Consider the following 288,358-nt stretch of genomic DNA (forward strand, 5'->3'; position numbering starts at 1 on the left):
ATGGAATTGCACATAGCCAACACTCAAACATTCTCAAAGCAATCAATCAAACATCCAATTTAGGAGTTGCTAGTAGGAACACAAAAGGGGATAGAAAGCCCAATGATAGAACTCTATTATCTTAGAATTTATGAATTCACTAGCTTAATTGATGAGAATTTTAGCACTCTTAAAAATAATGACTCATGCTAGCTAGAAATTCATAATGAGTATGATTCACATGATACAAACTATGATATTGATCATATGCCAAAACATTGTGAGTCCAAACTCTATTCCATCTACTCCTACTTAAACACCAGGTGATGTTATGTCTATTATTGGTGCATTACAATACAATGGCAACTCTAGTGAATCAAGAAGAATGAACTAGTGCTATTGTTGTTCACCAATCATCCACTAGTGCTATCATTGTGGCAAGAAGAGGCATCTCTATAAGGAATGCAAGGATCTAGCAACTTTGCAAAAGGAGCAGAAGGAGGAGGAGAAGGAGAAGAGGAAGAAGAAGGGTAAGGGCTCATCCAACGAGTCTTTATTCTCTTTTGATTCAAAATTTGATTCAAGCCCTTTGGCCCAAGAAGGCCTAAGCTATGTTTATCCTCATTCTCTTCATCTTCATCATCTCCATCAGCATGTTCTTTATTGGCCTAACATTAGCGGAACTTTGAGGTCACTTTTCGACCTTTCAGCATGTAGAGAGAGAGTGCACTCCACCAATGAGATGAAGGCTTCCGTGATTGAATTTTTTTTCCAAAAATCATTTTTTTCTCAAAAAATAAATTTTATATTTTTAATATTTTTAGTTTGATTCAAATGAGTAGAGTAATTGTCACTTTCCAGTAGTAAAGCAGAGTACATCGTTTTCCAATAGTAATGTTTTGCTGTCATATTTCAAACATTTCTCTTATATCGAGGGGAAAAAGGTGGCAAAAGCCTCTTTTTGTTTGAAATATTTGAGTGCTCAATGCTCATTTCCTCTCTCTTACCTCTAGTCTACACCCTTTGGAGTTTATGGTTTTTTTTTGCTCCACTCACTCGTGCAAGTTTTTGCCCTCCATCTTTGAAGTGGGAGCTCACACTCGACCACCAAGACCCATAAACCACTTATTATTTCAATCGTTTCAAGTGAGTGACTAATGGCTATCTTTGATGACACCTAAACAAGCACAAAAATGTCCATGCATACATCACACTTTCATCTTTTGTAAAGGTAATAATATTCATTTTGTTGCAAAAGCACAAAAATGTCCATGCATACATCACACTTTCATCTTTTGTAAAGGTAATAATATTCATTTTGTTGCAAAAGCACTAAAGTACACCCTTACACATAAGGGGGCAACTCATAATCGACATTGCAATGTGCTTGCTTCTTAAATGTGTGTCCTAACAATGATTCCTTACCAGCATCCTTTGTGTTTGGCAACACATCAAAGACCATGGGTATGCTTTTAGACTCAATAGAGACTGCAACTTTGCAATTTTCCAAAAGTGCATTGATATGATTGACCCCCAAATGGGTTGAGTTTAGCATTTGATTGTTATAGTTGTGGTCGACCAATGAGAGTCCAATGATCGTGAGTTAAGATATTAAAATCGGCTCCCTTATTGATCAATGTATCGAAAGTATGCATTTGTTGGGCGATGACCATTATGCATAGGTAAGTGGGTGCTAGTGCTTCCTCATCTTCATTCTCAGTCTCTATAATTGTGGCAACTTGTATGTTCACACGGGACTCTAGCATCATCGAAGGCTCATGCAATGGATGTCTGGGAGGACAATACTTCTTTATGCGGCTCTATTGTTGAAGAAGCATATGCCCTCTCCATCTAGAGCTCTACATTTTCAGTTTGACTGATGATGCAGACTGTGAAAGGCCTTAATCCCCTAAACTTCATCTTTTTTTTATGGCCTTTCATTGAGTATAACAATACTAGGTCACCCAATCGGAGTCTTGCTTCTTGACATGCTTGTCAAACCAACTCTTATGTCATGCCTTTTTGCAAATTAGTGTATGGATAGGTGTTCTAGCTCAACTAGGCATTCCTTCCATGCTTTCTTTCCATCCCATCTCTCTTGGATGGCTGCTCTCATGCTAGGGACAAAGAATTACACTAGTAGAATGGCTTCAGTGTCGTAGGTCAATTTAAAGGGAGTCTGCTCCCCTAGAGCCATTTTATAGGCTATTCAATAGGCCCATAAGGTTGCCATCAATATGTTGTCCCAGTCATCGCTGTGTGAAGTAGAGACTACCTTAGTCTCAAGACGTTTATTGAGATCTTATTTGTGGATTCAACCTGGCTGTTTGCTTGAGGGTAGTAGGGTGGAGATTTCCTATGGATGATCAGAAAGGCAGACAATGGGTGGGAAATCACTTTGTTGATAAAGTGCATGCCTTGGTCAATAACTAGTTCAATGGGGTAGTTGAATCGTGAGATCACCTGCTCCCAATGGAACTTTTCCATGGTCCTAGCATCATTTTTCCTAGTGGCTCGTGCTTATACCCACTTTGTGAGGTAGTCATGGCGGAAACTACGATATACTTAGCCTGCGAGTATTGTGCTACAGGACTAATTGGCCCAATGAAGTCAATCCCCTAGTTTTAAATGGTTGCCTTGCAATAATTGGGGTTAGATCCATCTTGTTCTTGCAAACATGAACCTTGTTATGTTGGCACTCATCGCAATGCTTTACAAACTGTGCTGCATCGTGAAAAAGTGTGGGCTACCACAGTTGAGACCGCATCACCTTGCGTGCATGCCGTGTCTTTGGTGAAGTGTCCTCTAGCGATTCTATCATGTGCCTCCACAAGTATATTATGCATCTCATGTTCACACACATATCGTCATAGTAAGCTATCTTTCCCTAACCTATAGAGTTGACAAGCAGGCCTTTCAAGTAGTCTATGCTTTAGCACTTTGACTATTTCATCTACCCAGTATGGTATCAAGTCGGCTCTAAATAAATCCTTCTTACTAGACAAGTTAAAAAGATGCATGTTTGGTAATTCGTCTACGATACTCTATCCAACGAATTCTCCCGTAGGTATGCAAGGCATGTGATCATCCATGTAGTGTTGCTTCCCCTTGCACACAACCACAGAGAAGTCAAATTCTAGCCGAAGTAGTAGCCGCTTGGCTACTATGTGTCCCATTAGCGCAAGGTTTGTTCACAAGATAAAGCAGAGCCTGATGGTCTATGAAGAAAGTGAAAGGCAAAGCTAAAAGATAATGCTAGAATTTCTTCATAGCAAAAACCATGTCCAAACCTTCTCTCTCTTGTAAGCTTCTGATTAATAAGAAGCATTCTCCAATCATATGAAACCAATATACCTCTTGCTTCATGTAGCTGCGAAATCTCCTTACATCCGCAAAGTGTGACATAGTAGAGTCCTTTGCCTTTGTGACAATCATGAGAAGTAAAATCTCCATTTTCCTAATATATTGGTTATTGAACAAAACATAACTTCAATATTATTGAACCAAATTAAGTTCAATTCCAAAAAATAAAAGAACATTAGTCCATGAGGAAAAAATACCTCTCCGTAGCAATATTAGCACTACAAATGGCATGCAATTTGTCCTTGGTAATAGCCATCATGTTCTTTTCATCCCAATTCAATGCAAACAAAACATAAAAGGAATCCTCTACACATGCAGGATTAGCTATTTCAAGGTACTTGTATACTTTGTTCCTCAATTTATCTTGCTCTTTGTTTATGAATTGTTTCATTTTTGCCTCATAATTTACCTCTGGCAATGCAAGATCCTTGAGGCAGGCCTCCTCTTTGAGTATGGTAGAGTTATAGTCATCCTAAATAAAAATCCAATACACTATTCTTAGTTATTGTTAAATTCAAGATACCACAATTTGTTATGCTGAAAACCAAAATACTATAGCCAATTTTTTATCTTCCACACCAAAAGCAATATTATCAAACATGGGTTCTTGTACCATGGATCATTGCCATGGTTACTTTTGCCTTCAGTTTCATACTCTATTTCAATCCACCATCTTTGAGAAGGGCTCATCCTTTCCAAAATGCTTTGTTTATCGGTGATGCCAAACTTTTGAAACATGAAAATTTCATGGCCTAGGTTGGGTTTGACATGTGCTCTTTTTACACTACAACATTGAAAATTGTCTTTAAATTTTAAGATTCATGCATAAATAAAACATGTTCATATTCATATAACTAATAAATGAAACCTATTGGCATTCACATGTAAATGAAATCTATTGGTATAAATAAAATCTCTTGAAATTCACACATAAATTATCTTTATATTTTGAGATTCACACATAAATAAAAACTATTGGCATTCACACATAATTGATAATCTATTAACCCATTTGAAAAAGTTAATAGTAATAAGTATACTTATGCATTTGATGTATCCAATGCTAACAATAATTCTCATTCTTTCTTCTTCTCCACTTGAATGAATTGACATAGAACTCTAACATGTTGTGAAATATATTCATTATAAACTACATACATCAAATATTAAAATAAATAATTAGTCAAAGAATGATGTATCATCACAATAAACAAGAGAAAGCAAGACAATGCATGGTTACCTTCCTTTATCCTCTTCATCCATGTCTTCTTGTCCCAAACCAAAAACTTGCGCCCTCTTAAATCAGTCCACTCATCAATCAATTCATATTTAAACATTTGGTTAAATTCTCTCCAAAGAGGGTCCCACTCTTCCAAATTTTGGGGAGATACATCCATTAGCTCACCAGTGAGAGCATTAGCTTGTTTGGACTCCCCGAATCGCACCAATAACAGCCTACAAATAGACAGGTAGGGGGTGTTGAGGGTTCCCCCTCTCGGCCTTCTCCCTCACCTCCTCCTCCCTCCAAGGGGGCTACGCCCAACCCTCAATAGTTGTCTGCATTGATGTAAATAGCAGCGTGTCTTGAAGGTCTCCTCCCCTCCCATTTTTTCAGTTTACTGTCTCCTTCTCTACCTCCCCTTTCCTTCTCTCCCCTCCCATTTTTTTCCTCTTATTGTCTACCTCCTCTTCCATTTTTTAAAGCCATGGAGAAAAAATGAAATTTAAATTATAGATTTTCAACCATGGGGATGGAGTGTGGAGTTTACCCGGTGAGTTTGATGGAGAATATTGGTCTTGTTTAAGCTTGTTGCAGGGGCTGCTCTCCTTCTTGCTTCTTCTTTTTGCCTCCAACTTGCAATGGGAGAGAAGAAGAGGGAAACAAAAGAGAAAAGAAATAAGAAGAAAACGAAAAAGAAGAAGAAGAAGTAGCAAGAGGAGGAGGAAGTAAAAAAGCATAAGACGAAAAAGAATATATGCTTAAACTATTTGCGCGCAACTTCTAGTGGCAAGAAAGTAGGTGCATATTGAACATCCATCATGAGAGAATGTTTCTCTCAAACATTGAAAAATTATTTACTAAAATATGTAAATGATGACAGTGCCTGACAACTGACAAAATAAAATGTGCTAATAAAAATCTGTGCTACATTATAACCTTGACAACAATTTATAAATACTTAAAATTTTTATTTAACTAACTCTTGTGATTTTTAATATGTAAATTTTTTTGAATGATTTGAATCATTAATGGATTGATTCGCAACTTCAATCGTCAATAAGAACTTTCCCATGGAGTAAGAGCTCATTTAATCCATATTTAGTGGGGATAATAGACTATTATTTCTACGCTCAAAGAAATTAATAAACAATAGGCATGCTATTAGATATAATATTTTGCCTTTGTAGCTCCATTGTTTGTTGAGTTTCAAACCGGCTTTTGTGAGAGACGATGGAAAAAGTTACTCTTCAATGATCAATCAGCTCTCAATCACGGGAACATATTGTGTCCTTGAGGGATGGAAAGATTCTTGTGAACTCTTATTTTCTTCAATCACTTCTACCCCCTGACCAGAATTGGTAGGTTTGCATGCTATTTTCCAACTTGACGCTTATAGTGAAGAGATCGTGGTTCATGGCCAACTAGATATCAATGGTTTTGCTCGATTCTTCTCTTTCATGTCAGTATAAAATAGTACATTATGATATCACTTTCACAATGGATCAAGGTGAAAGACTATACACTGTAGAAAATAGCAAACAAGCTCATTCACTTTCAGGACCTATGGTAGACATTTCATTCGATTCCTTCACAGAGACATCATCTCAAACTTCTTCACCACTTATAATAAATGCTTTTTGTGCACCCGTATCAACTCTGGCTATTGACTTAGAGTTGGATGATGGACTTGATAGTTCTCATTCATTTCCACCAATAAAGAAAGAGATTTTACCTTGGATTGTTAGCAGTCCTAGAGGAAAGAAGTTGAAGGCTTTATTTATAGATGAGTGAAGGCCCTTTTTTTGTTAGTGAGATTCCAAGAGAGTATAATGGTTTTGTTGCTTTCGTTCTTATGCCTACATCACATCTTCAAATATGGATGAGACGCAGCAACAATATGATGGTCATGTCTGGACAAGACCCCATCCAACTAATATCTTTCTTGATGCTACTTCAAGAATTAGCCATTACATTGGAGATTTGCAATGTCATTGAGTCATTTGTCCTTATTATGAGAGCAATAATCAATATAATAAAATGTATTTTCATGGTTACCTCAACAACACAGTGAGCAAGGGGCTACTTGCAAGTGAAGAAAAACATTCAATCACTTGTCACTATTGTAGTAAAGTTGTCATTTGTTATGCAACTTGTAATTGCAAAGTTTATTACATTTTTCTAAAGGACACAAGCATGGAGAGATTGAATCTTCATGTAGACACTCACACACACAATGTGCAACAAGGGACTTCAATGGCTGCAATTAAAAAATTTAGATATTTAGTTCACTCGGTTTTGCAAGTGAATCTACACTTTGGTGCTAAGAAGATTCAAATGATTGTAACAAAACCAATTATAATTGAATCTTTGACAAGTAATGGTTCAAAGGGTGGAGGGAGAACAAGAGCTTACAAAAATTTTGGAGGATTTGATGCCATTGGTTCAAAATCGGATGCTAGTTTTGGTTATTCAAATCTGCAAACTATCGTTTGTAGCATTGTTATTGGTTTAACAAACTCCCTTTTGTTGAGGTTGCAGGTTCAATAGTATCATGACATGCCCAAAAAAAAAAGTGTGTTGTTGGAGATGGCTTTGATAACATTTTGGAGTTGAAAAAAAGATGCATTTTTCCTTTTTTTCATGGCAGTAGATTTCAAGGGCAAGGAGGGGTGGGTGAAAAAAGTTACATTTTCAAGATGTCTACTAAAGGACCTGGCTCTAGATTGATATTGGTAAATCGAATGCAATGGTCAAGAAATGGAGACCTTTGCAATCTTGGGTTCACTTTGACTTTACACACAGAATAGATGACTAGGCAACAATGTCTTGTTCTGTGTACAATCCATGGTTCATTCGGGAACCTTACTTCTTGTCAATTTTCCTTGACATATTTTAGTTGCTAATCCCTATATTTGTTAATGTAGCTTGAAGGGGATCATAGTGATTGCTATTTGTGATACAAAGAAAGAGGATACATAAACACAAATTCTCTTTTGGAGATGCCTTAATAATGTGATCGTCGAGTGTGGACACCCTTTTGCAGACTTTGCATATTTTATGGCAAATGAAGCAGGTGCAAATTGGATGGCGATCTGCAATGTTTTCAATGGGGGACTTGAGAATGTATTGTGTTTGTTTCATTTGGAACAAAGCTTACAAAAGCACACAACAAAATACATGCATTCAAACCTTTGCAAGCATCACTTGAATTTATGTGAGAGTTGGCACCTTTCAAAATCCATTGGAGAGGGAGGATAAGAGGAATGCCACAACTATAAAAAAATTGGTGGTAGTAAGTAGGACTACCTTGAGATAGTGCCATAGCATTAAAGAGATGGATCAAATAGTGGGAGAATAGGATAGGCCACTAGGGTAGTGCTACACATATAAATGTTTTTATTTGTTACATGCACATGTACTAATATCATTGGGGTAAGAATACCCAAGTACAAGAACAAAATAGACATGTAAGAGGAATTTTTGACTTTTTAATTGGGTTGCAAGCTTCCTTGAGTCCTTGGGAGAGGGTTTGTATTCCCAACACAAATCTTTCTGAGAGCATGCATGCAAGTTGGTTGGTAGGGGAGGATGGAAAGAAGAAAATTGGTTTGTATGATGCATGTGTCACTTACTTGATTGACTCATATATTCAATATTCAAGGCAATTGGCCTTCACAACTTGAAGATACTCTGAAAGTGGTCCTGACATGGATGCTCTTATTAATAGGTGCAAACAAAAATGTTTTGGTATTATAAATAGAAAGAAGTGCTGCAATGTGATAGAATGTGGATCACTTGGATTACTATGCCCTTCATTTTGGTCAGAGAGGGAATTTCAAGGTAAGTCTATTGCACAATGGTTCTGGTTTTGTAGTCATGATGTGGAGCATATATGAGATGTTGATAAACAAGTTAATAAGCATGCACCCTTGCGCAACCAAGGATTTGGTCTATTGACAAGGGCACCAATGCTTATGCAGAGGAGATTTCAATTCTTATAAAAGGAGGTTTTGCATTCAAGCATGATAGCATTCCACTTACCCCCAAAAAATACTACGATCCATGGGACAAGACCACTTACCTCTTCAAGTGGCAAGAGACGAAAAAAATGGAAACATGGTATTTCTAAGGATGCAGAAAGAAAAATTGCATTGGCTAAGGCATTGGATGTAGTTTTCATGGAAAAAAAAGTAGTGGTGATAAATGAGAAAGTCATATTTTATGTTATGTTAGAGCATTGTATGAGGTGCATATCAATCCGGAGCCCTTTTGCACATGTCCTGACTTTCAAAGGAGAGAGTTGGAAAGTAAACCCTTCCTGGCATGCAAGCATATGTATTGTCTACATTCGTGTGCTTGGGATGAACAAAAATCAATATATGATGATGCATCAACCTTCCCTCAAGCAAACTGATTTAAATTTTATGCTTGACCTTCCTCGACGCATAAAATGTAAATCAAAGACTTGAGAGTTTTATTTTGGATATTGATGTGAAGGGACCACATATTTGATATTTTTCTTTTTGAGCATAATGAGAACTCTAGTAAAAGTAGATATTATTAATCATGGACCAATTGTCCATTTGTAGACATGATTGGATGAGAATCTAAAAGTGAAATTATTGATCATGCTTTTTTGATTCTTTGACGAGGCTGTCTATTTATAGCTTAGGGATCTCTTTATAAACTATGCTTATTTAGTATGCAAAGTAATTTTATTTTTTCTAATTTTGATGCTCCAACTTCGTTTTTGTTGCTCAAGCCAATTTTTTTTTGAAGGTAATCTAGATCTTGCTCCTCTACTCCTATTATGAAAAATATGCAAGTTTATTGTTTGCATTTTGCAATGAAGAATACATTCATAAAGCTTGGTATTCACTGAGGGGGCTATCTATCTATACTAGGTGATGGATCTTGTTATAAATCATGCTTGTTTTTTGCGCAAAGAAATTTCATTTTTCTTAGTTTTGATGCTTCAAGTTCATTTTTGTTACTTGTGATAATTTTTTTCTCAAGGTAATCTCGATTTTGTTCCATAAGCTTGTTGATCACTTCATTTTAATTTCGCTCAAAGGGTTGTCTATATCCCTTCTAGATATGTTAGATTTAAAGCTCCCTACAGCCATTGCATATATGAGAAGATTTGGAGTGATTAGTGAAGAAGATGAGGAAGATAGTGAGCTTTGTTGCTACCAAGTCTACTATATAATAGCTATATATAAGTGGCTTTCATAATTTGCCTAGATAGCTACAAGAGAAATAATTGTATTTTCTTATATTGAGTTCTTTTTGTATTTTGTTTAGATTAACTCATTATTTTAGAGACTAGTTTGATTGATAAGGGTCCTTTTTGAGATGTGTGGTAGAAACCCAATTTTGTTTATTTTTCTCTCTTCAATATATTTTGAGAGTTTGAAAAAAATGGTCCCTTGAATAGCTTGTTTAATACAAATTTTCAATATGGGTAACCAGATTATCCCTCATAAAGTTACAAATTTTGTGAAAAAACTCCAAATTGAGGACTTGCTTTTTTAAATCCCCCATTCATACTCATCTTTCCATATCAATATGGAGATGGTATAGACATTTACGACTAGCCATATTTGCAATTAACTTATAGGCAATGATTCATGCTTGCAATGTTGATATGGTTTAGACTCCCCAAAAACAAAGTCTTAAAAATGGAGAGGAAATATTTTGAGAGGGTCATCGAAGGGAAATTTCTATGCAAAGGTGAGGCATTGAAGATGGTGCATGTGACGTCTTGGAAGTTCTTCGTCGTCAATGAATAATAGACAATGAAAGTACCAAGTTGAAAGAATGGTGTGGTGGTACAAAACCACATGCCTTTGGTGAATTGTGTGTAGAATAAAAGTACCAAGCTGAAAGAATGGTTTGGTTGTACAAAATCACATGCCTTTGGTGAATTGTGTGTAGAATAAGCCAATTTTTAGTCATTCGATGATTGTGCATTTTGTAAAACTCAATACACACACCAACCACTATGCCACAACCCCATTTGCTAAAAGAGTTTTTTCTTTTCTTTGAAGAAATGTAAGAATTAAAATATTCAAACTTAAGGACTGAAGTACCACAATCCCCTATTAATGGCAATTGCAATTGATTGTGGACGTGGCGGGGTTGAGAGGAAGGGGTGAGGTCAGGACTCAACATCTCTTCTCTCTCTCTCTCTCTCTCTCTCTCTCTCTCTCTCTCTCTCCACAGATAAGTTGCATGAATGGCCTGGTCTTTCATAGTATTCTCTCTCTCTCTCTCTCTCTCTCTCTCTCTCTCTCTCTCTCTCTCTCTCTCTCTCTCTCTCTCTCTCTCTCTCTCTCTCTCTCTCCGCCCACCTCCCAAAAAAACTAGAATCACTATGTAGACATATTTCAATAGGCAGCTCCATAGCGTGCTTTCTCTCTCACTCACTGATGATGGAGAATCCCTATTACGGTGCTTCTCAAGCTACGATGACTCCAAGCTAGTGCATCCGTGGATGTTGGTCCAAGCACCAACATGATGTTGCAAAGAGCTGTGGGTGAAGAAGCAGAGAAAGGGATCATGGCACCATTGTGAGGTCACCAAAACTAAAGTCAGGGGAGGACATTTTCTTAGTTGTGTCATGGTGATGGTGTAAGTGTGGAGCAAAAGGATCTACTTCAGCTATATTGTCATGCAAACAACCTCCCACCTCTACAAAGGACATGCATTAGGGGAGCATACCTCTAGCATATTTGGTTGGATAGAAATGCTTCGGTATTTTCGGGACATTGCAAACCTTTATAGCATCTAATATTTGATTTTACTTCATAGGGATTGTAACCATTTTTAGTTTTTCCTTTTGGTTCTTTTTTGTTTGCAAACTTGGAGGGAGTTGTGTATCTCGTTTTGTGCCTTTGAAGAAATCCATGCAACACAAAGTTGAAATTAAAATGGAATATAAAAAATGAGAGAAGCGAAGCTCACATGGAGACATAGCTACCCACACAATTAGATTGTCAAACATCCATGCAATGATAAGGCTTCGAGGCTCGCATGGATCAGATACAACTACCCACATGATTAGACTATCGAATGTCCGTGCGATGACTAGGTTTCATGTAGTTATTATTCTTTCATGTATGTTCTTCCTAGTCGGTGGTTTATTCTTCCTACTCAATGTGGACTATTGTGTTGAGGGTTTTGTTTCCTCGCATCTTTTATGTCAGTTGAAGGTGCGAAGCTTCACACTTTCAAGGTTCCATTTTTCCACTTGCTATGAGACTACTAGCATGCAATCGTGCAACAAGGGTGAGCCCCATAGCTATTGTCCCAATGCCAAAGAGAGGATAGACAATATTTTTTGTCAAAGACAAAAAAAAACACCTCATCTCAATAGTGAAATATGTTGGCAAAAAGAGGACGAGGGGTGAGCAATCACATCGTCACTTGCACGATCACATAGAGTTAGTTACATGATGAATTTTGGGTGCCATTGAACAACTAATTGGATAGTTGTGCATTACAAGGAAAAACAAAAGGGATGAGTACCTAGTACTCAACAAATTCTACTTTAGAGCATAGGAACTACATGAGGAGTGTGGCATGAGTCTTGAGGGGAAGGTCACTTGGGACTTGATCGATGTTGATCTCCTTGATGAACAATTGCTCTCAATGGTCAAGTTGCAACATCAAAAGAATGCCAAGATATACATGAACCATCTACAACCTGAATTTTTCAAGGACTGTAGACTACTCTTTCACAAGTATATCAAGTCCCCCCCATCGTGTGGAGAGGTCATGGCAAAGTTTGCCAAGTGCTATGCATTTGAGAGGTGTAGTGCTACAACAAAAGACCCTTCTGTGCATAAGATTGCATGGGTAAAGTTTGGGGCCGTGCTAGAAATGTGCAAAAGCAAGCCTGGAGGGCTAGAAAAGATGTTGGAAGATTGGAGGAGGGCAAACAACATATTTCAGAGTAGCTTACATGGGTCAAACAGAAAGACTAACTATACAAAAGATGCAAGCAACATGTGCATTGAAGAGGATAATGTTCTCAAGTCAAGACCTTTTGAACTAGATTACATTTTCGATTTGTGAAGCATTGTTGAGAGGGTTCTAACAAGCTGCACGTAGAAGTTGAGCTAGTTACATGAGCTAGCTTGATATTGACCCTCATGTGTACTAAATGCCTTATGGATCATCACCAAGCGAGGGGGACACCTAGGTCGCTTAGTGGTGACCCTCATGTGTACCAAACTTCCTACATGTCACAACTAAGCAAGGGAGGCCCTCACTAGGGTGGAGGGCAACTGCATCACTTGGCAGGGAGCCTCATGCGCACCAATTATCATATGGGTCACCACCAAGTGAGAGGGGGGGGGGGGGTGCTCACTGCAGCAAAGGGCCCTCCCATCACTTGGTGATGACCCTCATGTAAACTTTTTCAAAGGATATCCCATGGATTGGTACTTTTGAGGTATTTTTGGTACTGTTTGGTACTTTTTATTTTTGAATATAAAATATTTTTTGGTATTCCTCATCACTTGACAGACCTCCCATCCCTTAGCAGAGGGCCTCCATCTCTTGGTGGTGACCCTCACAAGAACTTTTTTAGACGATCCCCCATCACTTGGAGGAGGACCCCCCATCGCTTGGTACCTTTACAATATTTTTGATGTTGTTTGATACTTTTTATTTTTGAATATAATTGGTACTCTCCATCATCACTTATTGGACCCCTCATCCCTTATCGAAGGGCCCTTTATCGCTTGGTGGTGATCCTCATGTGAACTTTATTGGAGGGCCCCCATTGCTTGGTAGTTTTTTATATTCCGCCAAACTACTTGTGCATTTTGAAACATTTTGGTATATATTTTTGTGTACTTTGGTACATTGTAATTTACTTTTTAGTTATTTTTTATAATATTGATATTGTTCGGTACTCTATTGATGATATTTTCATGTTTGTTCTACAAATGGAATGTTATTCGCTCACGGCCAAGAGTCAAGACACTTAGACCTAGAGAGATTTTCTTAAAATGCTAATTGTAGAATTAGAGGAAGGTACAAGGTTTGCATTGCTTCCCAAACCTCATTGTGGATAAAGGCAACATAATCCATGTTTTAGAAACTTGTGCTATTTGTGGGGAGTCTTTAGACTTTGCCTATGTGGTGGGTTCTTTCATGATGGCTTTCAAACACCAGTACCACCCCTATGTTTCACTGCCACTATCATGACAAAGGACATGTGTGAAAGTTGGATACAATTATCGAATCCTAGAAGTGGCCAAGAATTGGGATTACAAGGGATATATTTAACAGAGTACCTATTTGCTTCTTTCTCATATTGTCTACCTTATTCTTATTTTCCTTTTTTTCTATGGGTCATCTTGTTGAACTTTGTAGATTGTGGGGCTAATGTGGCATACAAAAACAACCATGTTGCAAACAAAGACTGAAGGATCTTGGACACGACTTTGGTGATGTCAAGAAAGAGGTGCTTGGGGACCCTAAAGCAAGCAATGAGCAGGTTGATGCGGAAATATATGTGGAAATACCCACTAAGCATGTAGTTTGTGAAGAGCAGAAGGGGGGTTTGGAAGGAGAGGAGGAACCCACTACCGTTCCTATCTCTAGAGAGCATGTGGAAATACCCACTGAGCCTACTATCTGTGAAGAGAAGAAGGGGGAGTTTGAAGGAGAGGAGGAGCCTGTTACGGTTCCTATCTCTAGAGAGAAGAAGGGGGAGCTAGAGAGAGAAGAGGAGTTCACTATGGTTTCAAAAAAATGAGTGGAGACAAGGTGAAGATAATATGTAACTCAGCCACTCAACTATTTGTTTAGTCTCCTACACATACCTAATTTGTCAACTTATTTTGTAGCCCTAAGTGCCTGGTCGCTTGAAGGAGAGTCTGTCATGGAAAGTAAGCTTCTAGTGATTTTCTTGCAAATAATGGCAAATTGATAATAATTGATTTTAATGCATGCTCTTGAAGGAATCAAAAGAAACTTTTAAACAAGGCTGGTTGTTGGAGGGGTCTAAACTGGTTTAGGTTAGTGAGGATTGTTACTATATGATGAGGTCTAGAGCCAAACAGTTCTTCCTACTAGCATTGAGAGCCAAAGTAAGTATCATGGTTTGGAGCTATTGCAAGAAGCCAAAGCCAATGCAGCTTTTTCCTCTATGCTTTTCCTACATACTAGCAAACGATAAAATTCTTATAAGTAAAGCTACTTAGAGGCCATCAATATTTATGTGTCATTCTATAGTCTTCCTATTGATTAAGTCTTATGTTCATGTTTCCGTATGAGCAAATGTATTCTCTCAAGGAGGATTGTTAAGTGTGGGAAAAGATTTTTTGCCAAATCCCTCATGTTGATAATCAACATTGGAAGAAGCTCGTGTTATTAAAGAGCTTGCGAAAATGTGGGGAAAACACCCTTGCTTCGATGCCAATAACACCATACACTTGGAGAAATGTGGCTATAAGTCTCTAAAGAATGAATATGAAAACTATTTAGATGTTTGTCCCTACATGCCAAAGGTTGAGCCCTAGAGAAATCCATCGTATCTGATGGGTACTATTGAGCTTTGGCTTGAAGGGTGGATTGAATATCTCTATCTATTGGCCTAAAGTAGAAAATGTCCCATATATGACATCGAAGATGACTTGTCTCTAGCAATGATAAATTACTTCATTTAGAAGGAGGGCTCTTTGTATTGGCCTAAAAGGCCAAACATATGAGTTATTCTAGCTAGTTCTTGTTAGTAGATATGTTAGCTCATGTGTGAGTTTGTGCATGCTTTAGGGCTGGGCATTATTTTGATTATTTTAATAATTTTTATGGTCTTCATTTTGGTCATATTTGGCATTTATTATTGGTTGACTAACATTAAATGCTAGTCGACATGATCATATTGAGAACATATTTTTGTCCTATTTATTCAGGCTCCTCCTGAGTCATTTAGTCACCATCACATGTATGGATCTTTTGCTAAGAGAGGAGCTGGTCTCAGTGCCCACACAACCAATGACTCACTATTGTATGTGACTGTCTCGTGTTGGATATATGGATTCCATTTCCCCAGTATACACATAAGTTCTCATATGTATTTTGTTCTTCAGTGTTCCTTCTTTCCTTCCTCTTTTGTCTTGTATTTAATAGTTTATTTGAACACATGTTTATGCTTCCTTGCTACACCACTTTTGACATGGCTTTTGATTTCAAGTTTTATGCTCTTGCTATGTTTTCTTTGCTGATTTCAAGACTACTTTGACCATTGCTGATCACTCAACTATTGTTCTGACCAAGGCAACCTATTTTCATGTATTTAATAATGTGTCCCAAAACCATGAGATAAGGGTTGTCCATTTGAAACACACTCTTGGTTTGGGATGTCATGGGCTGATCTTCACTCATCGTGCCTTCCACCTTCATGAACTTGATTGTTGATTGCATTTCCTTTTTGTGCATTTGAGGGTCGATGATAAAAATTCTTGTAGAAGGGATCACATCCATGATAATCACTGTCCCATCAAGTGTTGTCATGTTTCCCTTCATGTCTATGATTATCCTTTGGACTGCTAAACCAAGGTCTTGGGATATGAATACCATGGATTTGTGAAGGATGATGGTTGCCCCTGACTCCTTCCTGATGTCAATATCTGTACAATCTACGTTTGCCCCTCTACTGCCTACATTTCTGATCTAGCCTACATATGTGATAGTTTTCTCCTATTAGTGGGGCATCTCCTCTTGGCTAGGCAATTGCATCATCAAGCCATTTTCGCTATTTCCTGCTATTTTTTAAAATTTTTGCAATAGATTTCTTCTTGTTTTGGTCAGTTTTTTGTGAATATTGTATGTGAACCCTCAATTTTTGCAATATGTACTTGTGGTTTGGTTGTGTTCCATCTCCAAATACCTTCTTTTCTCTCCTTATCTTCTCATCCTCTACATATGACTTCTATGTGCACATACACTGATGATAAGTTACATGGACTTGCTCTCTCCAAACTCCATCTAGTGTTTAACGGAGTGGCAAATTCTTTGAGGGTGTAGACATCATCCGATCCTATTAGCTTTACATATATGACCTCTTAATACTTGAGCATTAGCAGATCTTGGCTTATGCTAAGTTGCATGGATTGGTTGTAATGGAGTGGGGTAAGGCTCATCCTCGGAAGGATAGACCGGAACGGGGGAAAGGTGTATAGGAAGGGACAATACCCCATCTACACCATCAGAGATGTTGGTTAGGGCTTCCTATGGCGGTAATGAGGGTTGCATGCCCTCCATTGGAGGCGGAATGGCCACACGACTTCTAAATGTGTGGTGAGAGGAGGACCTGAGGAGCTTAGCCTGTCAAACTTAACTCTTCTCCTTGCGCTTGACTATCATTGCTTGTGTGTGTTGATATTGTCTATACAGGGTCACAAAATTCATTGTTTATTTATATACATATTTACGAATCCATGTCACTTCACGAGGATAAAAGCCAATTGTGGAACTCTAGATTGTACTAGAGTGTGACACACACATCTAGTACTCGTGGCAGCTTACTCAATAACGATAGATATTTTGCAATATCGAGTAGCATGGAACCTTGTCCGAGTCTACTGGCAACATGTAACTCCTCCTCAGCGAGAACCTTATCAGATAGAGAGTTCTCTTGGCTAGTTTCAGCTAAGTGCATACCCTAAATGATAGTTAGAACTCGAAAGGAAGTTGGTGCCACATAGATTGGGTCTCTTTGAGACCGCCATTTGGCCAATCGCTCCTCTGAGACTATCATAATCTGGGCTCCTAGTTCGGCCATTGCAAAACGGGGTTTTCAAACCAATGTTTTTCAAATTGACTTCGACCCTCTCATTGTTGCTTTAGTTGCTCTATCTCTAAGAGATTTGGTTGGCAGAGCACATCATTGAATGTTACAGTTAAGCGTAGTTCGTCGCCTTCCTCGTCAAAGGTGAGTCACATGCATTCATGCAGGAGCCTGTCATAATGCTCGTCAAGATGTTCTTGCTCTTCCCAGGATAGGGAAAATGGCAAGTATTCTTCAAGCTGCTCCTTAGGGAATGCGCCCATGTCTGCCAGGACATAGACACGTGCAAACACTTTGAGCTTAGCATCCAACTCAGTTAAGCATTCTGCGACACTTCTATGTTCAATGAGGGCTTGCTTGGTTGCTATCTCATGCAAGGTTCTAGAAGTTTGCCTAGGATTTAGCATAGTTGGGGGCTCAGGCCTAGACCAGTAAGGTTGGTCAACGCTAGGATTGCTTATGCTCTTTGAGTTTCCATGTTTCTCCTGAGGCTTTGTTATTGCGTCATGATTCTCCTTGGATGTGACTGGTATAAATTTGTCACCTTGTTATGACAATGTTGTATCCACTCTTGATAAGTTAATGTGAATTTTTTTGTCGGTGGATTGAGTGGTGCAAGCAACTATTGATGGTAACGGCTGCTTTGATTTTTCAGAGCACACGGATGTGTTTGAGATTTCACCGCTATTAGGAGAGACATCAATGGGTTCATTGGTGGATGGTCTCAATGCTTTATTCCTTAGCTCTTCGGCACTCTTGGTTTCAATCTTCTTGGGGTCTACAACCACTTGCAACTGCCGTTGTTGTTTTCGTTGTTTTCTCTTCTTTTTCTTAGGCAATCGAGGTGTACCCCTTGAAGACTCGTGACCTTGAACTAGGTCAGTCATCAATGTGCTTGGCTAGGCCTCAACATTCTCTTTCTCTAGTGTGTCCTCATGGGACATAGCCGCAGCTTGCTAAATAGCCTCGTTAGGTTGTGAGGGTACAACCGCCTCTCTTTTTGGAGAGTTTAGATCTTCGACCAATTCCCTTCTATTTAACTTCTCCAGCCTAGGCGCCAAGGAAGTTGGTTGTGACACCTCCTCCACAGGTGAACTACTAAGGACACATTCCGCAAGGGGCATTGTCACGACTAAGAGCTGTGACTGCTGTGATCCCTGATTGAAAGTAGTAGCAGTTATTTCAGTGGACTAGCTACTGTTAGTAGATTGCAGTGTCAAGTCCTTACGGCGATCGGAAGTGGTCGTGTCTTTTGTTGCCCCTTGAGCATTCACTTGTGTAGATCGATCTAGTCACATTAGGTTGCACATGCATATCCTTGGGCCGAGAGCTATGGATGGTGTCATGTCCCATCTCTTGGACATTTGAAAGCTTAGATGGAGATAGAGATTGGGATTGAGCAGCTGCACTTGATGATTGATGTTGTGCTTCCTATGTCCGTTTAAGGAAAGATGGTGTAGGAGCCTTGGAACTCCTAAGTGGCTCTGACACTGGCTGGAAGATTTACTTGTGGTTGTTAGATGATTTTACCATTTGCTTTGTTGAGCATTTAACCTTGCCATGAGCAATGTTGTGCCTATGATGCCTGCTATCCTCTTGGGGAATCAAAGGCTCCTTGGGCACTAGTGGCTTTTGTGTATCCTCAATGATTACATCTGATATCTGCTTGTTAAGCACACTAGGCTGAGGATCTACCCTTTGATTAGTCTCGTTTGGTTTCTTGATCTCGATCGTGAGGGGCTCTATTACTCCAATGTTCTTGACTCGCGACTTGGTTTTTCGTTTAGACTTCCTTCTACGCTTCTTTGCTCTTGAAACGTCCTGGACTTCGGCCGACAAAGGAGGTTTCGCAGGGGGTTTTGGTACCCAAATCCATCGGTTACCTGCATAATACCCTTGAGCACATAGCAACGCTTTGGATATCCATCTCAGCGTTGTATTGGCTCTCCATCGATGCCTTCGTCTATAAGGCTTGGGCTTCTTTTGGGGTCTTCTACGATATTTGTAAGTCCAAAGTCCATCCTTGGTATTGTCTCTTGACCTTGTTTCAGGCATGGCCTCACTCACTGGTTCTCGTTGTTCAACTTGTGCTTCTATCAACTCTTCCAACAAGTCCTTGCTCTCGTTAGCAGGCTTGGCTGTTATGTCAGCACCTTCCTTACCTTTCCCTCAAGGTTCGATGAGATCACCCTTGCTAAGATTGTGACTATCTTCACACCCGGTAGTGTCATCCTCGCTATTGTAGCTTGATATTATTGCTTTCCGCTTTGACTAGATGCAGTCCGAATGCAACACGTACGTGTTTTTGCAGTGTGGCCTTTTTTCCCTTGTTGGCTAGATTGGCCCATTGAGGTTCTAGGGTCTCTGTTTGTCTCTGTTCGGGTATGGGCTTTTGGTTGCTCTTTTGCAAGTGAGAATCTATGCTCGTGTAGAGCCATTACTACACTAGGGTCTAATTTGAAGGACCTGTCACAGCGCGTGTTTTCTCTCCAACCTACTTGGGAGGAGGGGTGTGGAGGGGGATAGAGCCCCCTCTGCGGGGGTCCGGGGGGGGGGGGGGGGGGGGGGGGGGGGCAGTCCCCCCTGGCCCGTAGGGCCGTTACGATAAATGCCATGTGTAATTTGAAGGACCACTTATAGCTAGGTTTTGAACTACTTGCTCTAGATTTCAGCCTAGTGATAAATCTATGATGTGGTTTCGGCTCTATATGGTCTCTTGGTTAGTTTTAGGATCTACAGGTTAAAATTTGAAAATTTTCAAATTCGGCCCAACAGGTTCAAATTGTAGGGGCCGAATGCCCGATTTGGCCCATCCGAGGGTCGAGTAGAAAGGGCCGAATGTAATTGGTCCGAATGTTAAATTCGGCCAGTCCGAGTCAGGTTGTCCGAGGGCCGAGTCAAGTGGGCCGAGTCGGCACAGGGCTGAGGACCGAATTTCAAAGTTGGTTCGAATGCTTCACTTGGATGGGCCGAGTGAAAGGCGTCCGAGTGTAGTGGGCCGAATGGCCGAGCGGTCCGAGGGCCGATTTTGGGACTCAACCCAAAATCGCCGTCACTCGAACGGGCCGAACGAGAAGGGTTTTTTCTCCGGACTTCAAAAAATTCGTCGCGTCAAGCGATGGAGGCCTTCCTACTAGTCAACCAACTCTAGATCCAATCTACTCATGTAGTGGAAGGTGTGAAATTACCTGAGCTGGGCAAATAACTCCTGGATGTTCAAATCGAAGTGGATCCACATGACGAAGCTTTCTCCCTCTCTCCTGAAACCCTGTAATGCACAATGTGACCTTTCTTGCCACTCTTGGCCCCTTATCACCTTACCCAAGCCTATACTCACCTTAGTCTTACTTCCCTTACTAACATTTAACCCAAAATTTTATTTTTTTGCCCTTCTTTTCCCTGTTTCAGCTTGCTAAGGAGATCGAATACCTCTTCAAACTCCCTCATTTCCTACCTATCTACCTCAAGCATCGGTTTGGAAAAACCCTACTTCAATGCTCGATTTGAAGCGCGCAAGCGCTCAAAGCTTGAATCCATTGGTCCCGGCAACGTAACCAAAATGTGGGAGCCTTCACTCAACCGCCAAGACCCACGGACCGCTTATGGTTTCAAGCGTTCCAAGCTGAGCACTAATAGCTATCTCCCACATAGCCGACGCGCCATTCATATCTATGGATGTAGTGAGCTTACCTCCATGTCGATCGAGTTACCTCCTCTCCTGCGCACTCCAGTAGCTCAACGATCCAAGTGTAAGCTTCAAGCAAGCTCCATTCTCAAGCTCCACGCTCCAAGCTTCATCGCTGCGAGCAAGAGAAGAGAAGAGAAGAGAAGAGAAGAAGAGAGGAGAAGATGGAGAGCTTCTCCTCCTTGGTCCCTCACCCTCACATACTCACTCCCTCACACTCTCACACTCCCTCTCTCAAGCACAAGCTCAAGCAAGCAAGAACAAGAAGAAGAATAATAAAAAGAGGAAGCCACTTTTGGCCACACACAAGAATGAGCTTCTCATTCACTTTTCAACTTTATATACAAAACCCTAAATTCCTTTTGGGCAATCATCCCCTTATCCCCTTTTTTACATGGCCGACCGTGGCCTAGGCCCTTTTTTCCATGGTCATTCTATCTTCCTAGCTTCCTTTCCACCACCCGTCTACATTTACAAATTGCATGGGTGAGAGCCCGACGCTCCTTAAATTAAATCATGATGCGCTTGCGCTCTTTTATAAAATTATTGACTTGCGTTTTTTTCCTTATTTAAGACTTTTCTGTGCTTCTTCTGTTTCACTTTACCTTGGCCTTTGTCATCTGCTTTAGCTTTTCCAGATTATCCACCTTGTTCCTCTGACGGTTAAAATTTGATAATCTCAACCACATGTTCCTCATTTGCATAGTAAGCATAGACAATCCCAAATGCATGAGCACACCGAATCAATATTGTAATCCACATGTAAAATAATTGTGATGGATAACTATTGCAACTTACTCTTTACACTATATTGCCTAGTGGCCATGCCACTATAGGTACTTCAATGTTGCACCCTTCTTTCACACAAAGACCCACCACTATGTAGAATTGTGATGAAGCAAAGGGGATGGTATTGATGTTAGCACTCAAGCATGAAGTTGCCCATGACATGTGCCGCTTGTAGTGACTCGTCACATGTAGCACAAATGCCAAACACATGGATGGTCTTATATTTGTCTACAATATGTGACCTTGGAAAGAGGGTAAGTCTCTTCCTCTTCTTCACATCAGTGATGATCATCTGGTTGAATGCTAGAGCTCTTAGAGGCACACTTCTTCATACACTTTAATGTCATCCTTTATATGCTTGGCCACTACATTCGACCCCTTGTACCTAAGCAGTGCCTCCTTTTGTTGGATGGAAGCCATCAACCCCAATAACCTATTCAGTGTACTCTTGGTATTGCTAGAAGGCATCCTCTCCAACAATGCATCCAAAGTTAGTAATGTTATTACAAATCAGCCCTATATACCCAAGCCCTAGCTCTGTATTAATCTAGCTCATAGACTTAGCGAAGCAAGTCGTGCACATTTGAATCACACTTTCCCCAAACCTGGCCCATGCCACTTTGTGGCCTACAAGGTCTTCCATTCCATCATGACATTTCCCAAACGCATAGCACTATGTAAACCTCACTGTGATCTCACAACAAGAGGGAAGTGCTTGATACACCTTGTGGAAAAGCAACATGTAACCTTCCGCCAAGTGATGGTGCACATAGTTTAGGTAGATCTTTGCACCTTTTTGGTGCTTGTGCTTGAAAAACCACTAGTCTTCATGGAGGGCATCTTCGACTAAGTCCTTTGAAAGCACTCCTTCTAGACTCATGCCATACTCCTTGTGCAGCTCCTCTACCATATAGCAAAATTTACTCAGCTATGGATACTCTTTTTGCTACGAATAAGACCTAAAGTCAATGAAGGAATGTGTTGAATGTAAAAGGATGTGAATAGGAAGACAAAAGAACTCTATATGTAAGAACATTAAGTAGTCAAGTCAATGTAATAGTAGTGATAGTAGACAATCTACTAAATAGTAAGTACACTAACAAGAAAATAAAATAACTTGAAAAGAGCAAAAAAAAAGACGACAAAAATATTTAAAAATGTTAATAACTAACTCAAAAGTGACCAAATATTGTCATGTAGCCATCAAATAGCCGATCTCTATTAGGCTTAATTATTTTGGCTAAATAAGGGTTCCTATGTGTATGGCATGACTTAAGAGTTACATTTCATCCTTTGATAGCAAGTGACTTGTTAGTGACTTTGTGAAGGCATAAAATGACTATTAAACAATTGATCAAGGATAATGAGGCTATGACATGAATCAATAGTCCAAGAAATATCATACATTCCAAAAGTGGCAACCTGTTATCACAACCAAATTAAGTCGCACGAATACTACCTTCTCTAAGCATACTTAGATTCTTTTAAGCAAAGATGGTTGTTAATACAAGCTTGAAAAATAAAACTGCATAAAAGACACCTAGCTTTGGACCAATTTGAACCTCACGTTAACGAGTAAAAAGAAATAATAGTGATTAACCAAAAGCATAGTGTGCCTTCATTGTATGAAATCAAGGCATTGTAGACATGAAGTGGTCAATTTCCCCCTTGAAGGATTTATTGAAATCAAGGCGTTGTAGACATCAAGTGGTAAATTTACACATTGAAGGATTAATCTTGTCAAGTTTTGCTACATGTAATAAGTCAACATTAAAACCTAATGATTTTCGTAACCAACTTCCTCCTAAAAGAAATCTAATTTTCATCACCAACTAATCATTTAGGTTTACATGGCTATCTATACCTGGAAAGGATCAAGGCAAGTAAGGAGTGCTCCCACACATCCCAACCATTTCAAAAAGTCATATTTAGTTAAGCCTAAGTGTGTGGCATAAACACTCCATATCCATTGCACCTTAACATAAAACTTTAAATATAGTTACTCTGTGAGAGCTCCCAAAGTTGATAATTGTGTGATTCCTTTAAGAAGGAAAGAATACAATGCCCATTTTTTTGCTAATCCTAGATATTTATCCGCCTAAGCATGACGTTGCCTCTCAAATCAAAAGTACTTTCAACCCCTTGTCCAATACCTATTTTCTTCTCTTGTAAACAATGAATCATCTCACTCAAAAATTCATTAAGCAAGTGACAATCTATAGCCTTACATATGAGTTCTAGATTCATACTACTTCAAAGACAACAGATGGTGACATCCTATGCATAATAAGTGTTTCATAAGGAATGATGGTCATGAGAGATTCTACACAATAATGAAGACTACAAGTGAGCTTTAAAATCTTACAAGATGCCCTCTATATTTAACTAGGGAGACTTTTCACTTAACAAAAAAAAAGACAATAGAAATGGCTCTAAAGATTATACAATTCTAAGAAAATATTAAAAGCAATGTAAGTTAGAACTTAAAAAGCCCCCATTAAGAGAACTTCAAGGGAAAATGGTCTAGTCATGAAGCTTCCCACCAAACATTACGAGCCTTTCCACATAGAGCAATGAAGTTAGATATGACTTGATATAGATAACCATTGGAATATCCACAAAGTGATTCATGAAAATGTAGGTGATTCACCTTGTGAGCCACTTTGTGGAAAACACAACATTGCAATCAAATCCTCTAACCATAAGGATGTGTGCAAGATCAATACTTTAACACTATAAACTAACATGCATTAAGGAACTTTTTTTATCACAATGAATCATAAATAAAGCATCTTAAAGAACTAATAATCATGGCATACATATAGCACAAAAAAGCACAAGAATGCTTTGTATTACATGAAAAATTAACAAGACAATCCTATAGTATATATGATATTTGAAAGAAGAATGGCTACAACCATTTTACTATTTTTTGTAAAAGATAGATATCTTGTGTGCTTATTTTTGGAATATTGATTCATAAGCTTCTTTTTGCATTGTAAGATTGAATACCTTGTGATTACTTCAAAACATTACATAAACTCAAAAGTACATATAGGAGTAAGATATTGGCACCGAGTTTTGGAATAATAATCCCTTGTATGCCTTATGTTTGTTAAGTAAATGTGGGGTTCTATTGTCCCAAGCATAACACCCTAGTGGTTTGAAACTTGGGCCATAATCATTATGTTATGGGTTCACGTCTTGTGAGATAAATCACTTGATTGGACACCTATACTTAGATGGCGTGTTCATGAAAGTATCAACTGTTGCTCACTCGAACATCCAAATGGTTCTTGGTGGGATTTTTGTTGAGACAAAGTCCCAATGTAAACAAGTTGTCTTGTTCATTCGACTTGTGAGCTATCCTATGTGTATTCCAATGTGGCTCTTTCCCATACTTTAGGCTAATATTGGAGGGGAGGCACCCCTTATGTTCATTCAATTTTGGGTCCTTGGTGGAATCTTTGTTGGGACAAAGTTCCAATGTAATCAAGTTGTCTTATTCATTCAGCTTGTGAGCTATTCTATGTGTATGCCAACGTGGCTCTTTCCCGTACTTTAGACTAATAATTGGAGGGGAGGCACCCCTTATGGCCATTCAAATGTGTGCCTTTTGCAAAACTAAAAATGACTTGGTTTTCTTGAATACTCCAAAAATTTCATGAATCAAAAGTTTCACTCTTCAAGATTCTAAACATCTACTTGCCTTTCCAATTTGACATCATCTAACTTGAATTTTTTGTAACAATTATGTATAATTCTTACCTTTAGGTTGAGGTGAAGTTAGCCCTATAAGTTAGGTGTGTGCAATAAAAGTGTCGTATAATTTTATTTTTTTCCAAGAAAGGAAAATTCTATTAATAACACCTTGGAGAAAGCCCCCTAAGGTAAATACAAAGTACAAGAAACTCTATGAAGAGTAGCTAAGTACATCAAAGATACAATGGTTGTGTAAACAACCAATCTGGTGGGCTAGAGTGCCAGACCATCTGAGGGGTAGTAGGAAAGGTGTCTGAATCCCAAATCCATAGGAAAGCCTCTCTTTTCTTTCTCATCCTCTCATAGCTGCCCTGCAACCTCTCCCATCTCCCATGGAGAGTGGACAATCTTTGTCCAAATCCTTAATAAAGACTGCCTAGTGGGTATATCTTGAAGATCAATTACCTGACTACATCTCGCATTCCATATGTACCAAGCTATAATGTTGGAAATTAGCTTCCATCTGTGACAATGTCCCTGAGTCCATTGTGTCTGTGAGTAGTCTGGGGTAGGGATCCTACTCAAATGCTATTCAATGATGAGAAATGAAATGCTCCCTTGAGTGTCCTCATAGCTGCATACTGGACCTTTGTCTATGACCCAAGCTACAACCCCCCATGTCGCCAACATAGACTCCATTGTACCATGGAATACTACCCTAAGCTCTCCAAATTTCTTGGGCTCTTAGAGAGTCCCACAGGTAATATGTCTATGTGTCTCCTATGGCTCCGTGCCATATCCAAGCCAAGTGCCAACTGCTAAGCTCCTATACGCTAGAAGCCATAGAAAAAGAGATATCTTCTTAAGGCTAAACTTGTCATGTAGCAACCTCCAAAAGTTATATAGGAACTCATTTGAGACTTCCTCTTTATGCCAATGAGGGTGAACCAATGTGAAATCCTCATGTGGTCGCCACTTTGGCTGCGCTGTCTAGTGTCGCATACCCAGAATCCATAGGATTTGTGCAAGTTAATTCGTGCTTCTGATGCTTTGCAAAATGTCTCCATGGCTATTCCAAAGGTTCTAAAGTTGCCCTCATTTTCAAGTGGTGTGCTACCACTTACTAAAGGTCCAACACCACTATCAAGCACTATACCACTTGTAAGAATTTCCTCGAAAACCATCTAAAAGTAGCCCCTTACCACTTACAACTGCTCCCCTACCATTTACAAGTGGTAGTTACCATTGGAAAGTGGTCTATTACCTTTAATTGTGCCCTACCACTTACAACCAATAGCAAGGGATTTCAAAGGAAAATCATAAGATAGTGCACTACCATTCCCAAGTGGTCCCCTATAACTTGTAATTGGACTACCGCCACTTCCAGAGATCTTGTACTCAAACATTGTTATGGCTCTCTTCTCTTTGTAACCTCTCCATATATAATATAGAGTTGGCCAAACTAGAATACTTACCGTGCATAATAACTTAGAATATGAGTATGGTTTGCCTTGATATCACAACCGCATACACTAGTAATGCAACTTGTCCATCAAGAAATAAATGCGCTTTACTTCTAGGGTTGTGTTCCCTTCTTTACGAGCACATTTTTTTTGAAACCCCTAACTAATGAATTGTAATACAAATAGCCAAAGCTTTAAAGCATTAACTATGTTATACAAACCCTAATGCTCTATATGTTATCTATAGCTGTTGTAAATGTTTAATGTTGATGCTTACACAAATGTTGAGTGTAACATGATCACATAAACAAAGAGAGCAAATGCTCGTGACCACATTGTCACTCAATTAACATACATCTATTCAAGGACTTACTCTCAATGAGGTTATAGTCCATGGACAGACCGTCACATCGTAAGCTTCCCCCACCCCCTGCTCCATCTGATCGCCCCCCTCCCCCCCCCCCCCCCCCTCCCAGTTTGACCATGCCCCTTGCTCTGCTTGATTGCACCCCCCAATCACCTTCTCACGTCTTTCGCGGATGCAGTGACAACAACATGAGTCCCAAAGGAACGGTTGGTAGTGAAAGAGGTCAAGAATATCCCACAGTTCCTAGAGATTAAGAAAGGCGGGCACTTCTTTAGGCAACAGGTCATTGTGACTGGGCAACTAGGGCAGTGCTTGCGCTGCCACGACTTTGGGCATCAGGCAACAATTTGTACGTGTTTCAGAGCAAAGGCGGCTCCGCTAACAGGCATGTGGGTGGACGCTGACGGCTTCACATGGGTCCAAAGACGACACAAAGGGAGACCTTGGGGGGGGGGGGGGGGGGGGGGGACAGCAAGCTCCTCAGACCTAGACTCGACAGTAGGATGCAGGCGCGTGAGCGACGGCCCCTTGATAGAGCACTCCACAACCCCCTCTGTCCATCCCACCCAGCAGGCCCGCAGCCACCCACATCCTCCACCCGCACCACAGACTACCTCCTCGCACCAGCAGTCTTCACCCTCCCACACAGCCACTAGCTCATTCGCCCTTGCCACTCGTCACACCTTCCCGAGACAGGCACAATTGTTGCCATAGGAGTTCTTCCACACTGGCCCATGGTCCTACCTAAGAGTTGTGGAGCACAGAGAGTTTCCACTACCTCTGGATCTTCGTGGTTCGTAAGTCAAGGAGGGGCAAGGTCCATCTACTAGCACCACTGAATGGACCAAACTACGTCTTTTTTCTTCAATCCTCTTACTCGGGGGAGTGGACGACTACCCAAATAGAAGAGTTGGAAGAGTCAGGTGGTGGATCACATCTCCCAGTGGATGGGAGATGAAGGATGAGCACTGTTTGCACAATAGTGGCCCGGTTGCATGATGGACATTAACTAGTGGGCTAGTATCGAGGTCCCACACTTGAGCATTATCTTTCGAGCTCCTCCACAGTGGAGAGCTACGAGAGACGTGATCGAGTAGCCCTTGGCATAGGCGGCCCGATTCTACCAGTGTGCAGAGTCGCGACTCTCAGCATGGCTGATAGATGAATTGATAGTATCACCTGGAGCATCTACCACCCCTATGGTCCAATCGAGGGCCACCCTGGGGGATTGGAGTTCACCATCCAGACCAGCAGCAAAGCGTACTTGCATGCCTCAAAATTTCTCCTTCTCATTAGCAGCATCCACACCGAATAGATGCCCGTTCGGTCAGTCACAGGTTTCCCCATGAGCTTACACCTTGCATCCCCCATGTTGAGCAAGGTCATGCTTGGAGAGCTCCCCAATACGAAGTAATCGTTACTGAAGCGTAAGTGGAAGTTACCTCCGAATCCATTCAACTTGAAGAACCAGTTATTCTATAACAAATTGAGGTTGCGATCATAAACTGTAATCCCGATGGATGGCCAAACGGGGATAATCACATTTAGTACATAAGAAAAATGACTACTTTTAAGCTATCTACAACTTTTCAAATTTTCTATTGCTTTTTTGCATCTTACAATAAAATGAGGTATAAGTTAGTAATGTTAAAAAAGCACATAGGATAAGTCTGCTACATAGATTATGATTAGTTAGAATGTACTTAAATTTACAAAAACATATTAGTATTATCAATTGCTTTTTAGGAAAGAACACGAGAATTGATGAGGGGGATAGTTTCTATGCGTCACATACATTTGACAAGTGTGTTAAAAATGTTTTATGGTTATGACTGCTTTGGAAGCTTAGTACAGTGGGCAGAGACTGACCGTACTACTCTTGGATTTTGAGAAACCTTATGACAAGGTAGACTGGGAGTTCCTAGAAGGCACTATGGTGAGGTTGAGATTCCCCCAGGTTTGGATTCGCGGAGTTTTCGCCCTTTACAGATCGGCCACCAGCAAGTTTCTTATAGGTGCAAGGCAAGGGGAGGAGTTTCAATTGGAGAGATCGGTTCGACATGGCTGCCCCCTGGTTCCATATCTATTTCTACTCTTTGCAAAGGCGATGCCTCACTTCCTTAGGTCACGTGTGAGCGGATTACGCGGCCTCCGACTTCCAGTGAGATAGCAGATTGAGTTGTTAGACTCAAAGTACGCAGACAATACATCCCTCTACATAGAGGACGATGAGTTGATGCTAGAGAGAGTGAGGCTGGCTCTTGATGTGTTTTGTTCTGCAACGGGAGCGAACATCAACTAGCGAAAGTCGGTTGGTATCCTCACAGAGCCGGACTCTAGCACGAAGTGGGACGTGCACCTGGGATTTAGTTGGGTGAGCTGAGGGCAGACCGTTGGGTACCTAAGGTTCCAGGTGGGACTCCACATCACTCCTACCCAGCAGTTTCTTCATGTCCTTGATTCTATTCGGAGCAAACTCACCTATTGGAGTACGGCTCTTACTAGCCAGCTGCGAGCCCTGGTGGTTAACCAGGTCCTCCTAGCGACGGCCCGATACATTGCCTCGTGTTGCTGCTTCTCCTCATCTTGCATAGTGCAGCTTTGCCGCCTAGTGTGAAATTTCCTTTGGTTAGGGTCAGATGGTTCCAGGGATTCCATGGCCAAGGTGGCGTGGCCGACCATCATACGCTATCCGTCAAAGGGAGGGCTTGGAATCATAAACCCAGAGTATCAGAGTATGGCCCTTTTGGGCAAGCTAGTTGTCTATGGTCTCACACGAAGCGGGTTTACCTAGAAGATCTTATTGCAAGAGGGACTTCGAGACTATAGACCAAGGCTTGGCGGTGAATGGAGGCCGTCGTTGAGATGGATCTTCATGTCAGCCCAGATTACCTTTCCTATGCAGCTTACTCCACCTGTGGCACAGCCTCCATAAGGTCCTAATCCAGAGCTCCCCAAGCTGCCAAGAGGAGATAAGACTGTTAGCCGGTGATCTGAAACCCCCAGGTCAAAGATCGAGAAGGGGCACAGATAGGTGAGTGCCCCCACATCTAGTGGGCTGGCTGGGAGGCCAACCTAGCTCGTACCATCAAGACATGGTGGAAGGTATACAGGATAGCGAACGAGAAGGTGTTGCAGTGAGTATCAGGCTATCAGAGAGGAGTGTAGGTGAGAAGGGAGATAGACGTAGCAATACCTTCGGAGTGGCTTGCTCCCCCGATACGAGAGCCGATAGAGCCCGTGCAGGTATGGGCAGCTAGGTTTTTACCAACAGGCATCCCCCTACAAGTGGAAGGTAGAGTGGGCGACGCCCCGCAGGGGACTTTTTTCGCCGTTCAGGAGGGGGGACATCTGACCCTTGACAAAGGGCAACAGGATGAGGGGATTGACGCCCTTTCATGGAGGAGGATTCGGGTGGTGGGCCTTTAGGGGAACACATGGCAACTGGACCCCTATGTTTTTTGGAAGAAGCTCATGGAATGGCGTATTTGGATCTGGGAGGGCAAACCACTTGATGAGCTAGAGTGGGATCTAGGAGAGTGGCTATGATCGGTTTCTGCGGTCGCCAAGAAGCCACCCAAGTTCCTAGAGTACACAACCAGGATTGGCCGACACATACTGATACATGAGGATATGGATTGGGCGCCGTCATGTAGCAGGCACTGGGTGGAGCACAACATCATGGAGCCTTTCGGACGGGCCTTCTAGTGCCGCCTATGGGATAGCTGGAGACCGAGGAGGGTGTCGTATTTCTTATGGTTGGTGGCACATGGAGGCTTGGCGGTGGAAAGTTGGTTTGCCCAGATGCAGGAGGGAGGTTTTAAGCGCTGTATACAGCAGCCTTTGGAAAACCCAAAGCACTGCCTGTGATCATGTGAGGAGGCGCAGCTCATGTGGAGAGGAGCACGATGCATCCTTCGCCGTATAGCACCCAGCCTTGGATGTATCTCATGGGCAGCCTTTTGCTGGTAGGCGGGCAGTCAACCAGGGCTGTCATCTTTTGTATGAGACCGGGATGCAAGAGACCATATTCATTATCGAGATAGGGTTGTGCGCAGTGGTCGGTTTGGAGGCTATATCCATCCGCCACGTACTGGAGCCCACTGCAAACCACTCGGAGTTATAGGAGATTATAGGGAGTCTTATTAGTTGGCATATTTGGAAGGCGCGGTGTCAGCATGTACACTATTAATCACATTACATGAAATCCACCATGGTAGTATATTTCGTGCTAGAACTGCTTTTATAACTATCATTACAAATGGGCAATGTTGGCAATGTTTTGGGATGATCATCTCAGTCACTAGTCTGCCATCTATCAAAAACACGGATCTACAGCATGGCAGCTATGGAGGTTGGAAGATGAATACAAGACTCATGATAACATACACTTAGAGACTGACTATTACACAAGTAAATTAGGTTCCAAGATTGAAGCTTGGACTCATAAACACAATCTTGTGTATGTAGACAATGACAATGACACTAAAGTGAAAGGACAAAAGTACTATGACATTACATTCAAATGATAGGCAAGTACAATGCTTATAGCTTCAAGATAGGTAGCACTTTCCACCACTGTGCTTATGGGATTGAGCAAGCCTGCATATCCTTAGCCCAGCTGCTCCATACAAAGGGGCTACACTAGGTGTGATTGCCTAATTCTCAACACCATCTTCATATAGCTTGCACCAATGATAAAATGTGGTCCTCCTGGAAAGCCTTTTGAAATCCTGCTCCATTATATTACATGCCAAAGTACTTGTTGCTAAGAAGATACCTGGCATTCATCTACACAAATTGTACACTTGGCACAACCATCCTGCTTATGAATCATTCACTTGCACCAAGCTGTGGCGATGCAAGTTGCAGCCCATCCCAGCTTTCATCTTCATTGGGCACCTTACCAATCTAGCACAGTATCTTACAGCTTGCTTTCCATGAAATAAGCTCTGTTTTCCAGTCCATCATGAACACTGATTCCTATTTTGTACAGCTACTAATCCTGTATGAATGTTAGTTACAGCTGTGCAGGAAAATAACTGTCAATATTTATAACTTGCAGGATTTCCTGGAGGTTTGAGAGGTAAGACGAGTGGCCATTTATCAAATTAGTCACATCAACCTGTTTCACAAAGAGAACTGTCAAAACGTCCAGGGGCAGACACAAACTAAAGCAAACATCAAGCCCACAATATCATTGGTTTGAACTTACATTCTCAATTCCTGGGATATTCACTACTTGTATGCCTGCCAATCCTTGAGTCATCAAACTGCCAAAACAAGTCCCCCCCACACAAAAAGCAAAACAAAACCAAGCCAAAAGGAATCAAAACAAGGAAAAGAGGTCACAATCTTTAGAAACACACCTGTGTGTGCCTGCACTGAAAAACTAGTAACCAGATTTCAGAACTTTTACCATCAACAGTTCGATCAAGTAGGGTATATACCTGGCACGATATACTACAGCCAAAAGCCAGTCGTTCGTAGAGTACACATTGACAAACCGCCCTGCAACAACCTGACAGAGGCATCTTTCACAATGAGTAGCACCCTCTCACTTTCTTCCTCTCTCCCTAAACATGAACACGCAGACATACTCGGGGGATTTGACTGGCTAGCTAGAGAGACAACAGGACACCTCCAGATCATAAGTGCCTGGAACTCTTTCTTCTAGAAGATGCTACCAACATAATCAGAGTATTGCACCCTGCGAACAAACCAACAAGACTGCTGTAGCAAGTTGACTGAGCCATTCACGGTGAAAACATGCAGGTGCCCTTGAGAGCAGACTGTCCAGACCTGGCATGCACTACCAGTGGCGATGTCATTAAGGTGTCACTATCTGAAGGGCACATAAGTCTGGTGACCCAGACCACCACAGCATCTAACGCCCACAGATTAGCTCCAGCTTATATTCACTTCGGAGAATGAGCTGCCTCTCAAGCTCTCTAGGAATCTCGGATATTACTTTTTAGGTAAATCTGGATAAAGTTTGGTGGTATTCAATACACCAACTCTAGTCTTTGACTCTTTCAGGCTGCCTGCTGATATGACATCTCTCTACATATGCTAAACTACCAAGGTCTTCTAACCTTGCCCCTTCACGTTTCTCCTGTCGATTTTCAATTTAGACCTACCTCGTTCACACAATCTTCACATAGCACCAGACTTAATATCGTATTAAAAAGGTATCTGCCACGATTTGAAGTACAATTATAGGTGTCAGACACTTAATATTTGCAGGGAAAAGAAAAGCATAGGTTCAATCTTTGGTTGTAAAGTGAATATGCGTATAGGTTGTGTAACAAAGGTGACAATGGGCTAAAATTTTAGACAAATCAGCAGCAACATCAAGTCCCCTACTGTTTTAGGTTCAACAAAATAAAATCACACATACCTTAGGTTGAACAAAGCTGTCTATATTTATCCCGTTATCGTTTCTCTTGCAAATGCCTCTAGTAATCAATCGATGATAGGGTCCATGTGAAGTGGAGCTAAAGACTGGAGCTAGAACATGTGATGGGCTGGGATGTCCAAGTAGACAGGCAGGCAGGCTAGGTGGACGTGGTAGTGGTCACACAAGCCAGACTGGTCATGGGTATAGCACTTGTAGAAATTGTGGCAATCAGACAGGTCACGGGCTGGCCAAGGTTTCGGTTGGACTCTCCAATGCCTATTTAAGGCAACCCCTTATGGAGACAGCAAAGCAGAGGGGTGGACAAGAGAGAGAAAATAACTTGATAGAGTGAGGAAGAAATAGAAGAATATGAAATGAGAAGTGAAGCACATCATACAGTTGTTTTTGTTGCTCCTCTTGCTGCTCCTATTTCTACTGTTACTGCTGTTAATGCTGCTGCTCTTGCAACAGCCTCTTTGCTGCTGATATTGGCAACTTCCCCAACCATGACCTCTCTACAACACAAGGGCTTCTTCATTCTTCAAAGGGGAATGATGACCAGAAATCTCCTTCTGAAGCATGATGGTGAACTTGGGAAACTCTGTTAGCTGTCTTGAACACTGACAGCAGACTTCAAGAAGGCATATGACTCTGTGGATTGGGAGGAGGGCACGATGTGCAGGATAGGATTCCCAGTGCAGTGGGTTAGGGTCACAGTTTTTTATTCCTCAGCACATATGCAGTTTCTAACCAGAGGGACGCAAGGATAGAGATTAAGCATCCAGAGATCTGAGACAGTGCTGTCCACTAGCCCCCTTCCTATTTTTCTGAGTAGCAGAGGCCATGAGTGATTTCTGGAAAGATAGATCCACTCGCATCAAAGATATTTGTTTACCCATCCCTCAGCTCAAGGAGCTCCTTCATGTAGAGTTTGCAGATGATACAATAGTTTAACTAGACGGGGATGAGAGTAACTTTAGGGGCTTCGTAGCAGCCATGGAGATATTTTGCAGAGCACCAGGTGCCCTGATTATTTGGCACAAATCCTATGGATTTGGGTATGTGACACTAGGCAGCCGCAATGGAGACCACATGCGGATTTCACCCAGGTCCCTTGCACCTCGCATTGGCACAGATTGGGCACCTTAGATCATTTCCTATATCACACTTTTAGAGGAGCGTAGACGATCACCTTAGGCCTAAGAAAACATCCCTCTTCCTATGGCTATTAGCTCATAGGATCTAAGCAATTAGCGGTTGCCTAGGATATGGTAGGGACCTAGTGGCATGTGTGAGATGAGGTTAGCCAGAGGAGACACACAAACATTGCTTCCAAGATCGCCTAGAGCCTACGAACTATGAAGACCCCTCAGTATGCTTTCACAACATAATGCAGACCATTGTCTCAACTTGGGGGGCTATAGTTTAGGTCATAGACAGAGGCCCAACGTGTGGATTAAAGGATGTTTAGGGGAGCATCCCTTTTCTCGCCATTCGATAGCACCTTAGCATAATTCTCACTCTAGATTACTTGCAGACACACTGGGCCTTGGACACTCACAAATGGGAGCTGATTTCTAGCATTATTTCTTGGTACAACAGAAGTGTGAGGTGCAACCATGCTATAGATCTTTAGGATGTACCCACAACAAAGGCTCTTTCAAGATTCTAGACATAGACCGTTCACACTCTTTACGGGAGGATGGGAGAGGATATAGGGCAGCTTTGAGAGGATGAGGAAAGATACCTTCTTGTGGACATGGGACTCTCATACCTTTTTTCACACCACCCCTCAGACGGTCTAGCATTATAGCTCACCAAATTGGTTGTTCACACAACCATTGTATTTGTGATGTACTTGGCTACTCTATACAAGGTTTTTTGTACTTTGTATTTTAACTCAAGGGGATTTTCTCCGACATGTTACTAATCTAACATTCTCTTCCTTTTCCCTTTTAAAACATTGGTGACAATCTTGAACAAGCTAAAGGAGTCTAGACTAGCAATCTTAAACTGATCCAAGACTCTTCAGGTTTCTACAGCTGGTCGAGCATGTTAGGCCCTTCAACCTTTAAATGCATTAGTTACTCTTTCTAACTGAAGTTCTTAGACATTATCTGTAAACATGCACCTTTACTTGCAATAATGTTATTTCTGAGAGTGTTGCAATCCTTAGTTTTCATGGAAAAAGTCTTCATAGCTCACCGTGTTTGCTGGTCAATCAACATTCAGCATGTCAATACCATGGAATTTACACCTATGCAACTCTGCATGATACGCATGATGGACATTGCAGCAGTCACAATGCAAGACATGGCTATGACCTTGGCATGCTTAATTCCAAATGGTTAGAAGTGGAAAGTGTGGATGGCATGAGTGAGAAATGGAGTCCACAAACTTGGGATGTCCAAAGACCCAATACTTTAGAAGCATCGGTAGCACTCGTAACCAAATGGCCGATAGTAGTGACCAAGCCTTCCTTGCGAGCGGGCAATTAAGGAATCAATGGTGGGGGGTCTCAACCAATGTTTGACAAATAAAGCGGCAACCATTGGAAATCCTTCACTTGGAGAGTGCTGAGGCAAGGGGAAGTGCACCAATCAACATTCCCCAAATGAAAACCTTGTATTGGAAAGGCGTTTTGTTAAGCCAGCCTGTCATTACCATACATTTCCACCAAGCTTGGCCTTTCTGGAGACCCCATGTGGTATTGCCTTTTTGGACAAGCTAGTCCTTATCATGAATAAGCAAATGATATATTTGATTTGTAGAAGCCCACGACCCAAAAGGAGCTGGCCATTAATCACAACCAATCCTACCAAGGGGCCTCCTAGTCCAAAGAGGGGAGAGGCTACAAGGTCCATAAGGAGGTGCAAATGGCATTGCATTCCACATATTGCGGTAGCCTTGGGGGACATAAAAGCAACGTCGAGCCAATTTGAAGGACGTAACAACCCCATTGACAGATAGAAGAGCATCAACAACAATGATGAGGCCCCGGCACGCCATCCAATTCAACATGGGCCTTTGTTCCTCTTTGCCTTGCCAGGAGAGCAACTTCAAAATTACCAGCACTTCCACTCTCAGGGAGTTAGCTGCCTCACGATCTAGAGGTGAGTGCCAAGAAGATTTAGCAAAGACCCATCTCTGGGAGTGGACCAAATGATTCAACAGCATAGAAGACTTAAGATGGATAGGCTGTATGGGATTAAGCACATGCTACCATGAGGCAGAATTCCTGGTGTTCCCTTGCTTCATACCTTGAGTCTCAAGATGAAATCTAGCAATAAGGACCAAGGTTGCCTACCCTTGCACAAGGCTTGGAACAATGACCAATGAAGAGCAATCATACGTGTCTCCAAATCTAGAATAGCCCCACCACCCATTCTTTTGGGAGTGCAAACATGGTGCTAGGACATCTAAGAGATACCCATCCAGGTAGAATATGCTTTCTAAAGCAAAAACCAAATGGGTTGGGTAGTTTATTGTAAATGAGACTTCGGCCAAGGGAGCAAGGGAAGGTAATATCCATGATGCCCAAGGAGATCCAATCTATTAGCGCTTTAGGCAAAACTTGCACTCCAAAAGGATAGTCCCCCATGCCTGAAAATAGAGCCTTTAAGCACCACCTCACCTTGCCAACCCAAGGCCTGGAGATTACTCTCTGTGCAACTTATAAGGGCCGACTTAGATGCATTAATGTGTAGCCATTGCTCTTTGTATATTATGCAAATCAGCCTTGGGAAACATGAAGGTGTCCAGTCTACTAGGCTTGGCTCACCAACTAGTCCTTTGACGGGAGAGAGAGTCCTACCACCTCACCGTTGGCCACTAGACAAGACAGCATCGTCAAAATGGGATGAGTGGCTAAGGCAAAGAACAAGGGACTCAGTTGGAAAACCTACCTAACCAATTGACGAAGGGGAAAGGGTACTTTGACACCACTATTCAATAGAACTCTTGACAAAGATTTTTTGCTAATGATATTGATATGTGTAGACATTCTTCGATCGAAATTCATGCTTTACATCAATCGTCCTAGGAAGGACCATTCCAAATTATTGAAGGCTTTTTCCAGGTCCGCCGACTAAACCATTACCATTTCCTGTTTCAAGCATAATCTATTCCCATCTGGGCATTCAAGATGTGCAAAATATTGCACCCTTTGATAAATCCAATTACGCATGGTAAATAATGTCAGGAAGATATTCATCTAGTCCGTTAGATATGACTTTGGTGAAGATCTTATACACAAAGCCCATCAACAATATTGGTCGCCAATGCTTCAAGGCTGAGGGGGATGGCACTTCAGGATCAATTTAATCAAACACTCCTTCCAAGAGGGCAACATGTGTCCAGTTGTCCAAATTTGCTGGTATAAGGCTATCAAAGGTGCAACCAAGTGAGTGGCATAGGTCTTAAAAAACTCATTGGTGATACCATCCCACCCTAGGCTCTTGTCTTTAGGAAAATGCAAGAGGGCATCCATGACCTCATCTTGTGTAATATCTATATCCAAAGTGTTGGCAACATTTGATGAAAGTTGATGTTTAACCAAATCACAAAATAATGAATGGGCAGCATCGATTGCATGAGAAACAAAGGACTACGATCCAAGCAAGTTCATGAAATAGGTTATGCACATTTGCACAATTGCTCACAGATCTGTGATCATTTCACCGTCGGAGATGCTTAGGCGGACCACATTTTCCCTAGCAAAGAAGGCATGGAGGCCCCAATAAAACTTATGTGATTGACAATTAGTCCTGCAAACCCTTTGATAGGGCAACAAGTTTGGCCTGTTGGTATGATCTCTTTTGAAAAGTATCAACAAGCTGTGCGAATCTTGTGAAGATGGAAAGTAAAAGGGAACCTTGTGGCAAATCCATCAAGACAATGTGTCAAAGACAAGAGTTGCTTGGCAGTTTGCAACCATTGCATGCAAAGGGTCGCATGATGTATTCCATAGTGTCAACTCATCAAGGGAAACTGCCCTTTGGGATGGAAGGTCCAATGAAAATTTATGTAGCAACTATTGCATATAGCCATCAAATATCTCATGGCAAAGAAACAAGGAGTTGAAACATGATGGGAGCTTGCTCAAAAGGACTTGAAAAGGCCCCACATGATGTATATGCATCTCAAATACAACGGGGAAGTGATCAGAGAGAACAATACCATAATTTCCAAAATCTCCAGTAAAAAGGAATCATCATGCATAACGTAGAGCCAATCCAAGTGGCTCCAGGTTCCAAGTGTTACGCTGAATGAGAAGTGTAGCTGTGTTCTAGGGGAGATAATCAAGACCAGAGATCCTATTTCAAAACTGTTGAAGCAAAGACGTTCAAGTCTTGGCATTCTAAGCCATCCATAAGTCCATGTCTAGAAATCAAGTACAATGGGCCCAGACACACATTGAAATCTCCCATGATCGAGGGAAGCTACCCCTTGGGATGGAAGATCCAATGAAAATTGATGTACCAACTATTGCATATAGCCATCAAATCTCTCATGGCGAAGGAAGGAGGAGTTAAAACACAATGGGAGCTTGCTCAAAAGGGCTCGAAAAGGCCCCACAGGATGCATATTCATCTTCAATATCATATGGAAGTGATCAAAGAGAACATAGCCTTGCAATACCCTAATTTCCAAAATCTCTGGTAAAAAGAAATCATCATACATAATGTAGAGCCCATCCAAGCACCTCCAAGTTCTAGGTGTTGCACCGAATGGAAAGTGAAGCCATGGTATAGGGGAGATAATCAAGACTAGAGATCCTGTTTCAAAACTACTAAAGCAAAGACGCTCTAGTCTTAGCATTCTAGGCCATCCATGAGTCCACGTCTGGACGTAGAATGCAATGGATCCACACACATTGAAATCTCTCGTGATAAATCCAAGCATTTCAAGGGAGAGGGATACTCTCAATTGGCACCATAACTTGCAATGACCAAGAACAAAGCAACGAGAATTTGAATAGGGTGACTTAGTATTGTTGTACTCAATAAAAGGCCATGAACAAAAGATGAAGTACAAGGGATCATGGCCTTTTTGAGTCTACACTATCAGCCTAACCAACAATGTAGAGCTCCAGACCCTAGATGGAGAGGGCATAGGCTTCTTCAATGGTAGCCGCATAAAGAAGTACTAGCCTCCCACACATCCACTGCACGAACCTCCCATGCTAGAGTTCCCTATGAAAGTCTGAGTTGCCACAATAACAGAAATTGAGGAGAAAGATGAAGAGGCAGTAGCACCTACTTACCTATGCATAAGGGTCACTGCCCAACAACACATACCTTGGCTTTGTAGACACGTGAGCTTGTTACAAAGAAACAAATTGTAGAGCTAGAGATGCAACATTTGAAAACTATCTGGCAAAAATGTAGCTATACTATCTTATGTGATGGATGGATAGATGTGAGGAGGAGAAATGTGTTTAACATCTTGATGTTCTCCTACAAAGGGACCATGTTCTTGGGTGCCATAGATGCATCGACAGTAAGGACAATGATTACAGGTGATTACATCTAGAGGCATATCAAAGTTGCCATTTTGGAAATCCGTATAGAAAATGTACTATAAGTTCTCACTTACAATGCCAATAACTGTGTGGCTATGGGTGCTCTGTTAGAGAGAGAATTCTCTAAGATCTTGTGGACTCCATGTGCGTCACATTATGGATCTACACCAAGGGTTGAGACCCACCTCGGTATATGCATCGGAATTTCGAGAACTCACATGTGACTTAACATGGCATGAAGATTTTTTTATTAGTCAATTCCATTGTGAATTGAAATGATATTAAAGATCTTTTGCTCACTATGCCAAAGGTGCATACACTTAGTGAAATTCTCTCTCAAGCAATTAAATGTAACAACCAAATGTTTGAGGGAAGACAAGAAAGACATCGAGGAGCCACCTTGAATTCAAGCAAGGCGAACACATTTGAAGACCCAACCGAACAAGAAGACCAAGTATTTAAGGCAAAGCCTATGCAAATTAATCTAACGTAGTTCAAGCCATTGACAACTCAAGAAAAACAAAGGTGGAGTGTTAATGGATTATGCATGTATTGTGGCCAGTTTAGACATATAGCAAAATATTGTCCTAACAAAGGAAGGATGAGAATTCATGGTGCCACTACTCCATCACTGTCGGGAATCATTAACGTCGAGACTCAATAGAGACCATATGGTTGAACAAAGCTTTAAGAAACCCAAAAGAAGGTCTCTTTCTGCATGCAAATCTAATGTTTGGTAATAGTTCCGTTGTTATTGGCCTATCCTGGCTAGAAGAACATAACCCCAAATCAATTGGCGGTCTAGAAAGATTGAACTAAGACCAGTGTAAAATAATAAAAGGAAGAATTCTCAACCAATGTACATTGGAAAAAAGGTGTTGATGCATCAAGTAAAGAATAATCCATCCTTTTTTATTTATGCAAATCCAATGGATAAGCTAATGGACAAAAGCCTCGACACACTTCCCCGATACAATATGCACAGTTCAAGGATTTATTTGAAAAGAAGAATGCGGATATACTACTGGAACACCGACCTTATGATTGTGCAATAGATTTACAAGAAGGATCTCAACCTCCTTCTAGCTGCATCTATAAGCTATCTCAAGATGAATTAGCAAAGCTCACAAAATATATTGATGAGAATCTTGCCAAGGGATTCATACGTCATTCAAAATCTCCAGCAAGTGCCCCAATTCTATTCGTCAACAAAAAAGATGGATCCCTCCGTATGTGTGTGCATTATAGAGGGCTTAACAAGATTACTATTAAGAATCGCTACCCTCTTCCCCTAATTCCAAAACTCCTTGAATGACTCCAAAAAGCCAAAGTCTTCACCAAGATAGATGTTTGTGGCACTTACAATCTTGTCACTCACGATAAAGGTAATGAATGGAAGATAGCTTTTCACACGAGGTATGGGCATTTTGAATATGTTGTGATGCCATTTGGCCTCACAAATGCTCCAGCAGCAACATATGATGAATGGTATCTTTTGAGAATACTTGGACGATTTTATTGTGATATTTGGATGGAATCTTGATCTTTTCCGAGAACCAAGAGGAGTATGAGCATCATGTCAAATTGTCTTAAATAAATTGCAGGAAGTAGGCTTGTATACAAAGCTAGAAAAGTGTTATTTCCATCAAACTGAGTTGAGTTTTTAGGGTACGTCATTTCTGAGAAGGGAATTTCTATGGATCCTAAGAAGGTACAAATTATTCTAGAATGGGAGACTCCTTCATTTATGCAAGATGTTCAATGCTTTTTTAGATTTGCAAATTTTCATCGAATCTTTATTAAGGATTACTCTAATACTACTGTCTCTCAAGCTAACCTAACTGGAAAGGACAAGTTTATATGGGATCAACAGGCTGAACAAACTTTTCAAAGATTAAATTAAGCCTTCACCTTAGCACCCATTCTCATCTATGCAAATGCATTGAAGCCCTTTATCATCGAGACATATGCCTCAGATTTTACAGTTGGATCTGTTCTATCCCTGATTGGTAATGACAATTGAGTTCATCCAATAGCTTTTCACTTGAGAAAATTCTCTGCTATAGAAAGCAACTATGAAATTCATGATAAAGAAATTCTTGCTATTGTGGACTCCTTGGAGACCTGGCGATACCTACTTGAAGGCACTTCTCATAAGATCACTATCTATATAGATCACAAGAATTTGAAATAACTTATAACTTCTCGTGTCTTAAATCATCGCCAAGTGAGATGGAGTGGTTTCCTATCCAAATTTGACTTTGTCATTATCTATAGGTATGGCCACCAACAAGGGAAGCTAGATGCTTTACCTCGAAGATCCTACCTCGTACCAAAAGAAGGTGATGAAACCCATGACCAAAAAAATTCAATAATCTTGAAACCTAAGCAATTGAAGTTAAGGGCAATTATAAGCAAATCCCTAAAAGACTTTGGATTCTTATCAAAGGTCAAGAAGGAAATTACAAAAGACTCATTTGCCAAAGATATAAGGAGGCAATTACATCAAGGCCAAGAACAAACTCAAAGGGATTTCCACAACATTGATGGGCTGGTTTTAAGGGATTTTTGGTAACTACCAATGTGGAAAATAGTCAAGGACTTTGTGCATTCTTGTGACGCGTGCATCTCAAGTCCCTCATCATCAACCTCATGGCCTTCTTCAAACATTACCTATTCCAAGTAAGTCACTGTCATCTTTATCCATGGACTTCATTGTCGAACTACCTTCTTCCAGAGGATATAATTCCATCTTGGTGGTGGTTAATCAATTCACAAAAATGACACACTTTATCCGAACGACCAAGAGCATCAATGGGAAAGAGACACCAAGGCTCTTCCTAGAATAGGTATATCGACACCACAAGTTACTTGACAATATTATTTATGATCGTAGTCCCCCAATTTATATTTGGGTTTTGGGAGAAGCCTCTTTAAACTTCTGGGAGTACAAGTGGATCTTTTTTCAACCAATCACACACAAAGTGATGGACAAACAGAAAGAGTGCATCAAGTCTTAGAGCAACACCTTAGATGCACAATCAACTATCATCAAGAATATTGGGTGGATCTTTTATCCCTTGCTAAGTTTCCATATAATAATTCCTCCCATGCCTCCACTCAATTCACACCATTCTTTGCTAATTATGGTCAATATCCAAGGATAAACAATCATGTAAGATCACAGGAGAAGAATCTAGCTACTACAGACTTAGCTTAACACCTCTTTGATATTCATAAAGAGTTGCAAGTACAAATCAAACAAGCTCCAAAGAAATATAAGAGAAATGCAGATAAGATTCGTATGCAACACCCGCGTACAAAAATTAATTTTGGCTTCTTCAACATGATCTACGTTCTTCTCGCCCCTCTCAGAAACTGGATAATCAACGACTTGGGCCCTTCAAGATTCTTTGCCAAGAAAATTCAGTCACCTATCGTCTCCATCTTTCCCCATCCATGAAAATCTGTCCTCTATTCCATGTTTCAGCCTTGGAGCCATGTCATACATCTAGTATCCCTAGAAAAATACCAAAGCCATCATCTCCAATCATAATTGAACAAACGTTCAAGCAAGGATAGCCCTTGGTTCGTATGCAAGTTGGTATAGCCCCTTTCAATGAAGTTTCTAGAATATTCTAGAACATTCTAGAAGATTCAAGAAAGTAAGAAGATTCTAGATAATTCTTTGGAAAATACAAGAAAAGGCTTGCATCAATGCTTACATCAACATTGCTTATGTCATCACTTATGTCAATGATGTTTATGTCATCATCTAGAAGCTTTCTCAATTCTAGTATAAATAGGAGTATTGGGCTACAAGCCCTTCAGTCTTGCCAATACCAATTGTGAGGCTTCGACGAGGTAAGTTCTCTTCCGGTTGTTGTCTTGTTCTAGTCTTGTTTTGTATCAAGTTTTGTCTTGTAATCAAGACATGATCTTGTGAGCATTCTCTTGTAATTTTGTTCTCTTGTAATCAAGTTATCTCACAATCAAGTTCTAGTTTAATTTCTCTTTTAAGTTCTTCTCTTGTAAGTTGTGAGAGCAATCTGCTCACTCTTGAAGAGTACTTGTCGTGCTTATAACACACATATATACATGGCAAGTAGCGGCCATTACTATCACTTTATTCTTTAGTCTTACTATGACAATATAATAAGGGAAGATATATCACACATTGTGATGGTTGGAGTTTCCACATATAGTTTCTCTTCTTGCTTCAACCTCCATAGCTCTTGCCTCTTGCTTTTGCTTATGCTCACACTCTTGCTCATTCTTTCCACCTTTCAGCTAGTATCGAAGCGGGTAATAAGAAGCTTCATCGACCTTGACTGCAATCTGAAAAGAGAGCTTCATTCACAGCTTTCATGGCAACCACTCATTGAGATATACATCAGTCCTATCCCTCCTTGGATTAGTTCAACACCTTCCAGGCTTGCTCTTAACCTTCCCTAGGATTGTTTGAGCTTCCCCAAGTGATCATAGTAGCAGACATTAGCCCCTCTAAATCAGCCCACATTGATTACGCCTATTTGGGGAGCATCTGTATCTGACTGCTTACCTCATCTTCAGCCATTGATTGGTTCCTTGGTACTTCTGCAAACCTTTGGTACTTGTTCCTAGCTATCTTAGCTCGATCTTAAGCACTCTTCGAAGAGGTATAAGTTGGCCATTGATTCATATTTCAGAGCAGACTGCTCTTCACTGTTTGGGGGAGTATGCATTTGATTGTTTAATGCTTCATGCTTGAGAAAGCTTCTTGGATAAACTAGAGCTTGTTTAGCTCAACATTTGGAAGGCTTATTACTGATATACCCTGTGAGCAGCAAGCATACACAACTTCCGGGATGTACATTTGATGATTCTTGGGTTCGCAGATATTATAACACTTATGTCTTGAGCTTGCATTGCTCTTTGCTATTCCAAACTTTATTCTAGTGGGAGTACATTGGCATTTTCATTGCAAAGCTCGGCTTATTAGAGACAATGGGAATCTCTTGTTTATGTATATATGCTCAGTTGGTTTATGCATACACTATCCTTGCAGACTTTGATCACTGTGGGCTGATCTATGTTTGATTTGTACACCCGGTACTTCCTCCTCTCAAACAGGTTTGTCAGTGGGGATACATGCTATGTTTATGTACATGAGCTTCACTATTTATATGCAGTGAGTTTGGTTGTATATTGTCGGATCTCCCTCTTGCTTGAGAGATCTCTTTTGCAAAGTCAACTTATGTATATGGTTACCCTGTGGGTTGGGATGCATTTATGTACGTAAAATCTTTAGGTTTGTGACTGTGTTTGGTACCTTGGTGGCTTATGCTCTTTCTTGACACTACTAGTTGCATTGTATATTTCGGTTGCTACCAGGATTTCCGTAGCAATGGAAGCTTTGTATCTTGGTCTTTTGCCTACAGTTATCTACTCTTTTACTATAATTTTACGGATAGCAATGTTGAAATTCGGTTTTGAGTTAGTTTGTTGAGAGCACACACTTGGTTTGAGCATTTTAGTGCATTTATTTTGTAAACAGCCATACATTATATTGCACCCCACCTCTTGTATTCAGTTTTGAGCTGATTTTGGAACTGATTTATTGTTTAGCAACCCATTCACTCTTTTGCTTTGTAGTCATAATGGCATCTGCTTCAAGTGCTCCTAGGGGTAGTGCCATTTTCAACATAGACAAGTTGGATGGCAACAACTCCAATTATTGAAAGACCCAGATATGGCGAGTTTTGATTCAAACGAAGCAAATTAGACCATTGAAGAGTAAAAGGATAAAGCCCAAAGAGTTTGTTGTAAAGGCTTGGGCTGATCTTGATGAGTTATCCAAGTCCACTATTATCCTATCTTTATTAAAGCAGGTTTACTTTAATGTCATTGAGACTAAGAGGGTTGCTTGGGAGTTATGAAAGAAAATATGTAATTTTTATAATAAGCAAAGCCTTGCTTTGTAATTGTATTGCTCAAGAAACTCATGGATCTTCGTATGAAGCAAGGCACTGCTATGTCTTCTCACTTATATGAGCTTCATTCCATTTCCAGTCAGATTACTTTGCAGGGGATTACCTTTGAAGAGAATGTGAAGGCTATATTCTTGCTTGTTGCTCTCCCTAAGTCTTGGGATACTTTTGGCACTACCATAAGTATTAATGCTCTTGCAGATGGTTTTAAGGTCAAGGATATAGACGGTGCCTTGCTTATTGAAGAAGTAAATGGAAAGAATATTGATGCAGCCCACACCTCTCATGCACTCACTATTAAAGGCTGTAATTATGGCATATATAGTAATGACCGCCATGGCAGAGATGCACAACAAGGCAAGTCAAACTCTAGATCTTGTGGGCAAGATCACAGTAAATCCCTTGGCCCCAAGTCATCTCCTACATATCATTATTGCAGGCAACAAGGTCATATTCAGTCACGGTGTCATAAAATGCATCAAGATAGGCGAGGTAAAGGCAAGGAAAAAACACAGGAGAATGCTAAGACTTGGAATGATTGTAGCATCAAAAAGTCTATTGTCAAGATTGAGGAAATAAATGCATTGGAGTATTGTTCTAATGAGTACATTTTGGCTACTTCTTCACCTACTGCTCAGTTGATTGATATTCAATCCTCTTTCTCCCCATGTTAGTTGCTAGATTCAAGGGCTTCCTTTCATGTGACCATGCATTGTACTTGGTTCTATACCTATTGTCCTATGAGAGGTTCTCTGAGACTACAAGATAATCATGTTTGTGATATTGTTAGTATCACGGATGTTCGTTTGCAATTTACTACTAGTACTTCATTTGTGGTGCATGTTGTACGCTATGTGCTAACTTTAACTCTTATCTTTGCACGATAGTTAGATGATGTTGTGTATCAAGTTTCTTTTGGTGATTTTGCATGGAAAATCACTTGTGGCAACCTCATTTTGACAAGAGATGCCAAGATCGGCAATCTCACATGTATCTCTTTGGCATTGTCATCTTGGGCATATGTCCCTAAAAGGAACGAAAGTCTTGACTCATTTGCAGTATCTCCCGTCCCTAAACTTTTCATGTTTTGATTTATATGATCATTGTTTATATGGCAAGCAAACCTATAACACGTAAAAAGTCTGGCACTATGCGCACGGATGAGTCTTTGGCTCTTGTTCATTTGGATGTTTATGGTCTCATGCCCTATTGGTCCTTGGGTGGTACAAAGTATCTCATTACATTTATTGATGATTATTTGCATAAATTCTAGGCCTATTCCATGACGCAAAAGTCAAAAGTTTTGCCTACTTTTCAAGGCTTTCTTGCTATGGTTGAGAACTAGTCTAGGTATAGGCTGAAATGCCTAAGATCTAACAATGGGGGCGAATATATCTCACATTTTTTTGAGCAGTTTTGTGATGAGGTATTAAGCGTCAGTTGACCTCGTCCCTTACATGCCACCCTAGAAAGATATTTTAGAGCGCATGAATAGGACTATTCAAGAAAGAATCCACAATATGCTTAGTCAGGCAAGCTTACCACATACATTTTGGGCTGAGGCAATTACTATTGTTGTTCACTTGATTAATAGATCCTCATGCATTGCTCTTGGTAGTAGTGTTGCAAAGGAGGTATAGTCTAGAAAACCTCTACATACGCCCATTGGCGACTCTTTGGATGTGAGACCTTTTGTCATATTCCCAAAGACAAATGCAACAAGTTGGATCCAAAGTTAGTCATATAGTAATGCAAATGAGATGGGCTATTGCCTTTAGGATCCATAGGCTTGAAAGATTATTAGCAACCATGAGATTGTCTTTCATGAGCAAGATGCATAAACAATCAGAGCCAATGATTAAGGTGCACATAGCGATCTTTCAAGAGGAGCCTCCTGTTACTCTAGCCCTAGTCCCAATCATATAGCCTTCATCTTCAACCATGCTAAATAGAAGCCTCTTCAATAAATCCTATTATTTACTTGTGAGCATATATCTCGCATCCTAGAATGTGAATAGCCTTTACATCAATGGAGTGCAAGGTTCTCAAGTAGTTGATTGTTTGGCAAGAATGCAACCATCCCTTTTGGATACATCAATGGAGTGCAGGGTTCCCAAGTAGTTGATTGTTTGGCAAGAATGCAACCATCCTTTTCGGACACATCGGCATTCTTGTCCTTCAAGAGCACAAGCTCTCTTCCTCTCGGATCAATAGAGTTGGGAAAGTGTTTATAGAAGGCTCTTACACCTTTTGAGAGTACTCCATCGGCACCATGGACTAAGTGGAGGAGTGTGCATCTCAATTGGTTTGCGTCTATTGTCCTGTATGTAGGATCATTAGACTATCAATTGCAAGATGAGCCTTATAGGTCAAGCTATATATTACGGGTTCTTGCATTGGAATCCTCATGATGTTTATACATCAACTAAGGTTTAAGCATGTGTTAGCTTTTGGACAAAGGTGGTGGCTAGACTGCCTGAGGTGGATTCCTGCAGCTCACTTCAACAACCTAGAGTCCCTTTACCATCAATATTCCAGATTGACTAGCTTATTGCCATCAAGAGCATGTGCAGCAAGGCCATAGATGGGCAGCACATTTTTTACCTATGGTCATACCACTACAAGCCACACATAGAGTTAGACGTGTCACCCCAAATATTTTCTTCAGCTCTCATATAATAGAGGGCCATGCTCCTTCCAAGATAACTTTAACCCACTTTATATCAAATAGGATCATGAAAGATACCAAAGTCTACTGAAATCACACTTTGCAAGGGGCAAAAGTACTTCATCTTCTCCACTACAGTGTAGTTGTGGAAAGCCTAAATGCAAACGAGGCATAAACCTTGAAACGCAAACGAGGGAACACCAAGCTCTGATACCATGTTAAAATATTGAGGATGCATTCTAGGGTGGATCACTGAGAGTTCTCTTCTCTTTGTTCTCTACTAATAGTTGCAAGAAGCCAAGTGAAGAAAAGCGGATACGCTCCCTACCAACGCACCGTTGCCCTCGCCCTCGTGCCCTGTCAAACTGCGCTGCCTCCTCACTATCGCGCTACCCCCCCCACCTGCTCGTCATCAACGTTGCACCTCCCCTCCTTGCCACCACATTACGCTTCCCCCTCCTCGCCATCGCCATCACGCTGCCCCTGCCCTATGACCCCCGCCATCACATTGTGCCTGCCCCCCCCCCCCCCCCCCCCCCCCGCTCGTCATCAACATTGCACCTCCCTTCCTTGCCACCACATTATGCTTCCCCCTCCTCACCATCGCCATCACGCTACCCCCGCCCTGTGACCCTTGCCATCACGTTGTGCTTGCGCCCCCCCACCTTGGGCCCCCCTGCCCTGTGGCTCCCTCCATAAAGCTGCCCCTTCCCCCGCCTAATATTACCCACCCCGCTTTGGCACCTCCCCCTCACCCTGATCACTCCACGCCCTAGTACCGGCCACGCGCATGGTCCCCCCCTCCTCACCCTGATACCTCTCCCGCGTTCTCCCGTCTCATCCACCGTGTGGCCACCTAACTACGTGCCTCCCACGCCGTCATCCGTGGTGCCCAGTGCCTCTATCGGCATCAAAAAACAAAATCCCACCCCCCCCCCCCCCCTCCCTCGCCCCCTACCCCCCTTGGCCGGCTGCTCCCATTTGCACCAACTCCCCCCCCCTCCGGTACTACAATAGTGTGTTCGGTAGGTTCTCACTAGGGAAGTGCAATGGAAACCTTTGGTCAGACGCGGATGCATTCTGTGAGTGCCCCCAGTCAAATACCTTGCGCGTTGTCCTCTCAGAGGAACAGCTCTTGGCCGTCCGAGCCACTGAGCTAGAGCTTAAAGAAACAGCGATTTTCGGTCAAGTAGTAGGATACTCCAGCTAGAGCCCAGCTTCAGGATTGGCTCCACTCCACGCTGCGTATTGGCAAAGCACAGATCGTGGAGGCAATCCTCATGGGCCGTGGGATCTTCATGGTTCGTCTCACCTCCACGGACGCAGCTCGTGAGTTAGTGGAGAGCTCGCCTATGCCTCCACGAAGGGGGTCATTCACATGGCCCCTAGTACAACGGCTTCATAGTGGAGTCATTTGAGCTCCACAACAATTTTCTCAAACACCCAATCAGTTTACTTTTTCCCAAATTGGCAGTAGAGTACCGCCAGTTAGTGGAGGACTTTGATCAGCTCTTCAGCACAGTTTTCCCTGCCTCCTTCGCGGATGCTGTGACACATGCAGGAATCTCCAAGATACGAGTGGCCGTCAAACACACAAAGAGTATACCCAAGTTCCTGGAGATAGAGGTTGGAGGTCACTCTTTTAGGCAGCAAGTCACTATGATCAAGCAACCAAGGCAGTGTGCGCTGCCATGACTTTGGGCATCAGGCAATAGACTGTACGCGCTTCGAAGCCAAGGTGGCTCCGTTGACAGGCCCACAGGTGGATGCTGACAGCTTCACACGGGTCCAGAGACAACAAAGAGGGAGACAACAGGGGGGGTCGCAGCCTGCTCCGCAGACACAGCCTCGACATCAAGGAGGAGGAGGGCGAGTGACGCCCCCTCGGCAGAGCACTCCACAGCCCCCCTGCCCGCCCCACCCAGCAAGGCCGCAACCCCCTACATCCACTACCCGCGCCACACACTACCTCACCTGAGAGCCGACACCCCCCACACCCACCTCCCATGCCCCCCCCACTCACCCGATCCCACGCCCCCCCCCTACCGGCCATGTACGTCCGACCATCCCACCATCCCTTGATCATCTTCCCTCCCACCACCTCCGCTGTCGAGCACCACCCCACCCCCCCGATCCAGCTCCGGTTCTGGTGATGAGCCACACAAGCCTATGTCCTCCTCGCACGAGCAGTTCTCCCCTTCCCACACAGACACTAGCTCATCTGTCCCTGCTACCCATCACACTTTCCCGAGACAGGCACAGTTGTTGCCACAGGAGTTCTTCCGCAGTGGCCCATGGTCCTACGTGAGAGTTGCGGAGCGCAGAGAGTTCCCACTACCTCTAGGGGTGGGGATCTTCGTGGTTCGCAAGTCAAGGAGGGGCAAGGTCCATCTACTAGCACCACTGGATGGACCAAAGTACGCCTTCTTCTTTCAATCCTCCCACTTAGGGGTTTGGACGACGACACACATAGAGGAGTGAAAGAGTCAGGTGCAGGACCACATCTCCCAATGGATGGGAGATGAAGGACTAGCACTGTTCACGCAGCAATTGCTTGGCTGCATGATGGGCATTAACTAGTGGGCTGACACTGAGGGCCCGCACTTGAGCATCATCTTTCGAGCCCCTCCACAATGGAAAGCTCCGCGGGATGTGATCGAGTGCCCCCTAGCACAGGTGGCCCACTTCTACCAATGTACAGATTCACGACTCTCAGCATGGCTGATTGATGCATTGATAGTACCACCTGGAGCATCTATCACCCCTATGGTCCGGCCGAGGGCCACCATGGGGGATTGAAGTTCACCATTCAGACCTGCGGCAAAGCGCACTTGCATGCCGCATAGTTTCTCCTCCTCATCAGTAGCTTCCACACCGAATCGATGCCTATTCGGTCAGTCACACGTTTCCCCATGAGCTTACACCTTCCATCATCATGGAATGTGAATAGTCTCCACTATAGTGGGGCACGTGGTTCTAGAAAGTTGATTGTTCGGCAAGAGCTATAGCCTGCCCTTGTTGGACGGATCGACATCCTACTCCTACAGGAGTACAAGCTCACGCCCACCCAAGCCTAGCAGGTAGGAAAGGTACTCCTGGGAAGCTCTTGAACTTACTAGGAGCACGCCATAGATGCCCACGACACGAGTGGAGACGTATGCACCTCTATCGGCCCGAGTCTCACCACCTGTGTACAAGACCACGGGACGATAGTGGCGGGAGGGTTTTATGGATCAGAATGGACATTGGGGACTCGTGCCTGGGAGTCCTCAATGTCTATGCCCCTACAGAGGTAAGGGCATGTAGCAGGTTCTGGGTGGAGATCGCGGAGGGAATCCTAGAGCTAGACTCCTGGATCGTTAGAGGAGACTTCAACAACCTGGAGGCGTTGGAGGATCTACATGGTAGAGGCAAAAACTACCAGGACATGGCCGGGGAGGAGCACGAGGCATGGGAGGTATTTCTACTAGCAGTAGGTGCACACGATACCTGGAGAGGCCCTGCCTTCCACAGGAGGGAGAGGTCGCTGGACTTCTCTTGGGAATACAGGCGGCTAGGTGGAGTTCTGCTGGAGCAGTTAGACATATTTTATGTGGGAGACATATTTTATGTGGGAGAGTGAGAGACATATTTTCACTTCAGGAGAGATGTCAGGGAGCCTTTCCACAAGCCTTATCACTCTTCTCCCCAAAGGGAGAGATCAATTGGAGCTTTCCCAGTGGAGACCGATCACCTTATTGTCAGTGGCCTATAAGGAATTGGCAAAGATGATTGGTAGGCGACTACGCTCTGTGCTGCCACACATCATCCATGACACACAGACAGGCTTTGTCCAGGATAGAAGTATCCTGGACAATGTATTTACCTTCTTTGAGGCGACAGGGTGGGCTCAGCATAGTGGGTAGAGACTAGCCGTACTTCTCTTGGATTTCAAGAAAGCTTATGACAGGGTGGACTGGGATTTCCTAAAGGGCAACATGGCGAGGTTGGGTTTCCTACAAATCGGCCACCAGCAGGGTTCTCATAGATGGTAGGCGTAGGGAGGAGTTTCGGCTGGAGAGATCGGTCGAGCACGGCTACCCCCTAGCCCCGTACATGTTCCTACTCTTTGCAAAAGTGATGTCTCACTTCCTGAAGTCCCGTGTGAGTTGTTTACGCGGCCTCCCACTTCCAATGAGAGGAGACTAAGTTTCTAGACTCAGAGTATGCAGACGATACAACACTCTACATAGAGGACGATGAGTTGATGTTGGAGAGAGTGAGACTAGCTCTTGAGGTGTTTTGTTCAGCAACAAGAGCAAAAATCAACCGGCGAAAGTCGGTTCGTTTCCTCACAGACCCGTACTCTAGCACAGAGTGGGGCGTCCACCTTGGATTTAGATGGATAAGCAAAGGGCAGACCGTCCGCTACCTAGGATGCTAGGTGGGACTCAATATCATTCCCCCCAGCAGTTTCTTCCAATCCTCGATTCTATTCGGAGAAAACTGACCTACTGGAGCACGGCTCGTCTCTCACTCGCCGCCCGAGCCCTGGTGGTTAACCAAGTCCTCCTAGCGACAGCCTGGAACATCGCCTCGTATTGGCACTTCTCCTCATCTTGCATAGTACAGCTTCGCCACCTTGTGCAGAACTTCCTTTGGTCCGCGTCTGACGGCTCTAGGGATTCCTCGGCCAAGGTGGCGTGGGCGACCATCATACGGCATCGATCCGAGGGAGGGCTCTGGATCATAGACCCAGACTTTCAAAGTATGGCCCTCTTGGGCAAGCTAGTTGTACGCAACCTCACACCAGGAGGGCAGACTTGGAAGGTCCTACTGCAAAAGAGTCTTCAGGATTGTAGACCAAGGCTGGGTGGTGAGTGGAGGCCGTCCTTGAGATGGATCTTCACGTCAGCCCAGATCACCCCCCCCCCCAAATCACCTTTTCTACGCAGCTTACTCCACGTGTGGCAGGGCCTCCGTAAGGCCCTAATCTAGAGCCCCTCGGGCTGCTAAGAGGAGATAGACCGTCAGCCGGTGATCGGGAACCCCAAGGTCAAAGATCAGAAAGGGGCACAGATTGGCGAGTGCCCGCACATCTAGTGGGTTGGTTGGGAGGCCGGCTCGGCTCGTACCATCAGGACATGGCTGGAGATGTACACGATGGCGGACGAGGAGATGCTGCAGTGAGTATCAGGCTGCAAGAGAGAAGTGGAGTTGAGGCGAAGGGAGATAGACGCAGCAATTCCTCTAGAGTGGCTTGCTCCCCCGATACGAGTGTCGAAAGAGCCCGGGGAGGTATGGGCCGCTAGGTTCTCACCAACAAGCATCCCCTATAGGTGGCAAGTAGAGTGGGCGGCGCCCCGCAAGGGACTTTCTTTACTGTTAAGGAGGGGGGGCGTCTAGCCCTTGACAGAGGGCAACAAGAGGAGGGGCTAGTTGCCCTTTCCTGGAGGAAGATTCAAGTGGTGGGCCTTCAGGGGAAGACATGGCGACTGGACCCCTATGTTTTCTGGAAGGATCTCAAGAAGTGGCGCCTTTGGATTTGGGAGTGCAGGGCACTTGAGCTGGAGTGGGATCCAGGAGAGTGGCTATGGCCGGCTACGGCAGTCACCAAAAAGCCACCAAGGTTCCTCGAATACATTGCCAGGATTGGGAGACATATAATGATACAAGAGGACATGATTGGGTGCCATCACGTGACAGGCACTGGGCAAAGCACAGCATCATTGAACCCTTCCAATGGACCTTCTAGCGCCGCCTATGGAATAGCTGGAGGCCGAGGAGGGTATCGTACTTCTTGTGGCTAGTGGCACATTGAAGCTTGGCGGTGGGAAGTTGGCTTGCCCAAATGCAGAAGGAGGAAGGTTGTAAGCGCTGCATACAACAGCCTCCGGAAACCCAAAGCACTGCCTTTGGTCATGTGAGGAGGCGCAACTTGTGTGGAGAGGAGCATGCCGCATCCTTCGCCGTATAGCACCCAGCCTTGGATATATCTCATGGAGAGCTTTCTATTGGCAGGCAGGCAGCCAAGGCCGTCACCTTTTGAATGAGGCCGGGATGCAGGACACGATATTCATCATCGAGGCACCATCATGTGTAGTGGTCGGCTTGGAGGCTCTGCCCATCCAATAGGTACTGGAGCCCACAACAGACCGCTTTGAGGTATGGGAAATCATAGGGAGTCTTACTGGATGGCATATCTGGAAGGCGCCGTGTCAAGAGACTTTCGACAGAGAGAGACTTTCAGCACAAGTGACCTTAGCAGAGCTCTGGACCTCCATCATCCACTCTCTCTGTGGCCATTGCGATCAGGTGTAACGGGAGTCCAGGGCTCGTCGAGAACTCCGTAGTCATTTCATGCATACCTGTTGGGTATTTCACTCACGTCTCACTTACGCCTACACTCACATCAGAGTGTCGGTGATCAATAGGACACTGGGGCACTTTTTACTCTCGGTAGGAGAGGTTTTTTCCCCCATACTTATGATATTATTTCGTATGTGCTTACGACACACACTTACGGGCACTTACCGTGTTCGGGTGTGAACACCCCCCTACAACCCTAAGATTTAAGGGTTGTACCTTGTACTTTCAATTTACACTCTTTCAGTCTATTGCATTGGGTGTCGTGCTTCACTCTCTATTGTCTACTGTTTTCTGTGCTGAGCTTTGATCTTGACCTCTACTCTCACATTTGGTATCAGAGCAGCATTGGCTCTATTCAGCTAAGATTTTGTTCAGCTTAGATGCGCTCAGCACGTGGGAGCTCCAACTCTGCCCGTCGGATTCGACACGACTGCAGCAGCTCGACCAGCGCCTTGTCTTGCAGCAGTTCGTCCTGCACTCGCCAGACAGCTCTCACCCCGCCAGTGCCTGCCTCGTCAGCTACTCATCCAGCTCCTGCCGCCTAGACGTCAAGCGCTTGCCTCTCCCTTCGCCGTTTTGAACATGCCTCCACAACTCGTCGGTTTGCCCATCGCGGCCCCCTGTGTCCATCACCAACGTCGCCTGCCAATTGTTGCACGCACCCAGGTCACCCGCTAGCTCAGCTCGAGCGCTGCCAGTTCCAACTTGTTGCCCAACGTCCAGCGCTACTCCTACCCTGCGACGTCAGTCGCCAAGCCTACCAGCTCGCCTGCGACGTCAGTCGCCACGTCCACCAGCTTGCCTGCGATGCCCGACGCTAGTCAACCCATACTCGTCGAAGGCGTGCCGGCGCTGCGTTTTTTTTTCTGGTATTCTTTTAAATTTTTAATCTCTTGCAATTTCTAGAAGCAGGGGTTCCTACACAATAGGCACAACATTCAGAAACGTGTCTAGGACACATTCGATGCAAATTTTTTGGGCACATTCTTAAAAAATTTTGGGGCTTTTATGTTTTCTAGGAACATTGGCATATGTACTACAATTACACTCATTGATAGATTGTTTTGAACAAATTTGGGGCAAGAAATTTTGGGGATTTTGCTAGTACAATGTTGCTGAACACTGATTGCACGTTGGACTGTGTGCATAACAGACAGTTTTGACAGAGTGCACCTCTGTACACTAATTGCAGAAAGTTATTTCCTACAATTTCTGAAAATTTTCAGATTTCCAGTGAAGTTATCATGGCAAATCAGGAAGAAGATGTTTTCACCTATGTATCCAAGGAGGACAGATTGGATGGAAATAACTATTCACTTTGATCCTTCATGATGAAGAATGTACTTGTGGCAAAAAATCTTTGAGATTATGTCAGTGGAGAAGAAGCTCGACCTGGAGTTGTGGCTCCAGCTACTCCTCCTCCTGGAGGATGTGCACCACGGGCACCTCAGCAAATCATGGCAATCAGGAAGGAGATGTTTTCACCTATGTATCCAAGGAGGGCAGAGTTGATGAAAATAACTATTCACTTTGGTCTTTCATGATAAAGAATGTACTTGTGGCAAAAGATCTTTGAGATTATGTCAGTGGAGAAGAAGCTCGACCTGGAGTTGTGGCTCCAACTACTCCTCAGGGAGGATGTGCACCACGGGCACCTCAGCCTGCTCCACTTCAGCCCCTTCACCAAAGAACAGCAGCTCAAAAAGCATGGGATACACGGGATGCACAGGCTTTGTCGCTGATTGCATTAGCAATTCAGCGGTCAATCATCCCCCACATTCGTTCAGCAGCTTCTTCATGAGAAGCTTGGCTAACTTTGGAGCAAATGTTTGCAGGCAAGAATCTCGCATCCCTTTCCTAAAGAAAGAGCTAGAGACATTGAAAATGGATGAATGTGATTCTATTCAGGATCACTTGAACAAAATTCAAGACCTGGGGAGCAACTCATGAATGTTGATGAGTACTATTTGGATGCACAAATGATATCCACCACTTTGAACTCATTACCTCCTTCGTACTTGGCTTTTCATACGGCCTTAAACCTCACAATGAGGATTGCCGCGCAGCCAATCACTTTTCTTCAGTTAGTCAGCTTGCTTCTAGAGGAGGAGCAAACACGGAGGAATAGTGGTGTGGATGCTATAGCCTCTGAGCAGACTTTTATGGCTAGACAGAAGGGCAAAGGCAGTCAAGTGAAGAATGCTCCGCAGAGTTCTGGGACTTCTAGTACATCCCAGGCAAACAAAAAACAAGAGGGCACGCAAGTCAAAAAGGGAAAATGCCATTATTGCAAGAAACTAGGACACTACGTCACTGAGTGTAGAAAGCCCATTGCCAAAGAGAAGAAAAAGAAGTCAAGAATGTTTGTTTCTGATGCTCCTTCCACTGCTACGAAGTCCGTGTCCTTTGTTGCAGACAGGGACTATTGTTTTTACACATGCAATTATGACACCGCTTGGGCAGATCGAGCATTTAGCTCTACTGAGGATACAGGCACTTGGTTTTTTGACAGTGGTACTTCTAGGCATATTACATCTCGCAGAGATTTATTTGCATCTATTCATGCAGCTCCAGTTGGCAAGTCTGTACAGTGTGCCAACAATGCATCATACCCTGTTACAAGTATTGGGGAGATTGTGCTCACAGCCATTGATAGCTCTATTCTCCGCCTACAGGATGCTTTATTTGTGCCAATCATAAAGAAGAACTTGCTCTCTATCTCTTCTTTGGCACATTGTGGATTGCAGGTCACATTTGATGATGACCGATGTATGGTGAGAGACAAAGAACACATGACTTTGGTGTTGACGGGCACTTTATGTCATGGGTTATACGAGTCGGATGCTCTTTCAGTTGATCAGTCAGCATATTTGACATCCACTCTTACTCCTGCTATGATATAGGCAGAGTTATGGCATGATAGAATGGGGCATATGAACTTTCGCAGCTTGATGCTCTTACAGCATACGCAGATGCTAGATGGATTACCTCTACTAGAGAGACCTCCTGAGCACTTGTACGAAGGATGTATTTTGCGGAAAATGCATTGTTTTTAGTTTCCCTGTGATGTTGCTTTTCAAGCAACAGCCAGGTTGCAATTAGTGCATTCAGATGTATATGGACCTATGCAGACAAAGTCATTGGGAGGATGTTACTATTTTGTGACTTTTATTGATGACTTTACTCGATTTTGTTGGGTCTACTCTTTGGTCAAAAAGTCAGAAGTGTATGATCCATTCTTGGCTTTTCTTGCGCTTGTTGAAAACCAGTCTGGTTGTAAAATTAAGACTCTCCATTCGGACCGAGGGAGGGAATACATGTCCTCTATCCTGAATTCTTTTTTGAAGCAGAAGGGCATTGTCCATCAGTACACTACTGCTTATACTCCAAAGCAAAATGGGGTTGCAGAAAGAAAGAATTGGTTACTCATGGAGATGGCCAGATGTATGTTGAAGGCAAAGAGCTTGCCTCATAGTTTCTAGATGGAAGCCATCATGTATGCTTGCCATGTTTTGAACAAATGCCCCACCAAAGCATTGAAGAAAATTACACCTTTTGAGGCTTGGAACTGCCAGAAACCTTCTGTTGGACACTTTCGTACCTTTGGGTGCCTTGCATATGCATATATTCCAAAGGTACTCAGGAAAAAGTTGGATAACAAGGCTGTTAAATGCTTTTTTATGGGATATAGCAATGAGAGCAAAGGCTACAGACTCTATGATCTTGTTTCTAAAAAGGTGTTTGTCAGTAGGGATGTACTATTTGATGAAAAATCAGAATTGTCCCTGGCTAGTTTAGATACATATCAGGTTGCCCATGATGTATTTGAAGGGCTACTACCCATTACATTTGATGATTCAGCTGGAGTTTCAGCAAGGGAACTCAATGTTCAGCCAGCTACTCCTTTGGAAAATGCAGAAAATCAGCCATTGGCTGACCTGCATACTCAGCAAAGTGCTGAAACTGAAATTCAGCAAGAGCTTATGCACAGTCAGGAGGCAAGACAAATGCCTAGATGGTATTTACAGACTATGAAAGGTAGTCATTTTGCTGCACCCATGGCTGGTCGTACTAGAAGGCAAGCTCGTATGCATGATACTGCACATACCATAGAGTTCGTTATGGCAGCAAGTACCTTCGATGATGAGGAGCCTGAATGTTTTGAAGATGCACAACAGAGTGTGCATTGGATGGCAACAATGAAAGCTGAATTGGATTCTATCACTAAGAATCAAACATGGGATTTGGTGTCTTTGCCATTTGGGAAGAAAGCCATTGGAACAAAATGGGTCTACAAGCTGAAACAGAATGCAGATGGATCCATTGACAAATACAAGGCAAGGCTTGTAGCTAAAGGTTATGCACAGAAAAAAGGCATTGACTATGAGGAGACATTTGCTCCTACCTCCCATATGATGACCATCAGGTCTATGGTTGCTTTGGCTGCTCATTATGGATGGACTGTGCATCAGTTGGATATTAAAACTGCATTTTTACATGGGGAACTTCATGAGGAAGTATATGTACAACAGCCCAGTGGTTTTGCAATTAAGGGCTTGGAACACTTGGTATGCAAGCTGAAAAAAGCTTTGTATGGTTCGAAACAAGCTCCTAGAGCTTGGTATGCAAAGATAGATGCTTTCTTGCTTAGCCAAGGGTTCATAAACAGCTCATCTGAGTCTACCCTTTGCATATGTAAAGAGGGGGGGGTCCATACTGATCATTTGTCTTTATGTTGATGACCTTTTGCTTACAGGGACACATGCTGATCAGATTTTAGCATTTAAACAAAATTTGCAGCAAACTTTTGACATGTCAAACTTGGGATCTTTGCATTATTACTTGGGCATTCAGTTCATACATGATACTAGAGGTATTGGGTTATCACAGTCAAGATACATTGGTAAACTTCTTGAAAAGTTTGGCTTACAGGATTGCAAGCCAGTTTGTACATCAATGGAACCTGGACTTAAACTGTCATTACATGATGATAGTGATTTGTTTGATATACACACATATGCTCTAGCAGTTGGATGTCTTATTTACTTATGCAACACTAGGCCAGACATACAGTTTACAGTTTCAACCCTAAGCAGATATATGCATCAGCCACACATGTCACATTGGCAAGTTGTTAAGCGTGTCTTCCATTACTTGCAAGGTACTAGATCTCTTGGATTGCTTTATGCCAAGGGGGGACCACTGCAGTTATATGCTTACAGTGATTCTGGTTGGTGATTATGATTCACGTCACTCCACTAGTGGCAATTGTTTCTTTCTTGGCTCGTCTTGCATATCTTGGCTTAGCAAGAAACAGTCCACTATTGCCACATCGTCATGTGAAGCTGAATACAAGGCAGCTTTCACTACCACACTTGAATGCGTATGGATTAGACGTTTGCTAGCTGATCTGGATGTATTTGTTACAAAGCCTACTCCTTTGTTCACTGACAGTCAGAGTTCCATTGCAATGGCACGGAACCCAGTGTTTCATGCACACACGAAACACATTGAGATACATTATCACTTTGTCAGAGAGAGGCTACATGCAAGTGATATCAGCCTTGTCTATTGTCCTACCACCAGTAATGCGGCAGACATCTTCACCAAAGCTCTTTCTCGTGAGAAATTTGAAGCATTTCGCCATGCTTTAAATTTGATCTCCTTTGGTGGCGGATGATCCTTGTACACTTGATCACTCTTCACTCCAGGGGGGTTTGTTGGGTATTTCACTCAAGCCTCACTTACGCCTACGCTCACATCAGAGTGTCAATGATCAATAGGACACTGGGGCACTTTTTACTCTCGATAGGAGAAATTTTTCCCTCGGACTTATGGTATTATTTCATATGTGCTTATGACACACACTTATGGGCACTTACCGTGTTCGGGTGTGAACACCCCCCTATAACCCTAAGGTTTAAGGGTTGTACCTTGTGCTTTCAATTTACACTCTTTAAGTCTATTGCATTGGGTGTCGTGCTTCACTCTACTATCTACTGTTTTTTATACTAAGCTTCGATCCTGACCTCCACTCTCACAATACCTAGGGTGGCCAAGACCTATTTTTTGTGATACAGGCAGGCAACCCCAGATGGCGATACACCCCCCCTCAATGGCTTCTTGCCCCCATCCCTCCCAGACCATTGAGAGGCTTGTATTCATGATGTATTTGTGACTTTGCATCAGCTCCAGCTAGTTTGTTGAGCATGAGCACTCCGTTGTAATTAATTTTTTTTAGTAATATAATCAGCCACATTTTATCAAGGAAAAAAAAAAGGGTGGATCACTGAGGAGCAAGTAGACAATCATAATGAGACATAAGTAATGACAAAGAAGAATAACTGATATTATCCAAGCATAATGCAAATACAATTGAATGAGAATGATGGATCAAATGAGTGTGGGGATGAGTGCCTTTGATAGACCTACAATAGGTGGTATTGGTAGGTGGAAAAAGGTGAAAAGGGACCATGGTATTCACCAACTCTGGTTTTAATAAACCATGCATACAAATACCATGTATTGCTATTTTCAGCCACAACTGACAAGCCATGTGTATATGAAGAAGGATCATTTAAACAACGCACAACAAAAGCATAAGATTGACTTATGTCCAAACTTGCTAAATGTGCTATTGCATCCTTCGCACTTGCTGAACTTTCAGCAACAGTCATACCCAATTGTTTCTTTTTTTCACTTGCAATCCTCTTTCGGTATTTTTTAATAACATGCCCCTTTTTCCAACAATAATTGCTTCTTTTTTGCTCAGCACGCTCATCCTTGGTGCTTGAAGAGTCCGTGGAAGAAGTTGATTTGCCTTTGCCCTTTCAATTTGATGGCTACCATGACTTTCCTTTATTCCTATGGCTAGCTACAAATACTTGATTTTCTATACTTATGTTAGAGGTATTCAACCATGATTGCTCTCATTGCAATCACAATGACACCAATGGATGCATTAGCATCTCCTTTTGCAAGTAAACGAACCATTAGTACCAAAACTATGGTAACTATCAAGTAGGCCAACCAATACCATAGAAACAAGAGAAACATTAAGAATTATCTCATCAACATTCGCAAGCTACTTCATTATATATGTCCTTGACACATGTAATGTAGGCTCCATTGAATCACCCTCTGTCATGTGCTCCATCTCAAGCTATTTGTGCAAATAGGCTACACGAGCATCATTACACACTTGATACAACGAAGAAAGTTCATTCCAAGCATCCTTGGCCATTGTGCACAACCCAATATGCAAGGTAACCTGTCACTTGCACGAGAGTGTAATCAAAGCATGTGCATGGGCATCTCACCCATCCAATTTCAATTAATCACCGGTGGGAGGTGCAGCAAGGGCTTGAGCAGAAGATCCACTAGTAACAGTGGATGAACTAGATAAACCTATAGCATTTTGTGTAGCATGGCTTGCAAGCCTAACATTGGAACCAAATAGATATCGCCAAAGTTGTTTGGCAACCACAACATGTTTCATCATGTATGCTCACATAGGATAATTTCTGCCATTAAATTTATCAGAATAGCCAAACATGTTTGGCAAATCTGCCATTGCTTGCTACATACAACTAATTTCTCACAAAAGTTGATACCAAATGCGTACTTGTAGATGCAACAATATGAAAAAGCAAAGAGAAAGGCCAAAAAACTTACAATTTTGCACACAATTGATGATGTCAGTGTAGAAGGTGTAATTTGCCTCAATGTCGATGGATTTGAACAAATTTCACATTAGCCCAAAATTTATTTGTTGAAATTCGGTGAAATTTGGGCTCAAAGGTAAAAAGCCCCTAACATTTAGTAAGAAATTAGGCAATTTTTGTGCACGGAACACAAAAACCCCAAAATTTTGGTGAAATGTGGGGTTTTTGGAAAAAAGCCTCAATGTTTTTAAGAAATTGGGCAGAAATTGATGTCTGCTGTAAAAATCCCCAAAATTTGTTCTTGTGGAGAGGGTGCATGCAAACAGGGGCTTGTGTAACTGAAAGGATGATTAAAGATTAATAATTAACATTAATTTTTAGCTTTTGGAAAGTGTCAGGCTCTAAAAAAACATGGCACAGGCTGTCAGCTGATGAGATGCGGGCTGAATTGATGTGGTAGGAAACATGACTGACCCAAGTGGCATCAAACAGGCCATCAGCGCCAAACACGCAGGCAAGGCTATCATGATGCAAGCAACGACACCCAATAGGGGCTGCAATGATATAGGCTGCAATACGATGTGACAGGTCAGACCACATGGCAAGCAAATTGTGTGAACAGGGCAGATCAAGCCGCGAGGATAGGACAGGAAATCTTGAGCAGGATGAAGTGATCTTTTTTCACAAAAGACAGCAGGTGCATAAGGAGTAGCAAACGCCAAGTTCAAGACTCAATGGCGACTGAGGCAGCAGCTAATAAGAGGTATGGCTCTAATACCACTGTTAGGTTAGGATTCAGTAACATGCAAACACACACAGTGAACAAGTGAAAAGCAAGAGAGAACAAAGTGTTGGAAGGTCACATCCACTATGTGAGAATGAATCATGAAAGTACAATTCCTAAGATTGAAGTACCACACCCATTGACCCTAAGAGGCATCATCTATATAACTTGATTTGATTTGTAGACAACTCTGGCTAGATTATCAAGCAATTTTTATCTCTTGTATTTTCTTTAGAGTAAGCATTATTACCCACATCTTTTGCCAAAAAACAAAAAAGTATGCACAAGTGTAGTCACCAATAAATACGCAATGAATTGTTTCGTCCTTCTTTTTTCCATAGTAAGGCATCCCTATATTAACGTTGCTATATAGCAATACTATAAGAGACGCTAATAGCCATGCCAAAAATACCTCATAGTTTGTGTCATATTATGCCAATTCCTTTTTAGTGTCATATGGATATCTCTTGGAATAAAATATTGCCTCAACTACCATGGTTGTATCATGTATGCAAGAGATAAACAAATGCTTTGACTAGCCCCATACATATGATGTGTTATGTGTCCATGTGTTTGATCCAATATGTGGGTGACTTTCTTTTGTATAAGAAAGAGAGAGAAGGTGTACATTTTCTTCTGTGTGAATATCACTTACTATGAGGAACTAGTCTCTCTACATCTAAAAGAAAAGATGTCAGACCTCTTAGGGGACTAGATACAAGTCCAACCAAAATGATAGCACATATAAAACTTGGTCACCCAACTCTTGCACATGCATAGAAAGATGCCCATGATTTGGAGCTAGACACTAACTCTTGACATTCTCCTAATTGCTCATTCTACTTCTATCTTTTCACCTCTTGTGCAATGTGGTTCTCACCACAATCATTATTGTTAACTATACATATAAAGCAAAGTTTAACAAAGTTGAGCTCCCTCCACATGTGCTAGTTTCTCAAGAAATAGATGTCCTAAGGAAAACTTGTTTGCCTCACTAGCATTAGATAGTTGTGACTTGACATGCCTGCATGAAACACATCAAAGCCTCAAATTGCTCTTCTAGGACATAATGATGAGATGTTAATAATGACCTAGGAAGTCTTAGTGTGGGTTACAAATAGAGTACTCGCATGTGATATGGACACTTCCACACAGCACAACCTATGACACACCAAATCAATATTGGGAGTCATCCCATTCTCGACTTTTCTCAAAAAGAGTGGAACACTACATTGTCACACATGAGAGCTCCTTGGCAGCATCATTGATTGGTGGATGTGAATAGCAATAAGGCTATAGGTCAGCAGCACTTCAAATCCCTCAAGCTGATATTAACGAAGCTCATTCACAATCTAAGAGATAGGTGCAAGAGACTGCAAGGTGATGGACCACATGAGCAAGGTGTGAAGCCTTCTTCCACACAAGTGAATTTGGCACCTTCTTTCGCTGAGGGGATCTCCCATAAGGTTTGGGATTATAGACTTCTAAATTGCTTATTCTATTGGTTTATACTACACATCATCCTCGAGCACATAACAAGGGACTTCTTGACTCTTTCCTTGGGACAAAAACCCCCAAAAAACTATGTCACTAGTTTGGAAACCAAGCTCAATTGTCCACATGGAACCGCACATGACAAGCCTAAAAAAGAATTCACTATCCTAAACGCAACACTCCAACTCACACAAACATTACATACTAGTAGATCCATTGGACAATTTGAACAACCCTTCTTGTTTTGGCCCAAACAAATACCTCATGTAGGAGTATTCTCTGCCATTGGGCATACATCTAGCCTTTTCTACAATGGTTTTTATCTTTTTGTCATTCCCTAAGGTTATCATTCCTATCACCATGTTACCTTTTCATAAATTTCTTTTTGCAAATAAGGTTTTTTTCAATCCAATTCTCCTTCAATTACTGCTCAAGCTAAACATTCATGCCTTTAAACCTAGATAAGTTGAACTTTCAACACTATTTACACTGAAAAATGGGTCATGTTTCAGTTAAAAAGTCTTACCTTGCGAACTTTCTCCCACCTTTGAGACTCTATAGACAATGGGGCACCAAGAAGCACAACACGTTCTACTATTCTACCTGCCCAAGTGAGTAAAACAGCATTATATTTCCTTTTCTCTTAGTAGCCAATAGATATCCATATGACAAGATCAAAACAAAATTGAACAAACTCAAAACAATAAGTTCAAAGAAAATTGCACTGATTCCGAAAATTGTGTGTGCATAGCTTTTTGTATGGATTGACAATATATCTGAGGGCTCGATTCTATTCCCATAGTTTTAGCCAAAAAATTTGGATGCTTGGAATCCTGCATCCTATTTTGTGAATCTCTTCTCACTTTTTCACATCACTCAAGTTGTAAGACTCTTTAAACCAATTGGAAATGTTAAAACCATATGGTCTTTGGTGACTCTTCTATTTATACCTGTACCTTTTTTCGAAAATCTCTTCAACAATTGTTGTATGACTGCCTTAGACACCATGATAGTGATCATGATCGTTTTTTTTAAAACAATTTTAATATAGGCAAAGCATAGTTGCCTGGAATTTTGGAAACGGTGAAACAGAAACACGTTTCAAAGTTGTGAAATGAAGTTTCAGCCCAAGTCCAAAACAGCAAAACAGGGAAACAAACTCTACGTCTATTTTTAGGAATATTTTAATATTAGACATATATAAACAAGTAATACCATTTATATGTTGAACCTCTATACCAAAACACTTAAATTCCTTAACAATATAGAGTAAGACTAAAAAATCATAATCCATCAGTTTCAAAAACTTTCAAGATCAAAATTTAGAACTCCATATAAAAGACTATAGCATCCCATGGCCCATGAATGTGATGACAAATTTCAAAATTGAAGACTCAATAGCGAATAGCCAAAGACTCATATTATGTCATATAGACTCCGAAAAGAGAGTACTTAGTAAACAATGAGTGAAAAATAAAAACAATTGTGATGTATCATGTATTAGTGTCAAGATTCAAGTGATCACAGTATCTCATCCAAATGGCAATGAACCATGAACATGATCAACTAACAACAAGTCTACAAAGTACAAGTCTATAAATCATGATCTATCATCTAATGAGAGTCACTCAACATCATCCAAAGGCACATCCTCTATCTCATCCTCCTCAAGGCTACTAGCAAGAGCACTAGAACTACTGCTAATTGAAAAGGAGGTATGATCATCTGCTAGTGGAGCTATAGAGGTAGAAGCAGTTGCAAATTGAAGTCGAGCTCCTCTCACTCTAGATAACGCACCGCTAGACCATGTCCAATGCGCAAGTGCAAACATCTCCTTAAAAAGCATGTTGTAGATGTCTATCTCCTCTTTTGGAATGGTGTGAATGTCCTTCATCTTCTCTATATCAATGTTATTTACATTTACCTACTTTGGCTCAAGTGTGTAACTCAAATTCTCAATCAAGCGCACGTTACAATGGTAAGAAACCAATCTCTCATGCTAGGTAGTCTTTAACCTATTTTTCTTTTGGTGTGAAACAAGGCCCATGTTCTCTAGTTTCTCTTAGCAAGACCGCTACCACAATCCTATGAGAGAATATAGATAGCCATCCTTTTTTGCCAAATTCCAATAAGATTAGAAATTGAAACTAGAATTCACGATTCAAAAATTATTAGCAAAATTCAAGCCCTAAAACAAAGAAAAAGAAGAAATTTAACATACTTATTTATCTTCATTGTTTGCTTGCCAAAGTCCAAGCACAATTTCTTTACTTCTCCCACCAAGATATAGACTGGAGCTATGTCTCATGTCACTCTACAGTGGAGCATGCAAATGAAAGAGAATGATTAGGATGCTTAAGGAGATCATCCTCAAGTCACGTAATGATGGAAACATCTCCATCAGCCCACTTATTAAAGTAGTCTTGCAGCCCCTCACCAAGCTCCTCACTTATATACTGATCCTCGCTATGCCAAAGGGGATGCAAGCAATGTGCAACAATATAGATTAGTTTGTGAAACCAATTCTATCTCTTGTTCCACACTGCAAGAATTACTTGCACCCTATGGCATCTAAGAAAGTTAACCCACATATTAATTTAAGTTATAAATCATGATAGATCATGAATATGATTAAAAAAGAGATATTAGAATGAATGGTCATTGATACACTTACTTATCTTGAGAGAAGAAAATATTTATGTTCAATGCCTCACCAATCTTATTCATATACTCATACAAGAGGCCTAGAGTGCTGCCCTCCATGTCAGTGATCCTCAACATTGTATAAATGGAAGTCAAAGATTTCACCAATGCAATTGCATCCTCCCAATAAGCCTCATCCATGATACTTTCAATAAATGTCAAAGCCTTTGGTTGATGCATGTCAGCCCATGCAGCCCACTCCCTAGAGACAACCGTCCTCATGAGGCCTTGACAAACTCAATCAAGCCTCTCCACAATAACAAACATATAAGAAAAATGAGTGGCTAATGGCTTCAAAAGATCCAAATCACTATTTTCTCTAAATATAGTGTACACTCTAGGCCTCTTTGTGACAAATTTTATCATGCTTCTAACTCTCTTGAAGAGGTCATTTATCCATCCAATCTTTTTCTAATCCTCCATATGTAGATCCAAACAATGTGATTCACATGCACTCCACAAGATCTTACAAAACTCTCTCTCTAACAAAGCACGCACATAGCCACATAGTTAATGGCACATTGTCAATGATAACCTACACTACATTTTCTACATCAATCTCCAAAATGGCAACCGTGATGTGCCTATAGACGTAATCACCTGTAAGCATTGTCCTTGCTACCGATGCATCTACGGCATGCAAGAACATGGTCCCTTTGTAGGAGGACACCAAGTTATTATGAACATTTCCCGTTACATCTATCCATCCATCATATAAGATAGTGCAACCATGTTTTTGCAAGATAGTTCAAAGGTTACATCTTTGGCTCTACAGCTTGTTCCTTTCTAGCAAGCTCATGTGTGCGCAAAGCCTCCTAGGTGGGACCCTCCCACTCACATCCAATCCAATTGATGGCAATGGTCCTTTTCCACCTCATTGCGCGTGCAACTTGAAAAGGAATGGCGCGCTATATAAACAATCTCGTGATCTCATAAGTAGCCTCTACCTCTACTTGCTTTTGAAGGGCTGTTGTAATATTTGCCCTTTCCAACATCCCCTTGCTTCCCCAGTGGTAGGTGCATCTACTAACGAGCTATACCATCAACAAATGTACTTGCACTTGCATGAGTTGACTCTACAACATTTGCATCCATAGAGATGTTGGCGCTAGCATAAACACCAACATCTATACATACTCTACCTCTCTTTGGGGCACTACCACCTACGGAAGGAGGTGGAACCATAGGACATGCACTTTGCTCCAGAGTATCATCCTCATTTGCCACAATAACCACAAGGTGTTGTTACCTGCAATGCTCTAAACTAGCAAACGCATTATCAAGCACATCTAGACAAATATCAATATCCTTACCACCAATACAAGCAAGATGATCCTTCACTATTGTAATGCTCCCCATGCATATGGCATGGCAATAGTTGCATTCCCACTACTTCGAGCCACCACTAGCTCCATAGTTGCTAATGATGTGCATGTTGCTCCAAATGTATCCTTCACCCTGGATGTACCTTGCTGGAAATAGAGGAAACCAACAGCAAAAGTGGGGAAAACTAGCTCCAACCAATGTGGAAAACAAAGGATGAAGAGAAAAGAGGGATTGCTCGATGGAAACATTGAAAAACAGCTGCAAATCTGAGGGAAAAGAATTGCAAATAGTGTAGACAAGAAGGAAAAAAGATTGGCCAGCTGAAGGATGAGGGATATAGGGTTTCACGGCTGTAGACAGTAGTAGATGTGAAAGGCAGGATGTAAACAGCAACCAAGGCTAGTGATCAGCTAAGAAAGAGGGTGGAGAGCAGACCAAAACTGGCGGAATCTACATGCAATGAGGCGAAATGAGGCACTCTTCACGAAACTGGGTAAAAACCCTGGCTACCTGAAACGGCCGTTCTGAAACATATTTTAGAAGCGAAACATTTCCACTTTGGGCAGGCCGAAACAGCATTTTGGGCGACACACTGAACATGGGCCTCTTTGTGCCTTGATATATTGTAGTTTTAGCTGATTCATCAAAGTAAAAAGTGTACATCAATATAATTCTTCATAATGACTGGACCCCAGAAAAAGTATGTAGCAAAATACTTAATAGGATGTGTTGATCATGCAAGAGGAAGTAGCAAAAGCATTTGATAGAGTTGAATGGCATTCATCTCTAAAACTATGAAGAAATTTGGCCTTGGTGAAAGTGATGCATTTCATTTACTAGCTATATTCAAATGCAACTGCTTAATGCATTGTTGGTCAGGACTTGTCAATGCCATGGACATTGGGCAGATCTGTAAGACAGGGATACCCCTTGAGTGCTTTGTTATATCCCATTGCCACTCGCACCCATTGTTAATACACACAGACAGTCTTAGAATTCATTTACATCTCAAGCAATGGAGATTTTTGGAAGACTCATACGCATAGCAAAGCTTTGAGAATACCGAAGGCAGATTCGAAGTGCATTCCAAAACTGCAAGGTGCTCTCTGGGTACTATACATGACTTTTATGTGTTAGAAAGGAAGGCTTCATTTCTGTTTTCTTTTCTTTGAGAAAAAACAGCCCTAGACACTCATGTTAGTCATAATGTGTCAAAATGAGTATAAAAGCATGTAGAGATTTGATTATAGATCATGGAAAGTGGTTTTGGGTAACTTCAAACAAAAAAGTTCAAGCTGCCCATACTCAACTTGCTTATACAAGATTGGAGGAGGGCTCTACCAAATGTTTAATGGCCTCGCACATCTCTATCACGAAGCAATCTTTGTGTGCAAGCAAAGCATACATTGGAGTGTGGTGTTTGAAAAACTTCTGGCAATTCAGGAACCAATTAAAGATTATGATCTTACCAAATTATAAAATAAGATGCATTGATGATGTAGTTGATGAAGATCACATGCCACTATAGAAAAATCATGGACTTCACACGCATCATTTTTTTTGCAAGTAGAATGTGGCTGATTATATTACTCAAAAAAACTGATTACAACGGATTGCTCATCCTCAACAAACTAGCTGGAGCTGATGCAAAGTCACAAATACATCATGTATACAAGCCTCTCAAGGTAGTCTGGGGGGGATGGGGGCAAGAAGCAATTGGGGGGTGTATCGCCAACTGGGACTGCCGGCCTGCATCACCAAAAACAAGTCTTGGCCGCCCCACGTGCGCATGAATTGACAACGGAGCTCCTAACGAGCCCTGGACTCACCTTGCACCTGATCCCAATGGCTGCGGAGGGAGTGGATGATGGAGGTCCAAAGCTTTGCTAAGGTCACCTGTATTGAAAGTCTCTCTCTGCCCAAAGCCTCCTGACACCGCGCCTTCCAAATATGCCATCCAGTAAGACTCCCTGTGATCTCCCATACCTCCGAGGAGTTTTCTGTGGGCTCTAGTAACTGGCGGATGGGAAGAGCCTCCAAACCGACCACTATGCACAACCCTGCCTTGATAATGAATATCGTGTCCTGCATCCAAGCCTCATACAGAAGGTGACGGCCCTGGCTGACTGCCTGCCTGCCAGCCAAAAAAAGGCTCCCCATGAGATACATCCAAGGCTGGGTGCTATACGGCGAAGGATGCAGCATACTCCTCTCCACATGAGCTACACCTCCTCACATGGCCACAAGCAATGCTTTGGGTTTTCCAAAAGCTGCTGTATGCAGCGCTTACAACCTCCCTCCTACATCTGGGCAAACCAACTTCCCACCGCCAAGCCTCCATGTGCCACCAACCATAAGAAATATGACACCCTCCTCAGGGACGGCCTCCACTCAACGCCAAGCCTCGATCTACAGTCCTGAAGACCCTCCTCCAATAGCACCTTCCATGTCTACCCTCCTCGTGTGAGGCCACGGGCAACTAGCTTGACCAAGAGGGCCATACTCTGATACTCTAGATCTATGATTCCCACACCTCCCTCTGACCGATGCCGTATGATGGTCGCCCACGCCACCTTGGCCCTAGAATCCCTGCAACCGTCTGACCCCGACCAAAGGAAATTCCGCACTACGCGGCAAAGCTGCACTATGCAGGATGAGGAGAAGCACCAACACGAGGCGATGTATTAGGCCGTTGCTAGGAGGACCTAGTTAACCACCAAGGCTCACCCTACTAGTGAGAGGCGAGCCATACTCCAATAGGTCAGCTTCCGAATAGAATCGAGGATTGGGAAAAACTGTCGGGGGGGTGATGTCGAGTTCCACCTAGAAACCTAGGTAATGGACGGTCTCCCCTCTACTCACCCATCTAAATCTCAGATGGATACCACCTATGAGAACCCTACTGGTGGCCGATCTGTAAAGTGCGGAGACCCCGCGAATCCAAGCATGGGGGAAACCCAACCTCACCATGGTGCCCTCCAAGAAATCCAAGTCCACCCTGTCATAAGCTTTCTCGAAATCCAAGAGTAGTATGGCCAATCTCTGCCCACTGTGTTGCGCCCACTCTGTCGCCTCGAAAAAGGTGAATACATTGTCCAGGATGCTCCTATCCTAAACAAAGCCTGTCTGTGTATCATGGATGATATTTGGAACCACGGGGCATAATCGCCTACCAATCATCTTTGCCAGTGCCTTATAGGCCACTGACAATAAGGTGATCGGTCTCCATTGCGAAAGCTCCAACCGGTCTCTAATAAGACCTGCTGAAAGACTCCCTGGCATCTGTCCTGAGGTAAAAGTCTCCTGGAAGGCCATCAGTAGGGGGTCCTTCACCACCTCCCAGTAGGTGGTGAAGAATGCCTTAGAGAGGCCATCCTCTCCCAAGCATTTCTGCCCGTCCTGTGTATGGAAAGCCTCCTCTAGTTCCTTCTCTGTGAAGAGGACTAGAAGGAAGCATCCCATCTCCTCTGTGACAAGGCACGGGATGTGATCCCAGACCTGTTGTGTACATCACAATTCTCTAGCTGAAGCAATCTTCTGCTGGAAAAGGCGCCTGTAGTAGTCGGTGGCAATCTCCATCACCTTGTCTAGGCTAAAATGAGTCCTCCCATACTGATCTCGAAGGCTGCGTATCTGCTCTCCTGAGATGCGAGGTTGGTGCACCTAGAAAAACTCCCTGCACATCGTACCTCCCTTCCACGCCCAGAAAAACTTCGGACGTGCGGAAGGAGAACTCCAAGCACCTGTCCTCTAAACTAGCAATGGCTGCTCGCACTGATACCTCCTATGCTTGGAGGGTGGGGTCCCCTAGTGTCTCCTGTAATAATCTCTACGTGGCTACAAGGTCCTGCTGCAGTGCTCTCTTCTCCTCCGATCTCTACTGCCTGGCCTGTATGGCTGCCTCTTGGCAGATACTGCTCGACTCGACTAGCACCTCTACGACCCTCTGCGATCCAGTCCCTCGTGCCCCACTCCCTATTCCAAATCTGCTCTATTTGTCTCGTCACCTCCACCCTCCTATGAATCGAGTCACGGATCCGGCAGGATCATGTGTCTAGGGTAGATGCTGGGGGATCAAGTTTCAAGAGAACCGGCGGGCAATGGTTGGACAACGTGGTACCCGCCAACTGCCCAATCGGGCCTCCACGAGAGCCACCCCAGTCTCCCACATAAAACCTCTCCAACTGCTCCAGCAGGACTCCACTTAGCCGCCTATATCCCCAAGAGAAGTCCAGCGACCTCTCCCTCCTGTGGAAAGCAGGGTCCCTCCAGGCATCGCATGCTCCTACTACCAATAGAAAGACCTCCCATGCCTCTTGCTCCTCCCTAGCCATGCCTTGGTAGTTTCTCCCTCTGCCCTGCTAGTCCTCCAAAGCCTCCAGGTTGTTGAAGTCTCCTCCAACGATCCAGGAGTCCACCTCTGGGAGTCCATCCGCAATCTCCACCTAAACCCCACTACGTGCCCTAACCTCCGTAGGGGCCTAGACATTGAGGACTCCAAGGCACGAGTCCCCACTATCGAGTCTAACCCATAGAACCCTCCCTGCCACTATCGTCTTGTGGTGTCCTATGCAGGCGGTGAGACTTGGGCCGATAGAGGTGCATACGCCTCCACTCCTGCCGTGGGCACCTACTGCGTGCTCCCAGTAAGTGCGTGAGCTGCCCGAGAGTACCTTCCCTACGCGCTCGGCCTGGCTGGGCATGAGGTTGTGCTCCTGTAGAAGTAGGATGTCGATCCATCCGACAAGGGCAAGCTACAACTCCTGCCGAACAATCAACTCCCTAGAACCACGTGCCCCACTGTAGTGGAGACTGTTCACATTCCAAGATGCAAGGTGTAAGCTCATGGGAAAACCTGTGACTGACCGAACAAGCATCTTTTTGGTGCAAGACTACTGATGAGGAGAAGAAACTATGGGGCATGCAAGTGCGCTTTACCTCAGGTCTGGATAGTGAACTCCAATCCCCCACGGCGGCCCTTGGCCGGACCATAGGGGTGATAGATGCTCCAGGTGGTACTATTAATGCATCTATCAGCCACGTTGAGAATCGTGACTCTGTACACTAGTAGAAACGGGCTGCCTATGCCAAGGGCCACGCCATCACATCCCGCAGAGCTCTCCACTTTGGAGGAGCTCGAAAGATGAGGCTCAAGTGTGGGACCTTGACACCAACCCACCAAATAATGTCCATCATGCAACCAGGCTACTACTGTGCAAACAGTGCTAGTCCTTCATCTCCCATCCACTGGGAGATGTGGTCCTCCACCTAACTCTTCAACTCCTTCTCTATCTGTGTCATTGTCCAATCCCCTAAGCAAGAGGACTGAAGGAAAAAAGCGTAGTTTGGTCCATCCAATGGTGCTAGTACATGGACCTTGCCCCTCCTTGACTTATGAACCACGAAGATCCCCACAACTATAGGTAGTGGAAACTCTCAGCACTCTGCAACTCTCAGGTAGCACCATGGGCAACTGCGGAAGAACTCCTGTGGCAATAGCTGTGCCTCGAGAGAGAGAAAGGTGTGACGGGTAGCAGGGGCAGATGAGCTGGTGGCTGTGTGGGAGGAGAAGAACTATTGATGCGAGGAGGATGTAGGCGTCTATGGCTCATCACTTCTTATGTGAGGAGGGGGGTTGGGTCTGGGGGTGTCACCTAAACCGGGGGCGGATCGAGAGGGTGCTCAACAGGGTGGTGGGGGGAAAGAAGATCGAGGGATGGTGGGATGGTCGGAGGTACACGGGGGGGGGGGGGGGGGGGGGGGGGGGGGGTGGGTGGGGGGGTGGGGGGGCTGCGGAGTGCTCTGCTGTGGGGGCATCACTAGCCATCCTGCTCCCTGCTGTCGAGGCTGCATGTCTAAGGAGCTGGTTGCGGCCCCCCCTATCGTCTCCCTCTCTGTCGTCTCTCAATCTGTGTGAAGCCGTCAGTGTCCACCTATGGGCTTGTCGACAAAGCCGCCTTGGCTCCGGAGCGCGTACAGTCTACTGCCTAATGCCCAAAGTCATGGCAGCGCAAGCAGTGCCCTGGTTGCCCGGTCACAGTGACCTGCTGCCTAAAAGAGTGACCTCCAGCCTCTATCTCCAAGAATTTGGGTATACTCTTTGTGTCTTTCACGACCACTCGTACCCTAGGGACTCCTGCAGTTGTCACAGCATCCGCAAAGAAGGCAGGGAGAACTGTGCCAAAGAGCTAACCAAATTCCTCCACTAATTGGCAGTTCTCTACCGCCCAATCTGAGAAAAAGTAAAGTGGTTGGGTGTCTGAGAAATCTGTTGTGGAGCTCAAATGACTCCACTGTGAAGCCATTGTACCAGGAGACCATATGAATGACCCCCTTTGTGGAGGCATAGGGCGAGCTCTCCACTAACTCACGAGCTGCATCCACGGAGGTGAGACGAGCCATGAAGATCCCACGGCCCATGAGGACTGCCTCCACGATCTGCCCTGTGCCAATACGTAGCGTGGAGTGGAGCCAATCCTGAAGCTCGGCCCTGGATAGAGAGTGTCCTATTACGTGAACAAAAATCGTTGTTTCTTTGAGCTCCAGCTCTGTGGCACGGATGGCCAAGAGCTATTACTCAAAGAGGACAACGTGCAAGGTGTTTGACTAGGGAGCACTCGCAAAATGCACTAGCGTCTAACCAGAGGTTTCCATTGCGCCTCCCTACTGAGAACCTACCAATCACATTGCTGTACTACCGGAGAAGGGAGTGTTGCTGCAAATGTAGGGAGCAACCGCGGGGGGGCAGCAGTGGTTATCAGGCAGGGGGGAAGCAGCAGGGCGGGAAGGGGAGGGGGCCGCCCGAATGGGGTACAAGCGGGTGGAGCCACAAGGCAAAAGGGGGTGCAGGCGCGGGCGGGGGGGTGTGGGGTGTGGGGGGTGTGCAGTGTGATGCCAAGGAGGGGGAGGCGCAGCTTGATGATGAGAAGGGGGGGCAGCGCGATGGCGAGGAGGCAGGCGAGAGGGACGGGGAGGCGGGATGGCCAGTCAGCGGGGGTGCAGTTCGACGGGGGTACGCTGGCAGAGGCGAGGGCAGCAGCGCATCGGTAGGAGCTTTGTTGGAAGTTAGAATGTGCTGAGCCTACATGTAGTGAGGATACATGCACTCCTACCTTTTTGACTACAGCCTTGACTATCCTGGACTTGACCTCAGCCACCCAAACCTGAACTGAGTGATCAAGGTAGACATTATCAGATTGGACATTGAGAGGACTCAGGTGAGCTCCCTGAAAACAGCCAGGCACAAAGATGGCATTGTACCAGACACAGTTCTTGCACCTCTCTCATGACACATCATACATGGACACCACCTATCATACAACCTTTGCTTCACCATTGGTTAGATTGGTACTTCATCACATCAGCTATGGACAAAAAGAAGGCAATATGAGGGTATCATGCCAGAAGATCAGATTTACCAGTTATGTGGCATAGAGGGAAAGTCAGAGGAGCATAACATATGCCGTTGATCAGAGGGAGGTACCACTGCCTCTTTTGAGGGGCTTTCGGACCATTATGCAAAGTCACAGAGTACAACCTAGGATTGTTCCTACTCAACTAAGACATCATAAGGAGACCCTTTCAAGAGACAGGTGAGCAGTACATCCAACCCACCTAGACAGAAGGTGCTCATAAAGTTCCTCACACTGATCACTAGGGCTCCTTCCCCACCACCAACCACATCCCCAATTTCCAGGAGGAATCAGCCCAGAGTGAGTTGTATCCCTATGTCAAGCAAGGCGTCCCCAACCCCGAGGTCAACAACCCAACCGTCCTCACCATTGAGAGATACAAGCCCTCATCACCACCACAAGAGACGCCCACTCAGATACCTCAGCCGACCTAGCTGGAAGAGTTGATGTTGCATCCTATGAGGGAGATACTGATATGAACAAAGACAACCTCATCTTGATGTTCTTTCAGTACTTAGATTTCACTATATCCACATGTCTTTACATTATTTACTTTTTAGACATTCTTTGATGTACTTTTATTGTATTCTTTGATGGGACATCATTGTAGTTGTACTATATGCTTGAGTATCATAGTCCATTTTGGCCTTCCACTGCCTCATTATGATGTTTATGAATGGGAGATAGTTCTAGATGGAATGCTTCAAAATAATCAAAATATATAGTCTATTCTTCAACTGAATAAATGGTCAATTTCAAATGTTTCTATGAGTCATTCAGAAGTAAATACCTCTATGCAAGTTTTCAATGCAAATGTGTATTACTATTCTTTTTTTCATAAAAGCATTATCACTAATCTATGAGTCATTCAAAGGTAAATGCCCCTATACAAGTTTCCAATACAAACATGTTACACGATCAACTAATAAAGTAACGATACATATCTTACCACTTTCTCCTTTCTCGGCTAGCTTCTCCAAACATTTGAATATCACACGTGCTCCAAGTGAAAATCCAATCAATGTTACGGGCCTGCATGAACCATGCCTTTATTGACTACTCAAGTTGCTTTACAATCTGCACTTACTGCAAACAAAGTGCAACACCAAAAGTTACCGGTTTCCTTGCAGCCCTTTGAGTAAAACATCTGCGAGAAGTATTCCAGCTTTGTCTGATCTGAAAGGTCCAAATAGTTAAACAATCAATCAACCAACAAACAAACTCCCCCCTGCCCCACAGAGGGGGCCATTAAATAGATTTTTTAGCTGTGGTTATGAAGTTACTGCACGATGAAAGTCCATTATGACAAAAGGTATTCCTATCTGGATACTCTAGAAGTTATGTAACATTTGGATGTATGTAAATGAGATACTCTGAGGGTTGAAATGGCCTTTCTTCAGCTCTTTTCCTTGGCTTGTTCCCTCTCATCTTCAATCATTTCCTCAGGAAGATACCCTAGGGATTGCAAAGATAGCATTGATGACAGTGTACAAACAAAACTAGCACATAGTGATATCACACAAGAATCTAAATGAAGAAGAAACTGAACAATGAATGAATGATGAGGGGAAGGGATACAACTAAGGGCAACTAATGGTGCTCAACAAGCAGAGGCTGTGCAACTACCACTGTCACTCATGGGAGCTCGAAAGAGTGTCCGAGAGGGTTGTCCTCCAACAACAAATCCTAAGTGCAAAAAACAACCAATGCCAATGAAGCAATCTGATGCAGAGGCCTCAAGACAGCAGGGCAGCAGGCTAGATGTCGAAATACAATAGTGTTTGGGGCTGGAGCAGCAAGACGGAGCAATGCAACACTTGGCGATAGGTGAAGGAAGAAGGCAACTGGTCTGAAAACACAGCAACCTCGGGGTGATGTTCGGCACTCGCAGCACCAAAAGCTCCAAAATGCAGCAGGGAGGGGCCATCTAGTGGGCAGCAGTGCTGGTGACATCAGAAGGTAGAAAAACATAGCTTTGCAAGGAGAGTCCAGCATCTCGGTGGCACCACCAATGGATTGGCAGCCACAAGAACAAGCTTGGCAACAACTTCCAAGTCATACAATAGTTCTAGGGATAAAGGGCGGCAGCCTACCAGCTAGGAAACATCCATAGTTACATCCCTAGAAATTTGGAAGGGAGCTAGTAGATTGGTCACAGTAATCGTGAAGTGACTTGGTGTGAATGCACTAAGGGCACTTCAGGGTGAGGGCAGCCGACGAGTCCTATTTATAGGACTCAAGGCTCTATTGGATGGGAGAAGATGATGGTAATAATGATGGAGAGCTAGTACAGAGTGAGGATGAGGATCAGTGGGGATGCCCACGTGTCCTTTTTATCAGAGATTTTTGGGCACTTTTCCTACCACCAAAATAACATATCTTTTTCTTCTAATCATTCTTTTTGGAGCTTCTTTGTGGAGTTAAATTAGGCCAAAATGCATGATACTTTTGTTTTAAATAATGCCTTTAAGTTCATTTGCTCAACATCTCCTCTTTGGCCCAAAAAGGTGCCCAAGAGGAGACAAACTATAACTCCGCTCTCATGTACCCAAAAGGCCCACCTCAAAGAAGGCAATGGTTGTTACTTGCGTTTGGGAGTTTTTTCTTGTCTTTTCGATAAATTACTGTTGGTGGGATCCCCCATAAAGGACAATAGTGTGGCAAAGGCATTGATTTTTACGTATGAAATAGATGACAAGAACCATTGCAAAGAGTATAGTAGCTGCTCAAGATCATGGGTGATCAACGAATGCTCAAGATGCTCTGCTCAATAAGGTAAAAAGGAATCATCATTCATGCTACACCATGCATGGATTTTCATTTGGAAGGATGCCTACAATCATAGGTTGTCATCTGTTTGCCAATGCGCTACATATAGACACAATTCAAATGCAAAGGGGGCAATACAACTAGGTCACAATCATGCAACAAGGTGCTCGTCGGGGACTGCCCTCATAGGGGAGTTGTCAAATTTCTGAAGTGCTCTTTTACAAAAATAAAATGATGTAATACAATGCAAGGGCACAACAACAAGGAAGGGATGCCAATGTTAAAGACAAAGAGAAGCTTAACTTGAATGTACCATGTGGGGCAAGCAACCCCGTCTCATCGATGTGGATGTCGAAGGTAGACACAAGTTTGATGTCGGCTCATAGTGCCAAGAGCCTGATGAAGAAGGGCCTCAAGGAGCCTGATAAAGAAAAGGAAGAAAAATCTTACACCCCTCAGCCGAAAGAGTTGGAAGGAGAATCAACCACTAGGGTGGTTGAGACATACATGTACTCGGCCTCAAGAGAGAGCTCCTATGCTGGCCAAATGTTGTAGCCATGCTGGAAACTCAACCTTAGGAGAGGACTCCAATGCTTGTCAAGACAGCAAAGGCACAACCACCAAGGTAGCAATCCACCACGACAGGAAGAGCCTAGTGGAGAGGTAAACGAACAAAAACGAGACAGCATCTGAGTTGAAAGAGCAATGAGGAAAGATAGCTGACCTAGTTACAATATCCCATGTGTTTCCTTTTGTTGGAAAACACCACTATTGGCCATATTCAATAACCATATTATCTTTAGTTTTCACAATATCTTCGTCTGGCAACTTCCACCACCTCTAGATCATCTAACCTTACTGTCTCCTGTGGCACAATGTGTTGACCTATCTTTGATTTGAATCCTTCCATAAAGAATTAACATAATTGTTAATGTATGAGACTACAACACCTCTCAAACGAGGGAACACAATCTCCTTCTCCATGTTGATCAAGGATGTGAAGGCATGCACACCAAAGCAAGACCAAAAGTCCATGCCTTCAGCCCATTCACAACTAATAGATTCATGCAATGTTAGTCATTAACTGAAATACAAAACCCAGCATGTAAGTACTAGATGAGAAACCAGAGCCTACATATTAACAATTCATATTGAGATGCAATCACTACTTAGCTAAAACAAAATGAATCGAAGAGAGTGTATGCGACAAAAGAAGATAGAAGAAAGAAGAGTGAAATGGAAGAAGATGGAAAGAAAGAAGGGCTTAGACTAGAAAGGAACTACCCTAGTTTAACCTATTGTAGCTTAAAGAGGCCTAAGAATGTGGTTAGCCTAAGAACATGTAGCCTATTGGCCTGACTAAAATAGCCTAAAAATCTAGCTAGACTAGCCTAACTTAGCCTAAAGGAAAGTAGCTTGACTAACCCAAGGGTCTTAAGAGTAGCCTAGGAATTGTAAGAACCTAGGCTAAGAGAGGATAAGAGCCAAACTAGTCATGATTAGCCATAAGGCACTAACGAGGGGGATGTCAAAAATCTATATCACCAGTGGCAAGCCACTAATGAACTGGGATACCAAGGGGTGGAGAAAATGCACTACTGTCCGCAGATGAGCATCTTGGGCATCTACTTTGCCTTCTTCAAGGCCATGAAGTGAGCCAGCACAGGGGACAAGGGATAGAAACACTACTCTTGGACTTTGAGAAAAACCTACAAAAGGTTGACTAGGACTTCCTAGAGGGTGTCATAGCCCAGTTAGGTTTTCCCTGTAAGGATCACTAGCACATTAGCACTGTACAAGTCAACTGATAGCACGGTGAGTGTAGGAGGGCAGAAGTGCCATTGGCTCTACCTTGACAGGTCAGTTAGGCAAGGATGTTGCTCTATATCTATTTCCGATCTTTTTGGAGTTGATGTCCTACTTCCTTTACTTAAAGATCATGTGCCTAAGGGCCTAAGATGCCTGTGAGGACTAAGACAGAGTTGCTGGACTCAAATTACATAAATGACACAACCTTGATATCAAGGATCAGGGTAAGGCCATCCTTAGAGGTGTTTTACAAAGTAGCTGGAGCAAGAATAAACTGATTGCAAGGGAATTGGTTTTCTTACAGGTTTTGATTCCAAAGTACAGATTGGGGAGTTCACTGATTTTAGATGAGTGACCAGAGGGCAAACTATCCATTAGTTGGAGTTCCACATGGGACATGACATCACCGCCACCCAATAATTCATAATTGTGAATGATTCCATATGGCAGAAGCTGATATATTGGAGCACAGCCCTCCTCTCAATAGCAGACTGAGCTCCAGTGTCAACCATGTCTTGCATGTAATGGCCTGGTTTATTGCTTCCTTTTGGTGCTTCTAGTTACCTAGTACAGCTCAATTTTTCTGCTTGGTCTGAAATTTCCTATGGACTGGCTCCAAGGGATCTAGGAACATCGCACTAAAGTTGCATTGCATACCATCATCCATCACAGAACAGAACTTTCCCTGGGGATCATAATAAGCATCAATCATTCTTCGCTTCTCTTCTTCCTGCACAGTCTAGTCAGGAGTTTTTCCTGCAAAAAGGCCAACCCTCTAAGTCTAGAGTAGTACATCGGCTTGATCGTGCAAAGAGAGAGGGTGAGGTGTAAATGCATGCTTTCTTTAACTGAACCATAATCTTGTTATCAAGTCTATTGAGATCCACTACTACATTGCAAGCATCAAAAGAGTTGGGTGTAAAACACTCCTATGATCTCTCCTCCTTTTTCTGTCTACCTTGCTATAAACACCATCCAAATCTACCTACAATGTCTGACTTTACCAATCTGAAGCTGACAGACTAAAATTACGCTGTAGTTTAATCTCAAGTCAGCCTCAGGAAAAGGCAGGCTGCAATGTCTACATTGAATACCTCAATTACACATGCAAACACCAAAAATGCTAGCATGCACATATGAATAGTTACATGGGTTCATTGTCTGCCAATTGGCTGATGAGAGTGACGAAAAAGAAAACTTCCTAAATATAAATATCATCTTTCAGTAAACACTTAACATGGTCATCCAAAATGTCCACATGCAGAAAAATTACCTGTCGACTGCTATAGTCCACTTGCTGTCAATAATATCTGTAAGAGACAATAAAGCAGTTGGCCAGGCCAGAGCAGTCAGCAGTGTGCTTAGAACTGTGAGCATGGCCCCTTGTTTCATCAACTCCCTGGTAATATCTGTTCAAGGACAACAGCACAATTTAGAGACAATACAGGCATTCATGATTAGCTTGAGGATATGGAAATGTGTTGATGTACATCACATCCCAGAAGCTCTCACAGTACACAATAATTTAAACATACAAATTAATGTGATTCATCAAAAACAGTTGAGAAGGTCAACTTACTTGAAGTAAGCCAATCTTGTATAGCTGTGCTAATGGCAGTCAATGTTTTTGTTTCCCACCTAAGTGCATACCTGATTCAACATATGAAAAAATTTAATGTTTTCTATTATGAACCACCGTACTTGATCCCACTACTTTATTTCAACAATAACTTCCTAATCAGACCATGTCCCCTTGTCTATTGATCCATGAATGATCTTCTCTCTCTTCTTCATTTTCTTGGTTCTTAGTGCTTACTCGGATCCTAGCAAGCTGTACTATCTAGCGTATCTCCTAGCTCCATGATTTCCTAAAAAGCCCCTACCACATACAAAAGGAAATTGGATTTTGAGAGATGAAGACACCAAAAATGAGCACTTGTGTTACATGTACCCTAACAACACTAAACAATGTCACATTTATCCTTCTCCAAAGCACCGCATAAATGGCAGGTAGCAAGGTCTGCTGCTTTTCGCAAGTGTAGAACCAAATGAAGAGTCTCTTTTTAAGCAATATGCAAATTCAGTTTTTTAATTATTTTCTATCTTTTCAGCTGCATCTCAAAGGCCATGAGACACATGTAATCCTCAAGATTCCACCACTTAATGAAACCTGACATGCATTAAAAACGATTGCTTTAAATATACAATCAGAATGAGTATGCATCAATTATGAAGATTTTAAGGCAATTGATGGTAGACACAGACAAGACTTTGTATTAGCACATGTTTGCTGGGTTGGGCAGGGAGGGGGGATCCATAGATTTCCATATGATTTAGGAGCATCACCTTCTGGTAGGTTGAATCTCGAAATGTGAAAAGATTTTACAACTACCACCTCTTGGTTTCCGCAATTGGTTGTAGACACACAAGCAAGACTTTGTATTAGCACAGGGGACATTCGTGCCTCTTTCATACATGATTGCCATATCACTATTACATGGAGAAATTTATGGAAGGATTCTATGTTCGAATTGAAGGTGGTGGACCCCTGATAAATAGGGAGTGAGGAGAGTGTTTTGGACCTTGATTAGGCAAGGTAAACCATTGGTAAAGAAGAATTCAACATGGTGGAATGTGTGGGGGACAGGAGGGGCAAGAACACTGAGGCTACTAAAGGCAATGAGCAAGCAAATTGGAGGAGCTGATCTTTCATATTCAAGGCCAAAATCCTTGGTTCAAAGTTGAGTTTGACTGCTGTGGAATCTTGTACATAGACAATTAGGCCACAAAAAAGGGGAGTTGTATTGGCATTATTCCAAGCACCACATTGTCCAAAAAGTCTCCAGTCCAGCTAATACTATTCGATAAGAACAAAGGACTATCATCAAGTTTCAAAATCCTTGACTATCTTTCCAAAGGATGTGCTTAAGTTACCCATTACGCACATTTGCAATGTGAGATCATTTATAGAGGACCAAGCCAATCTTGAAGAGGTTGTACATGAGACCCATGCAAAGGAAGCAAAGAGGACAAGGGATACTTTACTTGAGTGAGGGCCACGAAATCCTCTCTCATAGTTCTGTAAAACAAAGCAGAGAGACGGCATAGATGCAGATGGGTGTCATAGAGACTTCACACATCCAAGGCAAAAAAATAGAGTAACAAAGAGAAGTTAAAGGAATCCAAAGTAAAGGAACATTTCCACATAAGAGTTGCCTTTTGGACCCAATCTGAAGAGACAATCACTAGAGACATGCAAGTGTTTTTTACATGAATAGACCTAGGTAATTTTCAACCAATCTTGTCACTCTAGGGTTGTTAGATCTCAATATGACCTATTCCCTAAGTGTTTCTAAATTCTTTAGGGCTACACTCATTCTCAGTTTTTAGCCATTTCTAATATCCAGGTACTATCACTAGTTTTTTCACTAATTAAAGACAAAAAATCCTTGTAGGATACACCCTAATTATGACATGCAATGTGTAAGTGTGTGTCTTGTGCAATGATTGGTTCTAGGTTAGTGTTGTGATGTGTGTGTACCTAGGTGTGCAAGGCCAGAAAGAAATGCAACGTGTCCTAAGATGCGGTGCGTTTACGATGATTGTTTGTGGATGCATATGGATACCCATAGGTACGCTCACATATACACAAATGCTAACAAGGAATATACGAGTACACATGCATTACCACACATGTACATTGAGAGAGAGAGAGAGAGAGAGAGAGAGAGAGAGAGAGAGAAGAGAATCATCATCTCTCATATAAGAACAAAACAAAATTATGTCTAGGTTTACATGTTAAATTGAAATGGAAAATGAAAAATAAGGAAAACTGAAAAACTGAAAAGAGTATAGTATCTCCCTCTCAGTGTATGAAATCCACCAAGACTTTGCAAGCCACCTCCCACTGAGTCATCGTGGTAATCTTCGTCTGTAACGAGCAATCATAATGCAAATGTGTCGCATATGAGCATGCCTACGTTGTCGAGCAGCTACCCTAGGGCGTCGTGCTCTGCATAACGTTGTAGCTCTGTCTACTGTGATGCCACCTCACAATGTCCCTCGATGGTGCCTGTCAATAGAAGATGTAGCATGCAAGGTGGTAGTGGACGGGGGTCAACTATACTAAAAAGTCTATAAATGCTCTCTGGAGGGGTGGATGTGGGCCGGGTTGCCTCAGATCCCGTAACAATGTTGCTCTGTGGTGCCGTTGAAGCTCCAATAAGAAAAGGCCCAAATATCTCTGGTCCTCATAGTCCATCACCCATCTCAATGGTCCAAAGCCCTCCTTAAAGACGCAATGGTAGCGGCCTCAAATATCTTAGTATACAATGCATCTACAAACGTAGTGTTCCTCTGTCTCTGGCTCCCATCCACAAAGCTGGCACATCCTCTCATTTGCTACAACATGGCTCCATCGACCTGTCTCAACCATCAGCTAATGTGATGAGCTGCGGATCTGTCCAATAGCTACTTGAAGCCCATGAGAAAGTTGAGCATCCATATATCTCAACCTCACTATGAAACCATCATGGGAAAGCTGCAAGAAGTGACACTGGTATTGTGCCATCTTCGTGGCTAATGGGAATGTATTTTTGGTGATATTGCTGAAGTGGGTGTCACTTGGCAGTGATGTATGCATGTAATGTATGCTGAAATTTCAGTTATATTGCTGAAAGTCATCCTTTCTACTGCTGTACATGTATTTGGACTAAGCCTTGCTCTTATTTCCTGAAAATTTAGGCTGAAATTAGCTGAATATTCAGCTTGTTGTTTGCTGTCATAAATTACAGCATTGGTTTTTTGGTGGATTGCTGAAAAATGGCCACTAATGCTTCTAGCAGCAAGGACACTAAATCCCTCTTTGAAATCAAGAGGTTTGATGGCACTGGCTTTGATCTGTGGAAGGGCAGGATGCAAGGCATTTTGTTTCTCAAGGACTGTGATGATGCTCTCTTGGAAACTAAGCCTGCAGCTATGCTAGATGTTGATTGGGCTAAACTTAACAAGAAGGCCATTGCATACATTAAGATGGCTGTGTCTAATGATGTACTTACAGACATTAAGCGTCTTGATACACGTTATACTATATGGAAAAAGTTAAAGGACACGTGAAAATACAACTCCATTGAATCAAGTGTCAGAGTGAAGCAATGTGGAAGCGCATGACCAAGACAGAGAGTGAATAGAGAGAGAAGAGAGAGAGGAAGAGACAATGAAATGCAGAAAATCTGCATCCTCTTTTGTCACTTGGATCACCTACCCTCTAGGCAGCAACAATGCATGTCTCATTCACACCCATCGTCGCACAAAGAGTTTTAGCATCCTCTAGGGGGTTCCTTTTTCAACCCACCCCACCACACGAACACATAATGCACGGAGTTTCCTTTCTACTTCCTCTTCTGGTGTTGCATTCATCATTTCTACTTTGTTCTGAGGCATCCCTTTGTTTCTTTTGACTACCTCAATCCATTGTGCATTTTCTTTCATTGTATGCTCAACATTTTCTACTTTCTTCAGAGCTTCCTCTACCACATTCACCCATGTGTGCATGTCCTTTTTTAAACTTTCCACCTCTTTCTTTAATTCCGATGCAACTCACATTGATGTTTGTGCATCCATCTTTGACTTGTGCGTCACTAATTCTTTCTTGCATGCCTCTAACTACCTTTTCAGTTCAGCAATCTCCATATCCTTGGCTACTATGCATGCATTTGTATCGGATTTCAATGCATCCATATCTACTTTCCGGGCATCACTTTGTTCAAGTTATTTGTCATATCAACCCGCAGATAATCCTTGATTTCTTAGTTTTCTGTATCATCCCAGCCATTAATGCATGATTTCATGTTTACATCTATAGCTGACTATGTGTATTGTTCTCTTTATGTTGCTTGAATTATCCTTTCATTTATGTGCATGATAATGAAAGATTTGTATCTCTATGTTTCTTAAATGTATACCTATGTTTTTTGTAAAGTATATGCTTGTATTCTTCTAGAGGCCTTATCCACAAAGATCAAAAAATAAGAAGGAAGTGTAAAGGATTATGGAGAAAAAGACAAAATGAAAGTAAGAAAGAGGAGAAACGGCCAAAGGGTTATCACCTCCTACTGAACATGGTCTATTGTCTTATTTTTTGGGAATGGAGATAGTTCAATTTGGAGGTTGTATTTTTGTGTTACAATAGAAATACCCTCTATGGACCAACATTGCACAGATCAAACACGGCCTATAGCCACGGCTCTTAATCCCCTTATCCATCTTTCTAAGGATACCTCTTTACATTGGGCATAGCACCCATCTCTTAGCCTAACTGTAAGCAAGAGACGGTGGTGACTTCCACAGTGGAGATTGAGTATCGGGCTCTTTTTAATGGTACCACAGAGGCCATCTACTTGAGAAGCCTTGTGGCAGAACTATACATTCCATGCGACTCTCCCACCATTGTCTACTGTAACAACCAAAGTGCCATTGCCCTTGCGGGCAATCCAATTATCACATCATGAACGCGGCATGTGGGGATCCACTTCACCACAAGCAAGTTGAGCTAGGCACCATACACCTAGAGTTTATGCCTTCCTTCGACAACTATGCAAACATATTGACCAAGGCAATCAATCGGCCAGTATTACGGTATATTTTACCTAGGATTGGATTGGATACACCCTCCTTCACTTCTTCAAATTGACAAGGAGAGGGTACTTCCCTCTAGCTTTCCCTTCCAATTGAGAGTGGGTGGCTTGTCATATATGTATTTTTGCTTTGTATCCATGTCATCCATGACTTTTTGTTGCATGCTGCCCCACACCTTCATACATGCTTTCAGGTTTGCATCCATTTTAGCATTTAATTCCTTTCCCCATGTTTCATGCATTGCATTCATGTCACTTGTCACCTTGTCAATCATTGGCATACATATTGCTCCAATCTCTTCTCTTATGAGGGCTTTCACATCATCCAAACTGTTTATTGCAATCAGTCTTTGCATCTTTGTCCATCGCTTGGCACTTGTGGAAGTGGCATTTTCACAAGCTCTCCTGTTTTATCTATAGTAAAACTTTTCGTCTTTAGTTGGAGTCTTGTATTGTGCAACTGGTCTATGACTCCATAAAGCCGTAGTTCCTTCAATTAACACCTGGACTTTACATACACACACATAAACAGAGACCTCTCTCTCTCGCTCAACACCAGATTGGCCCCGAAGACCGGCGCCCCTCTTGGTATTTCTTTATCAATTAAAAGATAGAAAATTACAAAAATGGTAATGTTCCAAAATACATAACCTATGAACAATTGGTTTTCATCTCTTCTAAGTAAATCCCAGCTACATAGGAATAGTACAGCATGTCCAAATCAACATCCCTTACTGTCCAGCATGTGCAGAATTCACTATTCTTACTGTCCAGCACACTGTTCTTACTGTTCAGCATGTGCAAAGCTCACTGTTCTTATTCAGCATGAGCAGAGTTCATTGTTCTTACGATTCAGCATGTGCAGAGTTCACTGTCCTCCTTCAGCATGAACAGAGTTTACTGTTCTTATTCAGCATGAGCAGAGTTTACTTCGATGGAATCAATCCATCATGCAAAGCATTTCTTCTGAGAATAGAGAGAGAGGTGATCAGAGGGAGCAAGCTCTACCTCCGTGCTTGAGTCAAAGACGTAGAAGTACTCTCCATGGCTGGTTTTCTTGCAGCAATCTGCCCTCAACTCCTCAAAACTTCATTGTCCCATCTGCCCCTTATGCCTATTACGTTTTTTTTTAATGCTCTCTCTCTCTCTCTTTTGGGAATTTGTGCCACATGGCATACATCTAACAATTTTCCCGTTTAAACCTTTCAGTCTGAAATTCTCCATGATCGGTGCAAAATTTGACCTCGGCAAAAACCAAAGAATTAATCCTCGTGTAAAAACGAAGACAATGACGAGAACAGATTCTGGGGTCCAAAAATAGTAACTCCCTAAATTTAAGGGATGGTGACCCCTGCATTCCTCAAGTTGTTCTGTGCAACTTTTACCATTGTGAAGTGTAATGTGGCTCAGCTACAGTGACTTTTATTCCATGAGCATTCTCACATGTACATCTTCTATCTTGGCTAGGCTCATTGTCCTGCACCATCTCCAGTGGCTAAGCACACAATCTCAAACCACTGGCATTCTATTCTTCAGTGCCCATTCAATATGGAACTGGTCCTAAGGCTCAGACAAACCATTAGTCCAATTTGTCCCAATGGCTGCCTCTTCTGGCCATGCAAAGATCCCGCTTATTCCAAGAGAACTCTGGGGGTAAAAAGCAACAGCAACAAAAGAAAAGAAAAATAAAATATTTATATAAGTAAATAAGAAAAGCAACTGTAAAAAGTATCACCACCTGATGACATACTGTCCCACTCATGCAGTACCTCATATGGTCAACCCAATTGGTTGTATGTCAAGTTCGATATCATGTCCACTAGTTTCTCTTTCAATAGTCTCTGCCATCTAGCAATCTAAGACATCCACTCAATGCCAAGCAAGCACGCTGACTGATGAGCAACCCCCTGCTGGGAATAGACTCACTGTTGTGCTACGAACAAACTCATTGTCGGTCAGTCAATACATTGTTCATGACAAGTATCCGTGTCAATACAAAGCGGTCACTGTGGCATCAATACATTCACGCGTCAGTACATCAGTCGCATCAGTACATGAGTCACGCGAGACAGTCACGTCAGGCATCAATTGCGTCATACAGACAGTAGAGAGAGAGAGAGAGAGAGAGAGAGAGAATGTGTGTGTGTGTGTGTGTGTGTGTGTGTGTGTGTGTGTATGTGTGTGTGTGTGTGCGTGCGCGTGCGTGCCACATACTAAGAAATCATGCATTGGTGTAGTCTAGGTTGGAGGAGAAATTCGGGCACCATATTTGTCAATCAAATGTACATGCAAATGCATATTCTGGTGACAACATTTCTCTTCTTGATTTTGAGGAGTGCCTTGGTGAGATTGGGGTCTTACACATTCTGATGTTTTCCTACAGCTTTCAACAAATGCAATATGCCATGAGAAGATAGAGGATAACAAGTCACCAAAAAGGTCATGTACAGATGGTCATACAAAATGGCAAGATAGATTGCTATAGTTATGGACGCCAAAGATCCTATATTAGGGAAAGGTCTTGTCTCGAGATTTCTTATTGGAGGCCTTCGTGCTGGTTATATGGTGAAATGATGCAGGATTGCTAGCAGCCATTTTGCCATTTGTATTACATAACGGAGACTCCATCTCATCTTTTTGTTTCTACCTGGTCGCTAGGAAGATTTCAGATTTTACTTCTATGGTTTGGACTTCAATGACATTGCAAAGGGTTACTTATCAAGCATGGGCCTTGGGAAGATTGGACCAAAATGACACATTACAGCCACAACATTCTCATTAGTTTGCTCTCTTACATTAGATTGGGCTTTGGCACAGCTGGTGTACTAGAAACACTTTTACCTTTGACTTGGCCTCTGCATTCATGGTCATTTTGATCATGTAAGAGGCTTATTGTTGTGGCAAGTGGTTCCTACAATATTTGTAGGAACAATCATCCACGATGTGGCTGCTCTATGGCACCTAGCCTCTACCAAGCTGCTTAACTCAATTTGCAAAATGTTCTTTTGGCATGGTCTAAAGAATGATGTACTAAGGTACAACACCTAGTGCCTCACTTGTCAAATGATCAAGACAAAAGGATTCACTCTCTTGAGGAAGACTATACCACTAGATGTGCCATAAATGAAGTAAAAAAGCATTAAATATAGATTTTATCAAATCCTTGTCCTTGTTTCAAGGTGGTTATGATTGAATCATGGTAGCTCATAACCGGCTGACTAAAGTGGCGAATCTACCAATCTACCAAACTCTCAATTAAAGCCATATATGGTCATGTCTCTACCACTAAGGCTGAATATGTTACTACCACTAAAGCATGCAAAGAAGCTATATGGCTTACTTGTCTAGTGGGAGATCACACATTGCTGAAGAGGTAGCCCTTTTCCATTGTGATAGTCGAAGTGTCATTCAATTCGTATAGAATCGTGTCTTTCATGCCAAGATGAAGCATATTAGGATGAAGTATTACTTCATTAGGGAGGTGCTTAAAGGCTAGTGGATTGAGCTTGTCAAAATTCATACGCATAGAAACCCTACACACCTTACCACGAAGAGTTTATCTTCCGAGCTCTTTGCATACTACATACTATTGATGGGCATTGGATAGTTATCGCACATTCAAGTTTAACTAGGAGGTGGTTGACCCTTGTACTAGTACACACTATACAATCATATATGATTAGTTGCATGACTTCATTCATTGTTTATGTATGGGTGCACCATACTCTTCATGTTCAACAGCTTTAACAAGTTTTCTTTCATGCTAGTAGACTAATGAAATATAAAATATCATTTTCTCTAAGCCATGTGTAGACCATATTAAGTACTCATCCCCCAAGGAACGCTCCCTACCAACACGCCGCTGCCCTCACCCCCATGCCCCATCGAACTACGCCGCATCCTCGCTATCGCGCTACCCACCCCCCTGCTCATCATCAACGTTGCACCTCCCCTCCTTGCCACCACATTACACTTCCCCCTCCTCGCCATCGCCATCGCCATCACGCTACCTCCTGCCCTGTGACCCCTGCCATCACGTTGTGCTTGCGCCCCTGCCCTATGGCTCCCACCATAAAGCTGCCCCTCCCCCCCGCCTGATATTACCCCCCGCCGGGTACACCCCCCCAGCTCTCGCACCTCCCCCCTCGCCCAAATCACCTCCACGCCCTGGTACCGGCCACACGCCTGGTCCCCCCCCCCCCCGGCCCTGATACCTCTCCCACGCTCTCTCCCATGTCATCTGTTGAGCTAAGAAATGCACTTACCCACTTAAAAGCCCCAAAACATGCTTATTTTAGGCTTATTTTAGCCAAAACCCTAAAAGGGAGAGCAAATCGAGAAAGTTAAGTGGGAGAGGATCTAGAACCCTAATTTTCTATAAATTGGCAACCAGCCCTCCACACTTTTACAATCTCGTTTTTGCAGGTTTCATGTGTTACCAGCTTGCTGCCCACGCCCCGGTCACGGAGGACATCTCAGCCCTTGCTGTCCATCACTGTTCCCTACAGTCTAGCGCCTGTTTCCAGCCCTCCACACGCTGATTGCTGCTGTTTCCGCCTGGCAACTGACTGTTGTTCATCTACACTGCTGCCGTACAGCCTGCCACACTAGCAAACTGCTGCGTTTGCAAGCTCCAGCTGCCGCCCTGACAATTTTCTCTCTCTTGTCTGCAATCGGTGCAATCTTTTTCTCTCCTACACGCTGTCCTACCTGCGTTTTCAATCTTTCTCTCTTTTGCAAGCTGTCCTCCCTGCGTTTTTAGTCTTTCTCTCTCCTGCAGGCTCCGTTTTTAGTCTTTCTCTCTTCTCACTGCTATCTGCATCAGATCCATTTTCTCACTGCTGCGTTTGCTGGTGTTCGACATCTGGAGGCTGCCTTGCTGCGATTCGGGATCCGTTCGGAGTACAACACACTCTCCAACTCATTACCCCTGCCCTGATCCTAGAGATACAGGAGTTCGAGGTTCAGTATTCATTCACTGCATAGTGTGTTTGCTGCATGAGCATCGTATTATTAGTAGTCATATCATTTCATTTATTCACTGTGTTCATTGTCTCTGAGTTACCCTAACCCTAACCCTAACGATGTTCTTTTTATCAGTCTGTGCTTTGTCGTACGGTTTCTGTTTATGTTTCTGTGTTAAAGTATTTTTCTTTACATGGTATCAGAGCCTGGTACCCTTTGAGAAACCTAGACCTTTGATCTAAAAGCTCTTCGCAAGAAGCAAAAACAACAGTACGTTCAAATGACTTCGAACACATCAACACCGATTCAATCTCCAAATCAGCCTATGCCGAGAACCGAGCGAGAGTGGGCCGATCAGCTTGCTCCACAAGGTTCAGACATGGTGGGAAAAACATCTGAGTACATGGAAGAAAAGATAGACAAGCTGACCTCTGACGAATATAAACTGATCATAGCCTATCAACAAAAAAATATTGAGGAGCTTGACCGAAGGATTGCCCTTCAAGAAAAGCTTCTAAATGACGGTATGCATGGATTTCATTCTTCAGATATTGCACGTAAGTCTGATGATCTTGCAGGGCCATCAAGACCTCCATCAGGGATGGGGCCCCCTCTAGGAGAGCAAGATCCGGAGTATGTTCCATTTTTTCAAACTTTTCCATCCTCTCCGGTGCAAGGTACTTTTGATTCGTCTTTTGTGCCTTCTTCTTTTACCTCTTTTGTTTTGCAATATACTGGTAGAGATCATTTGGAAAAAAGAGTCCAGTCAGTTGACTACGGAAAAGGTCCTCTAGAGGACCAATTCTTGTATGTTAACACACGTCGCAAGGATTATAAGAAAAAGCCAGGTAACTCTTCTTCTGTCCTTCCTTCTTTTCCGTCTACTTCACATAATCAGATTGAATTTGGTGTTCCTTTCACTTCATTACATGGTGTATCATCATCTTCACAGTTTCATTTTTAGTCTTTAAATGATAAAAATGAACAAAAAGAATCTGCACCTCATACACCTCACTTTCAAAACCCCCATCCCACCAGATTCTTCCCCTGCTTCACTACTTCCATTTACACCATTTACATTTCCATTTCAAACATCTCATGTCGCACCGCACATCACACCGGGGGGTTATGGAAAAATAGGCACATCCTTTAGGACCTCATCCTTCCCTCAGTCGGGTGGTGTTCCACCTACCTCATTTTTCGGGATCATTGCAGCCTAGGTATCCCACTCAGTCTGTCCCGAGTGTGGATCAGTTGCCTCCACAGTTTGCCTCCATGGAATTGCCTAGTGGACCTTCTGGTCATAATGTTGTGTCCCAGCCTTACTTTGGACAAGGCTACTGTGTCCCAGTGCCTCCACCTACACCAGTACCTTATGCAAACATTCATGTTTCAGTGCCTCCGCATCAATCGGCACTCATTGGACACTCACAGTCTACTTCTGCTTACCCACCTCTTCCCTCTCCTTCTTACTCTTATCAAACACTCTCACCTCCACCATCTTTCCCACCATCATCTTACTCCACCTACCCGACACCTCATGGTTCTAGCTCATCTTCTACCAAGAATGCATTTAATGACAAGACTTGTTTTAACGGGTCAAACTTTTCTACTTGGTCAAATTTGATGAGACATGTCCTTGATTCACTGAACCTATGGGATCTAGTGCACAGGTTGGAACCCCAACCCGATCCCGCATTTGTTCCATACAAGGTCGTCCGCTCATGGAAGGCTAGGAATGACTCCGCTATTGTCAAGCTCATGCAGGGCTTCTTGCCAGAGTTTCATTCTCAGCTTCAGCATTTTGACTTAGCGTCAGAACGATGGCACACTTCACTGACCGCTATGCGGCTTGAGATAGGACCCGTCATATTAATCTTGACCATGAGCTTCAGCTTTTCAAAATCACTGACCGGGATGACTTGAAAGTCAAGTTGGCTAAGTATCAGCATCTCCTTGTTGAATTCTCCACTATAGGGACTCCCAAGTCCTCTGACGATCAGGTCACATTGTTCCTGAATAAACTCCCCAAGAAATACTTCAATTTTGTGGAAGGAATAGTTTCAAAGCCTACCATGCCTACATTCTATGAATTTGAGTGCTACTGTTGCGTTACATACGGTTGTTCGATCAGTTTTATATGAATTCCTCTTCAAAAGGGGCTCTTCTTGCTCATTCTCAGAAAGGGCAACAAGGGAAGGGCAAGCAAAACCAAACCTCCACTCAAAAACAAAATCAAACTCAAAAGCTAAATCAATCTAGGGATTCTCAAGGAAACTCCCAGTCACAACTCAAACCTAGGTGGCAGAATGTACTTAAAAAGAATAGGTGTTGTCAACATTGTCAAAAGGCTAGCCATTTTGACGACGAGTGTCGATCAAAGGCACGAGGCATAACACCAAAACCTAAGTCTCAGACCCCCGCCCCTCAATTGGGCAACCCGCAGCAGGGAAGGCAGGGTGATGGCAAGGGGCAGTTTAAAGGTCAAACTCACACTGCCACCGCACAGTCATCTCAATCGACAACGTTCTCAACTCCAAAGGGCTTGTCTGACTGATCTGCAAAGGCCCATATCGTCTCCAAAGAGACATCAGATGCGAGTCTCGTCCACATCTGTGAGTTGCCTCCCGACGAGGTTACTGGAGAAGCCCACTCATCACAACCAAGCACTTCAGCTCTAGTTTGGATTGTGGACAATGGAGCTACACATCACATGACTCAAATAGAGGACATTTTCCGTACCCGAGCCCCTACAGCCGGGCGGGTCCGTGTAGAAAACAACTCCTCGGTCAAGATTCAAGCTCAAGGTTGCGTCAGTTTTTCTACTGACAAGGGTCCGGATCTAGCTTCGCTGGACAATGTATATCATGTCCCTCAGCTTGGGGTAAACTAGTTATCTATTCAACAGCTTTGCTGGTTGGGGCGAGCAGTTTTCTTTACAGCGACCACAATCGAGGTCCTTGACTCTCTGACTGGTTTAGTGATTGCTCGTGGTGAGGCACAGCCTAATGGCCTATACCACATGACACACTTTCTAACCAAGCCGACCGCCGAAGGCTCCGTGTTCCATAGCTTCCAGGCCTTAGCCACATCTCTCGAGCCTACGCACAATGAGCGTCTTTGGCATTTTCGCTTAGGGCATCTTGGTTATGACTCGCTTTATGAGTTGTGACGCTGTGAGCTGGTTGAGGGCCTTCCACGCCTGACGCTAGCTCGAGATGTCTGTAAAACCTGTCAGCTCGGGAAGCAACACCGTACCCCATTTCCTCAGCAGTCTACACATAGAGCTAAGGAGCCTCTTAGATTGATTCACGTTGATCTTTGTGGGCCGACATTGACTGCTGCTTTGAACGGCGCGCTGTACTTCTTTTTGATAGTGGATGATCATTCTCGATACATGTGGGTGTACTTCCTCAAGCATAAGTCTGATGCTTTCATTTTTCTGCTTGGGTACTGCTGGTTCATAACCTGACCGGTCATCATGTTGGGTGCATGAGGAGTGATAGCGGTGGTGCGTTTATCTCCCACGAGTTTTCCAAGTTTCTACAGAAGCATGGCATTTCTCGTCAACTCACCTCTACCAACTCTCCCTCTCAGAATGGAGTCGTAGAGCGTAGGAACCGCACAGTCATGGAAATGGCACGCTCTATGTTGTTCGCAGCAGAGCTTCTTGAGCGCCCTTAGGTCGAGGCTATTAACACTCCAGTGTAAATCCTCGACCAGTGCCCGACTGCGGCTCTTCCTCAGAAGACCCCATATGAGGCATTTTTTGGCTCTCGGCCTGTTATTTCCCATTTCAGAGTCTTCGGGTGTCGTGCGTACACACACACGCCTGATTACAAGATAAGAAAGCTTATTTCCCGAGCTTATCTCCTTATTTTTGTGGGATATTCCTCTGCAACGAAAGCCTATCATTTGTTCAATCCTCGGATAAACAAGGTGATCGTTAGGCGGGATGTTGTTTTGACGAGAGAGATACCTTAGGACAGCCCTTCGATGCACACACCTATCGTTCTGTTGTAGGAAAACTTCTTTGGTTAATTCACACTAGGCCAGATTTAGCTTACTCAGTTAGCATACTCAATTAGTATTTCACACCACCTAGCATGTCACATTGGATTGCATGTCTTCGTGTGTTGCGTTATTTGCGGTGTACTTTTTCTTATGGCTTGACATATGGTTCTGGTTTAAGTTTGCAGGGGTACATTGATTCTAATTGGATAGGAGATCCTGACACCTGGCGTTTCCATGGCGGCTACCTCTTTACCTTGGGCACGGCTCCCATTTCTTAGTCTAGCCGTAAGCAAGAGACGGTGGCAGCTTCCACGGTCGAGGCTGAGTACCGGGCTGTCTTTGATGGCACCACCGAGGCCATCTATCTAAGGAGTTTACTGGCGGCGCTTCATTTTCCATGTTACTCTCCCACAGTTGTCTACTACAACAACCAAAGTGCCATTGCCCTTGCGGGCAATCCGATCATCACACCACGAACACGGCATATGGGAGTCCACTTCCACTTTTCCACAGACCAAGTTAAGCTAAGCACTATTCGCCTAGAGTTTGTGCCTTCATCACATAATTTTGCAGATATCTTGACCAAAGCGGTTAACCGGCCGGTTCTTAAGTACTTGCTATCCAGGATCGGCTTGGGTACACCCTCCCCCACTTCTTCAGCTTGACGGGGAGAGGGTGCTTCCCTCTTGCTTTTCCTTCCAGTTTGAGAGGGGGCGGCTCCTACTCTTGATCGTGACAGTGATGATGCTTACAGTTTTTTAGACATTACATTCACTTATTCTTTTGTATTGTATTATGGGCATTTGTAACTTCATCTGCACTATCAGGATGACCTGATTGTAAAAGGGCACTTGGACAAGTGAACACTTTCCCTGCGAGGGCACTATCCCAGTGGCACCGTTGCATAGCATATTGCATGAGCATGACATCTTGCATCTCCCTTTGCATTACCCTATGCATTGGCATTCTGTTCATGTCAACATGCATCTGTGCGCATTTATCCCTTTTCGGTCTTTTGGAGTGGTCGACTTTAGGATCCACCATATTCGTAGCATAACACATGGCAGTTCTCCTAAAGACAATTCTCCTAAAGGCAGTTTCCCTATCCTTGCTTACCTACTTTCTTTGCTTGTCTTGCTAAGCCCACCGTTTTTTTTTGCCTCTCACATTTTCAATACATGATTGGCACATACACTCACTTTTATCATCCTTGGGTACTTATCCTCGTCAGTGGGAGAGATTGGCTTGCTAGTTTTGTAAATAACTTCGGTTTAAAACTCTCTTTATCTTTTCCTATCTATCACTTAATCGGCCACTGTCCCTATATTACTTATGTATTTTCAAAACATTTTTCCAAAAAAAAACAAAAACAAAACAAAATAAACAAGTCCATTGCTGATTCCATCCACCTTTGTAGGCGTTGGTAGGCCCTTGGGCAGCCGACAAGCACCCTTGGTCCGATGCCCTGACCTCTCTGGGGTGATCACTTGGGCTCCCTTGGTAAGATATCCATCGCCTCTGTATTCTTGGTAGGCCACTAGGCAGCCGATATGCACCTTTTGTCCGATGCCCTGGCTACTTTGGGATGGGACGCCTTGCAGTAAAGCAAAATTTAGGCTGGCCTACTTTTCTCGCCCTATTCTGGGCCTGAGAGGGGGTGTTGTGCTAAGAAATGCACTTAGCCACTTAAACAACCCCAAAACATGCTTATTTTAGGCTTATTTTAGCCAAAACCTTAAAACGAGGAGTGGATCGAGAAAGTTAAGTGGGAGAGGATCTAAAACCCTAATTTTCTATAAATTGGTAGCCAACCCTCCACTCTTTTACAATCTCGTTTTTGCAGGTTTCCGGTGTTACTAGCTTGCTGCCCACATCCCGGTCACGTAGGACATCTCAGCCCTTGCTGTCCATCACTGTTCCCTACAGTCTAGAGCCTATTTCCAGCCCTCCACACGCTGATTGCTGCTGATTCTGCCTAGCGATTGACTGTTGTTCATCTGCACTGCTGTCGTACAGCCTTCCACGCCAACGAACTGCTACGTTTGCAGGCTTCAGCTGCCGCCTTGACAATTTTCTCTCTCCTGTCTGCAGTCGTTGCAGTCTTTCTCTCTCTTGCAGGCCATCCTACCTGCGTTTTCAGTCTCTCTCGCAAGCTGTTTTGCCTGCGTTTTTAGTCTTTCTCTCTCCTGCAGGCTCCGTTTTTAGTCTTTCTCTCTCCTCACTGCTGTCTGCATCAGATCCAACTTCTCACTACTGCATTTGCTGGTGTTCGACATCCGCAGGCTGCCTTGCTACAATTCGGAATCCGTTCAAAGTACGACACACTCTCTAGCTCATTACTCCTACCCTGATCCTAGAGATACAGGAGTTCGAGGTTCAGTATTCATTCACTGCATAGTGTGTTTGCTGCATGAGCATCGTATTATTAGTAGTCATATCATTTCATTTATTCATTGTGTTCATTGTCTCTTAGTTACTCTAACCCTAACCCTAACTGTGTTCCTTTTATCAATCTGTGCTTTGTCGTACAATTTCTGTTCATGTTTCTGTGTTAGGGTATTTTTCTTTACATCATCCACCCTACGGAAACCTGCCTACATGCCTTCCATGCCGTCATCCGTAGGGCCTGCCGCCTCTACCAACATCAAAAAACAGAATCCACCCCCCCCCCCTCGCCATGGCCCTGACCCCCTCCCTCGATTGCTCCCTCCATTTGCAACAGCTCCCCATCCCCCCCCCCTGGCAGTACAACACTGTGTTTGGTAGGTTCTCAGTAGGGAAGCGCAATGGAAGCCTCTAGTCAGACGCCGCTGCATTCTGCGAGTGCCCCCCTGTCAAACACCTTGTGCGTCGTCCTCTCTCAGGAAAAACTCTTGGTTGTCTGCGCCACTGAGCTGGAGCTTAAAGAAATAGTGATTTTTTATCAGGTAATAGGGCACTCTCTAGCAAGGGCCCAACTTCGGGATTGGCTCCACTCCACACTATGCATTTGCACAGGGCAGATCATGGAGGCAGTCCTCATGGGCCGTGGGATCTTCATGGTTCGTCTCACCTCCATGGACGCAGCTTGGGAGTTAATGGAGAGCTCACCCTATGCCTCCACGAAGGGTATCATTCACATGGTCCCCTGGTACAGCGGCTTCACAACAGAGTCTTTTGAGCTCCACAATAGTTTACTTTTTCCTGGACTAGCTGTAGAGAACCACCAGTTAGTGGAGGACTTTGGTCGGCTCTTTGGCATAGTTCTCTCTGCCTTCTTTGCGGATGTTGTGACAACTACAAGAGTCCCCAAGGTACGAGTGGCTGTGAAAGACACAATGAGTATACCCAATTCACTGTGACCGAGCAACCAGAGAACTACCTGCGCTGCCATGACTTTGGGCATCAGGCAATAGACTGTACGAGCTTCGAAGCCAAGGCAGCTCCATCAACAGGTCCACAGGTGGATGCTGACAGCTTCACACGGATCTAGAGATGACAGAGAGAAAGACAGCAGGGGGCCGCAGCCAACTCCGCAAACACAGCCTCGACAGCAGAGAGCAGGAGAGCGAGCGACCACCCCTCGACAGAGCACTTTGCAGCCCCCCCTGCCCACTCCACCCGGCAAGGCCGCAACCCCCCACATCCACCACCCGCGCCACAAACTACCTCACCTAAGAGCCCACACCCCCCACACCCACCCACCCCATCTCCCATGCCCCCCCCACTAACCCGAGCCCACCCCCCCCCCCCCTTCTAGGGCCACCAGTCTCCCCCACAACCTGCCATGTACCTCCGACCATCCAACCATCCCTCGATCTTCTTCCCCCCCACACGACCTCCTCTATCGAGTACCCTCCCCCTTGATCCGCCCCCGATTCTGGTGATCCGCCCTAGAACCACCCCCTCTCTTCCCACAGGAGATGATCAGCCACACATGCCTACATCCTCCTCACACCAACAGTTCTCCGCCTCCCACACAGCCACCAACTCATCTGCCCCTGCCGCCCGTCACACTTTCCCGGGACAAGCACAGTTGTTGCCACACGAGTTCTTCCACAGTGCCCATGGTTCTACCTTACAATTACGGAGCACAGAGAGTTCCCACTACCTCTAGAGGTGGGGATCTTCATGGTTCGCAAGTCAAGGAGGGGCAAGGTCCATCTACTAGCACCACCGGATGGACCAAACTACGCCTTCTTCTTTCAATCCTCCCACTCAGGGGTTTGGATGACAACACAAATAGAGCAAGAGTTGAAGAGTCCAGTGGAGGACCACATCTCCAAGTGGATGGGAGATGAAGGACTAGCACTATTCATGCAGCAATGGCCTAGTTGCATCATGGACATTAACTGGTGGGTTGGAGCTGAGGTCCCTCCCTTGAGCATCATCTTTCGAGCCTCTCCACAGCGGAAAGCACCGCGGGATGTGATCGAGTGGCCCCTGGCACAAGCAACCCGCTTCTACCAATGTACAGAGTCACGACTCTCAGCATGGCTGATTGATGCATTGATAGTATCACCTGGAGCATGGGAAATTGGAGTTCACCATCCACACCTGCGGCAAAGCGCACTTGCATGCCTCATAGTTTCTCCTCCTGATCAGCAGCTTCCACATCGAATAGATGCCTATTCGGTCAGTCACAAGTTTTCCCATAAGCTTACACCTTGCATCATGGAATGTGAACAGTTTTCACTACAGTGGGACACGTGGTTCTAGAAAGTTGATTGTTCGGCAGAAGCTGTACCCGGCCCTTGCTGGATGGATCGACATCCTACTACTACAAGAGCACAAGCTCACGCCCACCTAGGCCCAATGGGTAGGAAAGGAACTCCCGGGCAGCTCTCGCACTTACTGGGAGCACGCCATAGATGCCCACGGCATGAGTGGAGGCCTATGCACCTCTATTAGCCCAAGTCTCACCGCCTGTGTACAAAACCACGCAACGATAGTGGCAAGGCGGGTTTTATGGACCAGATTGGACATTGAGGACTCATGCTTGGGAGTCCTCAATGTCTATGCCCCTACGGAGGTTAGGGCATGCAGCGGGTTCAGGGTGGAGATCGCAAAGGGACTCTCAGAGCTGCACTCCTGGATCATTGGAGGAGACCTCAACAACATAGCAGCGTTGGAGGACCAATAGGGCAGAGACAAAAACTACCAGGGCATGGCCGGGAAGGAGCAGGAGGCATGGTAGGTATTTCTACTAGCAGTAGCTGCACGTGATGCCTCGAGAGACCCTCCCTTCCACAGGAGGGAGAGGTCGTTGGACTTCTCTTGGGGATACATGCGGCTAGGTGGAGTCCTACTAGAGCGGTTGCACAGATTTTATGTGGGATAGTGGGGAGGCTCTCGTGAAGGCCAAATCGAGCAGTTGGCAGGCACCACGTTCTCCGATCATTGCCCGGTTCTCTCGACACTAGACCCCCCAGCATCTGCCCTAGACACACAATCCTATCAGAGCCCTAACTCGATCTGTAGGAGGGAGGAGGTGACGAGACAGATAAAGCAGCTTTGGACTAGGAAATGGAGCAAGAGGGACCAGATTGCAAAGGAGGTTGGAGAGAACACTCCGGCAGGACCTTGCAGCCATGCAAAGATTACTACAGGAGGCACCAGGAGATCCCACCCTCCACAAAAAGAAGGTGCGAGCACGAGCAGCCATGACGGGCCTAGAGGACAAGTGCTCAGAGTTCTCTTTCGGCGCCTCAACAACTTTCTGGGTGCGGAAGGGGGATACGATGCGCAGGGAGTTTTTCAAGGTGCACCAACCTCACACCTCACGAGAGCACAAATGCAGCCTCCGAGATCAGTATGGGAGAACTCACTCTAGCCCAGAAGAGGTGATGGAGATTGCCATGGACTACTACAGTCGCCTTTTCTAGCATGACACAGCCTTAGCTAGAGGACAGCGATGTAGACAGCAGGTCTGGGATCACATCCCATCACTCGTCATAGAGATGGGACGCTCCCTCCTAGCCCCCTTCACAGAGAATGAACTAGAAGAGGCTTTCCATACACAGGACGAGCAGAAATGCCCGAGAGAGGATGGCCTCTCCAAGGCCTTCTTTACCACATACTGGAAAGTGGTGAAGGGTCCCCTATTGATGGCTTTCAAGGAGATTTTCACTTCAGAACAGATGCCAGGGAGCCTTTTGGAAGGCCTTATCAGTCTTCTCCCCAAAGGGGGAGATCAATTGCAGCTTTCCCAATGGAGACCGATCACCTTATTGTCAGTGGCCTATAAGGCATTGACAAAGATGATTGGTAGGTGACTATGCCCCGTGCTGCCACACATCATCCATGACCCACAAACAGGCTTTGTCCAGGATATGAGTATCCTCGACAATGTATTTACCTTCTTTGAGGTGATAGAGTGCGGTCAGCACAATGGGCAGAGACTAGTCGTACTTCTCTTGGATTTCGAGAAAGCTTATGACAGGGTGGACTGGGATTTCCCAGAAGGCACCATGGCGAGGTTGGGTTTCCCACAGGCTTGGATTCGAGGGATCTCTACACTTTACAGATCGGCCACCAACAGGGTTCTCATAGATGGTAGGCATGGGGAGGAGTTTTGGCTTGAAAGATTGGTCCAGCAAGGCTGCCCCCTGGCCCCGTACCTGTTCCTACTCTTTGAAGAGGCGATGTCTCACTTTCTCAAGTCCCGTGTGAGTAGTTTACACGGCCTCTGACTTCCAATGAGAATGAGAGAGGAGACTGCGTTGCTAGACTAAGAGTATACAGACGATACAGCACTATACATAGACAACGATGAGTTAATGTTGGAGAGAGTGAGACTCACTCTTGAGGTGTTCTGTTGAGCAACGGGAGCGAAAATCAATTGGCGAAAGCCGGTATTCCTCACAGACCCGGACTCTAGCACAGAGTGGGGCATCCACCTTGGATTTAGATCGGTGAGCAGAGGGTAGACCGCCGGTACCTAGGATTCCAGGTGGAACTCGACATCACTCCTGCCCAGTAGTTTCTTCCAGTCCTCCATTCTATTCGAAGGAAGCTAACCTACTAGAGCAGGGCTCGTCTCTCACTAGCCGCCCGAGCCGTGGTGGTTAACCAGGTCCTCCTAGCGATGGCCCGGTACATCGCCCCGTGTTGGTGCTTCTCGTCATCTTGCATAGTGTAGCTTCGGCGCCTTGTGCAGAGCTTCCTTTGGTCCATGTCTGATGGCTCCAGGGATTCCCAGGCCAAGGTGCCGTGGGCGACCATCATACAGCATCAGTCAGAGGGAGGGGTCCAGATCATAGACCCAAAGTTTCAGAGTATGGCCCACTTGGGCAAACTAGTCATACGCGGCCTCTCACCGGAAGGGCAAACCTGGAAGGTCCTACTGCAGGAGGGTCTTCAGGATTGTAGACCGAGGCTTGGCAGTGAGTGAGGACCGTCCCTGAGATGGATCTTCACGCTAGCCCAAGTCACCCCCCCCAGATCACCTTTCCTACGCAGCTTGCTCCGCGTGTGGCAGGGCCTCCTTTCCGGCCCTAATCAAGAGCCCCCTAGGCTGCTAAGAGGAGATAGACCATCACCCGGTGATCTGGAACCCCCACGTCAAAGATCGGGAAGGTGCACTGATTGGCGAGTGCCCCAACATCCAATGGGCTGGTTAAGAGGCCGGCCCGGCTCGTACCATCAAGACATGGCAGGAGGTGTACAGGATGGCAGACAAGGAGGTGCTACAACGAGTATCAGGCTGCCAGAGAGAAGTGGAGTTGAGGCAAAGGGAGGTAGATGCAGCAATACCTCTGGAGTGGCTTGCTCCCCCAATACCAGTGCCGATAGAGCCCGGGAAGGTATGGGCCACTAGGTTCTCACCAGCAGGCATCCCCCTAAAGGTGGCAAGTAGAGTGGGCGGCGCCCCACAGGGAACTTTATTCACTGTTCAAGAGGGGGAGCCCTGGCCCTTGACAGAGGGCAATAAGATGAGGGGTTAGTTGCCCTTTCATGGAGGAGGATTTGGGTGGTGGGCCTTCAAAGGAAGACATGGCGACTGGACCCCTATGTTTTCTGGAAGGAGCTCAGGGAGTGGCGCCTTTGGATTTGGGAGGGCAGACCACTTGATGAGCTAGAGTGAGATCCAGGAGAGTGGCTATGGCTGGCCATGGCAATGGCCAAGAAGCCACCGAGGCTCCAAGAATACACTGCCAGGATTGGCAAACACGTACTGATGCAGGAGGACATGGATTGGGTGTCGTCACGTAGCAGGCACTGGGCGGAGCACAGCATCACGGAGCCGTTCCGACGGACCTTCTGGCACCACCTACGGGATAGCTAGAGGCCGAGGAGGGTATCGTACTTCTTATGGCTGGTGGCACATGAAGGCTTGGCAGTGCAAAGTTGGCTTGCCCAGATGCAGAAGGAGGGAGGTTGTAAGCGCTGCACACAATAGCCTCTGGAAACCCCAAAGCACTGCCTTTGGTCATGTGAGGAGGCCCAGCTCGTGTGGAGAGGAGCATGCCGCATCCTCTGTCGTATAGCACCCAGCCTTGGATATATCTCATGGGGAGCTTTCTGTTGGTAGGCAGTCAGCCAGGGCCATCACCTTTTGTATGACGCCACGATGTAGGACACGATATTCATCATTGAGGCAGGGTCATGTGCAGTAGTCGACTTGGAGGCTCTACCCATCTGTCAGGTACTGGAGCCCACACCAGACCACTCCGAGGTATGGGAGATCATAGGGAGTCTTACTGGATGGCATATCTAGAAGGCGAGGTGTCAAGAGACTTTCGGCGAAGAGAGACTTTCAGCACAGGCGACCTTAGCAGAGCTCTGGACCTCCATCATCCACTCCCTCTGCGGCCGTTGGGATCAAGTGCAGGGCGAGTCCAAGGCTTGTCAAGAACTTCGTAGTCATTTCATGCATACCTGGGGTGGCTAGGACCTGTTTTTCGTGATGCAGGCAGGCAAACCCAGATGGCAATACACCCCCCCTCCATGGCTTCTTGCCCCCATCCTCCCCAGACTGCCTTGAGAGGCTTGTATTCATGATGTAGTTGTGACTTTGCATCAGCTCCAGCTAGTCTGTTGAGCGTGAGCACCCTGAAACCTGTCACCACTCTCTACTTACCTGCCACACGCCACCAGCCAATGCGCTGCGCCTGTCCACAGTTTCTCCCTGCACACCTGCAATCCCTGTCCTGCAGCAGCATCCCTGCCACTAACGACTGCTCTGTACCTGCCCTGCAAGCCTGTTCACCTGCTCGCTTGCTGAACCTGTGCTGTGCTGAGCAAGGCAACAACATCTTGTGCAGAGCATGGCATATTGACAGCTTCCGCTCCTTGATGGCAAGCCAGGATACACCAAGTATGCAGAATATGGAACAGCCTGTTGCTGGTCCAACTCTAGCTATGAAAGTGGAAGAAAATACTAAAGACGCGGATATGGTACCATGTACCAATGAGCTGGCTTCATCCCCCTGCTGTCCAGCCATCGGTCAAACACAGCAAACACCTCCATAATGGATTTCCTTCTGCTCGTAAGGGCCCTGATGTGGGTGATTCTCCACTTCACTCATATGCTCAACTAGCCTCTCCTGCACAGAACTTAAAAGAACCCAACTAGGATCAGTTTACTTGAGTTTGTGAATTCTCTTCTAGAGGAATATGTTGAGCACAACCATCGAGCTATTCCAACCTGCGCAAAGGAAGAGATCTTGGACACACATGTGCATTGTGCATACTCAAGAGGTTCTTCACTCATCTTCGTCTTTCCATGAGCATGGTGTTATTCTCTTCTTCACCCGTCAAATTCCCATACTTGCTAGGATCTATCAATGGCTTGTTGGGTATTTCACTTACGCCTCACTTACGCCTACGCTCACATAGGAGTGTCAGTGATCAGTAGGACACTAGAGCACTTTTTACTCTCGGTACAAGAGGTTTTTTCCCCTAGACTTATTGTCTTATTTTGTATGTGCTTATGTCACACATTTACAGGCACTTATCGTGTTCGGGTGTGAATACCCCCTACAACCCTAAGGTTTAAGGGTTCTACCTTGTACTTTCAATCTAAACTCTTTCAGTCTATTGCATTGGGTGTCGTGCTTCACTCCTCTGCACTGTCTACTGCACTCTGAGCTGAGCTTCGATCCTCTCTCCATCTCACATTTGGTATCAGAGCATTGGCTCTGTTCAACTCAGCTCAGGTTCTACTCCGTTCAGCTCAGCTTTGCTCAGCATCAGAGAAAAGTTGTTGCTCAGTCCAGCACTGCCCCCTCTCGTCACTGCCCCTGCCAGCCACAGCAGTGGCCTGTGAACCACCGACCTGCAGCCTGTACCAGCGTCAGACAGCCCGCCAGCTCAGCAACAGCCCAGCGGTGACGCCCCTGAGCCTCTCCTAGAACGCCTGCAGCGCTGCGTCCTGTGCCCACAATGCTTCCTTCACGCCGCTTGCACCTGAGAGAGTCGCCCACCAGTCTGCTGTATGCTGCCCTTGTGGCCCCATCTTGGCAGCGCCGCTCACCAGACTGGCCATTGTCCCTGTGCCCCGCCAGTGCCCCGCCAGTGCCTGCATCTAGCCTGATGCCTGCACCTAAGCAAGCTCCCGCCAGGTCTCTGACACACAGCCCGCCACCATTCTGTGCCTGCGCCTGCACCTGAATCTACACCTGGGCCACGAGCTTGTCTGGCTGACTACTTTCAAAGGTTTAAAAAAATTTTACCTTTTTACCTTTTTGATTCCAGAATTCATCTCTGGAAAAGAGGGCTTCAGGAACAGAATTCTGTGTGCGTGTCTAGGACACAGTTGATGTAAATTTCTGGGCAAATCTATCAGAAATTTTGGAACTTTTGATTTTTTTGAGGACATTGGCCATGTATTGCAGTCTCAGTCAGTGATAAACTATTTTGGACAATTTGGGGCAACAAATTTTGATGATTTTGCTCATACAGTGTTGTTGAACACTGTATGCACCTTGGACTGCATGCATTACAGACAGTTTTGACAGAGTGCACCTAAGTGTACTAATTGCAGCAAGTTATTTGCTGTAATTTCTGGAAATTTTGAGATTTCCAGTTTGGTCCCAGCTTGGACATTGCTCTTTTGCTTCTTTTGGTAATTGATTATCATGGCAAATCAGGGAGGAGATGTCTTTACCTATGTATCCAAGGAGGACAGATTGGATGGTAACAACTACTCACTTTGGTCCTTCATGATGAAGAATGTGCTTGTGGCGAAAAATCTTTGGGATTATGTCAGTGGAGAAGAAGTTAGGCCTGGAATTGTAGCTCCAGCTACTCCTCCTCCAAGAGAACGTGAACAACGGACACCTTAGCCTACTCCACTTCAACCACTTCCTTAAAGATCAGCAGCTCAAAAAGCATGGGATACAAAGGATGCACAGGCTTTGACGTTGATTGCATTAGCAGTTCAGCGGTCCATCATCCCCCACATTCGTTCAACAGCTTCTTCACGAGAAGCTTGCCTAACTTTGGAGCAGATGTTTGCATGTAAGAATGAGACTCGCATCTCTTTCTTAAAGAAAGAGCTAGAGACATTGAAAATGGATGAGGGTGATTCTATTCAAGATCACTTCAACAAAATTCAAGACTTGCGTGAGCAACTTATCAATGTTGATGAGTACTATTCAGATGCACAGATAATATCTACTACATTGAACTCATTACCTCCTTCATACTTGGCTTTTCATACGGCCTTAAACCTCACCATGAGGATTGCGGCACAGCCGATCACTTTTCTTCAATTGGTCAGTGTGCTTCTAAAAGAGAAGCAAACAAGAAGAAATAGTAGTGTGGATGTCATAGCCTCTAAGCAGGCTTTTATGGCTAGACAAAAGGGCAAAGGCAGACCAATAAAGAATGCTCCGTAGAGCTCTGGGACTTCAAGCACCTCACAAGGAAATAAAAAACAAGAAGGCACGCAAGCCAAAAAAGGCAAATGCCATTATTGCAAGAAGCCAGGCCACTACATCACTGAGTGTAGAAAGCACATTGCCAAGGAGAAGAAAAAGGAGTCAGGAATGTCAGTTTCTGATACTCCTTCCACTGCTATTGAGTCCGTGTCCTTTGTTGCAAACAAGGACTATTGCTTTTACACATGCAGTTATGACACTTCTTGGGTTGATTGAGCATTTAGCTCTACTGAGGATGCAAGCACCTGGTTTTTTGACAGCGGTGCTTCTAGGCATATTACATCTCGCAGAGATTTATTTGCTTCTGTTGGTGCAGCTCCAATTGCCAAGTCAATACAGTGTGCCAACAATGCATCATACCCTGTTAGAGAAATTGGGGAGATTGTGCTCACAGTCATTGATGGCTCTATTCTGCGCCTACAGGATGCTTTGTTTATGCCAGGCATAAAGAAGAATCTGCTCTCTATTTCTTCTTTGGCACATTGTGGATTGCAAGTCACATTTGATGATGACGGATGCATGGTAAGAGACAAAGAATACATGACTTTGGCCTTGGCTGGCACTTTATGTCATGGGTTATATGAGTTGGATGCTCTTTCAGTTGATCCGTCAGTATACTTGGCATCCACTCTTACTCCTGCTATGATACAAGCAGAGTTATGGCATGCTCGGATGGGGCACGTCAACTTTGGTAGCTTGATGCTCTTACAGCGTACACAGATGCTAGATGGATTACCTCTTCTGGAGAGACCTCCTGAGTACTTGTGCAAAGGATGTATTTTGGGAAAAATGCATCGGTTTTTATTTCCCTGTGATGTTGCTTTTAGAGCAATAGTCACGTTGCAGTTAGTGCATTCAAATATCCGTGGGCTTATGTAGACAAAGTCATTGGAAGGATATTACTATTTTGTGACTTTTATTGATGACTTTACACGATTCTACTGGGTCTATTCTTTGGTAAAAAAGTCAGAAGTGTATGATGCATTCTTGGCTTTTTTTGCACGTGTTGAGAAACAATCTGGTTGTAAAATTAAGACTCTCCGTTCGGACCGAGGGGGGAAATACATGTCTTCTATGCTGAATTCTTTTTTGAAGCAGAAGGGCATTGTCCATTAGTACACTACTACTTATACTCGACAGCACAATGGGGTTCTTATACTCCACAGCACAATGGGATTGCAAAGAGGAAGAATCGGTCACTCATGGAGATGGCCAGATGTATGTTGAACGCAAAGAGCATAACACAGTTTTTGGATGGAAGCCGTCATGTGTGCTTGCCATGTTTTGAACAAATGCCCCACCAAAGCATTAAAGAAAATTACACCTTTTGAGGCTCGAAACTGCTGGAAACCTTCTGTTGGACACTTTTGTACCTTTGGGTATCTTGCATTTTTGTGGGATATAGTAGTGAAAGCAAAGGCTACAGACTATATGATCCTGTCTCTAAAAAGGTGTTTGTCAGGAGGGATGTACTATTTGATGAAAACTCAGAATTGTCTCTTGTTGGTTTAGACACATATCATGCTGCCCGTGATGTATTTTATCTCTAAATATGTGCTCTATCATCTGTAGTCCAAAATAACCAAGGCAATTTTTTATTTCGTACTAATAGCATACCGTACCTTATAAAATCTTAAGATACCAATTAGCACAGTATTTTATTATATCGTATCTTTCGTACCTAACAACCTTGGGCTGATGGAAATCTATTCTATCCATTGCAAGAGAAGAGGTTGTTACAGAGCAAGAGGAGGCTGCTAATGTGATTTGCAACCACAAGGGATCAGCCCTACAACATGTGACAACAGTTTGGAGCCCTCCAAGAGCAGGTGACAATAGCCCAAGGTCCTTCTCGTACAGATGACAGCATACAAGAGGGGGCAGCATTCTTTTTGGTAATCCTAAGTTGTAGGTGATAGCTTCCATGGTTTTTTGAGCAAGCCAGTAGTATCTTTTCTGTGTTTCTCGCGATGAAACTCCCAAATTTCTCTCTCATCCCCCAACCACCTCTCAAGTTATCTCAGCATTTTCTAGCAATTTGAGCCATCAAAGGAAGAGATGTTAGTCAATCTCTCTTATAAACCCTAATTTACAGTAAAAATTAGGCTTTGATAGTTGCCTTGGAATATGTGCTCAAAATTGAGAGCCTAGGACTTGAATTCCAACAGTTAAAATTGAGGAATTTCAAGGAGATTCAAGAGGCCAACCAACCAATATCAGATTTGGGACTGAATTTGTCTTTCAAGGAGCACAGTGAAAGCCATAGTTGATAACATATATTTCATACTTCCATCATGTACAAATATGTAAGTATTATTGAAGTATGATTCATATCCCCAAGCTGAATCAAACATCGCCCTAATTTTCTTCTTAAAAAACTAGAAAATATGATAATGTTAAGTTGAACCTTAACATGAATTGTAAGCATTCCAACAAAGCTTACACTTCGATAAACGTGCATAAAAGACATTGAAATATTACAAGAGGACTGTATGAATTTTAAGATTATACTTAGCCCACTAAGATCCCCAAAACGTCATGACTCATAGTACTCTGGACTCTAGACAATCCAAGAGACTAAAGGATTAAGGGTCAAGAATCCAAATTTCTGCACATGCTGCCCTCGTTCTGCACAGTGCACTGGCTGATGCCCACGTCTTGTTGCTTCCACACAAATAGGTTGAGACTTGAGCATATAGGCTGCACATACAAGTAATCTACAAGAGAGAATGCCAAAACTACAAGGAAAAACTTCCTAGGCAGAAAGTAGTAGTTTTGACCAATTAGAAACCGTTTTTTAAAACACCAAAAAATGACCAATATGAAACGGCTTTTCATATGTCTGCATACCAAACATCAACAAACATCTCGTATATTGAATTATATGTGTCTGAATCCAACAATGGTGAACGCCAATCCTCGAGTAAACCAAGCGGCAAATTGGTTTGGAGGCTTGCTAATCAAATTTGACAACAAGGGACACTTGGATAGCGGAGAAGATCAGAGGATCTCAGTTGTGCCCCTTCAATTTGCAATATTTAGATAAAGAAATACCGAAAGGGACACCAATTTTGGGGCCAACAGGATGTCCAACATCCAAGCTTAAAGTGGTAAAGTGTACATTTTCAGTTTACATGAATTTTATGCTTGCTCTAATTACTTCTTAATCAGGTTATTTACCACCCTATCCAAGGAAGAAGGTTGGTTTCATTATTTCATTGCCATGAGATCATTAAATCCCTTGAATTGGTGGGCCCGAGGCACCTGATTGAAGGTCAAAAGCTTTGCTCTAGTGTTGAAATTGTATTCAACTGAGCACTAAGCAACAATGTCTTCAAATAGTGAAATGGGATAAAGCAAGGATAATACCTCTCAATCTGAAAATTCACAAAGTGTTGGAGAAAATGCAATACCTGATCTTGGACAAGGCGCACAGCATGGACAATAAGTTGATAATGTTGGTTTAGACCAAAATGTGCATCCTTCTAGACCTTTAGAAGCTGATGACAGCAAGAGCAAGAGGAATTTGATAACCGTTTTAAAGATCAATTGATGATAGCAGCTGAAATGTTTATTTAATTGGCAAATGATCCTCAATTCATGCGCTTTTTGAACTCCTTAAAGAAGAGCAACAAAGACAAGAAGAGGAAATCGTCTTTGAGAGCTTTGGGACAACAAGATGGATCAAAGGAGGAGCCAATACAACAGCATGATGTTCCAAATGTGGGAATGAGCATAAGCAAATGGTGCCAGTGGGGCAATTCATGCATATGCAAGGCCAACTTGGAAGTGCCAATCCAATGCTTTTTGGACAACAAGGCATGCACACAATGATGGGACAGCCATCATACTTTGGTGTGGTGATACTAGTTTCCATGCTATGGTGGTTCAAGGACCGTATACGGGGATGTATGACACAACTCCTTAGCATATACAAAAATCAATGCGTGGTATGCACGCCCAATGTATTTAGGTATAGCAAGTAATATGCACAGCCCCATGTATAACAATGTTGGCATGATGTTGCGCCACAAAGTGGCAAGTTTGGCAATGCATATATGCAGCCCACTATGTTTGGAACTCCTGGTATTAATGCTTGTTATGCAAATGCTGCGTATATTGTTGGTCATGAGGAAAAATGCAACTAATAATGCATACAATGTATAGCAAAATGTATCTTGGTATGGCTGGTCGTATGCGAATTCCCATGCACAATCACATTGCAATGGTCCAAAGTATACAAACGAGAATATTTCCTCATGTATCTGGTGCTCCTAGCATGTTAGATACACATAAGGAGCTAGTCAACTTGATGCAATGTTGCATATTAGTTAAGTTGAAATTGCAGCAATGTGAAAGTATAAAGTATCATAATGCTTAAGGGAAAAAAATGCCTACAACCTAGTGGAGGTTTTAAGACAAGTTAAAGGTAAAGTTTTCGTATGCTTCTTGGTGACTCTTTGCCCATCCAATTGAAAAAACGTTTTTAGGGGCTGGTGGAAGTCCATTCCAACCATTGTAAGAGAGCAAGGAGAGACTACTAATGGGATTTATATCCACCACAATCAGTCCTACAGTATGTGACAGCAGTTTGGAGCCCTCCAAGAGCAGGTGAGTACCCCAAGGTCCTTTTGGTGTAGATGACAGCATACAAGAGGAAGCAACATTCTTTCAGGAAGCCTAAGCTATAGGTGACAGCTTCCATGGTTGTTTGAGCAAGGTAGTAGTAGCTTTTCAATGTTTCTCACAATCAAACTCTGAAATTTCTCTCTCTACAACATTCTCTCTTATCCCCTAGCTTTCTCTCAAGTTATCTCAGCATTTTCCAACAGTTTGAGCCATCAGAGGAAGAGATTTTGGTCAATCTCTGCTGTAAACCCTAATTTGCAGCAAAAATTAGGGTTTTGACAGCCACCACGGAATGCATGCTCAAAATTGAGGGCTTGGAACTTGAATTCCAACAGCTGAAATTGAGGAATTTCAAGGAGATTTAAGAGTCCAGCCAATCAATATTAGATTTAGGGCCAAATTTGTCTTTTAAGGAGCAAGGTGAAGGCCAATTCCTAAGCAAACCAACGAGCAAATTGGTTTGGAGGCTTGCTAGTCAAATTTGATAGCAAGAGACACTTGGATTAGCAGAGGAGATTAGAGAATATCAATTTTACTCCTTTCATTTGCAATATAAGATATACCAAAAGGGGCTCCAGTTTTGGGACCAACAGGGTGTTCAATGTTCAAGATTAAAGTGATAAAGTATGCATTTTCAGTTTACGTGATTTTTATGCTTGCTATGATTAGTGCCTAATCAAGTTATTTACCACCCTATCCAAGGAGGAAGGTTGGTTTCACCAACCATTAGCATCCCAACCCTTAGCAGTTTTGGGTGACTTCTTTGATGATGGTGTATAGGAGACATTGACTGCAAAGGCCCAACAGAGATCTCATCATAGTTCTTAATCCTTTGTGTCCGTCTAGTGTCCCGGGATGCCTCTTGCATACTCATCCTTCTCTACCTGTTGAATCCCTTGTATCTAGTTTATATATGATAGCCTATATCTAGTTCATATATAATGGTATTACTGATAAATTCTTTCAAACATATGCATCTCTTTTGGCAAAAGTACTGGCAACCATATTTAGCAGGTTTGGGATTCTAGTAGCATGCCCTTATCATGGAAACAAGAGATGATTAAGTTGGTTCCCAAAGTTCCCTCCCCTTCAAAACTTACACATTGGAGATTGATTTCTTTAATGGGCACTACGTATAAAATCTTTGCGAACGTATTAGCAAATCATTTTCATAAATACCTACCTGATTTGGTACATCCTCATCAATATGGTTTTATTAAGAGTAGACACATTCTGCATAAAATCTTGAATGTACAAATGGCTATAGCTTACATGGCACACACATAGCAGGAGGTTGGTTTGATGCAATTGGATTTGGAAAAGACCGTTGATTTCTTGGAATTGTCTTTTTCTTGCTGATCTCATGCAAACCATGGAAGGTTAGCTTTGTGGAGTTAGATATTTTCAAGTGATTATGGGAGTTTTATACAGTAAAGGTATTGATCAGGTCTCAGGGAAAGGTGTCCTCGAGCATGACCAACTACAATCCTACAAAAAGCTCATGTAGATTTGATTGGAGAATATTTTTATAGTGAAGTTATGAGAAGAAAGGTACTTTAAGCAAGATTGTAGTGGCCCACTATTCTAAAAGATGAAAGAGTGCATTGTTTGTATGCAAGAGGGTCAACCATAGCCGAGGAATAGAATGCAAGATAATCAATGTTACCCTTAGAGCCACTTTAGAAATGGACATTGGTTTGGTTAGTACCTATCATTCAGGAGCATCAAACATTATATGAGTCATCTTACATGCATAATTACTAGTCATCTCGATTGACTTCAATCATCATCTCAAGTGGGTAGTAGAGGTCTAAAAATTTGCTCTTGCTTAACATTGAAGTGCTTGGATAGGGTACACACTCAAAGGGGTTAAGGCCTAACTCATGGTACGCATTCACTAGTGATGGTTCCAACTATAACACCCTCCATTGCTATGATTGAAAAAACCTAGGCCACTCACAACCAACACAATTGAATCTATATGAAGGAAAGCTCTGCTCATTGCTAGGAAAATGTGGAGTAATGACAATAATGGTGATTGAAAACATTCCTTTCCTCTTCTACGTTTTTGCAAACAAAGAACATGGTGGTACAAAAATACTCTTGGGTTATGGAGGCTATTCATCATCCTTCTTCGCGAGACGAGTCCAGACTCTCTTCCAATGATAAGGTGGAATTGGCAAAGACTCAGGTACATTGGGATAAACTCAATGCTCGCATTCACTCATTTTTATTTCTCTCGTGTACTATAATTGTTCTCTCATTTTGAGCATTTGACGGTGGCCTGAGAGATATGATTGGAGCTTCATCAAATGTACAATTGTATGACTGTCATGAAGCGAGTTTCTTTGGAAGTGCAGATGTGGACCATGAGTGTCAACAAGTCATCTTCTATGTTGAAGCATATCAACAAGCTGAGACAGCTTCAAATACATATATTAAACACAAGGAAGGTGATCACTTCTGAAGACATGGTGATAACTTTTCTTTCACAATTACTGCCCTATTCCAATGGTTTTTATTTCGCCTTGCTTGCTTCAAGGCGGTTTGAGACTCTTTGGTGAAAACAATTGATTTTTATGGCCTTGGACCAAAAGGAGCAATTGAAAAGGATCCCAATCCTCAAGAAAAAAAGAGTAACAATAGTCTAGGATTGTCGACCTGCACACACCGCCTACCAAAGAGACCAACAAGATAACATTTTGGCTTCCATATCTCTCTGGTATTCTTGAGTGAGCTTCCTCTTCTGTGTATGGTGTGTGTTTGGCACAGCAGCTCAAGCAAGTCCCTCGACCACGCAAGTCATGCAATGATATATGAGCGGCGCCACTGAGAGAGGCTCGCTTTGAAGGCTAAAGTAAATAAGAAGAAGTAAGGATTCGAGCAAGCAAGCAACCAATAAGAAGCTCTCCCATTCTTCATAGTACCTTTGGAGGCACCACAAGTAAGGCACAGCGAAAATCTCAAATTGCTATGAGATTTGTTATACGAGCAAAGCACTATATCTGCAGATTGGCCCTTCAGGGCTTTCCCGCTGCTTTTTTGGCCATTTTAGGCCATTTCAAGCCCCATTTTAGACCCGCAAGGTAACGAACATTAGTTTCAATGTACACTGTGATTTTGCATGCATATGTTACAAATTTCGAATCTATAAGTTTTGAGGTGTTTGCCAAGAAGTAAACACAAGTTTTATCTATAAATAAGTTGCAAATTACATGTACTATTGACGAGTCAATGAAAAAGGCTGCTTAGTGTATTGTTGTACAGTTTTTGTTTAAGATTGCAGAAGACTTGCTTGCTCTTTTGTATCAATTTTGTAGCAATGGCAAAGAACAGTGGACACCCCATCATTGAGAAGCTAGACAAGAACAACTATCCATCATGAAAGTTTTGTGTAACAAACTTTCTTATTGGAAAATGCCTCTATAAGTTTGTTTCAAGTGAAGAAAAGGAGCCAAAGCTAAGTAATCCTACGACTGCAGAAGAATTAAAGGTGTGGAAAGAATGTATTGCAAAAGACAAAAAGGTAATGTATTGGCTATCTGCAGTCATTGATAACACTATGTTAGGGCATATCAGAAATGTAGAAACTTCACATGCTGTTTGGACAATCTTGGAGAACATGTTTTCAGGTGACTTATTGAGATCTCATGGGATGAAAAGATAGTTTACTTGCAAATATATCCCACAACAAAATGAGGTTACAAAAAGAAAAAATAGACATATTACAGAAGTTGCATAGGCATTGATGGCTGAAAAGAATATACCAAAATATTTTTATTCTGAAGTTGTTCATACTGCTGTCTATATTATGAGCAGAACTTCCACCGCAATAGCTCATGGGATGACCTCCGAAGAATGCTTTACAATAAAGAAGCCCAATGTGTCACACTTGAAAATGTTTGGTTGTATTGCATATATTCATGTGCCAAATGAGCTGCGAAAGAAACTTGATCCAAAGGTTAAAAAATATATATTTTTATTGAATATTCTTTAGAGCAGAAAGGATATCGTAGTTATAACATTGTCACAAGTGAGTTCAAAGTGAGCAAGGATGTTGTTTTTTATGAGATGAGCAGTTGGTATGTATCTATGATAATGCATTGAATGATAATGATGATCATGATAGTTATATACAAAAAGAAAAGCAAGAATCACGTAGTCTAAGTGAATCAAAAACATCATGTGATACTATATCTACATTTAGCCCTTGGTTTAGGAGACTAAGAAGCAGTCCCACATCTTCAGATATATCTACTAGTGTTGCAAGTAAAGCCAAAGAAAATAAGAAAGTGTCAATGGTAATGATGTATCTGCTAGTGATTTGGGGTTTGATGGAGATTCCAGTGGTTTAGAGAGTTTGGATGATAAGCTTAGAATTCCTTATGTCAAGACACCAAGTGTATAGAGAGCACATGGTAATGTAAAGACTTCACTAAGTAATCTAGTGGTACGCAAGTCTAGCAAGGTCACATACCCTATTAAAAGATTTAGTTTTGAAGGTTATACAACTCACCATTATGCTTATATGATAAAGGTAGTTGAGGATGTTGAGCCCACTTGTTCTGAGAATGATGTTGGTCTTGCTCATTGGCATGCACCAATGGATGAGGAGATGGTTGTATTAGAAGCCAATAAGACTTGAGATTTATTACCATTGCCTAAGGGCAAGAAAGCTATTGGTTCTAAGTGGGTCTACAAAATTAAGCATAATACACATGGTTCTATTAGCATGTATAGGCTAGGCCGGTTGCAAAAGGCTATACTCAAACATATGACATAGATTATAAAGAGACATTCAGTCCAATTACTAGGATAGCAACTATTAGTTAGGCAATTGCTTTTGCAAAAGCCAAACATTGAAGTTTGCAGCAAAAGGATATAAAGAATGCATTCTTGCATAGTGAATTACAAAAAGAGGTGTATATGGAGCACCCAGTAAGTTATGAAGATTTAGATCATCCCACATATATGTACAGGTTAAAGAAGGCACTCTATGGGCTGAAGCAAGCACCTAGAGCATGGTCTAACAAGATCGTAGAGTATCTTCTCAACATTGGCTTTTATGTTTCTAATGTTTATCACTTACTTTAAGTGAAAAAGAGAGATGCAAGTTTGGTTATCATAGTCATCTATATGAATGACTTGATCCTTACAGGTGACAGTGACAATGGAAAAACAGAAGTCAAGAACCACTTGAAGAAGTTTGAGATGAAAGACTTCAGTGAGCTAAGATACTTTCTTGATATCGAGATGATTAAATGTGATGATGATATATGAATGTCCTAAAGGCAATATGACTTGGATATGTTGTCAAAGTATGGTATGACAGCATGTAAGCCTCTTTTAGTGCCATTAGAGCAACATGTAAAGTTAAGTGCTGATGTTGGGGATGAGATAGAATATCCAACTAAGTTTAGGAGGATAGTAGAGTCAAATTTACATGACTATCACAAGGCCAGACTTGAGTTATGTTGTTGCCTTTGTCAATCAGTTTATGCAAATGCCTAGAAAGTCTCGTTTGGAAATAGTTAGACGCATATTGAGGTATGTAAAGTCCACTTTGCATTATGGAATTTTTCTATAAGGCAAGTAAGGATATACATGTAGTTGGATACACAAATGCAGATTCGGCTGATAGCATATCTAACAAAAGATCTACCAATGGATTCATGTTTTCCCTTGGTACTACAGTAGTTACGTGGAGTAGCAAAAAGCAACCTACAGTTCCTTTATCGAATGCAAAGGCGGAGTACGGAGATGCTACTATGGCAACAAGTAGTATGGCTACAAAAGTTATTGGGTGATTTAGATATGCAAGGAGATGGTCCAATTATCATTCACTGTGACAACATAAGCAGCATACAATTAGCTAGGAAGCCAGTGTTCCATGCTAGGACAAAACACACTGAGGTAAAGCTGACATTTTCAGAAAGGCATTAGGTGCAAAGAAGCTTCAAAAACTACGAAGCTTACTTGGAGTTGCAAAGATGCAGTTGCTTGACGGGAAGTGTTGAGATAGCAAGCTCAACATGTTGTCCAGCGTTTTTACAAAAACTAAAAACCCTTAGAAAAAATCTAGATAAAATGGAGTTTTGTTAGCTTAGTTGTCTGCCTGATTGTTTGTTTTATTGTTTTGAAGTTGGATTTTCTGCATTTGTCTAGCTTAGGAATTGTTTTTGTCATTTTGTTTTGATTTTTAAGTGTGAAAACTTAATAGCCTTGATCAAGATTGGAATTTTTTTTGGACAGGTTGGAGTTGAAGTTTGTTGATAGATGTTGAACATCTTGAAACAGGTATGATTTTCTGCCAAGAATCTTGCACATCATGGGGATTATGGGTTCAGGAGCACTTCATCTTGCATATATCAGATACACTACACTCGGGGGTCGTCTCCTAATCTTATCAATTTCTTCCATGCCAAGGGCTGGGTTTATACACAATTTGCACCATCATTGAGCACTAGCACGGCATGCAGCCTACTACAGTTATATGCAATAACTCTTAGATACACGTGCAATTAAGAGAGCATCTTCATTGTGCACGCACTATTTCTTGCACGCACGAGAGTTGGATTCCTCACCAAGTTAGAAATCTCTAGTTGAGAGGGAAAGGTGGTTGGGTGAGTTTGAGGGTCGTGAAAGACGCTGCCAGTTGTGAGATGGGTTGTTTTCTTGGTCAACATCTTGAGGACCTTTTTTTTTTTAGAGAGGCTGCAAGATTTTGGGTGGGTGGAGTGGAATACAACATTTTCTTTGTTGAGTGTTGAGAGGTGAGGTTAAGGAATTAAAGTGATCAAGGAACTCTATTTGCATTTTGCATGACACACGGGCACGTGTAGATAGGCTAGGAACTCTATTTTCCAGTGCGTCCATCCTTTTGTGTGTAGCATTGCTTGTTTGATTGCATAGCATGGATCCCATGTTGCATCTCTTTTCAAATTATGTGTAATTGTGCACCAAGTTTATTTTTGAAAGCATGTTCTTTAGAACACAATGCATGAACAAAATAAGGTACATATGAAGAAAACATCAGTCTTTGAAGACTCAAGGGGAGGAGTTAATATGAGCCAGAGAGTTATTGATCTTGGAGGAGACTTTTCCAATTAAAGTTGGAGTTGGTCACATTGGTTACAATATTCGAAGTTGGACTGTGTGATTTTCTGGAAAGTTCTTTTGGAGGTGGATGATGATTATCATGCCAAGAAAGAGGAAGAATCATGTGATGATGAGGATGGTATTAAAGGAGTAGAGACTGTTCATAATCTTCTTTTCCTGAAACTGAAGTGGAAGATCATGAAGTTAATGGACATACTAAAGGGAAGTTAAGAGTGATGTGGTCCTCATGCTTATGAAAGGGTGTACTGGTTTCAATAGCCGCTGGAAAAATCACAGCTCATGCTTAAATGAATCTTGAAGCTCAAGGAATTTTGTTCGTGTCTCCTCGCATGGAGGCATATAATGGCATGGTTATAGGAGAACATTCAATGGACCTGGATCTTGAGGTCAACCTTGTCAAGACAAAGGAGTTAACTAATGTCCGCTCAGTCACAAAGGATGAGAATGTTCGCTTTTCCCCACCATGGCAGATTGCACTGGAGGAAACAATTGGGTATTGAGCTGCAGAATTTTGAGCTTGTAGAATTTTATCGCTCTTAACACTGCGTACAATGATAGCTTTGGCCCATCATTACTATCCGTTTGTGCAAGAGTCCAGGAATTTCAGATCCACAACATCTATAGGCAGCAGGTCGTTATGCTGAGAAATGTTTTCAACAATAAGCGGAGTCAGCATCCATTTTTTTTTAAAACAGAGTATCGAATGCTAATAACAGATATCATGGATGAGAATTCGAATAGTGTGGCAGCTGAAATGCTTACAAGATGTGACATAGGTCATCTCCTACTCTATGACTATGACACAGTGGAATTCGCAAATATGAACAGGCTATTCTTTCATCCTAATCAGGACAACGACGGAGGCAAGATAAGATTAAGGAAATGAGCTTTGAGGTTGTTGATAGCTATCCCTACACTAGGTTTCTGGCACTCAAGCACATGGGCATAGCTGACAATTATGAAGACATTTGAAGTTTCTCAGAAGTAATCGTGGTGTGGGCAGTGTGGTGCAAAGGATGAGTTCAGGGAATTTGATTGTGATATGTCTTCAAAAAACAACAGGTGTACAACAAATTAGATGTAGGATTTACTCCGTTTTATGCCTATCAACTAAGATTTTATACTAGCGTTTCCAAACATAGTAGACCACCTTGATGAAGGGTGCATTGGTTGGATATTATTGGCCATAGACTAATACATGGAGAAACTAGTGATCACGTCCTAAAAACAATAATTAGCACAACAAGGAATGATGACATGACAAAGTGAAACCTTGACCATGGAAAAGGATTTTAATTAGCAATTTATAATGGCATTTTCAAACTTAATAGATGACCTTAATGAGGTATGCATTGATTGGTTATTATTGGCAATAGATCAACACATGGAGAAATTAGTGAATCACATCCTAACACAAAACAATATTTAGCACAACAATAAACGATGACATTACAAAGTGAAGCCTTGACCATGGAAAAGGAGATTAATTAGCATTTTATAATGGAATTTTCATAAGTCTTTCTCCCTCCTCACTTCCTGTCTGCATCAGATCTAGCCTCTCTGGCTGTATTTGTTAGTGTTTAAGACAAGAAGACTGCCTTGCTGCGTTTCAGGATCCATTTTGCGATACGACACTCTCTATCTCGTAACCTCTACCTTGATTCCAGAAATACACGAGTGTTCAAGGTTCAGTATTCACTGCATAGTTTGTTTGCTGCATGACCATTGTATATTCAGTAGTCATCCACTTCATTATTCATTGTGTTCACTGTCTCTGAGTTACCCTAACCCTGTGTTCTGTGTTATCAGTTTGTGCTTTCTCGTAAGATTGGTTTTATGTTTTCTGTGTTTAGAGCATTTTTCACAGTGGATACCTTCGAGGCCTTGCTTAGGCGTCTGCCCTTGCGATTTGATCAATCTTTCGTATTGCACGATCAGTTCCCAAGATAGATGCAACAAGTGATTGCTTTATTTGGCAGACAAGTCCTATCTGAGGGTATGGATGCATGGTCAAGCTTTCGTGATAATGCACATGCTTTGTCTAGAGCTTTTGGGCTTCAGCAAGCATCTACATTCAAAGTAAAATTACAGCATTTGCAATCTTTGTTGGAACAATCTGTCACCTTGCAACTAGTTGGGGACTCATCTGATGAATTGACCACTTATTCAAAATGGTTGAAATGCAGAGTACGAGCTCTCCATGATGACCAATGTGCAAAACATAAATTGTTGGCCCATTTGGATGCTTTATATGATAACAACTGCCTAACTCATCAGTTTTTTGCTGGTCTTCACCAAAAATATGCACGTGAGAATATTGTGCATTTGTTGGAGCAGATCTTATGAAGGCAGATATTACTGAGGAGGAGGGTGCAAAGGTATTGTCCCATCTGCCCCACAAGAAAAGCCCTAGTTGGGATGGCTTGCCTAATGAACTGTTCTCGGTTATTGACCAGGTTAAGGACCCATTGGCCCGACTTTGTCAACAAGTTTCAAGATCAGGTTGCATGCCTTTGGATTGCAAGATTGCAGTGCTTCATCTGTTATCAAAGATTTCCTCCCCCCAAACTTTAAAGGAGTGACGGCCCATTTTTGTTACGGGATCCTTGTATAAAATGTTCTCGAAGATCATCACTAATAGACTGCAAAAAGTTTTCCAGCCATCAATTCACTCATGACAATATGGTTTCATGAAGGGACGGAATATCATGCACAATATTTTGAATGTTCAATTGGGGATAGATTATACCAAAGCCTTCAGCTCTAACAGGTTGTTATGATTCAACTAGATATTGAGACGGCTTTTGATCATGTCACCTAGTCCTTTCTTCAACAATGAATGTCTACCATGGATTTTGATCCTAGAATGACATCTCTTATAGATACTATCAAAGACGCAATGATGTGTATCGCACTAAATGGCAAAATAACTTCTGAGATTTCTCTTTCTTGCTCCCTTCGTCAAGGATGCCCCCTTAGTCCCTTGATGTTTGCTTTGGTGACACAGCCGATGCTCTCTTTGTTAGATAAGTTGACTATCGTTGGTAAGATCACTGGATTAACTCTTCCCAGTGGAGAAAAATTTTTGGGACAGTCTCTCACTCATGATTGGTTTATGTTCCTAATGTTGGGTATTTGACTCACGCCTCACTTACGCCTACGCTCATATGGGAGTGTCGGTGATCAGTAGGACACTGGGGCACTTTTTACTCTCGGTAGGAGAGGTTTTTTCCCCCAGACTTAATAGTCTTATTTTCGTATGTGCTTATGTGCTTATGTTACACACTTATGGGCACTTACCGTGTGTCAGGTGTGAACACCCCTTACAACCCTAAGGTTTAAGGGTTGTACTTTGTACTTTCATGTTACACTCTTTCAGTCTATTGGATTGGGTGTCGTGCTTCACTCTATTTCTCTCACTCTCACACTGTCTACTGCACTCTCAGCTGCATTTCGATCCTATCACCATCCTTACATTTGGTATCAGAGCAGTCTGCAGTCTGCAGACTGTAGCCCCCACTGTCTGCGGCCCCCCTCAGTTCTGCAGCTCTCGCCAGTAGCTGAAGGCACCATCTGTACCTGCGTACGCCACCTGTCCCAACAGCGCCTCATCCTCGTCAGGCTCGACCTGCAGCTCGTCTGCCTACTCCTGTTCGACAGCTCCAACACGTCTGCCACCAGGCTGGGCGCCGCCTGCCTCCAGCACGCCTGGCTCCAGCGTCGCCTGCCTCCAGCACGTCCGCCAGCTGCAAGCACAGTCGCTACCAAACCTGGGCGCCACCTCACTACTGCTGCACCGCGTGTCACCTGGCAGCTCCGCGTCGTCAGCCCCGCCCCCTGACTGCCCGCCCGACTGTCAGTTTACGCCGTCCGCCTTGTCCACGTCAGGTACCCGCCCGACTGCCCTGCCTGCCAGCGACCTAACAAGCGTCCGCTCTGTCCACATCAGGTTTTTTTTTTTTTTAATCCTTTTATTCCACAATAAGTCTCTGGCAGAGGGGGTTCCTACGCAAGCACGCATAGAATTCAGGATACGTGTCTAGGACACGGCTGATGCAAATTTCTGGGCACATTCATCAGAAATTTTGGGGCTTTTATGTATTTTGAGGACATTTGCATATAAACTGCAGTTACAATCACAAAAAGACTGTTTTGAACAAATTTTTGGCAAAAATTTTGGGGATTCTTGATATTACAGTGTTGCTGAGCACTGTTTGCACCTTGGGAAGCATGCATTAAAGACAGTTTTTGACAGAGTACGCCCTTGCACATTAATTGCAAAAGTGTGCTTGCTGCAATTTCTGGAAATTTGTAGATTTCCAGTCCTTACTACTTTGACATTGCTCATTTGTCTTTGGAAATTTGTCATCATGGCAAATCAGGGAGGTGATGTATTTATGTATGTATCCAAGGAAGACAGATTGGACGGAAACAATTATTCGCTATGGTCATTCATGATGAAGAATGTATTAGTGGCCAAGAATTTATGGGATTATGTCAGTGGAGAGGAAACTCGACCGGGAGTTGTAGCTCCCGTTACTCCTCCTCAAGGAGCACGTGGACAATGGGGACCTCAGCCCGCTCCACCTCAGCCACTTCCTCCAAGAACTGCAGCTCAAAAAACTTGGGATACACGTGATGCACAGGCCTTGTCGCTGATTGCTTTGGCAGTTCAGCGGTCCATCATCCCTCACATTCGTTCAGCATCTTCTTCACGAGATGCATGGCTGGCTTTGGAGCATATGTTTGCAGGAAAGAATGAGACTCGGATCTCTTTCTTGAAGAAAGAGTTAGAGACTTTGAAGATGAATGAGGGTGATTCTATGCAGGATCACTTGAATAAGATTCAGGACTTGAGGGAGCAGCTCATGAATGTAGATGAGTACTTTTCGGATGCACAGTTGATATCCACCACCTTGAATTCCTTACCTCCTTCGTACTTGTCTTTTCATATTGCATTGAACCTCACCATGAGGATTGCCGAGCACCCACTCACTTTTATTCAGCTGGTTAGTTTGCTTCTAGAGGAGAAGCAAACAAGGAAAAATAGTGGTGTGGATGCTATAGTCTCTGAGCAGGCTTTTGTGGCAAGACAGAAAGGCAAAAACAGCAAGGTGAAAAATGCTCCTCAGAGTTCTGGCACTTCGGGCACATCACAGAATCAGACACAAGGGGGGACGCAGGCTAAAAAGGGAAAATGTCATTATTGTAAGAAGCCAGGCCACTATATCACTAAGTGCAGGAAGCGCATTGCCAAAGAGAAGAAGAAGGAGTCAGGAATGTCTATTTCTACTACTCCTTCCACTGCTAGTGAGTCCACGTCCTTTGTTGTGGACAGGGACTATTGTTTTTACACTTGTAGATATGACATCTCTTGGGCCGATAGAGCACTTAGCTCTACAGAGGATGCTGACACTTGGTTCTTTGACAATGGTGCTTCTAGACATATTACATCTCGCAGAGATCTGTTTGCTTCAGTTAGTGCACCTCCCGTTGGTAAATCTGTACAGTGTGCCAATAATGCATCATACCCTGTTCGTGGTATTAGGGAGATTCAGCTCACAGCCATTGATGGCTCTATTCTTCGCCTGCAGGATGCTTTGTTTGTGCCTGGAATCAAGAAGAATTTTCTTTCTATTTCTTCTTTGGCACGTTGTGGTTTGTAAGTCACATTTGATGATGACCGTTGCATGGTTAGAGATAAAGAACGCATGACTTTGGTCTTGACAGGATCTTTGTGTCATGGTTTATATGAGCTAGATGCTCTTTCAGTAGATCAGTCGGCATACTTGACATCCACTCTTACTCTTGCTATGATACAGGCGGAGTTATGGCATGCTCGTTTGGGGCATGTAAACTTTGGCAACTTGATGCTTTTGCAGCGTACTCAGATGCTGGATGGCTTACCTTCTGAGCACTTATGCGAGGGATGCATTTTGGGGAAAATGCATCGCTTCTCATTTCCCCGTGATGTTGCTTTCAGAGCAACAACCAGATTGCAGTTGGTACATTCAGATGTTTGTGGATCTATGCAAACAATGTCATTGGGCGGTTGTTACTATTTTGTGATATTCATTGATGACTTTACACGTTTTTGCTGGGTCTACTGTTTGAAAAAGAAGTCAGAAGTGTATGATGCATTTTTGGCTTTCAGTGCACTTGTTGAAAATCAATCTGAATGCAAAATTAAGACTCTCCGTTCGGACCGAGGGGGGGAATACATGTCCTCTATGCTGAATTCCTTTTTGAAGCAGAAAGACATAGTCCATCAATACACTACTGCCTATACTCCACAGCAGAATGGGGTAGCAGAGAGGAAGAATCGGTCACTCATGGAGATGGCCAGATGTATGCTGAAGGCAAAGAGCTTACCTCATAGTTTTTGGATGGAAGCAGTCATGTGTGCTTGCCATATTTTGAACAGATGCCCTACCAAAGCCTTGAAGACCATCACACCTTTTGAGGCTTGGAACAGTCGTAAACCTTCTGTTGGCCACTTCCGTACCTTTGGGTGTCTTGCCTATGCCCATATTCCACAGGTACTTAGAAAAAAGTTGGACAACAAGGCTGTTAAGTGCATTTTTATGGGATATAGCAATGAGAGCAAAGGCTACAAACTCTATGATCCCGTTACAAAGAAGGTTTTTGTCAACAGGGATGTTGTTTTTTATGAAAAATCAGAATTATCCTTGGCTGGTTTGGACACATATCAGGCTGCCCGTGATGTTTTTGAAGGGGTGCTGCCCATTACTTTTGGTGATTCAGCTGGAGCTTCAGAAAATGAACCTAATGTTCAGCCAGCTGCTCCTATGGAAAGTGCAAAAATTCAGCCATTGGCTGATCGGAATATTCAGCATAATGCTGAAACTGAAATTCAGCAAGAGCTTGCACACAGTCAGGAAGCTAGACAGTTACCTAGATGGTATTTGCAGACTATGCAAGATAGTCCTTTGGATGCACCCATGGCTGGTCGTACTAGAAGGCAAACTCGTTTGCATGATTCAGCACATACCATGGAGTTTGTTATGGCAACAAGTACTTTTGATAATGAAGAGCCTGAATGTTTTGAGGATGCGCAACACAATGTGCATAGGATGGCAGCAATGCAAGCTGAATTAGATTCTATTACTAAGAATCAAACTTGGGATTTGGTGTCCTTGCCATTTGGGAAGAAAGCCATTGAAACGAAATGGGTCTACAAATTGAAAAGGAAAGCAGATGGATCCATTGATAAATACAAGGCACGGCTTGTAGCCAAAGGCTACGCACAAAAAAAGGGCATTGACTATGAGGAGACATTTGCTCCTACTTCCCGTATGACGACCATCAGGTCTATGATTGCTTTGGCTGCACATTATGGTTGGACAGTGCATCAGCTGGATATCAAAACTGCATTTTTACATGGGGAACTTCAGGAGGAAGTTTATGTACAGCAGCCCATTGGTTTTGCAGTTGAAGGCTCAGAACATTTGGTATGCAAGCTCAAAAAGGCACTATATGGTTTGAAACAAGCTCCTAGAGCTTGGTATGCAAAAATAGATGCTTTCTTGCTTGGTCAGGGGTTTCTAAACAGCTCATCTGAGTCTACCCTTTACGTATGTAAAGAAGGGGGATCTATGCTGATTATATGTCTTTATGTTGATGACCTTTTGCTCATTGGAACACATGCTGATTAGATTTCAGCATTCAAACAAAATTTGCAGCAAACTTTTGACATGTCTGACTTGGGAGTTTTGCATTACTACTTGGGCATCCAGTTCATACATGATGCTCGAGGTATTGGGCTATCACAGTCAAGGTATATTGGGCAGCTTCTTGAGAAGTTTGGCTTACAGGATTGCAAGCCAGTTTGTACCCCCATGGAACCTGGACTGGAACTGTCATTACATGATGACAGTGATTTGTTTGATATACATACATATGCTCCACAAAATGGTAAAGGATAAGAGATGGAACGCTAAGAAAGCTAATTAAGTTTGAGTACACCTAAGTGGCAAAGTCGCCTTCTTCATCTATGAAAGTCTAAGTTTCCCTATTAAGGCAAAATTTGTATATAGAGGCTTCTTACTAGGCATCTACCCACTAGCAACGTGCTTCAAGCTTACCAAATATCCCATGGCAAATGTATACTCATATTCTCATTCCTTATCCAATTGCCAGAAAGGTTTGGGACTTTGTTTCTAAAGTTTGGACCTCATTGACAAATTAGAGAATGCCCATCCGCTCTTGGGTCTCCTTGCCTCTTTCAGTTCATGCAATAGACTAGTTTTTTCCCATTTGGCATACTCACAATGCTTTTATCTTTGATTCACCCTCAGGTATCCATGGTCATGTGCATGGTGTATGAGGCTTGCTACTATGGCAAATTTCTTCCATGCTTGTGATTGGCTTCATAATTAACGAGCTTTGGAGATTTAGTTACCATTGAAATAGTCGGTTCTTTGACTTTCTCCTTGCCCTTCTTCATGGAGGGTTTCCTAAAACAAGAAGAGGCGACTTGTATATGATGAGACTTTGAAGTCATTGCTTGGATAGATCCTCGAATGATAGATGAGGTGTTACCTTTCATAGACTTAGTTGCATCAATAACATTGATATCTTTCATGCGGAGGTTGTTAGGAATAAAGGGTCATCGTGCCTTTTATATGTGCACGGATGTGGTGTGAACACACCCTTAGCACATTTGTACTTTCATAAATATATCTATCTAAAAACCTCAAGAGGTACACTTGTCATTGTACTCAAGAACGTCGTGCTCACTCTCCTCTCTACTCTGCACTCTCTCTCTCTATCTCTCTGCTGTGAGAAAGCATTGTATGTCTCGATCCTCGCACTCTCTGTCTTAACAAACCGGTATCAGAGCGTCGGTTACAACGTTTCCATTTCCAAGGAGTGTCAAGTCGCAAGACAGACAGAAGTCTACAAACAACACTCGACAAGTGAGGCAGAACAGGTCACATGCAAACGACATGTGTAGCACAGGTCATACAGAACACCAGCAAGCAATCGTGTAGAGGAACAGCGGCGCCAAGAGATCAAGTCGAGTAGAAGACCAAAGGCGCCAACAAGCAGTCTAACTGGACCAACGGGTGACTAGATCAAATGGGTCAAACGGAACCAATGCGGCGGCCAGGCAGCGACTAGCCAAAATTTTCACTTTTATTTTTTGTTGAGAAGTGACTTATTTTAAGCCTTGGTTCACATGAGCAAGCATGGTCTTTAGACAAGTACATTTTTATGCCCGAAAATTTGGGGGTTTTCCCAAATTTAATGCTGGTCATACATAACAAGACAATTTGACCAAAAAATTGCAGAAATTGCACACATTGGTTCCATAATTTTTTGGGGCAAATTTGTGCACACTAGACCCTAGAAATTTGAGGATTTGTCCAGATCTGATGCGAGCAAGACGCGATAGTGATATTTGACTCAAAAATTGCAGGAATTTGTGACATTTTGCCTCCGACATTTGGGGCTTTTCATGTACATGCAAGAATTGGGCTGAAATTTACCCAATTTCTCAACATTGATGCACATTGGACCCTATGCAATTTGGGGCTTTTGCTGTTTGGACAAAATTTGTGCGTCATTTGGTCATTTTATAAACATGTGAATTTAATTCCATGCAATTTGGACATCTAGCACTTGAAAATTTTGGGGGTTTTGCTAAAATTGCTCTATTTTGGCAAAATTGGTCTATTTTATGCATGTCAGAGACAATGTAGATGTATGGTTGATGCCTTGAGCATAAAAATTTTGGGGCTTTTCACCATGCGTGTCCAATTTTGTGCCCCTGCGTGCATGTACAAGAGAAATCGCAGCTAAGAATTTGGGACTTCTCATGTAATGTGATGTATTTGCCCCTGAAACAGCTGTAATCAGTTGTGGAGTGTTGTAGCACAAGGTTTAGTGCTTCTGAAAATTTATCTGCAGATACGAAATTTCTGCTTCTACATGGTTATTTATTGCTGATTGGTACTTGTTTGTACCTTGGTCACTTATGTGCAGTTTGGGCCTGCATTTGCTGAATTTTTTTGTCACATTTGGGCCGCAAATCATGGCTGGCAGCAATGACAACAGTCATCTCATGCACATTAAGAAACTTGAAGGAGCACATAACTTTGCACTCTAGCAAAAACAGTGCTATAATATTCTATTGCAGAAGAAGTAGGCAAAGCCCAATAAGAACAAAGGGGCAAAGCCCACAGATATGGAATAGGAAGACTGGGATGAGCTAAATGAGCTTGCAGGCTCAACCATCGAGCTATCGATTTCTAATGCCTTGCTGTTTAACATTGAAGGTTTAGATTCTGCATATGCTATTTAGACTCGACTCGAAGAACTGTATGCACAGAAGAGTACCGCAAGTAAAGTGTATTGGTTGAAAAAGCTAATGGATTTGCGTATGAAAGAAGGTACAGCAATGTCTACTCACTTGAGTGAGTTCAAGTCCATTTTCAGCCAGTTGGTTGCCTTGAAGTTCTTAATTGATGAGGAATGTAAGGCTACGTTCTTGCTTTGCACTCTGCCAAGGAGTTCGGATACATTTAGGACTGCTATGAGCAATTCTAATGCGATTCTTTTGTCTGCTGATATAGAGAGTACTCTACTCATGGAAGAAATGATCGGCAGAACAATGCATCCAGTAAGTCTTCCAGTGCTTTGCATACTAGGGGCCAAATCAAGCAGAAAGGAAAATCTGATAGCAAGGGACGCAGTAAATCACATGGCAAGGATGTTGAATGCTATCATTGTGGCAAGAAGGGTCACTTTAAACGTGTGACTGCTACAAATGGAAGAAAGAAAAAGGAAAGGGCAAGAAGACAAATGATAGCAAGGAAGAGAAGAAAGAGAGTCAATCTAAGAAGAGCACTGTTAAAATTGAAGAGGTGAATGTAGTCACTCATGACAGTGACAGTGGGAATGACGTACTCTTGGTCTCTTCACACTTTAGTACACATGCTTTACTTGCAGATACGGATGATGACATGCATACTTGGATTCTAGATTCAAGTGCTTCCTTTCATGTCACCCCTCATCATGAGTGGTTTTCTGACTATACCGGGGGTCGACATGGTGTTGTCCATCTTGGGGACAACTGTGCATGTGACATTGCAAGTATTGGCAATGTGCGTTGCACTTTTAGCATGGTTCTATCTTCACAATTTAACATATACAGCATGTACCTCAGCTCAAGAAGAGCTTGATTAGCATAGAGCAGCTAGATGACGATGGATTTCATACCACCTTTCATGATGGAAAATGGAAGATTTGTAAGGGATCTAAAGTGATTGCCAAAGGTTGTAAAAGTAATACCTTGTATCCTCTCCATGTATCTAGTGTGCATGACCATGTTGTTGCAGTGACCAAGCAGCCAAGTGTTTCTTTGTGGCATGCCCAGTTGGGACAAATGAGTCAAACTGGAATGAAAGTGCTTTCTCGTTTGGGTTACTTACCTTGTCTTTGTTATGCTGATTTTGAGCATTGTGATCATTGTGTTTATGGTAAACATATACAAACGTCTCATAAGAAGTCTCTTTCGCTGAAATCTTCTCCTCTAGAGTTAGTACATTCCGATGTATGTCAGATGCCAAAGTTATCTTTAGGGGAAAAGAAATACTTTGTCACCTTTGTCAATGATGCTATACGGAGGGTATGGGTTTACCCTATTCGTAGCAAGAATAAAGTGCTTGACAAGTTTAAAAAATTCTTGGCACTGGTTGAGAATCAAACTGATAAGACACTTAAGTATAATCAAACTGATAAGACACTTAAGTATCTTCACTCTGGCAATGGTGGGAAATATGTGTCTAAGGCCTTTCAGGTATTTTGTGACAGCAAAGGAATAAAGAGAGAGCTCACTATCCCTCATAATCCACCCCAAAATGGAGTTGCGGAGCGTATGAATCGGACCATACAGGATTGATATCCTGGCATTTCGGCCTGCAAATCAGCATTAACAACTTGCTGTCCTGGTTGTTCTTGCACATCTTGTGGTTCATCATTATGGGCAATGGCTGGTTGATCATTTCCAACATTATTTTTTGCATTTGCAAGTTCATTTCCAGCAGGTATTTTCTGCTGTACAGCGAGCACATTTTGCTGTCGAAAAAGGTATTTCTTCACAGAATACAACCCTACAGACCTCTTGAGTCTTTTCGGACAGTTTATGCATGTGATCTTCCCGGAAGATAACATCATTGCTGTATACTACTTTCCTTTTCTTGGGATCCCATAATCTATAACCCATTTCACCCTCATCACCATATTCTAGGAAAATACATTTACAGGACTTTGGCTTAAGTTTGCTACGTTTTTCCTTACGTATGTGCACAAATACTTCGCAACCAAACACTTTCAAGTGTGCATACGAAGGTGGCTTCTGCGACCACGCTTCTTGGGGAACTCCCCCCCCAAAGACCTGTTTGGTGACCGATTAATCAAGTGTACGACTGTCATAACAGCCTCTGCCTAAAAACCATGGGGTAATGTAGCATGAGACAACATCGTACGGAATGGAAATTTGCAAAAACAGCCAGCAAACAATGATCATTGGGTTAGGAGATCATCTAGGGCTACTAGACAACCTAATAGATTTGTTCTGGTGCAAACAATGTGGCTGATTATGTCATGTTGACAGACTGTGGTGAACCGTCTTGCTTCAAGGAAGCAATGGACAGACAAGACAACAAGAAATGGTATAAATCCATGATGTCAGAGATGGAATCTCTTGAGAAAAATGGCACTTAGGACTTGGTGCAATTGCCTAAAGGGCAGAAAACCCTTCCATGCAAATGGGTTTACAAGATGAAGCCCACTTTTGGTTACTCGCCAAAGTACAAAGCAAGATTGGTTGTGAAGGGGTACAAGAAGCAAGAACATAGAGTTGACTTTGATGAGATCCTCTCTCCTGTAATCAAGATGACTACATTGAGAACCATTTTGGGCTTGGTTGCAGCTGAAGATATGGAGCTCATACAAATGGATGTAAAGACTGCATTCTTACATGATGATCTACATGAAGATATATATATGCAACAGTCTGAAGGGTAGGGAAAGAGAAAATGATATGTAAACTCGAAAGGAGTTTGTATGGGCTGAAACAAGCACCAAGAGAATGGTATCATAAGTTTGATACATTTATGCAATCTCAAGGTTTTCATAGAAGTCAAGTGGATCACTACTTGTACACCAAGAAGGCAGCAGATGGCAGCCTAATTATCTTGGTTCTATATGTTGATGACATGTTGATTGCTGGCAGGGATACTCATGCCTTGGACTCACTGAAGCAAAGTTTTCATGGTAGCTTTGACATGAAGGATCTTGGTGATGCAAATCACATTCTTGGCATGCGAATACTCAGAGATAGGTCAAAAGGATTACTCTATCTATCTCAGCAGCACTATATCTCCAAGATTTTGCAGCGTTTCAATATGGAGGGGGAAAAAACAATTGGGGTTCCATTGCCTCCATATGTGAAACTCAATGCGGAGGAAAGCCCTACATCTAATGATGAGAAGGCTAATATGGCCAAGATACCATATGCTTCAGCTGTTGGCAGTTTGATGTATGTTATGGTTGCTACACGTCCTCACATTGCCTTTGCAATGGGAGTGGTAGCAGATACATGGAAAACCCTGGTAAAAAGTATTGGGAAGCAATGAAAGGTATTATGAGATACCTCAAAGGCACAAAGGATTTGTGCATCTTCTTTGGAAAGCAGAAGGCATCTGTCGTTGGCTTTACGGATGCAAACTATGCTGGTCATGTAGATTGCAAAAAGTCCACTTCTGGGTATGTATTTACCTTCACAGGAGGAGCAGTCTCTTGGATCTCCAAGCTACAAAAGTGTGTTGCATTGTCTACTACAGAGGCAGAGTATGTGGCTGCCACTAAGGCATGCAAGGAGGCTTTATGGCTTTCACGTCTGGTGGGAGAGCTTGGCATTACAAAGTTACATGTTCTCCATTGTGATAGTCAGAGTTCTATCATGCTAGCATGGAATCCCATCTTTCATGCAAAGACAAAGCACATACAAGTAAAGTCTCACTTCATTAGAGATGTACTTGACAACAAGAGCATTGAGCTTGTCAAAGTGCATACAGATGATAATCTTGTAAACCTTCTCACGAAGGGTCTTCCAACATAGCGGTTTGCTCATTGCTGACAGATGATGGGAGTTGGATAGATATATGTATTTCAGCTTTGTACATACCTAGAATTAGCTAATTCTTTTCTCATGTTAAGGCACATTGTCTTTAGGTGGGAGATTGTTGGGAATAAAGAGCCATCGTGCCTTTTATATGTACACGGGTGTGAATACACCCTTAGCACATTTGTACTTTCATATATATATCTATCTAAAAACCTAAAGAGGTACGCTCGTCATTGTACCCAAGAACATCATGCTCACTCTCCTCTCTACTCTGCACTCTCTCTCTGTCTCTCTGCTGTAAGAAAGTATTGCATGTCTCGATCCTCGAGCTCTGTGTCTTAACAAAGATAGGGCCTCGCAACCGTAGTACCATCTATCTCAAGAGCCTTCTCTCCATCAAGGCTTGGATTTCTCAATCCGCTTCCAAGTCCTTGTATCTTTGTATCTTCTCATAATCAAAGAAGCGTACAGATACAAATTGTCCAGAGCCTTCCAATAGTTCACCCACATTCTCCTCTTCACATCTTGACAAGGTGAGAAAGTTTGCTCCCAAAGATCGTGTTACCCTAGAAAAGTTACTGCCAGGACGAAGGCTTGGCTCTAATACCAATGTAAGCATTAGAAAGAATGTGAGAATGACAATACTTTAAACTTAATCAACTTGATCAATTATCACCATGAAAATCAAAAGACAAAGGGGGGGGAGAGAGAGAGAGAGAGAGAGAGAGAGCGAGAGCAAGAGCGATGGCGAATTTGCTCGTGACGTGATGTTTCTGCTACAGCGGATTTCCCTGTGTCTCCTATTCGTCCAGGACAAAAGGTTCGGCTGCCCTAGTCACTAGTCTACTTGACGCTACTAACCTACATGCCAGTTGTTGCACCCTACCCTACCTCCCGTCTGCCCATCTTTTGCAAACCTGTGTGCGTGTGAGTGTCCCATTCTACGGCACCGACAGTAGTCACAAATTAGGTGCGTATGAGTCTCAGGAGGGTCGAGAGCAGTCTTCATTGCTCCTTTCACTTCTACAAAGGGTTACGCCTACCCTGCCTGCTACACACCACCTGCCCCTGAATACTGGACGACTTACACATTGTCCGCCTTCCTTCCCGTGGCATCTGACCGAACAACACAGAGAGTGAGAAGGTGAGAGATCGAGCACGCCTGTGGTTTGCCAATCTGCAACAGGTGACAGTTTGTCTGCAGAACAGACTGCTCACATAGAGTTTTCACACAAGTCACCTCACATCTGGTTGGACTACCTGGTTAGGGTTTAGTAAGACGTTTGTGATCAGCATCTGGTGCTGCTATGAAGAATCTACAAGAATCAAATGGTATCGACATGGCCTTCCTCGATCAACATATAGGTCAAGGGAATGACCAAGATCTGGAGGGTTCGGATGATGATTCGCCAGCTGAAAACCCTAGGCCATTGATGAATGGGGATGAGATGGGCAAACGTCATAGGATGTCAGTTGAAGAACCAGTCTGAAGCCCTCCCCCCCCCCAAAAATTGTCTCGGTCAGAGGTCAATGTTTCTTGTTCACAGACTGATGAGCCTCTTCAGTTCATGCTGGCCACTACCAATCATCTTATGTCGGATTATGTCCATGCTAATGAGGAAAAAGCTAACTCCTTACTGGATGGAGATCATGTAGTTGCAGTCATGGGAACAGACCTAGTTTTACAGCAAATTGTTGCTTTCCATGAGAGGGCAGCCATCTTTTACTTTACTGGAAGGACTCCCTTGATCACCAAAATTCGTGCTTGGCTGAACTCCATGCTAGTCAGTGTTGAACAGTGCCATGATGATGTTTCAGGGCATATGCAGGCTCCTCTTGTTGAAGAGATTTACGATGGAGTTGCTGAGGCAGGCATGCCCAATTTGGGTGGAGGTGGTTGATTTTCCTTCACATCTTTGGAGACTCCTCCCTTTGGTTTTGAGAATCCTTGGTGAGGTTTTGGTGGAACCTCAGCTGGCTTCCTGCAATAGGAATAGAGCATGTATGCTTTAGGATACAGGGAAACCTCACCCGAACAAAATCCACCTTGAGATTCCAGGGTTGCAAACATTGGTGTATGAGTTAAAATGGGGTACTTTTGTTGGACACTGCTTCAAATGTGGCCAATTGGACCATTTCATTTCTGAATGCGGCAAAAATCTTGAGGTACTGCAACGCTCTATGGATCCTCACATGGTTATGCAAGACCACCATCCTCAGCAAATGCTTCAACAGCCAGAAGCCGATCTTGAGTAGCTTCCCCAACATGGTCGTGATGATGGGAAAAAGGATGTTCCCCAAGTTGGTGTGGAGTGTGTGTCGCTTGCGGTCGGGTAGAATTTGTTTCCTCAGGAGGATCCTTGGGTCACTATGGTTAGACGTAAGATCAAACAAGATTCTCATTCGACTTCTACCCATCCACCGCCGCATCCAATCACTCAAACCTTTCAACACAGAGGCAGGGAGTTTTATATGAAACCTCAATCTTAGCGTACGCCGGCAATGGATAATAAAAGGTCTTCTAATCCTGCTTTGCGCTTTGATGCGCGCGGGAGGCTTGTGTCTCCTCGAGATATTCTCCATTCCCAGCAACAACAGTTTCCTTCCCGTGCTTCGATTGTTGGTTTACAAAGGGCAGATCTTATAGATGTTATTCAAAAAGAAATGGAGAGATTCCAAGCAAGTCAAGCCATTGATGTAAAAGGGAAAGGGAAAGCGGTGGTTTAGTAGTTTGTCTCATTTGTGATTTATCATGCGAATTGCCTTGTGGAATGTGAAAGGTATTTCTTTGGGCAATAAACAGTATCAGTTGTGGAAAGTTGTGTTAGCTGGAAATTGGGATGTCTTTTGTGTTGTGGAGCATAAACAACACGCTTTGGCTGGCTCTTCTTATGTCTACAAGGATTATGTGGTCCTTTTTAGTGGTCGAGCTCCACATAAATCAAGAGTTATGTTGGCTGTCAAATCTTCCTTGCAACCATCATTGGTTTCTCAGGACCCTCGCGGCCGATTTTTTATTGTGGAAATACTTTATGAGGGAGAGGTTTTGTGGCTAGTGGGCGTATATGCACCTTCTATTGCAAGGGAACGTCGTAAACTTTGGGATGACTTGCATTGCCTTGCCATGGCTCGTCAAGGCTTTGTCATGGGTGATTTTAATACATGTGTTTCTGTGGATCATGCAACTTCTCCACATTCAGTCATGGATGCCCCTAAGAGGCAGGCTTGGGATGCTCTTGCAGCTATGTCTTTGAAACAGGTCATGTGGTCCTGGATGTATCCATCACAATCAAAATATACTTACCGTTCTTTTCAGCATCCAAATACTTGGGCCAGATTGGATAGGATCTACATTTGCCACTCTGATTCTTTTCTTCCTACAATCATTGACATGTGGGTGGAAAGACAGCATGTCTTGTCAGATCATTACCCTTTAGTCTTGGAAATGAGTCATAGACCTGTTAATGCTTTTAAGGTTCTCCTTGCTCAATTGCCTCTTCCTTTTAACCAATCTTTTCTGCAACAAAATCAGTTTTCGAATGGTGTTCAGCAACTGATCGCTTCTTTTAACTTGAGGGTCCTATCTAGGGGAATGGATGCATGGAGGGTTTTTAGGGACAATGCCTGAGCGTTTTCCAGACAATATGGTATTCAGCATGCTTCCTCTTTACGAGCTGAATTGCAGCATGCTCAATCTTTTTTGGCTCATTCATTGTCACTTTGTCAGGCAGGAAATTACAATGATGACTTGCTCACATGCATTGAATGGTTGAAAGGTAGGGTTCAATCTCGTCAAGAAAAGGAATATGCAAAATACAAATTGCTGGCCAAGGCTGAAGCTTTACACGACAATAACTATCAATCCCATCAATTTTTTTCTCGCCTCCACCAAAAATATGCATGGGAAAATATAGTGTGTCTAATGGATGGACAAGGTGTTATGGTGACCGATCCTGCTTCCATCATTCGGATGAGTGTTGAATTTTATAAATCCTTATTGGGTCGGCAAGAGATGCTTTCAGATGCTATTCATTCTACTCCCAGATATATTTGCGGGTTGATTAGTAATCAGGTCAAACCCGATTGGGTGGATTTAATAGAGCCTGATATTTCAAAAGATAAAGTGGAAGAAGTATTGCCCCACTTGCCTCGGAGGAAAAGTCCTGGCAAGGATGGGATACCTAATGAGCTGTTTTCAGCCCATGTCGAGCAACTTAAAGACCCATTAACTCGCATGTGTCAGCAAGTGTGGAATTCTGATACAATGCCTTCAAACTTGAAGATTGGTGTCATTAGGTTGTTGCCCAAGGTTCCCTCTCCAAAATCTTTGAAACAATGGAGACATGTTTCTGTTATGGGTTCTTTATATAAAATCTTTTCCAAAATCATTACCAACAGATTGCAGAGGGTATTTCCGCACCTGGTTCATCCACATCAATATGGCTTCATTAAAGGCCGGAATATAATGCACAACATCTTGAATGTTCGACTAGGAATTGACTATGCCAAAGCTTCAAGCCAGCATGTGGTTATGCTTCAGCTTGATATTGAGGAGGCATTTGATCATGTTAGTTGGCCTTTTTGAGACAATTAATGTCTACGATGGGATTCCATCCTCGCATGATTTCTTTGGAAGATACCATTAGTCAAGGTGTTATGGCTCATATTGCACTTAATGGAGGGATCACGGAGGAAATTGCCTTATCCCAGTCTCTTCGACAAGGCTACCCTCTCCACCCTTTGTTGTTTATTTTAGTCACTCGCTCGATGCTCTCATCGTTGGATAAGTTGGCTAATCAAGGTGAGATAGTTAGCTTGTCTCTTCTCTATGTTACCCAACTTGTGTGTCAATCTTTGGCAGACGATTCTTTTATGTTTCTCAAGGCAGATCGCACTAATGTTAATCGGGGAATGGTTGCGTGGAATCTTTTTACTTTGGCATCGAGTCTTCATATTAATACTCAAAAATCTACTCTTCTCTCTTGTATGGAGAATGATCTACAAGCATCGGGCTCGCATGGTATCGTGATCTCAATCGTGCCTTGTTGGATTGGATGGGCTCTAAGATTCATGATAGGTTTATGTATTGGAAATATCAAGGCTGGCCTCTACATGTCCGACTTAAAGTTGCTCGGTGTATTATGATCAGTATGATTCGTTTTTTCTGCCACTGCTTTCTTTGACTAAAAAGCCCCTTTTAGAATTGGTTCAACCTATCAGATTCATGTTGTGGAAAAAAAAGGGCAATCGTTTGGGACAAGTATGGATTTTGTGGCAGCATGCTACTCCGAAAAGGATGGGGGGTGCAGCTTTGTTGGATGTTAACTTGCATATGGTTGCTTTGAGGCTAACCCTTTTGCAAGCCCTATGTGTACAGAGTCATCCTTGGTCAGATATTTCTAAATTTTTCATAGAAAAGACTAGCATATCTCATGGTAGCACTGTTATTCATGCCTCCTGGTGGCATGTGCTCAATTTCCCGAGGCCTATTAAGGTCTCTCATTCTTTTCTCCTTTCTCTTTTGATTGCACCCTGGCAGGAGATGTTACATTTTGCAGTTTGGCACCCTCCTGATAGTCGTAAGGAGGAGAATTCGCAGCAAGCAAAAGTACTGGCCTCCTCCAGGTTGTTGGTCTGGCTGGATAAAGATTTGCAGAGAGACAAGTTTAATCGGATGGCTCGTTTGGGGTTGCAGACTCTCTTTAATGATGTTATTCCTGGGCAGCCCCGTCTTTATTCTTTCATGCATATTTGTCAATACTTCTGGATGCCTCACAGATATAGTGGCATTTGGTCGTCCATACAGGACAAACTTTAGAGGTTTGCTCCCTTGCCTCCATTACAGCCATTGCAACCATGGCGTGGCTGGATGTTTGTGCTTCCTGATGATTTCGAGAAGAGGTCAACTAATCAGATATATCATTAGATTGTGGAGGACAAGAAATGGATCACTGGGAAGGTTAATAAATTATGGCATATTCAAGATAGTAAAAAGAAATGGCAGGAAAGATTTATACAACTTTGGAAATCTAAGATTCCATATCAGGGTAAAGTTGGGGGTCTTCCAACTGGGGATGTGCTACGTGCTCGAAAGAATTCTGTTGGTCGTTGTGTATTCTACACTACATGTGATGAGACATTGCTTCATCTCTTTGTCCCTTGCCCTGTTGCTCCACAAATTTGGAGTTTTATTTCCCACGTGTGGTCTTCGATGACTCAGCAAACGGATGCTTGCTCGTTTGTGGATTATGGGAAACATGCCCTCTTATGTCTTGTTTGCCTTCAAATCTCTTCTATGATATCAACTGACCTAGTTCTTCCTGATATTGTTGCCCCTTGGCTAGCTATTATTCGCTCTACTCTTGTCATCCTTTCGGTGTAATCTCTCAGTGGTACTCATGTAGAATGGTTATTCTAATAGCCTGATGGCTTCATTACAGTTGTTTCCTTCCTGTTTGGTTGGCCTGAAGGCCTGATGTAAATATTTCCATACATTAATATACTCTTATTCACAAAGAGAGAGAGAGAGAGAGAGAGAGTTCCATTTATGCACGATAACCGAGAGCAATCCTACATCTTCTAATCTTGTAATCTTGTCCTTTTTTTGCAATTAATGCAATTACTTATTACAAAAAAAAAAAAGAAATAAGAGAGTCGATACTAAGTTGAGAGGGGAACTGGCCCCTCCACTTCTATAGAAATTTATTGAAACAAACCACGGGTACTAGTGCTGCTGCCTGAACCATATACAAGGGGCTGACTCGCTACAATCCTGAAAAGTAGGGCTTTGAAATCCTAATTTCTGTATACTCTAGATAGCAAGCTAATTTCCTTCTGGAGTGCTTGGACTAGATCAAGCTAAGTAGAAATTGCTTCTTGGTTGATTGATAGATACAAGAATACAGAGCATGTGGGTGAAATTTCAACATGAGAGCTTATTGGAAATGAAGAAAGAGACCTATAATATATAGGTGTGGACTACGGTGCTCAAAAGTGGAAAGTAGAGGCTATGAATGATAAGTGTTTGCTGAAAATAACAAGTGTAGAAACACTTGTCTCTTCAAAATGACATGTGTCCTATTCTACATACCACATGTCACTTTTCTAGAGAAAAAAGATTCTAAATATTCTACTCTAAAAATATCTCAAGTGGGTAAGAATTTAAAATAGCCGTGGAAAAAAAATTGTTCCTTGCAAAATTCTAGAGTCTTTGATGCTAACAGAATTTCCATTTGAGCAACTTCCGAATATCACAACCTCTTAAATTTAAGGAGTTGCCAAATTTAGATTTTGGAGAGCTTAATTGTATAGGTTCACCGGTTCATGGTTTGTTTCTTTAATCATGGGCATCTAGTTTCACTTTCTGAAACCATTGATTATATGGGCTTCTAATCAATGTGACGACCCGACTAAAAAAGTCTTAGTCATCTAGGCTTTCTGGTCAATCTAACTGCCCAACTAAACTTGTAATTTCTCTTAGGTATCTCGTCAATGACGATCCAAGTATACTTCTACTGCGTTCTGGCCATTGGCCACTCTTAAATAGAAACATTTAACCATATGTTGAAATACTCAAATAATGTAAATCACTTTTCAAAGTACATGAGCATCAAACTAATTTGAATCATTGAGTACCAAAGGTTGGTTACATCATTAGCATATTGTGGCCTTAAAGGACCCACATCTTGCATTTTATCCTTCTTGTCCATAATGTAAACTTGTTCCAAGATTAGACATTGCATTTTCCACTTCATTATGTGCATTTTCAAAGTGAGATGCATTATCACTACTTGATCCCATCTCCTTGTAAAATGACATACTTGCTAAAAATGCTCAACTAAACACAATTTCAGCACTAGAGCAAAACCTATGACCTTGAATTAGGTGCCTCCGGCCCACCAAGTCAAGGGATTTCATGGTATCCCGACAATGGAACCGTGAAACCAACCTTTCTCCTCGAATAAGGTGGCCATAACTTAATCTAATAGTAATTAGAGCAAGTAATCAATTCATATAAATTGAAATACATACTTTACTACTTGAATCTTGGACAATGGACAGCTTGTTGGTCCCAAAACTGACGCCCCTTGCAGTATTTCTTTATCTTCTATTGCAAATGGATGGAGTACAACTAAGATTCACCAATCACCTCCGCTAAACCAAGTGCTACTTGCTATCAGTAATGGCCAACAAGCCTACAAACCAATTTGCTTCTTGGTTTGCTTAGGAAATTGGCCTTCACCATGCTCCTTGTGAGACCAATTCAGCCCCAAATTGAAATCGGTTGGTTGGCCTTTTGAATCTCCCTAAAACCCTTCAATTTCAACTGCTGGAAATCAAGTCTTAGGCCTTCAATTCTAAGCATGCATTTCAAGGTAGCTGTCAAAACACTAATTTCTGTTGTAAGTTAGGGTTTACACCAGAGATTGACTAAAATCTCTTCCTCTGATGACTCAAACTGCTAGAAATACTGAGGGAAGTTAAGAAATGGCTACAGAATGCAAAATAATGTTGTAGAGAGAGAAATTTTTTATTTTCTTTACAAAAACCACCTCCAATTTTGTGATGCCTTGATCAAGAGTCTAACCTATAGTTGCCTTCCGTTTAGGAGCCAAAAATGGCTGTCACTTGCATGTTTTGGTCCTTCTGGAGCTATCACCTGCTGCTATAGACCTTCAAATAGTTGTTTCTAGCTTCTGGGTAGATCTCCAATGCTGCAGAACAATTTAGTAGCCTCTCCTATCTCTCCAACAACAACCTTCTCTCTCACTATGGCTGGAATAGACTTCCACCAACCCCCAAAAACATTTATCCCACTTGCATGGGCAAGTTTTGCCAAGCAGTGACCTAATTCCATTTTTCAACATTATTAAACTTATTAAATTAATTTTTAAAATATTAATTTTTTGAAATTAATTTAGTGTTTATTCTAGTGCTTAGAAAATTAATTTCACCAACCAATAATTAAATTAGCTAGACCAATTTGTCTCCCAAGAATCCTTGAGCAGTTTTGCTGACCTTTAGACTGGCATTCATTAATTAAGTGATGCCTAGTCTCTAAAGTCACAATTGATATTAGTTGCCAATAAATTGGTCTAGGCCCAAATCTGAGATTGGGTACCACCTAGTACTAGTCAGGCATAACTTATTACAACTTTTGCCTTTGCACCCGCCGATATCTCGGTGTCCTAGGTCTCACATAATGAAATAATTAACTTGCACCTCACATGTGCAAGTCACCTTTACACATTTGATTAACTATTAATCAAATGCTAAGAAAATCATTAAATTTACACATCCTCATGAACAATAGATCTAGGGTTTCATTTGCCAAGTATTGACTTTGATAGCACGTTTGCATGCAATCATCTGCTCTTGGGTTTGGGGCAAGAATGCCATCCATGACTACTTTACAGCTGAAGCATCCTCCTCTTTTCCATTTTCTGCATTGACTGGTTTTTGGAACATCTAGTGAAAATGTAATGCATTTATTTTTGGTTCAACCTCAAGTATTTGTGGTCATATGGGCGTGTTGGTGGATTGTTATTATGGCAAGTTAGTTCCATGGTTTTTGCTGATTTGATCCTCAAAGATGTGGCTGCTCCATGGATGGATATCATCCACACCACCCCGGTTGTGCTCACTTCATGAATCCCTTCATTTGTTATTATAGCCTTCTGTTTCTTGTAGCCTTTTGGCTCCATGTGTTCTCTTGTGCCTATCTTTGAGTCTGCAAATATTTCAATTCATTAGTTCAAACTTCTTCACAACAAGAGAGTGCCTGCTTCGTGATCTCCTTCTTCTATTCTTGTAACATTTTAGTTCTATGTGTCATTTCCTACCTATCTTTTTTTCTCCAAGAAAATAAAATTCTATTAATAACACCTCGGAGGAAACCCCCTAGAGAGTTAAAAATACAATGATTGTGTGAACAACTAATCCAAAGGGCTAAAATGCAAGACCATCTGAGGGGTAGTATGAAAGAAGGTGTCTGAACCCCAAACCCATAGGAAAGCCTCTCTTTTCTTCCTCGCCCTGCATCCTCTCCCATCTCCCATGAAGAGTGTGGACTATCTTTGTCCAAATCCTCAATAAAGACTCCTCAGTACATACATCCTAAAGATCAATGACCTGGCTACATCTCACAGTCCATATGTACCAGGCTATAATGCTGGAAATCAACTCCCATCTACGACAATGTCCCTAACCATAATGTGTCTCTTAGTAGTCTGGGGTACGGATCCTACTCAGATGCTATCCAATGATGAGAAAAGAAGTGCTCCCCTGAACATCCTAATATCCACACATTCGACCTCTATCTATGACCCAAGTTACAGCCCACCAAGTTGCCACCATGGACTCCCCGTCATGGAGTACTATCCTAAGAGCTATTCTTCAAACCTCCTAGGCTCTAGAGCAGTCCCATAGGCAATGTCTCTGTGTCTCCTCTGGCTCATCACATCGCACACATGCCACATTTTCTACTTGTCTTTGAGTATGCTAGGTTGGCCAGAAGGCCCTTTGTAAATATTTCAATTCATTAATTCAAACAACTCCATGAAAAAGAGAGTGTGTGTGTGTTTGTGTATTGCATCCACACTTGCTTATGGATGCATCATGCAACTGTTACCTACCGTAACTATACCCAACCTTCTTTGCTGTGTCAAAAGAATGGATGTCCATCACTTATCATGGTTGGATAATTGCAACTTAAAATTAAAGCTGAAATACACAAGTGATCACCTTTCCAAGTCACCATCTTGCCCTTTCCATGGTTTTGTAAAATCCTCTGGACCATTGATAAAACCAGAAACAACAATGCCAACTGCCAAGCGCTGCACTTGGACCACAGTCACACAATTGTTCATAAATACTGTTAAAGATCATATCATTCTCAAAAAGTAGGGACATATATTAATTGCAAATGTACCAAGAACAGAATGTTGCATCTGTGCTTACCCCTTGTTGATGGTTCTCCCCAATACCTTCAAATCCAAACTCTTCAACCCCCCCTGTTCTCCTAGCCATTTTCGAGCCAGTGAGGCTAGCACCAGCCGCTGCAAAACACATATACATTTGTTGTATAGAAGTGAAAAACTCAAAATCCCACTAAGAAAACACAGTCACAAAAGAGATGACAAGAGAGAGGACACTTCAGAAAATAAAGCAGAAAGGAATTATCCCTCCGTATGATAGTATGAATGATCTCATTAACCAGGGTGATCACAATGTGCTCTAAACTTTGCATATCAAGCAGTGGCTTTTTCAGTTACATCTGATCTGTCAAGTCAGTGCTAATTCATACCTTCCAAGCTTGTAATTTTATACTATTAAGTGCATCCATTATATTATGAGACTGACAAACCCCACCAACATTGAGAAGAAAGTTGAAAATCAGTGATGCATTATACACCACCCTGGCAGCAGATAACAAAGCAATGAAGTCATCCAAGAATTCACTGACACGGGACAAAACAAGATAATTTCAGAGGATATGATAGCTCTTTTGTAAGAACTATGAACTGGCAGGATATTCCAGGCAGTCAAATGCTGCTACTCAGTAGAGTTACTGATTCACCCACATTGGTTTACTGGACATGCTAATCAGATACAGAGTCCATATGAAAATAATGGGTCGTACAAAGGACTTGGGATTAACTTTCCCTCTCAAAGAACAAGCTGCTTTTGTGAAATCTATATGAAAATAATAGGTCATACACAGGACTTAGAATTCAGCTTGCCACACAAACAATAAGCAGCTTTTGAACTTTGGCAGGGTTCCTTCTGACAAGATGCTAGAAAGCCTTCCTCAGCCAGGTGCCTTTTTGTTCTCAACCTACTGAAAGAAAACCCATGACAGCACTCTCTGCCTCCCTGGATGAACACAATGAACAAGCAAATGAACAATCACTAATGATGTAAGGATGCTGGGACAAAATAAATATATAACGAGCTTCTATAAACAGACCAAAACATGGATGCCACTTCAAGTGTGTTATATATGCATGGAAGTGGAGACTAAAATAGGGTGCTCATAACGTCAATGTCTCTAGCCCAATCTGAATCAGTAAATCCCTGAAGTACATCTCTACAATAATGAATGCCCAATTGATAGGTTTCCCAAAGATACCAGAGTACTCTCAGATCTGCCTGCCAATGTGTATGGTCAGTAATGAAGGTAACTGACTAAGCACACTCATTGCATATGCAGCATGCCGAATTAAGGTGTGTGTTTGCCAAATAGAGCAAAGAGGCAAGGTGTTGCCGAGACACGGTAGACTGTAGAATCTACCAACTCTGAGCCATCATTACTGTTGGAATGCATAGGAGTGGAGATGGTGGAACACAGCTCATATGGCTGGTGGGGGTTTCAGCTCTGCATATTTTCCTCGGGACTTTAGTAGGTGTTAAGTTAGTGCCTGCAGCCTCTTTATACCTACTCATCCAACTCCCCATGGTCTTCAGTCAGCTGCCCCCCATTTTCTGCTCCTCTTACCATCTCCTGCTTCCAGCCAGCTCTCTTTCCTACAATAGTTCCCCCTCTCTTTCCACCATCCATAGTAGCTTTCCTACAATCTATTGACTTACCATTGAGTCTCCCCCACGGACCTTTTTCCAGCCACCAGTCCCTCTCTTTCCTGGCTGCAATAGTTCCCCCTGCCTCTGAGCCTTCCTTGCCACAGCCCCTCCTTCCTCTAATTCCGCACAACAGTCCTCCCATCACAAGACCCCTGCCACAACCCTGTCACTGACTCACTCACATTACGAGCACTACTCTGTGATCAGCTCCACTCTACCCTTTATAGGCACTTCGTAAATAGCTGAGGCTGTGCTCACAGAAAGGTATCTTTATGGTTCATCACACCTCTATGAAGGCAGCACAGGATCTTGTCGATAGCTTGCGCGTGGTCTCCGCGAAAGGTGTCATTTACAAGGTTCTGTGGTATAATGGCTTCATGGTCTCCAACTTCAGTTTGTACCGTAAGTTTCCTCGTACCTTGTTACCCTCCTCATTCCAAGCCTTGCAATGGAGTATCGCTGCTACCAAGTGGAGGAGTTCGCACCCCTTTTTGGCACCATGCTACGTGCATCCTTTGCAGATGCAGTAACTAGTGTAGGGATATAGAAAGTATTTGTTGCCATGGACGATGTCAAGAAAATCCCTACACAGTTGCAGATAATGAGTAGTAACTCCTCACGTGTAGACAAAACATTCAGCGGGCAACCTGGTCAGTGTCATTGATGCCAGCATTCAGACATCAGGTTGCAGAGTGTACACGTTTCGCATGTAAACACACCCAGCAAGAGACCACTAGCCAGTAGACAGAATCCCACTCTACCGCAGACAACAACACACTCACTAGAGTCGTGTGTTAATGCGGTAATGGACATGTTCAAATACCGCACTCCCTCTTAGTTTTAGGCCCCTCGCCACCCTCCACCTCCACCCCTCCCTCTCTACATGATAAAACTTCCCAGATACTTGCTTCAGTGGTCCCTACCACTTAGCAAGACAAAGGTATCTCCTCTTTGCAGGAGGGCACACAGCCAAACATTCAAGAGCCAATGGCTATGGATTAAAATGGCTCCAATGAGTCAAAGGGTTTCCCTTTTTTGCATGTGGTTCCCTCTCTACGTGATAAAACTTCCCAGATACTTGCTTCAGTGGTCCCTACCACTTAGCAAAGACAAAGGTATCTCCTCTTTGCAGGAGGGCACACAGCCAAACATTCAAGAGCCAATGGCTATGGATTAAAATGGCTCCAATGAGTCAAAGGGTTTCCCTTTTTTGCATGTGGTTATCGAGATTGCAAAGAGTAGACAAGTTTAACAATAGGAGCCATACCGATCTGAGAGAGATGCAATATGCATTGTGCAAGGCTTTGCAGACAGTTGTTCAACAAGGCAAAGAGTACGAATGATCCATGTCTAGATCCTAGAAAGTCTCTACAGTGGAATATCCTAAGAATCTGTAGCATGGCTACATCTCATAGTCAAAATGTACCGTGCAGTGATACTAGTAATAAAATCTCATTAATGATGGTCTCCCTAACTCCACTATGCCTGTGAATCCTCTAGAGTGGGGATCCTACTCAAATACTGGTCAATGATAAGAAAAGCATGACTCCCCTAAACATCCTCATATGCGCATGCTGTACCTCTGCTTGTGACCCAAGCTCTTGCCTCCCAAGTAACAACCATAATCTCTATTGTGCCGTGAAAGACCATCCTAAAGCCTCTCCTCCACACCTCATGAGCTTTGGGACAATCCCATAGATCATGCCTTTGAATCTCCTCCAGCACTCCACATCTCACGCATGCCACTGGATCCATCAATCAAGAAGTGGCTGGGTCTAGGTATAACATCTCCTCTCAGAATGTGCCACTACTCTAATCCTCTATCTAAAGCAACCTTTGAAGTTTGCCTGAACCAGCCCTTTCTCTAAAGGTGGCCATCCTCCTCCATGAAAGTCAAGATCATATCCACTAGTCTCAATGACCCCAAGAAGAATGTCACCTCTAGAGAAGTCACCATATCTATAATCAACTCGTGGGGAACTTCCATCTCTATCATAATTCTACCCTCTCTAAGACTTTGAAGTTTCTATCTTTCACTCTCTTCTAGTAGCTCCAAGAAAGCAAACTAGTCTCCCACTAAGAAAGCAGCCTGCATGGAAAACCTCCCCCAAGAAAGATAAAGGCCTTTGAGCAAGGGTGTGGTCAAACTCCAAGCTCAGGTAGTGGAGGCTTTTGTGATGGCAATTGTAAATTTCATCTTCTTTTTTTATTTGGGTGGGTGGAAAGTTAATTTGAGGAGTGGTAGCCAATTAACAGTGATCCTCCAGAAGACGGAAGTATGGATGGTATAACCAACACATCAAAAATAGCACACGCTTACCCATCTACCGGAGGATGTCGATGATGAGAGAAAGGTGATGAGGTATCACATGAAGAAGGATGGTGGTATAATCTGCCAATGGAAACAACTTAGGATCTATCTGGTGGTGCTTTGCACAATGGGATGCATAGTATGCTACATGCTCATAAATGCTCATGCAGCAGGTGCCACTTGGACAGCGTCCCTCATGGGAAAATTGTTCGCTTGCCCAAGGGCCCTAGAACAAAGATGATGAAATTATGCAATGCATAGGGAAAGGTACAACAGGGGGAAAGGCTAATGTCAAAGATAAGTGTTGAAACCTCTAGAATACCAAGAAGGGTAGAAACCCCCTCTCAACCTGGATGTTGATGCCCCAAAAGGAAGAGGAGCTTGAGGATGTTAGTCTTCGTGCGGTGCCAAGAACCATGTGGATGAAGATGACAAAGCATCCCTATTGGAAGAGCAAGAACACAAGTCACCACCATGATAGCATCAAGAGAGATGCTGCACAATCCGCCGTAGGAGGGGAAGCCTCCATGCTGGTAGAAGAGCAAAACTCCAAGTAGATGGAACCATGAAAAGAATGGTGTGCATCCCAAGTCTCCGCCTTAGGAAGGATTGGTGCAAACCTACCTGTTAGCTCTACACTGAAGTACAAAACCCTGCAAAAGAGATCAAAATCTACAATCACAAATGTAAGTAGTGAGATGCTCCAAGAAAAACAAAACTAAAAACAAAGGAAAGCAAAGCTAATTGCTATGCAATGAGTATGTAAGTATGCAGCGGAAGACTGAAAAGGGAAAGGCTAAGTGTGTGGCCACCATTGTGTACGGCGAGGTGGGAAGTGGTCCTAGAAGGTGTTGTGGATGCCCCAGGAATGGATGCGTAAAGTGCAATAGGTGAGCCACTAGCAGACCAATCAGCTAATCCTTCAGGTGTAGTGAAGGAGATAGACCGTTGAGACTGTCTACGTGCCACACGTCCAATAGCCACTAGGGCAGATGGAGCAGATGGTGTAGCAACGGGAGGTGTAGCCCCATTAGGCTAGCTAGACAAAGTGGAGGCAGTTGCAACAGCCTGCTTTGATTTGTCTAGGTGGGAGACCTTGGGCCTTGGTACGACACTCCTCATCCACATGGCCCAACGTCTGGCAGTGTGTACAAATCCTACTTTTCTTAGGAACTTGTTGCCAAAGCGGTCGTGCTTCTTTGGTTCCATCGAAGAAAGAGGTGTCACCCTTATTTTGGCTTGCCTTTGCATCTTGCGAGTTCTTGCCATTGTTGGTTTTTCCTTCCAAAGGGAGAGGCAACTAACCCTCATCCCTCTGAATGCATGTGTGTGGAGTACTTCTTGTGGACTTGATTGTGCAACCTTGTGTGTAGCGCAAGAACTAGCACTCAAACTCGTAGAAGGCCAGCAATCTAGACAGTGAGAGAATGTGTTGGATAAAATGGAAGTGTTTGTCAGGCAACTTGTTCAAGAAGAACGTGACATGATCATCGTCTGACTTCAGTGAGCCAATCGTTACAAACTTCACAACTGCCGATATTTGGCCAACTTGACTTTCAAATCATCCCCTTCTTTAATGAAAAACTCCTAAAGCTTAAAATCAAGATTGATATGTCGGGTGCAATCTCTTGCGGCATAACGGTCAATGAGATAACTCCAATACTTAGATGCGAGAGGAAAATGTTGTAGCTGAGAGTGGAATTCATGAAGCAACCCCTGCATTTTGCGAGCTCTCCATTGACAGATATGATCAAGGTGAGCTAATCGAGGGTTTGGGTTGGTACCAACAACGAGGTTCCAAAGTCCTTGAGATTCAAGCACTTGTTGCATGAAGTTCGACCAAGTGGTTAAATTCGACCTATTAAAATGAGTCTTATCCATGAAGGCATTCCTAGCCATTCCAACAGGAGTGGTAGTGCTAAGAGATAGAGAAGGTAGGTAATGGGACTAGGAGGGATGGGGGGGAGTGGAGTACACTTTGGAAGCAATCCAAAGTGCCCAGCATGCATATGAGAAAGTGCATAGTAGATCCAAATATGAGCATGGGCGGACTAGCTATGGGCATGGTGACCACATAAAGAGCCCATGGTGGAGGGATAGGAACATGTGGAGCAGAGGATGAAAATCCCTGCCCATGAGGATGTGTGCCAATAGTCCATAAGCACAGGATGGATATTCCTGCGTTTGAAAGATCATGTGGAGGGATTGTGAGTGTCCACGGGTAGTGAGGGAGATGTGCATCACAGTTGTCCCAAAGTGGAAGGATATGGTAAAGTGAGAGTATGTGGAAGGTACAGTGTTAAAGAGTGGTATTCCCCCTAACGATGCACCAAGAGGTGTAGTAAATGGAGGATAGATAGATTGTGATATGGAGAAAGAGAAAGTGCTACAAGCAGAGATGGAAGATCCAACCCCTAGTGTGCTATGAGTGGAAGTGGAGTGTAATTCTAGGTTTTGGAATGAAGATGTGAGGAGATCAAAATGTGAAGAAAATAGTGGTGGGATGGGAGGGAGTTGAGAAGTGTAGTTTACTTGCTTAAATGAAACAAATGGTAGAGATATACCTAATGAAGAGTCTCCGCTTCAAGAGCCTCTTCTATTAAAGTTGCCATAGTGAAAACCTCTGAATCCTACGCATTAAAAGGAGAAACAAAAGAGGGTTTTGGCTCATTAGACTCAAAAGGATTATATAAACCTGACATAAGGTTTGGCTAATGTAAAGGAGATGGATCACCAAACGCATCGAATGTCATGGTCCCTCCAAGATTAGAGAGATGGCCAGTCTCACCAATTAGTCCAGACGGAGTAGTAGCACTCATTGGAGGGGTGTAAACGTGACTATATGTGATGCGCAAGTACTCCTCAAACTCCACATTTGCAAGGTGACTGAAAATAAGAGAAGAAGATGGTAAAGGTGAAGGTTTGTTTGCCTCCTCCTTGAGACCATAATGCCTTCTTAGAGCCTCCAAACATGGAGAATCCTAATAGGGCATCATAGGATCCCTAGAACAAGGTGCCTGAGACATTATGAGTTAGAATCGAGTCGCATGTGAGTCTCGCACAAAGACTAGCCTCCACAATCACTACAAGATACTCTTTAGAAGAGCACTGGCTCTAATACCATGTGAAGATACGCTAGGGTTTGCACTCAGGAAATACAACATATACGACCAAGACTGAAACACAAAGACTCAAATAGTGACAATCAAAACTCAAACCCTAAACAAAAACACAAAGACAAACACAAAGAGAAGAAACTTAGAAGTGAATGAATACTGTAGATGAATGTAAGAGCGTACAAAATGCCCAAGGGCAAAGCAATGGAGTGTCAAAGAGTGACATCCACAGGAGACAAATCCCAAGTGCTCTAACCACCAGTCAGAGATGAGAGAGTGCTGAATAATGAAGGGCAACAAGCTGGCCACCAAAACACAACAGTTGGAGGCTGAAATCTGGTAAACGCATTAGTGTACCACCAGAGAAGGTTGAAAACTGGTCACCCGAGGCAAAGAACTGTCATACGACAATAGGAGAGGCGTATGCTGATAAAGGCAGTCTGCTAGATAGCAAAAACATAGCAACTGCAGTAGTCGCTTGGTGGGAGAGATGACAGCAACCTGTCACCTAGCACACCAGATGTTGAAAATGCAGGCTGATCAGGTGCTATGATGATGCAGCAAATGGAGACCTCCAAAACAGCACGGGAATGGCTAAAAGCAGGCCACCTAGGGCTGGATAGTGACGTGCAGTCGATATGGCTGGACAGCAAATGGTAGGTGGCTGATGGCTGAAATCTACAGGATGGAGTGAGAAACCTCCACAAACGGATGAGGTTGAATGGTGGGCAGCCTGTCTATTTATAAATGTTGAAGGTGCCCCAAAAAGTAGGAGGTTTTTTCCAACAAAAAAAATTTCTATTAATAACACCTAATTTCTATTAATAACACCTTGGCGAATAATTTGAGGTAAAATACAAAGTACAAGGAACTCTATGAAGAGTAACTAAGTACATCACAAATACAATGGTTGTGTAAACAACCAATCCGGTGGGCTGTAATGCCAAACCATATGAGGAGCAATGTGTAAAAAAGTGCATGAATCCCATGTCCGCAGAAAAGCCTCTCTTAACTTCCTCATCCTCTCAAAGCTACCTTACATCCTCTCCCATCTCCCGTGGAAAGTGTGAATGATCTCTATCCAGATCCTTGATAGAGTCTCTTCCTCATCCTCTCAGAGCTACCTTGCATCCTCTCCCATCTCCCGCAGAGAGTGTGAATGATCTCTATCCAAATCCTAGATAGAGTTTCTATTGTGGATACATCCAGAAGGCCGATAGCATGGCTGCATCTCATAGCCCAAATATACCAAGTTATGATACTGGCAATCAACTCCCATCTATGGCAATGTCCTTGGGTCCACTATGCATGTAAGTAATCTAGAGTGGGAATCCTGTTTAGATGCTGTCCAATGATGAGAAAAAAGTAGCTCCCTTGAACATCCTCATAGCCACATGATGGGCCTCTATCTGTGACCAGTGCTATAGCCTCCTAGGTAACCACCATGGTCTCTGCATGGCAAGCTATCATGTAGCCTCCTCCAAATGTCACCTAGGAACTCCTCTACGATTCTCTCTCCATGCCAATGGGAGGAGGCTCTTGGTTGTGCTCTGATCCTGCTCATCTATATTCCCCTCCCTAGTTCCTTGGTCCTAATCTCTTGAAAAATCCAATGGTGGTTGGGTTGCCATGGTCCTCCATGTGCAGGTGTCATAGCCTATAGCCTCCCTATCAAAAGTTTCTTCCAAGGCTCCTCACATGGAAGCAAACCCCTAACAATGAGCTTAGCCATCAAGGCTTTGCTCTAGCTGTCTAGGTCTATGATCCCCAACCCTCCCCCAAAAAGTAGGGTTTTGGGGGACCACTAAAACTCTCTCAAATCGCACATCAAATTTGCATTTTTTATTAATGAAGTGTATTTTGGAGCTGTTTAAAAATGCTAATCAGCTGTAAAGCATGTTTTAGCTCGACGCCCGAGCCCATGACAAGACCCAAACTCTTGGTGACAAGGCTCCCTACCTATCCAAGAGACTTCTTGGTCAACATGTGGGCCATGAGAGCATTTGCCATTGCTCACCACTACTCAAGAAAAGAAGATGGAGACCCTCAAGCCTAGTGCCACACTGGAGGAATCCCAACAATTGGCAGTAAGGCTAGAGAATGCTTGTAGGCCATCCAAACCAGAGCTACAGGAAACAAGCAAAGCTGCCACAGAAGATAGTGTGATAAGGAAAGAGTTGGAATCCTTAAGGATGAACAGAAGCAAGAATGAGGAGAGTGCACCTTGCTCCAACTAAGGAAGGAAATTGAGGAATTGAACAAGGGGAAGGAAATTGCTACATTAACACCATTATGCAAACTTGGGCATTCTCACCAAGATTGTCCCTACAAAAAGTTTTAAGTCAAAAATCAGCTCACACAGAACTAGAATGCTAGTATTTGAAAGGGTTTCACAAGCTACAGCAAGGAAACACTTTAAGTAATCTTAAATGTGGCACCTTTACATCCAACTACTTCCGAAGGCCCTACCAATGCAGATCCAAGGGGAGCAACAATTTCAGTTATATTAAGATCATACATAAACAATGGAAATCCAAAATATTAGCAGCCCCTTCTGCTATTATACCCCCCATCCAACTATGCCCCTAACTCATATGTCGCAACCCCACAATACCCTGCTCCAGCCTACCATTCATGACCTTCAACTCCCCATACACCATCCAATCGACCAATAATCTGCTATCCATGTGGACAATATGGATATCATCAAAGAAAATGCAACTTACGAGAAGGGTTGCGAGCAATCAATCTTAGATTGTCTCTCTAATGCTAGATATTATTCATCCCCCTCAAACAAGAGTTCTACCCCATTGTGTCCCTTCTAGAATTTGAGAAGACAGATTGGGAGTCCCATACATCAAATGCAAACGGTATCAAAGTATCATTCCAACATCGTTCGAACTCCTGAGCTGAAACATACATGACCCTAATATTTTACCATATTTAAACAAATTTATGAGAAAACACATACACTGAAATTTTAGAAGAGGCCCCAAGGGTCGAGAGTTTGAGAGCCAAGCCTACTAGAGACTGAAAACTAAAAACAAACACGCAGAAGTAACATGGCTGTAGCCTGTAGATATTTGTGACTAAGCTACTCATCATTTTCATCATTCTCAAAAGGAGAGTCTTCCTGCCCCTCCCCCTCCTCCTCGTCATCATCATCATCCATGTCATGCTCATCAAGGGAACACAAGCCAAGACCATCACTTTGAGCTTTCCCCCATGCATGACCATCAGGTTACAATGTACTCTTTCTCCTCCGACCAGCAGGCACAAAAGTAAAGGCCAAAACAGCACTTTATTCCAGCCATTTATGACAATTTGACCTTTAAAAATGCTCAGTCTGAAAACCATATGTCATACTCCAAGTTTGCAAACATTTACATATTTCTGCCCAGGACATCATATGCATCTGAAAACAACTATGATCCTATATAAAGTGTTTTTTTGTGTTCTCACATCTTGGAGCTTTTTTCAGGTACTTATTGATAGATTTCTCCCTTATTGAAAGCAGCAAACTAGTACACATATGATGTAGGATTGCAGTCATACTTGGCAATTCTAGCAGCACCTATAAAATTGTTTGTCCGCAGTACTTAAAACGTATTTTAGTCCCAGACAGTCTAAGATATATGGCAGGATATGCTGGAAGCTTATAGAAAATGCTCGTTCTTTAACAGCTTTGCTATACTCTGTGATTTCTGCTTATGAAAATCTGACTTTCCATCTGAGGATTTCAGTATCTCTATTAATGTTTGTCTAAAGCTCAAGAAGGTACATAACTTTCACCACAAAGTGGAGAGAACAAGGTGGAAGAAAAGGCAAAACGAAGACCTTTCATCTTAGATTATGATTCAGAATATGGATCTTTGTTGATGGTATTATGGCACTGATTTGATCAAAAGGCAACAAGACATTTTATTCTAGCCATTACAAAGAGTTTTAATAGACAGCTTCCCAATCAGCCTTTTGATGAGGGAAATGGTTCTCCGTCTGAAACTCAGAAAAAGGCATATTTGCTGCATGAACACAAGAACAATGAATCCACATGCAGCCTGGAAGGAGTTCATCTTCCAAATGATGGGGCAGGATCCTTGGTACAAAATAGAGTTTAGTAGGTCCACATATTCTCCCTGTATTTTCTAGGAAAGATGGTATGGCAAGAGCTAGCATCTTCTCCAAGATTAACAAATTTTATATAGATGACTAGCTTGTGATAGAGGAGATCTACCAGGTAAATTCCCTAGCACCACTCTTTCGGATCACTCTCATGTCCAGCTCATTCTCCTCAAGAGAATCAGAGGTCCCTGTTCCAAGTTAAGGTCCCTGATCACCTTCATTTTGATGATGATTCCTGAGAGCCCATTATTGAGATATGGGCAGCTCAATCTTTTTGGGATGGGCAGGCAGCCAAATTTTTAGATGAGCCTCTCCAGGAGAAAAGCTCTTTCTTCAGGAGAGTTAATACAATTGCAATGGTGTTCAATTTAGCTCTGTGGAAGTATGATTTGTTTATTGCATGAATTTACTAGTCAAAAGTAGCGTGTGAGTGCATAAAACCAAGCAGAAAACAATACAACATTGGAATTTTCCCGCAATAAGAAGCAATATAGCTGCAAAGGTCCTTAGGCTAGCTTTGCCAAGAGAGTATTTCTTTTGAACGAGTCAAGCTCTTAATAGTTGCTTGTCAGTGTCTTGAGAAACAACTTGGGAAAGGAACTCCTTGTATATATTCTCCACAACTAATGAACAAAGAAAGAAACATACCACCAAAAGAAGCAGCAACTGCAACAGAACCAACAGTAGAACCTGCTGCAGCTGCTGCTGCTGCAAAGCCTGTCGATCCAATAACCGGTACTATTGTGCCAAGGGTTGGTGCTAATGCCGATAAACCAGCAGCAATTGCTGGTACAGCAAGGCCTGTAGAAGACAAAAATGATAACAAAACATATGTCACCTAACGATTTGAACAAACTGCTTGACTCTCCCTCATTATGTTGAACAAACTGCTTGACTTGCCCTCAATGAATTTGGGCAGCATTAACTCTTTAAAAAATTCTCAAGTGATAATCAAATGATCATATATATTTAAGAAACTGAAAAGTGCCTCTCATCACAACATAACATGTCAACAAAGAAACACAAAAGCCCAAGCTACTTGCTGATGCTTTGCACAATTCAATCTATGTGCATGCCCTACATAACTCCAGTTAGGGCGAGGAGTGCTCCCCCAGTCACAGCGGCAGCACCAATAAGGCCACCACGTTTCCATTTCCTCCAGCTACTTGATGCATTCTCCTTATTGTCTTTGCTAGCTTCTCTATCCTCCTGTACTGCCATTGCTGCATAAGCAACCAGTAACTCCATCGCTCCCTAGTCAAAAGCAAAAACAAGATTACAAACTGTATGAGGCTAATTAAAATAATGCTTTTTTTTTCTCCTAATAGTAATTAGAATCAAGTACACTACTAAACAGAAGTGAAATACAACAAGATTGCTGGTGAACCAAGAACCATATGAACCAAAAAGTGTGAAGTGTATCTTTGTCCAAGTTAGCACCTAACCAACTATACAAGCTGCTCTACCATTGCCACCTAAATGGCCAACTTTGGATCCCCATCCAAGAAAACACGGAAAGAGCTGTGAAAACGCTCAGCTCAACAGTTGTCTTTAACACCTCAGCTATGCAGGTGCTCAGTAAATGCTCTTAAAAGCAAAGACAACACACTGGATTTTTTGTCAAGGCTGAAGCATCATACAATCATCTTTGTGCATTTAACCATCACACTAAGCACTTACCCACTGATGAACAATTGTACTCACAAAACTCCAGATTTGTACAGTTTTCATTTCCATTTGCATAGCTTCATTTCCATGCCTTCATTCCCTATATAGTTATTGGGAGCTCCCTCAAACTCCTAATTTTGCTATTTTCAGACCCATTTCTTTTCCCCATTACAAATAACTTGTCGTGGCTGCCTTACAAGAGCATATGTGTAACAGCTAGTGAGATGGAGTTTCAGCATGAAGGTGATAAGAAGAAGCTGCCAACTCAATTAGTTTCAGTTCCTTGTACCACGAAGGTTCAAGATGTCAAGAAATGACTGCTATGAAAGCAAACTAGAGAGATAGTAGGGTTTGTGGGGAGAAACACAGATTGTGTACACCAAACACTAAGAGAAAAGAGAAACTCCAAAAACACAAAAGAAGAAGAGGATGAAGTATTGAGTCCCCCGGCAATAGGATGTCAAAGATGTATGCTGAAGGTGAAGGACAGTCATTGAGGGAGCAGAATGCAGTCCTCTAATGCCGTCGAAGTCGAGGAAGAAAATCACCAGCTACGAACATGTACTATGAAGATGAGGATCAACAAGACAGCCTGCCAGATGAGGAAATCTGGCTCCTGATGGAGCAAGAACTCCAAAAATGCAAGTGTCTAAGGTAGCAAGTGCTTGCCAGAGCCGTCGCTGATGCCAAGGAAGTGTCACCTGCAAAACACAACCTCCGAGGCTGACATGAGGTGGAGAGCACTATCGTTGGGTAGAGAGAGGTGATCTGGCAACAAAAAACGCACGTGTCTGCTGACACCAAATGGAGATGATGATTGTCACATGGAGGAAGAGAATATGCAGCCAAAAACACAGGTACAATCCGATGCCAAATGGTGGAGATGGTCACTAGGTGGAAGAAGAGAATCTGCGACCCAAAACGCAGCCTGGAAGATGTGGAAGGTGCCCGGTGCAGGGAGAGACGTAGACCACAAACTACAATATCTTCCAGGCAAGGTGTTAGCAGCAATGGAGAGGAAAATAGTGACAGAACGTTAGAAGGAATGAATGTGGGATAGATGGAATGGGTGAAGTCAGTGCCATATATATAGACATAGACTGTCTAGAGTATCACCCACTAAAGTCTCTCGGGTGGCACCACGACTCTCTCAAAAGGCACCCAAAAAGCCTTTTTGGGGCTATAAATGGAAACCAAAAATAGGAATGAAAGGAGAGAAAATTACTTAATGATATGGTTTCTCAACATCCCCTCTCACACCCAAAAAGGTGCACAAAAGAGGAGCGAGAGAGAGAAGAAGATCAACCCTAAAATCCCAATAATTCAGTTGTAAGGCAACCTATAGTGAAGAATAGTAGACACGATTCGCTGATAGGACCCGAAACTCAACCACCTCGGGAGAGAAGCCACAAGCTCCGTTACTCCATGCTGGAAGGTATATGTAGGCCTAGCCACCAAGGCATGGTTGAAACATCCAAGGCCTCAAACTAGGAAGAACCTGTAGATCCTGGATATCATTAGGAAGTAAGGGGAAGGGGACTCAATGGATGAGATGGCATGGAGATGTCAACCACCCCAAGAAGGTAAAGGGTGTGTGAAGAACCACAAGATGAGGAGGAACTCCCTCTAAAGCTAAAGAAATGGGATCCCCCTATGAAGAAGAAAGATGAGCCCCCTTTGAATCCCCCTCGAAGAGAGACAGGGAATCAAGAAACTCATGGATCACGGCCTCCAAAGAGTCTGATAACGAAGGAAGTGCCACCAATAGTGCTGAAGAAGATATCTAGGGTGTTGAGAAACCCTTCACCCGCAATTTGTGTTTTTGCGTTTCTACGTTTTGCGTTTAGGGTTTGCAGCCCTAAAAAGGGGCGCCATCCTAGACTGACTATGCCTATTTATAGGCCACACTCTCATTCATTCCTCACGGCTGATTCATTCAGTCCGTCACCTCTTCTCTCCAGCCTCTCCACTACCCTCACACCCCTTCACGAAGACATTGTGGTTCGTGGTTCGTGGCTGTCTTCATCATCTTCCTTGTGCTACGGCACCCTTGTTCCCTTGTATCACATTCACTCCATGATTTAGAACTTCATCATTCCATTCATTAGAGTTTTTTCTCTCTTCTCCATGTTTGCCGAGTTCACTCCATGTTTCTCCCCGCCAACCCTACTGTCTCGTTGGTACATCATCTTATGACATGGTATCAGAGCTAGATCTGCTCAAACAGTGGCAAAGATTCTCCACTCCAATGAAGGCAAAGACCGGTGGCGGGTTCGGCTTCCACTTCTCTTCTTCTTCCGCTGCATCAAAATCTCGTTTTTACAGATTTCAAGTGTTTCGACTTGCTGCCCATAACCCGTTCGCGGAGGACATCTCAGTCGAAGCTGTCCATTGCAATCTCCATCAGTTGGCACCTGATTTCCAGCCCTCTTCACATAGTTTAGAGCTGATTCCAGTCAGGCAACTGTTGTTCCTATGCAGACCTGCTGCCGTACAGCCTGTCACGTCATCACAGTCCTGTTCCCTGCGTTCTCAGTCTTTCTCTCTCTTGCAGGCTGTCTTGCTTGCATTTTAGTATTTCTCTCTCCTGCTGCCTGCGTTTCTAGTCTTTCTCTCTCTTGCAAGTTGTCCTATCTGGGTTTTAGTCTTTCTCTCACCTGCTGCCTACGTTTTTAGTCATTCCCTCTTCTCACCTGCATTTTTTTACTAGTTGCAACCTCTTATTGCTGGTCGCATCCTCCTCTCATTGGCAGCTCACTTCCAGCCCTTCCACTACCCTCCCACCCCTTGAGGCGGACATTGCGGTTCATACTTCACACTACCCTCACACCCCTTGAGGCAGACATTGCAGTTCATGGTTCGTGGCTGACCTCTTCCACCTCTTCCTTCTTCAACAAGGCACATGGTATCCATGGCTTCTTTACCAATAGATGGCCAGTCTACTGGGTGTTCCTACTATGGCACAAACGGTCATCCCACCGAACACTGTCGACATCGACCTTTGCTCCCCACCCCCTGGACTATATGTGTCTTCCACAGGCACTCCTTGTGCCAGATCGTTCTACATCAGCTATCAGAGTACTATGCTCAAGGCAATAAGATGCATCCAATGCGCACTAAGTCCTTTTGAGCACATGGAGGATCGATTGGCGCTACGACCTCCTGGAGATCGTCACAATGCCAGCAGCAGTCTTCTCCTACTACTTATTTTCAGGTACAGTGGCTTCGACGACCTACAAATCTGCAGTCCACTCCATCGAGAGACAATGATTGTTTGATACCGTCTCCTCGTCAGTCTGCTCCTTCGAGAGACAGTAGCTGCTTGACTCCTTCCTCTTCTTTGACTACCCAGTCTGCTCCACTGAGAGAGAGCGACTGTTGCCAACCTCTTGCTCATTTTGAGCCCCACCCTTCCCCACCCTTGGCTCATCCTGAGCCTCCTTCTTCCCCACCGTATTGCAGTGGTCATCAACAGATCATGGTGCCTAATGATCCTCCTTTTGCTCGTAAGGACTTAGTATGCATCGGATGCGTCTTTTTGCCTTGAGCATAATACTCTAATAGCCGATCCAAAACAAGCTCTGTTGGCCTAGAAGGGAGAGGTGGCACAAGGAGTGCGTGGTGATAGACACATATACTCAAATGGTGTGGGGAGCAGAGATCAAAGTCGACAGTCTTCAAGGGGATGATTGTTCTTGCGACAGTAGGAGCACCCAATAGATTGTCCATCAGCTGGGGGAGAAGCCATGGTACCAATGTGCCAACCTAGAAAAGGGAGGATGGGAGGGAGAACAAGAGAAAGGTATCTCCCTATGATGCAGTAGAAATAAGGGGAAAAGTCAAAAGATGTTGCTAAACCCACAACCTACCTTTGCCTTCTCCGATGTAGAGGATCTTTGCGGCTCTCCAAGCACCTCTTGCTCTAATACCATGTTAAGAAATGACTGCGTGAAAGTAAACCAGAGAGTGTAAGGCTTGCGAGGACAAATAGAGAGTGTGTATGGCAAACAAAAGAAACTCAAAAAACACAAAAGAAAAAGATGATGAAGCACTAAATCATGCTAACAGAACAAAGTTGATATAGCAAAGCTGAAGCTCTGAAGATAACTGTGTTGTCCCGTCTACTAATCAAGCGGTAGCAACTATAGGGAATCTACACAATAAAGGGAGCAAAATGCAATCCTCCAACAATAGGATGTCGAAGATGTATGTTGAAGATGAAGGACAATTGTCGAGGGAGCAAAACGCGATCCTCTGATGCTGTCAAAGTCGAGGAAGAAAATCACCAACTACAAACGCATACTCCAAAAGATGAGGATCAACAAGACAACCTACCAGATGAGGAAATCTGGCCCTTGATGGGGGAAGAACTCCAAAAATACAAGTGTCTGAGGTAGTAGGGGCCTCCGGGAGCCATCGCTAATACTAGGAAGGTGTCAGACTGCAAAACACAATCTAAGAGGCTCACGCCAAGTGGAGAGCAATGTTGCTAGGTAGAGAGAGGTGATCTTGTAGCAAAAATGTAGGTGTCTGGTAGTAGCAAGTGGAGATAATGGTTGCCACGTCGAGGAGGAGAATCTACAACAAAAAATGTAGGTACAATCCAACGCCAAATGGTAAAGCTACAACCCTTAACCTTTTTATAAGATAAAAAGATCCATAAGACCTCATGCTTTAACTTGGGGAACAATCGCTCTTTTCCCTTCATCTTCTTAAGCCTTGCCTTTTCAAAGCGCAAGAGCACCCAATCACCCTCTACATATTCTAGAGCCCTACTATGATTGTCTTTTTGTGACTTTTGAAGAGCCTACTTTACTTTCTTGTGCACTTCATTCATATTGTCAACATACTTATCTCCTTCAGCAATTTCATTCTTTGTATGCAAAATAGGTGCAACCTTCTTACCCACCTCACTATATTAAAAAAAGCCTTGCCATGGGATTATGGACAATGTTGTTATAAACAAAAGCCACCAATGGAAGAAAAAATCCCCACGTAGTCTAACACTCTTAAGACATAACTTTTTGGTAGACCTACAATAGTTAAATTTGTCTCTTTTGACTATCTATTACCAATGCTAGATTGTGATATACCGTGATACTTGAAGGTGCTACACACAAACAGCTTCACCACATAACCTGCTTTTATCTTCTTCCTCACTAAAATAAAATGGGCATGCTTATGAAGCATGTTGATGATACTCCAAACCCCATCATTCCCTATAGGTCTTGGAAAGATTAAAGATAAAAGTCTAGATATGCTCTCCAATTTGGAATAGGCAATGGATTATCAATCTAGGTGCCTTCTCTTGGTCATACTTAACCTTCTAGCATACAATGCATGTACATACAAAGGAATCAACATTATATCGCAAAGATGGCCGACAAAAGAAAGATACAAGTTCTTTCACCGTTGCATCAAAGATGGCCAACAAAAGAAAGAGACAAGTTCTTTCACCATTGCATCAATTTCTCAATGGCCCCGCATATGGTGGTGAACATGCAGCAGCTTTGTGTAGTCACCAGGTTGGGCACAGCAATTAGGGAGGGTCATATAGTGCAGGCAGGATGGGCAGGATGGGCAAATGTGCCACATACACCCAGCAGTTTGCACAACATTTACTGCAGTCATTTTATGCAATTGACCTATTCAGCAGCAGGACCTGGTCATTTTTCATTATTTTTCGCCCTGTTTAGGCAGGCCCTGCCCCTGGTCACATACACTTTTGTTTGTGCAGATTTAGAAAGCGATGTCCGGCTGGATATTCCTCACAGCCAGTTGTACATATTTCCTTCGGGATTCAGCATTCACTCTCTCTATTCTTCAGCATTTCACACACACACACACACACTCTATTCTTCAGCATTTCACTTGACCTAAGCCGATCAGAGCTAAACCATGTGATCAGAGCAAACATACTAAAGTTAGATACAGAGAAGACCTGGATCCGACCCCCCTCCCCCCATGGCACGAGGATGGCACACTACCAGACCCACTTCCTTCAGGTATCTGAGTATGGTTTCATCACCCGACCCAATTACATGGACACACAGCTGCCTCATGGACTACGCACAGTTATTGGTCGAATCCGCACCTCATCCTACCACCTGAGGATTGAGACAGGCAGATGGGAGGGTATACAGACAAAAGAACGCATATGCCCACTATGCGACAGAGAGCCAGAGACAGAGGAACACTACATCTGCCGATGCATTGTATATTATGACATACGAGGTAGATACCACTGTCTGTTTCGAGAGGGTTTTGGACCCCTTAGACGGATCATGCAGTTTGAGGATCAGAGATGCTTGGGATTTTTCCTCTTGGAGCTCCAGAGACGCAGAGCAACAATTCTACGGAGTAGGAGGCCCCCACAGCTCGGCTCACATAGACAGAGAGCAGTCACTGACTTTTTCACTGATACACGACGGAGTATGGCAGATACCACTACTAGGAAATGCAAGAGGCATAAATAATTTGAATGCAAAGAGGACATAGAGGTCATCTTTCCCATAATCCACGAACAAGCTGATATCCAATGCTAAGTCATCCAGGACCACACACGGGAAACAAAATTCCAAATCTGTTGAGCAACAGGGCAAGAGACAAAGAGATGAAGCAATGTCGTCTCGTCACGTGTAGTGCAAAATACACAACGCCCAGCAGAGATCTTGCAGGCACGCAGCACATCCCCAATTGGAAGACCCCCAATAAGAAGCCTCCACATGAACACTTTACCCTGCTATGGAACCTTAGACTTTTACAACTGGATGAATCTTTCCTCCCACTTCTTTTTGCTATCCCAAATATACGCCATAACTTATTAGCCTTTCCAGTGACCCATCTCTTGACCTCCACCATTTGATGATATATTTGATTAGCTGACATTTTCTCGAAAATCACAAACATCCAATCACGCCAAGGAGACAATGGCTGTAACATAAGCAAAGAAGAGAACCTCAAAAGCATGTCCTCTATCAACGACCATATGTCATGATATCCTCAAGGCACCCGGAAGTGCTAACAAATACGCCGGATAGAATAAAGAGGGGGCTGCCCAGGATTGACACCATCAAGGACTATCTGCAATCCCAAACGAGCCATCCGATTAAGCTTGTCTCACTGCAAATCTTTATCAAGCCAATCCAACAACCTAGAGGTAGCCAGTACTTCTCCTTGCAGCGAATTCTCCTCCTTACGAAAATCAGGAGAGTGGCAAATTGCAAAACATAACATCTCCTACCAAGACACAATCGAATGAGAAAGGAGAAAAGACTAGGAGACCTTATTAGGCCTCCTGGAGTTAAGCACATGCCACCAAGAAGCATGAATAACCATGCTACCATGAGAGATACCAATCCTTTCTACGAAAAATTTTGTGATATCTAACCAGGGGTGACTCTCTACACATAGTGCCTGCAAAAGAGCTAGACTCAAAGCAACCATATGCAAATTAAGGAACCCCCCATCCTTTTAGGAATTGTCACATACTGCCACGAGATCCACACCTAGCCCAAACGATTCTCTTTCTTTTTCCACAACATGAATCAGATAGGCTAGACCAGTTCCAAAAGAGACTTCTTAGTCCAAGGAAGCAATGGCAAAAAAAACGAAATCATACTGACCATGATGCATTGAGCAACTTTAAGTCTCACATGAAGGGGCCAGCCTTGAGATTTCCAGTACATGAACCGATCATGAATACGGGATGGCATCCAATCAAGCAAGGCACGAGGAGGCTACATCCACACCAATAGGATAACCCAAGTGTTTAATTATATCTCCCTTAGAAATCACAATTCCATACCAGCCCAAGGCCTGCAAATCATTCTCTGTACAAGAAAGCACTGTGGATTTCTCAACATTAATATGAAGTCCCGATGCCATAGCAAAAAGATTCCACGCAACCATTTGGCCGATCAACATTCCTGCGATCAGCCTTAAGTAACATAAAGGAATCATCTGCCAAAGATTGACCCACAAGTTGGGCCCCATTGGGAAAAGACAAACCAACAATCTCGCCTCGAAGGGCCAACTTATTCAACAATGAGAGCATCAGGTGAGAAACAATAAAGGGCTAAGAGGGCAGCCTTGCCAAAGACACCAAGATAAAGCAATTTCATTTGTGATCCCTCAATTAAGTGCAATACGGCCCACAACTCCCTGACTAATGGTATCAACAAGAGAAATCATGCGAGGACCAAATCCCATGGTGGACATTAGCTGCCATAAAAAAGACCAGCTAACATGATCAAATGCCTTTTCAATATCAAGCCGAAGCATAACAACCTGCTGGCCTGAAGCTTTGGCATAATCAATCCCCAGTTGAACATTCAAAATGTTGTGCATTATATTCCAACCCTTAATGAAACCGTATTGATACGGATGAACCAAATGCGGAAATACTTTTTGCAATCTGTTGGCAATGATTTAAGAGAAGATTTAATATAAAGAACCCATAACAAAAATGGGTCTCCATTGTTTCAAAGAGGTTGGAGAGGGAACCTTAGGCAATAACCTAATGACAGCGATCTTCCAGTCTAAAGGCATTATACCAAAATTCCACACTTGCTAGCACAGACGAGTTAATGGGTCCTTAAGCTGCTCAACATGGGCTGAAAGCAACTCATTAGGAAGCCCATCCCAACTAGGGCTTTTCCTTCGAGGCAAATGGAATAGCACATCTTCCACTTCATCCTCTAAAATATCAACCTACATCAAATCAACCCATTCTGGCTTAACTTGGTTACTAACCAAATCATAAATGTATCAACGAGCAAAGTGAATGCCATCGGAAAGAATCGCTTGTGGGGCCAACAATGATTTATAAAAGTCAACACACATCTGAATGATGGAAGTAGGATCAGTCACCATAACACCTTGCTCATCCATCAAACAGACAATATTTTCCCGAGCGTATTTCTGGTGTAAACAAGCAAAGAATTGATGAGATTGACAGTTATTATCGTGCAAAGCTTCCGCTTTGGCCAGCAATTTGTATTTAGCATATTCCTCTTCTTGAAGAGATTGAACTCCTCATTTCAATCATTCAATGTATGTGAGCAAGTCATCAGTGATATCCCCTGACTGACACAAAGACAATGAGTGGGCCAACAAAGATTGCGCATGCTACAATTCAGCTTGTAAAGAGAAAGCATGTTGAATACCATACTGTCGGGATAACACTCCTGCATTATCCTTGAAAACAGCCCATGCTTCCATCCCTCCAAATAGGACCCTAGAGCTAAAAGAAGCAATCAGTTGCTAAATACATTCCAAAAACTGATTTTGCAGCTGAAAAGATTGGTTGAAACAAAGAGGAAAACAGGCAAGGAGAGCCTTAAAGGCATGAACAAGTCTGTGGGTCAATTCCAAGACCAAAGAATAGTGGTCTGACAAGACATGCTGTCGCTCCACCCACATATCAATGACTGCAGGAAGAAAAGAATCGCTTTGACAAATGTAAATCCTATCCAATCTGGCCTAGGTGTTGTGCTGAAGAGAACGATAAGTATATCCAAATTGTGAAGGATGCATCCAGGACCACATGTCCTATTTCAAAGACACAGCTGCCAGAGCAACCCAAGCCTATCGCTCATGACCATCCATGACCGAGTGCGGAGAAGTCGTCTGATCCACAAATACACACGCATTAAAATCACCCATAACAAAGCCTTGACGAGCCATGGCAAGGCAATGTAAGTCATCCCAAAGCTAACGAGGTTCCCGAGCAGTAGAAGGAGCATACACGCCTACTAGCCACAAAACCTCTCCCTCATATAGGATTTCCAGAATTAGAAATTTGTCGCGAGGATCCTAAGAAACCAAAGATGGTTGAAGAGAAGATCTGACGGCCAACATAACTCCAGATTTATGTGGAGTACGACCACTAAAAAAGATTGTATAATCCTTATAAACATAAGAAGATCCTACCAAAGCATGTTGTTTATGCTCCACAATACAAAAAAAATCCCAATGTCCAGCTAACACAACTTTCCACAATTGATACTACTTACTGCCCGAAGAAATACCTTTAACATTCCATAAAGCAATTCTCATGATAAATCATAGAAAAAAAAACTACTAAACCACCACTTTCCCTTTCCCTTTACCATCAATAGCTTTAGCTACCTGAAATCTCTCCATCTCACTTCAGATCACATCTACAAGATCTACCCTCTGCAAACTAGCAATCGAAGCACGAGAAGGAAACTATTATTGCTAGGAACGAAAAACATCCCAAGGAGGCACAAGCCTCCCACATGCATCAAAGCACAAAGCAAAATCAGAAGCCCTTTTATCATCCGCACCAACTGCAGGAACACGTGAAGATTGAGGTTTCATATAAAACCCCTTCCCTCTGCGTTGAAAAGTCTGAGTGATAGGGTGCGGAGGTGGGTGGTGGGTAGGAGTCGAACGAGAATCCTGTCTAGCATTACGTCTGGCCACAGTGACCCGAGAATCATCCTGAGGAGGCAAATTTCGACCAATCGAAAGTGATGCACGCTCAATACCAACTTTATGTCCATGTTGGACAAGCAACACAGGATCAGCTTCTAGCTATTGAACCATCTATTGGGGATGATGCTCTTGCAAATCCATGTCAAGATCCATAGAACGTTGTAATACCTCACGGCTCCTATCACATTCTGAAATGAAATGGCCCAATTGGTCACATCTAAAACAATGTCCAGCAAATGTGCCCTATTTCAGCTCATAAACCAACATTTGCAACCTTGGAACCTCAAAACGAATTTTTGTTAGGCGACGTTTCCCTGTATCCCAAAGCATACAAGCCCTGTTCCTATTGCGGGAGGCCAACCGAGGTCCACCAACACCTCACCAAGGGCTCTCAAAACCAAAGGAAGAAGTCACCAAAGATGTGCAGGAAAATCAACCACCTCCACCCAAATTGGGCATGCCTGCCTATGTACCTCCTAAAACTCAACCATAGGTCTCCATGGGATCATATGTACTAGCTGACCATCCATAAACAAAGGAATACGTTGCATAATGTGAGCATCCACTTCAGGGGAATGAAAAATGACCTCAAAAAACCCCCTTGATCCATCATAAATCTCTTCAACGAGAGGGGCCTGCACTTGCCCTGAAGCATCAACTTGACACACCTCAACATTGACAAGCATGGACTGCAGCCAAGCACAAATCCTAGTGATCAAAGGGGTCCTTCCCGTAAAGTAAAAGATGGCTGCTCTCACATGGAAAGCAGCAATCTGCTGTAAGACCAAGTCAATTCCCATGACAGCAACCACATGATCCCCTTCTAGTAAAGAGCTTGCTTTACCCTCATTGGCATGAACATAATCTGACATAAGATTATTGGCAGTGGCCAGCATAAACTGAAGAGACCCATCAGTCTGTGAGCATGAAGCATGAACATCTTGCTGAGGCAAATTCGGGGCACATAAAACCGATTCATCAACCGACATCTTACGACGTTTACCCATCTCATCCCCATCCATCAACTACTTAGAATCTTCAGCCGACAAGTCACCATCCGATTCCACCAAATCTTTATTATCCCCATGCTTTATATGCTGGTAAAGAAAGGCCATATCAATACCATTTGACACCTGCAGATTCGCCATCTCTCTCTCTCTCTCTCTTTTGTGAGTTGCCTGCAAGTCTCACCTGTCGTAACCTGTCCTTGCAACCAGATTCCTCTGTTCTCACATTCCTGTATGCAAGCCTTTTGACTGCAGGACCATATCCCTGCAGGTCTATGCTTGTAAGTCTAGGTGCCTGTAACTGTCACCGTTTATACCCTGCAAAAACTTGCACAGGCGTGTGTTGAACTGAAGCAGGAGCTGTGTACTTGCAAAATGTGTGCCTGACTGCCTGCAGAAGGGTGCACAGGGACTGCACTGAAGTCTGGGCTGCTCGCACAACAGGTCTGTACCTGACTGGTAGCGTGAAGGCTGTTCACGCAGGGGCAGGGCAGAACTGCACAGGCCTGTGAGCCTGCAAGATGGGCACAAATGAAGGCGAGTTGTCAAAGGGGGCTGAATGTGATTATCAATCAGTCACAAGGGCTCTGGTGCAGACGAGCAGGATTCGTTTCTTTCTTGTCATCGCTAGTCATCTCAGGGGCCATGCTAATCTTCTCTGTATCGTTCCAATTTTATCAGATGTCTCCGAAGAGACCATCCCCAGTCATCTCTCTCTCTCTCTCTCTCTCTCTCTCTCTCTCTCTCTCTCTCTCTCTCTCTCTATGGGGAGGAGCTACAGCACATCGTACAAGTCATGAAGAGAGATGATGAAGCCCATTTCATGTGGATCAGGATACATACAAACCGCCCACGGGATATATATGTCGCAGTATGCTACTTCGCCCCAGCAAATTCCACCGGGAGGGCTGTCCCCGTACCTACCCCGATATGAGGATATCATGCACTACTCGAGCATAGGAGACATCCTACTAATGGGGGACTTCAATGCCCACACAGCACAGAGCCAAGTCCCCTTCTTTGAGAGCGAAGACCACATGTACCGAGAGCTAGCACCAAAGGAGTTGGAAATCACATGACACAGCGGAGTGCACAAAGTATGGAAACTATTTACTAGCACTAGAAGGGGCACACAGACTAGCCATCCTTAACGGCCTAGCCAGATGTATGGTGTGGGTCTAATGCACTCACATGCTTCCCACATAAGCATCCATCCAAAGGCTCGGGAGGAGGCAACTAAGTGGACTACCTATTAGGGCCGCCTGCCCTGATCCCGGACATACAAGCCTTCAGCATCTCACCACGCCCAGTGGCGATAGCCGCAGACCACGCATACCTCCAATTTAGCATCACATGTAATTACGAGGGGACCCCCCTGGTGAGCAGCCCTCAAAGATTCCCCAGATACCACTTCACCGAGACGACGGCGAGTGCCTATTCACATCATCTGTACTGAAGCCTACAGGAGATGGATCCACACACACCCCTGGAGGAGTTCATGATACAACTGGCCAGGACCCTTCACACATCAACCGCCGCGTACTTCCCCCACACACGCCCCACTCCACCCCTCCTAGTAAGAATGCCCCACGGAATAGCCGGTACGACGAGGAATGCAAGGAAACCCGCCTCCGCCTCCAACAAGGGGAAGTCGAAGGGACATACACACACCGCCAAGCTCGCACGATCTTCCGTCGCCTAGTGCGAAGGAAGAAGCGAGCATACCTATCCAGGCTAGAGTACAAGTTTTATCAGCTATTCCTAGGGCGCGACAACAAGGAGGCGTGGAAGCCGTTCCAAGCACCCCGAGTAGAGACACCCATTACCTCCCCACAGACGTGGCATAGCTACGCGACCTCACTGTACCACGTGCCAGGACAACCCCCCCTGCCTCAACCGCCAACAGGGGACAAGCCAACTGCCTCCACCTTCTTTAGGACCGAAACAATCTATGATGCCATTGACAGACTGCAAAATGGTTGGGGCCCAGGACCACGCTTGACTAGTAGCAGAACACCTCTCATTTGCCAGAGATACAATCACCCCCTCTTAGCCCACCTATTCAACAGGGCACTACGTGAAGGCTTCCCAGCCAGTTGGTCAGCTAATACAATAGTACCAATCCTAAAGGCCGGAAACCCCAGGGTCCCCACAAACTACCAGACGGTCATGGTCGGCCATGTGCTAGCTAAGCTCTACGGATCCATCCTGGAGCATGAGCTAAGCAAATCGGCAAAGACACACCAATACCGGGCACGGGGGCAAGCCGGCTTTAGAGAGGCTACTCTACACTTGACCACATCCTCACACTCCGAGCTATCATTGAAGAGAACAAGGCATAGCGAAAGCGGCTGTACTGCTGCTTTGTGGACTTCCGCAAGGCCTTTGATACAGTTCCCTGAGCCAAACTCATGTAGAGTCTGCAGGCACTCGAAGTCCCGATAGAGATGAGATGGGGAATCCTCGCTCTATACGAGTCTGTCACTGAATGAAACCGAGCACCGAAAGGGCTGTCAAAGGAGATTATTAGTACTATTGGGGTAAAGCAAGGATGCCCCCTCTCCCCCACCCTGTTCGGACTCTACATTGACGAGATATCAGATTATGTGGACAGACTTGGAGGGGAGGGGTCCTGCCTGGGGGGGACACTGATACCCATGTTACTATATGCAGATGATATAGTTCTCCTCTCTAGCATGCCGAAGGGACTGCAATGCCACCTAAACACATTACGGACCTTTTTGCCAGGACAGAGACCTCACAGTGAACCTAGGGAAAACCAAGATCATGGTATTCAACACATCCACCCGATGGATCCGCCAATCAGTGCCCCACTTCAAATACGGGGAGGATATAGTCGAGGTGGTTCAAAAATATGTTTACCTGGGGATCCCATTCTCAAGGCCAAGATTCACCCTAAGGAAGGCTACGGCAGCCAAACTAACACACAGCTACACTTCCCTGGGATCCATGAAAAGCCAATGTGCACATCTACAATTTCAGGAACCTCGGACAAAGCTATGGCCCTTTGATACCTTGGTCACACCAACACTTCTATATGGGGTCCCGATATGGGGGTCTAGCCTCTGCCATACATGGCGAACCACACAAGATCAGCCATTGCCCAAAGGGGAGGAGAGATATGAAGGATGGGAGCAGATGGAATGCCCCTTGTTGTTGATGATCTCGTGACTGATCAAGAGTACACCATCAATCCCACACGAGATCGTGAGGGCAGAATTGGGCGCACCACCTATAGTGGCAAAGGCCCTATCCCAGACGGTGACTTTCCTATCATAGGCTTTGGAGCCTACCGTGACACAAATACTTTCCTCGCACTAGAATCATCCAAACAATTCACATCGCAAGGGGACACTGAATGTTGGTACGCCGTACTCAAGCCTGGCTGCACTTGCATGGACTACACATGGACCACCTCTCGCCCCTACAATATAGTCTAGACTGCCCTCACCTGAAGATTAGCCGAGAGGAGCTGAATCGCGTCATCAGGGCGGATATTATTCAGCTACACATAGCCAAGACATGGGTGTTACCGACCAAGGCTTTGGGGAAGAAGATGGCCTTCTATCGAGAGCACCTCCTACACCTCACACTTGACGGCTTCATCATCACACCAGCTACAAATCAAGACAGCCAGATACGGAGCGGACTCTCTCCCCCCAAAGGACAGGATTTGCCAACTTTGTCAGCTGGAGCCAGAGACAAAAGAACATTACATATGTAGATGCCCAATGTACTACGAGATCAAAGGCCGCTTCCACTGTCTCTTCAAGGAGGGATTCGGACCACTCTCCCAAGCACTAGACTTCCCCGACCAAAAATGCCTCGGGCTCTTCCTCCTGAAGCTACGCCGACATAGAGACCACCTTCTATGGGTCCAGGACTAAACAGCTGGGAACACACAGCAATGCACCCTCCAAGAGTTCTACAGACCCTCGGTCACTCCCTCTACAACGAGGACTACAGCCAACCGACTAGTGGCCCCACCCCGAGGAGTCACCTTGGATAGAGCTACAGAGAGAGGCAAAGCTCGCCGCCCACACCCACCAGCAAGCCTACGCCCCCACAGGAGACATCACCTATACATACAGCGAATACTACAACGCCACCGGGGAGCCATACCCCGCCGCTTCAACCTCTCTATGCTAGACAAGCCCATGCGGGACATCTTAAGATGACCACGCTCCATGAGCAGTTCCACACTACACTTGAAGTGCATCTAGATTGTATCGAGTCTGTATACCATTTTGTACCTACTCACCTAGTTCACCATAACACTAGATAGTAGCTTTACTAGGACTTGGAAAACTTCCCAGACATTTTGTATGTAACCTTTTGGTCTCATAGGCCAACTTGGCCTTTGTAGATGTTAATATAACTTTCTTTCTTTCTCTCGAGCGGACCGATAGAATGGGCTCGAGCAAAGCATCACCGTTGCCAAGCAACCACACAAGAGGGGAAAAAAATGAAAAATACTCCACGATCTGGAGCAGCATCAACAAGGTGACAGACCACCACACAAGGAAAAGCATGGAGGCCCTCCGAGACGTATGCAAGATGCACGACCAAGACATCGGCAACATCAAGGAAATCATGGCCGCAATGTGCACGTAAACCGCACACCAAATCAAGGAGAAAATAAGCTCAAAAGTGCAAGAATGAAAAAACGAAATCTACGCACAGATCACAACATACTTCACCTCTTGGAAGGTGGACATTGAAACGTCCCTCCAAGAGAGAAATAGGGTGATTGAAGAGTTGAGGCATGAGCTTGATGACTACAGAAACCAACTTGACCTCCTCAAGAAGGAGGAAGGGGAAATTATCGAAACAACACCTACAAAGGTGCAAACCAAGATCTACGAGCTGAAGACACACATGACAAAGGAGCTCAGCACATGGGAAAACATAGTGAAACAAGCAGGAGCCGAGGAGGCCAAGAACTCCAAGTGAATTGAAGTAGCGAAGAAGGCACCAACAAAGAAGGAGGAATTTGTGAATGCAGCATTAGAGGAGAAGAAAACGAGAAAACTTAGAGCGCTCCACAGCCGGGTAGTAGGATGGACGGAGGGAGACACCCCCTCGCAGACACCAAGAAAATATGTGAAAAGTTGGGAGTTGAGGACCCCACAATACTGGAGAACGCATGGTGCGTAAGGAAAGACCTCACCAAAAGCCGACCTCTCATCCTCAAATTCGCCAACCTGGAACCATAGCCGATCTAGTTCCAAATCCGTGTTTATCACTTGAGTTACAATTCTTCATTTTGATAATGTATCGTGTGTTTGACTTGCGTCCACCATAGCCAATCTAGTTCTAGATCCGTGTTTATCAACATGGTATCAAAGCCATGGCCGAGCTAGTTGGCTAGTGTGTGTGCACTTTTCCAATCTTCCCCTATCCCATTCTCTCATTCTCTCCATCTCTCAAAGTCATCCAATGTTTGCTCTTCATTTCAAGATAAGGAGGTTCAAGTATTGAGGCTTTGCCAAGTTTTTCGAAGTGCTACAATCCAAGAAATCATGGAGAAGAGATCAAAGCTTATTACAAAGGGTCATCATCTTTGAAGCGTAGCTTTTCAGTATCACCATCAAGTCCCTAAATCTTTTCTCCTCATCTAGGCAGCCATTATGGTTTTGGAATCGTGTTTGCTCACCAAAACACTTCTTCCGTCTCTACGGTTATGGAGCAGACGCATACTGTCGATGGAGAATGCCAACTTGCACGCCCGCAGCAACTTGTTTTCTCGGAGTAGCTCAAAGTATCACAGTCCTCCTTTGGTCCTTCCTATGTCAAACCTTACCACAAGAGCAGGAAATGGATCAGGCAGCAACCTTCGCTCTTCTTCTTCGACATGCCCAGTACACGAAAGCAAGGCTCAAGGTCCTACACCTGGAGTAAAGTCACTTTCTTATGCCCCTAGAAGGGCCGAAGCACGGCTAATTTTTCCCAAAAAACACTATAAGCAACATGTCTTGACCGTGGCTGTGGACATTGATGAAGTGCTTGGCAACTTTCTTACAGCACTAAACATGTTTGTAGCCGAGCAATACCTTCTGGAGCACACCATTTCAGAATACCATGTTTATGATTTCACTAACATTTGGCACTGCTCTCGAGCGCAGGAGTGGACTTGCGAGTGCATGCCTTTTTCAAATCAGAGCATTTTGATAAGGGGATTTCTCGAATTCCTAGAGCTTACAAATCCCTGTGGCAACTAGTAAAATATTGTGAACTCTATCTAGTAAATTCTCAACAGAATATAATAAAAAATGAAACAATTGCTTGGATTGAAAGACACTATTCTAGAATTTTCAAGGAGGTACATTTTGGCAATCACTATGCCTTGGAGGGTGTATCTCGCACGAAATCTGAGATTTGCAAGGGTGTTGGGGCACAGGTGTTGGTAGATGACAACTCTCGTTATGCATTGGGTTGTGCTAGGAATGGCATCAAGATACTACTATTTGATTACAACAATAGTTACCCATGGAGTAAAATGGCAGAAGGCACTTTGCATCCATTAATCACAAGGGTTCACAACTGGCAGGACGTTTCAATGTCCACCTTCAAAGAAGCGACAAAAAGATGAAGAAAATATTTTCCGTTGCTACAAACCAACAAAATGACTTCCCATAGTGGATCTTGTTTCCCATAGTGGATCTTGTTTCCCATAGTGGATGTAAAAACCCTACCAAGATGGAAAGTTTCTTTTCAGACCTTCCTCTTACATGGTAAGCTGAGCCACTGCTTTCACCACTAGACTTTCTTCTAATTTCTTCATTAAGGATTGAACCTCTAACACCATCAAAAGTCAAAGCAGGGTTGTTGCTAAGTGACACAACCAAAGATTCTCAGCTATCAGGCAAAGTCATCAATAAGAAAATAGCTTTCAATCATCGAAAGCCGCCAAACAAGAGTCCTGCAAACTGATTCAAAACCCTTGTGAAAGCACTCAAATGCTCAGATGTTGGCTTGGACTCGTCCAACTCCATGTTCACAAGTTTACGCATAATATGCACTTGATTCACAGGAGTCGTATTTTCATAAATGTCCTTAAGCTTTTTCCATATAGCATAACCTCTATCAAGACGCTTGATGTCTGTAAGTACATCATCAGACACTGCCATCTTAATGTATGCAATGGCCTTCTTGTTAAGTCTAGCCCAATCTACATTTGTGATAGCTGCAGGCTTAGTCTCCAAGAGAGCATCTTCACAGTCCTTGAGAAACAAAATGCCTTGCATCCTATCCTTCCACAAGTCAAAGCCAGTGCCATCAAACCTCTTGATTTCAAAGAGGAATTTAGTGTCATTGCTGCTAGAAGCATTTGCAGCCATTTTTCAGCAATACACCAAAAATTCTTGCTGCAATTTATGACAGCAAAAATAGCTGATTTCAGCACAAATTTTCAGAAAATAATAGCAAGATTCAGTCCAAGTACATGTACAGCAGTAGAACGAATGACTTTCAGCAATATGACTGCAAATTTCAGCATACATTAAATACATACATCACTGTCACGAAACTCCCACTTCAGCAATATCACCAAAAATACATCTGCCACAATCCTAGGTCTGCAAATGGTCACTAAGACTGCTGCAACATGAATAATCAGCAATACATCAACTCAATGGGAGCTGTCCAGCATGTGTACTGCATACATATGTGCTCATATCAACTTCTGATACACAAAACACCAAGAAATCTCTGCAATTTCTCCAAAATCGCACAAGCAGGGGATTAAAGATGCTCAAATCACTCTGCTTATGGCAACAAGATTGCTTCAGCAATATTCCCAAAGTGCATTTTGCGCATCAACTTTACCAAAATTCACAGATTTCAGCAAAAGCTCCAAATTTTCACTATCAAATCTGCCCCAATTGCATTAATACATATTCCCGAGAGCATAAAACGGGCAAATTTAGCAAAATTTCACAAAATTTTGCAAAAGCCCCAAAATTTCCAGGTCCAAGTGTGCACGAATGTCAGCCAATCTGACTCAGCTGAACAAAATTTCACCAATAGTACAAAAGCCCCAAATTTTATGGGTCCAAGGTTGAGAAATTTCACTCAAATGAGCAAAATTTCACTAAATTTGGCCAAATCCCCAATTTAAACGTGCACAATGTCTACAATTTCTGACACAAATGCCTCAATTAAGCATGAACAGCACTAAATCTAGAAAAGCCCCAATTTTCTCAGCCTAAATCTGCACAAATCTTGCACTGTGCTTGCACGCGCGAACACCCAAAAGAGAGAAGATAAAATAACCCAAAAATTTTTATTTAAAAAAATGGTTATTGACCTACCCGTCAGACAGACATCAGTCCGCCATCCAGCCCAGCATGCCAACCGTACGACCCGTCAATCGCGTGACCTAGAACCCGCCAACTTGTCACCCATCTGTCGACTGGGCCTGTCGCCTATTAACTGTCCAGTTGCATGTCAACTGTCCGCAAAGCCGTCGCTCGTCACTCACGTTGGTCACCTTTGCACGGTCATCCTACCCCGTCATGTCACGACTATTGGTCCTCGCGAGTCCAATAGCCATCGCCCCACTGCCACACGCCTACTGGTCACCTTGATTGCTACCCCGTCACCCAATTGCTGGTCTTCAACACAACCTGTGTTGAACAGGCCTTGTGGCTCGAGCTGCCTCTGCCGCAACCTAACACTTGTAGACGTGTCACCTTAGCTATCGACTGTTGTGCAAAGGCAAGCCTCTTCTCTTGTGCAGACCTGATTCACACTTCTTGGGAAGCGTAAACATCGTTACCAATGCTTTAATACCAGTTTGAAGGGGAGAGAGTGCGCAATGGAGTGCGAGATCGAGGCATGAGCTGCAGAGCTGAGAGTTAGAGAGAGTGAACACAGAGATAGGTGTACCTAATCGTGATGGTACACAAAGAATAAAAGAATGTATTTATATGTTAGGGTACAATAAGGGTGTATTCACACCCGTATGACTATATACACAGAGACAAAGGGACTTTACACCCAACATGACCCAACCCCCCCTAGCAAGCAGCCTCCCAAGATTCCCTAGGTACCACTTCACCAAGTTAACTGCGAGCACTTATTTCAACCACCTCTATTGGAGCTTGTAGGAAATGAACCCCTACTTACCCTTAGGGGAGATAACAGCACAACTGGCGTGAACACTCCACACCTCGACGGCCAAGTACTTCCCACACACATCCCCCCATCCCTCCCCTCCGGACAAGAATGTCCCACAGAATAGCTGGTACGACGCAAAGTGCAGGGGAACCAAGCTCCGTCTTCAACAGGATGAAGCACGGGAAGTACACATGCACAAACAGGCACACTTGATCTTCCATTGCCTCATACGAAGGAACGGGCCTACCTATCCAAAGTGGAACATGAATTCTACCATCTATTCTTGGGACATGACAACAAGGAGGCATGGAAGGCATTCCAAGAGCCCCGTGTTTAGACACCCATTACCTCCCCAAACACATGGCATACATATGCAACCTCGTTGTACCAAATACCTGAGCAGGCCCCGCTGCCCCGACCACCACGGAGCAGACCTGAGTTATCTACATTCTTTAGCACGGAGCGCGTTTGGGACGCCATTGATAGACTACAAAATGGCCAAGCCCAGGACCATGAAGGCTTAGTAGAAGAGCACCTGACCCATGCCCGAGACGTACTTACACCCCCTTCTAGCCTACATGTTCAACAGAGCCTTATGTGAGGGCTTCCCTGCCAACTAGTCGGCCAACACCATAATACCTATCCTAAAGGCTAGAGATCCCATGGCCCCCACGAACTACCGAACAGTCATGGTTGGCCATGTACTAGCCAAGCTCTATGGATCCATCCTGAACCATGAGCTAAGCAAGTGGGCGGAGCAACACCAGCATCGGGCGACTCGACAAGCAGGGTTCAAGAGAGGGTACTCCGCTCTTGGCCATATCCTCAGAGCCATTATAGAGGAGGGCAGGGCACACGGGAGGTGGGTATACTGCTACTTCGTGGACTTCCGCAAGGCCTTCGACACGGTACCATGAGCCAGGCTGATGCAGAGACTACAAGAACTAGAGGTCCCACCCGAGATGCATTGGGGGATACGGGCACTATACAAATCAGTCACGGGCCGAGTCTGAAAACTAGGCGGGCTGTCAAAGGAGATAACTAGCACTATTGGAGTTAAATAGGATGCCCACTCTCACCTACTTTATTTGGTCTCTACATTGATGAGATATCAAAGTACATGGATAGATTGGGAGGGGAGGGATCTAGCCTGGGAGGGATACCGATACCCATCTTACGATATGCGGATGACATAGTTCTCATCTCCAACCGGCCCGAAGGGCTACAGCGCCAATTGAAGGCACTACGGGCCTTCTGCCTGGATAAAGACCTCACCGTGAACCTGGGTAAGACCAAGGTCATGGTATTCAACACTTCAACCCAATGGATTCGACGGTCAGTAAACCCCTTTACATACGGCAGGGAAACCATGGAAGTGGTCCAAAGATACGTCTATCTGGGGATTACATTTACAAGACCGAGATTCACTTTGAGAAAGGAAGCAGAAGATAGATTGACAAGAGGCTATGCAGCCCTCCGATCCATGGAGAACCAATGCGCCCACATACAATTCCAAGAGCCCCGTACAAAGCTCAAGCTATTTGACACTCTAGTGCCGGTGTTCCAATCTCTACCACACGAGGAGGGCCACACAAGACCAGCCACTGCCTCAGGAGGAGGCCACCTATGAGGGATGGGAGCAGATGGAGAGACCCCTAGTACTTATGATCTCATGGATGATTTGAAGCAAGCCCTTTGTGCCACACGATATCATCAGAGCAGAGATGGGGGCACCGCCCATCGTAGCTAAGGCCCTCTTCCAAACAGTAGCCTTCTTGCACCGACTATGGGACTTGCCCCGGCATCGCTACCCCAGACTCGCGCTAGAGTCATCCAAATAGCTAGCACTACAAGGAGACACTGAATGTTGGTATGCCCGAACAGAGACCTAGCTACAACCACATGGCCTACACATGGACCACCTCCCCTCACTACAATACAGCCTAGATTGCCCCCACCTGGAGCTCAGCCGGGAGAAGGTGAACAGTATCATCAGAATGGACATCATTCAACTACACAAACGGCCAAGACATGGGTGACTCCTACAAAAGACCTAGGGACAAAGAAGGCTTTCTACCGAGAGCACTTCCTGCACATATCTCCAGACGGCTTCATTACCCACCCAAGCTATATGGACACACTTGCCCCATGGAGTCAGAAGCGCCATCGGACAAATTCGTACATCTTCACACTAGCTACGGCTCGAGACAAGCAGATACAGGCCCCCCACCCTCTCCCCCTAGAAGATCGGATCTACCAAATCTGCCAGCTCGAGCCGAAGACAAAAGATTACTACATATGCATGTGCCTAGCATACTACTAGATCCGGGGACACTTCCACTACCTGTTCAGAGAAGGATTCGAGTCACTCTCTAGAGTGATGGATTTCAAGGACCAGAGACGCCTTGGGCTTTTCCTACTGGAAATATGGCACCACAGAGACTGCCTCCTCCGGACCTCGGAGTAGAGACAGGGAGCCACCCGACGTCTGCTCACAGAACTCTATCGAGAGCCAACTACCATCCCCACCCCAGAGTTCCCCACCAACCCCATTGACCTCCCAGCCGCAGGGAACCACCCTAGCCATAGCCATGGCAAGAAGCAAAGCCCATCACCCACGCCCAACCGGCCCCCGTCCCCACAAGAGGCACATGTCAAGGATACAAGGGATACTACACTGCCACCGGAGGGCCCTGCCCCGCCGATTCAGCATCTCAATGTTAGATAGACCCATGCGGGACATTTTAGGATGACCAAGCTCCATGAGCAGTTCCACACCATACTTGAAACACGTATAAATTGTACCTAGCCTATATACCATTTTGTACCTACTCAATTAGTTTATCATAGCATTAGATGGTAGCTTTACTAGGACCTAGAAAGTTTCCCAGACATTTTGTATGTAACGTTTTGGTCTCATAGGCCAACTTGGCCTTTCGGAGACATTAATATAACTTTCTTTCTTTCTTTCTTTTTCGTGAAGACACTTGAATTAAGTAGAAAATATTTACATCAGACCATCAGGTCAAACATTGTCTCTATATCTCTCTCACTCTCTCTCTTTCTAATATTTACATGAGGCTTGCAACCTCTAGGAACAACCAAAACAACCAGAACAACCTATACATGAACAGTACTAATAAATCACACAAAGGGAACAGCTGGAGTAGAGCGAAAAATCGCCAGTCAAATAGAGAGAGAGAGAGAATTGTGTCTGCTGACCTGATTCTCTCTTTTTTTTTCGTAATGGATGTTATATTTATAAAGTACTGAACAACAAAAGAGTTACAAAAAGTCATGGCACCCGATTCTCTCTCTCTCTCTCACTCTCTCTCTCTCTCTCTGGTCACACACCACTTTCGTTGCACTCTGATATGATTGCAATAGTGTGGCAGCAATGAGAGACCATGGATGCATTTCACAATGTCATGTTGGGCAACATTGGAGTGCTTCCAACTTTGTATGCTTGAAAAGGCACTAGTTTGAGTGTGTAATTGAGACAAATTCAAAGCTTGTTGGTCAAGCTTGGTGAGAGCAATTGAAGCAAATCTTAGTCCATTGAAGAGCCAAGCATGCAAGGAATCATTAGCAAAGAGAGTGCTGGTCTGTGATAGCCACATTGATTGCACAAGCAAGTCACAAGTGGTTCGCGTAAAGGCTCATCTTCAATATTGAAGAAATACCATATAGCATAAGGGGCGCTCACCTTGAGGACCAATTTGGTGTCGTTAACTATGCAAGAGCACTCTAGCTCTCAAGGTCTTTGTGTCATTTACTTTCTTTGCCGAATTGAATAGTATGTGTGCTGTAAGTTTAAGTTTAGCTAAGAGGATGTTGAGATGGGCAAGAGCCAAAAATGAATGTGGTGGGATCTTTGCTGCATCCCTGCAATTGGTCTTTAGTAAGGCAAAATATCCCACTCCCACAGAGCCACATACAAAGATAATGTTTCATTTTCTTAGGTTCTGGGGCTGTTGGCACAACTAGGTCACCCGAAATACCTTCGTCTTCAATTCTGTCTCCAGGATTCAAAGCCATCTTGCAAGGCTAAAGGGTCTTCTCCATTGGCAGTTGGATATTACTCAATATGCTGGCCTTCTCCCTAGGGAGGATTTAGTTTCTTGGCATATGGCAGTTTCTTCTGATAGTCTACCATGACTCTTGTATTTCTCATGTGATTAATATAATTTCTATTTTAAAAAAGAAAGACTGTCACTGCTCGCCAAACTAATCAATTAGCTAGGAGATCCTTGGTTGCCCTGTGGTGTTGGCTTGGCAGTTGTTAGATGCAAACCACCCAATTCACATACAATCATGACATCACAGCTTGTTCACATGATCAGATTTATCTTAGAGAGGTAATTTTTTTCTTTCTAGAACTTAACAAATTTATTTTTTTTTATTTTGTTGTTTTGATATTCATTTCTATGCATTTGCTGGCTGCAGATTTGGAAAGACAAAGACATAGACCTTTCAGATTGGACAAGACAGAGACTACACAAAACAATTGTGTTGCTGATTCAGTCAAGTTGGTTGGTTGCTCTGTTGTGTGGCTAGATGAAGGCGGATCCACAGTCGTGAGGTTGATCCTACAGTCATGTGATTGTCAAGTGGGACATGGTAGTGGCTGGTTACATGCTTGCTGGTGTAGATCTCATGTTAAGAGATCTGGACTGCACACTACTAGCTGGATGGACACAAAGTGCTGGTTTTGCACGTATGTGATTGTGTACTGGAGTTGTTGCATAGGGAAGGAGGATTGCTCAAGCATGGTGCAGGTGCATGGTGCTGGTACAAAGTTGTTTGATGTATTTGATGATTATGGAATAATGATTAAAGAAATACCACAAGAGGCGCAAAGTTTTTTTTGCCAACATGTTTTTGATGTCTCAATAAACTGCTCAAAACAGTGCAGGAGTAATCTAGATCCAGTTGTGTTGAGATTTCTGATTTGGTGTCAAGTGCTGAATTTGTACCACCATAAAAGTCATTCTGCCCTTTATTTACCGAAGAAAGGTTTCACTCAACATCTCTAATCTCTCATAGCTTTTGCAATTATGGCCCCTTAAGGAATGGACAATGTCCAGCCTTATGGATAAATTGGTCTCCAATGGAGGTGTTTTTCAGTGCTCAATCACTTGCCACTTTCCAGAATACAATCGTTTTGCACATAGACGGCCTTGCAAAAACTTGTGCAATTGTTACAAGCATTAATGCTTGCCACAATCTGGAAGACTTCTGTAACAGCATCATCCAACCAGGAATGTCGATGAGATGCACACCAAACTGTGCAACATTATTTTTGTGCTTATGGTTACTAACACTCCTATACATCTAGACTTGGCAAACAATAAAAAACACCTGAAGTTTATGAGCTATGGACCATGATGAATTCATTCATTAAACCTTTGAAGCATCTAAATATCCCTTCATTGTTGACAGTATTTTAGTGCCATTTGATGCTTGACAGCACACTCTGAGGCTGCTTGTATTGTTTATATTTATTGGAAGACTTTTTCAAGAAAAACTGAGTCAAATAGATAATGCAGGAAAACTTTCTAGATCAGGTGATGACAATACTCCAAAGCGACTTGACAGTGTTGTACTAGTGACTTGCACTTCATTGCTTACAATTTCTCCACCATGCATCACCATTTACAGGCTGTTATATTCATAAATTTACAATGACAATGTAAAAACTTGAACAGATGTCTCCAACATATTTTCAAATGACAAGGCAGGCAAATCAACTACGTGCACCAGTCTAGTGTAACCTTTTGGTGTCTCTTTCCAATAAATGCAAACATGGATAAAAGAACTGCACAAACTGGGTTTATCTACTACATAACCAATAGAGCTCACTTACCATCTTAGTCCATTTCACATCGAGCCATGTTGCCAAAAGCCGAAGAGCTACGCGCTGGCGAGCATCATAACCCCTTCTGAGCCTTCGTTTTTCTTGATCTTTTTCTGGAGGAAGATCAGTGACAGCTGCAGAAAGCAATTCGTACAGCACTGCTAGCTTTCTCTGTTTTGTCAGCAGTTTACCTTCTGAAGCTATTCCATCTTTCAAAGAGGGCTCTTCTGTGGTTCTGGCAACTGCTAAACTCATTCCTGAAGTTTCTCCTGATCTATTCAGCTGAGAGTCTTCCTGTCGCGAGTCTTTGCATTCATTTTCAGTTTGACACTGATCCAAGACACGTTTATTAGATTTAGGAGAGGAAGGGCCAAAATAATCTTCCCTCAAAAGTGGCAAGTCAGCTGAATGATTTATTGGTGCAGTCATAGATGAAACAGTTACAGATGAGCCATTTACATCAGTCTTTTCAGAAATTGTATTCATTGGATGATCCTTGGTTTGTTGCTCCTCACTGTTTCTAAGTTGTAAATCTTGACAAGAACTTTCAGGTCCTCTATCACTTTCTACATCACTTCTTGCTGGTGTTGTTGTGCACACTGATCTTTCCTCTTGAGAGTTTTGTAAGGTATCAGTTAGATTTCCCAAGACTGACAGTTCGGTGGAGCGCTTTCCTGAAGGTGAATGTTCTTCAAGTTGCTGGGAAACTGTATCAACAGCTTCAGCCAACCGTACCTCTGCATTGTTGTCTTCTGATGTAATGTCTTCATCATCTGACAGAATTTTTAAGAACTGTGATTGGAAAAGGAAATAACAGATAAGAGGCAGCCAATGGCAACTGTGAGTTAAGTAACTCAGATATAGAATATGTGCACAATTTTCACGGTTCTGAGAATGAAAAACGTACTGCTCCTATATGGACTTCAGCATCTGTGGACAACGCTGTCTGTTCTAATCCAACCCACGCTTTTGGGTCAATTTTTAAGTACCTGCATCAGCAAAGCAAGTAAGCCTTAAGATTTAGCAACCATTTAACTACAATGTCCATTGGGTAACCTTATGACCAGTGATCCCATCTAAATTAATTCTTGAAAGGAGGAAGACTGCAGACCTGAAGATTGGATGGAGCAAACCACACTCATGGCTGATCCACAAGGTGATACTCTTTTCTTCATGCTTTACTTCTATCTGTTGGAATTGTTCCTCTGTGGCACAGCCATCAGGAGGAAACGGTATAAACTGTTGATGGATTTGAGCTTGGTGAAGTGCAAGAGCTAGCAATGCACCTGCTGCATATCTATGCACAGAATGTAGTTCTGCCATTGATTCGTCTTTAAGCACACTATGACAAAACATAAGTGTACAATCACTCAACTGGGTATAAGTTATAAACTATAAGCTAAAAGATATGATCATCTAAAGTAAAGCAAACATAATCTGCCAGAAAGTAGTACAACATTGCTAGATACATCTAACCATGTTCAAATCATTGGACCTCACAATGTCACAAGATAGAGTGTGTTTATTGCTGATTTTGCATATTAATTACAGCTAGTGTATTTATAACATCCACATAATTCATAGGCATGACTGGAAACAAAAGTGAAACAAAGACAATGAGGCCTACATGGATTGCATGACTGGAAACAAAAGTGAAACAGAGACAATGGGACCTACAAGGATTGTTGCATGGACACTAAACTAGTCTCAATGGATTGGTATACAACGACTTAAGAATGATTAATAATCAAAGTAAGATTACAAGTGCATACAACTCCAATCATGGCATTACACAATCCCTTCAACATCTGCATGCATTCTACTCTTCAATCCTCAGCCCCAATCTAACAAAGGGCAGTGATATGGCTGCAAACAGTGAGATTCCCAAATTAACAAGTGTTGATGATGATGAATCAAAGGGACAAAACGGCACAGCATCACAAAAGTTCCTGTGCAGTATCAGCCACTCAGATATACATCAAAAGGGTACAGAGTGCAATCTGCACAACTGTCACAGCCACTGTAGAACATCCACAAAAGAGTCAACACAGTACAATCAACACAAAGGAGTCAACACATCACAATCAAGGTCCAGGCAGCAAGCCTAAGTGTTTCCCAATCTTCCCACAATCAGAAGGACAAAATCAGACCACTGAAGCAGTAGAAGGCAAATAGTGAGAGGAAGGAGAAAATAGCAAGATTATTTTATAGACATCAACCACTTCTTCTCATGACAACCCTTCAGCCAAAGTTGTAATTCAAAGTAAAAACTAGACGGGGTGAGTGATTTGCTGTAAATGAGACTTCGGCCAAGGGAGCAAGGGAAGGTAATATGAAATCATCCATATCATGATTTCTGTGCTATTTTTCATCTCACGTGAAAAGGCCAAGCTTGTGATTTCCAATACACAAACTTATCCATAATACCCGAGCAGATCCAATCTATTAACACTTTAGGTGAAACCTGCACTCCCAAAGGATAGCCCAAGTGCCTAAAAACAAAGTCTTTAAGCACCACCTCGCCTTGTCAGTGAGTGACCGAGGCAAAGAACAAAAGACTCAGCAGGCAACCCTGCATCACCAATCGAAGGGGGAAGGGTGTCGTGACACCACCATTGAGCAGAATACTTGAAGAGAAATCCGTGCTGATAGTATTTATAAGTCCAGACATTCTCGGACCAAAACCCATGTCTTGCATCAATTGACCTAGGAAGAACCATTCCAAATGATCGAAGGCTTTTTCAAGGTCCAACTGAGCCATCACCAATTCCAGTTTTGTGTATCGAGCATAATCTATTCCCATCTGGACATTCAAGATATTGTGCAGAATATTGCACCCTTTGATAAATCCATACTACGCAGTGTGAATAATGTCCAGAACATATTCATGCAGTCTGTTAGATAGGACTTTGGTAAAGATCGTATACATAGAGCCCATAAACGAGATTGGTCGTCAATGCTCCAAGGCTTAGGGGAACAGCACTTTAGTGTCAAGAAATGACTAAGCAACCAGAGAGACAGTAGGGCTTGCTAGGACAAATAGAGAGTGTGTACGGCAGACACTAAGAGGAGAAAATAAGAGAAACTCAAATGAGTGAATGAAGTAATCAAGTGAATCTGATACAAGGGTGCCATAGCACGAAGGATGCCCTGGAGTAAGGAGACTGCCGAAGAAGCCTCTAAGTCTACAAACGCAAGGATGATGAGCGGTGATGCCTAGAGCAGGGAGACTGCAGTCGGAGGATGAGGAGCCTCTAAGTTGCAAACACAGGCCTAAAGACTAACGCCAGCTGCTAGTAGGGAGTGACATCAAAGAAGACGGAAGAGCCAGAAACTAAAAACACAAATGTAGCAACCTCTGATGCCAAATGGAAGAGTGACGCCCGGAGCCAGAAAAGGATGATGCTAGCTACTGATGCAGACGCCGGGTGAGTGGAGGACCTCCAAGGTAGCCAACCGCAGGGATGAACTATCACCTGAAGGAGAAGAGCTGACACCAACCAGGTGGATGCTGACGCCACTAGGGGTGAGCACCAAACACAAAGGAGGAGGAAGGGGTATGGAAGTTGTCGCCTGTGTGTGGAATCTGGATGATGACGCCAGTAGGATGGACTCCAAATGCAAACCTGATGCAAGAATGCAAGGTGCCTAAAGAAGATGATAGAAGGAGAGAGAAGAAAGAAGAGACGAAAGTCTCAAAAGAAGTGAGTGTGGTGAAGTGCTCATAATGGGGGATGTGTCATATATATAGGCACAAACTGTCTGGAGTCTCACCCAGTGAAGTCTCTCGTACGGCGCTCAACTCTCTCAAAAGAACCTAGAAAGCCTTTTTGGGGCTAGAAACTAAAACCAAAAATGGGAATGAAGGGAAACTGTACGGAATGATGTGGTTTCTCAACATTTAGGAATTAGTTTAAGCACGCCCTCTTTCCAAGAGGACGGCATGTGTCCAATTATCCAAATCTACTGACACGCAGACCCATCATGCAGCTCACTGACACCCGAGATACCTCTTCTCCAGAGAGACGAAGGATATCTATGAGGCAGAGATTCTTAGATTGTTACATGATGCAAACCCCGATGTTCCATTACAAGAGCTAACTCAACAGTTCAGTAAGGCCCTACACATTGTTGCAAGTATAGCCTTCCCACACTCACAACCCACATAGAGCGCCTCCACCAGGGTGACACCTTGGAACAGCTGATATGATGATGACTGTCGTGAGACTAGAGCATGGCTATAGAGAGAGATAGCACTAGGGTCCACTATCCATAGACAAGCACAAATACTCTTTAGATGCCTCACACGACAAAATAAGAGAACATTCTTGGCCCATCTGGAGCGAGACCTATATCAACTATTCTTGAGCTAGGATTCTAAAGAGGCTTGGAAGCTTTTCACATAGCACTGCCCGACCACACCTATTATGTCCACCACTACATGGGAGTATGCAGCTAGTCCTTATACTATGGAGGGTCACCCACCTCTTCCTGACCCACCTGAGCCTTGTCCAAAGACCACCACTTTCTTTATAGAAAGTAAGGTCCGAGAGGCCATTGACAAACTTAGCAGAGGAAATGCACAAGAACAGCTCGAATAGTCGCCATACGAGCAGTGGGGGAAAATGTATCATGGAAGTCAATGCTTGGGCGTTGAGCAAAACCTTTAGCAACAAGGCGAGCCTTGTGCGTGTCCAAGGAACCATTACTAAGGTACTTGGTCTTGAAGATCCACTTGACGCCAATCACCTTCTCATGAGAGGGACGAGGCACAAGAGACCAAGTGCCATTCCTCTCAATAGCCTCCAACTCGGCTTTTATAGCCTTCTGCCAATGATCAGACTGCAAAGCCTCCTTCACTAAAGTGGGCTCTTGATCCTGTATGACACGGGTCATCAAACAATAGTTAGAGCAAACAAGCTCCGTAAAATGTGAAAACTCTTCCTCAAGCTGAGAACCAAGCTGGCAGCAGTAGGACCTTGGGCGGGATGGCACCGACTGACGGTGGCTGAACGGAATCCGCACGTACAAGCTGCTCTGATACCAAATGTTGAAAAATGGCAGCCAGCTATGGAGAGAGAGAGGAGAGACAATGACAACAAGAGAGTGAGCTGAAGCAAAAAGAGAAGAGTGTACTTGCTAGAATGAAAGATAGAGTGAAAGTACAACTTATGTTTAGGTCAAGGGTTGACCTAACCAGCCTTCCACCAACTAACCAGAGTTAGATTTATTTTACTCTAGAGCCTAGTGTCACTACTTTAAGTTTCTAAGACACTAGGTGTACACACCTTATATTGACACTTTAATAAGTGTCCACACCACACAAATTACATTGGGTGCTGCCCATAGAATCGGCAAATTCTAACACGATAGCCCTTCATAGTCGTACTATGACCAACAAAGATAAGCTTCTTCGACTTGGAATCAAGTTTGCTTTGTTTTTTCAACTTGTCCATATGGACATATGCCTCACATCCAAGGATGTGAAAGTGGAAAATGGAAGGCTTCTTCCCAAAGGCGGCCTTGTAGGGTGAAACCATTCTTCCTTCCGTGGATGGGTGGTAAATCCCTGATTACAACTTAATTAGAGCAGCAAACAATAAATGCAAATCTGAAAATACAAATTTACTTACTGATCTTGGACAATGCACACCCAATTGGCCCCAAAATTGGTGCCCCTTTCGGTATTTCTTTAGCTTTATTGAAACAAAAGTTGATTTACAATGGGATTCTCCCAATCCCCTTCATAATTCAAACTCCCCTTGCTGTCTTAAGTGACCGGCAAGTCTTCAATCTGATTTTCCCCTTGATTCGGGTACTTAATTGGCCTTCACCCACTTCATAGACAATGAAAATGCCCCAAATTCAATGGCTTGCTAATCCTCCACCCGAATTCAGCTAAAATTCACCTTCAGCCTTGAAAAATCCAAGTTTTGGAGCTTCCAATTTCTAGCATACTTCTCGAGGCTGCTCCTAAGCCCTAATTTCTACTACAGATTACGGTTTACAGCAGAGAAATCTGAAATTTCTCAGCCTCTGGTGATCTCAATGCTACAATCTCTAGAGCAAGGCTATAGAAAGGCTGGGAGATGAGAGAGAATGCTGAGGAGAGAGAAAATTCAAACTTTCTTCGCGAAGAACTAAAGAAAATCTATCATTTACAGAAGCTGCCCTGTCTCAACAGCTTGTATATGCAAAAAATTGAAGAAAACCAGTCATTTATTGCTCCTGCCCTGTCTCAACAGCCTATAGATGCTATCACCTGCTATTGATTGGTCTTCTCCTACTCTTGGCTGCCTCTCTCCAACCTCTAAAAACGTTTTTCAGTCTTGCATGCGTATTTTTGACAAGTGGCAACCTTCCCAAATGGTTTTTCCAACATTAGCTATAATTAAATATTAATTTTCAGTCTTTAAATACTGAAAATTAATCTAATAATTGTTTCGATGCCCTGAAAAATAATCTAACTAGCCAATAATTGACATTAGCAACTTCCATTCCCGAGTGTCTCTGCGCCATCTTTGACCATCAAATTGACATTAGATACCATTAAACGCCACTTCTCTAGTGTCACCAACTGACACTTATGGCTAAATGAATGACCTAGGCCAATAATTGCCACCAGATACCACCAAGTACCTATGCAACATAACTTATAGCAACTTTTGCCTTTGACATCCCGTGATTTTCTCGAGTCCTGAGCTCGTAAATTTACTCTAACTCCAATTGCACCTCACATGTGCAACGTTTACTTAACCATGTGATTAAAAATTAATCCACATGTTAAGTGAGGTTTCAAAAATACATGTTCTCATGACATAGGGAGTCATATCCTTCAATACCCAAGTAGGTGACTTGTTACGAATATGTACCGCAGTAACTACTGCCTCACCCCATAAGAAATGGGAAAGACCCATGTGCTCCAACATCAATCGGGAACCACTGCCTCACCCCATAAGGAATGAGGAAGACCCTTGTGCTCCGATCATCTCAAGCATGGTCTGATTGGCACACTCCACCACATCCCCTTGTGCTCCAACATCGATCGCGAGCCATCTCAAGCATGGTCTGATTGGCACACTCCACCACATCCCCTTATGCTCCAACTTCGATCGCGAGCCATCTCAAGCATAGTCTGATTGGCACACTCCACCACACCATTTGCAAATGATGCATTCGCATGGGAATAATACACCCAAATACCATGTTCCTATAAAACTTAGAAAATAAGTTAGAACAAAACTCGTCACCATGATCTGCTCGAACACCGCAAACTTTGAAGAAGGTTTGCTTCTCCACAATCACTTTCCACTCACAAAAGCGGGAGAACGCCTCGCTTTTATACTCCAAGAAATAGCGCCACACATAACAACTAAAGTCATCAACAATGAGCATCAGATACTTGGCCTTCCCAAGGAATGCCATGCCCATCGGTTCACAAAGATTGGTATAAACCAATTCAAGAAAGGTAGATGCCCTCCGAGCAGCAACCTATAGATGAGTCTGCCTATCTTGCTTGCTCCTCAAGCAACTATGGCATAATGTGTGAACGGCGCGGGGGGGGAGGGGTTCCAGCCTTTCTTTCATGGATGGGTGGTAAATTTCTAATTACAACTTAATTACAGCAGCAAAAAATCAATGTAAATTTGAAAATACAAATTTTACTTACTGATCTTGGACAATGCACACCCGATCGGCCCCAAATAGGTGGCCATTTCGGTATTTCTTTAGCTTTATTGAAGAAAAAGTTGATTTACAATGGAATTCTTCCAATCCCCTTCGCAATCCAAACTCCCCTTGCTGTCCAAAGTGACCAACAAGTCTTCAATCTATTTTGCCCCTTGATTCGAGCACTTAATTGGCCTTCACCCGCTTTGATGGAGATGAAAAATTTCCCAAATTCAATTATTTACTGGTCCCTCCACTTGAATAAGCCAAAAACAACTTCAGCCCTGTTGAATTCAAGTCTTGGAGCTTCCAATTTCTGGCATGCTTCCCGAGGCTACTGTAAACCCTATATTTTGCTGCAAATTACGGTTTACAATAGAGAAATCTGAAATTTCTCAAGTGATCTCAATGCTGCAATCTTTGGAGCAAGACTGTAGAAAGGCTCGGAGATGAGAGAGAATGCTGAGAAGAGAGAAAATCCAGACTTTCTTCGCAAAGAACTGAAGAAAATCTGTCATTTACTGCACCTGCCCTGTCTCAACAGCTTGTAGATATCAGAGTGCAGCGGTGCGGAAGCGTAGGACTGAGAGAGAGAGAACGCAGAGAGAGAAGGGAGAGAAAGAGACAGTGGACGATGAAGATCTGCTGTATAAAGAATGCTGAATACAAAGATATGCAGATATATACACGGGCGCAGTGCGCTGGACTGCATGTCTCCACCTCGACGATGCAACCTGCTGTCCACCTCGAAGTCCGCTGCAGTCTGCACTGTCTGCTGTCTGAAATCTGTGAACAGAGACAGAATCTGCGCGTCACCGGTCTGTAATCTGCGAGCAGAGAAGTGTGTAGACTGCTGGGAACGTCGGGTATAAATAGCCGACAACCGGGGCAAAAAGAGGGCGCCAGAAAATAGGGCGCAACCAGGACAGGTCAGCTACATTAAATGCAGCCGACTGGGCTGCAGGCAGTCGGACTGCCACTGCACAGTCCGACTGTGCAAACTGCCTGCCTGCCTGGCAATGATCTCTAACACCCCCTCTCAGAGCCTGGGCAGGGCAGAAGCCTGAGGGATCTGGAATGTCTCCGAAGTAGAGCCTGAGGAAGCGCCTTCGTAAACAAATCCGCAAGATTGTCCTCCGTCTTGCAATACTCCACAGTGATGGTCTCATCCAGAAGCTTTTCTCGGATGAAGTGGTACTGGATCTCGATGTGCTTCATCCGGGCATGAAAAACGGGGTTCCGTGCCAAGGCAATGCAACTCTCATTGCCACATCGCAGCAATGTAGGACGAGTCTGGGGGCACCCAAGCTCCTCCAATAATCTCCGAAGCCACACAATTTCGCATGTGGTGGAAGACGCGGCCCGATACTCCGCCTCAGTAGACGAAAGGGCTACCGTGGGCTGCTTCTTGCTACTCCATGAAATAACACCTGCACCCAAAGTAAAACAGTAACCTGTAGTAGACCGCCTGTGGTCCACGTCACCGGCCCAGTCCGAGTCGCTCCAACCTGCAAGTACAAGATCTGACCCATCTGTCCCTGAGGGGTAATGAATCCCTAAATCAGACATCCCCCTTAGATACCGAAGTATCCTCTGAACAGCCTGCCAATGCACCGTCTTAGATTCACTCATGAACCCTGCCAAGAGCCCAACAGCAAAACATAGATCAACCCTAGTGTTGAGAAGCCAAATCAAAGACCCAATCAACTGTCGATAGCGGGACGCATCCACCAAAGAAGAAGCTGAATGGGAAGTGGCCTTCCAGTTCGGATCCATAGGAGTAGAGAGGGCCCGACAATCCTCCATCTCAAAAGACACCAAGAGCTCCTGTACATATCTCTGTTGAGAGATAAAGATCCCCCTCTGAGACTGATAAATCTCATGGCCCAAAAAGAAATGGAGTAGACCCAAATCCGTCATCTCGAACGTCCGATGTAAAGCTGACTTCGTCTCCTGGACCTGCTGTGCAGCATCACCTGTGACAATCAAATCATCAACATATAAGACAAACAGCACACAACCATCCTCGGAAGTGTGTACATACAGCTGCGGATCGGCCTTGGACCGCCGATATCCCAACTGAGACTGGAGGAACGAATCAATCTTCTCGTTCCATGCACGCGGAGCCTGCTTGAGGCCATACAAGGCCTTCTTCAACCTGTAGACTTTCCCATCTGAAGAACCAAAGCCAGGAGGCTGCTCAACATAGATCTCCTCCTTCAAAACACCATTGAGGAAGACCGACTTCACATCCAACTGATAAACAGGCTATCTCCTATGACCAGCCAAAGCAAGAACAGCTCTAATGGTCGCCATACGAGCTGTGGGGGCAAAAGTGTCATGACAGTCAATCCCTGGGCGCTGTGCAAAACCTTTAGCAACAAGGCGAGCCTTGTGCTTATCCAAAGTACCATCACTGAGGTATTTGGTCTTGAAGACCCACTTGACTCCAATCACCTTCTTCTTCGGGGGGCGAGGCACAAGTGACCAAGTGCCATTCCTCTCAATAGCCTCCAACTCGGCTTCCATAGCTTTCTTCCATGGTGCGGACTGTAAAGCCTCCTTCACGGAGGTGGGCTCTCGATCCTGCATAACACGGGTCATCAAACAATAGTTGGAGCAAACAAGCTCCGTAGAATGTGCCTGGTGCCTCCGTGACCGCCGCGGACCATCCTGCGGTCCCCACTCCTTAGGAACCCCCTCGATCCCTGAATCACAGTGTGTCACGGGCCCAGTGAGGAGGAGGCCGAACCTCCCCTCGTCTTTCGCCATCAGCAGAAGACTCGAATATCCACCGGCGGTAACTCTTCAGAGGTGTCCGGTGGAACAGTAGACTCTGTGTCAGAAACAGAATCATAATCAAAAGGCACGGGCTCCAGTGGTACTGTCGAAGGAGCCCAACTCTCCCCTGGATCTCCAAGAACGGGATGCTCCTCACCCGTTGAAGTAGCTGTAGCCAACAAATACCTGTTTTCGAGAAGCTGCTTCAAATTTATCACGGTGAGCCTTGGGAATGTGAACATAGGCATCACACCCAAAGACCCGAAAGTAAGAAACATCTGGCTTCGTCCCAAAATAAGCCTCAAATGGGGTCATCCCTTCCACGGCCGAAGTAGGGGATCGATTAAGGATGTGGACTGCAGTAGCCACAGCCTCGACCCACAAAACCTGAGGGGTCTGTCGGTGCTCCATCATGGTGCGCGCCATCTCGATCACACTGCGGTTCTTCCGTTCAAGAATACCATTTTCTTGAGGAGTATTGGTATTGGCAAACTCCTGGTGAATTCCTCTATCTGCACAAAACCGAGCAAACTCATTAGACACAAATTCACCTCCCTTGTCGGATCGCAAGGTCTTCAACTTCCGGCCTGATCGGTTCTCCTCAAAGAGAAGCCAATCCTTGAAGTGCGAGAAAGCTTCTGACTTTAATGCCAAAAAGTAGGCCCATGTCATCCTGCTGTAGTCATCCACGATCAGCATGAAGTACAAGCTCCCACGCAGGGACTCATTCCTCATAGGGCCACATAGATACGTAGATACTAGCTCCATCGGTGAAGTAGACCGCCGCGAAGCTGTGTGGGGAATGGCATCCCTATGCTGCTTCCCCCGTATGCAGGAGACACATGGCTGCTGGCTAACCACAATATCCGGCAACCCTCGAACAAGCTGTCCACGTGACGCTCTCCGAAGAGAGTCATAGTTCAGGTGACCAAACCGAGCATGCCATAACTCTGACTGTGACTGAGAGGTAAGAAGAAGAGTAGAGAGGGCGGTGGAAGACTTCAGTTTGTAAATGCCGTTCTCCTCATATCCGGATGAGAGAACCTTCCTCGATCCACGATCAAGGACTCGCACTGTAGTACTGTCAAACTCCACCAAGAGACCAAGGGAGCAAAGCTTATGAACTGAAAGGAGATGGTACCCTAATCCTGGTACATGCAAAACCTCTGAGGTATGGGTACCACCTCGTCCATCCGGAATAAGCTGCATCTTACCCCGACCTGCAACAGAAACTGAAGAGCTGTCTCCAATGAGAATCTGCCCACGCGAGGGTCGCAGCTGGGCAACACCATCTGATGAAGGAGTCATGTGCCGTGAGGCACCACTATCAACAATCCACTCTCGAGCCTGGGGAGCCGTCATCGCAGCATCAGAAGCATTCGGTGAAGCGTCCTCAATGACAACTAGATGAAGAAATGCAGCTGATGAGGGTGCAGCCACCGCTCCAGAATCCTTGGTGTCCTTCTTCTTGGTGTCCTTCGTGTCTTTGTCAGGGCAATCCTTCTTCCAATGGCCAGTCTTTCCACAAATATGGCATGTGGAGTCTTTGTCCTTGTCCTTCTCCTTGTCCTTCTTGGACTTGTTATCCCCCTTCTTCTTCTTTTGGTCCTTCCCCTTCTTCTGAGAGGCTTGACCTGTCAGCGCCTCCGACTTGGAAGCATTATGTCCCTTTAACTGTTCCTCTTGGTCCAAGACCATAGGAACCAACTCTTCCCACCGAAGAGTAGACTCTCGCCCAGAAGCATGAGGGCAGAGTAAAATGTACCGAATCGTGGCGACAACTGGGACAATAGTGTGATCGCCATGTCTTCGGAGGAAATCGGCTTCCCCGCATTCTGAACCTGCATCTGTAGCTGCCTTAGCTTGTTAATGTGCTCCCGTAGCGAAGAAGACTTATTTACGGACAAGGTCTGCATCTGTACCTCCAAAGAAACCCTCTTCATTAGGGTCATCCGATTGTACATCTGATCAAGCTCCAGCCATATCTCCCGAGCCACCGTCAAGTGCTCGATGTGAGCGATCACGGCTGTAGTGCATGATAGAAAGAGAAAGGATCGAATCCTGGCATTCAGTTTGTCCCAATGAGACTGGGCCTTAGCCAACTCCGCACGAGCATCGGAAGAGAGTTTGGACTCATCTCTTACCGAGCGCCGGTCAATCTCCTCCTGTACCAACTCCGCCAAATCATAGGACTCAAGAATGGCCAACATCATGACGCGCCAAATGCGGTAGTTGTCGCCGTCGAGCTTCTGATCTGTAGGAAGAGCCGGTAAGACAGCAGGCACCTTCCGGTCCATAATCGCCTGGAACTCCAAGTCAATCTCTGTAGACATCTTCACCTGCAATGCCTTCACAAACACAAAAGCAGCCCCCTCTGACAGGGAAAACTCAGCCTGCTAAGGCTCTTCCGCGTCCTGATCCATCTTCACCCGCCGGAGGCGATGAAAAAGCAAAACCTGCACTTGTAGGCTGAAAACTCAAACTTCCTCCGCGTCAAACAGCAGTAAACAGCAGCAAATCCACCACCTATACTCCTTTCCTGTGCGCCCACACTCGTTTCAGCCTTGTTCCAAGGCGCAGCCCTCCTGTCTGCCCTTAAACGCAAAAAACGCAAATTTGTGTCGCGATGGAAACTCCTCTTCAGGTTGATTCTGCGCTCAGTCAGCCCTCAAACACTGCTCTGATACCATGTCAGAGTGCAGCGGTGCGGAAGCGTAGGACTGAGAGAGAGAGAACGCAGAGAGAGAAGGGAGAGAAAGAGACAGTGGACGATGAAGATCTGCTGTATAAAGAATGCTGAATACAAAGATATGCAGATATATACACGGGTGCAGTGCGCTGGACTGCGTGTCTCCACCTCGACGATGCAACCTCCTGTCCACCTCGAAGTCCGCTGCAGTCTGTACTGTCTGCTGTCTGAAATCTGTGAACAGAGACAGAATCTGCGCGTCACCGGTCTGTAATCTGCGAGCAGAGAAGTGTGTAGACTGCTGGGAACGTCGGGTATAAGTAGCCGACAACCGGGGCAAAAAGAGGGCGCCAGAAAATAGGGCGCAACCAGGACAGGTCGGCTGCAATGCAGCCGACTAGGCTGCAGGCAGTCGTGGCAGTCCGACTGCACAGTCCGATTGTGCAAACTGTCTGCCTGCCTGGCAATGATCTCTAACAGTAGATGCAAAGAACTAAAGAAAAATCAGTCATTTACTGTTGTTGCCCTATCTCAACAGCCTGTAGATGTTGTCACCTGCTGCCGATTGGTCTTCTCCTTCCCCTGGCTGCCTCAGAAGGTCCTCCAACGGCTGCAAATCAAACCAGCAGCATCTCCTCCCTCTCTCTTACAGGTAGAATACACTAAAAATACCTCTAAAGATGTTTTTTAGACTCGCATGGGCATTTTTGACAAGTAGTAGCCTTCCCAAGTGGTTTTTCTAGCATTAGCCATAATTAAATATTAATTTTTAGTCTTTAAATACTGAAAATTAATCTAATAATTATTTCGGTGTCCTAAAAAATAATCTGATTGGCCAATAATTAATAGGCAACTTCCATTCCTGAGTGTCTCTGCGCCATCTTTGACCATTAGATTGGCATTAGGTACCATTAAATGCCACTTCTCTAGTGTCACCACAACTGACACTTATTGCCAAATGAATGACCCACACCAACAACTGGCACCAGATACCACCAAGTACCTACAACATAACTTATAGCAACTTTTGCCTTTGACATCCCATGATTTCTTCGGATCTCGAGCTCATAAATTTACTCTAACCCCAGTTACACCTCATATGTGCAACATTTACTTAACCATATTATTAAAAATTAATCCACATGTGAAGTGAGGTTTCAAAAATACATGTCCTCGTGACAGTCCTCCCCTTGAAATCCTTGCAATCGTCCTCGATTGCACTGTCAAATGCATCAAAAGCAAAGTACTACACTGGAATTTCCATGGGGCATGATAGTCAACACAACGTTGCGCACTATTGTTCAACCATTCCATATGCCCAACATATGCTGAAAATTACCAGCCAACATAACATAAGACTCACAAAGAATCTCAAAAACATTGCCAGATTATCATGTGACATGTCCATTTCTCATTAGCTCAACTCATCTAGCAAAAACAAACCATAGTATAGCGAAAACCAAGCATAAACCATGGCTAAAACATCAATGGCATCATATCATATGTTGTTGTCCATGGAACTAGATGTAAACCATTGAAACTGTGCATAATCTGATCATAAACTGATCACTTGCTGATTTGAGAACTGATCACAAACTACTGCAAATGTGACCCCAAACTGATCACAAACTCATTGCAAAAACTAACCAGCAATCAATGCAAAAGCTGATGCAAAATCGATCCAAAAAAGTGACCATAAATGGTTCTTAAGCTGATCAAAAACTGAGCTGAAACTTATCGAAATGTTTGTCTCAAAATTGAGGCAAAATTCATGCCGAATTGATCATATGTTGATGCAAAAGTATAGTTCCAGTGCCTCGGTGAAACTAATACTCATCTGCATATATCTCCTAGTGACTAGTACACTAAGTAGTAACCTCATGGCAAACATAGTGTCAACGCAGTACCTTGGATGTATGCTAAATACATCCGAGATCCACTACATACAAGAGCTGTCAATAACTCAAGGAGCGGAGGTACTAGCTCCCTCACAAGCATCAGGTAATACTCTGGACCTCTGCTCTGCTGAACCTGATTGAGCTTGAACTAAAGTCGCCTATACTGGAAAGCATCAAGGTAAAGCTGCAACAACTTAGGATGGTCTGCTAAGTCATCCTCCTCCATCCATTTGGCATCCATTGGTGAATAATTCTGAAACTTCACCAAGTACCTTCTGGAACCCTTACCACTGATCTTTCTCTCTGTGTGCCAAAATCTGCTCTGGTACCAGTATTTCATCGAGCTCTTTAACATCCGGCTGAATTTCAGCAGAAACATGAAAGGCATTGTGTATCCGCCAGTGTGGAGACAATTTCAACCTATAGCATGCATCATTGATCCTCTCCAACACTTAAAATGACCCATAGTATCTCATAGACAGCTTTGGATACAATCACTTTTTGCCCTTCACCTTTTTCATCCGTGCCTTTTCAAATCATAGCAATACATAATCGCCCTCTGCAAGTGCAAAGCACACCTATGACAATCAGCTGCTATCTTTTGCTTATCCTTAGTGAAAACTAAGCTGAAATATGATTTTTCATTACTTTGGAAATAGTAGAAGCAGATACAACAAGGACAGATTCCCCTTTCAATTTTACATCCAAAGTATGAACTTTGCCTCTATGGAAGAGGGTCACAATCATATCATGAGTATCAATCACTGCATGCACACGATGACACCAAGGCATACCAAGCAAGACATCACATCCTTCCAATGGAGCAATAAAGAACTCTTTGCTGTCCACATAACTTTGAATGTGCAAATGAAGCTTTCCAATGATAAGAGTGACTAGCTTTGCATGTCCCCTGCATGCCATACCAATCTCACCCATGGGGCCCATCTCATCCTCTCTAATGCCTAAATAGGCTGCCATATCAAGAGAGATGAAATTTGACCGTGCCCCTGGATCAAGAAAAATCAATGCATGTTGATCTCTAATTTTGCCCCATGTCCTACAAAGTTCAATACTATCTTGATTAAGCTAATCTGCCACTACATCAAGCACTAAACCAGCAGTGGTTTTGCCTTTCTTTCCCTTAGTATCATCCTTTACAGCTTGTTGTTTATTAGGACAGCTGCGTGCCATATGCCCTTCCTATTCACAAATATAGCATTTATTTGCAGCCATCAGCTCCCTACGTCGTGTATCACTTTTCACACTCTTTCTCTACGATCTGTTCCTCTTTCCAACAATATTTTCAGATCTACCTTGATTTTCAGCTTTATTTTCAGGTTTGTCCTTTTTCTCGACCTTTGCCTCTTTGACATGTGACTTGGCATCATCATCGTGGAATCCTGCATCCTTTCCACACAGCAATGTGTCGGCTGTAGTAGCAATTTCTATCAACTGAGACATGCTGGAAACAATGGAATTAATGCAAAAATCCCGAATACCCTTTGGCACAAACATACTTCTCCACCTGCTCATGGAGGGGTACTATGCGATAAGAAGTAACTGGCAACAATGCATCCCAAAACTTCTTTTATACCGATCCAAGTTCTTGTAGTCTCTGGAATTCAACTGATTCCAAGCTATCATAATGTCTACTTCAAAGGTACTTGTCAACCAATTTGAAACAAACATTTGCTTGAACTGGACCCAAGTGGTAGGTGACTTCCCTTCAATAAGAAGTGTAGACCACCACTGCAATGCATTTCTCTTCAAAAATGTGGTTGCCTTGTGTATCTTAGATGCCTTTGTGAAGTTGCCTCCAGAATAGGCTGCATCAAACTGCTGAATAAAAACAAGTGCTTTCAGCCTATCTTGTGCACCATTGAAAGGCTCGAACTTCACACTTTTGCCACCTTCATCATAGTCCTTCAGCGGACCTATGAGAGTCAAGTTATCATAAATGGGCTGCAAAAAGGGTGCATTGGCTATATTTGCATAAAAACCAACACTATTTGAAGCACCTACATGACCAGCACCAAATCCTTGTGCTTCAACAGTCCTTGGGGGTGCCGATACATATCCATATGGCCCGCTTTGTGCCCCAGGCGCATCAAACCAGCACTATCTGAAGCACCTACATGACCAGCACCAAATCCTTGTGCTTCAATAGTCCTTGGGGGTGCTGATACATATCCATATGGCCCACTTTGTGCCCCAGGCATCATGCCTATACTGCCATACATGGGATTAGGCGTTCCACTTGTATTACCCGGATACATTGGGTGTTGTGAGCCATGCATTGGCTGCTGCATACCATAGGGATTTGTGCCATACATTTCCGTATGTGGTGCCTATCCAATCATAGCATGAAAAATGGTACCACCACCAAAGTATCCTTGCTGTCCCATGCTTGCATGTGCATAATTGCATTGTTGCCCATGTTCCCATGGATTGGCACTACCAAGTTGGCCATACATTTGCACTTGCTGTCCCACAGATACCAACTGTTTGTGCTCATCACGCATTTTGGGCTTTTCTAAAGAAGGCTTAGGCATTTCCTTCGGTTCTTGTGGCTGTCCCAAAGCTGTAGAAGGTGTCTTCTTCTCTTTGCCTTTGTTGTCTTTCTTTGGGGCATTGAAGAATCGAGTAAACTGGGGATCCTTTGCCAATTCAGCAAAAAGGTTTGCTGTTGTACGCATTTGATCCTTGAAGCTATCATCAAATTCTTCAACCCCTTGCTGGTCATCAGCCTCTTTGTGCATTGAAGTGCCAACATTTGGGTCATTTGCCACATTTTCAACATGTTGTCCATGCTGAGAACCATGCCCAACATTAGTCATTGCATTTTCCCCTTCACCATGTGATTGACGAAGGAGTGATGCATCCTCTCCACTTGATCCCATATCACCATGTGAAGACATGCTTGCTGTAATTCACTGCTGAAAACAATTTCAGCAATAATGCAATAGTCCCAAGTTGCAATCAAGTACCACGGGCCCACCAATTCAAAGGATTTGATGGTGTCCCGGCAACGGAACCATGTAACCAACCTTCCTTCGATGGATGGGTGGTAAATCCCTAATTACGACTTAATTACAGCAACAAGTAATTAATGCAAATCTGAAAATACAAATTTTACCTACTGATCTTGGACAATGCACACCCGATTGGCCCCAAAATTGGCACTCCTTTCGGTATTTCATTAGCTTTATTGAAGAAAGAGTTGATTTACAATGGGATTCTTCCAATACCCTTCGCAATCCAAACTCCCCTTGCTATCCAAAGTGACCAGCAAGTCTTCAATCTATTTTGCCCCTTGATTCCAACACTTAATTGGCCTTCACCCTGTCACAACTCTATAGAAACAGAATTTGTATCCTTTTTCATTAATTTGTCTATATAATGATTTATTAAATTTGTTTCCTTTGCACTAATTAGATATAAAGAAAAGTGCATTGGAGCTGGCCACTAATGAGTGGTCACAGGTTATGGTGGACCCACGCGGTAGGTTAGAGAAAAGATAGTTCACACTTCCACCTATATGGCTCAATTGGGCGCCTGTGACCAGAACTCACGCATATCAAGGTTAGACTCGCACACAGAAAGGATTGATGCCTTGAAGTGTGGGCTAGATCCGCCAGAACAGACAGTTACAATCAACAAGATGGCATGATCATGAAATGCTTGTACAATGTGCATGTGTGGGCTTAAAGCTTGAAATGCACATTTCTTTGCACAGGAAAGTCACATGAAGATTCTAATATCGTTTTTGCGATGTACACGGAAAAAGCTTTCATATGACACCCATATTGGGAGAGTCCCTAAATTTTAGGAGCCTCGAATTAGCCTAAAAATGCTAATCCTAAAAAATAGGGATGTCATTCTGAAAATAGTAAATTCTATACTCTGACTGTGCTTACTAAATTTGGTTGTTTCTATTCTTGACAGTATTCAACCCAAAAAGGAAAGCCATAGAGAAGAGACAAGTGTTAAGACACTTGTCACATAAGTTTCCAAGTGTCCCACCACTTGTCACATCTCATGACATGTGGCTGGACACTTGTCTTGTGCTACTCCACTTTCCCCTTTTGTACTAGCTCTTCCCTCTCCTATAAATAAGAGCTCGTTTTTCTTCATTCAACATCATTTTTCTTTGCTGTAAACTCATGTACAGCACCCACAGATAGCCAGAAACTGGCCCCATCCATCCCCATCATCATCCCCCACTTCTCCATTATCAAATTCCTCCATATTCTCTCTTCTATCACTGCTGTTTTACAAGACAGCAAGCCTGTAAATTCATTACAGCACCTCCTTCTTAAGCTCTTTCTTCCAGTTTAGCAACAAGAAGCAAGCCCTATCCATGTACTGCTGATCAACGATGGAAAAAGGCTGATTTCCCATCTTTCTTCTCTCATACTGTAAAGAAATCAGTTCTTATCATTGCATAATAGATAATGCATGTAAAGGGGAACAAGAGAAAAGTGAGGTGGAGATACAATGCTCATGCAGCAGGTGCCACTTGGACAGTGTCCCTCGTGGAAAAATTGTTCACTTGCCCAAGCGCCCTAGTACAAAGATGATGAATACATGCAATGCATAGAAGGAATGTCAGACTTTGTGTGGTGCCGAGAACCATAAGGATATGCATGTATCCGATCTCGAGAGGTGGCTCCATGCTGACCAAGGAACGAAGGCAAGAAAAAGAAAAGGAAGAAGATGTAGAGGATCCCGAAGATCCAAGATTTCCACCAGAAAGGTAACCTGCAGTAAAGAACAGTAGACAGAGTGAACTGGAGAACCGGAAACTCAACCTCGGGAGAGAAGCCACTAGCTCCGTGCATCCATGTTGGAAGGAATACGAAGGCCTCGTCACTAAGTCATGGCTGAACCTCCGAGGTCCCAATCTAGGTGGTACCTGAAGATCTTGGGTATCAGTAGAAAAGATGACTGGTTGAAGATAGCCACCCCAAGAAAGTAGAGGATGGGTGAAGAACTTCATGTGGAGTAGGTTCCCCCTCTGAGGTGGGAGGTGGAGGGGCTTCCGCTGAAGTCGAAGAAGTAGATGCCCCCACTGAGAGCAAAGAAATAACATCCCCCTCTGAAGTAGATAGGGAATCCCAAAACTCCATGGATCACGGACTCTGAAATGTCTGTTGACGAAGGAAGTGCTACCGGTTGTGCTGAAGAAGGTATTTGGGGTGCCGAAGAGCTCCCAGAGGTAGCCTCTTGAACCTGAGTAGTCGAGGGTGGGGAAGGATGGAGCTCAGAATGAGCAAGAGGTGAGCAACAATCGTTGTCTCTCAGTGGAGCGAACTGGGTAGCCGAAGTAGAGGAAGGAGTCGAGCAGCCACTGTCTCTCGAAGGAGCAGACTAACAAGGAGACAGTATCAAACAACCACTCTCTCTCGATGGAGTGGACTACAGATCCGTAGGTCGTGAAAGCCACTGTACCAGAAAATAAGTGGGAGAAGATTGCCGCTGGCATTGCGACGATCTCCGGGAGATCATGGCGCCAATCGATCCTCCATATGCTCGAAAGGACTTAGTGCGCATCGGATGCGTCTTATTGCCTTAAGCATAGTACTCTGATAGCCGATGTAGAACATTCTCTGTGGCCCAGACAGGAGAGGTGGCACAAGGAGTGCCTGGTGGAAGATGCATATACTCTGGGAGGGGTGGGGAGCAAAGATCGAAGTCGGCAAGCATCGGTGGTGTGTCCGATGATGCCACAGTAGGAGCACCCAGTAGTCTGGTCATCTATTGGTAAAAAAGCCATGGATACCAATATGCCTTGCTGAAGAAAGAAGAGGTCAGCCACCATGAACCACGAACCGCAATGTCCACCTCAAGGGGTGTGAGAGCAGTGTAAAGTATGAACCGCAATGTCCACCTCAAGGGCCTCAAGGGGTGAGGGAGTAGTGGAAGGGTTGGAAGTAAGCTGCCAGTGGGAGGAGGATGTGACCAGCAGTAAGAGGTTGCAAGCAGCAGAAAAACGCAAATAAAGAGAGAGAAAGACTAAAAACGCAAGCAACAGGTAAGAGAGACGAAAAACGTAGGCTCCAGCCTGTAAGAGAGAGAAAGACTAAAAACGCAGGCAAGACAGCTTGTAGGAGAGAGAAAGACTAAAAATGAAATAGCAAGAGAGAGAAAGACTAAAAACGCAGGCAGGACAGCCTGCAAAAGAGAGAAAAACCAAAACCGCAGGCAACAGGACTATGATGACGTGGCACGTTGTACGGCAGCAGGTCTACACAGGAACAGCAGTCGCCTGGCTGGAATCAACTCCAAACTGCGTGAAGAGGACTGAAAATCAGGCACCAACTGATGGAGACAGCAATGGATAGCTTCGGCTGAGATGTCCTCCGCAAACGGGGTGTGGGCAGCAAGCTGAAACACCTGAAATCTGCAAAAAAAAAGAATTTGATGCAACGGAAGAAGAAGAGAATTGGATGCCGAACCCGTTGTCGATCTTTACCTTCACTGGAGTGGAGGATCTTTGCCACTGTTTGAGCAGATCCAGCTCTGATACCATGTCAAAAGATGACATACCAACGAGACAGTAGGTTTGGCGGGGAGGAACATGGAGTGAACTCGGCAAACATGGAGAAGAGAAGAGAAGAGAGAAGAAACTCAAATGAATGGAATGATCAAGTTCCGAATCATGGAGTGAATGTGATACAAGGAAACAAGGGTGCCGTAGCACAAGGAAGATGATGAAGATAGCCACGAACCACGAGCTGCAATGTCCTCCTGAAGGGGTGTGAGGGTAGTGGAGAGGCTGGAGAGAAGAGGTGACGGACTGAATCAATCAGTCGTAAGGAATGAATGAGAGAGTGGCCGATAAATAGGCACAGTCAGTCTAGGATGGCACCCCTTTTTAGGGCTGCAAACCCTAAACACAAAACGCACAAACGCAAACTGCGGGTGAAGGGTAAAAGGTAAAGGGTTTCTCAACAAAAGGTCCTTAAGCAGTTTTATATGCAAGATATTAAGCCTATTGGTTATCATTTACCTTCTCATGTGAAGATTAATCAGGCCGATTGTCCATAAAAAATTGGGCTATTGGAGCAAAGATAGGTGCATCAAACTAAGCAGGGTGTCCTAAGCATTGAAGGTTGATTGCATGCTATTTCTTATTTGTATGTGCTACATGTTCATTACACTTTGTTTAATGGTTGTTGACTTCTAATCTATCGTGTTTTAACATAACATATTGTGGTAAAGTATCTCTACTATTAGTTTTGTTAACATTTGTAGTGTTGGTAATATAATATCTTATTACCTGTATAGTATTATAGTAGGTCTTTATTCTAATGCCACCTCGATAGTGTTGGTCAATTGTAGTGCCTTGCCCACAAAGAGAGAGAGAGATAGCAATGGATAGTTTGATGTATGCCATAATAGCCACTTATCCTGACATAGCATTTACAATGGGAGTTGTGGCACGCTATATGGCTACACCTAGCAGACGGTATTGGGATGCCATCGAGGATATCAGAAATGCCTGAAGGACACAACAGCTATGTACATCTAAGAATCGTGGGATACATTGACTCTAATTATGCAAGACATATAGACAGTAGAAAGTCCACCTCTGGCTATGTCTTCACCTTTGCTGGAGATGTTTCTTGGATGCAAAAACGCACGGCCCTATCTATTACAAACGTAGAGTATGTTACAGTCACTGAGGCTTGAAAATAGACTCTCTGGTTAGGCCGACGGACCTTGGCAGTTCTGATGAGGTCCCTACATGGCATTTAGATTCTATGAGTGCTATTCAGTTGACCAAGAATTCAGTCTTCCATGCGAAGACAAGGTGCATTACCATTTTATTAGAGAGGTCATGGAGGACAAGTCCATTGAGCTTGTCAAAATCTCAATTGACCGAAATCCCACAAATCTACTTACTAAAAATCTCTCAACGGAGCGTTTTTTGTTCCTTAGAAAGTTGATGAGTGTTGGATGAGATGACATCTTTCCTCATCCTATTGTACTTATGTACATTTGTACTCACTTTTTTCTTATTCTCTCCTCACTAAGGACACATTCGCCTTTAAGTGGGAGGTTGTCGGAGGTAAAGGTGCCTATGCCTAGCGGCCCATGTTTTAGTTACACTGACCATACCCGCACTATGTATCAATTACCAGCACACATGTACACTACAGATGGCAGGCACCCATCACTGTCACTTCATTCTTTATTCTTTCAGTGACATTTGAATAAAGGGAATGCGGGTCACACATTGTGACGGTTGGAGTTCCCAAATATTATCTCTCTCTCTCTCTTTTTTTTTTCGTAAAAGGTAATTGTATTAATTACGAAAAAAATACAAGATTACTTGATTACAAGATACATGACGACAATGCAAGTCATCATGCGACGAGGTGCTAAGTACTACAAGTTACAATTTCATGGCAAGGATGCGGAGGAAATTGCCATATGCCAAGGACGGAAGTCCTCCGTAGAGAGCAAATCAGAACGATGGAGAAGAGCTAACTGCCAATACAAGAGGCCCTTAAGCCTCACAATATGTCGCTGAACATTATGGGCTGAGTCAAACAGAAAAGCATTCCGAATGGTCCAGTTATGCCAACAGCCCCAGTATCGAAGAAAGTGATACATGAGCTTCATGTGTGGCTGTGCGGGAGAAGGGTATTTGGGCTCGCCCAAAACCCAATCAAAGGGGCGCAGTGTGATACCAACCACCCCTCGCCAAACGGCCGACAAAAATAACCAGACCTTCTTAGCGACGGGGCAGGAAATAAATCGGTGGCGAGCGGTTTCCATAGTAGTGGTGCAAAAGAAACAGGTGCCATTGGAGATTCGTCGCTTGGAAAGAGCCGAAGCAAGCGGAAGACCCCCAATGATCACTCTCCAAAGAAAGACTTTATATTTAAAGGGTGTCTTGTTGACCCAGCCCTCCATCACAGTGACCCTCCACCAGGAGCGGGATTTACGCAATCCCCATAAAGCATTCGCTTTAGTAACTAGCCATTGATTATCTTTAATCAGGAGATGATACACTTGATTAGCAGAAGCTTTGCTCAAAGGCAGCCGGCCTTGTAGGTCCCAATCCTGCCAGGGATGATCCAAAGCAAGAGCAGGAAAGGGTTGTCTGTTCTGGAGCACCGTCACGAGCTGTTCCCATAAAGGCCTATATCCACAAGGGATCCGGAAAATCCTCCTAGCAGTACGAAAGGAGATAAGCACATTGCGACTGGCAAGGGTGGCATCCGCAACTGAAGACAAGCCCAACCGTGCCATCCGGTTGAATTGTGGTCTAAGCTCATGTTTACCTTCCCACGAAAGTAGACGCGAGACTGCCAGTAATTCCAATTGAAAAGAGTTAGTAGCCAGGCGATCCTCCGTTGGGTGCCACTGAGCCTTTCGAAGGACGTGTTTCCAGGAACACACCAAATGAGTAAGCAGCGATGAAGAAGAACTGGAAAACCGCGAATCCGCATTAAGAACGTGCCACCAAGAACTCCGGAGTCAGGTATTGCCATGCCGAAGCCCATGACCCTCAAGGAAAGAACGGGCGATAGCGACCCACGGATGATGATCATCCGAGCACATGGCGCGGAAAAGGGACCAACGGAGTGCCTGCATGTGGGTGTGGGCATCTAAAATAGCTCCGCCACCCATGCTTTTGGGGGTGCACGCATGCGACCACGAGATCCAGGAAATACCTGCCTTCAATGAGTCCTTCTTCCAGAGCGTGAAGCGAATAGACTGAGTGAGAGCATTCAGAGTCGTAGGAGTCCAGGGCAACAATGGCAAGAAATATGTGATCATTGGCAACATAATTATCTGGGCTACTTTGAGGCGGACATGAAAAGGCCAGGCCTGAGACTTCCAGTACATAAACTTGGCCATCATCTTCTGAGAAATCCACTGCAGAAACTGCTTTGGGGGAACATCAACCCCCAATGGGTATCCAAGATGCCTGACAATGGAACCTCGAGGAACAACCAGACCTTGCCAGTCCAAGGACTGCAAGTCCGACTCCGTGCAGCTTAGAATGGCTGATTTGAGTGGATTGATACGAAGGCCTGACGCCTGGCCAAAGAGACCCCAAACATCCAATGCTTTTCGAAGGTTATCCTTGTCCGCACGCAAAACCATAAAAGTATCATCCGCCAGGGATTGGCTAATGAAATGTTGCCCTGTAGGAAGCGACAGTCCGGCCAGCTGGGAAGAGGCGGCCATATGTGATAACATGGAAAGAACTGGATGTGTCGCAAGGGCAAAGAATAAAGGGCTCAAAGGGCACCCCTGTCTGACAGAACGGGCAAGGACAAATGGCTCAGTAACACCTCCGTTCAGCATGACTCGCGAAGACGCCGCAGCACTAATGGTGTAGATCAGACGAGACATCCGAGCACCAAAGCCCATAGCAGACATAAGGTCAGCAACAAAAGACCAGTCCAGATAGTCAAAAGCCTTTTCCAGGTCCAGTTGAATCAACACCACCTCCTGATTAGAATGCCGGGCATAATCAATGGCCAATTGGGCATTCAAAACATTGTGTAGAATATTTCGGCCCTTAATGAAACCGTACTGGAGAGGGTGCACAAGGGCAGGGAGATGCTTATGGAGCCGATTCGCCATTACTTTGGAAAAGATTTTGTACATGGAACCCATCAGAGAAATGGGGCGCCAGTGTGTCAACTTAGATGGCGAAGGAACTTTTGGAAGTAGTTTAATAAGTCCTTGTTTCCATGAGGGAGGCATGATCCCCGTTTCCCACACCTGCTGAAACAGAGCCTGCAATGGTTTCGCCAGTTGGGTAGCGAAAGCTTCAAAGAACTCATTGGTGAGACCATCCCAACCCGGACTTTTATCTTTAGGCAAGTGTAACAAGACATCCATAACCTCTGCTTCACCAATATCTGACTCCAGAGTAGCTTGCATGTCCTGGGGTAACTGATTGCGGACCAGGTCATAAAAGACCGAACGGGCCTGAGTAATTTGGGCTGAAGGAGGAGAAGCGGAACCGAGAAGGTCACGGAAATAATTCCTGCACATATGCACAATAGTCTGTGGATCCAGGATAAGGTGGCCTTGTGCATCCTCGAGTCTGGTCAAATTCTCTCGAGCAGGAGAGGCATGGAGGGCTCGAAAGAACTTGTGGGTCTGACATGCACTATCTTGAAAAGTCTCTGTTAGATGTTGCAATTTGGCCTGCTGATACGATTTTAACTGGAATTCTTTAACAAGATCGGCCACCCGCAGGGCCAATGCAAGCAGAAATGCATCATCCGGAGCGTCCATCAGCAGAGAGCGAACCAAAAGCAGCAGGTCCTCCGCTGCCTGTCGACGGCGCCGACAAAGAGAGGCATGATAGATCCCATATTGCCGAGCAACCCGCTGCACATTAGAGAGCAATCGGTCAAATGAGGCAGTGCCCTGAGAGGAAAAGTCCAAGGAGAATCTGTCAAGCATTAGCTGCATATAGCCCTGAAAAATTGTATGCTTTAAGTAGGAGGAGTTGAAACGCAAAGGGAGTCTCTCCAGAAATTGCTTGAAGGGGGCAATGGGTTGTGCAAGCAACTCGAACTGCAGAGGGAAATGGTCCGACAAGACATATTGCTGCAATACTTTTATTTCGAGCATCTCAGGCAGAAAATCATCATTCTGCATGATATATATGCGGTCCAACCGCGACCATGTTGTGGCATACTGGGCCGAATGGAAAGTAAAGCCTGGAGAAGACGGGTGTAGCCAGGACCAAAGATCTTGCTTAAGAACAGAAAGAGCCAAGTCGTGCCACATACGACTTTCCGGCGCATCCATGACCGAGTGCTCCGATGTAGACTGGGAAGAATCAACACACACATTGAAATCCCCCATGAAGAAGCCGCGTCTGCCAAGTGACAAGGAAGTCTGCAAAGTCTGCCAAAGCTCCCGGCGAGCTAACGAATCATTCGGAGCATAGAGGCCAAGTAACCATAGGATTTCCCCTTCGAATAAGATTTCGACCACCAAAAAGCGGCCATGAACATCATTTTTAATAAGAACCGGCTGATATTTGGCATGTACAATCATGAGCACACCCGAATAATGCATGGCCTGTGTTCCTACATAGAACAAACGAAAGCCATGGCAATCCACAACTTTACCGGCGTCAGTGTGACTCTTGTGCTCAACCGCACACAGGACATCCCACTGATTCTCATACAATGCAGTCCACATGGCATGTTGCTTGTGGCGAGAACAAATTCCTCGCACATTCCACGTGGCTATTTTCATGTGTATACAAAACACAATCAGGTACGAGGCACAGCTTGCCTCGATTTGACTTTGTCGGCGAGAATGTCCAGGACTCCCTCATCCAAGAAATCTGCCAACACCGCAAAAGAGTTCTGAGGACCAGATTTGGAAGTTGAGGGCATATCGGCTTGCTTGGGGTTGGAACGTGGGTAACGACTGTCCCACGGAGTAATGACGTTGCCTCTGGTATCAAAAGCCAGCTGTGCAGGTGGACCCTTGAGACGATCCGAATACATTTTCCTGGCGGGCTGGTGGCGGGGAGCTGAAGAAACCATAGCAGGAGCAGAGCGCTCTGACGACATCATTTCCTTCCTGCGCATATATGTTCGCATGGAATCGTGTGAGGTAGAAGGCCCAGTACTCTCCATGCCAGCACCAATCCTATTGCCTTTTTTGGCGCGTACTTCAACCCAATCAGTAGCACGGGAATCCAGACCCGAAACCTGTTGTTTACCTTTGGCCAAAACATGGGGCGGGTGGGTAGGATCCAACGGCGGGGCATCACACACCATATCTTCCATGGGCGGAGCAACATGAGCTGTATCTGAAACGTGTTGTTGCTCGGGGCATTCAGCCATAAAGTGCCCCAACTGTCCACAGGAAAAGCAATGGCCAGCAAAATTGCCCCATTTCAAACGAAAGTGTAACAGATGCATGCCGGAGCAATTGAGGCGTAACCATGCAAGCCGTTTCCGTGCAGTATCCCATAACATGCACAAGCGGTTGCGATTCACAGCCCTGAGACTGGGAGGGACCAGAACCGTGCCCACAGCGGCCATAGCATCCTTTAATAGCGGCCAATAAACAGCCGGACAATTTTCCACTTCTACCCACACAGGGCATTCACGTTGCAGGAGGCGCTGGAAATCTGCCATCGGGCGCCATGGAACCACATGAACCAACCGACGATCAAAAAACAAAGGCAGTTTAGACAGAAGAGCAGCACGGTGCGTCTCTGTTTTCAAGAGGACCTCGAAAAAACCCCGGGATCCAACAAAAATCTCTTCAACACATTCCCCTTGTAGCAGACTCTGCAGCCATTGGCGAATACGGGAAAGCAGCGGAATGCGACCGGTGAAGAAGAGTATCACCGCGCGATCATAAAATACCGAAAAGGAGCGTAGGACAGTTTTTGGCTCGACGGTAGCTTCTAGAACATCGTCTGGAGCAGAGGCAGAGAAAGCTTCCTGGTTGTGTTGAACATATTCACCAAGCAGAGTGTTGGCAAATTCCAACAGATGCTCCCAGTCCACCTCCTGAGAGTCCACCGGATCCGAAGCAACCTGCGCATAGGAACGATCGGGAGTAACGCCTATCTCTTCCGGGGTGTGCTTGGTACGTTTGCCCGCAGGCTGGATGTCAGGACCCGGGGGCAATTCTTCAGTGCACGGAACCATATCCTCAGGTTCCTCAGCATCAGAGTCCGGGCCAAGTGCTGCCACCGTTTGGTCTAGGAAATCCAGATCCAAACCAGCCATCGTGTATGACGAACTGATCTCACAGGACTGACCGACACTCTCTCTCTCTCTCTCTCTCTCTCTCTCTCTTTCTATGTACAGAGCAGAGGGCACGCGATTCCGGACGCTGCCTCTCTGACGAAGGTCAGGTTTAGGGTTTTCACAGGAGCTGGGAAACAGGGCGTCTGGACAGCTCCGGGAGCAGGCGCGACAGTCAGCAACAGACGTCGACTTGTAAAGGGGCTGAAATCTGGCAAGGCGCACCTCTGCAGGATGTGCGGGCGAAGCTGGGGCAAGGGGGGGCACTCTGGCGAGGTGTGGCCTTCTAGCAACAGCGGCGGGGCCTGCAGGCAACGGCGGCAGGACCTACAGGCGACGGGACCTGCAGGCGGGACTACGGGGCCTGCTGCGGGACGACGGGACCTGCGGCGGGACCTGCAAGCGAGGGCGACGGGGCCTGCAGGCGAGGGCGGCGGGGCCTGCGACAGGCGTAGCAACGGCAGGAACCTCTCTGTCGGCGAACGGGCGCAGGGCAGGGCAGGGCGAACGGGCAGGGCAGGGCGAACGGGCGAACAGGCGCAGGGCGGACGACGAAACGCGACGGTCAGACGACCGTCAGTAGCGCGACCAACTCAGGCGACGCCATCGCGAGCTCCGTTCCGTGCGCCGACTCCTCCTCTCTCTCTCTCTTTTTTTTTTCTTTTTTTTTTCGTAAAGGGTAATTGTATTAATTACGAAAAAAATACAAGATTACTGGATTACAAGATACATGACGACAATACAAGTCATCATGTGAAGAGGTGCTAAGTACTACAAGTTACAATTTCATGGCAAGGATGCGGCGGAAATTGCCATATGCCAAGGACGAAAATCCTCTGTAGAGAGCAAATCAGAACGATGGAGAAGATCTAACTGCCAATACAAGAGGCCCTTAAGCCTCACAATATGCCGCTGAACATTATGGGCGGAGTCAAACAGAAAAGCATTCCGAATCGTCCAGTTATGCCAACAGCCCCAGTAGCGAAGAAAGTGATACATGAGCTTCATATGTGGCTGTGCGGGAGTAGGGTATTTGGGCCGGCCCAAAACCCAATCAAAGGGGCGCAGTGTGATGCCAACCACCCCTCGCCAAACGGCCGACAAAAGTAACCAGACTTTCTTAGCGACGGGGCAGGAAATAAATCGGTGGCGGGCGGATTCCATAGCAGTGGTGCAAAAGAAACAGGTGCCATTGGAGATTCGGCGCTTGGAAAGAGCCGAAGCAAGCGGAAGACCCCCAATTATCACTCGCCAAAGAAAGACTTTGTATTTAAAGGGTGTCTTGTTGACCCAGCCCTCCATCATAGTGACCCTCCACCACGAGCGGGATTTACGCAATCCCCATAAAGCATTCGCTTTAGTAACTAGCCATTGATTATCTTTAATCAGGAGATGATATACTTGATTAGCAGAAGCTTTGCTCAAAGGCAGCCGGCCTTGTAGGTCCCAATCTTGCCAGGGATGATCCAAAGCAAGAGCAGGAAAGGGTTGTCTGCTCTGGAGCACCGTCACGAGCTGTTCCCATAAAGGCCTATATCCACGAGGGATCCGGAAAATCCTCCTAGCAGTACGAAATGAGATAAGCACATTGCGCCTGGCAAGGGTGGCATCCGCAACTGAAGACAAGCCCAAACGTGCCATCCGGTTGAATTGCGGTCTAAGCTCGTGTTTACCTTCCCACGAAAGTAGACGTGAGACCGCCAGTAATTCCAATTGAAAAGAGTTAGTAGCCAGACGATCCTCCGTTGGGTGCCACTGAGCCTTTCGAAGGACGTGTTTCCAGGAACACACCAAATGAGTAAGCAGCGATGAAGAAGAACTGGAAAACCGTGAGTCCGCGTTAAGAACGTGCCACCAAGAACATCGGAGTCGGGTATTGCCATGCCGAAGCCCATGACCCTCGAGGAAAGAACGGGCAATAGCGACCCATGGATGATGATCATCCGAGCACATGGCGCGGAAAAGGGACCAACGGAGTGCCTGCATGTGAGTTTGGGCATCTAAAATAGCTCCGCCACCCATGCTTTTGGGGGTGCACGCATGTGACCACGAGATCCAGGAAATGCCTGCATGCAATGAGTCCTTCTTCCAGAGCATGAAGCGAATAGACTGAGTGAGAGCATTCAGAGTCGTAGGAGTCCAGGGCAACAATGGCAAGAAATATGTGATCATTGGCAACATAATTATCTGTGCTACTTTGAGGCGAACATGAAAAGGCCAGGCCTGAGACTTCCAGTACATAAACTTGGCCACCATCTTCTGAGAAATCCACTGCAGAAGCTGCTTTGGGGGAATATCAACACCCAATGGGTATCCAAGATGCCTGACAATGGAACCTCGAGGAACAACCAGACCCTGCCAGTCCAAGGACTGCAAATCCGACTCCGTGCAGCTTAGAATGGCTGATTTGAGCGGATTGATACGAAGGCCTGACGCCTGGCCAAAGAGACCCCAAACATCCAATGCTTTTCGAAGGTTATCCTTGTCCGCACGCAAAATCATAAAAGTATCATCCGCCAGGGATTGGCTAATGAAATGGTGTCCTGTAGGAAGCGACAGTCCGGCCAACTGGGAAAAGGCGGCCATATGTGATAACATGGAAAGAACTGGATGTGTCGCAAGGGCAAAGAATAAAGGGCTCAAAGGACACCCCTGTCTGACAGAACGGGCAAGGACAAATTGCTCAGTAACACCTCCATTCAGCATGACTCGCGAAGACGCCGCAGCACTAATGGTGTAGATCAAACGAGACATCCGAGCACCAAAGCCCATAGCGGACATAAGGTCAGCAACAAACGACCAGTCCAGATAGTCAAAAGCCTTTTCCAGGTCCAGTTGAATCAACACCACCTCCTGATTAGAGTGCCGGGCATAATCAATGGCCAATTGGGCATTCAAAACATTGTGTAAGATATTTCGGCCCTTGATGAAACCGTACTGAAGAGGGTGTACAAGGGCAGGGAGATGCTTATGGAGCCGATTCGCCATTACTTTGGAAAAGATTTTGTACATGGAACCCATCAAAGAAATGGGGCGCCAGTGTGTCAACTTAGATGGCGAAGGAACTTTTGGAAGCAGTTTAATAAGTCCTTGTTTCCATGAGGGAGGCATGATCCCTGTTTCCCATACCTGCTGAAACAGGGCCCGCAAAGGTTTTGCCAGTTGGGTAGCAAAAGCTTCAAAGAACTCATTGGTGAGACCATCCCAACCGGGACTTTTATCTTTGGGCAAGTGTAACAAGACATCCATAACCTCTGCTTCCCCAATATCTGACTCCAGAGTAGCTTGCATGTCCTGCGGTAGCTGATTGCGGACCAGGTCATAGAAGACCGAACGGGCCTGAGTGATTTGGGCTGAAGGAAGAGAAGCGGAACCGAGAAGGTCACGAAAATAATTGCTGCACATATGCACAATAGTCTGTGGATCCAGGATAAGGTGGCCTTGTGCATCCTCGAGTCTGGCCAAATTCTCTCGCGCAGGAGAGGCATGGAGAGCTCGAAAGAACTTATGGGTCTGACATGCACCATCTTGCAAAGTCTCTGTTAGATGTTGCAATTTGGCGTGCTGATATGATTTTAATTGGAATTCTTTCAGAAGATCGGCCACCCGCAGGGCCAGTGTAAGCAAAAATGCATCATCCGGAGTGTCCATCAGCAAGGAGCGAACCAAAAGCAGCAGGTCCTCTGCTGCCTGTCTACGGCGCCGACAAAGAGAGGCATGATAGATCCCATATTGCCGAGCAACCCGCTGCACATTAGAGAGCAATCGGTCAAATGACGCAGTGCCCTGAGAGGAAAAGTCCAAGGAGAATCTGTCAAGCAATTGCTGCATATAGCCCTGAAAAATTGTATGCTTTAAGTAAGAGGAGTTGAAACGCAAAGGGAGTCTCTCCAGAAATTGCTTGAAGGGGGCAATGGGTTGTGCAAGCAACTCGAACTGCAGAGGGAAATGATCCGACAAGACATATTGCGGCAACACTTTTATTTCGAGCATCTCAGGCAGAAAATCATCATTATGCATGATATATATGCGGTCCAACCGCGACCATGTTGTGGCATACTGGGCCGAATGGAAAGTAAAGCCTGGAGAAGACGGGTGTAGCCAGGACCAAAGATCTTGCTTAAGAACAGCAAGAGCCAAGTCGTGCCACATACGACTTTCCGGTGCATCCATGACCGAGTGCTCCGATGTAGACTGGGAAGAATCCACACACATATTGAAATCCCCCATGAAGAAGCCGCGTCTGCCAAGTGACAAGGAGGTCTGCAAAGTCTGCCAAAGCTCCCGGCGAGATAGCGAATCATTCGGAGCATAGAGGCCAAGTAACCATAGGATTTCCCCTTCGAATAAAATTTCAATCACCAAAAAGCGGCCATGAACATCATTTTTAATAAGAACAGGCTGATATTTGGCATGGACAATCATGAGCACACCCGAATAATGCATGGCCTGTGTTCCTGCATAGAACAAACGAAAGCCATGGCAATCCACCACTTTACCGGCGTCACTGTGACTCTTGTGCTCAACAGCACACAGGACATCCCACTGATTCTCATACAATGCAGTCCACATGGCATGTTGCTTGTGACGAGAACAAATTCCTCGCACGTTCCACGTGGCTATTTTCATGTGTATACAAAACACACTTAGGTACGAGGCACAGCTTGCCTCGATTTGACTTTGTCGGCGAGAATGTCGAGGACTCCCTCGTCCAAGAAATCTGCCAACACCGCAAAAGAGTTCTGAGGGCCAGATTTGGAAGTTGACGGCATATCCGCTTGCTTGGGGTTGGAACGTGGGTAACGACGGTCCCACGGAGTAACGACGTTGCCTCTGGTATCAAAAGCCAGCTGTGCAGGTGGACCCTTGAGACGATCTGAATACATTTTTCTGGCGGGCTGATGACGGGGAACTGAAGAAACCATAGCAGGAGCAGAACGCTCGGACGACATCATTTCCTTCCTGCGCATATATGTTCGCATGGAATCGTGTGAAGTAGTAGGCCCAGCACTGTCCATGCCTGCACCAATCCTGTTGCCTTTTTTGGCACGGACTTCAACCCAATCAGTAGCACGGGAATCCTGTCCCGAAACCTGTTGTTTACCTTTGGCCAGAACTTGGGGCGGGTGGGTAGGATCCAGCGACTGGGCATCGCACACCATATCTTCCATGGGCGGAGCAACATGAGCTGCATCCGAAACGTGTTGTTGCTCGGGGCATTCAGCCATAAAGTGCCCCAACTGTCCACAGGAAAAACAATGGCCAGCAAAATTGCCCCATTTCAAACGAAAGTGTAACGGATGCATTCCAGAGCAATTGAGGCGTAACCATGCAGGCCGTTTCCGTGCGGTATCCCATAACATGCACAAGCGGTTGCGATTCACCGCCCTGAGACTGGGAGGGACCAGAACCGTGCCCACAGCGGCCATAGCGTCCTTTAATAGCGGCCAATAAACAGCCGGAAAATTTTCCACTTCTACCCACACAGGGCATTCACGTTGCAGGAGGCGCTGGAAGTCTGCCATCGGGCGCCATGGAAGCACATGTACCAGCCGACGATCAAAAAACAAAGGCAGTTTAGACAGAAGCGCAGCACGGTGCATCTCTGTTTTCAAAAGGACCTCAAAGAAACCCCGGGATCCAACAAAAATCTCTTCAACACATTCCCCTTGTAGCAGACTCTGCAGCCATTGGCGAATACGGGAAAGCAGCGGGATGCGACCAGTGAAGAAGAGTATCATCGCGCGATCATAAAATACCGAAAAGGAGCGTAGGACAGTTTTTGGCTCGACGGTAGCTTCCAGAACATCGTCTGGAGCAGAGGCAGAGAAGGCTTCCTGGTTATGTTGAACATATTCACCAAGCAGAGTGTTGGCAAATTCCAACAGATGCTCCCAGTCCACCTCCTGAGAGTCCACCGGATCCGAAGCGACCTGCGCATAGGAACGATCCGGAGAAACGCCTATCTCTTCCGGGGTGTGCTTGGTACGTTTGCCCGCAGGCTGGATGTCAGGACCAGGGGGCAATTCTTCAGTACACGGAACCATATCCTCGGGTTCCTCAGCATCCGAGTCCGGGCCAAGTGCTGCCACCGTTTGATCTAGGAAATCCAGATCCAAACCAGCCATCGTGTATGACGAACTGATCTCACAGAAGGCCTGACCGGCACTCTCTCTCTCGCTGTCTCTTGCTGAGTACAGAGCAGATGGCACGCGATCCCGGACGCTGCCTAACTGACGAAGGTCAGGTTTAGGGTTTTCACAGGCGCTGGGCGCCTGGCGTCAAGGGTAGGCTACTGTGGATAGGGCGGCAGAACTGAGGATGGCGGGATGATCGAGGGCGCAAGGCAGAGGCGTCGCCAGCAGAAGCCCTAAACGTAGAGGGCAGACGAGCAAGGCGCTGGTGCAGAGCCCGCCACTCAGGCGGGCGACAGCAGGGCGGGGACCGCTGACGAAGGGCCGGCCAGCAGCGGGGCGGGGGACTTAGTCACGTCCGACGGGGCGTGAGAGACACGCGACTGGGCGCCAGGGAGCTGCGGCCGACGGATCGTCAGGGGCGGGCGACGGATCGTCAGGGAGAGGCCTGCGGGCGGTGGGCAACGGACGACGACGCGAACGAAGGCCCTCCTCTCTCTCTCTCTCTCTCTCTCGGGTTAGAGCGAGCTCTCTCCTCTCTCTCTCTCTCTCTCTCTCTTGCTCCTTGCACCATAGCTCTTGCTTCCACTTCAAGGCTCACTCCCTTCAGATGACGCAACAGTTTGAGCTCTTATCAATTGGCACAAATCTTTTAAGTCTTCGGTTTGTCACACTCAAGAGCCAATTTGGAGGCCACATGAGAATACCACTTGGGTTCTGCACTTCAATGAGATACCTTGGTTGTCGTGTGGGCATCGATATCACCTTGGAGCAGCAGTTGCACGGCACCCTTACTCTTGAGCATAAGGTAGAAGCTATTGTATTGGATCATAGTGAGATTATCACTAGCGAGGAGCATGGTAGTAGCTAACCATGTTACACTTGCTGGAGGACACACTTATCTTGGGGATGTTCTCTTCACAAATAGCTTTTACAGTGGGGGAGTGGTTTGCCTTTCTTTAGCAGCTACCAGTCAAAATGCAGGCCTCTTGGCAATGAACTGAGAGTGGGCAGCTGTTGCAATCGATGTTGTGGATACTGGACAACAACCTTGAACCCAAAAACACAGCCTCCGAGGAAGGAAGATGTCTGGCAACCAGCAGCCAGATGATAATGAAGGATGTTGATGACAAAATGCAGATGCTGCAGCCTTCTAGAGGCAAAACGCAGCAGCTGGGAGTCACCTAAATGATGGCAACAGCAGGTAGTACCCCCTTACAAGCTGGCGGCAGCACAGGCAGCTGTGGCAGACTCACAGCAAAGGCAACTCCTCCTCCATGTTGGGCATCGGGCTGCCGTGGATGGACAGCCAATGATGAGGGTGATAAAAAAGATGGAGAGATGGCAGAATGAACTGGGGCACAAGGGATAAAGAGTGGTACCCACACCGAGTTCCTTTTATAGAACATGTTGGAGCCAAAAAAAGTCTGGAGTGTCATATAAAAAAGCAAAAATGCCTTTTTGGGGCTGTTTAATGAGCCAGAAAATCTAAAAGGAAATTTTTGATAGCTCAACTCCATGCACACTCTATCATTGGGCAAGGCTATCTAGCTGCTGCTGAGTCCTCCAAATATACTTCTCACCCAGCCAATCAGTAGGCAAAAGTTAGGGACATTGGTGAAACCACTTAGTTAAAATTCTGAAGGGGCTTTAGTGATACCTTGGAGTCCATTCTTGAAGGCTTCATTATTGGACTTGGAAAATGTCCTCTGCAGTACACCTGTTTCTATGTCTACATAAACCCACACAAAGGGCTACTTGGTAGGGCCATTGAGCCTATCCAACCAATTCTTGAAGTTATTGGCACTAGATCAAAACGACTCCTGACACACCTACCACATCTCAGCCGCCTAGACCCACAGTGAACTGCTTTTATAATTTCCTAGTTCTAATTAGGATGCTAAAGAGAGTTAGGAATGTACCAAGCGAGATTGACTTGTATGTAAGAAATGAGAGAAAGATTAGCAGGCACGTGGGATGTCACTCTAGAAATCCATACCATTTTCGACAATCACAGTCAGGGGCTTGCACCAACGAGCGCGGTATCAAATAAAGAGACGGGACGACGACCCATGCACGGGCCGGCAAAATTTAAGATCACAAACAGTACACTTAAGATGGAGGAGAGGATAATGCTGTGCTTAGCTAAGCTCTGATAACAACTGTTGAAAACAACAGGCTTGTGAAACCTGGCAATTTAGAGAGAAGAAGAAGCCTACCGTTCCTGTTTATATATGTACACACTGTGTGACAGCGCGCATCAAACCAGATTTGATTGGGTTTTCAGACTCTGTTCCTGTGATGTGAATTTCTGCTTGATTGGTTGCTGCTTGATGGGTTGCTGCCGGCAAATAGCTGATGAATCGATGATGGGTCTTGTCGGATCGAGTCCCCCTGAAATATAAGTTTGAAAATATGATTTGGGCTCCGTCTCGTCTCCTTGAATTTTCGCCCGCTAGTGTTGAAGCGTTTCAATGCTGGCACGCCTTTTCTCCCAAAATACAACAAAATTTATATGATTGGCCTTGTTATGCGCGTATCGAAATACGAATAATTCGCTGATTGACAAGGTCCAAATGGCACAAAGAGAGTCACAAGTGGAATATGAAATTATTAATTTTATTTTACTATTATATTATTTTAGCTATAGGTTCGGAAAGCCTTGAATTTTTAGAAGGCTTCCGAACTTACCTCTTTTTTTAAACCTCTTTTTTTTAATCAAACCCTTTTCTCCTCCTCTTTTTCTCACGTGCAATATCTCATTTTTTCCTGAACTTCTCTTCTTTTTCAAATCTCCCTTTTTTAATCAAAACCTCTTTTTCTCACATGCAATATCTCATTTTCTCTTCCCCTTTCCTTTTTTCATTAAAGTCTTCTCTCTCCCTTCACCTCTTTTTTTTAAATTATAACCCCTTCCCCTCTCTCTCACTTATAATCTCTCTCTTTCTTTTTCCCATTCCTTTTTTTATTAAATTCTTCCCTTCTCCCCCCTCTCTCTCTCATATGTAAGGCTAGGTTCTCTCTCTCTCTCTCTCTCTCTCTCTCTCTCTCTCTCTCTCTCTCTCTCTCAATTAAATCAAATTTCTTTTTAAATCAAAAGTTTCTCTCTCTCTCTGCTCTCTCACGATTAGATTAAATTTTTTAATTTAAAATTTTCTTTAATTAAATATTTTAAAAGATTTTTTAATTTAAAGTTTTTTAACATAGTTTTTCATACATTTTGAGAATGAGATACAATAAAAAAGAAAGAGAGAGAGAGAGAAGAAGAAGAAGAAGAATGATAAAAAGAAGGGGGAGAAAGAGAAAAGAGAATAGTATTTTTTAATTAAAGATTTTTCTTCTACCTCTCCTCCCTCTCTCTCATGCGTAGGGCTTAGGTTTCTCTCTCTCTCTCTCTCTCTCTCTCTCTCTCTCTCTCTCTCTCTCTATATATATATATATTTATTTATTTATTTATTATTATTATTATTATTATTATTATTATTATAGCTATAGGTTCAGAAAGCCCCAAAACTCCAGAGGGCTTCCCGAACGTACCTCCTTTTCCAAACCTCCCTTTTTTAATCAAAACCCCTTCCCCCCCTCTTTTTCTCACGTACAATATCTCATTTTCTCTTTCCCTTCCCTTTTTTCATTAAGGCCTTCTCTCTCCCCTCACCTCTCTTTTTTAAATTAAAACCCCTTCCCCTCTCTCTCACTTATAATCTCTCTCTTTCTTTTCCCCGTCTCTTTTTTTATTAAATTCTTCCCCTCTCCCCCTCTCTCTCTCTCATGTATAGGGCTAGGTTCTCTCTCTCTCTCTCTCTCTCTCTCTCTCTCTCTCTCTCTCTCTCTCTCAATTAAATCAAACTTCTTTTTAAATCAAAAGTTTCTCTCTCTCTACTCTCTCTCTCACAATTAGATTAAACTTTTTAATTTAAATTTTTCTTTAATTAAATATTTTAAAAGCTCTTTTAATTTAAAGTTTTTTTAACATAGTTTTTTATACATTTTGAGAAGGAGATAGAATAAAAGAGAAAGAGAGAGAGAGAGAGAGAGAGAGAGAGAAGAAGAAGAAGAAGAAGAAGAAGAATGATAAAAAGAAGGGGGAGAAAGAGGAAAGAGAATAGTATTTTTTAATTAAATATTTTTCTTCTGCCTCTTACCCCTCTCTCTCATACGTAGGGCCTAGATTCTCTCTCTCTCTCTCTCTCTCTCTCTCTCTCTCTCTCTCTCTCTCTCTCAGATAACCTTTTTAATGTAAACGTTTTGTTTAATTAAAATCTCTCTCTCTCTCTCTCTCTCTCTCTCTCTCTCTCTCTCTCTCTCTCTTTGTTAGATTAAACTTTTTAATGTAAATGTTTTGCTTAATTAAAATAAGGAGAGAGAGAGAGAGAGAGAGAGAGAGAAAGAGCAAAAAAAAGAAGAGGAAAGGAAGGGAGGGAGAGAGATGGGAAACAGAGAGAAAGAGAATTATAAAGAGATTAAATATAAAATTTAAGAGAGAGAGAGAGAGAGAGAGGAAAAAAAGGAAAAGAGAGGAGAGAGGAGGAGAGAGACAGAGAAGAAAATGAGAGAGAGAAAATAGGAAGAAGAAGAGAGAATTTAAACACAGTGAGAGAATTATAGAGGAAATATAAAATTTAAGAGAGAGAATGAGTGAAGAAAAGAAAAAAGGAAAAGAGAGGAGAGAGGGGGGAGGGGGGAGAGAGAAAGAAAAGAAAATGAGAGAGAGAAAATAATAAGAATAATTATAGAGAGAGAATTATAGAGAAAAAATTTGAACATAGAGAGAAAATTATAGAGAAAGGAAATATAAAATTTAAAAGAAAGAGAAATTAAATTTAAATTTAAAAAAGATAAACTTTTTTTAAATTAAAACAAGGAGAGAGAGAGAGAGAGAGAGAGAGAGAGAGAGAAATATACAAAGAGCAAAAAAAAAGAGGAGAGGGAGGGAGAGAGAGAGAGGGGGAACAAAGACACAGAGAAAAAAATGAGAGAGAGAAAATAAGAAGAATAAGAGAGAGGATTTAAACATAGAGAGAGAAAATATAAAATTTAAAAGAAAGAGAAAAGAAAAAAATTTAAAGATATTTAAAAAAGGAAAAAAGAGGAGAGAGAAAGAAAGGAGAGGAGAGGGGAGAGAGAGAGAGAAGAAGAAGAAAGAGGAAAAGAGGAAGAGAAAGCCCCCAACCTCCAAAGGGCTTCTCGAACCTACCTCCTTTTCCAAACCTCCCTTTTTTAATCAAAACCCCTTCCCCTCCTCTTTTTCTCACGTGCAATATCTCATTTTCTCCCGAACCTACCTCCTTTTCCAAACCTCCCTTTTTTAATCAAAACCCCCTTCCCCTCCTCTTTTTATCACGTGCAATATCTCATTTTCTCTTCCCCTTTCCTTTTTTCATTAAAGCCTTCTCTCTCCCCTCACCTCTCTTTTTTAAATTAAAACCCCTTCCCCTCTCTCTCACTTATAATCTCTCTTTTTTTTCCATCCATTTTTTAATTAAATTCTTCCCCTCTCCCCCCTCTCTCTCTCATGTATAGGGCTAGGTTCTCTCTCTCTCTCTCTCTCTCTCTCTCTCTCTCTCTCTCTCTCTTTTAATTAAATCAAACTTCTTTTTAAATCAAAAGTTTTTCTCTCTTTCTCTGCTCTCTCTCTCACAATTAGATTAAACTTTTTAATTTAAAATTTTCCTTAATTAAATATTTTAAAAGCTTTTTTTAATTTAAAGTTTTTTTAACATAGTTTTTCATACATTTTGAGAAGGAGATAGAATAAAAGAGAAAGAGAGAGAGAGAGAGAGAGAGAAGAAGAAGAAGAAGAAGGACAAAAAGAAGGGGGAGAAAGAGGAAATAGAATAGTCTTTTTTAATTAAATATTTTTCGTCTACCTCTCCCCCCTCTCTCTCATGTGTAGGGCCTAGGTTTTCTCTCTCTCACTCACTCACTCTCTCTCTATTAGATTAAACTTTTTAATGTAAACATTTTGTTTAATTGAAATCTCTCTCTCTCTCTCTCTCTCTCTTTGTTAGATTAAACTTTTTAATGTAAACGCTTTGTTTAATTAAAATAAGGAGAGAGAGAGAGAGAGAGAGAGAGAAAGAGCAAAAAAAAGAAGAGAAAAGGGAGAGAGAGAGAGAGACAGAGACAGAGGAAAAAAAGGAAAAGAGAGGAGAGAGGGGGAGAGAGATAGAGAGAAGAAAATGAGAGAGAGAAAATAAGAAGAAGAAGAAGAAGAGAAAGAATTTAAACACAGTGAGAGAATTATAGAGAGAGGAAATATAAAATTTAAGAGAGTGAGTGAGTGAAGAAGAGAAAAAGGGAAAAGAGAGGAGAGAGGGGGGAGAGAGACAAAGAAAGAAAATGAGAGAGAGAAAATAATAAGAAGAATTATAGAGAGAGAATTATAGAGAAAGAATTTGAATATAGAAAGAAAATTATAGAGAAAGGAAAGAAAATTTAAAAGAAATAGAAAAGAAAAATAAAATAAAAAAAGAGAAACTTTCTTTTTAATTAAAACAAGGAGAGGGAGAGAGAGAGAGAGAGAAACATACAAAGAGCAAAAAAAAAGAGGAGAGGGAGGGAGAGAGAGAGAGAGAGGGAACAGAGAGAAAGAGAATTATAGAGAGAGGAAATATACAATTTAAGAGAGAGAGAGAGAGAGAAAAACAAAGGAAAAGAGATGAGAGAGAGAGGACAGAGACAGAGAGAAAATAAGAAGAAGAAGAGAGAGAATTTAAACATAGAGAGAATTATAGAGAGAAGAAAGATAACATTTGAAAGAAAGAGAAAAGAAAAAAAATAAAGAGATTTAAAAAAAGAAAAAAAGAGGAGAGAGAAAGGAAGGAGAGGGGAGGGGAGAGAGAGAAGAAGAAGAAGAAGAAGAAAGAGAAAAATAGGAAGAGAGATGAAAAAAATAGAAAATTCTTTTTAAAATTTAAATATTTTTTGAGAGAGAGAATAAGGGAGAGAGAGAGAGAGAGAGAGAGAGAAGATCAAATTTGAAAGAGAGAGAATGAGAGAAGAAAAAGATAAAATTTAAAAGGGAGAGAGGGAGAGAAGAAAAAAAGGAAAATTAGGAGAAATGGGAGAAGAAGAAAAGGGGGCGGGGAGAGAGAGAGAGAGAGAGAGAGAGAGAGAGAGAGAGGAGAAAAAGAGAGAGAATATAAACATAAAAAGAGAATTATATATAGGGAAAAGATAAAATTTACATACTTTAAGAGAGACTAGGAAGAGGGAAAAGAAAGTGAAAGAAGAAGAAGAGAGAATATGTAGAGAGAGAAAAGAAAAAATTTAAAAAGAGATAGAAAATTAAAAATAGAGGAGAAAGAGAAGGAAAAGAGAGGGGAGAGAGAGAGAGAAAAGAAAAATTTTAAAAAGAGAATGAAGAGAGAGAGAGAGAAGAATGAGAAAAAAAGGAAAAAAGAGGAGAGGGAGAGAGAAGGAAAAGAGAGGAGAGAGGGGGGAGAATAAAAGGAGAGAGAGAGAGAAAACTAGGGGAAAATAAAAAATAAACTAAAATAGAAGGCAAAGAACGAGAGAGAGAGAGAGAGAAAAAGAAAATTTAAACATAGGGAATTTGGGGGAGAGAGAGAGAGAGAGAGAGAGAGAGAGAGAGAGAGAGGAAAAAGAGGAGGGAGAAATATGAGAAATGGATTGTTGAGCGAAGTTGTTGTGCGATAGCACGGCATTGCCGCTTCGAGGCAGCAGCCTAGCGTTCAGTGCGCGTTCAGTGCGCGTGAAGCGCATACAGAACGCTAGTAAACAACTTAAACAAATAAATTACTTATTAGTCAATGTCCATGAATATATAAGTAGATGAGCTTCTAGACCTACAATTGTTCACACTTTTGCTCACCAAAATAGAAGAGTAAGCAAGCCAGCACGAGCTTTGCAATTATGCCAACTGTGCGAATAGTTGGTTAACATTCATGAAATTATAAGTCGATAAGTTTCTAGACTTCCAATTGTTGATACCTTCGACCTGCAACAATTGTTAATAATGCACAGTATATATAGTATTAGTAAGAGATGTTTATAGCATCATAGATGCAACTTTAGTACATTGACTTGCATCATTGAGTTCAAAAGGGCTCACGAGTTCATACATTAAGAACAAATCTCAACCAAGGACATCTTTCCACTAGGTCATGATTCACAATCGAATTGGGATGTCCTTGTGGAATTCACAAGTATGCATACCTTTGGAGTTCATAATTGGTTCATGAGCCAAGAACCAAAATGGGCAATGGACGAGGGTATGGCCCAAAGTGGTTCTCGATGGAATATGGCCAAGAACAATATGTTAGAAAAATGACCAAAAGCATCAACTTTCCAACAGATGGCCAATGGGTTTAGTCAAAAGCAACTTCTTTTTTTCTTCTTTTATCTTGAAATTTAAATTTCTTTATTTTTTATCAGCAACTATAAGTCACTTAACATCCGATTCCAAGTCACTACCTAAAGCACATGGCCTTAAAATTATTTTTAGGATGTTGAACCAATTCGATCCCTGGTTCAGCACTCCAAACCTAGTGCAAACAAGTCCCAAACGGGTACATGGAAATGTCATATTTTATCCTTCAAGTGAAACTAGCAATAAACTCAAAAGCTTATCGAATGATAAAGAGAGAATATGAGTGTAAGTCAATGCATGGCCTTTCATTAAGTTTAGATATGAGTATTTGTGCATCTCTATCTATAATGGCAATATTTGTCTTAAATCATACATGCACATGATCACACACACACACACACACACACATACAAACACAAAGTGTAGACAAGCATTCACAAACTCACAAGGGTTCACAAAGACAAATTGTAGAGGCACTCATTCACAAACTCATAAGCATTCTCTCTCTCTCTCTCTCTCTCTCTCTCTCTCTCTCTCTCTCTCTCTCTCTTTGTGCGCACATGCATGCGCATGCGCACACACATATGTGTGTGAAAGCAATGCATAAAGTATACATGGAATTTTAGATCTTCAACTATTGTGTTACTTTTGTAGGGAAAATCAAAGTCCATTCTTATGTAAAGTTTGCCAATTCTACGAGAAACTATACAACTTAAATCACATCATCTAATTGATAAATATGCCTAATGTAGCATAGAGGAGTAATGCAACAACTTAAATGCTAGTTTGTCAAAAGTAAGAATCAAATAGATGATGAAGTGGTAGTCATTTGACCTACAAGCCAACTGATAACATAAGTTAGTTAGCATTGGTTTGAAATAAATAAAGGCATGGAATGATGCAAGGGTAAGCAATAATTGTTTTAGCCTCCTATGAGCACTTAGTTTATTTTCTACAGTAATCTAAGCATGTGAGGATTTAGGCTAAGTTGCTTAAGTCTCTTGATAACAATAAGTTTATCTTTCAACACTGATCTGGAAATGTGAGGACTTAGGCTAAGTTTGATAATGCAAAATGTTATTCAACAAGTGAGAAAGAAGGGTTAAGCAAAGTATGCCATAATTTGGATGAACAAGAAGGATGAGTTGAAGAGTAGGGGGTTTTAGGACTCAAAGATTTGAGCATTACCAAGCTCAAAAATAGTAGAGGTGATGTAGGAAGGATCTTATTCCATTTCCTCTAGTGTGTCATTGAAGTAGAGTGTGCAATGAAATTAGGCAATCAAGAACGCCAAGCTGCAAATTAGGAGGGTTTTTGGAACTACTATCAACAATGTGCAACAAGTCATTGTTATTTTGTGACGTGACATCTTGCAAGATTATTTTGTTGTAAAAACCAAGAGTCGAGCTCTCTCCCATGCGAAGCTGTAAATACTTTTTCATAGAACCACAAGGTTAGAGCATACACTAGTTAATTTGTGCATTAGGGATAAGGTTTAAGCCATGTACGATGCATACAATTTGAGATGATAGATCTTAGTGTATGGAAATGGGTGAGATGCCCATAAGGGTAAGAAACCCTAGAAAATATGTATAAAAAGGATGAAAGAGAAGGAAAAGGCTATTCGTGTGTGTGCAAATTTGAGCTCCTTGTCTCCTTGCTACTCCATTGCCTCACTAAGAGTGTGTGTGTGTGTGTGTGTGTGTGTGTGTGTGTGTGTGTGTGTGTGTGTGTGTGTGTGTGTGTGTGTGTGTGTGTGTGTGTGTGTGTGTGTGTGTGTGTGTGTGTGTGTGTGTGTGTGTGTGTGTGTGTGTGTGTGTGTGTGTGTGAGTGAGTCTACAAGAGAGAGAGACATGGAGTGAAGTTTACACCATTCTTATCCCCTTCTTCTCCATCCCTACATGGTGAGTTATGTATTGAGTGTGAGTGCGTGAGGTTGAGAGTGCGAGGGACATGCAACAAAAAGCCCTCTACCTTCTCTACTTCTCCTCTATATCTCAATCTACAACTCCCTTATGTGGCATGTGAGAGAATGGAAGTAAGGATGTATGCTTGGAGCAACATGTGTGGATTGTGGAGCATCATCTTTGAGGTATTGCAACTACAATGAGGTAAGCTATGTAAGCATACTCACACTACACCCTAAGCTTTGAGTCGATTTATTGTTGCAAATGGTAGACATAGATTTGTCATTAGGTTTCGTGGGTAAGTTGGCTAGGTGAGAGATAGCCACAAAACTTAGTGTGCAGTACCCTTAAAATAATAAGGATTGTGCCCAACAATCTTAACATTGAGTTTCTATAGTACATTAGCCTTGGGTTCAAAAGCATGAGCCTTAAAGAGCTTAATGTATAGAAGGTCTATGAATGCTCTTATTCCAACCTTTAGTGTGTTGCTCAAAACCTTAAAAATGCCAAGCATGATCATCATATATATGGGATAAGGCAAGTTATAGACTTTGCATTCTAATTAGCAATGGTAGCTTAGGCCTTTAGGCATGTAGTAAAAGCAACGATGCTCAACAATGCTCCATGGTAGCAACTTAACTATGCATTAGCCTTTTCAAGCTTCCCCAAAGGTTAAAGCTTTATCTTCCAAATGCTAAGGTAAAGCCTTCAAGGCTTAAACATCAAGGTTTTATCACATCTAATGACTTGCCTTTGGGACTTTAAATTCAATTTAAAAAGAATTTGAAATCTTAAAACTACAGCTAAGCATTTATTGCCTAATCATTGAGGTTAACCCTTTATGGCTTACACACATAGCATGCTAAGACTGAACCCTTAAAGCTTAAACATACCAAAATGTACACATTTCTTTGTAAAGGGTTGCAAAGGGATTCATTAATGAAAGGGTCTATGAGAAGACCTAGCCAAGATGTAGTGTTACTGCTAACCTTTACTCCTAATTTTGAATGTAAAAATAAAAGATGGGTGTATGAAAGACCCACCTAACCTACTTGGGAAGGGAGTTTAGGGAGGGTGTAGGTATCACATGCATTGACCTACTCACAAGTTGGGTCCCTCTTATGCACCATGAGTCTTCATAGAACTCTAAGATGAAGGATGTCAAATTTTAGTCCTAGAAACATTTTGCTAAGAATGGACATAACTCATCTACATATCCTTGCTTTTTAAAATCCATATTTGATTGTATTTGAGCTAGCAGTATAAAGGCAACAATGGATTCGTGAGAGATTTGTGATAGAATGACTTTATAACACTATCAAGAAGGTCTATTACATCTTCTATGAATAAACCATATAGATTTCAAAACATTTTTTTAAAATATCCATTCTTGGATATCAAAACTTCTAAGTTGATGATAGAGGTGTATATGGGTACGTAGACACCATTTTGTGACCTTGTGAATTTGTTACAAGAGTGATGAGATCATGTGGTGTTGAAAAAGATTAAATTATTTGGAAATTTAATTGAGAGTAAGTCATGAAAATCACAAAAGTAATATAAGAACCATCTCAAAATGTCACAATGTTATTTTTTTTGCTAATATTTGGTAAAATGTGAACACAAAAAAGAAAAGGTGAAGGTTGCACTATAGGGGTGAGCATGAAAATCCATGGGTACACCATGAACTTCTTTGTGATCTTCCCACCTAGTTAAGTCAAGTGTTTCCTATGAGCTAATTGTTGATAAAAATAACATCTTCAAGACCAAAGGAAAGGGGATTTATTATGTTGCACCAAGATCTCAAGATACATTCAATAGGGAATTTTGGCTCAATCTTGGAAAGAGATGAAAGAGGAATTCACAAATTGAAAATCCCAAGATAAAATCCTTATTGATCCTTCAAGGCCTGCAAGAGAAATGGACTCATAACTCTTTTTTCATGTCTAGGAAAGAGGCACTCAAAATGCTATTAGCTAGCTCCATAGTGGAGTCAATAGTCCAATAAGATTGGAGATATAAGCAAGAAAATACTTGATTTAAGGCTCCCCATGGCTTAATTTACTCCCTTCCACAAAGATAGTAATGAGGCACATAGAATAATGATCATAGAATGAAGGCAAGATGAGGCATTTGTTAGCGATTTGAAATTTGCTTTGTGTAACCTAAAATTGTTCACTAATTATAATTAAGAAAACTTACAAATGAATGAGTGATTACTTGGTGCTTTTTCCAAGCCCATTGGTTCTTGAAAAGTAGGACTTTTGTTTCCAAAATGTATTGGTTTGGAGGAGAAGTGTCATCTTCTACTACCTCAAAAGGGTAAGATTTGTTGAGAAGACTTGCTTACCTTGTTGACTTGTGGTGTAGCATCCAAATTGTTGGCTTTGGCTAGAAGTAGATTTATCAAGGAGTTTGATATTACCAAGTCTTAAATGTGCAAGTAGACTATCGTCTCTATACATGAGTGTTTCTTCATAGTCAGTAAGACCAACATCTTCATTTGAAAATGAGAATCATAAATGCTCTTACTAAGTGTCCAATGAAGATTTCGTTGACATGGTGGATTATGAACCAAAAAGCATGATCAAACCATAGGATGGAGCCATTTGTACAAAATCACATGATAAGCACATTTAATGAATGGAAAAATGTATGCACACATCCATTGATATTTTTTTCATCTTTATGACCTTTAATGAATGGCTACATGATAAGCACCTTTAATGAGTGGCCAAAGTATTGCACACATCCATGGTTAATTTTTGCATCTTTATGACCTTTAGGTTCCTCATTTCCCTTAGTAACAATTTTCCTCAACATTTTGAATTGAGAATGGACCTATAAGGTATGTGGTTCTAGAAAGAGACAAAATTCTAAAATGGTAGTATAGAGCATTCTTTTACTTCTATAGTAGCCAAATTCTTTTGCCAAAGAAGCTTTGCATCTACCAACTTGAAGCACAAAGGTGTAACCAAAAAATTGCAATACCACAATTAAGAGACTATTTTGCTCAAGATGTGTCGCTTTCTGGTTCTATTTGGTCATCCCTTTTCTTTGGATGGACCTTTCTCCCTTCTCTAAACAATCATTGTAACATCCCAAGTAAGTTCCTTGGATAGAAATGATCACTTATGCTTTCATCATCTCTATGATTCTAAACATTTTAAACCAAGAACGTCAACATATTGTTACTGGTAATCTTGGTCTTACTAAATCCTTCTCTTAAAAAAGTATAGTTTGGTTCTAAACCATATGCCTTCTCATCCCCTTAGTATTTACTAGTGTCCCTTGCACACTTTCTGCACAAGGAATATTGGGCCACTTCACAGTACTACATGTCAAGGGTGTGTGGTTCATATCTATCATGGGGTGGTAGCATGGCATCTTCCATTTCCCTCATGCCAAATAGTTTACACATAGGTGTACAGTTGTTGTTGTCCATATGTGCCAATGGATGTGTAGGCACATGAGTGTGTGTCATAGTTTAGTGTATGGAAATATATGTGTGTAAAGTGCATGTTAAAGTTTCTTTTTGTGTGCTAACTTAGAAATGCCCAATGCTCTCTCTCTCTCTCTCTCTCTCTCTCTCTCTCTCTCATTCATATGAGAAATTATAGTATGCTAAATGCTTTTAGTGTTTGACACTTATGTGCATGCACATATCCCACACATAACACTCTTGCAAAAGAGCACACATCAAGCCCTCTTACTCTTTGTGAGAGGGGGAGGGTAGGGAGAGTGGCCCAAGGTTTCAATTGGGGAAGGGAGTGGACATAAGGATTAAGGAGGGGAGGGAAGGAGAGGGATTTCTTTTTTTCTTTTCTTTTTTCTTTTTTTGCGGGGGGGGGGGGGGATCTCTAGGTCATTTTATTACTTATGTAATGAAGATTTGGGATATACAAACATCCAAAGCATTGAAGAGGTTTGATTATGAAAAAGGAACAAATGCTACTATACCAATCCAATAATGAAACATTACATAAAGGCTTAATCATGATAAAATCATGATATTCATAGGCTAACACTCTCACCTTTGATGATGGTCACGTAGACTTGATTGCTTCTCAAAAGAACTAAAAAAGTGCATCTACATGGTTTCATCTCAAAGAAGGCATCACTAGATCACCTCTTTAGTTAAGACACTTGCATACAACCTCCCTATATTAGCACCATGGCATGCATGTTCCATTGTTAATGCATGGTCCAATCCACATAAAGAACTAAAAAAGTGCATCTACGTGGTTTCATCTCAAAGAAGGCATTTTGAGATCACCATCGACTTGATTGCTTCTCAAAAGAACTAAAAAAGTGCATCTACATGATTTCACCTCAAAGAAGGCATCACTAGATCACCTCATTAGTCAAGACACTTGCATACAACCTCCCTATATTAGCACCATGGCATGCATGTTCCATTGTTAATGCATGGTCCGATCCACATAAAAGAATAACTAGATCATTAGTAATGGTAGAAAAATGGGGCTTATATCATGAATATCCTCCAACCATCATGGTATTGAAGGTGATGAGTGAGAAGGCAGGATGGAGAAGTGTAATGTGTCCTATATATATATATATATATATATATATATATATATTAATGACATCAGAGCAAAGAGGAGAAATGAGAGGAACTACAATAGGGTAGAGTAGGTATGATAGTCGTCTTGCTCCTTGCCCCATGCATAACACTTTCTATCATGTTATAAACCTCTCAATGGAGCTAATGATAGATGGATTTCTCATTAGTCAGCATGATGTATGTTTAAGCACCAATGTAGCCAGGGAATTGAAGCATTCACAAATTAAATTGTGTTTTATTTTATTTATAAAAAATGCCAAGAAAATGGTATATTCAGCATAAGAGTGGGGGGAAGCTAGTATTATGGAGCTCAAAAGTTTGTGTGAGGGAAACACACCTAAAGTTTGATTGGGGGGTTAGGGTTTTGCATGGGTGTTGTGAGTGTACATAATTGTGTGTGTGTGTGTGTGTGTGTGTGTGTGCATGCGTGCACGTGCATGCTTGCATGTGCACATGTATGTGCATGCTCGCATGTGTGAGTGTGCACGAGTGTGGATGTGTATGTGCATGTGTGTTTACATGTATATGTGTGTGAGAAGAAAATATTTGTATTTGGTATAAGATTAGGGGTAGGTTAGTGTTATGGGGCCCACGGTTTTGCTAAAAGACGCATGCCTAAAGTTTCAATTGGAGGGTTAGGGATTTGCACGGGTGCCATGGGTGCGCATCTTTTTGTCTATGTCAACACATGCACAAGTGGGTGGGTGAAGGTGTGTTGGGGGGGGGGGGGGTGCATTGTGTTAGTCCACTACTAGTAGCTCCTGCTACATGCATGCTATGACTCCTATTGCCCTTTATCACCACTTCCCATTGGAGAGAAAACACCCCCATTGCACTCATCCACCAACTTTATATGTCTAGTATATGTTGCATCTTCATGTACATGTATTTGCGTGTGTTTGTGAGAGAGAGCATATATGTGTGTGTAAATATGTACATATACATGTGCAGTTGTGTGAAAGAAACGGGGGTGTGGGGGGGGGGGGGGGGGAGGAGGGGCATGTGCATTTTTGTATATGTGTGCAATGATGTGTAAGTGTGTGCAGCTATGTACCCAAGGACACACACACACACACACACACACACACACACACACACACACACACACACACACACACACACACACACACACACACACACACACACACACACACACACACACACACACACACACACACACACACACACACACACACACACACACACACACACACACACACACACACACACACACACACACACACACACACACACACACACACACACACACACACACACACACACACACACACACACACACACACACACACACACACACACACACACACACACACACACACACATGCACGTGCGCACAGAGTTAGGTGTCCTAAAAATGGTACTGATTGATTACTTTTATAAAACAATGGCTTGATTATTACCTAATATTCTCGATGTAGATAGATTTCATATGTGGCAATTGTAAACAAATTACATGATACTTCATATCTTGAACCTACAAATGTATATCCCCAATATAGAAAATTATAGTGTAAATTATATCATTCCTCCACCACTCGTCTTAGGTTTGTAATTGACTCTTAACATGCCTAAATTTCTATTAAGTGTGGTAACTTAGGGGCATCAATATTGTGGAAAATCAATACGGAAAGGAAAAACCGTATTGTCTTCATTTAACCCATTGCATGGAGAAAACCAATACTATATATTATTGCAGCAACTTGCATGGTTGCATGATAAGTTATGGCACATATAGATTTTCATGCTAGACTCTAGATTCTTACAAAAAGCACACATACTAAGATAGGAGATGTCTATACATTGATTAATGCCTTTGCACCATAAAACAAATAGATGCATCATTTTCAAATAGCACAAAAATTGATCACCTCCTACAATTGCCTACATTTAAACAATCTACTGATCAACAACTTTAGTACTTACATAGTTACATAAAAAGTTGTGTCCTATTGTTGCTCTACTTTTGCCACCCTCATTTGCCCTTGTTTCTTGCAACTTATTCAGCCCTTATCTTGAGTGTCACTACCTTCAAGCTAATGTGCTCTTTTCTCGTACATTGAACATTTCCACCATACCTCACGTGCATCATACATGTATGGTTCCAGCAAGACTTCAATACCCATGCTCACTCTATTTGAGCAAAGCGTGAGTAAAATCATTGAATATGCAAACTGAGTTGAGAATAGAGTTTGGATCTCCAAACCCATGATGATCTACTAACCATAGCAACAATCAGACGTAGAAATATTACATATTGAAGCCACATGAGTTGGTGAAGATGCCTTGGGTGGTGCGGTGCTATGGATGGTCTTAGTAAGGCCAAACTTTATGAGGCAAGGCTTTATGGCTAAATGCAAATACCTAAGAGGGTGTTATTAGGCTGGAGAGTTGAGGGGATGTAAGTTTTGAAAATAGTTCAAGTTCAAGCCAACAATGCAACATGAGGTATATCATTTCCATCCATTATTACATTGTGAAGTCTAAAGTTCCTCTTTTGGTAGCACATACAATTTCTTTGTAGGTTGTGAGTGAGCATGTTATTGTATTGGTCCACATGCCATTGCCATGAAAACATCTCCATTGTCCTTATCTTACAATCAACAACCCCCTGCTACCACATAAAACATGTGTAAGGTAGCAATTATGTGGATAATAAAAACGTGTTCATTCAATAAAACTTATAGATTATATAGAAATACTATGATTTTATCTATGTGTCATGACCAATGTTTGGTAAGGAAAACGAAAGTTGATTATGCCTTTAAGACTATATGGGAGTATGAGTGAAAGTTCGGGCTTGTCAAATGTTGTAAGATGAAGTTTACATATAATATACCTATTAAGTTAGTGTGACTATGTACTTTGCAAGGTTGTAAATGGTTAGAAACAAAAGTGTCAATAATAAGTGAGTGCCCAAGATAATGTCCACTACTCATGGGACAAGGTAAAAGTTTTCACACATATGGATATGCAAAGGGTAAGAAGGAGAAAAGTGGGACTTTTGTGTGAAGCTAGTGTGGATAGTTAGAAAGGAAAAAAACTAGCGCAATTTTTGGAGCTTGCTTGTGGAAAAAACGTGGAGAGGTTGGAAAGGAGAGATGTATGTTTCTTATGCTCAACAGGAACCTCCCAAGACATGGCAAAAGGGAAGCCATCAAATCCTATGATAAAAGGACTTGAATGAGGGTTTTAGGAGTGAATTTGAAGTGTCTTTGTTGTCTAGAATAGCAAAAAATAGGGTAGCATGCTGTCCATGAAGCTTATGAGTTTCAAATAGAATTTTGGATGCATTGGTTGATGGAATTAGACTCTCTAACACTAGAGAAGGCTCATGTATCATCAAAACTCATGTTTAGAATGTATTTATGGGTAGCAAGGAGGGAGTGTTTTCTTCTTACTGTAATCAAACTGTCATATAGGGCTGAAGTCGTTTTTGAAGCCCCATAATGGATGAATAGTGGTTTTGATGGATTTTGATGCTTGATATCAGTTTCTAGCATTAATATGCATCATCTACTATAAAGATTTGGATGTATATATAGATCTATGAGGTGCATATCTTTGATTTTGAACTATGTACAACAGAGATCTTAATACATGTCACAGGATAGACCATACATGGAATAGAACCATTGGATTGTGCCTCTATCATTGTCTTTCATTTCATCTAAACACTTAATACTCTTTCTTTCTTCATGTTCCTTGTCTCACTCTCTCTAGACCCTTTTGTCTCATACCCTATGATAGACCTTCTCCCTTGCTCATTCCAATATATTGATAAATTCAACGTGAAATGATGTGTTGGGATTGCATGATGGGAGACTACAAGAATTATGATATTGACAAGGATTTTATCATGGAATGTAGTAGGAAGCAAATGCAATTATTAGAAAACCATTTACAGGTAGTCGAGTGAAAAGATTTGGATATGGACTGCAAGGTATGAGTAGCTCAAGTATTTATGGAGGCAATACAAATGCAGATATTGCATCAAGATACACATATGTAGGAATATAAAATGACTGAGCAAGAATGGAGGATTTGGTAGAGCAGACGCACTTCAACTGATTGTAGAGGAAGTGGATTTGTTTGTTGGATAGGATGTATCTGGCTACCTTAGAGTTTTTGATGAGAGAATGTAGTAGTCTAATATCCCAAAGGATTACAGGATTAAATGTTTTGAATGCATTGATGAAGTTAGGTTTAAGGCACAAGCTCAGCAGTTATGATGACAGACATAATGACATAACTTGGGATGACTATAAGCATGCTCTTAAAGGCTACAAAGAGTGTATATGTGCTTAAAAAGCTAAAGTTTATATACATATTGTGACTTGGCTATTGGATTATCAGAGTTTCCACTACTAGATGGTGAAGAATTAGAGGATACCATGGATGTTGACATAGAGCTAGGGATAATTCATTATGCTAAGGTTTTGCCTAGGGATACTTATATATTATCTAACATGTAGTTATGGATGTATTGCCTATCATTGCAGATACAGACATAGTGCTTGAGAGTCATGCAAAAGTTGAGGTTTTGATTGAGGATGCTACTATGATATTTCATATGTAGGAGGGTATTTAGGACATAAATGCCTTGATTAAAAAAGTGGATGATGTTATAAATGTTGTGGATACAAATGAGGATCTATTGTCTTTTGAAGTCAATGGTACCACACCTAATGAAAATTCCAATAAGGTGTGTTGATGCTATTGAGCAAGAGAGGGATGATGCTATGAAAGTTGAGGATGCTAAGGAAATCTATGCTTTGAGTAAGTATGAGGATGTGTAAATGGTTGCTCCATCCATGCAAGGCAAAGAAGATGAAGTTAGATATCATGTTCTAGCATCACATGAAGAGCTATATTTTCAAGAGAGTGCTTCTTTGAGGTTTCTTAGGGATGGGAGTGACTGCTTTGAGGTACATGTTGACGAGGAAGAGATTGAAAGGGTTTATGCACGCGATGTTATTGAATTTACAATGAAGCAATAGGATTTGAGTTTGACATTCAATTTCGGAGGATCAATTGAGTTCATAGATTTATTTGTAGAGGGTATGTTGATAGAGGGAAGTCATGCTCTTATAATGCTTTATGATCCAGGTGGGCAAGATTGGTTTTGCTATGCATGTTGGATTATATTCATGACTTGGGTATTTGATCTTAGCGGATGGTTGTTTATGCACATGTTTGGTGAGATAAGATCATATGGGTGTATGACCGGGTGGCTATATAGTGTGGCATATCTAGGGGATGTGTAGATTTAGAAGGGGAGAATGTCATAAGGACAATCATCCACCATATGAAAATAGTGAGTGTGATAAGCTCGGGCTCAACTTCAAGGTACAAAGCTTGGATGCTATAAAAGGGTGTGAGATAGTAAAGGATGCATTCTTGTATTCTATAGGCTCATATTCTCATGCGCTTATGGATTAGTGTGTCAAAAGAAACACACATACATATATATATACACACACACATGTGTGTGTGTGTGTGTGTGGAAGAAATATATTCTTTTATTTATCTCTTTGGATGACAATGCTTTAAAAAAAGTTTAGCTATTCCTAGAAAAAGCTAAGAATAGCCTTAGGAGGGGTATTATGAGAAAACTTGGCTAGCTTCATGGAAAAGGAGTGAAGGAGAAGAGAGAGGGCTACATGAAAAAGGGGGACATCGTTATTGTCAAGGGTTTATTGCATGAGAGGGGGAGATAGTGAGCTGGGGAACAAGGGCATCGTAGTGGATGATGACATCTAGTGAATTGTGTTGCAATTGGAGTTGATTAACGGCTTCTCACGTTGAACAATCCTCGGTCTTTATAGCTAACGTGTGTGATTTGGAGAGGAAAAAGAAGGGTTAATTATTGGTGGCTTCATACTTTACAACAAGCACGTTGAGAACAAATGATCAAGGAAGTGCAATGCTACTTGGATGGTGGCTATAGGTTTAGAGTGGTAGATACTCCTGAAAGGTTGGATATCAACATGCTAGTTGACATGGTTGACACAAATGGGTTGACAAAATGCAAGTCAATAATTCAGGCATATATTCAAATGCAGAGGGTTTGATGATGCCTTGGAGCTTAAGCTTGCCACTAAAGGAGTGTTTACTTGTAACAAAGAAAGGCTGTCTACTAGAACTAGTTTCTATGTAGGTTGGATAGTGCATGAGAAAATATGATCATAATGGTGATCATAATGCTCAATTGTAGTCCTGCTGATCAACTACTACATTTTCAATGTCTTATTCATGGAATATCTTGAAACTAAGCATTTATAAGTAATAGTGAAGTTGTCGAGAAGGAGGAGAAGTTCAAGAGGAGATGCGGGAAAATTGAAGCCATGAGAAGATGATGAAGTTATCTCTTTATATTCCTCCCCTATGTGTTATCTCAAGATTGAATCCTTGTGTCCTTAATATTAAAGCTTTTTAACTCCTTTCTAGAGTGTTGTACAAACTAGCCATAGATTCTTTCCTTTCTTCCCTGCTGCACCTTCTTGCCCAAACATGAGTTATTATATCTCTTTCTTTCTTCGATCCTATGTCACTATCAACATCCAATAAGAAGGAAAAACCATATCTAGAAAGATGAGTTAACATGATAAGAGAGAGGGCAAGGCTATAAGCTATTGGATTTTTGGTGTTTGATTGTTGCAATATTGCCTTACTTGACTATTGTATATTGATCTAAAAGTTCTCTCTCAAAGTTTCTTTTGGCTTCTAGCCTTCACAAGGATTTCCACTAGGTACCGATTGCGAACTTTCTTCCATCTTTCCTTGCTCCTTATCATCTATGGTTTTGTAGATTAGTGCAATTGCCCTTCGACATTGTTGGAAAATTGAGTTTTATCTCATGTCAGAAAAAATGCATGATGTTTCGATGTGATTTGAATAGAGTTAACTTAAGGGCTTAGTTACGATCACTCTTGAGCAACATTACACTTGAACGAAGTGGAGGGCTAAGCAGAGTTCGAAGCTAGTTTCAACCACTCTTGAGTCATGGAAGTGCATGGATGAAGTGGACAGCTAACATCTAGGACTTTTTCATATGAGATTTGTGTTTTGGGCTCAAAGAAATTGATAAAGATTGTACTCTGAGTATTTCTTAGTGTTGTGTAGTAAATTCAAAGCATCTCTTCTTGTGTTTCATTAGATCTACCTCTTTCTCTCTCCTCTCTCTTGACTTGCTTTCTAGAGACCCTGCATCTTTGAGGCCTACATGTGCATTTTCCTCCTCCAACGAGCTCGAAATGCGGCTGATAAGGCAATGTAGAGCATGCTTTGTTTGTGGTGGTAGCAATGGCCAATCTTGGGGGGGTCACTCATGGATATATGTATACATCACGTGGGTTCAAAATAATAGATTTTTAAAATACCATTTTTATATATCTTTTACATATAGAAGGGTATAATATATAGGGCTTATTTACAAATTCTATAAAAATGGTTGTGTTTTATTCACTAAAAAATCATAGATAAGGATATTTATAAATAGGCCTTGAACATAGGTGATATCAGAATATACATATAGTGAACCCCCTGAGTGGCCAATGCATGCACTTGTGTGTGGCTTGGTCGACAAGGTTCAAAAACTAAATTAAAAATTGTAAGAAAATTCAAAATCCATTCTCACACAAACCTTGCTAATTCTTGAGCAAACTATAAGGTGGGGGTTTTATTACATCTAAATCTAAGGCAGGGCTTTTGAGTTGATTGAAAAAGCCTTCAAAGTCTTAAGGCTAAAGTTAAGCCTTTATCATTTAATCTGTGTGTGTGTGTGTGCATGCGTGTGTGTGTGTGTGTTGCTACCCTCTCATCTTTGTGCTCTCAAAATAGGCCTCTTGTGTGCAACATCACTTTCACCATCAACCCGATTACAAATATACATCTTGATCCCCTTTACAAATTTTCAAATAATAGGGCTTGGATTGATTTCTTTGATAGGCTAAGTTTCTAGGTTTAAGTGCATCAAAAACTAATGACATAATTCCTAGGAATGCTTCAATTGTGGCTAGAAAACATGAATATTTCCACGAACACTCATGTGACAAACCTACCATGGTTCTAGAATTGGTTCATGTAGTTCTCATCAAGCTTTGATAGATTGATCAATTATGGGGAACCTTGGCTCACCTTTGTACCCAACTTGACCAAATTCAATGCCATCCATGCTTGACCTACATATATGCATTCTCTTCCTAGTACTATCTTCCAAATTCCAATTCAATTTAACTTGTTGGCCTACCTTCAATTAGATGTTAGATCTAATATTTCATTGAGACTTAAAAGCAATTATCTCAAAAGAAGGTTGTATATGAAAAGATGTAGTAAAGCTAGGATAACATTTGGATGCTACATATCAAAATCATCTGGTTAAAATGTGTACTAGGAGAGAAAAGCGTGGTTATTTCCTTTGTTGCAATTCTTGTGAGGAAAGGGGAGATGCCATTGAGAAAACTACTAAGGTGCACATCATTACCAATATTACGATTGAGAGAGAGAGAGAGAGAGAGAGAGAGAGAGAGAGAGAGAGAGAGAGAGAGAGAGAGAGAGAGAGAGAGAGAGAGAGAGAGAGAGAGAGAGAGAGAGAGAGAGAGAGAGAGAGAGAGAGAGAGAGAGAGAGAGAGAGAGAGAGAGAGAGAGAGAGAGAGAGAGAGAGAGAGAGAGAGAGAGAGAGAGAGAGAGAGAGAGAGAGAGAGAGAGAGAGAGAGAGAGAGAGAGAGAGAGAGAGAGAGGGAGGGAGGGAGAGAGAGATCCCATGAGGTTTGGACAAAAACATAAACATGATAAGAATATAGGGATTTTCTCCAATAGTAGCATGTACATCCAAAATCTGATGTCATTGAGAAAATTAGCAAGGAGCACATCATTACCAATATTTTGTCAAGCTAGAGAGAGAGATCCCATGAGGTGTGGACAAAAAACATCAACATAATAAGAATAGAGATATTTTCTCCAACATTAGCATGTACATCCAAGATCTAATGCCATTTGGAAAACTAGCAAGGGGCACACCATTAGTAATATTGCAAGGTCTCCTCAATCTCACTCTAACCCTATAGTCTAGTAGCCAACCTCTAGTCAATCAAACGCCACATATGAAGTGGGTAAATTAAAGTAGGATAATTGTTTCCTACACCAATGTATCTTATCGCTGTATGGAAAAGTACAATAAGTGTGAAAACCAACCATGAAGGAAGGCACAATGTACACACACACACACACAAGCATATACATAAAGCATTACACATGCATGAGAAGACGTAGAGATGGTTTACAACATCCATTTGTCGTCACTCATAATATTACCACAAAGGGTTTACAACATCCACAAGTTTGTGTTAGACTAGAAGTTTATGTGGATTATATCGTAACCCACACTCTGCACCTACACTATGGAGGCACATGAGTAAGAGAAGAGATTCCAAGCAACTTTTTATGAGAAGAATCCAACTTTGATTCAAGAAGACAAACATGAGGCTATTCATACACAGAAGGCCACATTTGCACCTAGGACAAGGATGGCCACTAAATTTGTTCAATTTGAGCCTTGTCTATTTGTAAGAAGTGGTTAAAGTTGATTATTCAAATCAATATAAAATATACAAACTTGAAGCAACACCCCAAGGACTATACATTAGCATCTCATGTTGAGAACAAGATGCATGTGTACAATGGCATCAGATGGGTTGAAACAGGTCCAAGGAATGGCACCAAAGGATAGAATGATCATTAGTAGTACTATAGATGATAACTTGTACATGTTTATGCAGAATGACAAGAAGGTACTAGTAGTTGTGTATATTGATGACTTGATCATAGATGTTACAAACAAATAAGAAAGTTTTTAAGAAACGAAAAAGTTGGGGCTGTGTAGTTATGCTTGGATACTCAGGTTGCTTAAGAAAACAATCTTCATCTCGATGAATCCCTAAGATGAATTCAAGGAGATTCTGTAGGCATTTGAGATAAAAAACTGAAAGGAAGTGGTCCCATCAAGGGAAAGACTTTCATGAAGGGATGTGTCATGACACATAAACATTGAGCAATCTTAGAATGTTGTTGGTAGTCAAAAGTTGGGGCTATGTAGTTATGCTAGGATGTTGAGGTTGCTTAAGAAAACAATCTTCATCTCGATGAATCCCTAAGATGAATTCAAGGAGATTCTAAAGGCATTTGAGATAAAAAAACTGAAAGGAAGTGGTCCCATCAATGGAAAAAACTTTCATGAAGGGATGTGTCATGACACATAAACATGGAGCAATCTTAGAACCTTGTTGGTAGTCATCCCTTTTGTGCAATAGTAGGCATTATCAAATGCAATTAGAGTTCTACACATTTCCTAAATAAGCCCCAAAAGAACCATTGGAAAGCAAGGATGCAATTCTAAAAAAGTGTACATTGGATTATGACATCACTAATAAATCAAGCAAAACCTTGGTGGAAGATGGTGACTTGGACTAGGCAAGAGATAGTGAGTCTAGAAAACAAGTGACACTTCATAAATCAAGATTTTCTCTTAGATCAATAAGATGCAATTCATATTGGAATTGTTCGTAAAATAAAGGCCAAATACAATAGGCTTTGTTACTTGTGGAGTTCTTTGGCTAGGAGTACTTTGAGAAACATAGATTCTAATCAAGGAGGAGAATGCTTGAGCACAAAGCTCTAATAAGATGAAAAAATCAATATTAGCTTAACATGAAGAGGTAAAAGACCTACAATCCCATATTTTCTACTTGCCCTATAATTTATTGCCAAGCTCTTTGTATTGTATTTGTCCATTGGAGAAGAAATAAAGATGCTTGCTCAAAATACTATTGTTTGAGCTAAGTCATTTCAAGCATGGCCTCAAATGGCTAGCCATTAACATGATTGATAGTCTCCCCCATCCAATCACTTACTTATGTCGTTTGAATGAAGTATGAAATTTAACATATATAGGAGTGACATTCACCACTTTAGAGGAATACAAGGACACCTAAATTTCCACATTTTTATTGAATCAAAGTCCTCATACAACAAGGTTTGATCTCAATGTAAATTGATACATGTGTGCCAATTATTTCACAATGACGATTTCACCATATTGTGGTTGCTATGTGTAACAAAATGTTTTGAAAGATACAAGCCATTGGCATACATTTTGAGTTTAGAAAAATCCAAATTGAAATAATGTGTTGTTGCTTGAATATACATCCTTGAAGTTTTGGAAAAGGAATTCCAATAAGAAAAAACCTGGAAGGCTTTTTATGAGCTATTTATTGAGCTAAAGCCCAACCACTTTGTAATGATAGGTTGTGGCTATTGTGTGTGTTGACAACTCACATCTTGTCTTGCATCTAGGCAACATCAAGGGAGAAGTGAGAGTGAGAGCATGGTTCTCTTTAAGGTGTTGCATGACCTACCACCATTGATGGAGCTAATTATTCTGAAGGACAAATATAATTGTCCTTTGTAGCAAGATGGCAAGTTATGTGAGCTAACCAAGTTATCGTTTATTATTTGGGTAGGATGAGGGGGAAAATAAATTTATTATCCTCAAAATACTCACATCTTTTAGCTTTTGGGTGGTGTACCTAATTCAAATCCTATAAGATCTCCTTTTCACAAGTAGAACTTCTTGAGGGGTGTTGATTATTACTATTAGCACCACATTTCTTAAATTCGTGGCCAAATCTTGCTTTGATCTTCTCCATCTAGGCATTCGGAGGTTTAAGTTTTGTTTGGAGCATCATCATAACATGCCACTCATCCTTACATAATCAAACTACCATTTTCATCTTCCAAGATTAAGAGCACAACAACAAAAGTTCAATGTAGTTAGTATGGCCCTTCTACCTCATATGGATTTTTTTCATAGTGACATAGGGCAAGAATACATGCAATGCAAATAAACACAAGCATAATATTTAAGAATGCCTATAATTCAATAGCTAGATGGCATCGTGTTTTTGGTACAACTTTCAAACATACTAAATATAAAGAGTGACCAAAGTGTCTCTTCTTAGGCCACTCATCCCACTCTTCACATGTTCAAAGTCATCATCAATCTTCATCTTTATTGTGAAGTTCTCTCAAAAACAAACATAATTGTGAAGCTCACTATATGCCAATATCTCTAATTTTCTCCTACTTCAATTATGCTAATTTATAGACCTTAGCTTCTTGAGAGTAAGATACCTCCAGGAAAGTACCTAAAGGTCTACAACATTGGGATGTTTCAAACGTGATGTTCTCTCTCCAAATTTCCATTGCCATTCTACTTTAGGATTAGTCAAATCTTCTTTGATTTTATTTTGAAATTTTCTTTTAAAAAGTTGCCATACAATAATCTACCAAGTCATATTTGGCTTTCTTCCAATTCTCATTTTGAAATACTTCTTTAGAGATAGGTTTAGAGTCATCTTCCTCTTACCATGGAGGCTTGGACACCTTATATTAACATTACTTTGAAAATTTTCCCTTGAGGTATTTTGATACATTTGGAGTCACCCTCCTCTTACCACTGAGGCTCCATGAGACTTTAGCCATTCTTGTAACCTCATTATTTTTTTCCCATATAAATATTTTGCAAAGGGTATTGACCTCTTTGAAGGGGCAAAAAATGGACTTTCCAAATCTAAGACCTTAAACAAATCCTAAAGAGCAATCTTGCTCATTGATACAAATCTTTTTCGTTATCCTAAATAGCCTTAATATAGAGACCATCAAAGAACTTTGAATAATGTAGTATTCGTCCAAATATTGGTGATGAGTTGGGTACAAATTTTTCAAATATATCATTGTGCCACTTGTTATTGTTTGGTAGCCACCTTGTGAATACACGAGCTCTAGGGATAAGAAGATTGTTGGGACCACCTTAGTTGGGGGGGCTCCATTATATTGAGTTTATTAAAAGGCTCTAGTTTGGTCCTGTTGACCACCAATCAATATCTTATCTAGAAATAAAGAGTTTTCCATAGTTATTTGGCATGAGAATCAATCTTTATTTTGGCCTTACAAGATGCCTCCCCAATAGCCTATGGCCTTCTTATGCACCTAGATCTATTTGGATAATTTAGACTTTTCGTAAAGGAGAATATAATGCATTTGATCCCAACCTATATATTTTTTCTAAACTCAAGTTTTATGTATCTTTTCTCTATTCCAAGTAAGTCATATTTTATTGGAGAGTTGTTTTTTGATGGGGGTAACATGCATTGGGCTAAATAGAACAACACAATCACTTAAGGTCTCCATCTTGAGCACCTTACGATTTGAGATCAATCCTTATTTCTATGAAATCAAAGCTCACTGAAGGCTCTAGTTCTTTTTAAGCCATTGTGAGGCATGCACTTAAAAATAAGTTTGCTAGCTTATTCTTCCATATTAGGATTTCCTAGTCCACCTAGTTGTTTAGGTACTATGCAAACACCCCACCATCCCTCTAACCTCATTATATTTTTCCCATATAGACATTTTGCAAAGGGTATTGACCTCTTCAAAGAGGTATCTCCAACAAGATGTGAAATACAAAATGGAAGTAGACAATAATAGTTTGATCCCAAAATCCCTTCTTGCTCACGAGATCTAAAAACCATTCGATCTTTCAAACTTAATCATTTGTATTGTGGGTTTCTAATGATACACGTGTTTGATATTGAACCCCATGGTTGTGCCTTTACCTTTCACATGATTTTGAGTAAGAAAGGTGGGAAGTCTTTGATTAGTGGTTTTTCTAGATTAACCTAATGCTTTACAAAACATTAAACATTATCTCAAAGTACCCACTAGCTTGCCTACATCTTTTCTTGTGTCATTTTCAAATTGCTATTAGTACATTTGTGATTGGATTTCTCCCTAAATTATCGAGTTTTTAGTTAACTAGCCAAGTTTGCACCCCCTAGTATTGCAAAGTGTAATAGATCCTGCTAGGAAGAAAATCATGGAGATTCGATGATGAAGAGCAATTCTAATCCATGCTCTTTTAGAATATATTTTTAAAAGTATTCATAGTATTAATCATTGTGATCACATGCCATTCTACAAGTAGTTTTCCCTAGTGTACCTTTCCATTGTTTATAGCTTTATAGATTGGGCATGGGCTCTTTTTGTACAAGCTTGGAGTTGGAATGAATCATTCTTATATGATGATTCAGTTTTTGAGATTGACATGATTTGTTCTCTTGCTTTTGCTAGCAAAATTAGGAGGTGGTGAGAAAACATTTTGCAAGAGACTTTAAGTCTTTGTAAGTTCTTAACTTCATATTCAATCAAAGCACCAATTGGGAATAGTGCCCCTTTCCCCTTTAACAATGTTAAAAGTTTCTCTCATTGCCAAAATACCCAATACACTCATGAAATCAAAGTTCCAAGTGTGTGTGGTGGGGTTTGTCTTTCCATTCTAACTACAATCTAACTTAGCTAAGCTTTTGTTGTGATTCACATATGTATTGGAGTTGTGCCATCTTTCTTAGTTTTGAATAGGTAGCTTGCACTTTGTATTCTATATCAATAAGTTTTTGGAATTTCACTTACGAAATATATAATTTTCACATCTTGCATAAATCCCAAATCTTATATAGGTGTTTCTAGTGTTCACTCATTATCTTCATGAGAGATGATACCGAAACCTTTGAGTTGAATTTATAAGAAATTTTCCAATGCTTCAAATAAGAGTTCACCAAAATGTAACTAAAATGGATTCAATTTATCATTTATTAACCTGCCCCTGGTGATTTGGGAGTATTTTCTCTAATTTTTGCAATCTACTTGACATTAAACCTAGATTTTTGTGAGCATTGGGTCTTTTGTGTCTTGAGTTAGCTGAATCATTGGGATATTTTTAGAATCTTCCAACCTATACTTTGGGTAAGTGTCTTGTAAGTAGTATTCCAGTTGAAAAATGGTCAATTATGCAATTGAGTGTATGAATTTAGTTGACAAACAGGGAGAAACATTAAGAAGATAAATGAATTAGTTTATAGATAGTTTGCACACCACATGCATGTCTAGGTCTAGAACTCTTAGCACATGCACAATTGACAAACTAATGCAATCTCTTCCCAACCTAGTATCTACATGGAACATGAATGTTTCCTATAACATACAACCCTAAACATCTCTCTGTTCTAAAATAAACCTTCTGAAAAAGATGGAGGGAGATAAATTCAGCCTTGAATAGACCCAATCAATATTGCAAAGCTAGAAGGGATGGTATACAATTGGTTTAATAACCAAAGTAGCTAGTTCAGTAGAAGCAACTTTAAATAACAAAAAACTGAACCCAAGACCAAAACACCACCACCTCCTAAGCCACCCAGGAACCCATGACAAAGAATGCCAAGAAACCACTAGCTAAGAAGTTTGTGGTTGTTCACAGGAAGAAGACATTAGTGCAAACCAACAAAGACTCGCAGGGAACCTCAAACCACCTCTCAAAATATCATTCGCGGTCTGAAAATAGATGGGTACCATTTATATAGTCAGCCTCTCATGACATTCAACACTTGCTCAACAGATGGAGAGAGAAGTATGTAGGTGCATGGAAACATAGACAGAAACAGGGTCTTACTGATGTTCAGCATGAGAGCTTCATGCAGGTCTACCGGGTGCAACGGATGACTATCAAGATACTTGTGTCATTCAATAGACTTGTTTTGAGTTTCAACATAATGCAAACTGCATGTAACTTTTCTAACCCTTTGAAACAGTCACAGATAAGGTGAAATGCAACCTGAATGAAAGAAATTCAAAGACTACATGCTACAGTGTGACTCAGCAATTGCTAGAAGTCCATTATAATCCAAACTAATAATTTTTGTAAATGATGCTTATCAAACAAAAATGGAACTCTCAGAATGTGTCAGCTCAAAACTAGCTCACAAAATTTTATTACTCTTACAAAGTATCGTAGCTTACTTAAACCTGTCCAAAAAGTCCTCAAGAGTCCTGTATGAAAAGTGTGAGGACCCATCTAATTTAGATCGAGCTGATAAGTAGAAGATCAACCATAGAACAAGAAAATACACCTGAGCTGTGGAGATGACAAATGCTGCAAGAAATTGGCCAATCACTTGCTGAAGTAACCACCTACAGGTAGTCCCACAAACTACAGCTTCCAGAAACCGAATTACGAAGGCTTGTGTATCCATACATTTTACCAGGTTCCAACTTCGTGAAAAAGCTCGCAGGCCCCAGTATTCTCTCTCCATTATAGTCACCCAACAAGCAACAACATAGAGGCAGTATGCTATCCCATCAAATACATAGTCAAACCCAACAAACAACCCTATGCGGAGAGCCATACTAACACTGCTCGCATCCACATCCATGAAAGGTGCAAGAAAAGCAAATGGAGTAGCTGCCAGCCTCACAACCAGTTGCTCTACCTGGTCCATCTCCATCACTCCACCAAACAATGTCTTCATGAAGAAAAGGCTCTGAAGACCCCTGAATGTTGCATGCAATATTGCCAACCACATAAGTCGTGTTACACCTGCTTTAAAACCAGATTTTATCGCTTTCCTGAAAGGAGCTCTTTTACCCATGTGTGTAGTTACAACACTGTATGCCACTGATCCCATTACAGCAGCATGCTGAAAGCCAACAACAGCCAGAAAGATGGCCATTGCTATAGCTACAAGGAAAAACATAAGAAGCATAGTCATACCACCATGAGGCATAGCTCCTTGGTCAAGACCCCGTCCACCTAATAGCCTACCAGTAAAAAAGGCCAAATCCATTGTATCAACCATGAAATCTGGTATTGGTTTTTTAGTCTCATTTGAAACTGTTTGTATCACCAGCCGCGGCAAACTGGGGTCATCATTGTCTGCTTCTTCCTTTGCAGGTACCTTCTCCAGATCACCCTTGCCATACTTTTCCTCACTGCTCTGCACCCATTTTTCTGTACTTGCATCTTCAGGATCAAAATGGTGGGGTGGCTGCTCAAGCTGACTTTCTTCTGCGTCAGAACTTGCCAGTTCAACTTCTTTACTTGTACCGCCCCCTTCTTCAGAATTATGATTCTTGTCTTTGGTTAGGAGCACCTCATCTTTCTCAATCACAGCCTCTGTGATGTCAGCTGCAGAGGTAGTCCTAGATTCTGTATCAGAAGCCTTGATGTCATCAACAGCTAAATTGGATGGCTCAGATTCAACAATTCCCCCGTCAAGGTGCTCCCTTTTATCAACTGCCAAACCAGATGCCTCAGATTCAACTCTTCCCTTGAGGTCCTCCCTTATTTCAACTGCTTTATGCTCCTCTGGTAGAAATGAAGCCAACAGTCGAGAAAACCAAGACTCTCCCTCAGGCAAAGGCTCTGCCCTAATGTTCGTCAAATCACCTTGTGGACTTTTCACAGGTGGTTTTGGGTCAAAGGAAAACTGGAAGGAGAAATTGGAGTTCTGTGCCGAGAAAGAAATGCCAGAGAGTAGAGAAGAGCGCTCCACTGCAGTCTCATAGATGGACGAAACTAATGCAAGCGTCAGAACCAGGGGGATACTTGACCTGAATGACAAAACAGCCTGTGCACACATTCCCAGTACATCATAAATTTCCAACTGGGCCCTGTGCGTTTCTCGTGCCATGGATGCACATCAATCAAGAATGTTATGTGCATAGATTGACTTCAATGTTGCTTTCAAGTGGTGCCTGCATGTATAAAACTAACAGTATCATCAGGAAGTCTTAATTAAACATAGACCCGAAATATGATCTTTCTGTTTTTGGAATTCGAGAACAATACACAAATCTATACAATTAAAACATAAGGAACATGTTGAAAATAGAGTAGAAACATAACGAATGATGGCGCCAACTATATAATCTGATATATTATGATAATAATCCACCATATGCACGTCATGAACATCAGAGCAGCTGATCCAAAAAACAAGAATGACACCAATTGCCTCTTTGGGTCATGTTTTTACAACTACCTATAAAATGCATTTCATGAGGCATTTAAGGACTAATCCACACATAGAACCGATATGAGTAAGTTATTAACCATACGAAGGACAAACATAAGTTATGAAGTGTGAATCCATAGCTAACAAGGGAGGTGAAGATGACATGAGTCGTAGGCCGCATTTCTTATCCACCCATCAGATTACTGCAACCAGGCATTCATCCAAGCAAATGAACACATTGGGCCCAATGCAGACTCCTCTTAACAACAAATCATATATCATGTCAGAACTCTGGCACTGTTGCATAATTATCTTGACTTTGACATCATAAACCAGTATAGGTTCTACAATTCCCAGAAGGAAATGTTTAGATGGCCTTTGCTCATCCTATTGTTTGCTCAACCTATGTCCCTCATCGGTTGCTTTGCACTTATACAATCCAGCTGAGAATGCTTGTTCAAGTCATCTGTGGCTGTGACCGTGCTACAAATGTCTGTCGTGTCTCGAAATCACAGAAACGAACCCCTTTTACATACAAGTTCAACACACACAAGTCTAGGATCCTTAGATGCCACAACGACGTCTGCACTTAAGAAACGTCTGTGCAAGTAGAGCACGACTGATTGCGCTGATCAAAGCTTTTGGTCGCGATCGCTCACACTTAAGTCTCCCTTACACTGATAGAGCTATGCAGCTCAAAAGTCCGGAGCAATCGAAACTCCTCTCTCTCTCTCTCTCTCTCTCTCTGCGCAGAAGAAAACCCTAGAAAGCCAGACAGTGAAAGACAGAGAGAGAGAGAGATAGAGGTGCTTACCTGGAAGAGGACGAAGAACGACGACCATGTTCGAGAATCAGGCGAAATGAAGGAAGTGGTTTTACAATAAGGCATACGGGGGTAGAGAGAGAGAGAGAGAGAGAGAGAGAGAGGACAACGACAACGCGATGATGTCAAGGAAGGTTCCCACTAGCCTAGCCTGCCCCCGACTTAGGCTGGGTTCACACTAGGCGGTGGCAGGGAAAAAAGGCTGACAGAATTCCACGTGGCAAAATTCTGTTGGTTGCTAGAAATTCCGCAAGGCAGCTCCCTTGGGCAACCTCCCCCCCTCGGAAGCTTTTGCTGCTGCCTGCTATAATATAAGACAAAAGAGGTCACCCATAATGAGGCTTGAACTCATGCGCAACCAATACGGGACCTCTCTTTCCTGAAGTAACCACACCACCTCATCACAAACTTCGATTGTTTCCCCCATCGTGTAAATGAAGACCCGGACGGCCAAAAAAATTGCATCTTCTGCTGCCAGACTGGTTTGAACCCAGCCTTATTACTTTTAGCATTCATATAGTTCTAGCCCCTTCAAGTAGTTTCGACATCTATATCTATACTATCTTTTATTTTGGGATTTCTCTAGGCTACCCCCAAACCTGATGCTGGTAACATGGCAAACGTAAGATTTTCTTAGGAGTTAAATATCGGTGACTCACCTACATCTAGTGAATTGAGAGCAGTCATTAAAGACTTTCCACGTCTCTCTATCTTTCTCTCACATCATACATACAAATTCCAGTCATTTACTAGCCCTTTCTCTCTCTCTTGCAAGTCACAATCATTTACACCTCTCTCTCTCTCTCTCTCTCTCTATGCAGCTTAACCTTTATCATCATGCCACATACCCTATATGCGACTTTTACATGTTTCCTAAACAAGGAGGTGGGTGATGCCGAGGCCCTAGTGGTGCCTGCCATTGCGAGCAAGCAAGCATTTGCAAATAGGAGGTCTTGCACCACTTCTTCCCAAGCTCTCTTTGTCTATGTACATGTCTCTTTCTCTCTCTTGATGCAGGTAGACAAAGCTATGGCTACTGCTTCTTCTCCTCCTATATATCTCATGATGCTACTCCGAATGCTTCTCAATGCTCTCTCTCTCTCTCATCCAAGCAGCTAATGAGTATTTCGTGGATTGATGATTCATATTATTTTCATTTTCATCATTCTCTTAGAGTTTGGAGCTTCTCTGTATTCTTTCATAGTTTACATTCGAGCTTGTAGATCTTCGGTTCTGAGCAGGTTCCATGGATGAAGAATATGATGTCATCGTGGCCTTAAGGAGTGCATCCTTAGTGGCCTCCTATGTGTTGATGGTCTCAAGGTGATATTCCTTTCCAATGCAATTACACCTAACAACATCTATCATGCAATAGCAAAGCCAAAACACACATACACATACACACACGAGCACATCTGAGATGTTCTTCAAAACTTCATCGGTGTCTCCATCACCCTCTAGCACACCACTATCCACTCTTGAATCATAGTTGGACTGTGCACTCCAAATCTGCTCACTTGGTATTTGCAGTCGACACCCAAGCCTCACCCTCTCAAGAAGCTCTACTTCCCTATTATTGGTGGGTGCCACAATGGCCTAAGAGGACTTGTTAAAAGTATGTGTGTTTGTAGATCTTGAACCATTGAATCTTGGTTTCCCCTCTCTCTCTCCAGCCTTCGAATGGCATGCTATCATCATTGAAGGACATGAATAGGTAAGGTTTGAGATGAGAGGTGCTGATTTGAGTATCTTGAGGAGTTTGACTGCATAAGGGTGTGCATTGGTAGGTGGCTAGCCTAATGCCTTTGTTTATGCAAACGCTTTGCCATAGCTCGAGGGGAGGTTGATTTTTCCACAAGTGACATATTGATTATTGTGGATGCTATCCAAGGTCGATGCACCTTCATGGTGGCCATGGTTGTAATTGACTTTTGCTCCGATGTTTTGCACATATCCTCCAGGTACCAACGTTGCCTGCTACTGCAACATCTTCCCCGTCCACCACATGGAGACCACCATAAGGAGGCTGCCACCTGTCACTAGGTCACATTCTCCAAGCGCCACTGACTTCTTACATATATTAAAAACCAAATTTCCATGTTGCCTTATATTTGTGTAGTTTTGCTTTCTCTCCAAGTACAAGCAGTAGCACACAAGCTTAGATTGTTGAAGTGGTGGGACAAGGATCACATGTAAAACACCTGAATTTGTTCTAGAGAAATAGAGGTGGCTCAAGAAAAGCCAAAAGCATCGGTTGGCCTTTCAATGTGTTCATTCTATTTGTGTTCTCTCTCCCTCTCTCTTTCCCTCTTTCTTCATTAAGTTGTAGCATAGGATGCTTATTAGCTCAATGAGGTGTAAATATGGCATCAAAAAGAATTCAGAGGTAGGGAATCCAACTAGGAGTAAAGTTATAGATAGATGCAAGATTGAGCGCAAATAGTACGAGTTTTGGGTTCTCATTAATAGCCTCATAGATCCTATCTAGTAGAGCAGACTAATATTTGCAATGCCCATTAAGAGATCCAGGCCAAGCATGCATAGATGGAGCATGCAAATCACAAAAATAAACATATAGTGGCCTGAGACTTTTTCTATAGTAGGGAAAGTTGATGCTTGAGTAGAGAGAGAATTTTGCCTCACTGCCCTTTTGCTATTTGATTATTAGTGGCATTATTGTTTTGTAGCACTTGATGAGAGGAGTGTGTGTGTGTGTGTGTGTGCGTGTGTGTGCGCGCGCGTGTGTGTGTACACTTAAAACATATTTTTCTATTGTAGGTAGACTCCTAGGTTGTGCACCATTTTGGGTGTAGTCTCGGTGTAGTAGGGATTCAATTCCCCTTGAGTATTTGCATTAGTGTGGTTGTGGGTTTTGCTTCTCCATACATTTTTTGCACCAAATATTTGAGGTAGCAGTACAACTTACTTATAATGTAAGTTAATTGCTCATTATGTAACTTATATATTATAAATAAGTCAATAACATCTACACTACCTATTATTTTCAAATCTTTTGAAGCTACCACCAAACTTGATGTTATTGATGTGGCATGCATCCCAAAGTCCCAAAGTTCCTCCATCGAAAGTCCATTGAAAAGTGTGAAAATATTTTATCTTGAAACAAACAAGAAACCTTTTGCTTGCATGCAATTTAGGAAGCTCTCTCTCTCTCTCTCTCTCTCTCTCTCTCTCTCTCTCTCTCTCTCTCTCTCTCTCTCTCTCTCTCTCTCTCTTTCTCTCTCTCTATGCACTCCACATGGGGTGCATTGAAGCTTGATAAGCTTGATAAGTGAGTCCTCATTGAATGCACTATGGACCCTCTCTCTCTCGGCTCCTAGATGAATGTGATGAAGACCTCGATTAGAGGGAGGGCAGCGAGGCAATGGAAAACTGCATTGAAGATGAAAAGGAGCCCCTTCTCAAGAGCCCCCCCCCCCCCCCCCCCCCTCCCCCTCCCCCCCAACTCTCTCTTAGGCATGGCTACCGTCATTTTTGCATGCTCTGATAGCAGAAGTGTCTCTGCTTGAGATTGATGGCCTTCCTTCTACATCAACATTATCATATTTTGCCAACAAAACTCAATTGCAACAAAGATGCTTGATCCAAAGGGCCTTGCCTTTAGCCTTCACATGGCACAACACTATCAACTTATTTCCTCTATTTTGCTTGTAGATGGTCACTTCTCTCACCATCAATCATCCCCACCATCATGTAGCATAGGCAAAGGAGGTGAGACTCACAAGTTCATGGTCACACGTGGGGTCCTCAAAGCTTCCACATGCTGGACATTAGCATCAATATACTAAAATAGTGACCAATTTTGAGCAAGGCTCTACCTAGGGTTCTAAGCATAGGGCCACATTGCGAAGTGATGATGATTGCATTTATAATCAAGTGGTCAAGCACTCAACATGTAGCAAAGGAAAAGGGGCCAATAAGTAGCAGAGGAAGAGGGGTGATGTCCTGGATCTTTGCAAAGGTGGGGATCTCTCTCTCTCTCTCTCTCTCTCTCTCTCTCTCTCTCTCTCTCTCTCCCTCCCTCCCCTAGCAATGCATGCACCCAAGTCCTAGGACTAGCCTTCTCTCTTCTTTTTTTGTAATCTCCTCATCCCCCTCTTTCTTCTCTATTTTCAACAAGGACATGACCACTAGAAGAGCCTGTTGCATCCAGTGAACTTGGAGCTTTGCAAGTACACTAGCTACTTTCAATTCTCTAAGAATGAGTTCTTCCAAAAGGCTATGATGCCCCTTTGAGTGGCTTATTACACATTGGCATCACAATAGAATCTCCTTTTGTGCACCTCTACCAAGATTTGATTATATTGTTTATCTTCTCCTCCCTTTGTGGTTAGCTCAAGGTGTTATCATGCAATGGGAATTTGGCTTCTCACCATTGGTATAGAAGTGGTCCATCGTGGAGCGTGGTTGATATTAGAAGGGCAAATAGATGATAGTTTGTTGTATAAACTTTTGAAGTTGGATGCTTAGGAGGGCGCCTATGTGTTTGTGCATAAATAGAGACGAGAAATTCTTCCATGAGATAGACTATAGATAGAGCAAAGTTGACTATAGTATGGAAGTATTTGCATGCATGTACACACACATATATAATATTCTTATTTTGTTCACAAACTTTTTGAGTGCATAAGTTGAGGGCATACCTTTGCAAATGTATGTTTACATTTGGTAGCATGCGAGCATGCAAATGCATTGACATTCTATCAGATAGAGGGAGAGAGCGAGCAAGTGTGTGAGACTGTATTAATGCTATGTGTGAAAATGCATGTAATAACATGATTATGTATACATATATATGAGCATCCTCAATCTATTGAGACATAAAAGTGAGCTATGCAAGATCCATGCCCATTATAAAGTGGCATAGGATTGGTACAGCAACATATGGCCATTGATTGATTCTAACTTTTGGAATGTGTGTTGAAAGGTATACATTGCAAAATAGTTTAGTGTAAAGAAGGTCTATTCTACCATGAAAATTAATAGAAACTAATGAACTGAACTAAGGAAATAACATGAAAATGCTTCAATCATGGCCATGCCATAGACATCTTTCATTATACCATAGCACAACCTAGCCATAGAAGTTGAAATTAAGATACAAGAAACAAAACTTGGTACTCACCCCAAGATGGTGATGAACAAGAAATCTCTAAGAAAATTAGTGTAAGTGTCAAAAAAGGCCCCTAACTTTGGCTAGGGCTGCCTATTTACAGCAAACCCTAAGCCCTAGTCCTCTAATCATATTACAAAGGCTTTTAGCTTATGAACCCTCCCAGCTTCAATTAGCTCTGTCCTCAAAGCCGCAAATGGGAAGATACTACAATGGGTGTAGCATAAAAGCTCAAAGGCACAAGTTGAAGAAGAATCCATGGTCCAAGAAGTTCATGACTATCTTCATGCTGCTCATGTTGTCCAAGAAAGGGTTGTCATAGTAAAAAAGTCATAACTTCAAAAATATAGCTCTGAATCAAACATGAGGTGTCATTTTGAATAATACACCTAGGAGCATCACATCCAAGCATAAAATCTTGACTTTGATGACGTCAGACCATTTATTTTTATGACATGAATTTAATACAACAAGTTGTATTAAACAATGAACTCATGCTTCTTCAATTGTTTCTCCCATAAATCAAATAAAAATCAATGATGAAGACGAGCTATCAATCATATTTGTAGGCCAAGGGATCAAAAAGTCCAGCCATTCTTCCATAGCAATCCTCCTGGATCAAATGGGAATTCGTCAAAGTGATCATCATCATGAAAACAACTGGCAAAACTATCAATGACTATGCTTGGGTCAAAAGGGAAAGAAGAATCATCCCAATGATCCCCCGAATCAAAAGGGTAATGAACATTCTTATAATCCACCTCATAGTCATCATGGTAAAATGGATGTAAAGGATCTTCATTATCCAACATGTACATATCCCAATCACCTATGGGCTGATATGCATCATCAATAAAATCACCATAGAAACCAAAATTTGCATAACCATGTCCCTCTTGAAGGATAGAGGTCTCATGAAAGTCCTCCTTATGTTGCATGCTGCCCTTAGGGAGGTTCTCATGAAGGTCCTCCTCATTGTCCTCATATTCTTCAGCATCGTTCTCCATTTTCTCTTCTTCATTATCATCATTACCATCTATGCTATCCACATCTGCATGTACTTGCTCTTCTTCATAGAGCTCTTTAGCTTGTAATGCTTTAAGTGGCTCATGTGGTACATAACCCATATGGTTGGACTGATAGTAAGTGTCATGGCTCTCATTCCCATAATGCTTTCCATAAAAATGATCATAACTACTACATTTATCCATGTCATGCTGATCATGATGGCTAACATTCACATAGACATTATCATAGGCATCTTTATAGGCATACTGTCCAAAGTCATGTGGATGAAATCTTGCACAAGAAACATGGTAATCACGATGAGAAGGCTAATCAAATACATCATGTTGCTATCCAAATGTATGCACATGCTATTCATAAGCAAAGAATCTTCACAAGCATTATATCCTTGCTCAAAGTAGCCATGATAGTCATTGCTTTGGTGAGGAATACATGCATGATATTCTTGATCAAATCTGTCATAAGAAACATCATCTTGTTGCTGACCAAAATGATTTGAATGATACCCATTTTGCTCATCATGACATGAAGTATAGCATCCATTTTGTTCAAGACATCTGCCAAAATGTTTATCATATGAGGGAGAAGTGCCATATGGTTCATATGCTGAGTTGCCATGAAATACATACTCATTCACTATAGTATCATGACATTGCTCATCATAGTTCTCACAAGTGGAAGGACTTGAGACATTAGAAATTATTGTAGGTGGTAGTCATACATCAAAGAGAGTAGTGAGTTTGTCAATACCCATCTTCATTTCCCTAATATCACTTGCCACACTTGCCAGACTAATCTTTGCATGCATGATGTCCCAAATATCCATAGACACAATTTTGGCCATAACTTGATGAATACAAGTCCAAATGGAACAAATGATAGCTCTATTTGAAGCCTATGATGTCTAGCTTCAAATGAGAGCGCTGGTTTCAATTTAGGAGTAGAAATACCCCTCTCTGTAAAAGGATTTCCAGATCTATCCACAACTGCACCCTATTTTTACTCTGTTTTGGCCCTGTTTTACCTCATGAACAATGTCTTCCACCCATAAGAAGTTGGGAGATGCTTTAGATCAATAAGTACATTGATAATCCAAGCATATTCTCTACAAATAAGCCCATAATGCACTCAATTTGTGCTCTGCAGTAGTCTAACTGTCATACATTGTATACCCTCAATGACTTGGTCAAGTGTGATCCATAGTATATGCAAAGGAAAGAGGAACCCACTTGCTTGTTCAATCTTGTTGAAAGGTGCCAAAAAGAGCATTCAATCTTGAAAAGCACTTTACTGATATTGATATTGGAAATACCATGCATGTCAAGGTCCATACATGCTATTCATACATAAAAAAACATGTCTTGAAGAGCATTAGGCTACCCATACATTTGTCTCATGCTACCATACATTTCTCTTTATGCTGCCCATATCAAAATACCCATTCTATCATGCTCCAAACATGATACAATGCTAAAAATGCTTGTAGATAACTGTAGGTCTTCAATCTTCATGAGATCTTGGTAATAATGCTTGTAGGAGTGATTCACTGATTGAAGAGTGCTTCATTACTGATGATGAACCAAATCTTCAATGAAATTATTGAGTACAAGCTATCCATTATGTCCAAGAGACAAGAAAGCTCCAAGACCTCTCATAGAAGCTTTGAGTACAAGCTGTCCATTATGTCCAAGAGACAAGAAAGCTCCAAGACCTCTCATAGAAGCTTTGAACTCTATGCATTCTTATAAGAAATGTAGCTAGAATGATCCAAGAGTGGATTGAGACTTTGAAAATGAAATGAAGTTTTATTCTTCACTGAAATTTGCCAAAATTTTTGAAGTACTATGTTGTACATCATTCCCATGAAAAGAAGGAACTCCAAACCCTCAAAACTTGCTCAAACCTTTGTCAATCTGGAGTGGCCCTGTTTGTGGAAGCTCTTGTACTTGAGGTTGAATCATATTGTTGACGAAGAACCATTGATTAAAATAACCTCAGTTCAGCTCCAAATAGTCTAGACTCTCCATGCTCTTTGTTGAAATTAAATTCCCTGCAACAAACTCTTCTTCCATAAACTCCATTGATGCTCTATTGCTTCATGTATGGTTGATGGAAGGCAAAATCCTCTTCCATTTGATAAGAGACCTTAGATATTGGAAGTAGGCAATCCAATGATGGTTGAAGAGTTCAAGATTGAAGAGAAACTCAATGAATTTAGTGGAAATTGAAACCTATGCTGTCCATAACCTCTATAGGTCAAGATAGGTCCAAATCTCTTCAATGTTGGTTCAATCTTGTCCAAAGATTGAAGTCATAAGTATGAAGATACTCTAGTAGTGGTTTATCCTCAAAACCCCCTTGATTTGGATTGAGAAATCTGAAAAATTATTAATGCTTGGCAAGAAAATCAAACTGCCCAAGCATGTGAGTACTGACAATGTCCAGCATGGTAACATTCCATTTCACCTCTATACTTGTAAGCCAAGTCTTGTTGAAATCTTGTGATTCCTTGATAAGAGTTTGAGGACCTTGCAGATTGTAAGAATACTTGAAATGAACTAGTATTTTCCCCTCCCTTTTAAGCCTCATGGACTGAGGATGAAGGACATGAATTACGACCCAACATATGCAAAGATCAGCCCTCAAAGAGCTTAGAGCCTTAGGAGGCCTGAATGTATGCAGGAAAGGCTCTTGAAACTTGAGCACCAAAGTAAGCCAACTTGGCTACTTCGTCATCGCTTCCATCGCTTCCATCGCTGAGGCAGATACGAGCTTCATCAGTTTTTGCCATTTTACAAATTAAGCATCAGTCGTAGCGGTAGACTTACTTCTCGCCATAAGCAAAATGGCATGGTACTAGTATAGAGAAGAAACTCCAAAAGATCTTGTTATGTCAGGTTCTTCGTAAGGTTTAATCTTGATTGATTGAGGTTTCATTTCAAGCAGTAATATCTTTGTCAATCCTTGGATATACCATTAGGCAAATCACTCCCTCGCTTGGTCTCAGATCAAAGCTTTTGCTAATCAAAGAGGAATAGGAGGAAATGCAAGATGCATGGCAAGATCCATCCAGCATTCTGGATTTCCCCCCTCCTTTAAGAAGAAACTCCAAAAGATCTTGTGCACACTCTAACAAAATCCAACGGCTTTCTCAGCAAGGCTTGCATTGGCACAAGAATTGATGATAGCATTGAAAGTTGTTGTGCTAGGTCGCATGATTTGGTCTAGTTGATGACCTTCGTGGCTTTGATGAGCCTCCTACATGTGCTCGCAGATTCATTTAAAGATGTCGAAGGTAAGAGGAACATCCTTTTTGTGCTTTCTGAATCTTCCAATCATGGAACTCTATGGCTTTGACATGGGGAAAGAGAAGAAGGAAGTAAGATGACGCCTGTTGCTTTGTCGTTGCGAGGAGGAGGACGACGATGAAGATTGCAATCCAACACCTGCTCTCCTCAAATTTTCTCTTCTTTAAGAGAACTTTGAAGATGAATTGTCACACCATTTTGGTTATCACTACTTCCATGAGATGAATATAAGGAAGATGAAGAGGCTAATGAAGCCATACAAGGCACGAGTCTACATTTTCAGCATAGACTTGCAAATTTATGAAAGAAGGCATGCATTATAAACATGTTGAACACTAACATTTCTGTCTTGCATGAAGTGGTTGAGGCAAAACCACCATATGGAGTGCCATTGCAAGATAGAAGCCATAGAATCAAGATAAGAGTATGATTTTTCCATGGAATCCATGAAAGAAAGCTTGAAGAGAGAGAAAAGCTTGAAGACATGGAGATCCTGGTTGGAGAAGTTCTCCATCTTCTCCTCTCTTCTTCTCTTGTCTTGTCTTGCTCGAGGCAATGGAGCTTGGAGCATGGAGCTTGAGGATGGAGTTTGCTTGAAACTTGCACTTGGATCGTGGAGCTACCAGAGTGCTTGGAGAGAGAAGGCAACTCGATCGGGCATGGAGGTAAGCTCACTACACTCGTAGAGATAGATAACATGTCGGCTATGTGAGAGGTAGCCATTAGTGTTTGGCTTGAAATGCTTGAACAATATGGCAGTTGAGCTTGAGCTCTTGCCTGTACATATTGGTCAACAGATTCAAGCCTTGAGTGCTTGCGCGCTCCAAATTGAGCATTGAAGTAGGGTTTCCGCCGAACTGGTGCTTGAGGTAGATAAGGTAGGAAGTGAGGGAGTTTGAAGAGGTATTCGATCTCCTTGGCAAGTAAGTTTTTGTTTTTTTTTTTGGATTTGGAAAGGTAGGTTGGAGTAGTGTAGTTGTGTGCTTTGGGATTTGGATGCATTAGGGTAGGAAAAAAACAAAGAAAAAAAGGAAAACATGCATTAGGTTTTCTATTGTCATAACAAGGCAAGAGGGTTTGATTTGTTTGTCGATTTGTATTTTGGAGTTTATTTGCTATTCCAAGTATACACAATCCTTCATTAGGGTCTACTCTTATGTTCTAGAAGTTTGTGTGACCCCTCGTAACCAAAATTGCTAGAATCAAGTGATTTTCGTCATCCTCGAAAACTTGTCTGCAGGAATTGGACACTATTACCAAAGTCCGATTCCTAGAATCGGTCCGATTCCCGAAATTGGATGGTCTGATTTTTGGACTCTAACAAACTCATCCTATCCAATCGGACTATCTGATTTTGAAAATCAGATATCCCAGAATCGGACGCACGAAAATTGGACACACGAAAATCAAACCATCCAGAATCGGACACTCCAAAATCGGACACCTATCAAATCGGATGTTGGATTCCCAGAATTGGACACATCAAAATCAGACACACCAAATCTGGACCAACCCATAATCAGACCATCTGAATTGGACCACTAGGACTCGGACTGTCTGATCGATCAATCACACCAACCAAGAATTGAATGTCCGATTCTGATAATCGGACTCATGAGAATCGGACAGAAAACTGTCAAAATCGGACAAGTGAATAGAATAAAGATTTGACACATCTAAGCCCTGAAACCGACCCAGAGGCTGTATAGAGCCGAAAGCACATCATAGATTTATCACCGAGCTGAAATCTAGAGCAAGTACTTTAAAACTTGGCTATGAATGGTCCTTCAAATCATGCATGGTGTTTAGCGTAACGGCCTTGTGGGCTAGGGGGATTGCCCCCCTGGACCCTCGTAGAGGGGGCTCTATGCCCTCCGCACCTCCCCTAAGTAGGTTGGAGAGAAAACACGAGCCGTGATAGGTCCTCCAAATTAGATCCTAGTGTAGTAATGGCTCTGCACAAGCATAGATTCTCACTTGCAAAACAACAACCAAAAGTCCATACTTGAACAAAGACAAACAGAGACCCTAGAACCTCAATGGGCCAATCTAGCCAACAAGGGAAAAAAGGCCATACAACAAAAACATGTATAGGTTGCATCTGGATATTGCGTCTAGTCAAAACAAAATGCAACAACATTAAGCTACAACTGCGAGGATGACTAGACATGACAGTCTTGATGATAGATACACCTTAAACGACATTGCATAGACAACCCAAGACACTAGTAGAGAATCCACATCTAGTTGTGCATTTGGGGACTCAAAGGCATGTATCAGAAGGCTGGAACTTATAAGCCAAGACCCGGAAGATGAAGATATAGTACTGCCTACTTATCTTAGGGTCAAACTCACCACAAAAAGAGACCATTGTGTCGATGCTCTCATCAATGAAGGAGCTAATTTTAATATCTTGACCTATGAAGCATGGACCCTACTAGGCCAACTAGAGCTTACACCGACTAATGCAACTCTTAGTCCTTACGAGGGACACCCAGAAGCACTTATAGGGAAGTGAAAAATCCTTGTAACTATTGAAACGGAAAGCTTGCCTATCCTATTCCATGTCCCTCCAAATAGTGCTAATTGTGGAAAGGAAACCCTCTTAGGAAGACCCTTCAAAAGGGCGACGAAGTGTGAGGCTAATTATATAGCACAAAGGATACACTTGACACTACCGGGTGTGAGGATAATCGCAACCTTTAGTAAAGGTGACTTGATCAAACCTCGAGGGAAAGATAAGGAATGCGTTGACATACTAGGCAAGCCTAGTAACAAGGATAAGGACTTGTTGAAAGAGTTGATACAAGTGCACATTGAACAGAGAGAACCAGTGAGTGAGGCCATGCTTGACACAAGAAGGTTAGGAGACAATTCCAAGGATAGGCTTTGGACTTACAAAAGACCACAAAAGAAGCCCAAGCCTTATAGACAAAGGTATCGATGGAGAGCTAGTACAATGCCGCGATGGATATCCAAAGCGTTGCTACGTGCTCAAGGGTATTACACATGTAACTGATGAATTTGGGTGCCAAAACCCCCTGCTAAATCATCTCTATCAGCTGAAGGCCAAATTGTATCAAAAGCAAAGAAGCGCATGAGGAAATCTAAACGAAAATCCAAGTCTTCACTCAACAAGGTTGGGGTGACTGAGCCCCTCACGATTGAAATCAAGAAACAAAACATGATTGTTTAAAAGACAGATCCTTAGCCTAGCATGCTTAACAAGTGGATATCGAATGTAACCGTCGAGTGTGTACAAAGACCAGTGTGCCCAAGGAGCCATTGACTTCCCAAAAGGATAATGAGCACCACAGGCGCAACATTGCTCATGATAAGGCTAATTGCTCAACAAAGCAAATGGCAAAATCGTCAAATAGCAACAAGTAAATCTTCTAGCTAGTGCCAAGTCCACCTAGGAGTCCCAAATCTCCTACACCCTCTTTCTCTAAACAGACACAAGAAGCACAACAACGGTTTTCAAGTGTAGTTGCTCAATCCCAATCTCTATCTCCATTCGAGCTTCCAAATGTCCAAGATGCGGGACATGACACCACCCTTAGCTCTCAACCTAAAGATATGCCTATGCAATCCACCGTGGCTAGCTCAACTGATGCTCGATCTGTGCAAGTGAATGCTCAAAAGGGCAACAAAAGACATGACCACTTCTGATATGCCTAAGGACGTGACACCCACTCTACCAATAGTAGCCAGTCCACTGAACTAGCTGCTACTACTTCCAATCAAGAATCACAACAGTCACAGCCTTTGGCCGCGACGATGCCCCTTGTAGAACGTGTCCTTAGCATTTCACATGCAAAAGAGATGTCGCAACCAACATCCTTGATACCTCCAGCACTTCCAAAGCACCTAAAGCCTAGGCTTGAGGAGAAATCTCTTGAAGATTTGGCCAAGGAGATGGAGCATTTGACTAGTAAACAAGAGATGAAGTGCATGATGAAGCACGCAAAGCTCATAGCCGAACCCCTAACTTGGGACAAGCAACAACATGTTTGCTCCCGCTATGTAGCTATTGATGAGGAAGTCATAAAGGACATCCCAAAGGCCACAGAGAGAGAATTGCGCTTGATACCCTCACTCTATATTGCTCAATGTGAGACAAACAAGGAAAAGCTTGAAGCAATCAAACGAAAAGGAAAAGGACAAGGCTTGTGCAAAAATGGTACTCCAACTAGAGTTTGGCAACCAAAATTGGTCATCGACTAATGACACTCGCTGAGTAAAGGAAAGCCCTTTGGACATGAATACATGATCCCACTATGTTGCCCCGACCTCATTAAGAGTGTTAGTAATGGTCCATGAGGTCCATCTTTCTGCCACTGTCCAAAAACATCCCTTGTATGATAAACTACTTCTAGAAGAAGATTGACACGTGGCTAGTAGGCTAGGAGTAGGGAGCATGATACTTGATGTTAGCACATATGTCTTCTGCCTCACTCAAGATCCTGTAATCTTAGATCTCTATGCTTCCCATCAATACAACCCTGACTTCTTCAGCTAGTTTGGTCCAAGCCTACATGAGAGGAACCCTAAGTTGTCTCTTGGTTCTACACTAAAGTCACTCAAACCTCCAGAGCAAGAGAAAAACAACTCTAAACACAACATCCGCTCTAATAAGAAGTAATGGAGGCATGTTTCAATGGGTAAGTACAAGAGCCTAGAGCAAATGCTCCCTGACCAGGAGCAACTGCCAATACAATTGGATGAGGAGCTAAATAGAGGGGAATTAGCTCAAGATCTAGACTCTCTAAGAAGAGAGGCAGTTGTACCGTCACAACCTAGCGAGGCTATTCAACAAGCTGCAGTTATGTCCCATGAAGACACACTAGAGAAAGAGAATGATGAGGCCCAACCAGCCACATCAACAACTAACCTAGTTCAGGGTCTTGAGTCTTCAAGAGATACACCTCAATTGCCCAAGAAAAAGAGAAGAAAACAACGCAAAACAACGATAGTTGCAAGTGGCGGTAGACGCCAAGAAGATTGAGACCAAGGGTGCTGAAGAACTGAGGAATGAAGCATCAAGTACACCCATGAATGAACCCATTCCCATCTCTCCTAAGAGTCATGAAACCTTAGACATATCCGTGTGTTCTAATAAGTCAAAGCAACCATTACCATCAACGGTTGCTTGCAACACTCAATCCACAACCAAATCTCTTAGAGATAGAGCAACTAAAGTGACAATCAGAGGGTCAAAGTCAATTTGAAAAACGTTGGTTTGAAAACCACGCTATAGTGGCCGAACTTGGAGCCTAGATTATGACAGCCTCAGAGGAGCGATTGGCCAAATGGTGGTCTCAAAGAGACTCGACCCATGTAGCATCAACTTCCTTTCGAGTACTAACTGTCGTTCGGGGTATGGACTTAGCCAGTGGACTTAGTCGAAGCTAGCCAAGAGAACTATTTGATTGATAAAATTCTCACTGAGGAGGAGCTACATGTTGCTAGTAGACTCGGACAAGGTACCATTGCTACTTGAAGTTGCAAAATATTTGTTGTTATTGAGTAGGCTGCCACGAGTACTAGATGGATGTGCCACACTCTAGTACAATCCTGAGTTCTACAATTGGTTTTTATCCTCACGAAGTGACATGGATTCATAAACGTGTACATAAATAAACAATGAGTTTTGTGGCAGTGTATAAATAATACCAAAAAAAGCAAAGTGAGCAAACACATAAGTAATGATAATCAAGCTTAGGTGATATGCATCGAAGTCAACACCATGGGATTCAGATAAGTGATGTCTCTTTGAGTTGCACCTGTTCATTATGGTTGAAGAATATGACTTGCATGTACTCTCATGAGTTGCCAAGTGAATGGAGGATGACACAGGTCTTTGCACGAAAGTGTTCAATGTCCAAGTCACCATAAGACCACCAACCCCACAAAGAACCATTATGGAGAAAGCAACATAAATGCTAAGAACAAAGAGCCATGACGAAAGCCTTGTTGCTAGAAGGGAAATTCACCCCTATAGAAAGCACTGCTGCTAGAAGAGAAAGTCACCCCTACAAAAAACACACATTGCATTTGAGCATGGCCTAAAGCCTAGTCATTGGCTACTATCTCTTTCTTGGCTAGACTCTACATCCAGGGAAAGATTAAGGTGGCAAGCTCCTGTTCACGGTGGAAGAGCAAGAAAAGTACGGCTTAATGGTGGAAACAAGGGGCTTCAACTAGTTTATATTCAAGCGTACCCTAAACCTAAAAGATGCCATCATGGAGGAGCCAACCGTAAAACAACTCTTGGACCAGTGCATTCTATAGAAGTATGTAGAGAAGGTTGGGTAGGCTATCATTTACAGCAAGTGTGCATAATTTTCAAGAAGCTTTGATGCCGAAAGAAATTGTGCCATGGTGATAGTAAGAAGAGGAGAAGAAGCTTGTCAAGTAGAGGTGGAGTTGAGCCTTGCGATGGTGGAGAAGTCCCTGGGTTTATTAGCCAGTAGCAGGACTAAGAAACACCCAAGGAGGGATGTGTATAATATGCTGGGGGTGAGCCGTCACCAATCCAAGAATAAGAGGGAGACAAAGTCCACAGGGAACAACAAGACAATATGGAGAGAGTTACTAATAAAAAGGAGAATGACCAACCATCTCAAGAGCAAGAGAGCAAGAGGACAATCCGTGAGTAGCAAGGCTAAAAAATTGTCAAGTCAAGTAGAAATGAAAGATCACACTCTCAAAATCCCCATAAGAAGAACTTGATCCACCTCCAAAGAAAATAGAGAGCTGCAAAGGGTGGAGGAGGAATCGAAGAGATTAGAAGAAGAGCACAAGCAAACGCTAGAAGAGGAGGAAGAATGACTAAGGCAAGAAGGGAGGAGGAGATAATCAAAGATTTAGCCTACAAGCTAGCACATCACTGCAACATGAACTCCATGCCATGACACCTTAGTCTAACACTGGCTTAGGAGTAGAGGAGCAATGTGCTTCCCTAATCTCAAACAGCTGAAACTCACAAGAACTCTCCTTGCTAGGGGCTTGGGAAGCTGAAAACAACAAATGTAGCTGCCTCAACAGGAGCCACTGGAGCTGGTCCACGAAGAAGGGTGTGACTCTAAATCAGATCAATGAAAGAAAGAACGAGTGCATGAACCAAGCCCCCTCCGTGGCCACAACAAGTACAATCAGAAGAGAAAAGGGCTCCATGCCAAGCTATGCATTTCTTGTGGTAAATCTCTTAGGTCCCTTCGAAATGTAACTACTGTAGGGCATCAGGATGATGTCTAGCGTGTCCCCTCCCAATGCACCTCAAAAAAAAAAGTGATAGTAGGAAAAGAAAGAAAGAAAGAAAGAGGAAGAGCAAACAAATAATGACTCACACAAAGAAAAAGGAAAGAAACAATGAGCTTTTCCATGTATATTAGAGTGCCACAAACATTGCACTTAGGGGTCCTCATGTTAGGCATGTCTGGTGGCCTTAATTAGCCAGCTTCATGCCCAACCCCCTAGCCCTTCCTGTCCACCCACTTCACACTTAGGGCACACCAAGGGCAGGACACACTTGGGGAGTTTGTGCTTACCTGTGGTTAGATGTGTCTTCCTAAGTGATGCCCACAGCACCTGCCGTGTACACAAATTGGGTCCTCAAGTGTGGGACAACACCACAAGCTTCCTTGAGGCTAGACCCAACTCCCAGTTTCAGTAGCACAGAAACCATACAACATTGCACAGTGAGATAGACACACACCCAGGTAGTGCACTTCCTTTTTCTTTTTACAAGTAGACTCAATAATGGTGATCCATCACCGACATTGAAGGCCCCTACTACCCGATCAAATCTAATATCGGCCTTTGCAATCTAATCTCGCCATCAATGAGCTCAATTATACTCCATCGTGTTGTCAAAAGCACAAATAACGTCTCAAGAAGCCTTCAAGTGTACTTCTCCTCAACATTGACAATTTTCTCCACCTCATTGAACCCTTGCTTCATCCACACATTGCTACGAGGAACCAGACCTATGTAATATCTAAGTATGCACATGCACTCACATAATATTTGCACCACAATCTATACATAGTTTGGGTCCTCAAGTGTAGGACATTACTCTCGGCTCACCTTTCAACCTGTCTCCCAAACTAATTAAACTACGTCTTGTGAACGATATGAAGACTAGCACTACCCCCAGGGAGAGACCACATATGAGCGGTTTTCAGTTTACAGGTATTGAAGACTCCAATGAAAGTATCATCAGCTATTCATCAACATTCAACTTTGAATTCTTATCCTTTATTATCCTACAAGCCCACCAACAAATCATTGCACACGCAGAATCCCCAGTGTTGAGAAATAACAAATGATGTATGCTCCAGGAAGAGATGTCCTGAATCCCATATGCACAGTGAGGAAAGTGGAGAAGCTGAAAAGCTATAAAAGCATGTACTTGGTTCATCTTTCAATGCAATGCTACTATACTTTGTACTACACTCTGTGTCATTGTCATGTCCTACTTGAGATTGTGTTTATGAGTCCAAGAATTCAATCTTGGAACGTAATTCACTCAAGCAACAACTAGTGTCATCTGTCCATGTTGCAATGATTCTAGTCATCACTTTTCAACCTCCATAGCTGCAAGCCATGCTCAAGATCCATGCAGTCTCACATGGTATCAGAGCCATGGTGAGCATAGGCTAACTCTCCTCACTGATCTCTTAGTCTCTCACAACCTATGGAAAATTTAGTCCAAACACGTAACTTCATTTCTTACTCCCTTTTTCACTCTATTTCTTTGGTCTGCCATAGCCAGCATGTACTGATCTTTGTTGGAGGACTCAGGGAGAACAAACTAAGCCATATCTTCACTAGCATCCTTCTAGGGATCTCTTCCCGAACTCCCTACGTAGGTCCCTATTACATCACAGGAGGACATTGGTCTCGTGGTTGAGCAACATTGAAGGAATTCGTAAATCTGCCTAGACCTGCATCTGATAGTGGTCATACAGTTCGTGCTGATGAAGATAACTGCCATTACTCTTGTGACGTTAGGACTTTTTTAGCCCATGGTCTAGGCTACCTTCAAGCAAAGTCTTGGGTTAGATTATCCACATATCACGTTGGTAGAAGGGAAAAACCTGTCGGGTTGAGAACCCTAATCACAGTCTACCATAGCCAAAAGTGACTAAGCTTCATTTCTCACCTTATTTGCTTATCCTTGCTAGTGGAAGACTCAAGGAACCCCTTGCAACTCTCATCTACTCAATGGCACTAATTAATCAGCAAGGAGGATAAGTCTTTGAGGATTTTTGAAGATTTGAAAGAATCAAGTCAACAATATCTAGCTCAACAAGGAGACTCAACATCAATAGTATCTCTTGATACTCAATCAGTGTCTCTTGGCACTTGTGTATTTAACTCACTCATGAATTCACTGTTTTTACCTCAACTGCTTAAAAGTTCATTCTCAGCATTTCTAATGATTTAAAGTCACATTGATCAGATCCCTTGTAAATCTTAGTCTTCTTGTAAAAGGATAAACACTGCCCGAGAGTTCTCGTGGTAAGACCTCCTACTAAGATGACTGAACTAGAGCAGATAGCAAAGTTTAATGGTGAAGGTTTTCACGCCTGGAAGGAGAAAACCATGTACCATCTCATGAGGAAAGACCTTTGGGATCTCTTTGAGGAAGATGATAAAGATGACAATGCTAAAGAAGACCAGCCTAAAACAAAGGCATGGAAGAAGATGAACAACAAAGCTCTAGGTATTATTGCATGGGGTCTATCCGATGATGTATTACATCATATTTCTGGCATCATGGTTCCAAAGAAGGCATGGGAAGAACTTGACAAGATCTTTGGTACACAAGCAAAGAACTCAAAGGTAAAATTACTTATGCAATTTTATAAGTTAGATGTAAAAGACAATTCATCTATGACAGTAGACATCAATAAGTTCAAGAGCCTTAAAACTCAGCTAGCAACTTTTAAAAAGAACATTGATGAGGATGAGGCAATAGTAGTGCTACTTGCTAGTGTTAATCATGAACTGTATGAGAACCTTGTTTCAACACTAAGTAATGTTCCCAGTCTCTCACTTAAAGACATTGAGCACTCACTGCTTGATGGAGAAAGTGAATTTAAAAGCAAGGATGTAAAAGAAACGAGCTCAAGGGAAAATCTCTTATATACCAAAGGAACTGTTGGACCGAAAGGAAGAGGTCGAGGATTCAACATCGACAACAAAAGTCAGATGACATGTCATTACTGTGGTAAGACTGGCCATATAGCTAGTGAATGTTTTCATAAGAAAAGAGCATAGCAGATGCAGAATGACCACCACCAAAGTCAATTCATGAATGAAGAAGATGATGTTTCCACTACCATCAACAACTCTAACAGATTGTTCTAAAGAACTTGTTTCCATAGTAGATCTCTATGTTTCCCTTAATGGATTTGCTTTGTAAAGACCCTTGCCAAAGATGTAAAGTCTCAAGCTTTAACTTGACTAGGCTGCCTACGAGCTAGTCTCTCGAGCCATGTTATCATGTAGGGGGGGCAAAAGCCAGCAAGTGTCGAGACTCATCATTTGAGGGGGGGTGTTGAGCTTCCTTGCTTGCTTGAGCTTGTGCTTGAGAGAGGGAGTGTGACAATGTGAGGGAGTAAGTGTGTGAGGGTGAGGGACCATGGTGGAGAAACTCTCCATCTTCTCCTCTCTTCTTCTCTTCTCTTCTCTTCTCTTCTCTTGCTCATGGCAATGGAGCTTGGAGCGTGGAGCTTGAGGATGGAACTTGCTTGAAGCTTTCACTTGGATTGTGGAGCTACCGGAGTGCTCAGAGAGAGGAGGCAACTCGATCGGGCATGGAGGTAAGCTCACTACCCTCGTAGAGATAGATAGCATGTCAGCTATGTGAGAGGTAGCCATTAGTGCTTGGCTTGAAACACTTGAACAATAAGCGGTTCGTAGGTCTTGGCGGTTGAACTTGAGCTCGCCTCTGCAACCATCTTGCTCTTTCTTGCTTGAACCTCCATAGCTCTCACTTCTCTCTTGCTTTCGCTTGTGCTTCCACTCTTGCTCTACCTCTTAACTAGTATTAGAGTGGGCATTTGAGGAGCTTTACCAACATTCATTTTAGCTCGAGAAGAGAGATACATTTGCAACTTTCATAGCAACCACTCAATGATGTATGCATCAGTCTCGATGCTTCCTCGACATCTTCCACACTTTTAAGGATTGACTAGAACTCCAAGGATTGATTTGAGTTTTAGTAAGTGATCATTAAGCTTAGCCAAATATTGCAAGAGCCTAGAAGTAGCTAGTGTGATTTGTGCTAGTTTGGGCTGCTCCTATCTTTGACCTTTTGCCTCTTCTCCAACTCGGGTTGAGCTCCAACATCATTGCTCACCTACTTAGCATACTCCTTGATACTTCTGGCTTTGATCATGAGCATTATTTGGAGCATTTGAGGTAAGCCCTTGACCTAAGTGTTGGACATATCTGTTGTGTATTTGGATAGTAAGTATTTTGCTTGGATTATGCTCTACTAATGCTTATGGAGTCCATTTGTTATGCCCAGATGATATATTGATGTGTTAAAAAGCCTTTTGGATTTATTAGAGCTTGTTTAACTCAAATTTTGAAAGATTATTTGATGTAATACCGTGTGGGTAGTAAGCATTAATTGTAAAAGCATATGTATTGAATGCATATATATGCTTTGGGGGTGCTACATTGATATATTGATGCTTGGCATTGGTATAATGTTCAAATATGCTTATGTTGAGCTCTATGCTTTGATTTTGAGCTTTGGTTGTTGCATATTTGTAGTGGGTACTTGCTTTGAAGATTTCTTGGTTAAAGGCTTCATGTTTTATTGGAAGTACATGCTCTTGGATGTATTGTGTTATGTCATTAGGCACCTAGATTCTATGAGACATATGTATTGAGCTTTGCTTGGATCTTGGACAATTTGGTTTGCTTCCATGGGAGCACTTTGATCTTTTCTTTATAGAGCTTGGAATCTTGAGTCAGTGGTTGGGAGATGTTGACTTGCTTATGTATATCTACTCAATTGGTTATGCTCTATATTGTTCATGTAGATACTTATGATTGTGGGTTGATTTAGCTTTGGCTTGTACACTTGGTACTTCCTCCTATTAGATCGGTTTTTCATCTTGGATTCACTTTCTAGTTATGTGCTTGAGTTTTACTATTCATATGCAATGAGTTGCAACATGTACATCCTACTCATTTGTTTGGGGTTGCATCTATGTCTCTAACATCTTTGGGTCCCTGACAGTATTTGGTACTTTGATGGTTTACACTATTTTTTTTTGCACTGCTAGTTGCATTCTATATCTTAGTTGCTACCTAGATATTCTTGGTAGTGAGAGCTTTTCATTTGCTTACAGTTGTCTATTCATTTACTATAGGTTGCATGCTAAAATTTTAGTTTTGACCAATTCTTTGAGAGCAAACATTGTTACAGTAACTTTATGGCTTATGTTTTGTGAACATTTATATCTTCATTATACCTCGCCTCTTGTAGTTGGATTTGCGTTGATTTTTGGGGCTATTTTACTATTATTATAGCACTTGTTTAATCTTTGCTTTACAATCATCATGACATCTTCTATATTGGAAGTAGTGCCATCTTTAATAAAAACAAGTTAGGTGGCACCAACTTCAATTACTCAAAGACCTAGATTTGTTGGCAGGTGTTGGTGCAAAAGAAGCAAATCCAACCTTTGAAATGAAAATGCATAAATCTCAAGGAGTTTGATGTAGAGGAATGGGCTCATTTGGATGAACTATATAGGTCCACCATTATCTTGTCCTTGTCCAAGCAAGTTCATTTCAATGTTATTGAGACAAAAAGTGGTGCTTATGATTTATGGCAAAAGAATTGTGATCTGTATGACAAGCAGGGTCTTGCATCTTAGTTGTATTGGTTAAAGAAGGTTGTGGACCTTCACATGAATCAGGGCACTTCTATGTCAACTCACTTGAATAAGTTCAATTCCATTATTAGTTAGCTTATCTCATAGGGCGTTAAGTGTTTGAGGATAACATAAAGTCTCTATTCTGCTTGTTACACTACATGACTCTCGGGATACATTCCATACTGCTATGAATGCTAATCCCTTAAAGATGGGTTTAAAAGCTCCAATGTAGAGGGAGATTTGCTTATAAAAGAAGTGAATAAAAGAAACATTGATGCAACCTGTACTTCTCGTGCACTTACAATTAGAGGTAGACATGATGGAAAATGAAATAATAATCATGATAGAGACTCACAACCCAAAAGGGACAAGTGTAAGTCTCATGGGCAATCATGCAATAAGTCTCATGGTCCTAAGTCTCCTCTCACTTGTCATTATTACAAGCAATAGGGTCACATAGGGCCACATTGCCATAAGATACACAGTGATATATGCAAAAAAGGCAAAGAGAAAGTGCAAGATAATGCCAAATCTTTGATGATTGCACCATTGTCCCTAAATCCAATATTAAGATAAAAGAGATAAATGCCTTGGAGTATAGCTTAGATGATTACATACTTGCTACTTCTCCACCTGGTGCTACTTAGTTGCTTGATGTTTAGTCTACTTACTCTTAGTGTTGATTTGGGGATTCTTTTTCATGTTACCTACATCGTCATTGGTTTTATACCTACCACATTGTAGTTAGATTGGGTGATGACCATCTATGCGACATTGTTGGCATAGTTGATGTGGGATTGCAATTTGGTACTAGTGCTCCATTTATGCTTCATGACGTACATCATATCCCAACTTTGACTAAAAGCCTTATCTCAATTGGATAGTTGGACAATGATAGGTATCATGTATCTCTTGGTGATTCTGCATGGAAGATTACACATGGCAACCTCATTTTTGCTAGAGGTGCCAAGGTTGGCAACATGTATTCCTTGTTTGTATCTAGATCTATTGATCATGTTTTTACCATGACTTATCTTCCACATGTATCTCTTTGGCATCACCATCTTGGCCATATGTCTTGTAAAGGAATGAAAGTTCTTACTCGGTTGTAGTATTTTCCACCTCTGAACTACTTATATTTTGACTCTTGTGATCACGGTTTATATGGCTGGTAGACTTGTAACTTGCATAAAAGTTTGGTTCTACACATATGTGTGAGATGTTGGGTCTTGTGCATTCAGATGTTTATGGTCCCATGCCTTGTCAATCATTAGGTGGTGCTAAGTATTTTGTCACATTTATTCATGATTATTTGCATAAGGTTTGGGCCTATCCCATCAAACAAAAATTAGAGGTGTTACCCATTTTTCAACATTGTCTTGCTATTAAGCTTAGCACCTATTCCTCTTTCCCTTACTTGATCTCTCAACCTAACTTTTAAAGCTTGAATCCTTGCATCACAAGCGGTAGATTGACCATCACATTGCCTAAGCTAAGACCAACAATCCACATGGAGAAGAGCAAGAATAGGTTGCACTATTTGTGTAGAAAAAAGGGGATGGATTGGGGCTGTACTGTAGGTTTTCTCATGATTCAGAGCTTTAAAGTGTTGCTTAATAAGCACTATAGATTGAAGCTCCAAGTTTTACTCTTGTCTTCATGCATAAATGAGAAGATTTGGAGATTGCTCTTCATCAGTTTGTCGCCATGGGTGATTCCCCAACTACACCCTCGTAGAGGTCTTCAAGCATAGCAACTCTAAGGACTATTGGCTTATCATATCTGGCAAGGTATATAATGTGACTAGATTCCTAGAAGAACATCCAAGGGGATATTAAGTCCTTCTATCAGCTACAAGTAAGGATGCAAAAAAAAGACTTTGAGGATGTTGGAGAAACACAATGAGAGCTATGATGGAGGGGTACTATATTTGTGAGATTGACACTTCAACAATACTTGAGAAGAAAGAATCCAATCCTCCACAACAAGCGGCTTGTTACTCCTCTTGCATATGATTATCTGTGCCATCATGCTACTGAAGATGTCCTTTGGTTTGCTAGATTTGAAGCATCATCATGCTTTGCATTGAGCAAAGCATCTACTCGAGCAAGTGCCAGGAATGGATGATTTGCAAAACTTTGCTCAACTAGGCAATTTATTTGTCATTATAAACATAAGCTAAAACATCTGATAGGACTTGATCATTGGAGATATTATTCATTTCTATTGTTCATAGTTTTAGATGGTGGTTCAACTTAATGCTGTTCTTCAACTCTCTTTGTTTAGGAGACATTTTAATGTTTAGCTACATGGTCAAAGCATCTTCAATTTGACATTTGGAGGTTCATGACTCATGCAGCTAGCATGGCAAGTTGAAAGTCTATTGTTCCCTCCTTTTTGGAGCAAGTCCCTCTATGAGAGTGAAGGGTTTGATTGCTCAAGCTAAAGATTTGAGTGTACGAATGCATATAACAAAAATTGCAATGGAAAGAGCACATAATCCATACAAATGCATAGACCAGGAATAAGAGCATTGTGTAGGACCCGAAGGAATGTCGAATTACTAGAGAATAAGTAAAACATGCTTGCTGAAGAAAAAATCCCTCTTCATTTGCACTAGATTTGTCCTCTCAACATTCTTTGTAAACAACGGCCTTCAAGAAGTTGAAGAAAACATGCTACAAAGTATTCAACAAAAGATCATTATTGTAGTTTCTCGTTATGGAACTTACATGAGCATCTTCACTTGCATTTTCTACTAGCACAGTCAGTCAATACACTCTGTGTTGTTTGTGCATAAGATTAAGAGGATTTATCCACATGCTTACAATTTTGATCATTAGCCTTCTTCTAATCAGAAGCAGAGGGAGCAATAATCATAAGTGGTATTTCATCAAAGGAATTATCATGAATGGTGTTCTATTAGAATAGGCTAATGCACTACATTTTTAGCAAAATCAGTCATCTCAAATCAAGTTTGTAGTAACAGGAATTGACACTTTCAATGGTGGTTACTAATTTAAGATCAATACTATAGCGTTGATAATCTTTATCATACTTGAGAAATCTTTATACCATTTAGCTTGAGTATTGTGGTGGCTTTACTTTAATAGTCAAAAGGAAAAGAAAAACAAGAGAGGAATCAGGGGGAAAAGAAGCAAAATTGTGCATTTGAAGAAAAGCAAAGGCAGAAGTGTATCAAATGATTAACTTTGTACTAAAGATGTTTGTGACAATGACAATTGTTTGTTGGTAATGTTTTTTTGAAACTATCAACAATTCAACACAATTTAGCATAGTTGCTCAATGCCTTTTGTGTTGCCAGTGCTTGAATATCCATAGTGAAATCAACCATCAACCATCCAAGAATGGCTTACATATTGAAAGATTTTTTTTGTAGCTTTACTTCTATAGGATCACATTGCCCATGCTTGTTGTGATGTGTATAGCAAGGTTAGAATAGCATGTCTAATCTCCAATATCAATAATATAAAGTCACAGGCTTGGAGATTAGGATTCATTGCAAGAGGAAACTTTAAAAGAGGATGCCAGCTATTGAGTTTTATATCGGGATTAATTGAAGTCCTATCAAAGTTTTGGTGAGAGTGATTTTCACTGTGATGAGTAATTGCTTAAATGAGCCTAGATTAGGAGGCAAATTTTGCAAAGGCAATCAAAGCATTGTACTAGCACTTTGTATTTTGCGGATGGCATTGTTAAGGCAGTCAGAGCATCATACCAACACTGTACATTTTGTGGGTGGCACATGTCGAGTTGAGAATACTTATGCAAAGAAACCACCATAGTTCCCATGTGATCATCTACACTTTTGGTTTGGAATTCATCAAGAGATCGAGGACAGATCATGATTTTTGCTTGCAAGCATTGGTATGTATAGAGAGTAGTTGACTAATGTATTCACACAATGGGGTGATGAGAAATTTACATTTTCTCATTTTCCAAGCAATATCATTTAGGCAAGGTGTAGTTCATTCTATTTGTAAAAGCATGTGGTCTTCATTTTGACAATTAATTCTCTACTAGCTCTTAACTATGGCATCATTCTACATCATTAGAGGCCAAATTTCTTTAGTCTTCTAGCAAACATCGGCTTCAAAAGCATTCCTCCAGGATTATTCATTAATCTTCACATCACGAAACTAGATTTGAGTACTCCACCTACTATTAAACAAGGTTATATTATGATATACATCACATTTTCTCTTGCATGCAAGGACTACCTTCTTATAATCTTGATAGTAATGGTAAAAAAAGAGTGATACCTCCAAATCCTCTTGGTAGAATTCAAAGTCTATATCTCAAGTTCAACATTGGAGGCAAGAATAGAATGGGTTCTCATTGTGGCCACATGATAGCATGTATGAACAAATTGGTCATTCTAATATTGGAACTACAATCTAATAAGCTAGGTAGCTTTGGCCATGGTTTGGATAAGTTCAGTGTTTCAAGAGGGATCTTGATGATAGAAACTCCACCTAATAACTTTTCTATTTGCTCAAAAAGCTTCTCTAAATCATAGATAGAATTTGCCACTGTAAGCTCTTTGTCTATTTGTGCAAAAAGAGCTTGTAATTCATCTTTGGTTGTTATATTGGAGGATTTGCCAACTATAGTAGGGCGAGGACAATGCTATAATCATTTTATGCATTTGGAGCAGCTATGCAAGAACACCTATACCATGCAAACATGGAACATGCTTATCATGAAGATTATGAAACACATCCATGTCATGGACATCATGAAGTGTATGTATGGTACGGATATCGACCTCATGATCAACAATATTATGAGTAACACTTCCTATGATGGGCATCATGGAAAACATCACTATGATTGTGGGTACAACAAGCATTGGTATGAACATCAACATGCATTATGATCATGGTCATGGGCATGGGTAGCATTATGGTAGTGGGTATGGATAGAACTCAAACAATGAGTGGGATGTGGACCATGATTTAGGGATGACTTCGTACCCCCACAATGATGGTATGAACCAATCTGAAGGATATAAGGGAGGCCAGAGCTTTATTTCACATACCTTGCATGGTGATGAAGATCTTGGTCAGCATCCACATGGATATACTCGTAGAAAGCATTTAACTTGTTAGCTTCCAAAAGTCCATATGTGCTAGACACATCCAAGAGTATATATGCAAACATAAATAAGGAGCAACATGTATATTCTTATGAACATCATATATATAATGATTATGCAAATGTTTATTAGGAGCATTATGATCATGATGATGGATAGCCACTCCATTATGAGCAACATGAGCATCATAATAGTGGATAGCATGGTGCTATTTGAGGAAAACTCCTAACCAGTGATGATATAAGAGGATTGCATGCTCAAGGGTTATGTTACAAATGTGATGAACCAATGAAGCAGAGAAAGATGAAATGGATAATAAAAAACTTAATGATGATGCACATTAGCCCATTCTTAATGAGGGTATACATGTACTTAGGGAAGAGTTTTATGTTACACTTGATGCAGCTAATCATGAATCCTCATTTGACTTGAATGTTTATGATATGAAAATTCTTTAAATCTAGGTGGATCTTTGGGATAATTCATGACGTCACAGAATAGGGTGCAACTTGTTGTAATAATTTTTTGCATTAAAAATAATTGATCTAACTTCATCAATATTGGATATTTATGATGTAGATGGGTATTATGGAGTGCCTTTTACATTTATACACCTCATTTGCCTTCTTTGGAGGAGCATATCTAGAGTTATGGCATTTTTACTCTTGTAGCCTTATTCTAAACACTGTTCTAAATATGCCTTAGAATTTTTTATAGTTACGCCATATTTGTGAGCCTTCTTTCTCATGGGAGATACTTCACTATCTTATGCTTCCATTCAATAGATTTCTTTGTGCTTTAGTTCTTCATGGGATTTCTTTGATTCCATCATTCAAGCTGTTAACTGTTAGATGAACAAGGTGGAAAATCTAGAAAAGCTAAAGCAGAAGAAAAAGGCCAAGGCAAAGTGAAACGGAAGACAAAGGCACGCCAAGAAAAATCTAGAAACACAAGAAGCATAGAAGAGTCCTAAATAAGGGAAAAAGGCTCACAAGGAAAAGCGCAAGTCAATACTTTTGTAAAAGAGCGCAAGCGCATCATGATTTAATTTAAGGAGCGCCGGGCTCTCACCCATGCAATTTGTAAATGTAGATGGGTGGTGGAAAGGAAGATAGAAGGACAATGGGAAAAAGGGCCTAGGCCACGACCAGCCATGTAAAAAAGGGGATAAGGGGATGACCGCCCAAAAGGGATTTAGGGTTTTGTATATAAAGTTGAAAAGTGAATGAGAAGCTCATTCTTGTGTGTGGCCAAAAGTGGGTCTTCTCTTCTTCTTCTTCTTCTTCTTGCTTGCTTGAGCTTGTGCTTGAGAGAGGGAGTGTGAGAGTGTGAGGGAGTGAGTGTGTGAGGGTGAGGGACCGAGGAGGAGAAGCTCTCCATCTTCTCCTCTCTTCTTCTCTTCTCTTGTCTTGCTCGCGGCGATGGAGCTTGGAGCATGGAGCTTGAGGATGGAGCTTGCTTGAAGCTTGCACTTGGATCGTGGAGCTACTGGAGTGCGCGGGAGAGGAGGTAACTCGATCGGCATGGAGGCAAGCTCGCTACACCCATATATATGAATGGCGCATCGGCTATGTGAGAGGTTGCCATTAGTGCTCAGCTTGGAACGCTTGAAACAATAAGTGGTCCGTGGGTCTTGGCAGTTGAGCGAAAGCTCTCACATTTTGGTTCTGTTGCCGGGACCAATGGATTTAAGCCTTGACCGCTTGCGCGCTTTGAATCGAGCATTGAAGTAGGGTTTTCCCCAAACGGGTGCTTGAGGTAGATAGGTAGGAAACGAGGGAGTTTGAAGTGATATTCGATCTCCTTAGCAAGTAGGTTTTTGTTCTTTTAGACTTGGGAAAGTATGATGGAGTAGTGTATGTATTTTCCTTATGATTTTTTATTGCACTTAGGAAGGATAGGAGCAAGACATTGGAGCAAACAATAGGGTTTTCTGTTGCAGTATAACAGGCTGAAATAGGGAAAAGAAGGGCTAAAAATGAAATTTTGGGTTAAATGTTAGTAAGGGAGGCAAGACTAAGGTGAGTATAGGCTTGAGCAGGGTGATAAGGGGCCAGGAGTGGCAAGAAAGGCCACATTGTGCATTGCAGGGTTTCAGGAGAGCAGGAGAGAGGGAGAAAGCTTCGTCAGGTAGATCCACTTTGATCTGGCCATCCGGGAGTTATTTGCCCAGCCTAGGTAATTATACATCTTCCTCTACATGAGTAGGTTGGATCTAGAGCTACTCGACCAGTGGGAAGGCCTCCAACGCTCGGCACGACGAATTTTGTGAAGTCTGGCAAAAACATGCGCAATGCTCGACGTGTCTGAGTGACGACGATTTTGGGTCAAGTCCCAGAATTGGCCCTCGGATCGCTCGACCATTCGGCCCTCGGCCCACTACCACTTGGACCACTTGACTCGGCCCACTCGACTTGGATACCTACCGCTCGACCCGTCGGAATTGATCATTCGGACCAACTTTGAAATTCGGCCTCAATCCACTGGACTCGGCCCACCTGACTTGGCCCTCGGCCCACTCGGCCCACAGACAACTAGACTCGGACTAGCCAAATTTGACATTCGGACCAATTACATTCGGCCCTTTCTACTCGGCCATCGGACGGTCCAGATCGGACACTCGGCCCTTGCAATTCGGACCTGTTGGGTTGAATTTAGATTTTTTCAAATTTTAACGTATAGACCCTCAAACTGACCGAGAGACCATATAGAGCCGAAACCATATCATAGATCGATCACTGGGCTGAACTTAGAGCAAGTAGTTCAAAATTTGGCTATAAATGGTCCTCCAAATTGTGCATGGTGTTTATCGTGGCCCTGCGGGCCGGGGGGATTGCCCCCTGTTGAGAATCAGCAATCACACTCAAACAGCCTCTTTGTATGGAGTCTCAGGGTCAAGGACATGCAGGCTAACTTATCCCATATGCACAATGGTGCCTACTGCAGTTTCCTACTTTCCTATAAAGCATTGTACTTGCTTCCTTTCTTAATGCAATGATAGTACTCTTTTCATTTAAGTAAAGTGTCAATGTCATTGTCCACATATACAAGATTGTGTTTATGAGTCCAAGTCTCAATCTTGGAACCTAATTCACTTGTGTAACAAACAGTGTCATTCCATCATGAGTCTACACTTCTCCTTCCATCCTCCATAGCTTCCGGTTATGTCATGCTCTAGATCCCGCATTCAAACGTGGTATCAGAGCTCAGCTGAGCATGGCTTAGCATGTTTCAGGTCCTCTCTCTACTCCCTCAGTCTCTCATAATCTCTATCCAATTCAGCTCAGTGTATGACTTCTTTTCTCAACTTCATCTTCAGCCAAACTTGTGGCAGCCATAGCCAAACAGCACATAGCTCTGATTGAGCCCCTGGATCTCACACTACAAGCCGTTTCATCCCACGATTCCTTCTAGAAAAACGTTCCTCTACTCGTGGCACAGCTTCCTATCACATCACAGCTCAACATCGTGCGCATCAGAAAGCAGCATTGTGTGAATTCGAGATCTCTGTCAGATCTGCGCCTCTGCCTGGTCGTATGCTTTGTGTGATCAGCACCATCCGCGAACAGTCCTGCGACCATAGGGCTTTTGAAGAACCATATCTAAACCTTCTTCCACTCAGAGGGATCGTCAAATGCCTGCTTCTGCGCACTGCTACGTTGAAAAAACCAGTCAGGTTCAAAACCCTACTGTGGAAGCCATAGCTTTTCTACTTCAAGCTTTCATTTCACTTGAATTTCTCACTTCTCTGGAGTCAGCAAAACCCTTGCCACTTTGAACTGATCAACTTTCCCATCAAATCATCAAGGAAGGGAGATTTGTGCTTGGAAGATTTGAAAGAGTTGAAGAAATCAAGTAGCTCAAGCAACAACCACATCAAGCTCCTCTTCCAACTCTTACTTCTCACTCAACTAAAGGTTTTGCTACACTTATCTACTCCAAAACTCAGTCTTCAGCTAGAAATCAAAACATCAAAATCAACAAGAAGAAGGTCCAAGAAGATCCAGCATCAACATCAGGCTCGTCAAGAACAGTATCTATTGATACTTATCAAGTGTTATTTGACACTATTTTTCTTGTATCCTTTGATACACTTGAGTACAACACTCTTATTGATTTCACTCAGATCTGAAGACATCAGCATCAAATCAAGAAGGGGAAGATCACTTGGAGTAAAAGACTTTTGCAGATTTGGTATTCATTGACACTCAGTTAGTGCTTTTTAGCACTTGTGTCTCTCAATCAATTCTTCTGTTGCTCAAATCTAATAAAGTCTGAAGTTGATTTGCTACTGTTCCCGTAAATCTAACATGGGCAAAGACTCGCCAAATGCTCGATTCAAAGGAGTCGGATTCCACACTTGGCAAACCCGCATCAAGCTCATCCTGATGAAGAAGGGTCTCTGGGCCATCACAAATGGCAAAGAGAAGAAACATCGGGACGCAGACCTTGCAACTACTTGGCAAAAGAATGATGACAGAGCCCAGGCCATTATCAAATTGGAGCTAGATGACAGTTATATCCATCACGTGGATAACTGTGAGACCTCACATGATACATGGAAAAGACTTGACACCCTGTTCGGTGCACAATCTAAATCATCAAAGTATGGTCTCCTAATTGAATTCTTCAGGCTTGAAATGAAGTCCAGCACATCACTTGCCACACATCTTAATTACATGGAAGGACTCCTAACCCAACTTGCAGGAATCAACATTAAAATGGATGAAGATGTTTGCATCGGTGTTCTACTTAAGAGCTTGCCTCCTGAATATAATAACGTATCAACAACTTTAATCAACATGCCAAATCCTGAACTTGTTGATATCCAGGCATCACTGTTAGAAGAAGAAAAGAAGCTAAAAACTAAAGAAGAACCAAGTACCTCTAGAGATGAGCATGCATTATATGTTGGCAACAGGTACAAAGGCAAGAAAGATCAGCTCTTTTGTGACTTCTGCAAAAGGACCGGACACACCGAGAAGTTCTGCCACGCAAGAAAGAGATCCCAAAAGGCCTATCTAGTCACAGTCAAAGAAGAAGAAGAAAATGAAGCAAAGGAAGAAGATGAAGATGAAGACCACCAGGATCGGAAGGACAAGACTCATCAGTCCTTGTACTCTCATAATTCTGATAGACTGTTTTAATAGCCTTGTATTTTCCTTGCCCTAATGTTTCCTGCCATAAGCTTTGTAAACTCCTTATGTAACTTGGCATTATAGTCCCTGTACACTTTGTGAGGCCCCTGTTACAGCCTCTGGATGTCCACCATGTTTATGGTACCCACACTTAGCTTTTTCTGCAATAGCCTCTGGTGTTTTGCCATGTCTGTGGTATGCCCACACTTTGCAGGTGGTTCTCATTACAGCCTCTACACACTCTGTGCCTTTCCTAGTTGTGATTGAGGAGGGGTGTTGAGAATCAGCAATCACACTCAAACAGCCTCTTTGTATGGAGTCTCAGGGTCAAGGACATGCAGGCTAACTTATCCCATATGCACAATGGTGCCTACTGCAGTTTCCTACTTTCCTATAAAGCATTGTACTTGCTTCCTTTCTTAATGCAATGATAGCACTCTTTTCATTTAAGTAAAGTGTCAATGTCATTGTCCACATACACAAGATTGTGTTTATGAGTCCAAGTCTCAATCTTGGAACCTAATTCACTTGTGTAACAAACAGTGTCATTCCATCATGAGTCTACACTTCTCCTTCCATCCTCCATAGCTTCCGGTTATGTCATGCTCTAGATCCCGCATTCAAACACCCCCTTCCCCTCAGACCCTCGCAGAGGGGGGCTTTGCCCCCTCCGCACCTCCCCCAAGTAGATTGGAGAGAAAATGCGCGCCATGACAAGTCCTCCAAATTGGACCCTAGTGTAGTAATGGCTCTACACGAGCATGGATTCTCACTTGCAAAAGAGCAACCAAAAGCCCATACCCAAACACAGATAAACAAAGACCCTAGAACCTCAATGGGCCAATCTAGCTAATAAGGGTAAAAAGACCACACTACAAAAACACGTATGTGTTGCATTCGGATTGTATCTAGTCAAAGTGGAAAGCAACAACATCAAGCTACAACAACGACAATGACTAGATATGACAGTCCTGACAATAGATGCTTCTTGAATAGCATTGCACAGACGATCCAAGACATTAGTGGAGAATCCACACCTGGTCATGCAGTTGGGGACCCAAGGGCATTTGTCAAAAGGCTTAAATTTACAAGTCAGGACCCGAAAGATGAAGACATAGTAATGTCTGCTTATCTTAGGGTCAAACTAACTGCAAAAAGAGAGCACACTATCGATGCTCTGATTGATGAAGGAGCAGATTTTAATATCTTGAACTATGAAGCATGGACCCTACTAGGCCAACCAGAGCTCACACTGACTAATTCAACTCTTAGCTCTTACGGGGGACACCCACAAGTACTCATAGGGAAATGCAAAATCCTTGCGACAATTGAAACTGAAAGCTTGCCTATCCTATTTCATGTTCCTCCAAATAGTGCTAATTGCGGGAAGGAAACCCTCCTAGGAAGACCCTTCAAAAGAGCGACTAAGTGTGAGGCCGACTATGTAGCACAGAGGATACACCTGACACTACCGGGAGTGACGATAGTCATAACCTTTAGCAAGGGTGACCTCATCAAACCTCGAGGGAAAGGCAAGGAAGGTGCTGACATAACAGTCAAGTCTACAAACAAGAGCAAGGACTTGTTGGAAGAGTTGATACAAGCACAAGTTGAACAACGAGAACCAGTGAATGAGGCCATGCCTGAAACAAGAAGGTCAAGAGACAATGCCAAGGATGGGCTTTGGACTTACAAATATCGTAGAAGACCACAAAAGAAGCCCAAGCCTTATACACAAAGGCATCAAGGGAGGGTCAACACAACGCCACGATGGATATCCAAAGCGTTGCTATGTGCTCAAGGGTATTACGCAGGTAATTGATGGATTTGGGTACCAAAACCCCCTGCTAAACCTCCTTTGTCGCGACTGAAGGCCAGATCGTATCAAGAGCAAAGAAGCGTAGGAGGAGATCTAAACGAAAAACCAAGTCTCGAGTCAAAAACATTGGAGTGACTGAGCCCCTCATGGTCGAAATCAAGAAACCAAACGGAACTAATCGGAGGGTAGATCCTCAGCCTAGCGTGCTTGACAAGCAGACATTTGATGTAATCATTGAGGATACACAAAAGCCACCAGTGCCCAAGGAGCCCTTGATTCCCCAAGAGGATAATGAGCACCAGAGGCACAACGCTGCTCGTGAGAAGGCGGATTGCTTAATAAAGCATGTGGCACAATCGTCTAATAGCCTCGAGCAAATCATTTAGCCAGTGCCAAGTTCACAATCGTCTAATAGCCTCGAGCAAATCATTCAGCCAGTGCCAAGTTCACATAAGAGTCCTAGATCTCCTACACCCTCTTTTCCCAAACGGACACAGGAAGTACAA

At 42.9% G+C, this 288,358-nt stretch overlaps 2 protein-coding genes and 3 pseudogenes across 3 annotated transcripts; 2 read left to right on the plus strand and 3 right to left on the minus strand.

Moving 5' to 3' along the window:
• The first annotated feature begins 6,817 nt into the window (after positions 1-6,817).
• On the plus strand, positions 6,818-12,679 carry LOC148014167 (uncharacterized; annotated as a pseudogene).
• An 18,958-nt stretch (positions 12,680-31,637) lies between these two features.
• On the minus strand, positions 31,638-222,315 carry LOC148014168 (transmembrane and coiled-coil domain-containing protein STS1-like). Of its 2 annotated transcripts, XM_087667414.1 has the most exons (17): positions 222,049-222,315; positions 186,002-186,232; positions 185,798-185,879; positions 185,350-185,682; positions 184,900-185,220; positions 157,842-158,010; positions 157,405-157,557; positions 145,588-145,685; positions 145,372-145,463; positions 82,827-82,897; positions 82,521-82,656; positions 77,786-77,845; positions 77,619-77,701; positions 65,755-65,831; positions 32,829-32,899; positions 32,594-32,651; positions 31,640-32,503 (listed from the first exon to the last, which is right to left on the minus strand). In XM_087667414.1, the coding sequence occupies exons 2-17, from the start codon at positions 186,211-186,213 to the stop codon at positions 32,399-32,401; spliced, it is 2,121 nt and encodes a 706-aa protein (XP_087523540.1). In that variant the 5' UTR covers positions 186,214-186,232; positions 222,049-222,315; the 3' UTR covers positions 31,640-32,398. The 2 variants fall into 2 exon arrangements, with proteins under 2 accessions (XP_087523539.1, XP_087523540.1); XM_087667413.1 differs by having other exon boundaries at positions 31,638-32,503; positions 184,900-185,682.
• Positions 170,493-170,589, minus strand: LOC148014169 (U6 spliceosomal RNA; annotated as a pseudogene).
• On the plus strand, positions 175,619-176,505 carry LOC148014170 (uncharacterized; annotated as a pseudogene).
• Positions 222,316-250,520: 28,205 nt separating the features above from the next.
• LOC148014171 (uncharacterized) lies at positions 250,521-253,551 on the minus strand. The gene is made up of 2 exons (XM_087666899.1): positions 253,392-253,551; positions 250,521-252,317 (listed from the first exon to the last, which is right to left on the minus strand). The coding sequence occupies exon 2, from the start codon at positions 252,251-252,253 to the stop codon at positions 250,580-250,582; it is 1,674 nt and encodes a 557-aa protein (XP_087523025.1). The 5' UTR covers positions 252,254-252,317; positions 253,392-253,551; the 3' UTR covers positions 250,521-250,579.
• Positions 253,552-288,358: the final 34,807 nt, after the last annotated feature.

The sequence above is a fragment of the Lygodium microphyllum genome, chromosome 25 (genome assembly GCF_053477565.2).
Source record: "Lygodium microphyllum isolate KBCC chromosome 25, Lygodium_microphyllum_v1.1.10, whole genome shotgun sequence".
Lineage (NCBI taxonomy): Eukaryota > Viridiplantae > Streptophyta > Polypodiopsida > Schizaeales > Lygodiaceae > Lygodium > Lygodium microphyllum.

Excerpts from the sequence above, each read along its gene's own strand:
- LOC148014171 (XM_087666899.1), bottom strand. The coding sequence starts at position 252,253 with ATGGCACGAGAAACGCACAGGGCCCAGTTGGAAATTTATGATGTACTG.
- LOC148014168 (XM_087667413.1), bottom strand. The coding sequence starts at position 186,213 with ATGGCAGAACTACATTCTGTGCATAGATATGCAGCAGGTGCATTGCTA. Across the intron at positions 185,880-186,001 it reads TTGCTCCATCCAATCTTCAG|GTACTTAAAAATTGACCCAA; the intron begins GTCTGCAGTCTT and ends TTGCTGATGCAG. Across the intron at positions 65,832-77,618 it reads AGCCGAGAAAGGAGAAAGTG|GTAGAATAGTAGAACGTGTT; the intron begins GTAAGATATGTA and ends TCACTTGGGCAG.